The following is a 282,044-nucleotide window of genomic DNA, read 5'->3' as shown; positions in this document are numbered from 1 at the left end:
AGAATTTCTCCTGCCCAAATCTAAAGATTTAGTTCTGCCTTAATCAGTTCTGAGAAGTCTCAGCTACAATCTGAGAATCTTGGAATCCCCAATATTCCCTAACCCCTCCATGTTCTCCCAGCTCTTTCTGTGGAACATATTGGATGTACATCAGGCCTTCTCGTTCTATCCTCATGTCCCTTAACCTTTCACATTTTCTATTTCTCTCTCCTATATTCTGAATAATTTCCTCACATCTATTTTCAAGTTCATTCTTTCTTGGCCAAATCTAACCTGCTATTTTTAAGCCTATCCATTGAGGTTCAGTGTCTGTATTTTTCATTTTAAGAAGTTCTGTTTATCTCTCTTTCAGATTCACCTACTCCTTTTTTCATAGGGTCGTATTCTTTTCTCTTGTTTGAATCATTTTTGATTAATTTATTTTACAGTCTCTCTCCTATAGTTCTGTTATCTGAACTCCTTGGAGACTAATCCTGCTAATGGTTGTGTCTATGACTCTTAGCCAAGGTAGAGTGTTTCCTTGTGTGTAAATTTGAATCGTGAGTTTCTATTTGGTGAGACTCTATCTGTGAGAATCCTGTATGACCTAGTTTGGGATTATGTAACCTCCAGAGGGATTTTGTGATGGCTTCTGCCCTACGTCCCAAATTTTACATTAATTCTTCTGCTTGGGTATTCCCAGAGCGTGAGGATTTTGTAAATCTGAACCCCAAATACAAGGATGGCATGAGCCTCGGATTTTGAGTTTTCAGGAGTGTCGGTTTTGCTTCCCCACCCTCAATTTCTAGTCCAAGGTAGACAAGCTTTCTTGCCACTTTCCTTTTCCAATTAGCCGATTCTTTTCTCTTAGCCACCACAGGTTAGCCTTCAAGGTTCCCAGCTTTACTCAGGGAAAGGGGAATCTTAACTGCCAATTTCACTTCTTGTGTGGATGGGACTCTTCTCTTATCCAAGCTCTTAGATACGAGATTGACCCCACGTCTCCTCCTAAAGTGTCAGCTCATGTGCTTAACAGGTCAGGTCTTCATTCCTGGAACATGGAGCTTGCTTGCTTTCTTGCAAAGTCAGCTCAGTGAATGTTTGTCGCATTTTATCCAGCATTTCAGAGTGGGAAAATTTCAGGTTATCTTGCCTATTGTATTGTCTACCGTTAAAGCTGAGGTCGTTTCAAAATTTGAAGTATGACTCATAATTGCAGGACAGATGCCGTCCAATCTCAGATTCTGTGACATATTCTCCAGTTGGGAAACCAGATATTCCTCCTTCATCCCCTTCAAGTCAGGCTGCTGAAGATCAGACTTCCACAGCAGAGAAAGACGTCCGTCCAAAGACGAAAAATACAAGCAGATTTCCCCTTCTTTCTGAAAAGTCAACACGGCAAACACCAAGAGGCACAAACAAAACCACGGATCTGCCTTTGAAGTCTGATGGCAAGCTCAGGGCCTCCTCTCCTGTAGAAGACGAGACAGCCTATGACATTCTGAGGAGGTGTTCTCAGTGTGGCATCCTACTTCCCCTGCCAACCCTAACCCAACATCAGGTACCCAGCCTCCATTCTCTCCTTATCTGGCTGGGGGCCATCTGGACAGTGTTTAGAGAGACCCAAGACCTGCAGGATATTCTCAGACATCTTTATCTCCCCTTTCTCTGTGTGTCCGAATCCATTCTCATAGCACCTATCACCTGGTTATATATGTGCATCTTCTCCCACCTCTGAAGGCAGAGCCAGATCTTTCATCTCTGTATCTCCAGTTCCCAGCCCAGGGAATGACCACAGCAAATGCCCCAAAGCTGTGGAGCAAACAAATGAACAGAGCACACCCAATCTAGCTCTCTAGCTCATGGTGTAGATAAGGCAATCCAGGCCCAGAGATCAGAGCCTTGGTCAAGATACTAAGTCAGTTGGTATCTTGCCTCCAGCAGATCAGGATTTGCAGCCTCAATAGCCTGATTTTTTTACATCCTAGATTATTTTCCAATAATAATAAGAATTAGTATTAGAGGCAGTTAACCATTATGCACCAGTTACAATGCAAAGCTCTTTACAAATGGTTAATCATTATAAAAGACATGCAGGTATTTTAGCCCTATCTTACAGATAAGGAAACTAGACAGAAAGGTGAGTAGCTTCCCCAGGATTATACAACTAGAGAGTGGCAGAATCCAGCCTAAAATACATGTGTATATATAGTTCCAAAGCTTGTGCTTTTAAGCCCCAAACAGGATGCCTCACTCAAAAAAAAAAAAAAAAAAAGCTTTCATTATTTGATGTTTTTCAAAATACAAAAGTACTAGATACTACTAAATACTAGGTTTTGTTGTAACCAGTTGACATGATACCATACAAACAAATATAAAGATAAAGCTCATCCTCCCCGACACCCACCCCACTTCCCCAGTCCCACGCCCTGAGATACTAGTTTCAGTATCCTGGTGGGTATCCTTCCAAAGCTTTACCTCTGTTCACACAAACATGAACAAGCCTCTATGGGGTTTGAATTGTTTTTTCTTTTCCCCTATATATCATCTTCCTATATTCATTACTCTGCCATTTGCCTTTTTCACTGAATATATGATGCACACTCCTTACAAAAAAGTAGACCTAGATCTTGTTTTTTCTAACTTCTCTATATGCACACAGCGCATAATTTTACAAAGCTGAGTGAATTTCATACTTGCTGGGGGTGTTATTATTGCCATATTTCCTTGCCTCCCACAATTTGAGATTTCCTTCCATACTTCCCTCCATCCTTACATAATAGGGTTGCCGAATTTAGCAAATAAAAATTCATTACTCGGGACAAAAGTAACTACAAAATAATTGCATGAGACATACTTATACAAAAAAAATTCTTTGTTTCTCTGAAATTACAATTTAACTGGACATCTTGTATTTTATCTGGCAACTCTGTTATATAACCACACACACACATACACATTTGGAGTCCAATTATACACATTTCTTTGCATCTTAATGTTATGATTCATCAATACCCAAGGACATCCCTCCAAGTCAAATGATGTTGTCCCCCCCCCCCTTTTTTAATGGCATAAGAGTCCATGGTGTGGGTATCCTCTAATGTGTTCGTCCACCCCCCTCATGATGATAGGCCTCTATTAAACATTGTCCCAAGCCTCCCATAGACCCCTCATGGCTCACTGGGCTCCATACATTTTCTATGGCATCTGTAGCTCAGGGTTCCTGCTCCGGGAACTGGGGATAGGATAACCCAGAGATATCCTAGGAACTAACACTCCCCACTTTAAACACATTGAACTTTTTTAATATCCATTTCTTTAGGAGAAATGCTGGTGGTTAGCTTCATCGAAAGGAAAACAAGTGAGAAGTTCCAGCTAGCTTTGGAAAAGAAAAGGTACAACGGATTTAGAAGATTTTGTTTTTACACTGGTTTTTCTGCTTGCTTTCTGTGCTAGTCTTCACTTGTGAAAAGAGATGGGTTTTATTCACTGGGTTTCTTTCTTGTAGAAGAAAAGGTTTGGATTCTGTTTTCCTCCTTTTGAGCCGAGATGTTGGTTTCCCCAAGAGCTGCAGATAAACCAGAAGAAAAAAGGGCTCTGTCTCTTCTGCCTGAGAATTCTGATCAAGCATCTAGGCTCCACACAGCCTGGACACCTTAGGGAACCCAGCTTTGTCCCCGAAGAATAAAAAAGCCCTCCCTGAAAACTTGTCCTCCACCTTTCTGTAGATTTTTCACTGGTTTTCCAGGGCCACGGATGGCAGCGGCTAGCACGGCAAGGAAAGGGGAGTGGCAGCAAAGAAGAAATGGAGAAAGGAGGAGAAAAATGAGGCTGGGTGTCAGGGGAGAGCCAGGTAAAGCACAAAGAGGTGCTAGTGAGGGCTGTTGGCAGGGAGACCAGCTGGGAGACACCTAGAGATGCAGCCCACCTCCCAGCAAACAGCACACCCTACCTTTCTGCCTGGCCCGTGGGGAGACCCCAGACCCCACCAGGGAAGGAAGGGCCCAGGACACCCCACCCTCCCGAAACTGGAAAAGTGGGGCATTTCTCAAGCTTTGTCAAGTTGGCGAAGTCAGGTTTGCTTAAGACTTTCCTTGGGTCGGCAGCGCCAGTGGTTTCCCAAAGAGAGGCCCCGCACGCTGAGTCCCCGGGACTGGACAGGACCCCCGGGATGGGTCAGGACAGGAAAGGTGGCGACTGCGCGGGCCTGCGCCCCAAGTCCTGGGGCAGAACCTCTTCCTCGCATGAGGAGGGACGGGTAGGGGGCGCGGGGCCCAGCCTCCCGCCTCTGGCCCCCCGGCCAGGGCGCCTTCCCGGGCCATCTGCGCGGGGACCCGTCTTGCCCCGCACGCGCACGATCGGTTGAGCTGGCAACCCCAGGTTTGGGCCCCGCGGCCGCGGTTATGAGCAGAGCCCCGCAAGTGGCGGCGCGTCACAAAGGCGGCCGGGCGCTCGGCCTCTAGCCTCTGCGGGGCCTGGCGCGGAGCCGGCGGTGCCGCCGGTGGCGTCGGAGCCGAGGCGGCGCGGGCGCAGCAGGCCGGCGCTCGCGGTCCCAGCAGCCCGAGCAGAGAGCGGCGGGTCGTGGCGAGCAGCGGGTAAGGCGGCGCGAGCGGGCGCAGGCCGGGGACGCCCCCCGAGGCCAGCGCGGGGGTGCGGGGCTGCCCTCCTCACCTGCCGCCCCCGCGAGGCTCCTGGGCCACCTCCCCTCCCCGGGTGATCGGACACCCAGGTTTCCTCCCAGGCTTGGCAGCTGTGTGACGGACGTGGTAAACCCAGCCTAGGTTCCAGCGTCCTTAGGCTGGGTTGGAATCCCGCTCCCCACCGAGCAGGCCATCTCACCGGGACACTTTCCTAACCTCCCATTTGTAAATACCTTCCCTACAGGGATGTTTTGGAAGCACCTTGCCACCCACTTTCTGATGGCAGCAAACACTTGTATAACGTTTACTGTGTGCCAGGCACTGTTCTGGTGCTTTCCGTATATCAGCCCGTTTAATTCCCCCAACGCTAGGAGAAAGGTGCTTTTATTACCCATATTTACAGATGTGGAGACTGAGGCATAAATAAATTAATTAACTTGCCTAAGGTCACATACCGCAGTTGACAGAACCAGGATCCAACCCACTAAGCTACAAGAGGGGAGGTTCCAGGCGGTAACATGACTTTTGGACCACTTGCAACACCTTTCCCAGCCCACCAAAGATGTTCTTCCAACCCCCCCGCCCCCCATGGCTTAAAGTGTCTGATAATTCTTCAGACCCTGTGACCTTGCTGGGTCAAAGGGCTTCGATTAGCTTTCGAACTGGTTAGCTTTTTTCTTTTCTTTTCTTTTCTTTTCCCTTGGCCGCTCTGCGAGGCTTGTGGGATCTTAGTTCCCTGAACAGGGATCTAACTGGTGCCCCCTGCAGTGGAAGTGAGGAGTCCTAACCACTGGACCACGAGGGAACTCCCTGGTTTAGCTTTTCTTGAGCATCTCTTAGGTCCCTTGCTCCTTACTAAGTGCCGTGGAGTCCCCTAGCCCCGGGCAGTTTATACGTGATTGAAGACACAACCTTATTTCTTCATTAGTTAAATGTTTAAGTACTTCCTCAAAAGAAGAATGAGGCTGTCCCTAGTCTCAAGGAGTGTGTGGGTTTCTGGGAGAGAAAGGCTTAGATTATACTAAGATTATACTAAGGATGGACACAGGGAGAGAGGGGAAAGAGAAGGGGAGCCGGCTGACCCCACTGGAGCCCTGTGTCCTGGGTGGGGGCAGGCTGCTACCAGTTCCTGTGTGGAAGTCTGTCTGGGTGGGAGATGGGAGGGCCGGCTGGAGGCAGGGGCCAAACTGTTCTGTAGGTGATCATGGGGTAGGGAGGACAAAGGCACGGGGGAAGACCCCAAAATAGGTCCCCTACAGGAGCTTGCTTGAGGATGCTCATCACCACTGTGCTGTTGGGGGGAGCTGGAAGAGGCCTGGGGGTCCATCACAGGGAGAGTGGGTAAGAGAAAGAAGGGGGTACCCACCACCGGGTCTATTCGGATGACAGATGCCGTGTGAGACGTACGCAGGGCAACATGAATGATGCTTACAGACACTGAACACACATTTGGCAAGCACGCACACAAACAAAAAGCAGCACATCAAACACACTGGAATAGTTGCCTGTGGTGGGGAGCAATGGAGTGGGACATAGAATTAAAAGGGAATAAATGAATAAATAGAATCAAAGAGAGGTCTTGGGGGCTTCCCTGGTGGCGCAGTGGTTGAGAATCCGCCTGCCAATGCAGGGGACACGGGTTCGAGCCCTGGTCCGGGAAGATCCCACATGCCGCGGGGCAACTGGGCCCGTGAGCCACAATTACTGAGCCTGCACGTCTGGAGCCTGTGCTCCGCAACAAGAGAGGCCACGACAGTGAGAGGCCCGCGCACCGTGATGAAGAGTGGCCCCCACTTGCCACAACTAGAGAAAGCCCTCGCACAGAAACAAAGACCCAACACAGCCAAAAATAAATAAATAATTAAAAAAAAAAAAAAAAAAAAGAGAGGTCTTGCACAGACAAGTGTCTGTCCCGAACTGAAAATTATGATTAACTTGTCCCTCTGAACCCGAGGCCTAAAAAGTGGAGGTAGGAAAAAAGTATAAGAGAAAGAGTAAGAAAGCCCAGGTCTAGCCTGAGTCCTGTTACTAACTTGCTGTGTGACCATAGGCAAGCCCCTTTACCTCTCTGTGCCTAGTTTCCATCTGTTAAAAAAAAAAAACAACTCAATTCTCAGATCTCTTCCAGCTCTGAGTTTTTGTGAACCACAATGAATGATCTTGGGTTACCTGGTAAAGAAGCCAATAAAAGCTTTATGGAGTGGTAGGGCTTGAACTTTAAAAATGGGGGGTTTGGGAGAGGTGAAGAAAAGGAGGGTAGTTCTCAGGCAGGGGAAACATTGAAAGCAAAGCCATGAAGATTTTCACAGCAGATGGCTATGAAAAGTCTGACCGAGGGCTCAGTGTATCTGGCGGGGCCTTAGCCCAGTTCTTCCCTGGGACTCCCTAGCCTGGCTGGGGATACCACCTGCAATCCAACAGCCAAGTCAGAGAACTTTCAGTCCTCCCAGTACAGGTGTTCACCAGTTACCAAATCATGTCTGCCAAAGAACTCACTGCCCACCCCGATTCCCGCTATAATGCCACCCTAGTCGCAGGCTTCAAGCCTGGCCTCTACTATGGACCATCCTTCCTCCACTCCCCCAGAGTATTCTTTCTTTACCTCAAGACTGACCACGTCACTTCTGGGCGTGTGATCCTTCGACCTGCCCTGACCTCAGCTGAGGTTCTCCACCTTTGTTCTGCTGCTGCACCTTTTGAATATAAACACAGCCATCAGCAATGTCGCTCAACACAGACACTGATTCTCATCCAGAGAAGATGTCAGAATTCCAAAGTCTTAGGAAGAGGGGACAGTGAAAATCCCTGGCTGTAGGACACAGCCTTTATCCCATCATTCAGAGCGTCTTGATTGATGCCCTTGAACCAGCACCTCCCACTGCTCCAGCTCCAGTTCCATCACTCCCTGACCCTCACAAGTTAAGCTCCGAGCAATTTTTAGTTCCGTGAATGTGAACACATCACGTATACTCACAGTTCTGTGGCTTTGCCCATCTTGTTCCCTCTGCCTGGAATATACCAGTTCCTCCACCACCAACCTGTCTGCCTTGCAAATCCTACTCACCCTGCAAAACCCAGCTCAGACGCCACCTCCTCTGAGCAGCCCTCTCTACTTCTCACACAGACAGAACTAATCCCCCCGTTTGTGCTAGCCTGCACCATGAATATGCCTGAGGATTTTCATGTCTCCCACAGTGTTGTCATTGAGTCCCGGTCTATGTCCCTGATAGACCCCTGATGGGCTGTGACTCCTTGCAGGTGTGCACAGTGTGGTGGATTTATCATTGCACCCCCTGCACCAGCCCAGTACCTACACATGGGGCCATAGTGCAAGTTTGTTCCATTGGGTTTAATATGTGTTTGGCAGGTGATGGTTCTTCCTCTTTACTCCCCACAGAAAACAAGTGATTGCTTTGCTTTCCTCATTTTTGGAAGCCCTGCCTACCACACAGCTGCAGTGGACATCCCGGTTCCTTGATGGACGAAGAAGGCCAACCGATCCAGCCTCAAGACGAGAGCTGCTGGGCCACCCTTCCCGATGTGTGCCTACATCGTATTTTCTGGTGGCTGGGAGACAAAGACAGGTCCAGAGCGGCCCTTGTCTGCAGAAAGTGGAACCAGATGATGTATTCGGCTGACCTCTGGCGATACAGGACCATCACGTTTACTGGGAGACCTTCCAGGGTACACGCGTCCGAATTTGTGTCGGCTCTTTGGTATGTTAAGAAATTCGGTGGTTATCTGGAGCACCTGGAGATCAAATTGCTGTATCCTTACAACGCTGTCCTGACCAAGAAGTTCCAGGTCACCATGCAAAGCCTTCTCTCGTGTCTGGGCAAGAGAAACAACCGTCTGAAATCTCTGTCTATCCAGCACCTGGAACTGGACCGCCTGGTCTGGAGGAAGAGCATCAGGAACTTGCTCATGAAAAGCTTGAGCTCATTCTTGAAGAAAATGGGCAAACACCTGGATTATCTCAGCCTAAAAGGGGCTAGGCTCACCGTGGGGCAAGGCTGCCACATCCTCAACTCCCTGAGCTACTCAAGGAAAGAGAGTGTGGTGTCAGAGCTCAACCTCGAGGACTTCTTCAGCCACCACCTCGCTGTCTACAGCAGCCCCCAGTTCAACAAGACCATGGCCACGTTCCACAGCCTGGTGTCCCTGAGCCTCAACTACAACTGCATCTCCGACGAGCTGCTGGAGAACTTGTGTGAGAACAATGCCGGCACCCTCTGGACCATGAACATCAAGTGCCACAGTCATGACCCCCACGAGCAGGTCATCTGGGGCATGTCCTGGGCCAAGCTGGCGAGGTACGCCACCAACCTGAGAGTCAACTTCTTCTTTGAGCAAGTCATGGAGTATGAGTGCTTGGCCCGGATCCTCCTGCAGGAGATCCCCATCAGGAGCATCAGTCTGAGAAACTGCTCTTTCAGCCACCCCGACTGGTCCATGAGGCCCACTCTGACGGATCTCCTGCCCACCTTCCGGCACACTCTGCAGGTAGGTATGAGCTGAGGGCTGGGAGGCTTGTGAGGAGGGGCTGCCCCTCGGGTTCCTGCTACCTGCTCTGGGCTGGGCTTGCACACACTCACTCAAGGTCAAATTGAGGTTCTGGGAAACGTCACCAAACTAAGCCTCCCCCGGTCCCCAAGACCGCAGCAGAGGACAAAAGCTACTGCTCACTTCCTATACGTGGAACCAATTCCTGATTGGCTGTCAACCAAGGAAAGCTCCTACATCCCTGGCTCAGAGCTGTGAGGCCTGAGCATGAAGGTGCCTCTACAGGTGAGAAGCAGGTCAGCAGCTTCTTCTACTTCTCCACCCAGTCACAGCAGCACACAGGACCCAGTGTGACTCCAAACCAGACAAAAAGCCAAATTTGACCCAAGTTACAGAAGAGCTCAGAGGTGTGGGCTGTTCTCTAATCTGGCAGCTCCCGATCTATAAAATTGGGATCATTTTGTTCCCACCCCCCACCCCCCCCACCCCGCCCCGCAAAGACCTCTCAGAAGGCTGTGAGGATTGATACTGAAGCGTATAAATACCACTACTAACAGTGAGGGATGACAAATTGCTAAGAGCTCATTTACGCTCACACAGCCCTGAAGTGGGCAGGCAGACATCATAACCATTCGGTGCTGCCCATGGTCACCTGGCTAGTCCATCGCAGAGCCAGGACCACCACTTTGGTCTCCAGACTCCAGATACATTGCCTCGAAACTCCAAGTTTCGTAAATTTGGATGAGATCACTTTCATTCCCAAATCCCTTCTTCCGACACCTGCGTGTCCAGTGCCCCTTATCTAAAGCGCTTGAACCACCGTGGGCTGCCAGGCCAAAGCCAGGGCACGAAGGTGTTATGAAATGATCCAGCCAATCCCAGCATCTCTGTCCACATCCGTCTTCCCCTTTGGTGCTTTTCCAGAAACTAACTTTTGAGTTCAACAACAAAAATGAGTCTCTGGACAAGGAGCTGCACCGCCTCATCTTATCCTGCAGGAAGTTGTTTTACTTCAAAATCTGGGCTTTCCTTGATGTTAAGTTTGTGGAGCAGATCCTGCAGAGTCAGGAAGAAGGGCGGTGTGCCCTGCGCACACTCAAGGTAAGAGCCCCCCCGGGGTGGGTTCCTTGGGGATCGGGCAAGGGCATCCAGGCCCCTGGGCGGGCAGGCGTCCAGCCCCAGTGTTCCTGCTCTGGGATGAAGGTCAGGAGTGAGGCAGGGCATGGGGGGGATGGACGTCTCACAAGTCTGTCCATTGGAAATTAACAGTTTCACGGAAGGGAATCTGGAGCTTTCATCCTTAGTTGGGTTTGGGCTTTTCCTGATTCTGCCAACAATTGTACGTGTACATCATTCAGATTGTCTTCGGGGTCCGGGTGATGTAGCCACTGTGTGTGTGTGTGTGTGTGTGTGTGTGTGTGTGTGTGTGTGTGTGTGCACGCGCGTGTGTGTGCGCGCGTGCGGAGGTGTTTGTCTATCGGCACAGGTGAGAATTTATACAAACAGATATGAGACGAATGAAGAGGACAGGACGCTGTGGGAAATTTACAGGAAGTACAGACAGCTGATCGATTCAGAGCTTAACTATGTTGTCATCGCTTACTCCATGAGGTAACGAGCGCTCTCCGGAGGAAGAAAGCCAAGAGCACTTTGAACTTGACAATCCGAGCCTCACGGAATGACATTTGGGGCATCCCTTACCCCCACCCCTTTTTCTCCTCTCTCTCCTCTTTGCTAGTTTCACACCAACATGACACCCCAGCAACAGCTGGGACTTCTATGTGAAGACCCCAGGTGACTTTAAAGTGCTATCTTTACCAACTATCCGGGGGTGATTTCTTTTTTTGTCATTTGGTTTTGCTTTTTGACCCTCACTCAGCCACAGAGCTGAAAGCCCAAAGCCACTTGGAGCAGTGTCTTACTCGGGGACCCTGACTAATCTCCCTCTGGAAAAGGTGTAAGTAGCCAGAGAGCAAATAGAGCAGCTGCATTTTCCACTGACTGTCAGTGTCAATTCAGAAACACTTTCTATCCTGGCTGACCTTCACATCAGAGCCTCCTGCCACTGACGCTGGCCAGGCCTGAGCGCAGATGAATGAAATTCACCAGCACATCCTAGAGTGAAGCGGGGAAATTCCCTCGTTTCGAAGGAGCCTGCTCAGAGCCGGAACTCCCTCCCACAGGAGATCAGCCCCTAATTTATCAGTGTTGTGGACTCGGGTCTCCCGCATCTGCTTTTCTGGTGTCTCCTTTATTCCCCATCCAGGCAGCATGGCGCTCAGCCTGCTACAAACGTTCAGTTCTCATGTGGGGCTGAACCAGAAGTGGCCTTTACACTCATATTCACGAAGAATCTGTAATGTCCTGGAGAACTATTCCTAATGCAATGTTAAGTGAAACAGTAGCCCTTGAGGAGGAACTAAAAGTCCTTGACTTTCCTTAATGGTTAAACTATGATTATCTTGCCTTCTTTGACTGTTTGCATTTCTTTCTGCATTTTCTTGCTTCTCTGATTAAATTTATTCTTTGGCTAAAGTTTTTCTACAGACAAGAGGTGGCAGAGGGTAAGGGGTATCTGTCCCAGGAAGGCCCCATAGGGTCCTGCTTGGTTATAATCTAAGGAGAGCTCCCGGGTCTTAGTTGCTGAAACCAGAAGGGCCCTTGGGAGCCATCTAGTGCCTGTGGACCAGAAACGAGGCAGCTTGCTTCAGCAGAGAGGGAAGGCTCAGCTGGAGTGCAGACCACCTGGGAGACTGACTGATTGATTGATTGGTATAATGACTTATTCATGCTGTGGACCAGTTCTGGTTAGTTTCCTTTCATCCCCAAACACAGAATCTAAGCATAGAGGACTCTTTTATGGAAAATATGTTAACAGAAGTAACATTTTTATGAACATGTTTTCCATAAAAGAGTGAATTCGTTTTCCAGTTTTGCAAATCTCTTGCACATCCCGCTTAATAGCAGACAGCTGGGTTCTCATCCGGGTTTCTGTGGTCTGTCATAACGTCAAACGCCGTGCGTGGAGCCTCCGCAAAACTCCAGAAAGAATTAGAGTGAAAAAGGCACGTAACGTGTTGCTATTAGTGGATCTCTTGAAAAACGGTCTCAAGGACCCTCAAAGATTCCCCTGACCACACAGAGAGCTACCGCACAGACCTTCCTGTTCCCCGAGGAATCGAAACAGCATCAAGCCCGGGAGAGTCCTAGTGGGAATGTGCAGAGGACACGAGGTTTCCGAACCCACGGATTTTTAACAGGTATCCACTTTTTTATTTACCGCATTCAGAGGCGCAGTGGTAGGTGGAGACACAGACTTGTGGCCTCGCTGGGTGACAGCTTATCCACGCCTGTCCTCCAGTGCAGGGCAAGAAGCCGGAGGGCCGCTCCCACGCGCCTCCCCCTGCTGAGGGTCCGCAGAGAGCACGCGGTTCTTTGCAGAAACGCGCACAAGAAACTGGCACGTCCTGTCTTGTACTTATGAGCAGGAAACACATTCTGACTTCCCGGTGCCTCCTCTCAGCCGTTGGCGGAGCTGATGAAGCCCCGGCCACCGAGTGACTGGGGTCAGCGCCTCAGAATTTACAAAGATAGGAGGAAAGTAGGGCTGTGATCAGACGAAGGTGTAAACAGTTACCCCAGGCAAATTGACAGTGAAAGTGCAGTTTTTCTTTTTCTTTTTTTTTTTTTTTAATTTATTTTTGGCTGTGCTGGGTCTTCGTTTCTGTGCGAGGGCTTTCTCTAGTTGCGGCGAGCGGGGGCCACTCTTCATCGCGGTGCGCGGGCCTCTCACTATCGCGGCCTCTCTTGTTGCGGAGCACAGGCTCCAGACGCTCAGGCTCAGCAGTTGTGGCTCACGGGCCCAGTCGCTCCGCGGCATGTGGGATCCTCCCAGACCAGGGCTCGAACCCGTGTCCCCTGCATCGACAGGCAGATTCTCAACCACTGCGCCACCAGGGAAGCCCAGTTTTTCGTTTTTGAAAAGACTCTCAGGGGCGGACCTCTGACTCTCTGGGCTGGAAGGATTCTGAGACTTGGGTTCTTGGTCCACTTAGGTCACTAATTTGTGTGACCCTAAATAAGTTCTTTATCCTGCTCAGGTCTTAGTTTCTGCTATTTGTCAAATGGGAAAAGCTGAACAGTGTATCACTGAGGTCCCTGAAAGACTAATAATGCTGGGATGGGGTGTGTGACACTGAACCTGGTGTGAATGGCCACATTCCTCAGCCCCAAAGCGCCTGGGCTTCCAAGCCAGGCTGCCTGGGTTTGAGTCCTGAGCTGCCCCTCACTTGCTGTGTGTGTGCCCTTCGGCAAGTATTTCCCGTCCCCCCGAGTGTTAACAGCTCTGTTTGTGCATGGAAAAATAATAGCGCCTTCCACCCGGGTCTGCTGTGAGGGATCAATGATTTAATACATGTGATACCACACATAAGCCTATCCCTTGGACGTTCAACAAATGTTGGCTTTTATCTTGTTTAATAAATGAGGAAACAGACTCAGAAAAGGAAGGTCACTTGCCCAAAGCCATACAGCCAGTTCGTGGCAGAACCAATACTATGGTTTTCTGATTCAGAACCCAGAACTCTTTCTCCCAACCCTAAGGATAAAACGCGAAGAATCCAGTTCCCCTCCCCATCCCTACTCAGCCCATGCCAGACAGATAATTAAAGTGATCACTGGTTGAGTATTTACTATGTGATAGGTATTAATTCACAGTTTCATTTAATCCTCACTACAGCTCTTGAAGGTAGAGACTGTTATCCCTCTTTGAGAGAGAGAAGAAAACTGAGGCTTAGCAAGATGAACCTGCCCAAGGTCACACACTTAGGAAGCTTTGGAAGTGAGCCTCAAACCCAACCCAACTCCAAAGCCATTCTCTTACTTACCACGTATCGCCTCCCACAGCAAAAAGATTTGGAGTCAATTATACTGTAATTCCATTTAGCACAAGAGCGTGTGGAGGAGAGGATCAATGAAAACTTTTGTTTTACTGTGTTTAGCTTAGAAATGCTGCCGGGTCCAACAGATCTCTTAAGAACCAAGTATCTGAGTAAAACAGAACAATATGAATTCATTGTTACGATGTTTTTAGGATGATGTCATTGTTTCAGAAAAAAACATCACCAGCGGTAACTTGATAGAAACAATCTTTTATTAAAACAAAATAGTCCGCTTCTTTTTTTTTTTATAGTTTATTCAGATTTTCTTAGTCTTTTTGTTTGTTTTTTCTAATTTTTATTTATTTATTTACTTATTTATGGCTGTGTTGGGTCTTCGTTTCTTGTGCGAGGGCTTTCTCTAGTTGTGGCAAGCGGGGGCCACTCTTCATCGCGGTGCGTGGGCCTCTCACTATCGCGGCCTCTCTTGTTGCGGAGCACAGGCTCCAGACGCGCAGGCTCAGTAGTTGTGGCTCACGGTCCTAGTTGCTCCGTGGCATGTGGGATCTTCCCAGACCAGGGCTCGAACCCGTGTCCCCTGCATTGGCAGGCAGATTCTCAACCACTGTGCCACCAGGGAAGCCCTAGTCCGCTTCTTTGATGGATACTTACCCCTTTATACAAGTGACCCAAACAGCTATTCCAGAGAGGGGACCTGCAGAAAATTTGATTTGCAGTTGGAGGCCACAGAATTGTATTAGTTCACTGGATGAATATGACACACGGAGAGAAATTTGCCTGCCTTCCCTGGGTGGTGTTTAGAAAATTGATCTGATTCCTATTCCTCTACATTTGCAAAAGTACAGATTTTAAAAAACACTGTCTAGACACAGCCACACAGAAAATCTCAAATGTCCAGGTGGTATGTAAGCCCCTTGAGAGCATACATTTTTGCTTTGTTCATTGTGTATCCCGCGTGCGTAGAACTGTGCCAGGCACAGCAGAGGCACTCACCATTGAATGATTTAAAATAAGATCTTGTTGAGGTGTGAGTCCACCTTTGTTTACAGTAAATAATTGCTTTTTTAAATATTTATTTATTTGGTTGCACCAGGTCTTAGTTGCGGCAGGCAAGCTCCTTAGTTGCGGCTTGCCAGCTCCTTAGTTGTGGTATGCAAACTCTTAGTTGTGGCATGCACGTGGGATCTAGTTCCCTGACCAGGGATCGAACCCCGGCCCCCTGCATTGGGAGCATGGAGTCCCCTGCACCACCAGGGAAGTCCCTAAATAATTGTTTCAAAGTAAAATTTGTACAGATTTTTAAAATATTTCTTAAAAGTTAATGTGCATAATAGGAAACTGAAAAACACAAGAAGCAAAAAAAGTCACCCATAATCACAGTTTACAGTTTGACGTGTCCTTCTAGGTCCCATGTATGTATCTACACAACTAAACATCCATTTTTATGTAATTAAGATTGTATAGTTATGTATCATGCTTTTTCACACATCATGAATATTCACTGTTTCAAAGTCCCAAAGCTATTCAATATATGAGTATTTTGATAACCAAGAATACACTATACCAACTCAATCAGGAAGAAAAAAAATGTAATCCTGCCTCTCTTGGCGACAAACATATCATAAAAGACAAAATTGGCAACAGGCCTCTAGCTAAAGATATTGTCAGTTATGATTAAAATACTGCATTCCCTTAATGTTCAATTAAAATTGAAATATAGGGACTTCCCTGGTGGTCCAGTGGTTAAGACTCCATGCTTCTCCTGCCGGGGGCACAGGTTCAATCCCTAGTTGGGGAACTAAGATCTCCGTGTGCCATGTGGCTTGGCGACCCACCCCCCCCCACAAAAAAAATGAGAGATAAAGCAACAGAGTACACAAAGTAAATGCTTCTAAGAGAATTCATTATCCAATGTATACTATTAAAATATTAGCAAGGAGATATGTTTCCACTGAATTACTCAGCAACGTATTTCTATAGTACAGCCGAAAGAGATGCACACACATATCAGTGGTCGGCCTCAAAATGTAAATATGAACACATCCACACACACCCCTCCCTCTCGAACCAGCGCACAGACACAGTGCGTACTGTTCAGAAAGGTGGTTTGGCCAATCCCTCCCCCCGCAAAATAACAATATTTCATATGAATCTTAACAAAAAGATACTTACAAAATGTCTTTTTACTACCTCTACTTTTAACATATATCAGGGGCTTCCCTGGTGGCGCAGTGGTTGAGAATCTGCCTGCCAATGCAGGCGACACGGGTTCAAGCCCTGGTCTGGGAAGATCCCACATGCCGCGGAGCAACTAGGCCCGTGAGCCACAATTACTGAGCCTGCGCGTCTGGAGCCTGTGCTCCGCAACAAGAGAGGCCGCGATAGCGAGAGGCCCGCGCACCGCGATGAAGAGTGGCCCCCACTTGCCGCAACTAGAGAAAGCCCTCGCACAGAATCGAAGACCCAACACAGCCATAAATAAATAAATTTAAAAAAAAAAAAAAAAATTAAAAAAAAAAAAAACATATATCAGGCGCTTCAGAACATCCACTAGATACTTCAAAAAAGTACTTAGCATTGTCAACTATTTATACAGCAGTGAGGAATAAAATGCACACACAGAACAATGGTTATGACATGGAAATGTCTCCCAAGTGTGACCAGTCTGGCACAGAAGCTTCTTTCCTTCCTCCTCAAGGTCTGCCACTCCGTGTCCTCTAACCCACTGGACATACGTGGACCTGGATCACCCCTGATGTCACTTCTAGAGGTGATTTAACTATTCCATTTCAAAATGTCATTTCCAGAAGACATTTCTTTCCTATGACTTTTTTAAAAAACAAATGGGCATTGACAAGATGTGCGATTTTCTAACTCTGTTATCCGTGGGCAACCTCTTTACATCTAGAAGGCCTAGATGGGGCAAGTTTTCTTTTGAAAAGTGGTGCGGGTGGAGGGTGGTGAGTTGCGAGTAGCTTTTTCGTATTATGTAGACAGGCCTTCTATAAACAGCCAGTAAATCTAACCAAAAGGTGGTGGGCACTTCCCATTGGCTAAATATGGTCTGTTATTCCACCATTTCTATCTCCTGAGATCAAGGTCTGGTAGAAACGACAACCACTGCCCTTCAACCCCTCCTCACCTGGGGCTCTGCTCACCCATTAAGGCCTTTGTCAGATGTTGTCTGGTCCAGGTGAGGCACCCATTGTCGACCAGGGCTCCACTCACCTGCCAGGCCCATTAAGGTGTCCGGACGAGGGGACGTCTTGTCCAGTTGGGACAGAGCGGTCACCCCACGTCCAGGATCTACACAGCTCCAAGGCCTGAGGGTGGCCAAGCTGCTGTCCAGGTAGACCGACCTTCTCGGGCCCTCAGGGTTCTTACAGCCTCCGTGGGGTTCGAGTGGCCGCTGTTCTCGCCCTGCCCCACCCAACTCCCAGAAGTGCCGCCGCTGGGCGGGGGCTTCGCCTGAGCCCCCAGCTTTGGGCCGAGAGATCAGGCAGTCAGCAGGGTCTGGCTAGGAGATGGGGGCAGGGGAGAGGTCTGGGGCCAGCCAATGGGCAGCCTGTCCCCAGCCCCCAGGTTACCTGCTGGCCGAAGGCCCGAGGACCTAGATGGAGGGCCCCACGGGAGAAGGCCATGATCCACTTCTCACCACGCTCTCTGCCCGAACTCCAAAGTAAAATGTTTTGTTTTGCCCACCTTACTGAGTAATAAGGCAAATATGTCTTTTTTCTTTTTTAAGCCATCAATAAGAACACACGTTTATGGCACCAATACAACTGTGCAGTTATTTTAGTCAACTCTCTTGTGTACTTTTCGACCACAGGCTGGTAATATAAGGCCTTCTCAGCACAACAAACCTTACAAATCACTTTACCAGCCCCTCTCACCACCACCCCAGTGTCCCCTCTTCACAGATGAGGAAAATAAGGCCCCGGGGGGCTGGGGGTCTCGCCTACCAGTCTTCAATAAGTAGCAAAACTGGAAGCAAAAGCATGTCTAACCCCAAGGCCTTTGTGCTTTGTCGGCCACAACCATTCCTAGGGAATTTATCCAATCCCCTTCCCCTCCTCCCCAGGGGAAACCTTCTAAGTCACAGCCTAACTTTGCCACTCACCTATGTAACTGATGGCCTACCTGTGACTGAGGAATTAGACAACTTTAGAGAAATACAGGTACAAGAAGAATGACAAAGATGTTTCCTGAAGGACCATTAGTTATAGCAGAAAAGTAAAATCAACTGAAGAGTCCATTAGCTTGGGAGTGGGTGACCTAGCACTGGTAATTCTGCATCATGCAGCAATTTAAAGACGGAGGTGGGTCTTCATGTCTCCACGTGGACACCCTTCAAGACGTACTAAGCGAAAAAAAAGCAAGCTGCAGGTCTCTCCTGCGAGGGTCAGGCCACAGGGCTGTCCCGTGGCCTCCCACCTCGGGTTCCTGCGGCCCCTCTGGCTCTGGGGCTCATCAAGCTCCGTGCTACGCCCCCAGCTGGCCTCCTGGCCGCCGCCTCGACCCCCCACCGCAGACAAGACCAGACACCGGGGAAAGCGATCCCTGCGGGTGGGAGCCAGTGTCCGCCTGCTTCCTTCAGGGGCCCGGACGCTGAAGACCAGGGTTTCCTTTCGTGGTGGTCGAGGAAACCGGAGAACAGCCAGTCTCATTTGAGGAGGTGGGAGTTAGAAGCGACAAGGAACAGGTGGGCCACAGGGGTCGCCGACTAGCTGCTGGCTCTGGCCCCGCCCCCAGGCTCTGATTGGCTAAAGCCAAAGCTTCGGGCCGCGCCGCTCACTCGCGGGAGCATTTCAATGAATGGACCTGGACCGCTCTTCAGCTGCCTCCTGGGAACCCCCACCTAGGTCGCCCCTGCCTAATTACCTGCCTTTCTCCAGAACTTGAACTTGACCGTGGTTTACAGGGTCTTACATGATGTGACCCCAGTCCACCTCCCTGGGCTCTTCTTGTACCACCTTCCCCTTTTCTCCAGCCACATTGGCCTTTTCTCGGTTCACTAAAAAGGCCAAATGAGATTGTTTTCCCCAGATACTCACATGACTGCCACCTTCTTGTTGTTCACCTTTATCTCAGCTCATCCAAAAGCCCTTCTCCCATCACTCAATCTAAAGTGGCAGCCCGTCCTGTCACTGGTATCTCATTATCGTATTTCCATCACCACACTTCCCACTATCTAAAATGACTTTGTGGTTTAAGTGTACCGTCTGCCTCTGGATTGAGCTCCACGAGGACAGGAAGCTCTGTCTAATTCATCTCTAATCTCAGCCTAACACAGTCCCTGACACTGTAAATTGGAGCCCAGCAAGCATTTGGTGTTACTGAACAAACAAATAACCCCACCCCACCCAACACACACACACCAATGATGTGCAATAGCTATGAGTATACCTTTGCTGACTGGCCGAAGATTCAGTGGGTTTCCCTGTGCAGGGGGCATTGCTGGAGGCATCGAGATCTATAGTAGCTTCTCTATGGAGAACGTGACAACCCAGCTACAGTTAGATGAACAAGCGAATCCTCCCGCTTCAAGGGAGTTAAGTGAGAGTCTTCCTAATTTTTACATTTTTTAAAGGCTTGCCAAAATTCATAGATGAATTTGAAGTAAAAATACTTTCAGGCAACAGATCCTGGTTTCAGGATCTGAAAGCCTGAGATCCAGTTAAGCCTCGGTCACTCATTAGCCATGTGCCCTCTGGCGAGTCAATTCCTGCTTCTGTGCCCTCGTTTCTTCATTTGAGATCCTGTCAGTGAAAATGCGTTACAAATTGTAAAGCTCTTTTGCTGGATGGGAGAGCTCTTCGTAAGAGTTGGAGCCTGTGATCCCTTGCCACCTCTGCCCCAAATCACCTGGTGCACACCCCTGCCGCTTCCCAGGCCTCAGTTTTCCCATCTGTACAATGAGGACGATGGATAAGTGGTTTTCAAACTGTGCTCCCTGGGGTCCCCTGGGGAACGCTACAGAGAGAGACTGTTGGTGAAGCTCTGTTCCCAGACATCCTGCTTTGGGCAAAGGAGCTCTCCCTCCAATTTTTGCTTAACCACAATTATCCCATAAGATTGTGTTTGACAAAGCACACATGTGGCCTAAGCTCAGCCAGTTAGATAACTGATCTCAGGTCTTTTCATTTGTGTGAGTGACTTCAGTATTTGGAGATGAGGATCATGGACCAGTTTGGCCCTTCCAAGAGACATTGCCATGCTTCTGGCTTCTTGGTCTTTTAGAACAGGTTTTGTCAATCAGGACACTCTTCCGAACCACAGAACACAGAAAATGATTGAGTGACAATTTCCCCCATCTTTCCAAAAGCCTTTGCCTTTTCTCTTTCTTCCTGCCTGGACCCAGACTCTAGACCTAGACCATGGGGATGTTGGAGCTACACTAGGATGGTATGGTAAGGAGCCTGTGCTTTGAGGACTTTTCAACCTGTTGTATTAGCCCCAGACTGTATATCTTTATTTTTTAAATGGAATTATAATTTACATACAATACTTGTTTCAGGTGTACAACATAGTGATTCAATATTTTTATGTTTTATGATATGATCACCATAAGTCTGGTTACCATATGTCAACATACAGAGTTGTTACAGTATTATTGACTATATTCCCTATGCTGTGCATTACATCCCAATGAATTATTTATTTATTTATTTATTTGGCTGCATTGGGTCTTCGTTGCTGCATGTGGGCTTTCTCTAGTTGCAACTAGCGGGGGCTACTTTTCGTTGCGGTGCGTGGGCTTCTCATTGCAGTGACTTCTCTTGTTGCGGAGCACAGGATCTAGGCGCGCAGGCTTCAGTAGTTGTGGCTCGCGGGCTGTAGAGCGCAGGCTCAGTAGCTGTGGCGCACGGGCTTAGTTGCTCCGCGGCATGTGGGATCTTCCCAGACCAGGGCTCGAACCTGTGTCCCCTGCATTGGCAGGCAGATTCTTAACCACTGCGCCACCAGGGAAACCCCTGAATTATTTATTTATAGCTGGAAGTTTGTACCTCTTAATCCCCTTCACCTATTTTGTCCATTCCCCCACTCTCCTCCTCTGGCAATCACCCATTTATTCTCTGTATTTATGAGTCTGTTTCTGTTTTGTTTGTCTGGTTTTTTTTTAGATTCCACATATAGGTGGAATCATGTAGTATTTGTTTTCTCTGTCTGACTTATTTCACTTAGTATAATACCCTCTAGGTCCATCCATGTTGTCACAAGTGGCAAGATTTCATTCTTTTTTATGGCTGAATAATATTCCATTGTATATATTTATACCACATCTTCTTAAACCAGTTGTCTGTTGATGGGCACTTGGGTTTTTTCTATGTCTTGGCTATTGTAAATAATGCTGCAATGAATGTAGGGGTGCATGTATCTTTTTGAATTAGTGCTTTTGTTTTCTTCTGGTAAATACCCAGAAGTGGAATTGCTGGATCATATGGTAGTTCTATTTTTAGTTCTTTAGTTTCAGTTGAGGGTGAAGAAAAGCCTCTGGAGATGGATACATAACAATGTAAGTGTACTCCGTTCCACTGAATTATACATTTTAAAATGGTTAAAATGGTAAATTTTATGTTATGTATATTTTACCACAATAAAAAATGCAAAAAAAGTACAAGTCAAAAAACTTAAAAGTTTAAGGTTAAAAATGTCTCCCTTGCACCTTCCCAATCTGTTTTGGGTAGACAGCATGCAGCTGGAAAAAGTGTGCGTGAGTGGTGGCAGGGGGAGGGGAAACGTGTGCGTCTGACAAACGCCTGTTTCCATTCCCCCACTGCTCTTACACCCTGAGATCCTCTTCCTCACTCACTCACTAGGCTGCTTTTGCTTTCTCTGGAGTTGAAATGAGGAAGGGAGAGGGAGAAGGAAAGGGGCAAGAAAGGTCTTATTCTGACTAGTACTGTGTCAGCTGCCACACAATCTCCCCGGGCCTGGCATGTGTATAAAGCTGACTCTTCATCTAGCGGGGCTCTTTTGTAAGTTCTTCCCAACCCTCTAGCCCACACCATTACCCGGGTCTGTCACCTACAAGTCTCATCCTTGGTCTGGACTGGCAGGTGACCTCTCCTAGGCCCACGGGCAGGCCTAGGCTTCAGCTTCTTGCTGCTAAGTCTCAGCTGCCCTCCTGGTGGCGCTCTTGGACAGGTTTTATTACCGCTCTATGCAGGTCTTCGCTCTCCTATGGCTCACATCTGGCCCAAGGGAAACAGTCACACATCCTTTCCTTCCAACAGATTTTAGGGGAACCAGTTTCCAGTGCAGCAAACTGTCTTCACTTTACTATCAAAACCAGTGGTAGAACTAACACAACATTGTAAAGCAATTATACTCCAATAAAGATGTTAAAAAAAAAAAAAAGAACAGTGGTAGCCAGCAAGTCTGTCATGCATTCTATTTTAAAAATCGGATTAATTGAGGTATAATTTACTTAAAGTAAAATTCACCAATTTTAACTATATACCACCATTGACCAATACCACAATCAGCATAAAGAACATTTCCCTCGACTAAAAAGGTTCATTGTGCCCTTTGCCTCACCTCTTACCTCTGGCCTTTAGCAACCACCAATCTGATTTCTATCCTTATACGTTTGCCTTCACCAAAGGAATCATGTTTTGAGGATTTACAGATTATAAATGGAGTCATACAACAAATAATCACTCAGATTTGGTTTCTTTCACTTAGCATTAATGTTAAGAAACATTCGTATTGTTGCATGTATTACTAGATTTTTCTTTTTATTTCTGAGTAGTGTTCATTGTATCTATACACTACAGTTTATTTATTCACCCATTGACGGAGTTGAGTTGTTTCCAAATTTTTATCATTACGAATATAGCTGCTATAAACATTTGTGTACAAGTCTTTGTGTGAATACATGTTTTTATTCCTCTTAAGTTAATATCTAAGAGTGGGATTTCTGGTTCATGTGGTAAGTGTATGGTTAACTTGATTTAAAAAAAAAAAAAAAACAACTACCAAATTACTTTCCAGAGTGATTGCACCATTTTGCAATCCCACCAGCAATGGATGAAAGCTCCAGTTGCTCTATATTCTTGACAACACTTAGCATTGTCAGTTTTAAAACATTTTAGCCACTCTCGGGTATGTGTATGTGGGTTTGTTGGGGTTTTTTTTCTAATGTGTCAGTACTTTTAATGTTGTGTACGCGAAATTATAGTAAATAGATGACCATAAACAAGAAGCAGTCCTTCTGTTTTCATGAATAGCACACTGCGTTACAGGAAATTGAGTTTATATTCCACCAAGTGTGGTTCTCCCATTAGTTCACTTCGTGATGTGTCATTAAAAATATCTTCAAATCCAATAGGCTCGTCATTATTCCTCAAATATCCAGTGAAAGGTTTGAGCTTGGAAGAAATGGAAGGTGCAGAACATGCTGCATTGCTTTGAATTCCATTTGTAATTTTAGTGGAGCAAATAGACCCCAGAGTTTCTCAGTGCAGAAAAATTCATTTTGTCTTGGTTGAGCTGGAAATTTTATTTCTGGCAGTTTAAGAGGATGACTGGGAAAAAGTTCATTTTCCACACAAGAAAAAAACCTTTTCAAAGAAGATCATGGCTTTCAAAATGTCCACTTGCTGAAAGTTCAGCTGGAATACTGTCCTTTAGCTGAGATCCAAGCCCAAGTCGCCCTGCACACAGCCTCTCAGCACCATTACTGTCAGCCGGCCCCGCTGCTCACTTCCATTTCGTGTGGTTTTAATTTGCATTTCCCTAAGGTCTAATAATGTTGAACATCATTTTATTTGCTTATTTTCCATTCATATATCTTCTTTGGTGAAGTGTCTGTTCACATCTTTTGCCCATTAAAAAAAGTAAGCTGTTGTTATTGAGTTTTAAGAATTCCTTGTACATTCTAGATACAAGTCCTTTACTGGATAAATGTATTTTGCAAATATGGCTTGCCTTTTCATTTTTCTTAATGATATCTTTTGAAGATCAGAATTTTTTATTTTTGATAAAGTTCTATTTATCATTTTGCTTTTGTTTCCTATCTAAGTAGTACTTGCCAAGGGAGTTCCCCGGTGGCCTGGTGGTTAGGATTCCAGGCTTTCACTGCTGTGGCCCAGGTTCAATCCCTGGTTGGGGAACTGAGATCCTGCAAGCCATGCGGCACGGCCAAAAAAAAAAAAAAAAAAAAGATCACAAAGATTTTAGTCCTATGTTTTTTTCTAGAAGTGTTATAGTTTTAGCTCTTATAGTTAGGTCTATGATTAATTTTGAATTAATTTGGGGGTATGGTGTGAGGTACAGATCAAGGTTCATTTTATTTTTGCTATAGGTATCCAGTTATTCCAGCACCATTTGTAGCAAAGACAATCCCTTTCACACTTTCCAGCCTTTCTTGAAAATCAGTTTGCTACGGACTCGGACTCGGGTCCTTGGACTCTTTAATCAATAGAAATTGAAAAGAGGCCAGATGAGAAATTCAGGCTTCATCAGGAGGGAGTGAAAACAAGTAACAGGTGCCCTTGCTCACTCCTGGAGGAGCCGCGAGCTGGCTCCTTAAATTGGGTAACAATAGGGGTGGGTCCATGGGTTGGGCAGGAGGTGTAGCTTAGGTGGTCCACCAACCCCCTTTGTGGTGCTGTATGCAGGGATCATGCGTAGTACCCTGCTTTTCTCCCAGCACCTCAGAAGTGGCAGTTGGTTTGTGGCCTTTTTGTATCTTATTGTTCATAATTCGCCCCAACTGCACATGCATGAACTTATTTTTAGTCCCTTATAGTTTCTTTGTATTCGGTTGCTCCAGGAGAGGAGGAGAGATTTGTCCAGCTGCAAGTGCAAGCACTCCAGTAAAGGGTCCCAGGTCCCACGTCCCAGCCTATCTCAAATTGACTCTGTGTGTGTGAGCCTATTTATGGACTTTCTATTCTGTGCCGTTGACGTCTCTGTATCCTTATACTGAGCTATCTTGATTACGGTAGCTCTCAAAATTGGGTGGTTTGAGTCCTCTAATATATTTCTTCTTTTTAAAACATTTTTTGGCTAAATTTTAGAATTATCTTAGCAATTTTCAAGAAAGAAAGCCTGCAGGAATTTTGACTGGGATAGCTATACTCTACAGATCCATTTGGGGTGAATCGACAATAATACTGTCTTACGATTCATCAACTTGGTATATCTGTCTGTTTATTTAGAACTTCTTTAATTTATCTCAGCAATATTTTGTAATTTTCTATGTTTGGTATATATTTTGTTAAATATATTCTTAAGTGTTTTGAGTTTTCCTCTATTGTGTATGGTATTGCATTTTCTGCTATTGTAAATACTATGTAAATGATATTTTAAAAATTCAATGTCTCACTAATATAAAGAAATACAGTTGAGTTTTGTACATTAACCTTGATCCTTTGATCCTGAGACCTTGCTAAATTCATTTAGTTGTTATAGTAGTATTTTGGTAGATTGCTTAAGATTTTCTACCCGGACAATCATGTTTTGTGAATAAAGACTTTTACTTCTTCTTATCCAATCTGTATGCCTTTTCTTTCCCTTGCCTTATTGCACTGGCTAAGACTTCCAGTACAATTTTGAATAGAAGAGGTGAGACAGATATCAGATATCTGATATTAGGGGAGAAAAAAGTCAGATATCCTGACTTTTTTCTCCCCTAATCTTAGGGGGAAAGCATTCAGCCTTTTATATTAAAGTATAATGTTAGTTGTAGGCTTATCTTTTTTTTTTTTTAATTAATTTATTTATTTTTTGCTGTGTTGGGTCTTCGTTTCTGTGCGAGGGCTTTCTCTAGTTGCGGAGAGCGGGGGCCACTCTTCATCGCGGTGCGCGGGCCTCTCACTGTCACGGCCTCTCTTGTTGCGGAGCACAAGCTCCTCCAGATGCGCAGGCTTAGTAGTTGTGGCTCATGGGCTTAGTTGCTCCGCGGCATGTGGGATCTTCCCAGACCAGGGCTTGAACCCGTGTCCCCTGCATTTGCAGGCAGATTCTCAACCACTGCGCCACCAGGGAAGCCCTGTAGGCTTATCTTGACTGTCCTCTGTAAGGCTGAGGAAGTTCCTTTCCGTTCCTAGTTTGCTGAGGTATTTTTTTTTCCCCCTAAATCATTAGTGGATGTTGCATTTTGTCAAATGCTCTTTCTGCGTCTATTGAGAGGATCCTGTAGTTCTTCTTATTTGCACTGTTAATTTGGATTATATTGATTAATTTTCAAATGTTATACCAAGCTTGCATTCCTGGGATAAACCCCTTATGGTCATGATGCCTTATTTTGTTATATATTACTGAATTTGATTTGCTAAAATTCTGTTAAGGATTTTGTATCTCTGTGCATAAGGGATATTGTTCTGTAGTTTCGTTGTAATGTTCTTAGCTGGTTTTGGTATCAGGAAAAACCAGGCCAGGAGCTGGCCTCATAGAATGAGTTGGGAAGTATTTCCTCCTCTACAGATTTCTGGAAGAGTCTCTGCACAATTTTGAGTATTTCTTTCTTAACTGTTTGGTAGAATTCATCTGTGAAGTCATTTGTGCCTTGAGTTTTTTGTTTTTGTTTTTTTTTAGGAAAGGTTAGCTATTCTTTTTGAGTGAACTTTGATAGCCTGTGTCTTTCAAGGAATTTATACAATTTATACAAGTTTATTGGCATGAAGTAGTTCATAATATTCCCTTATTATCCTTTTGATGTCTGTAGGATCTGTAGAAATGTCCTCTTTTCATTCCTGATAATTTGTGTCTTCCCTCCTTTTCCTTTTTCCTGATCAATCTGCCTATAATCCCCCACCCTATTTTGTAGATAATTTCAAAGAATCAGCTGTGAATTCATTTCTGGCGTAACTGACTTTATTGTTGTTCTGTTTTCTACTTAATTAAATTCTGCTTGTTATATTATTTTCTTCTGTTTATTTCACACTTTACTTGTTCCCGTTTATCGTCCTTTTGTGACTTCTTTGGATCAATCAAATATTACTTATGATTCCATTTTATCCCCTTTGTTAGTTTATTGGCTATAGCTTATTGTTACTGCTTGGTTTCAGGTTTATAGGTTACGGTGATGTTATACCATCTCATGTATAGCATAAGAACCTTACAATAGTACACCCAGAGCAGTGAACTGGAGCAATTGTAGAGTTCACCTAATTTTTCCCCATCTTTCAGAGATCACTGTCCTTTGTTGCCTGAAATCAAGTGTCTTGAAAACTGTTATTTTGTCTGTTCTTAGATTGTTTCAGTAAGAGGGTAAATCCAATCCTCATTATTCCATCTTGGTTAGAAGTCGAATCTTTTCGGTAACTTTTAAGATTTTCTTTTTATCATTGGTGTTAGCAATCTGATCACGATGTGCCTTGGTGTGGTTTTCTTTGTTTCTTTGCTTGGGTTTCGTTGAGATTCTTGGATCTATGGGTTTATAGTCTTCATCTCATTTGGAAAATTTTAAGCCACGATTTATTCAAATATTTGTTCCGGGGACTTCCCTGGTGGTCCAGTGGCTAAGACTCCACACTCCCAATGCAGGGGGCCTGGGTTCAATCCCTGGTCAGGGAACTAGATCCCACATGCCGCAACTAAGAATTCACATACCACAACTAAAGATCCCACCTGCCACAACTAAAAGATCCCACATGCCGCAACTAAGACCTGGCGCAGCCAAATAAAAAAACAAACAAATACTTTGTTCTGTTCCCCCATTTTCTCCTCTTCTTCTGGGATTCCAATTTGTAATTGGAATATATTAGATTGCTTGATATTGTCCTACAGCCCGCCACAACTCTGCTTACTTCTTTTTCAGTGTCTTTTCTCATAGTGCTTTATCTTGGGTAGCTTATATTGCAATTTCTTCAAGGAAACTGATCTTCTCTTCTGTAATATCTCATCTGCTCTTAAGCCCATCCAGTGTATATTTCATTTTGGATATTGTGTATTTAAGCTTTAGAAGTTCCATTTTGGTCTCTTTTGTATATCTTTTACTTCTGTCCTTATCATGGCCAGATTTTCCTTGATTATATTTTAAGATTTAAAATAGCTGTTTTAGCAGAAACTAACACACCATTGTAAAGCAATTATACTCTAATAAAGATGTCTTAAAAAATAAAAATAAATAAAATAAAATAGCTGTTTTAAAGTCTTTATCTACTAATTCCATCATCTCTGTCATGTCTGGGTCTGTTTCTTATTATTCATTTTTCTCCCAGGTATGGGTCAGATTTTTCTGTTTCGTTACATATGTCTTGTAATTTTCTAATGGGTGCTGAATATTGTGAATTTTATCTTGTTGAATCTTATGTGCTGTGTTTTATTGTATTCCTTTAAAGAGTGGTGGATGTTGTTCTGGCATACGGTTAACTCACTTGTGACTCAGTTTGTCCTTTCAGGCTTCTTTTTATACTTTGTTATGGCAGGAAGCCTTTATTTTGGGACTAATTAGCCCTGCTACTAATGCATGATCCTTATTCCCCTCCCCACCAGCTTTACTGAGGTATAATTGACAAATTAAATTGTAATATATTTAAAGTGTACAACATTATTTGATATACATAGACATTGTGACAGGATTCCCACAGTCAAGTTAATTAACACATCCATCACCGCACATAGTTACCTTTGTTGGGTGTGTGGGAGAAGCTTAAGATCTGCTGAGAGAGTAACTATACAATAGTGTGTTATCAGCTATAGTCACCATGCTGTGCATTAGATCCTCAGAACTCATCCATCTTACAACTGAAAGTCTGCACCCTTTTACCAACCTCTCCCCATTCCCGCCTCTCTCCAGCCCCTGGCAGCCACCACTGTGTTCTGTTTCTTTGAGTTAGACTTTTTTTTTTTTTTTAACGTGTAAGTGATATCATGCAGTACTTGTCTCTCTCTGTCTGGCTTATTTCACTTAGCTTAATGCCCTCCGGGTTCATCCATGAATCTGCAAATGGCAGGATTTCCTTCTTTTCTTTTTTTAAAATAGATCTTTATTGGAGTATAATTGCTTCACAATACTGTGTTAGTTTCTGTTGCGCAACAAAGCGAATCAGCCATATGCATACACACGTCCCCATATCCCCTCCTTCTTGAGTCTCCCTCCCATCCTCCCTATCCCATCCCTCTAGGTACTGAATAATATTCCATCGTGTGCGTGTGTGTGCGCGCACATATGTGTGTGTGTGTGTAATTTTCTTTATCCATTCATCTGTCAACAGACACCTAGGTTCTTTCTATATCTTTGCTATCGTGAATAATGCTGCAACGAACATGGGAGTACAGTTGTCTCTTAGAGACAGTGATTTCATTTCCTTTGGATATGAATCTCCCAGAAGTGAGATTGCTCGATCATATAGTAGTTCTATTTTTAATTTTTTGAGGAACCCCTGTACTGTTTTCCATAGTGACTGTACCAGTTTACATTCCCACCAACAGAGTGCTAGAATTCACTTTTCTCAACATCCTCATCAACATTGGTTATCTCGTGTCTTTTTTTTTTTTTTTAATGGCTGCATTGGGTCTTTGTTGCTGTGCCTGGGCTTTTCTCTAGTTGCGGTGAGCAGGAGCTACTCTTTGTTGCAGTGCGCGGGCTTCTCATTGCGGTGGCTTCTCTTGTTGTGGAACATGGGCTTTAGGTGTGCGGGCTTCAGTAGTTGTGGCTCGCGGGCTCTAGAACACAGGCTCACTAGTTGTGGCGCATGGACTTAGTTGTTTCACAGCATGTGGGATCTTCCTGGACCAGGGCTCGAACCCGTGTCCCCTGCATTGGCAGGCGGATTCTTTTTTTTTTTTTTTTTTCACACGCACACACTGTATTTTATCTTTACAAGAGATAAATAGACTGACACCAAGCATTGTAAATGGATGACCACAACAAAAGCAACAATGATTGCAATTACCAAACACGAAACACACTCATACTATGTCATAATATAGACATTTAGTCCAGTAATCCTCCACTGTAACAGCTCCTTTACTTTGCAGTGAAAATTGATTTGTATATTCTTTGCCTCTGAGTCCTTGTGGGATTTTTTTTTTTTTAATTCAAACAGAAAGTCACAAAAATTATAATCATCCTCATCAGTTCACTCAGTCCCATGTAATTAATTTTTTTTTTCATCTTGATCTTTTGTTAGCACTTTTATGAGTTCATCAGTTTTCCATTAGAGTTCTGAAAATGCTTATTCATTCAGTTCAGCAGTACAATCAGTTACCAGAAACCTGTACTTGTCAGAGTCTTTTCCATGAATTCCTTGAAGATGAACTCCTTTTATAGGAACATATTTGCAAAAGCATCAGCGTACATCTCTGTACTCTGAGTAGCGTCTTAACCACTGCGCCACCAGGGAAGTCCCTCATGTCTTTCTTTTTTTTTTTTTAATTTTTTGCATTTTTTAAAAAAATTTTATTTATTTATTTATTTTATTTTATTTTTGGCTGTGCTGGGTCTTCGTTTCTGTGCGAGGGCTTTCTCTAGTTGCGGCGAGCGGGGGCCACTCTTCATCGCGGTGCGCGGGCCTCTCACTATCGCGGCCTCTCTTGTTGCGGAGCACAGGCTCCAGACGCGCAGGCTCAGTAGTTGTGGCTCACGGGCCCAGTTGCTCCGCGGCATGTGGGATCCTCCCAGACCAGGGCTCGAACCCATGTCCCCTGCATTAGCAGGCAGATTCTCAACCACTGTGCCACCAGGGAAGCCCCCCTCATGTCTTTTTGATAATAGACATCCTAACAGGTGTGAAATGATATCTTATTGTGGTTTTGACTTGCATTGCTCTGATAATTAGTGATGTCAAGCATCTTTTCATATCGGCCATTTGTATATCTTCTTTGGAAAAATATCTATTCAGGTCCTTTGCCCATTTTATAATTGTGTTTTTTTGCTGTTGCGTTGTATGCATTCCCTATCTCCTTTGGATATCAACCCCTTATCAGATATGTGGTTTGCAAATATTTTCTCCCATTCCATGGGTTGCCTTTTCATTTTGTTGAAATGCATGACCCATCTGAAGACTCTACCCAATGCTTGGCATATTACGAGGCCTCTCCATTCTGACTGGTGGAAACAGGGACTATTCCTACCCCTGTGTGAGCCCCAGAAATGTTTGGTCTACTCCTCTATGATGGTTCTTTCCCTTGCCTTGGGTAGTTTCCTCTCACACACAAGCACATCAGTTCTTAGCCCAATCCTCTGAGGATCCCCAGTCCCCTAGCCTTAACCCAGGTGGAGGTCTGGGGCCCTGGGGGAAATGGCAGGGACTGGAGGGGAAATGGGGGGGGGGGGTGGGACAGACACTAGGAAGCCCTGTGGAGGGTTGGAGGGACTGGGGGATGGGTGGGGTTGAGGGACTGGGGGTCTGGGAAGGGATGGAGGAGCTGGCAGGAGTTTGGAGGAACTGCGTGGTGATAGGACAGATGGGAAGGGAGGTAACCAGGGCTGGCCATCTTGATAAATCACAGCCCTTCCTAAAACAGACCCCTCTGGTCCCCGCTCCGTGACCACCTGCTGCAGCAGGCCCCATGCTCTGGCTGGGTCTGTGTGGTGGCAGCTGCTAGGACCCTCCGCTGGCTGGACCTGGAGCTCCCTGGCTGCCAGGATGGGCCCTGCCCCGACCCTGGGGTCAGCATGCTCTCATCCTGCATGGAAATGAAAGAGAGCCTGGGGGACCCTGCCTTTCCTCCTCCCTGGGTCCGGGGGTGGCTGGAGGTGGCATTAAACCATGTTTGTGTTTTACTCATCTCTGGTCAACCAAGGGTCTCAGTGTAAGGGCTCTTCTGGCAAGTGGGAAATAATGGAAAATAAATAGAGATGCTCTGGTCCCACATGGGGAACTAGAAAATGAGTCTCTAAGCAGAGGCACCAAACGGGGAGTGGGGGGACCTGGAGGGACTCTGGGAAATGGGAAGAAGTTGGTGGGGTTCAGGACTGGGGGTATAAAAAGACTGAGTGTCTGGGAGGGTTAGGCGGGGACTAGGGGAGCTATGAAATAGAACTGGGGATGACTTGGGGATTTGAGTTGCTAGGGAGAGACTGGGAATGGAAGGAACTAAGGAGGTGAGAAGGGCTGAGAGGAATTCTCCATGGATGGAGAAGGGATAAACAAAATATGGTACGTACACACAGTGGAATATTATTTGGCCTTAAAAAGGAAGGAGATTCTGACATACACTGTCAGAATTTGGATGAACCTTGAGGACATTATGCTAAGTGAAATATGCCAGTCACAAAAAGACAAACACTGTATGATTCCACTTTTATAAGGTACTTAGAGCAATCAGATTCTGAGACAGAAAATAGAATGGTGGTTTCCAGAGGCTAGAGGGAGGGGGACATGGGGATTTATTGTTTAATGGGTACAGAGTTTCGGTTTTGCAAGAGGAAAGAGTTTGAAGGTGGATGGTGGTGGTGATTGCACAACAATGTGAATGTCCTTAACACCACTGAACTGTACACTTAGAAATGGTTAAGGTGGTAAATTTTATGTTATGTGTTTTGTACCACAATAAAACAAGAACATGATTGATGCACTCATGACTGCTGAATCCTGTTAGCGGATTGTTCATTTTATTAGTATGAAATATCCACCTTAATCTTTTTTAAAAAAATTTATTTATTTATTTATGGCTGTGTTGGGTCTTCGTTTCTGTGCGAGGGCTTTTCTCTAGTTGCGGCAAGTGGGGGCCACTCTTCATCGCGGTGCGCGGGCCTCTCACTATCACGGCCTCTCTTGTTGCGGAGCACAGGCTCCAGACGCGCAGGCTCAGTAGTTGTGGCTCACGGGCCCAGTTGCTCCGCGGCATGTGGGATCCTCCCAGACCAGGGCTCGAACCCGTGTCCCCTGCATTGGCAGGCAGATTCTCAACCACTGCGCCACCAGGGAAGCCCCACCTTAATCTTAATGCCTTTTGTTCTGAATTCTATGTTGCCTGACCTCACTATTGCCACAACAGCTTTCCTCTTTCTTTTGTTCTTGCCTGAGAAGGATATTTTTGTCCATCCTTCCTATGTCAGTATTTCCATATTATAGTTGCTTTTTAGGTGTGTCTCTTGTTAGTAGAATATGATTGGATTTTATCCATTCTGAAAGGCTTCGTTTTCTTAATGGGTAAATTTAAGTCACTTAAATGCATTGTGATGGGTATATTTGGACTTATTTTGACATCTTATTTTGTATCTTCTATTTATCATGTTGTTTTCCTTTTTTTTTTCTTCTAATTTTAGTTTTTATTTCCATTAGTTATACATGCACATAAAGAATGAGGTCATTTCCTTCAATGTTTGTTTAGAAAAAGATGTTTGTTGGGTTACGGGGTTTTTTTTTTTGGGCAATCACTTTCTTATTTCCTCTGGAGTTGATTTTTAAAATATTTACTCCTACACAGTAGAAATCTTTCATTTTATAAAGTCCACAATATTACTTTTTTCTTTTGTGGATTGGCTTTTTGTGTTGTATATTAAAATTCAAAGCTCATGATCTACAGGCCAAACCCAAGGTCATGTAGATTTTCTGTTTATCTCTATAATTTTGATAGTTTCACATTTTAAATGTCTGTTAATGAATTTGAGTGAATTTGGTGTAAAAAATAAAGTAAAATATTTACTCCTGTATTTCTAAATGACATGTTTGTGTTACTTCTTCCTGATTATTAAACTATCTTGCAGCTTCATCCTGTCCTCCATATTTTGCTCTGCCATGCAATGGAATATCATTCAGCCATGAAAAGGAATGAAGGACCACAATGCATGTTTCATGGTTGAACCTTGGAAACATGCCAAATGGAAGAAGCCAGTCACATAAGACCACATGTTATATGATTCCATGTATATGAAATGTACAGAATGGGCAAATCCATAGAGACAGAAAGTAGGTTAGTGGTGGAATTGGGGAATGGCTGCTAGTGGGTACAGAATTTCTGCTTGGAGTGATGAAAATGTTTTGGAATTAGATAGCGGTGATGGTTGCACACCTTTGTGGATATATGAAAAACCACTGACTTTACATCTGCAAAATTTACTTAATGGATGTAAACTATCTCAGTAAAAAAGCAATCTGCATCTCTATGATCCTTCTGAAGAAGACAAGAACCTTAGCGTCTTAGCTCAGAGTCCTACTGAAAGCAAAACTTGTGATAAAGACTCTTGCGTTTAGAAGGTTGATCTGGAAATCGTGGCAGGAAGCTGGAGAGAGAGACCGGGAGAGTGAGAGATGGAGAAAAAAACACTATGAGTGTGATACTGAGGTCTCTGCTGTGGGCAATTTGGGCTCAGTTCCAGTGGGGACCTTCTGAGGAGCCTTTAGAAAGCCTCTCAAAATTGTCCACGTGAAGAGCTAGTGGGAGAAGCATTTATCCGTCAGCTCCCATGCCCCCTGGTTGAGGGCCGCCTCTGGAGGCGTTAACTCCAGAAGTCCTGGAGCAAAAACTGAGCCTGTCATCCAGAGCCCCCCGGGAAGAGTTGGTTGCAGCTTTAGCTGAAATCAGAGGAGAGGCAGGGAGGATGTGAGTTAGGACACCAGCAGCATCTGATACATGGAAATCTTTTTTTTTTTTTTATTGAAGTATTGTTTATTTACAATGGTGTGTTAGTTTCAGGTGCACAGCAAATTGATTCAGTTGTGTATATATATAAATTTTCAGATTATTTTCCCTTATAGATTATTACAAAATATTGAGTATGGTTCCCTGTGCTATATAGTAGGTCCTTGTTGGTTATCTATTTTATGTTTAGTAGCATGTATATGTTAATCCCAACCTCCTAATTTATCCCTCCCCCACCTTTCCCCTTTGGTAACCGTAAGTTTGTTTTCTGTGTCTGTGGGTCTATTTCTGTTTTGTAAATAAGTTCATTTGGGATACATGATACTCATGACTGCTCTCCATACTCTTCCCTTCCAACTCCCATGTTCTTGTGATCTGAAATTTTAGGACCAGAAACTAAACATAATAACATTAATGATAGTTATTTAGATTTGCCAATATATTTAGCTGATTTATTTGCTCACTTTTTCTTATTCCAACCCACTGCTTCTTTCCAAGTTCATTTTTCCTTTTAAGTGATGTCTGAAAATGTACTTAATCTGCCATTACTCTTAAACGATAGTATTGCCGTGTTCACAACTCTAGGTTCACCTTTGTTATCCTTTACTCCTTTGAAAATATTTTATCGTCTTCTGGCTTCTAGTACTGTTGATGAAGACTCTGATGTCATATTCTTATTCCTTGTTTTCTGGTACTAGGATTTTTTTGTCTTGATCCTTGATGTTCTGAAGTTTTACTCAAATGTGAAACTAGTATAGATTTTTTTGTTTTTTGTTCACTGTGCTTAGGATGTGCTAAGATTTTTCCCAGTCTAAGGATTTATGGATTTTTTTTTTTTTCATTTCTGGAAAATCCTCAGCCATGACCTCTTTAGCAATTCTCTCCATCACTCTTTCTATATATCTGTTCCGGATACATCTGTTTCTATTCTCCTCGTGTCTAATTTTTTTCTTTCATATTTTCCATCTCTCGATCTCTTAGTCATATGTTCTTGGAGATTTCCTCAACTCGAACTTCTTTTTTTTTTTTTTTTTATTAATTAATTTATTTATTTTTAGCTGTGTTGGGTCTTCGTTTCTGTGCGAGGGCTTTCTCTAGTTGCGGCGAGCGGGGGCCACTCTTCATCGCGGTGCGCGGGCCTCTCACTATCGCGGCCTCTAGTTGCGGAGCACAGGCTCCAGACGCGCAGGCTCAGTAGTTGTGGCTCACGGGCCTAGTTGCTCCGCGGCATGTGGGATCTTCCCAGACCAGGGCTCGAACCCGTGTCCCCTGCATTGGCAGGCAGATTCTCAACCGCTGCGCCACCAGGGGAGGCCCTCAACTCGAACTTCTAATTCATTATGTCTCTCGCCAGCTCTATTCAGTTAAGATATTCAGCTCACCTTTTCAGTTTTTTATTATCTGTAATTTTCATTTCCCATGTTTGTAATGGATTTTGTCATCTGTCCTACTCTTATTTCACGACCTCCTTTTGTTGTTTTGTGGTTGCTGTTCCTTTGGTTTCTTTGAGGACCTTAAAGATACCTACTTTAAAGGCTTTGCAAACTGCTCTAAAACTTTGTTTTCCCAGCTATCAGTTCTTCCATTTGCCAAGTTTGTTGGCTTCCTCAGTGCTCTGTGATTCTTGCTTGTGAGGTTGTCTGGAGGTTCTGCAAAACCCAAGGCCATCTGCTAGTGGCCTCAGCTTGGTCTGTATCTGGCTGGGCTCCAGACCAGGGTTTTCTCAGAAGTGTCCGCTGTGGGCCTCCAACCTCATGTGGATGACACATTTCTGGGACAGTCCCTTTAAGCCTAGTGGCTCTGCTGAGGGCCCAACCACAGGTATGTGGCTTTGGTTTTTGCCACGACCTTGGAGGGTGGACAGAGCTGCTCTGGTTTATCATCACAACTGTCACCACAGATCCTGACACCAGCCAGGCTCAGGTCCCAGCCTGGCTTAGCGTTTACACCATGGCCCACACCCTGCAAGTTCAGCCCTGCTCTCTTCCCAGCCCCTGGGGACTGCCAGCTTCAGCCCCTTCTCTCCCTGCGGCCTCCTGTCTTCTTTCTTTTACCGAGTAGTCTCCGTTTCTTGTCTACAGACACGTCCCCCTCATTAATTTTTAACAATCTCACGTCTACGTGTCTGGAGCAGAAGGAGATGGTTTCAACCGTCTTCAACCAGAAGCAACGCGACTTCTCCACATGTCATACAGCTGCTGTTAATGACATGTGGTTCCACAAGCAGATCTGTAGAAATGCACACACCCAGAGCTGTATGTTTTTCCTGTACTTGAATTAACAACTACTCACATCAAGATTGTTTGGACCTGCTGGTGACCAGGGTCTGGCTCAGCCTGGGGCAATAGGATAAAGGTGAAAGCAACATGTAATTTTTATTGAGAGTCAAGTTTGAAGCATGCATGCATATTTATTAATTTTATTAATTTTATGTAACAGATAGGTAGACAGATAGATAGGGTGCTTACTATGTGCCAGACATAGGGCGTTTGTTTGTAAGGGCCTTACAGACATGAATTAATTTAATGCTTATTAACAATCCCAGGACACAGATACTATTATTATAATCCCCATTTTACAGATAAGAAAACTGAGGTCCAAAGATGAGTGAGCCATGACTGAGGTGCAGAGTCCTGTGCTCTGAGCCACTCCCCTATGCTGTGTGTGTGTGTGTGTGTGTAACACCAGCTTGCACATGGGAGTGGGGACTATGAAGTCCCCACTGTGGCTGTGGTATGACTTTCCACAGCTAGGCGTGGAATGAGGAAGAAGGACAGAGGAGTGGCAGACTCAGGGATCTGGCCCACTGACACGGGCCTCCCACCCCAGACCAGCTCTGCCCACTTCTTCTCTGTCTGCTCATGTGGCCATGGGGCTGACCTAGGTCTGGCTCAGACACAGCAGCTGAGGGTACCAGGGAGGCCTAGCTGCAGCAGGGGCACTGGGTTCTGTTCTCTCCCATCCTCTCCCAGCCCAGTCCCAGCAGCAGGAAAAATCTGTTCACTGCAGACCGAAGGGCTAACACACCACTCCATAGTTCCACTTCATGTCCAAGGAACAGAGAGATGGAAAAAAACACAGGAGTAAGGACTGAGGGCAGAACAAAAAATACAGAGAAACACAGAAATACGGAGAGTCTAGACAGAAAGGTGCAAAGACAGAAACAGACGCAGATGCTGGGAGACAGAGAAACATACACCTGGAGGGTGTCTGAGATGGGAGCTGCTGGGAGATGGGGTGGGGATAAGTCAGAACTGATGTGTGTGGAAGGGTGGCAGTACAGGGAGCTGAGCCCCTGAGGCCCTGAGGGGCTTGGGGTCCTTGGGGATTCTGGAACAGAAGGGCCTAGAGCCAGGGGTTCCCGACCTACCGGTGTGGCCCTTCATCCGAGAGTGGGGCTGGGGCTGGAGTAGGTGTGCAGAAGCGCTTCCGCCTCCTCCCTGGGCTGCTGACCTGGTGTCTGCGGAGCTGGGGACAAATGCCCTGCCTCTCAGTGTCCTCCTCCTGAACAGCACCAGCTGGTGCAACCCCCCACCCTGGGCCAGTGTCAGGTTCCAGGCTGTTCCCTGGGGGAACTTTGATCTGGAAAGAATGAGAATGACCGAGCTGGCTGCTGCCCAGGGCTGAGCAGTGTCACTGAGACCTGGCCTGGGCTGTCCCTGTCACCTTCCTGCCCACTGGGACACCAGGCAGTCCCTCCAGGGCTCGGGAGACACAGAAGGGATCTTTCCTGCTTTCCTTCCCCGCTGGTTCTCTCCATCTCCATTTCCTGTTCCATCACTAGTTCCTGCGCTCATGTATCCAGTGGCCCTCCCTGTCACTCACTCATTCAACAGGCCTTGGCTGTGGAGCTGCGGGCTGGGCGATGGGGCAGAGGGCTGAGTGAGGTGGGGCGCTGCCCTTTCAGGAGCCCCAAACCGAGATCACTGCTCAAGAGAGACACAAGCCACACATTGGAGGAGGGAGCCAGGGCGGGAGAGGAGGGATGTATTCCAGTGGACAGGGTGGGGCGGGGAGGGGAGACGGGGAGTGCTGCAGGCTTCATCAGGGATGGCTTCCCAGAGGAGGTGGCATTTAAACTGGGCTCTGAAGGTCTAAAGAAGGAGCGGGGAGGTTGTCAGACAGGATGACAAGTGGAAAGGATGCTTCAGGCAGCGGGACCAGTGCAGCCACAATGGCAGAAACGTGAGAGTTTGTGCATTTTGCTGGAAGGGCCTTGAATGGCACCCTAAGCCATTCACTTGTTGGTGGAGCAGATCCATGGGTCAGAGGGAGAGTTTTGTTAGAGAAAGGAGACTCTGGGGGCTTCCAAGGGAGGTGGCAGCCTGGTGGTCCCTCGTGTTGGCCTCCGCACTCCCGGCCTTCCCAAGGAGGGGCTCGTGCCCTTGTACACCTCGCTTATCCGCCCCAGCCCCAAGGAGTCTCCAGGACACTTCTGAGGAAGCCCAGCTTGTCTGTGGACTGCAAAGGACTCCAGAGGGGCCCTGGCCCAGGTCCTAGCCCAGCCTCCTGCCGTGGCCTGGCCTCCCCAGCGCCCCTGCTCACTCTGAGTGACATGGCCTTTTGCTGGGCTGAAAGCGGACCCTGCCCAGCCTGGGGAAGGCCCAGTGAGCTCTAGCCGTGGAGCTCTGGCTCCCCTTCTCCTGGAGGCCACTGAGCCAGGCCCTATAAATAGCCCGGGGAGGGGTAGGGGTAGGGGGAGCGGGCCAGGCAGCGGGGGAGGGGGCAGGCTTTGGGCGGGCAGTTGTGGAGACGCGGGGAGAAGGGAGAAAAAGCCCAGAGTTCGAGGCCCGGTCCTGTCCCTGACAACGACTGCTTGCCCCTCTGGGTCTCAGGGTCCTCTGGGCCGGGGCAGCCAGGCTGGCCGAGCACAGAGCGTGCACAGGCAGGGACTGTTGTTCTAAGCGGACAGGAGAGACCCCCTCCTCCTTCCTGGGTGGCTTTTCAGAGGCTCAAGGGGCAGGATATTAGCTGTGACGGGCCCCAGGCTGGGCCTGTCCTGCCCCACGGACCACTTCCCCAGTCCCCGGTGGTGCAGGACAAGCTATGGTGCGGTGCCGGCTCTTCCAGGACCTCGGTTTCCCCTCTTGGCGCTGCAGATCCCAGGGTGGGGGCAGGGAGCTGGGGTGAGTCAGCGGAGACCTTTCCGGGCCCTGAGGGGGAGGCTCCTGGAAATGGAAAATGTGAGCCCACAGCCTTATCTGGGCTGGAAGCAGCTGTCTCCACCCCACACCCTCTGCAGCCCCTGCTTTTGCCCGGAAGAGGCAGGCGCCTCCACCCAGGCTTGTGTGCTGTTTTTTCTTTTCTCTCTGTGTAGCCTGGCTCTCAACAGAGACCCGTGGGAGATGCTCCTCTGCTGGGACCAAGAGGGCCCCGTGTTGGTCCAGGAGGGCGGGAAGCTCCACCCTCTTACCCCCTTCCCCCATCAAGACCACCCTTAGAATCTTATATGCAAGTCTCTGCCGAGCACCCAGGATCCATACCTTCTAGAGACAGATTTCCAGGTCTGGTTAAAGAAGCAGCCAGAAATGGGGCACGTGACATGGGTGATCAAACTCACACAATATACACACAAACATCTGATATACGTGAGCATATGTAGACACTCGACCTGCACATACAGGCATGCACGCATCCTGCATTGACACATGTACCGCAGGCATGCATACATGTGTGTCTAGAAACACATTCACCACTTATGAGCAAATGCATAAAAATCCCTCCTAGAACCACGGGTGCTTGAAAATGTGCCCACGCCACATACACGTGCAGGTGAGTGTGCAGGTACTGTAGACTCTGTACCTTCCACATCTTCCCTCTACACCAACGCACCCACACAGGTATTGTACACGCAAGCCTGATACGTGCACAGACGCATCCTCAGATACATGGGAGAAAGAGGAACATTACAAATTTACACGTGTGTCTGGCAGCGTGTCCCTGGGATGGGGTTTAAAGGAGGGTTCGGTAGAGGGGAGTTGGAGTGACCCAGGGGGCAGAGGTCTCTTCTGTCCTCCCTCCCAGGGGCCTCAGTTTCCAGGATCGGCCCCAGTGGCTCCGATTCAGGCAGGCAGAGCTGTGGGGCAGGGGGCAGAGCCTCTGTGCCCCTCTCCTGGGTCCTGGCTGGAGATGAGGCCCGGGGGCCCCAAGACTGGCCCACCCTGGGCCCCTGCACAGCCTCTACCACGCTCCTGCTTCCCTGCTTAGCACTCCACTTGGCTCCTGAACCCAGCAACCCGTCAGGAAAAGATAAACGCAAGCCCTGTGTCCACACCCCTATGGATCTCATAACAAGGCAATGGTTTCCAGGGCAGAGGCTGGATTTCAGGATTTGGGAGGAGGAGCCGGGGATGGTATGTTTGCCAGGAGGGAGGGGTCCAGTCCTGGAGTGTATTTCTCCGTTGAGTCCTTGTTAGCCTCCTGCCTGTGGGTGCCTGCAGCTGGGGACCCTGAGGGTGCCTGCAGCTGGGCACCCTGAGGAGTGTGGTATGGCTGCCTTCACACACCTTCCCAGTTACAAAGCCAGACTGCCAGGCCCCTTAGCCCGTCCCAGCAGGCTGAGGGCTACATGGAGGCCATGGCAGGGCCAATCGGGGTCTGACAGATAATGGGTCTGGCCTGCCCCATGACTTTCCAACCTGAGCCCTTCCTGGCAGAGGGGCTTGGGGGGGTGAGGTGACCAGTGAGGTCGGCAGCTGCCTTTGACTCAGGGCAAAGGCTGATGTGACCTTGGAGACAGGCCCTGTGTAGTACCCGTGAGCCCCCTCTAATGCATCCTCTCTGTGACCCATCTTACTGAGTCCATCCATCCGTTAGTTCTGTTGGTTCCACTGGCCCTCCAATGAGTCCCCTTTCCCAGGCAGTCAATTACACAGTGTTTATGGGGTACTTTCTAAAGCCAGTTGCCTCTCCAGCTGTGGGAATGGATGCACAGCAGAGACAGCCCCTGCTCTCTGAGGATGCGCTCCAACACGTGCACGCAAGCGTGTGTGCGTACCTCGCCCATGCACGGGGACCAGGGTGCAGAGGGTGAGGGGCGGTCCCAGGTAGGTGGGCCCAGGACTGCAGAGGACTGCACCAGCCCACTTCTTAAGTCCTTTCCCCTCCCCGTAAGCCGTATGTGTGTTCTCAGAACCTCAGGAGTCTGGGGAGCGGCTGGGACCTTCAGGGCTGAGGGCTGGAGGCGGGTGGGTATATGGAGAGGGGCTGGACTGAAGGTGGAGGAGTGGGAGTCATCAGTATGGGTGTGTGTGGGCGGTGACACCACCCAGAAAGGGCCTGCGGGTGAAAGGGGGACAGGCCCAGCTCAGAGCCCTGGGGACCACAGTTAAGGGATGAGTGAAAGCACAGTCACTCAGGAAGGTCACTGGGGAGGAGAAGCGGAGGAGGCAGGAGGGATGGGAGGAGGGACGGTCCCCAGGGGCTCCTGCCAGAGGGCCGTGAGGGTGGTTCTGGAGAGCTCCGAGGAGCAATTCCAGGGGATTGGCGCCTCTGGGCGACCTGGGAGCTGGAGGAGCTGCCCAGACTTGCCTGGATTTGACTCTTGCCCCCAAGGGGTGCTGGGAGCAGAGCCAGGGCCCTGGGTTCCAGTCCTGTGTTTGCATACCTTGCTGTGTGACCTGGGGCCTGTCCCTGTCCCTCCTGGGGCCTCAATTTCCCCATCTTAGGTCCCTGACTTCGTGGTTTTGGCTTGGCTGGGATTTGATTTCAGGAGGTGACTGGCAGGGGACACAGGAAGGCTTGTCCCAAATCCCGCCCCCAGCCCAGCACCAGAGCGGATCAAGCGACCAGCAGACGGTGGACGGGTCAGAACCAGGGGAGGGGGAGCTGGAAGGGCAGGTGCCAGAGACCCCAGGACTTGGCAGGAGGTCGTCCTTGCTAGCCTGCTGACATCAGGGCTGGTGAATGTGGAGGGAGTCTGGTACTGGGCAGGAGCTGAGCCGGGGGAGGGTGAGAGGAGGGGCCTTGAGGGGGCAGCGGAGAGGAGCCCCCGGGGCCTGGGGTGAGCATCAGCCTCTGAGCCGAACTGGCAAGGAGCCAGCTCTTGGATGGTGCTGGTCTTCAGTGCCCCCCTCCCCACCCCAGAATCACCCCCTCCTCCCTCCCTTCTTCTCTCCCTGCCCCTCTGCCCCTCTTCCTCCCACTCCTGGTTCATCTCTCCTCTCCTAGGCTCACCTCCAGCTACTGACTCAGTGGTCTCTTTTTTTTTTCTTTTTTTAATCAGTCATCAGTTTTATACACATCAGTGTGTACATGTCAATCCCAATTGCCCAATTCAGCACACCACCATCCCCACCCCACCGCGGTTTTCCCCCCTTGGTGTCCATACGTTTGTTCTCTACATCTGTGTCTCAACTTCTGCCCTGCAAACCGGTTCATCTGTACCATTTTTCTAGGTTCCACATACATGCATTAATATACGATATTTGTTTTTGTTTTTCTCTTTCTGACTGACTCAGTGGTCTTACTGCTGAGGGAGAGGATCCAAGGGAGATGGTTTGTTTCTTGTACTGTCTGCCCAGAACCCACCGTGAGCCCCATCTCTGCCCTTGACAGAGTTCCTACTGCAGCCGCAGATGGAGCCCTGCCCAGCCCCCAAGCAGCCCCACCCAGATGTTGTCACAGTGGATCAGGAGATAACCCGGCTGAGGTGGGAGAGTGTGGATGGATCCTGGGCAGCCAATCTCTAGATTCTATCACCCATTAGGGTTCCCGCTCTAGAGACCTGGCCAGCCTTCCTTCTCCTGGAGGCTGGGAGAGAAGGCTGGACCCCTGCCCCACCACCCCCTCACCTATGCTGCCGGTCCAGGCACAGGCCCAAATGCACATCCACTGTAGGGCCAGGGACCAAGCTGTCCAGCCCCTCCCAGACTTCCCCACCTGGTCCTTCCTCAGGTCCTGCAAACGAAGAGGCTGGGCTTTTCTGGCTGAGAGCTGGGTCTCTGAACTCCAGGCTCCCGGGCTCAGACCTGGAGGGGCTCTGAGTGTGACTCGGGGCAGAAGCTGCAGCAGCAGCCTCTCTCCTAGTCTCTATCAAAGATTCTACCCCGAGAAAGAATGCAGGGAGCAATTTGGCTCACCCTGTCCACACAGCTACTTGGAACACACACACACACACACACACACACACACACACACACAGCATGAACGCCTTTTGGCACTTGACTTTCTCATGAAATAATTGCTGGAAGGCTCCTTGGATTAGGTAACCCAGCGTTCCTTCCTGTCCCCACGGTGGAGGGGGGAAAGGGGGAACCAGCGTTCAGCATCTGTTAGGCTGATCCAGTTCCTTTGGGGCAGAGCAGGCCAGTCCAGGAGGTCTGTGGCTGCAAACATCTTTGGAAGCCTAGTGTGATGGGACAAGCCTTTCGGACCTATCGTTCCCCAGTCATCTGGCTGTGCCTGCCCAGCCACCGGGCCTCCTCCAGGTGGGCCATGCCTGGGAAGGAGAAGGCTAATCAGGAAAGATTTTTTTTGCACAAAGAAGGATGGGATGTTCCCATTTTTATTTTAAATCAATTTTACAATATATGTGGGAACGTACAGCATCTTTGTCCATCATCCTACAACTCTGAAGCAACAGCTGTTTTCACTCCTCCCTTTCTTGGGACGGTTGAGGGGTGGGGGGTATGGAAGGGAGGAATATCTGGGTTCAGGCATGAAAGGAGTGTTGAGAGGGAGTCGAGGTGGGAGCCCCGGCCTGTGGATAGAGGCCGGGGACCAAGGCTCTGATGGAGGGAGGGGGTGATTAATCCCAAGGTCACCGATCCTAGGATTTGGAGATTGGGCCCTAAGTACGCTCTCTCCTCTGTCTCTAACCTCAGTCACTCATGGATCCCCTAGCAGGGGCCCCTCAGTGAGCTCCGAGACCCTATGACCACCGGCAATAAGGATGCAAAGATCTTGCTACACAGAGTGGGTCTGGGAGGGGAGAGCACATAATTGCAGAGTCAGGGAGGGACCTCACCACCTGTCTCCTTCTCCCTTGGGTCTTATAACAGATGCAAGAAATTCCAGGCAAAGATCCCACAGGTGAGTATGTGTTTGTGAGGGCCGTGTGCACGGCGTAGAGTGGGCAGTGACGGGCACAGGGTGAGGGTCGGGGTTCTGGGAATTACTGCTGCGGCTCTCAGGTCTCCCTGAGCAGTGAGGGGGTCCCTACCCCCAGTAGGACCTGGGCCCTGCGAGTGAGAGCCCCGAGGGAACGCATAACCCACGTCCGCGGTCTCCGAGGTCAAGTCCACTTGGGGATCGAGGCCTTCTTCAGGTGGCCCGCAGCCCCTCCCCCAGGCCGCACGCCGCTCCTCCAGGGTCAAAGGGGGCTCGGCCTCCGCACTCCCTGTGCAGCTCCGCACCGGGGAAGAGGAGAGGCGGAGTGAGCTCTTCTCCTCCGGCGCCACCGAGGAACCCCCCCTCCCCCACTTCACTGCATCCCTTGGGTCGACGGGACAGGGGCTGTCCCCCCGAGCCGCCTGGCCCCGCCCCCGAGGCCCCGCCCCCGCGCGGCGCCCATTCCCCCGGCTCGCGGGGGCCCGCCCCGCCCCCTGCCCGCCCCTCCCACCAACCCTCGGGCGAACCCGGCCGCGGGCGTCCAGTTGCTGCCCGGAGCTGCGGAGGTCGACTGCTCGCCCGGACAGGCCTGATCTCCCTCACACGTAAGCGCTCTGCCCCGCCATGGAGCCGGCCCCCGACGCCGAGGAGGCGCGCACGGTGCGCGAGGCGCTGGGCCGCTACGAGGCGGCGCTGGAGGGCGCGGTGCGCGCGCTGCACGAGGACATGCAGGGGCTGCAGCGCGGCGTGGAGCAGCGCGTGGCCGAGGCGCTGCACCTGGCCGGGCCGCTGGCGCGCACGGTGACCGAGCTGCAGCGCGACAACCAGCGGCTGCAGGCGCAGCTCGAGCGCTTGACGCGCCAGGTGGAGGCGCTGGGCTTGAAGACCGGGCTGGCCCCCGCGCCCGGCACGCCCAGCCCTCCGCCCGCGCCTGGCGTCCCGGACCGCGGGCCCCGTCTGGGCACCGCGCGCTTTGCCAGCCACGCCACCTTCTCGCTGTCCGGCCGAGGCCAGGTGAGCCTCGGGGAGCGCCGGCGCCTGTGCGCGTGCGCCGGGGGAGGAGGGCTCCGCGACCCCCGCCGCGCCTATAGGTCCCGAGTGCGTGCGCCTGCGGGACTGGGCGCTGCTCTGCCACCCGCCGCTGCGACTCCGTCGTGGGGGTCCGGCCACCATCCGGCGAAGCACCGGCTTAGCCTGCCCGCTGCACCTGTCTTGGGCCCCCTCCCTTCTTTGCATCCGGGCCCTGTTCGCCCCGAGTTCTGTCCCCCTCTCTCCGCTGTCCCGTGGCACTAAGGGCTTGGGCGCTGTTTAACACCGCCCGGGGCCCGGCCGGCGTGTTGGGGTGGTCAGCAACCCACCCCCCCCAACTCCCACACCTCCACTGACGCGCCCCCTGCGATGCCGCTTCACTGAGGCCTGACGGTCCAGGTTATTGATTAACCCAGATTGAGAACTCAAGCCCGGGTGTGTGTTGGGGCAGGAGGACGCCGTCTGTTGGGGCGCAGCCGGGCAGCGGCGTTTGGGAACTCGCAGGAGGTAGAATCCTTACCTTGAAGGAAGAGAAGGGGTGGCGGTGGGGGCCAGGGGGAACCAGTCGTGAGCAGTCTAGATTTCCGGGGTCAGTGACCGGCCAGAGGCCCACACGGCGTGGGTGTGGGGCGGAGGCCGGTGTGGACCAGTCACTCCCCTGAGCCTGAGGCCGCCTGGAGCGGCGGGTGAGAAGGTTCCCAGGGTGTGTGCAGTGGCCCTTAGGTGGGATTTTCCACCCTGCCAGGCGTGTGCTCCGGGGTTGGGGTGCCAGGGTCTGGGTAGTGTGCACCTGCAGTCCCTCCTTGGTTCAGTCCATCACGCCTTCGGATCTCTTGTGTGGGCTGGGCTGCACCTCCAGGGGCCAGGAGGAGGGGGATCAGATTAGCCCCTGCCCCTGGAGGTCCCAGCCAGGGTGGGCGATGGCCCCAGACCGAGCAGTACCAACACCGCGGGCAGCCAGAGCAGATGTTCTGCTCCAAACAACGATTGTCCCGTCCTGGTGGGTGTCTCAGGCTGGCTTTGTGCTGGAGGCCAAGGACCTGCTGCCACTCGTGCAGGGGGCGGTGTGTGGGGCTGTGCCTGCCGCCTCAGAGAGGCTGAACGGACTCACCGGCCGCAGGCGAGCCTGGTGGGTATGGGAGCAGAGGGAGGAATGGTGAAGGCCCCTGGATGCTGGGCCGGGGAGTTGGGCTTTGCCTTGGGGGGTGGGGTGAGAGGTTCTTAAACATGCTGGTGGCAGAGCTCCTGGGTGTCCCGGTGCTCCGTGTGAAGTGCCTAGAAATGGATACACTTAATTCTGTCCTGTAAGCGTGACCACTGTTTGACCATGGTATAAGATCACCACTGTGAGCTCACACGTACCTAATAAACTGTGTCATCGGCTGTTTTTGAGATTTTATTTTATTTTATTTTTTTAGACAATCAGACTTTTTTTTTTTTTTTTTTTTTTTTTTATGGCTGTGTTGGGTCTTCGTTTCTGTGCTAGGGCTTTCTCTAGTTGCGGCAAGTGGGGGCCACTCTTCATCGCGGTGCGCGGGCCTCTCACTATTGCGGCTTCTCTTGTTGCGGAGCACAGGCTCCAGACGCGCAGGCTCAGTAATTGTGGCTCACGGGCCCAGCTGCTCCGCGGCATGTGGGATGTTCCCAGACCAGGGCTTGAACCTGTGTCCCCTGCACTGGCAGGCAGGCTCTCAACCACTGCGCCACCAGGGAAGCCCTGAAATTTTATTTTAACACACATTTGCTCCTTGTCTGCTTGTGGAAGCAGCTGTCCAAGTTTTCGAAAAATGCTTTCAGAGTCATGTAAATAGGTACATGATTTCACGCAAATATGTGAGAGGAGAGATCTCCAGTCATCTAAGTTTTCTCAGTGGGGAATGGCCGTTAGTCACGTGGGGGTGGGCTAGTCCTCCTGGCTATGGGGCTGGTGGGCGAGGGGCACCGGGCAGGGGAGGGACAGGGTCCTCCTTGTATCCAACAAGGTCCCTCATGGATGGATGGCAGGTTGGAGGGTGGCTGGAGACAGGATAACTTAAATGTGGTGGTCCAAGGAGAGGACGACCAGAGCTTGGGGAGCCCTGCTGGGGGCCTCCTGAGTCACACGTCTGGTGGAGATGCTGGGTTCCATTTGGGTTGTGCTGAGGGTGTGAGGCTGTGGGACATCCAGGCGAAGGTGTCCCAGAGCAGGCAGAGTCACAGATCTGGTCGAGGCCAGAGGTCAGGGGGACATCAGGGCAGAACTGGTGGTTGAAGCCCTAGAATGGGTGAGGTCTTCAGGGCAGCCGTGCAGAAGGAGAGGGTGAGGCCAGAGCCCTGGGCAGAGGCCAGGGAGCTGCCAGGGAGCTGGGAGGCCCTGGAAAGCCCATTCTTAGACGTGGAGAGAGGGAAGTGCTTCTGGAAGAAGAGGTTGGGGGTCAGCAGGGACGCTGCCCCTCGTGGAGGGATGAGGATGGAGACACCGTTGAGGAGTAGGTTCTGGGCTTCAAAAGAGCCTGAAGGGAGGTGGAACAGCCAGCAGAGTTGAGCACTGTGGGTAGAGGATGGTCGAGGTCTCCAGTGGGATCAGAGGCTCCCTGGGCCTGAGGCAGCTTCCCCCTGCCCAACCAGAGGCGCTGGTCCCCACTTCTCTTGCACCCCACCTCTCTCTCGCCCACCCGGGCTCCGAGCCAGTTTCTGGCAGGGAGGGGCGCTGTGCAGTCATCCACGCGTTCTTTTTTTTTTTTTTTTTAATTTTTATTTTATTTATTTATTTATTTATGGCTGTGTTGGGTCTTCGTTTCTAGCGGGGGCCACTCTTCATTGTGGTGCGCGGGCCTCTCACTGTCGCGGCCTCTCTCGTTGTGGAGCACAGGCTCCAGACGCACAGGCTCAGTAATTGTGGCTCACGTGCCTAGTTGCTCCGCGGCATGTGGGATCTTCCCAGACCAGGGCTCGAACCCGTGTCCCCTGCATTGGCAGGCAGATTCTCAACCACTGCGCCACCAGGGAAGCCCCATCCACACATTCTTGCTCATGGGTTGTTACCGGCAGCTTGTGAGCAGACACTTGGTCGTGAACAAGGAATCGGGGCTCCGGGGTGCGACTGGAAATAGTCTCAGCTGGGCGCCGGGGCTGTCTGGCCTCTCAGACTCCCATATTCCCACGTGTGTGTTGCCGGGGGTCGGGGGTGGGGGGGCAGGGTGGTCTGGGTAGGAGGGTCTCACCCGCGCACGAGAGCCAGTGGTGGCAGTCGTCAGGCAGTGCGGAGGCTGGTGTTCCACTGCCCCTCTGTAACAGGCAATGAAATTTAGAGACCCTTGGTTGAGACCCTTTTGCTTCCTGCTGTTTCAAACCAGGGACTGCAGGGGTTGGAGGTGGGTCATATTCAGCATATACTTATGCCCTGAACTCAATGCAGGGTTGATCTAGTTATCTAGTTTGTGAGTTCACAAACCTTGACCTTGCTAGGTAGTGAGTAGCCAGGGAGGCTCTGGGAGGAGGGAGAGGGCAGGGCAGTAGGGTGGGAATAATCAGGAGGACTCCCTGTAGGAAGCCTGAGACCCTGCAGCAAATAGGAGCTGCTTTGGGCACATGTGTTATGAGGCCTTGGGGACATCTCCCAGCTGGACCTCAGTTTCCTTGCATCCAAGGGGGATTGGCCCATCCCTGTTTGGCCCCTGTGCCGAGTGGGCTGCGTAGTTACAACAGTGACATCCACCCGATCGGTTCGTAAGAGTGTCCACGGAGCCGCAGCTGTGGTCTGGCTAGTGGAGGGTAGCCTGAGGTCAAGCTTGGCCCGGGAGGGTGTGCCAGAGTTGGTCCCTGGAAATGTCCTCAGCTGAGCTGGAGCCACCGGGTCCCCACGCCAGAGACAGTGGAGCCCCTCGGGAGCGACAGCCAGGAGCAGCATGGAGGTCCGATGTGAAAGAAACCAGACTTGCCTTATCTGCCTTCCTTTCCCAGACACACTGTGTGATAAGAGAGTTAAATGCTTTGGGGAGAAGTTTGAATTGAGTCTTTAAAACTGTGGTGTGAGGGAGGAGGAGGAGGAGGACGGAGCAGCCGTGTTAGGGGCTCAGGCTGGGGGTTCTGGCCGCATGTGGGCTGTGCTAGGCACGCAGACGTGCTCCCCTGCCCAGGCGCATAAGCCCACGTGGGGTCAGGCAGCCCCAAGAATGCCTGGACTATTATTCCTGGCCTCACAACAGTGTTTAAACACTTCCCCAGGGAGAGGGTCCCTGAAATCAGACTCACCCCCTGCCTCTCCCCCTAACATTCCCAGGCCTGGGCTTTCTCACAGGGAGCCTCCCCCTTCTTCAAACAAAGCCCAGATCTTGGGAGTGCATCCCCAGGGCTCTCCAGTGACTTCTACTCTGACCCCAGCACACAGAACCGCCCCGCTTCCCTTCCCTGTGGCTGAATCAGGCTGCCCCCACCAAAGGAAGACCACTGGGGGAGCAGGCATGCTGGGGGCCCTGTGGGTGGGCTCAGGGGCTCAGATCCTGCTGGAGCAGTTACCCCGCTCTCCCCCTCCCCTCCCCCTCACCTGGCTAAGATGGCCAGGGCCCGGCCTCACAAATTTGTCTTGAGTTGTCCTTCCTGCTCCTGGAAAGCATGAACGCTTTGTGGATAGAGCCCTGGGTTGGGGTAGGGGACCCAAACCTTGACTCTGCTGCTGCCTTTGGTCACGGGGTGAGGTTAGGGATGACCCCCACCCGCCAGGCTCGTATGAGGGGCTGGAGGGTGGTCTCTGGATGAGTTGAACGTGCAGCGGGTCCCAGTCTCGGGGATGGGGTAGTGAGGGGAGTCTGGCCTGCCAGCGTGAGTCAGCCCCATCCCCTTTCCCTCCTGCTTTGCCGGAGACCCCTTGGCAGGAATCCAGCTGGTCCAGGACCTACTTCCTGCCCGATTGTGGCGTCTGGTCCCCCTGGGGCATCATGGGGTGGGTACGGGGCCTGCAGTGTGCGGGGGCAGGCGTCTGTGGGGGGCCCCCCAGAGAGACCCACATTCCTGGGAAAATGGTTTCACCAGTGGCCGGGCCCTCCAGACCTCCGCCTAGACCTGCGGAACCTGTTGGACCAGAGTAGAGTGAGTGGGCGGGACGTGGAGCCCCCAGAGCTGAGCGCCCTGGTGACGGGTGGGGGCTGGGTTCAGGATGGAGTGGCTGCTTCTCCTCCCTCTGACCAGCTGGCTTCAGGTTAGGCGCTACGGGTGCCCTCCCCACTCTGGGGTGTCAGGAGTTGCCCCCTCTTCTCCAGTGTTCCTGCGAGTGGGGCCGGCCCGTCCCGCTCCATCCTCCTGAATCAGAAGTTGGAGGAGTCACCTCCTCTCCAAGCCCAGGCTCTCCCCAGGCTCGAGTCCTGTCCTCTCCCACTTCCCCAGGGTCCCCACCCCACAGAGGGTCCCATCACCCGGCTGGAGCCTTTCTCACAGCCTATAAACATTGTCCTACCTCGTCCACCTGGAAGAGCCCCTTCCCCCACCCCTCATGGCTGCAGGTACCGTGTCTCCATCTCTCCCCGAGGCTGTCTCCTGCACCCACCCCCACCTCTGATTCAGCTCCTAAACTGTCAACAAGAACCTTTTTTTTGCTAAACCCAAAGGACCTTTTTAGATCTTGTCTTGACCTTCTTTTCCTTGACCTGAGGCCACCTTTGGAGCCACTGACAGGCCAGCCTTCTCGACACACTTCCACCTGCCTTTCTTCACGTTCTTCTGGTTTTCTTCCTCCCCCCTCTGGCTGCTGCTTCTTATTCTCTTCTGCAGGTGCCTCTTCTGCCCCCAGATGTGGTGCCCATCGCAGGCCCCATCGGCCCCGAGCCTGCTCTTCCTCTGCTGTGCTCCAGATGTGAGACCCCTGTTTATCCATCGTTTGTCCGTCCTTCCTCTTAAACTTCAGACTCAAATATCCAGCTACCTCCTGACCTCAACCCCCTGATGCCCCAAGGACACCTTACACTCACCATGTCCCAAATTGAAGTTCTTATTTTCCCACCGATCCCCCCCACCGCCATAGTCAAGTCAGCTGGGCCCAAAGCCCAGGCTTGGAAGAGGTGTGACTCCCCCGTCCCTCCATATCCACTCACTCTCCCCAAACCTTTGAGTCCTTTTTCACTGCCCCATCTCTCCTCCCCAGGTCCCCATGTGGGACTAGTGAGGTGACTGGCCATCTGGTCGCCCCCTTCCATGGCACTATGTCACTGGCTTCTGAAGGATGTTCCTAAAACACAGCTGACGACCTTCAGTTCCTTCCTGTCCAAGGAGTCAAGTCCAAGTGCTCCAGGCTGGCACCTTGGGCTGCGTGGTGCTTCTCCAGCCACCAGATCAGAATGCTTTGTGCCTTGCTGTCTATCTGCTTTGGCAGATACTAGTCGCTTCCACTCCTGGTCCACCTAGCTTACTCTAGACTGGCTCTCAGCTACCCCTGCCTCTGGGAGGCTCTTCCTGACCCACTGGGCTGGATGAAGTCTGTCTTAGGCACACACCCTCATGCTGGCTTGATCTCATCTCACAGTCCTGGCTCCCCCACCAGACTGACCCCCCCGTGGCGGGGTGGACACCTCTTGCCCTGGTCGCAGTGATAGCTGAGCCGTCGGGGGCCAAGGATGGGCCTTTGTCATTCTGGGAACCTGGTAGACAAGGGGGCTAGGTAGTCTGGAGGTGTCTAAGGAGAGGTACGGCCACCTCTCAAGCCACTCATCGTGGGCTCTTAGTAGAGCCCCGGATCGGGGTCTGCCTGTGTTCTCCTCTTGCAGGGCAGACCCTACCAGCCTCACAGATGCTCCGAGCCCTCCAACCTTCCTCACTGTGAGATGCGCAGAGCCAAGGTTGAGGAGAACATCCCTCCTGGCCGCAAATCTCAGCTGTTTCTCACTGTGTAACCTTGGACTGCACACATCCCCTCTCTCAGCCCTCAGGTTCCATCTGTAAAATGGGAGTGGTGGCACCTTCCTGGGGGGACAGAAGCAAGTTGGTTTAAGTGGCATGCCCAGAAAAAGGACCTGACGCTTGGCAGACGCTGAAATGGCAGAGGCTTTGCATAACCTACTCCCTCATCTCCAACAGGGAAACCGACCCAGAGGGGGCGCGACCTGACCTGGGTCACCTGGTGGCTGGCGACACAGCCAGGATGCCAGGTTCCCTGCTGGCTCTTGGTCTTGGCGCTCTCTCTGCATGACACCCCCCACTGCTGTAGCCCAGAGGGGATGGAGGGGCCGCACGGAGCCAGTCAGGCCTCTGTACTCTGGACATCCAGGCAAATCTTGTGACCCGGCAGCGTCAGGGCTCCTGGGCCCATTGTTGGCCCGGAAGGACCTTATGTCGCTGGGTTTGGGCTGCTCCCGCACAGGCAGCCCCCGGGATGAGCAAGGGCCAGGCTCTCCAGACCCCAGGCATCTGGTCCAGCCTGGGGGAAGGGGTAGGGCGCCTTGCACACGCTTTCAGAACTCCCAGTCTTGACATTTGTCCCTAGCATTTTGGGGGTCTGGGATGAGCCCCGTGGAGGTGTTTGCCTCCAGGATCCTAGGGGCTCAGCTGGTGAGACTGAGTCCTGTGTGACCTTGGCCCATCACTGTACCTTCCTGGGGCTGTCTCTCTCAAAATTGAGTGTTGTTTGCCCTGTCAGAACCAGGGGGGTCGTTGGGGGTGCGGGCAGCTGGCCCCGGCTGACTAGGCCTCGGTGGTGTTTGTCTCTCTGTAGAGCGTGGATCACCATGACGAGGCCGGCGAGTTGGAGATGAGAAGGACCTCAAACTCGTGCATCGTCGAGAACGGGCACCAGCCTGGGGCAGGTAGGGCTGACGGCAGAGGAGAGCGGGCTGGGTAGCTTTGGGGTCAGGGCCTCGGCCACGGCTCTGTGCCAGGCCACCCCTTGTCGGGGATGGAGGACTTGAGCCTAAACCCCACTGGGTGGAGAGGCTGCCAGGAGAGCAGCCTCATTCAGTGTGAAGTAGAGCTTTGTAAACACAGAAGAAAATGAGAGATCTCGGAAGGCGGTGAGCTTCCTTGTTTCTGGAGGAATGCAAGCAGGGGCTGAGGAATCGTCCAAGCACTGAACAGGGTAGAAAGTGGACTGATAGGCGACTATTTATTGAACTGTCTATGAGGGAAAGTTGGAGCAGACGCCAGCTCTGGTTGGAGCAGCGAGACGTCCCCAGAAGGGGGAGGTCGGGGAGGCTGGAGTGTTCAGGGAGGCCTTCCTGGAGGAGGTGGGAGGAGGGTTCACAGAGACTGGAGTCCTCCTGGGAGGGTCTGAGGCCCCTGTGGATGCCACGGCTGACACCCCCAACCCTGCTGGTCCCATGTTCCAGGTCCAGGTGATGGACCCCCTGAGACCACCCAAACCGTCCCGGCACCAGAGCCCCCCAAGCCTCGCCCTGCGAACCTCTCCTTGCGGCTGCCTCACCAACCAGTCACGGCTGTCACGCGAGTCTCTGAGAGGTTCTCTGGGGAGACGTCAGCCGCAGCTCTCTCGCCCACGTCTGCCGCCGTCCTGGGGGGCCTCAGCCCCAGCGAGGCCACCACACCCTGGACTCCCAGTCCCAGTGGTAGGAGCAGGAGGGCATGGCCTCAAACTGGGAAGGAGGGCAGGGGCTGGGGGCGGTTGGCAAGAGACTCAGAAAACCTGGGCAAGCCCCAGCCCCCCCTGCTGTCACTGCGACCCCCTCCCCTAGCTCATCTGCTCCGTCAAATGGGCTCATCTTGCCCGACTCCTCCCCCCGGAGACGCTGTAAAGTAGCATCGTCCCCCGCGGGAGACGACTGCGGCTTTTACTGCAGGTCGAGGCTGTGGTTAGAAGGTGGCCTCTTAGCCTGCACACTTCGGCGTGGTCCCCGGGGCCTGTCTTGGGCCTGGGGTCAGGCCTCGGTGGTGTGTCCTGGGGTTGGGCTGTGTGGGTTTCCAGAATGAGGGCTCGGGAGCAAAGTGTTTGCTGGATACCCAGCACAAGAGGCCCTGGGCTCTGTGCTCTCAAAAGCGGGGCTGGGGGCGGGGGACACTTTAAAAGGCCTCTTTTACGTCATTGCTCTATGTTCCCAGCGTCCTTTCTCCTCAACTGTTGGCCGAGGCAGGGCCAGCTTAGCCCAGGGGTCCCGCCCCTGCCCTGAGTGACACTGGGTAAACGGCACAGGGCCAGGTCAGAGGAAGGGAGGCTGGCAGTGGTGACCCTCCCCAAGGCCAGGCTTTGTTATTTCTCTCCCTTGCTTTGTCCCGAAGAGAAGAATTCTTCTCTCCCACGGTCTTTGTCCAGCTCTGGCCACAGGGCAGTGACGGCCAGCAGGAGCAACGACAGGTGAGTCAGGGCCCCAGTCCCCGGTGGGGGGAGGTCAGCCCTCCCCAGGCAGCGTCTGGACTTTGCCTTGAACCCAGGCTGCCCGGGCCCCTGCAGGGAGCTCTCCGTGCTGACCCAGGACGAGGCACCCTCCTGGGCTTGGTTCCAAGGGAGAGCAGCGTCACTGGGTGGGGTTTGAGCAGAGGACATGAGGCTGCGGGGCTAGGTGGAGGGTTTGGTTTGGAGAAATAGGGCCTCGGGCTGGTTTCTCTTAGGACCCTTGAAAGCAAGTCTGCACAAAGACCGGCGGGGGTGTCTCAGTCCCCACAGGAGGATGGAGCGTGGGACGATCTCCCACTTTCCTCTCCACCATCCTGCTTTCCGTCCACGGCTGAGGAGGCCTGTAGGCTGGGGCAGGTCTGCTGCCTCCTGGCCTGTGGTTGTCCCCGTGCTCCCCCAGGCCCACTGGATTGTGATCGGAGCTGGGGAAAGAGGCTGGCTTGGCTTTTGTCCCCCCTTTTAGTAATAAAAGGAGAATTGTGACTTTCTGGCAAACTGTTGCAGCGGAGAAACAAAGGGGGTCTTTTTTCGTGGTGGTGAGGAGGGGGCCTGGTCCTGGTGGGGCCGGTTCTGCGTACACCTCCCGCGAGGAGGGTGCCCCCCCCTCCCCCGCTCATCCCAGGCACGGACACCACCTGCCGAGGGGCCCACTGCCGGCCAGGCCTGCCTCGGACAGCAGCTCAGTTTGGAAAAGCTGCAGAACCGGTTGGGGACTAGAGCAAGTGGTGCTTCCTCCCTGCCTGTACCCCGGTGGCTGCCTCATTCTACACTCAGTGGGGTGGGGGGCCCGGGGCCCAGGTGAGCTAGTGATGGGCGGGTCTTTGTTCCTGACTCCGTGGTTCTCTCCTCAGCCCACCTCTGGTGACGCCACCGCGGTCTCTCCCGTCCCCGCAGCCACCAGCCACGACTCAGGCCCATCGGCCCGGGGAGCATCGCCGGGAGCTGGTGAGGTCGCAGACGCTGCCCCGCACCTCGGGGGCGCAGGCCCGGAAGGCGTTATTTGAGAAATGGGAGCAGGATACAGCTGGCAAGTACGGATGCTCTCACCACCCCCCCGCCCCCCAGACCAGTCGGGGCCCCCGGAGTAGGCCTGGGCCCAGACTAGGGTCAGGCAGGCACAGCACGGCAAAGCTGGCCCTGTCCTGTTCCCCAGGGGGCAGTTCCCCAAGATGTGACCTCTTGGGCAAGACACAAGGTCAGGGCCGGCTCCGGAGCCGGCTGAGGGATAGGTGGCCCCAGCTGTGGGGAGGAGAGGAGGGGGCAGGGGGCCAGGCAAGGCCTGGGGAGAGCCTAGGCCCCCTTCCCCCAGTCCTGGAGGGGCCCCGGCTGCCCTCACACCCACATTCCTCACCCAACTGGAGAAGCTGGTTTCAGGGCGTGACTGGAGAGGCCAGAGGGCAGTCACTGGGATGCCCAGCAGGAGCTGGAGGTGACACAGCGAGACCAGCCCCCTATCACGCCCCAACCCCCGCTCCCGTTAGAGGTGGGATCCACCTCTGCACACATTTATCCAGCCCTCCTGTCCGCTGGTGGTATATTGATGCCTGTTGCTTGTGGGGTGCGGCCCAGGCGTATTTGATGATGAACACCCCCAGTGCCGCTCCCAAGGCTCTGACTCCAGTGAGTCAGAAGGGACGCCCCGGAAGTGTCCCGCTGATCCAGACAACCTGATCTTGGCCATTAAGGAGTGTCCTTGGGGCCCAGAGGAAGAAACCATCGCTCCAGGCTAGGAAAGAGGGCGGCCCCGGAGGGAGGCTCAGAGGAGGGGTGGGATGAAGGGAAGCCGGGAGTGTGCCCCGGGCAGACGGCAGGGGCACGGGCCGTGCGGCCCCAGGTCCTCTGCCCCAGGATTGCCCACGTGGGAGGTAAACAGGGGACCTGGAGGCTGGAAGGGGGTCTGGTCGTGCCAGACTCCATCAAGGGAGGCTGTGCCCTGGGATGGGGGGGCTCATGCCTGGACATGGGTGTGGGGTTGGAGGGTTGCATGCTGCCTGGGTGAGCAGGTGGGGCACGTTCTCGGAGTAGATGGCGGCCGGGGGGCAGCCCCCCAGCCCCCCAGCAGGCCTGCCCTCTCTCTGCAGGGGGAAGGGCGAGACCCGGGCGAAGCTGAAGCGCTCGCAGAGCTTCGGCGTGGCCAGCGCCAGCAGCATCAAGCAGATTCTGCTCGAGTGGTGCCGCAACAAGACGCTCGGCTACCAGGTGAGCCCGGCCCGACCGCTGGGACCCCGGCCAGAGGTGGGAGTGGGCACTGCCCCCCCTGGCTGGGACAGGAGCCCCAGTCTGGGGCGGAGGGGTAGGAGCTGGAGAAACTGTACCCTCCCAATTGGTCCCCAGCCGCTGCAGGTGGAGCCCAGCAGGCACGGCTTGTTGCTGAGCTGGGTGGATGGTGGGCCTGGGGAGGGGCTGGGAGGACCTGCTTGTGGGGTCGAATCAGGTGGAGGAGCTGAGGCCGGCGCTGTACTCCCCCTTACCTCCCTGTGTTGGCCTCGCAGCACGTGGACCTGCAGAACTTCTCCTCCAGCTGGAGCGACGGGATGGCCTTCTGCGCCCTGGTGCACTCCTTCTTCCCCGATGCCTTTGACTACAACGCCCTGAGCCCCGCACAGCGGCGGCAGAACTTCGAGCTGGCCTTCACCATGGCCGAGTGAGTATGGCGGGTCCCCTGGCTGCCGGCCCCTCCCAGTCCCCAAGCCCGAGTTCTGCCCTGCGTCCGGCACAGGGGCCGGCAGGACGGGGGCAGCTGTCCGCAGAGCTGAGAGCCTTGAGGCCACCCAGTGTGTCGCCTCCCGTACGGATGGAGAGACTATGGCCAGGAAGGGGGGCTTTTCCCCGGGCCACCCGGCACTCAGTGGTAGAGCCAGGCTCTCTCCTCTTCTCGTGCACCTGCCCTCTTGGCTGGTACCCGGCCTCTGGTGTGCGGTCTGCCAGACCAGCCACAGACAAGGTGCAAGGGGCAGTGGGACAGGGTCCCCCGGAGCACTGAGCCTGTCCTCTCCAGGCTGGTGAGCGATAACAGTTGCTTGGGAGAGCCCAGCGGCTGATCAGCAGGAAACTGAATAATATCTGCCTGGGAGACATTTCAGACTTCTCCAGTAGGTACATTTTGCTTTCCTAAATGTCGTAAAAGCGTTTGATATGAAATTGCCTACCTTCTTAAGACCTGCTCATAGGGAGAAGATTGGGTGAGGGGTGATTTTGGGTTCAGGAGGTGCTCAGGGAGCTTGGCATTTGATTATAGGCTGAGGGCTACCCGCAGTGCCTCAGGAGAGTGGCAAAGAGGGCTCTGGTGAGGGTGCATTCAAACCGAGTAGGCAGGAGGGTTTAACAAAGGGATTCCTTGCAAACATGTGGGCAGGAGTGAGTGAGGAGCCAGGCGCCGTGGGGTATCCTTGGGCCTGAGGAGAACAGCTCTGTGGAGAGGGCTGGCTGATAGGAGCTGTACTTTGGGGCAGTGGGTGCGACCAGCTCACCGTGACCCGGCGGGAAGGGAGCTGAGGGAGTAAACCCTCTGCCCGCCCCCACCTGCTGCCCTCACGCCAGGGCCTCCTGTGGGCTGAACACGGAAGGCGGAGGGCAGGGGAGCTATTGCTGTGGTCCATCGAGTCCGCGCCCCCGCTCCAGGGCGGGCACAGGGCAGAGATGAGGGTGTCGAGGGCTGCCTGATGCTGGGCTTCATGGAATTAGGGGGAGGAAGGTCAGAGGGCAGGAAGACCTCCCCAGAGCTGAGTTTCCTGGAGGGAACATTTATCGCTCTCTCCCGCCCGCCCGCCCGCCTTTGTGCCTGGTGGAGTGAGCCTCTGGCCACCCGTGTGTGCCTGACCCCCCCTTATGTCTTGTCTGCGACCCCGGTGCCCACGTCCGGGAGGTGCTCTCACGTGCTGGTGGAGTTGGAAGAGCCCTCCCTGAAGCCTGGCCTGCCCTCCCCCCGGCCTGTTCCGCCGCACGCCTGGCCCCAAGCCCGGCCTCAAGCCCGGCCGGGGAAGGAGTTGGAGCTCACAGGTTACAGCCCCGTGCCCGGTACTGCGGGTCTCGCTCTAGGGGCAGAACGGAGACCCTGACTTGTTGGCGTGCTGGTGTTGCCCCTGTTGTGTTGTCTCGGATGACCTGCATGGCCTCTCGCCCCCGTGGGGTCATAAGAACTCCTTGTATACTTTGGAAGCCGTCTCTTTCCTGGCTGCTTAGGATTAGCTGTCATCCTAATTGCGGAAACAGCTTTGGACAGAGCGTGTTACACAACCGAATCCAGACGATGCTGAAGTAGCGCCAAGTTTAATGGCTCGATGTTGAGGGGGGGGGGGCGCCTCCCAGGAGGAGGCCCAGCTGCTTGGAAGCCCAGAAAGGGTGACTGTCGAAAAGCAGACGGTCAGAGTGTACAGGGCCCGGGCTCTAGATGTGGGCACCCAAGACCCACCCCCGCTGGGTGAGGCCACAGCTTGTCTTGACAGTTTTTCTCCATCGAGTCCAGTGGGCCTGGCAGTGCCCGCTCAAGCCCCGGCTGCCTTGGTCACCCTCAGCCCTGGACCAGGCTGGGCTGTGGCAGGGAGAGGGGTGCCCCGGGCCCCAGGATGGTGGTCCTGCACCCCAGCTCGCCGGGAGCGTAACTTCCCTTGGCGGCCAGAGCCAGAGCCGTTCGTGGCTGTGCTTTCCTGGCACGAGGTGTGAGCTCAGAGAGCCTCCAGACTCCAGGCAGATGTCCTGTTCCCGCACGGGGGTTGGGGTGTGGTAGCTTGCTCCAGGCTGTGCCTCCCGCCCACCCAGAGCAAACAACGCGGTAAAAACCGGGCCGCCTTCCGGCCACCTGAGCCTGCTCCCGGCTGGCTGGGGAGGGTGGCCTCCGGGCCCCTGAGATGAGTTCTGGCTTTTCTGCTGACTCGAGACAGGGCCGGGAGGGGCGCCCACAGCCGGCCTGAGGGGGAGGAAGGCGCCCCCCCCACCCCCCACCCCCCGCCGAGCCATCCGCGAACTCAGCTCACAGGTACGTGGGGGGCCTGCCTGCCCGAGGCCTCCTGGGAGGATGGCAGCTGGGCTCACCTAGTTTCTTGGACAATAAGCTGGTTAGAAAAGCTGGAAAGAAAGCACAGGGACACCTACTTGAGGATACTGGCTACCAGTGTCTCAACAGACACTCCTTAGTTTTGCCAGCAAAAGCCAGGCAGACACGCGGGGCTGGGGGAAAGCCATCGAGGGCCACGCAGGCAGCATTGCTGAGAAAGGTAGTTTGCGGTGGGCGGTGTAGGGTGACAGGAGCCTGGGCTCTGATGAAGGCACAACCTTTGGAAAGGAAAAGCAGCCACGGGCAGGGCCCCTGCACATCAGGAAGGAGAAGTTTCCAGACCCTTCGGCGAGCAAGGGGCCTTAAAAGCACAGAGACGCATCCGGAACCTGGGGAGCAAGAGGGGTTTGTGCTGCCCCGCCCCCTGATAATTTTCCTCCCCAGAGATTCCCCGGGGCCTAATCTGTGTGAGTGACGCGGTGTTGACAACACAGTGAGCTCCCCTTGTCCGACAGGTGTTCGGGGCTTGGAAAGCGGGAGGACCAGCTCCTGTTGCGGCTGCTTGACCCTCTGCACCCTTCTCCACTGAGATGGAGAGTGCGGTGTAGGCCCGGGGCCGGCCGTGTAGCTGAGGATCCCGCTTGCCCTTCGGGGAATGTGTCCTACTCTCAGGTTACAGCCCAGCTGAAGGAGCTTCCAGGCTATTTGTAGTGCCCATGTGTCTCTAAAACCAGATAGGAGGCTGTAGTCTGAGCCCTGGCATCCCAGGCTGCATTTAGAGAAGGCTTAAACAAATAAAAATAACCCCTCAGGCACCTCCTCCACCTGCCTGACAGGCTAGCCCTGTAGTGACAGAAGATCACAATAGGATAGTAGTAGGAGAAAATCCTCTAACCCTTTTTTAACCCCAAACAAGGTGGGCCTAATTCATCTAAAATTGGTAGTAGGCAAATGATAGCTCTGGTTCTTGCTGCGCAGTGACATTTGAAATGACCTGTACTTTCTCCTTTGGATTATTATTCCATGCTGTTTGTTTGAACTATTTAAAACAAGTTTGTGTTTTCACAAAAACAGTTTTGTTTTCATTTAAAAGGCAATTGGGGCCTCTAATATTTTGAGACTGAAATGTTTTTATAAAAGTCAATGTTCATCATCATTTTCCTTTACTCACATCCTGTCTCAGGAGCTGTGTCCATAGCTTCTAGAAATCTTATCATTACTGTCATGGCTGGTTGGGGTGGGGTGGGGACCAGATGGATGTGGCTCAGTCCCCTGGTTTCTGGGGAAGCCACCACCTTGCCCATAGCTTCCTGTCTGCGGGGTAGAGGGCGATACCAGGGTCAGGCGTTAGCGCCCATCCTGGATGCCACCCTGGGCAGGGGCAGGTGTGTCATTAGTGGGAGGGTCAGTGCAGCCTCTAGAATGAAGAAGGGGGTCAGCCCAAGTTGGACAACACTTGGAACGTGCCAGCAATTCTAGAGAGAAACCAGAACCTGCTCAGAGGAGAGCCCCCAGGTACCCACTGGGGGCACAGTGAAGGAACCAGACATGTTTAGTTTCAGGGAAAGACATGGGATATTAAGATTCTCTTCCAACATGTGAAGGGCTCTTTTGTGGGGGAAAAACAATTAGACTGAGAATAGCCTTGTGAGGCCAATAGGTAGAAAGTACCAAGAGGCCAAATAGCGTAAGAAACGTGAGGGAAAACTTCCTCCTGGCCGGGGCTGCCTGCAGAGGGATTGGAACGATGCTTGGAGGAAATCAGGGCCCCTTCCCTGCACCTGGAGGGGAGCATGGCCGAGGCAGGGCCTTCACCAGGTGGTTGGTGCCTCTGAGGGGGGTGTTTGGAGGGTGGGATTTCAGTTCTCTTCCAAGGCTGAGGTTTAGGGTTCTAATGGTGCCCACGTTTCCTGGGGGACTGACTACTGAGGCCACTGCTGTCAGTGGTGATACCTGGGCACACAGCTGGCATTCTCTGTCTGCAGCCCTGGGAGGGCAGGAGGAGCTCTCCCTGCGCTGCAGGTAGGGAGAAGGGCATCAGACGCCACCTGATAGCTCACGGAGGTGAACTCAGGTCCACGGCCTCCCCAGGAACTCAGATTTTCAGTCCTTGACTATCAACGAAGCACCTCTGCGTGCATATCCTCGTCACGGCGTCCACTCCCCTGACACCAAGCCCCGCCCCAGCCCATCCTGGGCAGCCAGGGTGCCCGCTCATCGGGCCAGAACCACTCGCCACCCCACGAAGCCCTCGGCTTCCGTTGCAAGCTGCCCGCTCCAGACCGAGGGGGAGCCGCCGACGGGATCCAGGACCGGTGTCTCCGTTTTGCCCTGACTTTCGGTTTCTGATAGGAGGCCCGGCGTCGGGCCAGCACCACCGGATGGGCCCCGTGCTGACGTTACAGTGCTTGTCTTTGGAGCACGCAGGCCCAGGAGCCGGCAGGGACTGGTAGAAAGTGCTTGGGGTACAAGGCACCACCTCCCAACAAGAACAAGCCCACCGGGAGGGGGAGCGGAGGTCGGGGGCTGATTTTCCACCGAGGAAACGGCACGGAAGGGTGAAGCTCTGGGCAGAGCCAGGATCCGAACCCAGCTCTTTAGAGTTCCCGTTCGGGCCTCTTTTCCCTGATGAGCCACTCTGCTGCTTGGAGCGAACCATGATAATACAGACAGCAACAGTGATCATTCCTAACGTTTACTGAGCTCTTCCGGTGTGCCAGACACCGCGTACCTGCTGGTTGTGTGATTAGCTCGTTAATCCTCCCACCTCCCTGTGAAGTGGCTGTTATCCCAGTCGGGGAAACTGAGGCCCTGAGAAGTTAAGTGTCTTGCTCAAATCATATAGCTAGCAAGGATACAGCTGGGACGTGAGCGGTGTCACTCACGGACTTATGGATATGGGGGCAAAAAACCGAAGACCCTGGAACTACAAGAGTGCACGCAGCTGTTGAAGCTGATTGGACCGAGTGCAGTTGCTTTGGGCCTTTTGGGTTCGGCCTGATGACGCGTCTGGCTCGGCGCAGGGCGGGGCTTTGCTGGGCTTGGCAGAGGGTCCCTGCTCTTACCTCCCAGGTGGATGCTCATCTTCCCACCTCCATGAGACCTTGAAGCCGGGACCTTCAGTCCCCCTCCCAGCCGGGAACGGCAGAGGGAACAGCTTTTTTTGCAGCCCAGTGAAAGGCCCCAGTTTCCACACGCATCTACACCAGTGGGCCAGAAGTTAAACCAGTTATTTCCCAGAGCATGAGGCGGGCCCAGGGCGAGGTTGAGGGGAGGCTCACAAGATGATCTGAAGCAACTTTTAAAACTTTTGAGTTGTTGTGACCCTTGAGTAGATAATAAAATCAATTTTTAGTGGCTCACGACCAGCATTAAAACAAACAAAACCAAAAAACAAACAAACAGAAAGGAGGTGGGGAGAGAAATAGAGATGAAATCTAGAGAAAATATGAGTAGTAGAAAAGGTCAGTATCTTTGTGAAACTTTATTTCCACGTAAATGTATGCGTGTGCTGAATGAATCACGATGAAACACCTCTAACTATGGGTTATGGTTTAAAAAAAAAAGTTAAAGACACTGTTTTAGGAAGCATATGGGTGAATTTATTTTTTACTTTATTCATTTTACATTTATTTTTATAGTCCGTGCTGATTCTCCATATACTGCTGATACACGTTGATCATTTTTTCAGTGAAATTTAATTTTGGAGCTAAATTTTTATTAGTAAAACTAACCTCTTCGATTAATATAAGTTTGACTGAATTAATAAAATTGAATTTTTTAGCAGAACTTAATTTAGTGAAACCTTAAAGTGAAGCTGAATTTCACTGAAAATTTAAAGTCTAGTTATGTAAAAACACGAGTCGTAAGGGCGGTTCCTGGATGTGGGAGTCTGGGAAACACTGCATTAGAGAAAGTAACCGCAAAGGCTCTTCTGGGGTGATGTGAGTTCCCAGTTGGGGAGCACCTGGGAGCCTCCAGCTCCGGGCCAAGCTCTGTTCTGGGGCAGCGACGCTGGCTGGCTGATGGCTGGGGCCGGCGTTCTGATGGGGCTTCTGTGTTTCAGGAATCTGGCCAACTGTGAGCGCCTCATTGAGGTGGAGGACATGATGGTGATGGGCCGCAAGCCGGACCCCATGTGCGTCTTCACTTACGTCCAGTCTCTGTACAACCACCTGCGTCGCTTTGAGTGAAGCCCCTCGGGGCTGGAGAGCCAACCCCCGAAGGAGTCGGTGGGGCCACCTGTGTCCCGGAGTCAGGAGGCCCCCCCGAGCAGAGTTGCATTCTGGTGTGAGAGAGCTGTTTGTTCTGTGCCGCGTAACCGCGCTCCCCAACCTGCCCGGCTGCGTTACTGATGGGAAAGTACCGCTGAGCTGCGTTCTGACCGCACTGATCACAGCCAAGGGCTCCAAGGAAAAGGAAGGATTACCAGAGAGAGAGAAATTGGTGCTAAGTAATTACCTTCCTTAAAAGAAAAATAATAATAATAATGCTTGTCTGTAGATTCTGGAAGGCTGAATCACAGTGTTCCCTCTGCTGAACTGGATCCATTGGCTTTACAGGGTTGCATTGACTACCAAGTGTTTTTTAATCAAAATACCCAGAGTTTTCTACTTCCTCACACTATTGTAGGTTCCTTTCCTCCCTCGCTCTGGGCCACTGCCAGGAAATATAGAGACGCTTAATCAGCAGCTTGACAAAGAAGACTGAAGTCTTGGGAAGAAACTGTTTAATCACTCCCAGGTCCTGGGCAGCAGATGACCTGCAAGTCACCTCCGCTCTCTGGGGAAACGGGAGGGCTCTCGCCTGGTCCCAAAGTGGTCCTGTCCTTCCCAGGAGGGCTCCACACGTGTTTGGCTAAGAATAGGCCCTCGGGAAGTTAACACTTTTAGGGAAGGACAGGCCTTTGGTGCAGCGAGGTGGTTTTTATTCACAGCTTTTTTAAAGGGATTTGCTGCAGATATTTATAAAAAGTAACTCCATCTGTACCACTGACCGTTTGTACATAAAAAGATATGTCGCACTTCGCTTGGGATTTGTTATTTCTGTTTGGGAGATGGGGTGCCTGGGAATAAGAGGTTTCTCATCCATTCCAAATGAAAATCTGCTTACATCCCGCACCCCCCCCCCTTAACTGTTTCTGTACCAGAATCACCACCCAGAAAGTTGAAAACCACATTTGCTCTTTTTGCATTTGCCTGTCAGTCACCCGTCTCCTTGTCATGGAAGGAGCATGGACAGAAAGTCCCCCCTTGCAGTTCTGTTCCCCTGGAAGTTGACTGACAGATCTGTGATCAGCAGTGGGGTGGTCCCGCACGTGGGGGAGCCCATCGAGGGGCACTGGTTTATTTTCACAGCTGTTTGGTGGTACAGAAAAAGCTGTTAGGGTTTTAGTAGAACATCTTTAGATTTTATAAAGCCGCAGCCATTAGCTTATTCTTATTCAAGAAGCATTTTCTAATCGGGTTGGATTTTAGCCATGAACTTGGAGAACTTCCCTTTAAGGAGTTAATATATGTCTTTAGCTCATGCAGTGGGTTCTAACGACCAGCATCTGTGCCTTCTCAGAGTCACCTGTGGTCCCTTGTGTTGGGGGATAGAGCTCTTCGGGGGTGTCGGGAGGAACACAGCAGAGCTTGCCAGGTGGGTGATTGGTAGTCTCAGCGGATTTGTTTGTTCAGGCTACAGTCTTGTCCCATCCTTTGGATTCTCCCACAGTGGGAACCACTCCCTTTCCAGCTCTTGTCTCATGGAGGCTCGGGAAGGTGAGCCCTATTATTAGCAAAGACATTGCACCTGGTTTTTTTTTCTTACTGAAGTTTAGGGTTTCAAACCTAAAGCCAATCCAAGAACACAGGGGCTCTATAAAAAGCATGCCTATACATTACTGAGTCCTTGCACATGTTAAGCGGAACTCTCCTGAATTGCAGACGTGGTCTTGCACCTCTGCACATAAAATAGAGCAGATCCTGCTGGCGTAATGAACAATTTCTCTTAAATTGAGGCATGGTGTCCCTCATGTCTCACATTCAGAGTAATACAGGCTAGATATCTTTAAAGTAGGTTCTGTAATGTTCTCGTCTGTGGTTTGGGGGGAGGGGCAAATGAGGGCTCATAAGCTTTAAGGGGTTTTAAACTTGATTATCTCCAAGACAAAGCCAGAGGGTTCCAAGGTGTGGAGCAAGTGCGGGGGGGGGGGGGGGGTCCAATCTCAAGACACTGGGAAACCATCGTTTTAGATCAGGGTTGCACGGAAAGTTCCCATTTGTGAAATTGGACGTCGAGTCGCCTTCTACCATGGTACAGATGGTCTCACATGTTTATTCTCCATCCCCGCAACACCTCCCGAGAGGAATTATTTCTCAGAGCTGCTTGTATTCAATAAGATTCTTCTGCTTTCCCAGATAGATCCCTTCACCTGGATTTTGTTAAAACTTGTTAAGTGACCAAATTGGCTTGTGCATTTCCCTGAAGGGAATGTTTCGCCAGAGCCAAGATGGGTTTTAGCTTCTCTGACAGCTGATGGAGATTTTTCTAGCCAAGCGAGAGCTCATAAGCACTTTCTGAATATGATCTTGTACATGCTGGTTAGAGGAGAACGTTCAGGCCAGGTGTTCGGGGAACAGTCTGTGAAGGCCAACGAATTTCGCAAACGTGTTCAATGATGAAAAGTTCTCAGCTTTCCCTGCTGCAGCGGTCAGTGCTCTGTAACTGAAGGAGACGTGTATGAGAGGATATTTTCTTTTCTACCGTCCCAGGTCTATGTGACTCCAGGCAATTGGATGGCACACTAAAAATGCTGAGTAAGTTGGTCAGTTTTAGGTGGGACATCTGTGCAACCCAGCGACTCTGAATTGGGTTTCTCGAACTTAGTGACAGGTGACCAACTCATTCTGATGAATCGATTATGCCTGTTGAGACGGCCAACGTGATTCCCCTTTGTTCCCCTCTCTGAGCTACGCTCTCACATCCACCCATCATCCCCTTCTGCTGAATGATGAATGTTCTCGGTAGAATTATTATCCGTCCTATCTGTCTCGCTTTTGAGATTTGGTTTGGGCTTGCTTTTAAAGCCTTTGATCTCTTATCTCTTGGTTCTTGGACTTGATTTGACATCAAACAGCCCTCATCGGCCTTTGAAAGAGCACCTTTAAAATGCCTAGGCCTGCCTCTTCCCTAGAAAGCACCAAACAAACAAACCGAAAAACACCTGGGAAGGATGGAGCAAGAATGCTGCGCTCTCTGGGGTATCTAGGCAGCCTCTATAGGAGGGAGACTGTCCGACTGGGTGTGATAAAGAGCCGATGGAGGCCCCGAATCAGTAGGGCAAGACGATATGGGTGGTGACACCCGAGACATGCCAGTGTTTGGGTGCATCTTGACTCTCCACCCTGGTCCCTTGAGTTGATCCAGTGCTGTCACGTAGGCAAGGGGCAAAAATCTATATTTTTTACAAACCAAATTTTTCATCACTCACAGTTACAAGTATCCTTAGCGTGTTTGATATCTCGGTGGTATGTGCGTTATTAGACCCCTCTTCCTGGCATCCGTGACCTCACCCACACTCTCAGGTTCCCCCCACCTGTCAGGCTGTTTCTTCCCAGTCTCCACCATGGCCTCCTTTCCCTCCATCCATCACTCCCCTGTGCTGTGTCTTATGCTCTGTGCCCTGTCTTCTACATCAGGGGTTCATAACCCAGGACTGGCGTGGGTTTTGGGAGCCTGAATGTCCAGATGGAATGTTTTTCCTTCCTTTTCCCTCCACAACTGGCTCCTTCTCCGGTGTTTACTGCGTCAGCAAACGGCAGCACGATCACTACCCATTGTCTGTGCCAGGGACCTGAAAGCCACCTTGTCCCTGGGCATCACGGACCGACTGCCAAAGCAACTCACCTGTTTCCTTTCGTGTGTTGTACACCAGGCATTTGCAAAACTCTTGCTAGCAGAGCCTCATGATTTCTATTGAGTGTCCTGAAGCATCAGAGCTACTAGTTTTCCCCAAGGTTTTATTCTGAGAATCCTCAAATTTACAGAAAAATTGAAAGAAGAGTTCAATGAACATCGTGTATTCTTTTGTCTTGGTAACATTCTGCCATGTTTGTGTCCTGTCTCCATTTTTCTGAGCCATTTGGAAGCAAGGTGCTGACACCATGACACTCGGCCCTGAATACTTTTTTAGCAGATGTCTCCCGAGAATAAGAACATTCTCCTACATGAGCACGCTATACTAGCACACCTAAGAAATGGAACATTCACTTGTATACAGTGTACATTCAAATTTCCCTAATTGTTTCCACATGCCTGTTAGGCTGTTAAAAATTGTTGACAATCCAGGATCCAATCAAAGTTCACACACTGCATTTGGTGGTTGTGTCTCTTTAATTGCTTTTAATCTAGAACCCTCCCTCCACTTTTTGTTTACTGCCTATTTTTCACTTAACTCTTTTGAAGAGCCCAGGCCGGTTGCCTTGTAGACTGTTCCCCACTCTGCTGTCGTTTGCTTCCTCCTGAGTAGATTCACGTGAAACATGTTTGGCACGAATACAGCCCAGGTGATGGATGTTTGCATAGCATCACATCAGGAGCACATGGTGCGCGTTAGCCCCCTGTTGGCCATGGGAGGGTTGATGGTGTGGGGAAGGGTGTCCAGCAGACCTCTCCATTGCACTCTCTCCCCCTGGAACTAGTTAGAAATCTGTGGGTGACGCTCTTGAGACCATGTGAGTATCCTTCTCCCCAACACCTTTAGAATTATCAGCATGATCTTTGCCTGAATCTGTGATTAGACTGGGAGTTGAGAAGGGTGATTTTTTTTTTAATTGAAGTATAGTTGATTTACAATGCTGTGTTAGTTTCAGGTGTGCACCAAAGTGATTCAGTTATGCATACATATTCTTTTTCAGATTCTTTTCCATTATAGGTTATTATAAGATATTAAATATAGTTCCCTATGCTGTACAGTAGGTCCTTGTTGGTTGTCTATTTTATATATAGTAGTGTGTCTCTGTTAATCACAAACTCCTAATTTATCCTGCCCAGCCCTGCCACCCTGCTTTCCCCTTTGGTAACCATAAGTTTCTTGAAAGGGGTGATTTTTTTTTTTTTTTTTTTTTTTTAAAGGTGTAGAAGTTTATTTTCCTGGCTTTCATGTTAAGCTGCTCCCATTTTTCTTTTCTTTTCTTTTTTTTTAAATTTTATTTATTTATTTATGGCTGTGTTGGGTCTTCTTTTCTGTGCGAGGGCTTTCTCTAGTTGCGGCAAGTGGGGGCCACTCTTCATTGCGGTGCGCGGGCCTCTCACTATCGCGGCCTCTCTTGTTGTGGAGCACGGGCTCCAGACGTGCAGGCTCAGCAACTGTGGCTCACGGGCCTAGTCGCTCCGCGGCAGGTGGGATTTTCCCAGACCAGGGCTCGAACCCGTGTCCCCTGCATTGGCAGGCAGATTCTCAACCACTACGCCACCAGGGAAGCCCAAAAGGGGTGATTTTTAAGTTCCATCATTTCTTCTATATTTAATAGCTGACACTCCTCTGTAAAGAAGGCCATTCCCTCTTCATATCTCATTTTTTTGAGTATTACTATGGACTTATGATTCTTTTTAAAAAAATGCAATGTGTTGAAATCCCTGTCATTATTATTATTTTTTTAATTTTTTAATTTATTATTTATTTATTATTTTTATTTTTGGCTGTGTTGGGTCTTCGTTTCTGTGTGAGGGCTTTCTCCAGTTGCGGCGAGTGGGGGCCACTCTTCATCGCGGTGCGCGGGCCTCTCACTATCGCGGCCTCCCTTGTTGCGGAGCAGAGGCTCCAGACGCTCAGGCTCAGTAGTTGTGGCTCACGGGCCCAGTTGCTCCGCGGCATGTGGGATCCTCCCAGACCAGGGCTCGAACCCGTGTCCCCTGCATTGGCAGGCAGACTCTCAACCACGGCGCCACCAGGGAAGCCCCCCATTATTATTTTTGATATTCAAACTGTCCAGTTTGTCCAGGGGGAGAAGACAGCTCTTGTGTCCTTTTGACGTGTCCCCATCAGCCTCTGAGCACTTCCTTGCCTTGAGGCACAAGGTGTTCCAAGCTGACCTTTTATTTTCTTTACCGTAATCCTGGAATCAGCAGCAAGGCATCCTGGTCTCTTTTAGTGGGGAGTCGTATTTATCAGTCAAGATCCGGGAACTAGGTATGTTCATTGCTACTGGGTGTCTTGCTTCTAGGCCCGTTCAATGAACAGAGCTAAGAAATTTTGTGTATAAATGCCTCCAAGCATACCAGCAAATCTGAGACCACAGGATTCATCTGTACCCTCCTCTCTTCCATACTTATATTTCTTTTTCTCCAACAATCCTGATTCCAGACAATTTCGATGTATTACAACTGTCTTCTGTACTGTAATACACAGACAAGAATTCCATAATTTAAAAACTGATGCCAAGGCCAATAACGAATCCACTAAGTAAAGTTCAGGATTTCTTGGCAGCCATCCCCCCCTCACCCCCCGAATAAATCCTCTTAGGGTGCACAGATACTGCCCTCAAAAGCTGCTTGCAATATTTGTTTTCTCTTTGAAGTCATGTTATGAATTTGATATATAGTTAGGTTCATCTGTTTCTGTTTGCATTCGATCGAGGGTTTGTTTCCATGAGTTTGTTTTTTGAATGTGCAAATTCTTTCCCTAGTTTAAAAATCAAAACTGTATAAAAAGCTATCCTCCCATTCACGTTCCCCCATCCATTCCTACTCACTCCTTTACTCTCTGGTTCATCCTCCCTTTGTGTCTTTCTTTCCTTCTTTTTTTTCCCCTTCCCTCCCTCCCTTCCATCCACAATGATAAGCAAATACATAGCTATGTTTTTATTTTCCTTTCTTTCTTAAATAAAAGATAGCGTAGCCAATACTTGCTAGGTACCTTGCTTTTTTATTTTCATTAGCAAGTGAAATCGTTTCATAGAGATCGTCCTCATCTTTAAAAGATGGCTGCATGGTCCTCCACTGTGTGGGTAGTTGGCAGTTTCTTCAGCCAGTCTCCTGTGTAAGGGCATCTAGGTCCTTCTGATGTTTTGCTGTTACAAGCAGTGAGCAGCCTTGTGTATGTGCTGCTCTATATTTGTGGCGGTGTGTCTTCAGGGTTACATCCCAGAAGTGAGGTTGCTGGGTTAACAGGTAAATACCTACTTTGTTAGATATTATCAAATTCCCCTCCCTACGGGTGGATTTTACACTCCCACCATGAGTACCTGTTTCTTCCCCAGCTCACTTTTTCCCCAAGTGAGTGCTGTCAGACTTTGGAACTTTTGTCAGTCTCACGGGTGACGGATGGTATCAGTATAATTTCAATTTGTATTTCACTTAAGAGTGAAGATGAGAATATTTTTATACTTATGGGCTATTTGTATATCTTTTTCTATGAACTCTCTGTTTGTGTCTTTTGTCCCTTTTCTTTTCCCCCCCTTGATTTTTTAAGAACTCTTTATATGAGGAAGATTTCTGTATCTCTTTCTTTAAATTTTTATTTTATTGAAAATGTTTTTTAAAAAATGTTTCAAAATGTTATATTTTTAATACAATTTTGAAAGGTTACTTTCCATTTACAGTTATTACAAAATATTGGCTATATTCCCCGTATTATGTAATATGCCCTTGCAGCTTATTTTACATCTAATAGTTTGTACCTCTTAATCCCCTACCCCTAAATTGCCCCTCCCCCTTCCCTCTCCCCACTGGTAACCACTAGTTTGTTCTCTACGTCTGTGAGTCTGCTTCTTTTTTGTTATATTCACTAGTTTGTTGTATTTTTTAGATTCCACATATAAGTGATATTGAACAGTATTTGTCTTTCTCTGACTTATTTCACTTAACATAACACCCTCCAAGTCCATCCCTGTTACAGCAGATGGCAAAATTTCGTTCTTTTTACAGCTGAGCAGTATTCCCTTGTATGTAGATACCACATCTTCTTTTCATTTTTTAAAATTTATTTATTTATTTATTTATTTATGGCTGCGTCGGGTCTTCGTTGCTGCGTGCAGGCTTTCTCTAGTTGCGCCGAGTGGCGGCTACTCTTGGTTGCGGTGGCTTCTCTTGTTGCGGAGCACGGGCTCTAGGCGCACAGGCTTCAGTAGTTGTGGCTCGTGGGCTTTAGAGCGCAGGCTCAGTAGCTGTGGCACATGGGCTTAGTTGCTCCAGGGCGTGCGGGATCTTCCCGGACCAGGGCTCGAACCTGTGTCCCCTGCGTTGGCAGGCAGATTCTTAACCACTGCGCCACCAGGGAAACCTGATACCACATCTGCTTGATCCATTCATCTGTCGATGGACCTTTAGGTTGCTTCCATATCTTGGCTATTGTAAATAGTGCTGCTGTGAACGTTGGGGTTCTTATCTCTTGATCCCAGTTTCCTCCATCCACTCTGCCTGGTAACCTTATGTAACGCATACCACTTCTCACTTGGATTAGAACAATTACCTCCTAGAACTGGCTTCCAGGCCTCCATTCTTGGCCTTCTCTAACCCATTCTCTACCCTCAGCCACCAGAGTGATCTTCCAATGCAAATCTGATTGCATCACCACCTCCGTTGGATGGATTCCCGTCAACCCTAGGATAAGCAATTCCTTAACAAGGCATTGAAGACCACCAACCTGGCTCCAACTCTCACCTTTATCTTTGTCCCTCACTGTTCCCTCTGCCCTGTTCACCTGAATCTCTCCTACTTCATGCTCAGAGCTCGGTCTAAATATCACTTCCTCTGGGAGGCCTTCATTGACAGCCCTCCACCACCTCTGTCCCCAGAGCACCATAAACTCACTTTGTCCTGTCACCCACCACTCTTGTTTTATCACTAGACCGTAAGTGCCAGGAGGGCCGAGAGTGGGCCCGGCTCCCTACTGGGTGCCCATGGTCTAACGAGAGCCTGACACACAGTAGGTGCTCCACGAGTACTTTCTGAACAGATGGGCAGTGCTGCCAGGTGGGCGGGTTACTCTGAGCTGGGCGAGCACAGGAGGAACAGGCCAAATGAATCAGTTGTTCTGGGCCCCAGGGACCCCGCCCAAGTTTCTGAAGGTTAAGTGCCTCCTTTCAGAATTAATCAGGTGCCGCTGCCTCTCCTTCCAGTGGGACATTCTAATCCAGTGTTGCTTCAGTTCCAATCGCCAGAGACTCTCAAGCGCCCGTGGGAGGAGCAGAGTTAGGCATTTGTTTGTTGAGCTGATACTGATACATGAAGCCGAAGGTAACAAGCTGTAACTGATCTTCTCCAGGCTTGACTGGAACCACCATCGGTTCAGAGGTTCAGATTTCGGCCCCCAGAGTTCAGCGTCACTGCCTTGGATGAGGGATGGTGATTAGTGTCCCGGGTTTTCCACCACGAAGGCCACCTTCCCTTCAGTCATTATCACAAGACTGGAAAGAAAGGAAATCCAGTTTGGTTAGAACAGAGAAGGGTTGAGAACACTTCGGGTCATCTGCTGTGCTCGGTTAGAAAGCAAAGCCGGGGAGGGGAAAGCAGACCACAGCCCCTCCCCTGGCTCTGGGACTCCCAGAAGGACCCACAGGGTGGCACCTTCCAATGACTAAAACGCTGCCCGCAACAAAGTACAGAATCAGATCAGTCCTAGCGTAGTTAAGCAAATGGCATTAACCACATGACACATGGCAGAATCACAGAGCAAACTCCTACCGATGACACTGAAGTATCCTGAGCCACTCAGTTGGTCCCCTGAGCCCCCGGGGACAGAGGCAGAGCTGTGTGCCCATCCGTTCCCACTGCCATCCTGGCCTCGGACAGAGTTTGCACATAGTAGGTGCTCAGCGGTCTCTGTTGACCTGACTGGGACGGGTCACCTGCCCAGCTATTGACACCACTCCACTGTCATGGTTACCATCGCATTGCACATTGGCAAGTTTTGGGGACGCCAGGCCACTTTATCCTGCTAATAAAGGTTTTGGTGTAACTAGAGCAGGTTCTGTGCATAACTAAACACAGATCAGGGGTTAGTTAGTCAGCCCTGCTGGCAGTCCTCAGTCTTTGAAGGAGTAACTGATTTACAACGGTCTTGCGTCCCACTGGTGACTTTCCCTCTGCTCCCCAGGGCAGGGCTGGGCTCCAGCACACCAGGCCCGCCCCCCCCCCACCCCCCACAACAGAGGAACCAATTCCACAGAGGAAAACCCAAGGTTCTGCCCTGAACTGGGTCCCCTGCACCCTCGCCACATAGGAATAGGGCATAGGAATTTCATCCCAAAGGAGATCTGTTTGTTTCTTTCTGTTACTTTATCCAGCAGGCTTACGCTGACCCAAGGAAGGTGACTAAGGGGAAATGGAGTATTTTCAGCCAGGGGCCATCACAGTCACTGTATCAAATATCTTTTGGGGAGGTGGATTTCATGACAGGTGTGTTTTTATTCAGGAAAAATAATGCACTTTCCTTCCAAGAACGTTCCCTCCCTCTCTCCCTAACCCCCATCTCACGCTGCCAGGAGAACCCTCGGTGATGGCAACCACCACGGTTTAGAGACCGTGGAGAGACCATAACGCCTGAAGGACCATAACACCAGAAGACCTGGCTTCAAGTCTCTACTCTGTCTTTTCATGACTAGGTGAACTCACCAAGCCATACTTTTCTCTTCTTTCAAATGGGCATCAGCCCTGCCCTACTGGCGTGGAAGGGGTGGGGAGAGGGGGATTAGTGAGATGATCCAGGACCTGGGAAGCTGCGGTGGTCCTTGTTGGGACAGTGAGGACAGGAATGGAGCCCCGGGTTGGTCTCAGCGCTCTTTCAGGCCAGAGACATGAAGGAGAAGGCAGAGTGGAAAGGTGGCTGGGTTGGGATCTTTTCTAAAACTGCCCTTGCATTATGGATTGGGTATTTTTCCTATACATTTAAAAAAATCAAAAAAATAAAATAAAATAAAATAAAAACTCAATTTTAGGCCTTCCCTGGTGGTCCAGTGGTTAAGACTCTATGCTCCCACTGAAGGGGGCATGGGTTCGATCCCTGGTTGGGGGAGTTCTGCATGCCTTGCAGAGCGGCCAAAAAAAAAAAATCAATTTTAGTGAGACAAAATTTACATCCTTTAAAAAACTGTTTTATCAAAGTAGTACATGTTCAAAGGTTAAAAAGTCAAATGGTACTAAAAGACATACTGAAAAACACTAGCCCCCTTCCATTCCCACAGCCTCACCCCATCTTGGGGTTCCTTCTTCTATATATTTCCCTTTGTATTTATCACTGTATTTTTTTTTTTTTTTTTTTTTTTTGCCATGCCACGCAGCTTGCAGGATCTAAGTTTCCTGACCAGGGATCAAATCCAGGCCATAGCAGTGAAAGTCCAGAATCCTAACCACAAGGCCACCAGGGAACTCCCCTATCCCTGTATTTCTAATGGACATTGTTTCACTCCTCTCTCTCGATTTTCCCTTTGTATACATCCATTGACTTCCCACAGCGGGGGATGATAAGGTGCCCCTCCCACACTGTGACCCCATCACTTTCTCCCCATCAATCCCCCCCAATGTGGTCACATCATAATTTTTGGCTAAAGCAATGGTCGGTGTTTATTTTGTCACGACTATGCAAATAGTGTTCAACTCAGAATGTTCCCTAACTGAATTATCTTCTTCCCCAAACCTGCTGTGGTGGTTTTAAAACATGTTCACAAACCCTTTGACTTTCCTTCTACCAAGAGGGGAGACGGATCCCCTGCCTACTTGATATGTGACTTGATTCTAAGGAATAGCAGGTGGCTGAAGGGATGCTGTGTTGCCTCTGACGCTGGGTCATTAAAGGTGATGTGGCTTCCCTCTCTGTCTTGGGACATACCCTGTGGAGCTCTGGGCGACCGTGTAAGAAGTCTGGCTCTTCTGAAGCCACCATGCTGGAGAGATTATGTGGAGAGACCATGGAGAGAGAGATAGAGAGACAGAGAGACATGGATGTCTGAGGAGCCCCAATTGGTCCATCCTCCAGCTACTCTGATCTTCTAGTAACGCTAGCCCCGACCAGCAAGTGAGACATGCCCAGCTGAGCCCAGCTAATGATAGCAAGTGATGGTTGTTGTTTTATGCCACTAAGTCTGGGTTGGTTCAGCAATGGATAACAGGATCATTGCTCCAACTTCAGTCTCCCCATCTCATTTGACTGTAACTTCATCTTTCCAGTTGCTCAGACCAAAAATCTTGGAGCCACTTTTGACTTCTCTCTTTTCTTTCACACCTCACATCTATTATGTCAAGAAATATTCTGGCTCTGCCTTCGAAGTCAACCCAGAGTCCCCTCACTTCTTACCACCTCCAATGCTGACACCCTGGTCCAAGCCACCATCATCCTCTTGGGTCATCGTGGTTGTCTTTTACCTGGATCATGGCAATAGCCTTCTGACTGCAGTAGCATCTTGCTTCTACCTTTCTGCCTGCTACAGTTTATTCTTAACACATCAGGCAGAATTATCTGCTAACATGTGAGTCAGATCATATTATTCCTCAGCACAAATCCCTCCCATCTCACTCAGAGTAAAAGCCAGAGTCCCCAAGATGGTCTATAGACCTTTCACATCCTGGTCCTTATTATCTCTCTGACATCATCCCCTAGTCTTCTCCCCTCCCTAATTCTGCTCCAGCCCCATTCTTTTTGCTAGTCTTCGAATGCTCACTTCTACCTTAGGCCCTTTACACAAGTCATTCTTTTCATTTATTTCCTGGAACTAGTAATTACTTTGTGTTTTCTATTTGCTTAGCATTCTATATACCAATGGCTTATTTTTCCCCCAAAAGTGCTTCAGTATTTCTGGATATTATTTCCTATGTCCTCAAACATGTCATTTTCTTTTATTCCTTGAGTGCCTCCCTCCTGGTCCCCTCTGGACTGGTTGCTCTCTAGCCACTGTCATCCTGGCATCTCCTTTCACTGTCTTCCTGAATTGAATCCCAAGAATCCTAGTTCCACATCTTCTTTCTTAGTTTCCTTTCTCATTTGGTTGGTGTATATCCTGCAGTAGCTGTTTCAGAGAAGATATACGTGTGAGGTAAAATTTAAGTCCTTTCATGTTTGAAATGTTTTATTCCACTTTCATATTTCACTGATCATCTGGTTACAAGTATTTGAGGCTGAAAATCATTCTCACGCAGAAGTTTGAAGGCTTTGCTCCATTATTTTCTAACTTCTCTGTGGCCATTTAGAAGTCTGATGCCCTTCTGGATCTTCTGTATGTTTTTCTTTTTCCTTTCTGGAAGCTTTGAAAATCTTTTCTCTATTCAGGGTCTTCTGAAATTTGTGCTGATGAATCTTGATGTGTCTGTATTCATTGTGTCAGACACTTAGTGGGGCCTTTCAATCTGGAGACTCATGTCCTTCAGTTCTGGGAAATTGTATTGCTTTTGCTAGAACTTCCTTCCTTCCATTTCTCTTTTCCCCTGTTCTCTCTTCAATTCCTTCCTATTAGTTGGAAACTGGACTTCCTGGAATGGTCCTCATTCTTATCTTTCCTCAATTATTATTATTATTTTTAAATCTCTTTGTCTTTTTGTTCTACTTTATCTCCTGAACTTTCTTTTAAGTATTTTTTAAATATATTTATTTATTTATTTATTATTTATTTTTGGCTGCATTGGGTCTTCGTTGCTGTGCGCGGGCTTTCTCTAGTTGTGGCAAGCAGGGTCTACTCTTCGTTGTGGTGCATGGGTTTCTCATTGCAGTGGCTTCTCTTGGTGCGGAGCATGGGCTCTAGGCACGTGGGCTTCAGCAGTTGTGGCACACAGGCTCAGTAGTTGTGGCGCATGGGCTTAGTTGCCCCGGGGCATGTGGGATCTTCCCCGGGGGGGGGGGGGGGCTCGAACCTGTGTCCTCTGCATTGGCAGGCGGATTCTTAACCACTGCGCCACCAGGGAAGTCCCTCTTTTAAGTATTTTATTCTTACTCTCCTTTTAAAATACTTCCAAAATCTCTTTTTTTTTTTTTTGGCCTTGTTGCACAGCTTATGGTATCTTAGTTCCGTGACCAGGGATTGAACCTGGGCCCTCAGCAGTGAGAGCACGGAGTCCTAGCCACTGGACTGCCAGGGAATTCCCCAAAATCTCATTCTTGTTTTCTCATTAATCCTTTTAAAAATAACATCCAATTCATTTAATGTCTATAACATCTTATTTTACTTCTCTGAAAGAATTATTGAAAGGACTTTTATTTTCGCATTTTTTTCCTGCTCCCATCAGCTTTCTTTCCTCCAGATTCCTTCTTCCTGTTTGTTTGGGTCTCTATCTTTCAAGTTGGAAGCTTTCCTTAAATATTGGGTGGTCCTGGACTGCTCATTCTGTCTAAGCCTGATTCGCTAAAACGATGAACAGAGGCTGTGAGGGAGTGGGTGGACTTGTCAATGGGAAGGACTTACTACAAGGTGATTGGGCAGCAAACTGGCTTTTTAATGGGGGCGGGACTCTAAAATGTCAGACAAGAGAGTTCTTTTCTCTGGAGCCATTGAGTTATCCAGAGAGAACTTTTATCAAATCTTCTAGCAGTGAGGGTGAGAAGGGCACGATGGGGGTGTGGAGAGGGCTGGGGTAAGCCTGCCTGTGATGCCTGCTTATTTTCAAAAGCAGAAGGGGGAAGGAGGTCTAACCACCCCCTATACAGGCCCTTCAGCCCCCCTGATTTTAGTGCCATGCCTCGTTCCCACCTTCCGTAGATCCTGTGCCTCCAAGTCCCCAGAACGTAGAGTTCCACAAGGCCAACCCCTTCTGCTTGTTGGTCTACTTGTCTTCAGAGGCCCAGGTAGTGACCCCCAGTTCCACCGAATCAGCTACCATCCTCCCCATCTTTCCAACTGTTTGTGGAACTCTCTTATCCATGTTGTCTCTTCTCCCATTTTCTCCCTTGCAGGCTTATGTGTATATATTTTTATTCCTTTGCTGCCATTTTAGGGAGGTTTGGGAAGTGGGAAGTAAGCCATCTGCCATGCTTCCTGAGAAGCGGGTTGCATTCTAATAACAGAATTGGCTGTATTGCTCAAAGATAAGAGAGGGCGGTTAAAATACTCGATTTGTGTGCAGGATGTGCATTCTCGCTCATAATCCACACGTGCCTTCCATGAGGGGCCAACCCATCAAATTCCCAGGTGGTGGACTCACCTCCTAGAGCTGTTATGAAGATTCAGTGAACTAAGACAAGGAAAATGTCCAGTGCCTGGCATTTGAGTACTAAAGTATAATTATTCTTATAATTTGGAATGTACTTGACTAAGGGCTCTGAGGATTTAGGTGAACTTCCAACTCTCCTCTTCTGTGCCCTGAAGCAAGAGTGGTCTTCTGTGAGCTTCTCCTGGGAGATCCACCAGCCCACGGGTCTCGGGGCTCTGGGTTTTGAGGAGGCAGTGGGGAAATCCCTCTGGTCTTGGCCACTCTGGCTGTGCGTAATCGGCATATATGAGGCATCCCAGCTCAGCCCAAAATGTTCCTGTTTTTTGGCATGAACCCATCTCTTTGCAAACACAGACACTTTGTGTTCCTCCTCAGTCCCCTTTTAATGTTTTCTTCTTCCTATTCCTGCTCATATACATCTTTTTCAACATGAAAGTCAGCCTTTAATTTGTAACAAAGAGACCTGGGTTCTAGTTCTGTCTTTGCCATTAATGGCCTAGAAGTAGCTCAAACAAGGCATCTAGATTCGACCTGCCTAAGTTTGAAGCCCAGCTCTGCCACTGATTAGCAGCGTCCCATGGGCAAGCACTCAATCTTCCATGGGCTTAGTCTCCTCATCGCTCCAGTGGAGATGGTAATAATAGGACCTAACTCATAGCACTGCTGTGGGGATTAAAGAGATAATCCATGCGAATCTCCCAGCCTGAACTCAGCGTTCAAAAAAAGCTAGATATCACTCTTATTATCATGCCCAATTTAAACCCTCGGGCAAACTTTGTTGCTTCGAGCACAACTGGAGATGAGGACTCTTAGGGGTTTGAAGCTTTTCAAATGGCTGAGGCAGAGGAAATGTGATCTCCTTGATTATGTTTATAGCTTCTACTAAACCACATAGCAACAGAACAACATAGCAACTAATGAAAGCAATTCCATTTTGCTCAAGTCAGTCAACTTGCATTTTTTTTAATGTCATTCTGACTTAAAAAAAAAAAAAACTACTTGAGTAGGTTTCGTGTCATCTAGACAAACCCCCTGTGCTGAAAGTGGTATTTGATTTTTGTTTCTGCTCAAAGCAGTTCTCATCATAAATTTATAAACGAATAACAAGCTCCCTCTGTTCTCACGAGCCTATTTTATAAACTAGTTTCTAGATTGTTGCCACACTGCCCTCTAGTGGACCGTAATGACTTCCTTGTCTTAGGTTGCAAAGATTTCTTTTTCTTCTTTTTTTTTTTTTTTTTTTGGTGAAATATAGTTGATTTACAGTGTTTCAGGTGCACAGCAAAGTGATTCAGTTATATATATATATATATATATATATATATATATATATATATATATATATATATATATATATATATATATATATGTATTCTTTTTCAGATTTTTTCCACTATAGGTTATTACAAGATATTGAATATAGTTCCCTGTGCTATACAGTAGGTCCTGTTGTTTATCTATTTTATATACAGTAGTGTATATCCCATTTATTATTTATTATTAATAGTATTAGGCTCATTTGAAGATATGGCTTATCCACATATTTTTAAAAACTTAAAAAAAATTACTTATGATTTAATTTTCAGTCCTTTGAACTATGAGGCTTGGTTTTCTCCATCTAAGAATCTACCTTCCTGCAGAGCTGTTCTGCCTGGTGGGCACATCAATCTCACTCTTATGGTTCCTCTGGGTTCAGAGGGCTGCTCTCAAATTAGTCCACAGCAATTCTGGTGGAGCAGGGACAGCAGGCCTCACAGGGCCCAGGCCAATTGTTCTGCACAGGGGATGCAGTTAGAACTCAAAGAAACTGCCTGAAATCATCCTTTTGTGCCAGTTTCTGTCCGACTTCTCCCCAGCTGGATGTGCTGATGATCCTGAAGGGGATCAGAATATGCCACCCAAAAATATGCCACATTGGCATAAGGATTATTCGGAGCTGAAGGTAACTGAGAAACAACAGGTGCAGGAAAAGTTCTCTGCCATCCCTTTATCTGCCTAAAAGTAGGGCATAAATTTTCCTTGGAGGAAGGTGTCCCTCTGTACCAGGAAGAAGAAACTAACTCTTATCACCAGAGACTGGGGTCACACTGAGATGAACCTGCATAAACAGACCTTACTTAAATAACCCTTATTTTCCGTTAGTTTCCCCATATGTTCCCTAGTCACTTTCCCAGAATTTATCACCCTTAGAAGCCCAAATTTCCTTACTTTTGTCTAGTCACTTCTTCGCAATTTATTGCCCTTTGCTAAAATGGTATATAAGCCTCAAGTCTAGCTGCTTCTTTGAGTTCTCACTTCTTTTATTGTGAAGCTCCTGTGCACACAAAAATATTAACATCAATAAAAATCGTATGCCTTTTCTTCTGCTAAACTTTGTCAGTTTAATTTGCACGTACCCAGATACTGAATATAAGAGAGTAGAGGAAACATTTTTTTCTTTCCTACAATCCCAGGTGCGGAGATAATTGTGAAAAGGGCAGGAGGTGGGTTAGCAGCCTTTGCTGCACCCTCCAGGGAGCCTCCAGGGAGCATCTGGCAGCTGGTTTGACTCTTGAATTGACAACCTCATCCGATTCAGCACCTTCAGCTGCTGTGCCTGACAAATGGCTCAAGACAAGAAACCAACCACACAAAGAAGCCAGTGCACACTTTGCTCTGCCTCATCTTGACTTTCATGGGGCTTTGTGTGCTCTATGAAATGTTAATCCTCCAGGGTGAAACCCAAGCTAGTTTATCCTTAGAGTTACCAGGGCCAGTAGGCATGGTGAGCAATGAAGCACTAAATTTCCTTCCCTAAAATACAAGGGGTCTATTCAACAAGCTCACTGTTGCAGCACAAAAAGCTATTCTTGTATCAGATCAACAAAGGGAGCTGGTCCAAGTACAAAGACAATTTGAGGTTTATGTTCTGTTTCCTGTGGAAAAGTGAAACCCAAGGGAAGACCACTGGTAGGACACAGCAGGCCCCACAAAGGTGCAGCATTTCTTAAACTTAAGTTCTGATCCAGGAGGTTTGTGCTGGGGACTGAGAATCCATACTTTAACAAGCATTCCTGGGGGGTTCTGATGCAGATTATTGGAGAGTTGCCCACATTCTGAGAAATACTCAATGGTGTCTGCCAAGATTCAATAGCAGATACCATTAAAATTATCAGGAGCACAAAGCCATGACAATATAGTAAAAGAATAAGTATAATTACATTTTCCAGGGTTTGACTCAATCAAATTTTGCTTGGCCCACATAAATGCTAGTAGATAGGTATTTATAAACAATAAACACATGTTTCAAGTCCTGAACTGTACTTTTAAATAGAACATTAGGAAATAGTCATTATACATAGAGAACAGACTGGTGGTTGCCAAGGAGGAAGGGTTTGAGGGAGGGATGGTGGGGGAGTTTGGAGTTAGCAGATGGAAGCTTTTATATATAGAATGAACAACACGGTCCTACTGTATAGCACAGAGAACTATATTCAATATCCTATGACAAACCATAATGGAAAAGAATATTAGAAAAGAATGTATATATATGTATAACTGAGTCACTTTGCTGTACAGCAGAAATTAACACACTATAAATCAACTATACTTCGATAAAAGGTATTAAAACTGAAAAAAGAAATAGTCATTACAGAACATTATTAAGTTGTAGTATACAAAATCAATACACAAAAACCTGTTGTGTTCCTTATATTATTATACACTAATAATGAACTATCAGAAAGAGAAATTAAGAAAATAGTCCCATTTACAACTGCATCAAAAAGAATAAAATACCTAGAAATAAATTTAACCAAGGAGGTGAAAGATGTGTATATTGAAAACTACAAGACATTAATGAAAGAAATTGAAGAAGACACAAATAAATGAAAAGATATTCCATGCCCATGGGTTGGAAGAATTAATATTGTTAAAATGTCCGTGCTACCCAAAGCAATGTACAGATTCAGTGCAATCCCTATCAAAATTGCAAAGGCATTTTTTCACAGAAATACAACAAACAATCCAAAAACTTTTATGGAACCATAAAAGCTCCCAAATAGCTAAAGCAATCTTGAGAAAGAAGAATAAAGCTGGAGATATCACATTCCCTGATTTCAAACTATATTACAAAGCTATAGTAATTAAACAGTATGTGGTATTGGCATAAAAACAGAGACATAGATCAGTGGAAAGAAGAGAGTCAAGAAGTAAACTCACACATATGACAAAGGAGCCAAGAATATACAATGGGGAAAGAGCAGTCTCTTCAATAAATGGTGTTGGGAAAATTGAACAGCTGCATCCAAAGAAGGACTGCCTTGAAAGGTGATGAGTTCCCCATCACTGGGAGAGTTCAAGCACTGGACAACGATTTGGCATCCTCTATATCTGCTATAGAGGATATTTCAGCATCAGATTGGACCAGATAATCGTTCAAGTTCCTTGCAATTCCAAGAATCAGATTCTCTTAAAGGATAACTCAGAAATTCAAAAGTAAACCTATAGGCTTAAAAACTACCAAAATTGCTACCCAAAGTTCTTTCATGCAAAATGGAATCAAGGTGAGTAGAAACTCTAGTACCGTATACACTGAATACTTTAAAAGTTTGAAGGAATAGAACTCTTAAGATGTATCTAAGCTATCTGAAACGTACATCAAAATAAGAGGAGTATGGGACAAAGAACAATGCAATAGCACCCTTGGCTGATTTTCACAAGCCCCAAATAGTTAATCATGAGGGGCAATTTCTTTAAATTACACTCAAATTGTATGCTTTCTAAGGTCTTGAAGTATTTTAGCTTTTTGATTATTGGGATCCATAAATGTATAATAATCTTTTTCAAATCTTTATAATTAAATTGACTCTTGGTAGGAGAACAAAAGCAAGCATAAAAAGAGAATCTGTTTTCCATAGCTTTTCCTATATAGAATAAAATGGTACTTAACGAGAAGTAAGCAAGCAGTGATTGGGTAACGTAAATCGGAGCTAGCACATTGATTTCTTTTACTGAGTAGCTTGTTTCCTGATATTAATTTAGGCAACAGGGTGTTCTCAGACATCTCCCTTCCACTTAAGAGAACTGCATTCTTTAATATATTTATTTATTTATTTATTTATTTATTTATTTATTTATTTATTTTTGGCTGCGTTGGGTCTTCGTTTCTGTGCGAGGGCTTTCTCTAGTTGCGGCGAGCGGGGGCCACTCTTCATCGCTGTGCGCGGGCCTCTCACTGTCGCGGCCTCTCCCGTTGCGGAGCACAGGCTCCAGACGCGCAGGCTCAGTAGCTGTGGCTCACGGGCTTAGTTGCTCCGCGGCATGTGGGATCCTCCCAGACCAGGGCTCGAACCCGTGTCCCCTGCATCGACAGGCAGACTCTCAACCGCTGCGCCACCAGGGAAGCCCGAGAACTGCATTCTTATGTCAATGCCGCTCACTCTCATAATGGCTGGACAGCTCAACTGGCTAGAGCACATTCATTCGGTATACGTTTATTGGGCACACACTATATGTGCAGTGAGGCTAGGCACTCTGGACAGAGTAAGATTTAGTCCTAGTCCTCCAGCTAGGGTCATGGGTCAGTTCAAGGGTCATGGTAGCACTGTAGGAAAGTTAAACAAGAAGTTAATAATAGCTGATGTTTTGGTAGCATTTTTACATACATAAGATACTCTGCTATGACTGTCGTAAGCCAAACAAAACAGGTATTTTTTTAATTGAAATATAGTTGCTATACAATATTATATATTACAATATAGTGATTCATTTTTTAACATTTTTTAAACGTTATACTCCATTTACAGTTGTTGTAAAATATTGGCTATATTCCCCGTGTTGTTCAATATATCCTTGTAGCTTATTTTATACTTAGTAGTTTGTACCTCCCAGTCCTCCACCCCTATATTTCCCCTCCCCCCTTCCCTCTCCCCACTGGTAATCACTAGTTTCTTCTCTACATCTGTGAGTCTGCTGCTGTTTTGTTATATTCACTAGTTGGTTGTATTTTTTAGATTCCACATATAAGTGATATCATACAGTATTTGTCTTTCTCTGTCTGACTTATTTCGCTAAGCATAATGCCCTCCACATCCATCCACGTTGCTGCAAACGGCAAAATTTCATTCTTTTTTATGACTGAGTAGTACGGCATTGTATATATGTACCGCATCTCCTTTATCCATTCATCTGTTGATGGACACTTAGGTGGCTTCCATATCTTGACGTATCGTAAATAATGCTGCTATGGACATTGGGGTGCATGTATCTTTTTGAATTAGTGTTGTTGTTTTTTTCAGATATATGCCCAGGAATGGGATTGCTGGATCTCATGGTAGTTCTAATTTTTGAGAAACCTCCATACGGTTTTCCAGGACAGGTATTATTAATGTGGATAAGAACACTGACACTGGTAAGTGGTAGGTAGGAGCCAGGCTGGAAGCCAGTCTTCAGGCTCGTGGCTACCTGTGTTTTCCGCTACACCATGCTGCTTCCATGAGCTTCCTCCAGAATTCTTTCGGTTTCAAGATGACAATTTAATGCTGCCCCCACTTCTTCCACACCTGCTCTTCTCTTGGCTGTGCTATTTGTGTCATGCATTTACTTAAGTAATTTATTATTATAAAGAACTGTTGCATTTTTCAAGTTGTATTTTTTTTTTAAAGAGATACTATATCTCTCAAGTGGTACACGTTTCAAATGGTTGAAAAGTACTCAGTGAAATCTCCTTTCCCCTCCAAACCCCCAGCCACGTAGATTCCTTCCCAGAGGCCGCCAGTTTCTTATGTATCTTTCTAGAGAAACTCTATGTGTACAAAAACAATTACATTTTATCTTTTTCTGTCATAACAATGGCAGAATACACTGTTGTAAACCTTACTTTTTTTTCATAGCTTTTTTAAAAATAGAATTTTATTTATTTTATTTATTTATTTTTGGCTGCGTTGGGTCTTTGTTACTGCGCGCGGGCTTTCTCTAGTTGTGGCGAGCGGGCTTTCTCTAGTTGTGGCGAGCAGGGGCTACTCTTCGTTGCGGTGCACAGGCTTCTCACTGCAGTGGCTTCTCTTGTCGCGGAGCACAGGCTCTAGTAGTTGTGGGCTCAGTAGTTGTGGCGCACGGGTGTAGCTGCTCCTCGGCATGTGGGATCTTCCCGGACCAGGGCTTGAACCCATGTCCCCTGCATTGGCAGGTGGATTCTCAGCCACTGTGCCACCAGGGAAGTCCCTCTTAGCTTTTTTTAGCTTGGTGGTTATTCCATAAAAAGATATATACAAATATTCTTTTTTCTTTTTTTTGGCTGCACCATGTGCAGCTTGCAGGATCTTAGTTCCCCAACCAGGGATTGAACCCGGGCCACCGAAGTGAAAACATCGAGTCCTAACCACTGGACCACCAGGGAATTCCCTAAATATTCTTAATTGTATATTTTACAGCTGCAAAGTATCCCACTCTATGACTCTTTCAGAATTTATTTCATCAGTCTCAATGGAGATTTAGGTTATTAAAACAATTTTTTTCTATGAAAAGTAATGTTGCAATGAATAAATTTTTACATATTTTACACATTTTGCACAGGCGCAGACGCATGTGTAGGATACATCCCTAGATGTGCAATTGAATTGCCATGTCAACTAGCATATGCATTTGTAACTTTGATAGATATAATAGTTATTAATAATATAATATCATAATACATTATGATATTATATTAATAAACTATGGAACTGTCACTGTGGCAAAGATTTCTGCAGGTTACTTTGCAAAGATAAGTAAGGCCTCAACTCTTCGATCCAGGAAAAGATAAGATGTAAAAATAACTAATTTACAAGGTATATGGTGTCATTTGAGTCAGAATAAAAAAGAGCTAGATTGTAAACTCCATAAAAAGTCAGGGGCTGTGTCTCTCGTCATCTTTTATCCTCAGTGCCTAGCACAGGCCCAGTACTTAGTAGATGTTCAGTAAATATTTGAACAAATCAGTGAATGAGTTAGTGAATTCAGGAATGAGATCAGAGAATTATCAATAAATCTCTATTGGATCAGAAAGTGAATGAGTTCAGCTGGGGGGATCAGTCATGCCTTCATGAAGGGGGTAATGACACTTGTCACCATCTCTTACGTTTCATATATTACTCAGAAAAAAAGCACATCAAATTTTGTTTCTTCATAGTTACAACTTTCTCGTACAACCTTTCAGTTTTCTCAGAATTTCTATTTGTCTTTCTCGATTAGAAGAGACATATAATTTCAACTCAGCAAGAGCACACAGTTATACTTCTGGATTATGAATCACATAGTTTGTGTGATTCTTCTTACGTTCTTCAAGCACTCTTCTGACTTTCAGGTATAGTTTGAACTGATTGCTTTCCAGTTACACAGCTATTATACTGAGGTTTCTTTTCTTTATGGTTCCTCTATTTGTTATGGTCAGTATCTTCCTCTTTCTGGATTTTTCACTTTTGCTCTCATCATTTTTTTTTCCAGAAGAGTGTAAATTCAACTTTTAGAGCTGTCCAAATATATCTTTATTTTGCTCTCATACATGAGGTGTTTTGAATGGTTATAGAATTTCAGATTTGAAATCATTTCCTCTAGAATTTTGAAGACGTTATTCTAGCATCATTTCTAGCAACCCATGTTATAGACAAAAAGCTGTATACCTATTCATTACTTTCTTCCTTACTCTTCGAATAAAGAAATTTCACCAGAATAGAATGTATATAGATACAGAATAGATGCACATATAATGTGTATGTATGTGTGTGTCTGAGAGAAATAATTATTTCAGGTGGGTCTTTCAATCTAAAAACTTGAGTCTTAAATTCTGTATGACATCACTTACATGTAGAATCTAAAAAATACAACAAACTAGTGAATATAGCAAAAAGGAAACAGACTCACAGAGAACTAACTAGTGGTTACCAGTGGGGTGGGGGTGCAATATAGGGGTGGAGGAGTGGAAGGCACAAACTATTCTGTGTAAAATGGGCTCAAGGATGTATTGCACAACACAGGGAATATAGCCAATATTTTGTAACAACAAAATGTAGATGGAAGGTAACCTTTCAAAATTGTGTAAATTTTTAATTAATTAAATAAATAAAGACTTGAGTCTTTAACTCAAGGACATTTTCTCTCTCTCTCTTTCCTTCATCTTCTATTCTCTATTTTTCCCCCTCTGGAAGTTCCACTTGACAAATATTAAATCTCCTGAGTCTGTCCTCTCGGGCTTAATTTTTCTCCTGTATTTTCCATCTCCCAGTGGACACAGTGACCTGGGGTGTTTTGCTGAAGGCCTCCTCCCCACACCTGCACTCAGAGTTGCCCACTCAGGCCTCTCACCCAGTAAGAGGCGGGTTGGGGAAACAGACCTACACCACCTCTGCAGGAAACAACGCAGTTTGGGAAACGTAGTTTTATTCCAACCAACAAAAATCTCAAAACCACTTAAAACTTCAATGCACTTTGCCTGAGTATTCCTACTTTGAATCTAAGCTTTGGTTGTACACTTCTTAATTTAGCAAATTCTAAGCTTTGAGCTGCGTATCTGCTTTACGTTCTAATATTATTCTCTACCCATATACTGATGCCAGATACACACTGAGTTATTATTGATAATAAGCTGTTCGATACTTCCTCTATTGGATTCATTCCTTTGCTGGCCTGTGTGGGTGCAAAATAAGGTTTTACTTTCGAAAATATTTTCAAATACTTGCAATTACACTTAAACTCCAGAATAAATAGTTGCAGAGTGCTTTTTTTTTTTTTAAAGTATATCAAGAGATGCAACAGCATCCAAGTTTAGGCCTTTCAGAGGGCAGAACCAGCAGAAGAGAGTCCAGCTGGCTGGACTCAACTGCAAGCATTAGTTCTTCGGTGAGGGTCTCAAGGTTTTTCTATCCCTCTCCATGCCGTGGGGAAGGGGGAGAGGATTAAATTTGTATACGGATGCAAAATACAATGGTGACCTATGATCATAATTCATACAGCTAATTTCATGTACGTTGGCCAATTGTATCATGTTCCCAACAGGTCCAAGAAATTTCCCCTTCTGTAACCTGAGGGGCGGGGACGCCAGGGTCGGGGCCTCCAAAGGAAACCACAGGGGTCATTCAGGGTTGGCTTGCTCCATCAGGACACCGCCCCTTCTTCTCGCCTAAGAAGGAGAGGACGCCCACCAGCTAGCACCTCCCCTGAGGCCCAGCTGCCCCGCACGCTCAGGAGCCAGACCACCTTCTTCAGGTGTCCTTGGAATGCAGTGCTGGGGCAGGGACTCCGGTCCCTTCCCGCCGGCTCGCCTTCCCTGAGTGGGAAACCCAGGCTCCACGCCCTGAATACCCATTGGTAGCCAAGACTGGCGACTCTCCCGCTGGTGTGCGGGTGGCAGGCGAGGCCACTTCGATCCTTAAATAGCCCCTTCTCTGAGGGACGGGGAATATGAATATGCAACACGAGCTCCTCCAGACGCCACTGGACATGCGGCCTGTTTAATATTCATGATGCCTCGTGGGCCCTCAGGACGCTAACAAAGGAATCGCGAGATGTTAGGGGGGCGGGCTCCACGAGGCAAAGCCTCCTCTGATTGGTTGTTCTTAGAGGGAGGTTGCCTTCGATTGGGGGGTGTGAAAGGTGGAGCTGCAAGTTTGGCATAGGGCGGGAGATTTGAATAACCATTTTCTGTGTTCCAGGCTGTGCGGAAGTGCTTTTTTTTTTTTTTACCAGCACTACAACCATAAAGAACATATTCCGAGCACTGTACTCTTAGTTTGGGAACTCCAATCCACTCATTTTCTAGATGGAGAAACTACTCCTGACTCCTAGCCCTGGGTTCAGCCACCGCCCCCGGCCGGAAGCTGAGGGGCGGGCCCAGGGTGCGAGACCCGGCCCCTCCTCCTACCTCCTCCTATTAATTACTCGTGGCCGGGGCAACCCCAGGAATCTCTTGCGGCTAACTCCATGCAGGGCCGGGCTTGTGGCTTAGTGGTCCCGGGACGGCCTGCGGCTGCGAGGGCCTGAAGGTCCAGCCCAACATCGCTGTACACCTGGGGAGTCCGAGACCCAGTGAGAGCAGTGCGGCCCGAGGTGGCCCAGCCCGCAGCAGGACCAACGCCAGTCGCAGGTCTCCTGACTCCCAGCTTGGTGTCCCGCGTCTTCGAGGTAGGTTGAGATGGCCGAGCATCTGGCCTGAGCGCTCCCAAGCCACATCCCTGGGTCCCCGGCGCTGGGGGAAAAAACACAGAACTCGCGCCTGCGCAGAGCCTTCTAGGGAAAAAGCAGCTTCGCGGCAGACCCCGCCCCTTTTGCCCCGGTGACGCGTCTCCGGTTGCCATGGAGACTGCGCTGTTTACAGCCCAGTTCTGCAAGAACCCGGAGCTCCGGTTGGGGTAAGGAGGCTCCCATCCCGAAGTTGTGTAGTAGTTCTTTGTGGCGCTGAGGGTAAGTAAGCCCCGGCCCTACACCACCAACCCTTAACTGCAGCACACAGACCTACCCAATGCCTTGTGCCCATTGGTATCAGCCCGAATTTAGGTTTAGTTTCGACCTCAGCCCTAATTTCGATTTCTCTGGGAGCTACTCAGACTTATCCAGAAATCTTGGGTTAATTTTTGAGCCCCACACTCACACTTGGCCGAAGCCATAGGAGGGACTGGATTAGGAGACCCCATGTTGTCAGAGGGAGCCGGGTGGCCTGGGGCTCAGCCTGGTCAAGATCTGACTCCGGGTCCCTCCTTGTATGTTTGAAGGACTTCAGAGATCCAGAAGCCTTTAAGAGCAGGCGCTCAGATGTATATTTTGGGTGAGGATGTGGGTGGGGGCAGTTTTTAGCCTTGTCTGAGGACGGCAGTTCTCACAGTCAGAGCTGTGTGCAGATGAGGTGGTGAAATGTTGGTCTTTCTGCTGCTGCTGGTCTCTGCCTGCTGCCTCCTCATGTGTTCCTCTTCTTGTTCTCTCCTTTTCTTTGTCCTGGGAAGGTTTTGTTTCTTTCATCTGCTGAACAGGCTCAATACCCAGTTGTCAGTTTACAGATGTCACAGTTGTTCTTTTTAAGAAAACATGTCTGGGTTCATCTGTTTGGCAATACGTACTAAAACTGAACACTGCCTTATGACCCAGCAATTCTAATGCGTTATAAAAATGCATGCATATGTTCACCAAAAAACACATTGTCTCTAAATGAGAATATTCATAGCATTCTCATAATAGTGCCAAACTGGAAGCCCAAATATCCATAAACAGTAGAAAAGAGACACAAATTTTGGTATAATCATACAATGGTATACTACACAGGAATGAGAATGAACAAACTACAAGTATATGAACAATACTGATAAATCTTACAAGCATAATGCTGAGCAAAAAAAAGTCAGATATAAAAGAGTACATAGTGATTCCATTTATATTAAGTTCAAAAATACCAAAACTAATTTATAGTGTTAAAAGTTGGAATAGTGGTTACTGTGTGGGTGAAGAATAGTGGTCAGAAAGAGGCGTGAGGTGCTGGTAATGCTTATTTCTTGATCTGGGTGCTGGCTGTACAGAGGTTTTCATTTTGTGTACAGATTATGATTTATGCACCTTTTGGTATGAATGTCACACTTTAATAAAAACTGACATTAAAAAAAAGGACAACTTGCTTTCAATGAATCTAAAAAAAAAAATTCTGCTTTTGATCAGGACTTTAGAAACCTCAAATGGCCAAACTACTACAACATCCACCCAAGTTCTTGCCCTCAGAGTGGCACATTGCTAACAAGAACCAATACCACAGAGCAGAGGCCCAAAGGTCCCGGTCCGAACGCCTGGTGGCAGAAAGCCAGAGGCTTGTGAATGAAATTGAAAAGACCACAAGAAAATCTCAAAGCGATGTGAACAAGAAACTAGGTAAGATAACACATTTGGTATATTTGTGAACATGTTTGGATGCTACTGTTGAGGTATGGCGATACTGTCATTTGCATTTCATGTGCAGGAATGGCAATGTATTATCTTGAAATATTAGGGAGAAACGTGTATTCTCTGGGCTCTGTCTTTAAGTTCACTGCCCTAAGGTAGAGACATGGTAACCCAGTCTGATTTTCAGCGATTCATCAGACATTCTTTTACTGATTCGATACATATCTGTTGAGCATCTAAGAGAATCTATGGACAAAGCCCTGAGAATATCACAGAGGATGATCAGAGCCTCAGTTTTTGAGGGGCTCCTGGATTGAGGAGGAGAAAGATAGAAAAATGAATAATCAAAGTATAACTAGATAGGAGCTGGGGGAAGGGGTACAGAAGTGAGGGTGGAGTCTGCCCTGGAGAATTGGGAAAGACCTCCTAGAGAGGAACATTTGAGCTGAGTCTTCAAGAAAGAGTAACGCTCTCTTGACAATCCCATTCCTACGAACACAATGTAAAAGGTGGTGCCCTTAAATAAGCAAAACAAGAATAAAAGTAAGATGAAACAAACAAAAGTCCCAAATGCCAAAAAGTGATAAACCAGAGGTCACAAACTCAACAGTCTATCAGAGTTGGGCAGGTAACATAAGGGTTTGAATAAGACCCCTAAGACAATAGGGAGTGGTGGGGACTGAGGGTGCCTGGAGAACATGTGCTCCATCAATTTCAACCCATTTTTTTCCAAGAAAGAATATGGGCCCAGTGTTGCCGAGTTCCCTGATTTTTTTTTTTTTTTTTTTTTTTTTTTAGAAAATCTGGAAAGCTGGAATTATACCCACGTTTTAAATGCTAGCAATTGATTTGATATATTTATAACACTGGGCAGGATGAACAAACACATCTATAAACAAAACCTGGTCTAATATTTATAACACAGGGCAGGATGAACAAACACATCTATAAACAAAACCTGGTCTCATATTTATAACACTGGGCAGGATGAACAAACACATCTATAAACAAAACCTGGTCTAAGGGCTGCTAGTTTTCAACCTCCCATAAACCAAAACTTCATTCAGGCCTGCAGGGTTAAATGTTAGGCTTCTCCTGATGGGTTGATGCTTACTCCTGATACCAGCCTATAGGTAGACCTGATCACACTAGACAATAAAGCATTCTGGTTGACAAGCCGTGTCCCTGCAGACAGAGCTCCCAGTTAGTATTTTAGCATTTTATTCTCAAATATGATCAGATGAGGATCACCAAACATGTGAGGGAAGGTTCTAAAATGGCAAACACTGAAACAAACAAAACTAAAGAAAGTACAGAGAGCAAAAGAAAAAATAACACTATAAGATCCTCAGGGAATTTAGAAAAGACACTGCATCTATGGAACAAGAAGACTCTTAAAAAAGAGAACATTCAGAGAACAAGAAAGTGTTCTTGGAAATTAAAAATACGAGAGCAGAATATTTTTTTAAGTCAAAAGAAGGGTTGAAAGATAGAGTTGAAGTATCTCCAGAAAGTAGAAAAAAAAGACAAAGAGATAGATAGAAAACAAGAGAGAAAAGACGAGAAAATTAGAGGATCCATCTGGGAGGCTCAATACCTATAGGAATTCCAAACCCTCCTACACTGTTGGCAAGAATGTAAATTGGTACAGCCACTATGGAGAACAGTATGGAAGTTCCTCAAAAAACTAAAAATAGAACTACCATATGATCCAGCAATCCCACTCCTGGGGATATATCTGGAGAAAACCATAATCTGAAAGGATATATGCATCCCAATGTTCATTGCAGCACTATTTACAATAGCCAGGACATGGAAGCAACCTAGATGTCCATTGACAGATGAATGGATAAAGAAGATGTGGTACATATATACAGTGGAATATTACTCAGCCATAAAAAAGAATGAAATAATGCCATTTGCAGCAACATGGGTGGACCTAGAGATTGTCATATTGAGTGAAGTAAGTCAGACACAGAAAGACAAATTATCATATGATATCACTTATATGTGGAATCTAACAAATGAACTTAGTTACAAAACAGAAGTAGAGTCACAGATGTAGAAAACAAACTTATGGTTACCAGGGGATAAGGAGGGGAGGGATAAATTGGGAGATTGGAACTGACATATACACACTACTTTATATAAAATAGATAACTAATAAGAACCTGCTGTGTAGCACAGGGAACTCTACTCAGTACTCTGTAATGGCCTATATGGGAAAAGAATCTAAAAAAAGAGTGGATATATGTATATGTATAACTGATTCAGACCTGGAACTAACACAACATTGTAAATCAACTATACTCCAATAAACATTTTTTTAAAAGTTGTATAAGAAAGTAAATTTATCATAGTATCATGATATCATGGTTTGGGTGTAAATAATATTTACATACCTACAATAACATAAACAAACATTAAATTAATATTTAACAACATTGTGACACAGCTATATTGGGAAGATTGAAAGATCAGAAGTGTGTTGTATAAGTCGTATAAGAGCAAACTCTTATCTTTCATCATAGGAAATCAATAGGTAATCTTAAAACTGATAATGAATAAATAGCAATGTAAGCAAATGCCAGAAGAAATACTAAAAGTGTTTAAAAAGCGGTTGCTTCCAGAAAGTGGGAGTGGGTACGGATGGGTCAGAGAATTGTAATACTTGTAAAACTATTTGACTTTCCAAACAATATACATTTGTGTCTTTGACAAAATTAAAAGTTATTAAAAACAGTGGGCTTTGAAGAATTAGAGTCAATGAGTGTAGAATGGTCTTTGGATTAATTTGATGTTGAATGTAAGAAGAAATACATTCTTATTTCCTTCCTTCCCTCCCTCCCTCCCTCCCTCCCTCCCTCCTTCCTTCCTTCCTTCCTTCCTTCCTTCCTTCCTTCCTTCCTTCCTTCCTTCCTTCCTTCCTTCCTTCCTTCCTTCCTTCCTTCCTCCCTTCCTTCCTTCTTTCTAATAAACTCAGAGATGTAAAGATGCCCCAAGTAGCACAACTCTAAGAAGAAAAGAAAGTATCTTGGGTAGGTTTACAATAGTCTTCAAGTTTCTAATCTAAGAGTTGGCTACATTGGGAATAGATTAATCCTGGTGTGACTTCTCTGTGTGCTTCAGAGCAGAGGCTTGAGGAAGTCAGGTTCTGGAAGAAGGAGTTAGATGGCAAACTTGAGCAGCTGGTGCATGCGACCGAAAATCTACTCATCTATCAGACCAGACTGGAGAAAGCCCTGGAGAGCTTTAAAGAGCCCTTGCACATCACTGAGAAGTGTCTGGAATACAGGTAGGAGGGAAGGTTCCTCTAATGAATCATCTGTTGTAAGAAATGAATTGCGAAGAGGTAAAAGCTGACTGTGCTAGGTGATGGGTTAGAATGAGACAAATGAGCATGTGTTCTTTTAGAGCCTGAAATTATCTCAGCATGCCCAGGGTGCTGGGCAGTGGAAGGAGCACTGGACTTGGCTCATGTCTAAACTCTGCTCTTGACTAACTTAAATATAAGTTAGGACTAGGTTTGGCAGTGGGTAATCAGAAAAGGGCAAAATAACATTGAACTTAGATCATTTCTTTCTCTCTCACGTTTAAGGAGTCTGGAGATAGTTCAGGGTTGGCATGGTGTGCCACAGTGTCAGGCTTCCAGGCCTTTTCTATCATGTTGCTCCACTATCTTGTTGCTCCATGTGCGTGGCTTTTACTCCCAAGGTTACCTCGTGATTCACGATGGCAGCTGGAGCTCCAGCCATTATGTCTACATGCCAACAAGTAGGAATAATAAGGGTTTGGCATTCACCGTTTCTGCTTGTATCCCGTTGACCAGAGCTTAGTCACATGGCCACACCAATAGAAACTGGGAAATGGTGGTCTTTATTTTGGGCAGGCAGAGCAGATACAGTTACTAGAGGACAAGTCTGCTCCTATACACAGAGCCACATGGAAGCACTTTGTAATCCAGAGAGCACTGTGCAAACATACCTTTTTACTATAATTTCCCTCCTGTAAGTCCTATGAGTAGGATGATCCTCTCTGCTCTGGGGTGATGCTGATTTGCAGACCTGAGGCCTGTCACAGCCCTAGGGGGAGCACCCTTCTGCCAGCAGAGGCCCCTCCAACCGAGTGCATCCTCCTTGCTGGTCACTCCATGCTTAAAATCCTTTCATTACAATCCTTTGCCCTAGTACCTTCAAAATAAAGTTCAAACTTCTTAGCTTCAAAAACAAGGTCCATCATGGTTGGGGCCCCAGTGACCCCTCCAGGGCCATTTCTCATCCCCAACAGTGGGATGTACTTAGGGGTGCTGCGCTGCTTGCAGTTTCCCAAATGCACTGTGATTCTGTCCACACTCTTCCTCCTTCCCAGAAAACCCTGTTACCTCAGTGAGCTTAGCCAGGACCCCCTCTGCAGCAACCAGGCAGCAACCTCCCAGCCAGATTTAGAGAGTTTGTGAGGCAAAGGGAAGTAGCCGGTGATCAAAGAGGCCAACATCCAGTTGGCTCAAGTCTACACCTAAGGGAAACTAGGATGTAGAGGACATACATGGATTGAGCACATGCTCCTCTGTGGCAGGTACCGTGCTATCTGCTTTCTTATCTCCTTTGTCCCTTGCCACAACCCTAGGAAGTACTAATAGTTATCCCCATTTCACAGATGAGGAAACCAAGGCACAGGTAAGTTATACAGCGTGCCTGAGGTCACACAGCTGGTGAGTGGAGACTTCCTCCCTAGCACTGTCATGCAGGTGGAAAAGAATAAACTATCAGACAGTGACTGATCAATTTTGGGAGTAAGTGGTTAAAAACATGAGTAATGCCCAGTTAGTTCTGTGACATGGGGTGAGTTACGTAATCTCTCTGAAACTCAGTTTCCTCACCTGTACTTGAGAGGTTACGTGAGAAGGAATATCCGCATGAAAAGCTCAGCACAATGCTTGTCTCATAGTAAGTGCTCAGTGGTGGGGGTACTATTAATTTTGGCATTATTATGACTATTACTACTGTTACTATAAAGCATCTTTTTGGATTCAATCCTTGTCAGAGGACTAGGATCAAAGAAGGAAACGTATGTCTTTAAAATTCTAAGTCAGAAGACAGTGTTTCCAATAAACAGGTAAAAAGTAAAAGGCTTCAGAACCGATGGCCAAATTGAGGCCAAAAAATCCAGCTGGCATTTTTCAGACCAAGTAACCAGTCACTGATTAATTTTTCCTCATTATGTTTTGGATATTTTGAAGTCGCGTAGACACCAACTAATGTACATCCCCCATCACATCATCCAGATGGATTTGGTCCAGTTGTCCCGACAGTTTTAAAAGTCAGCAGATTTTGAGTTGCCTTCCTCCACGCGTGGGATGACCGTCCACCTTTCTCTCGGTCAGGGAGAAGCGAGTTGGCGTTGACTTGGTCCACGATGAGGTGGAGCAGGAGCTGATCAAGGAGGCCGAGATCATCCGGGGGGTGACGGCCCTGCTGACCCGCACCCTGGAGGAGACGTCCGAGCAGATCAGGTATGGCCGTGTGGGGCCTGCCCTCACATCTCCACTGGGCGTTATCTAGAAAAGGTGGTGCCCACCATGGCCGTGCTCCATGGCCCAGAAAGAATGGGATTTAATACCCTACAAGCACTTTCCATGCTCCAAGGTGGCCCGGGAACACTCAGAATGAGACCAGGACAACCTCTCACGCGTGACAGTCACCCTCTGGTGGTGGGGTTGGGGTGCGGCCAGATTTCACCCCTGATTGTAAACTGGAGGACACTGGAGCTGACCTCTCACAAACAGGATGCCACAGTGGTGACATCAGAAAATGTCACATTTGTAGGGAAGATCTTTTTTTTTTTAATATAAATTTATTTATTTATTTATTTATTTTTTGGCTGTGTTGGGTCTTCGTTTCTGTGCGAGGGCTTTCTCCAGTTGTGGCGAGTGGGGGCCACTCTTCATTGCGGTGCGCGGGCCTTTCACTGTCGCGGCCTCTCCCGTTGCGGAGCACAGGCTCCAGACGCGCAGGCTCAGTAGTTGTGGCTCACGGGCCCAGTTGCTCCGCGGCATGTGGGATCTTCCCAGACCAGGGCTCGAACCCGTGTCCCCTGCATTGGCAGGCAGATTCTTAACCTCTGCGCCACCAGGGAAGCCCTGGAGGGAAGATCTTGAAGTCCTGGCTTGGATATGTTAATTTGTCACCAAGTGTCTAATGGTGTGTGTGTGTGTGTGTGTGTGTGTTGGGAGGATGGGAAGGTGAGAGGAAGTGTCGCCATATTGCACTAGACTGGCTTCATTTTCCATGGTCTCCCAAGAACCTGGTATAGGTGCCACCTAGGCATTCCAGAGGGAGAAACCCAGTTTACCTTCTCCCTTCAGGCTGAACCGCTCTGCCAAGTACAGTCTTGAAAAGGACTTGAGGGACAAGTTTACAGCCCTGACCATTGATGATATCTGCTTCTCACTCAACAACAACTCGCCAAACATCAAATATTCTGAGAACGTCGTGAGGGTTGAACCAAAGTGAGTGGGTCCCTGCTGGCCTGGCCCTGCTGTCCTCCTCCCTGCTGTGTGTCATCCTAGTGCTTCTCAGAGAGGCAGGCAGGACCTAGCACATCATCCTGAATGCAGGCTGAGAGCTGGGAAGAGGCAGGCTTGGGGCAAAGGCGGGCGCTGAGTAGTGAGTACCCTGACACAGGACCCAGAGGCGCCTCGGTCCTCCGGGTTGCCCCCACTTTAAGAAAGTCTGATTTAAAAAAAATTTTTTGCGGGGAACCATACCGTGCAGCATGCGGGATCTTAGTTCCCTGACCAGAGTTTGAACCCATGCCCCCTGCACTGGAAGCGCGGAGTCTTAACCACTGGACTGCCAGGGAAGTCCCTGATATAAAATCTTTAAACCTTTCAAATTTATTCATTTACCAATTTGCATTTTTAACAAGTAAAAGAATTTAAAAATGTAGAAAGGGCAAGTTAATAATTTCCCCATATCTACTGCTTTCTATCATTACACCCCCCGAGATAACCAGTGTTACCTGTATGTTCTTACAAACATATGTATACACTCACCTACACAAATAAATTTTGTTTCTTTACAAAAATGGGATTGTACCATGTACCTTTTCTGTAACATCTAACTTACATTTTTCAAGTAACATTACATCACAGACCTAACTCATTCTAATTTTTAAAACGTTCTTTTTGAAGTAAAACATACATATAGAAAACTGCACAGGAGTTCCCTGGTGGTCCAGTGGTTAGGACTTGGCACTTTCACTGCCAGGGCCCGGGTTCAATCCCTGGTTGGGGAACAAAGATCCCACAAGCCATGTGGTGCAGCCAAAAACAAAGAAAGAAAAGAAAAATGCACAAATAATAGTAAACAGTTTAATGAATTATCATTGTTTTAGTTATCTTTTGCTGTATAACAAGGTACCCCAAAACTTAGCAGCTTAAAAACAATAAACACGTGTCATCTCCCAGCCTCTGTGGGTCAGGAGCCCAGGCATGGCTCAGCTGGGCGCCTCTGGCTCACATCTTATGAGGTTGTAGTCAAGGGGTCTGCTGGGGCTGCAGTCTCATCTGAAGGCACAACCGTGGTGGGGGGGGGACCCACTTCTGAGCCGACTCGTGTGGTCATGACAGGCCTTGCCACCCGAGCCGCTCCATGGAGCTGTCCCAGGACGTGGCAGCTGGCTTCTCCCACAGCGAGTGATCCAAAAGGAAGCAAGAGAGAGAGGGCAGCCGAGACAGAAGCCACAATTTTCTTTCAACCTAATCCTAGAAATAACCTCTCATTATGTTTATTCATGAGAGATGAGTCAATGAGTTCATCCCACAACTCAAGGGGAGGGGACTATACAAAGGTGTGAATACCAGGAGACACAGGGGGTCATTGGGGACCATCTCAGAGGCTGCCTCTAGTCACACAGCAAACAATCTCCATGTAACCACCAACCAGGCCAAGAAATAAAACATTACCACCAACACCAGAACCTCCACCCTGTCCCCTCTTGATCAATACCTCCTCTCTCCTCCCCAAAGAAAACCACATTCCTGAGTTCTAATAGGTTTGTTGTGCCTACTTTTGCATTTATTAAATAGCATCATGTACTATGTATCTCGTGTGTCCCTTTCCTTCCAGTCAACATTATTTTGAGATTCCTCAAGTGTTATATAAAGCGGTTCCTTGTCAAACTAGCAATTTATTCATTTCTTTATAGCGTTCCAGTATGGACTCACATTCTTCTATTTTATTCAGTGCGTTATAATCTGTTACTATTATACTTTACTTTGATACTTAAATTGTCTCTACCTATGTGATCTTGACGAAGTTACTCCATCTTTCTGAGCCTCAGTTTTCCTCATCTGTCAAATGGGGGTATGAAAGTTAGCTCACTAGGCCATCGTGAGGATTAAACGAGAGGATGTCTGTAAAGTGCCAGCCCAGAGCCTGGCACAGAGTAAGTAGGTTTCCCCAAAGTGACAGTTATTGCCACTGACAGACCACCATTCGCTCTGCCTAGAGATGGGGAAACGTTCTAGGTGCTTCTGATGGTGGAGGGAGGCTTAACTTCCTGTGGGTTTCCAGTAGCTTGTCCTACCCCCATACCCACACATCCAGCCCAAATATGCTATGAATGAATGCATGGGTCCTGTTTCAGCTCTGTGAGTCTGGAAGACTGGTTGGACTTCTCCAACACCAACGTGGAGAAGGCCGACAAGCAGAGGAACAACTCTCTGACGCTGAAGGCCCTCGTGGACCGAATCTTGTCCCAGACGGCCAACGACCTAAGCAGGCAACGTGACGTGGTGGACACCGCATTCAGGAATGGGCTGAAGGAGACCAAGGACGCCAGGGACAAGCTGGCTGTTCATCTGGCCAAGGTGAGCTCCCCGGGGGGACATGGAAGAGCACCTTCAGAAGGTTTCACCCTGTAAACCTAGAATGGCCTTCAGGGCTTGTGATCCTGTGTACTAAGGAGTAGAGGTCACTCAGCTCTCTCCATCTTAGCAGCAGGCTTTGGGCTTTGGGGGACTGGAGCGGGCCTTGGCCCCGCTCTGGGCCTCCTTTCTTCCTCATCGCTGCAAAGAACAGGCTGTCTCCCCTCTCTGGGCCTTAGTTCGTCCTTCTGTGGAGCAAAGAGATGTACCGTATGCTCTTATACGTTCTTTTTTTTTTAAAAAAAAAAAGATTTATTTTTATTTATTTATATTGGCTGCGCCAGGTCTTAGTTGCGTCAGACGGGATCTTCGTTGCGGTGTGCATGATCTTTTAGTCGCAGCATGCGGACTTAGATGCGGCACGCGGATTCTTGGTTGCAGCATGCGGATTCTTGGTTGCAGCATGCATGCGGGATCTAGTTCCCCGACCAGGGATCGAACCCGGGCCCCCCTGCATTGGGAGTGCAGAGTCTTACCCCCTGGACCACCAGGGAAGTCCCTTATACGTTCTTTATGACTCTGAAGTTCTGTGAGTTGAGTGCAACCGATTTCTCCAAACCCAGATGCAACTCTGGGATTCTGGCTTGTTGTCTGGTTATCCAGCCGTTTGCTGGTAAACTGGCTCCCAGAGGAGAAAAAAGCCCCTGATTTATAGAATTTGCAGATTTCTGTGATGTAAATTCTTCCACCATGGTCAGTTTCAAGTTACCCATTTAACACAGGTCTGGCAGAATTCCTGAATGTTTAACAATTGGAGCCCAATAAGCTGGCTCTAGCCCATGTCCCTCACCAGCAAGGACCGCTGGGTCCTGAGCATATGGGACCATCCCGCAGGCTAAGCTCAGGGACAATGGGTAGAGTCCAGTGGAACAAGGGCTGAATTTGGACTGAGGACCTGTGGGCCCACATTCCAGCCCTGCGACAGACCAGCTGAGTGACTTAAGCAGACGCCTCAAGCTCTCTGAGCTTTCCGCCTCACCTGTAACACTGGGACAGCTACAGCTACCTGATGTGGCCACTGCTGGCCCACTCCTTGCTTTTCACTGATGGTGAAGCAGCCATGGAGAGCGGAAGGGACCCCAGGTGGCAGGTGCATCACTGGCAGCCTGGGACTAGAGCCCAGGCCTGCTCAGCTACCGAAACCTTGTCCTTCTGCTGCATTCCTCCCTTGCCTTCCATGAACCCAGAGTCTAATTGTAAGAAAAGATTTATCTCTGTGATGAGCAGGGCAAACCAGAATGTCATCAAAAGTTATACTGCAACAGTCCGCAAAACGACAGGTAGAAGAGCCTTGTGGGTAAGCGTGTAGAGCCTGGAGCCAGACAGCCTGGGTTCGAAATGGGGCTTCAACACTTGCTGTGTGATCTTGGGGAGGCTACTTAATGTTTTGTGTTCTTTTATGAGATGGTCAGTCACGTGCAGCCATAAGGAGACAGGGGGCTCAGGAAAAAACAAAGTTTATATTGTATTCACAGGTCCTAGAGACAGGAGGCAGGGCTCCCCACGCAGGGCCACATGGAGAACACACTAGGGTGGTCAGGCGGCAGATGACAGGAGCAAGGGGAAGGTGGAGGCCACGGCCTTTATTGGGGTTTCCTCAGGATGGGCCAGGCAGGGCAGTGGGAGCACTTTAGGATCAGCTAGTGTGAATAACCTCAGTGGGCTTTGGACTATGGAGTGGTCCCCAGTCGCCTGGCACCCGGCCCTGGGATGACTGAGGCAGAGCAAGATGGCCTCCTGGGCTGAAAGGGCAGAGAGAGGAGGGAGGGCTCTGGTCTTGCAGATCCAAGGCCTGCTCAGGCTGGTCCTTCGCCGTCTCTAAGAATCGAAGAGCCCAGGGAGGGACAGTTTCTCCCAGCCAGAAAGGTTTTTTATGATGTCAGAACATCATAATGTATAGAAAATTTTAAACATTTATAATGCACTTAAGCTGCCTGTTCCTGGGACTTCCCCAGCAGTCCAGTGGTTAAGACTCTGCACTTCCACTGCAGGGGGCACAGGTTCAATCGCTGGTTGGGGAACTAAGATCCTGCATGCACATGCCATGCTGCGCGGCCAAAACAAAAAAAAAGCTCCCTGTTCCTTGGTTTCCTCATTGATGAAATAGGGACAGCAACAGTACTCACCTCCCAGAGTTGGTTAGGGTAAAATTAGACAACCCAAATAAAGTATTTAGAACAATGCCTGGCACATACCGATTTTATACACACACACACATATATATACATACATTTACATAGTTTATACATATAATCAATATAATAGGTAATCAATAAAAATTGGCTGCTGCTGCAGCTAATAATAGGAACAACAACAACAATAATAGTAATAATGATAAACGTAGCCAAAGACTAGTCAAGAGGCTTCCCGGTGGAGTAAGAACTTAGTCCAGGCCTTGAAAGATGGATCTGAGATAGGAAGGCAGCGGGGAGGAGGGTCCACCGTAAGAGAAGAGGCAAGAAGCTGGGCTTTGCAGAGGCCTGTGAGAAGCCCCGTCCTGCCGGGGGAGATCCTGCAGGAGCTGGGATCTGTGTGGCTGAGGCCTTGGCAGCAACATCTGAAATGAGCATCCAGGGACTCACCTGGTGGTCCAGTGGGTGCGACTCCGCACTCCCAATGAGGAGGCCTGGGTTCGATCCCTGGTCAGGGAACTAGGTCCCACACGCATGCTGCAGCTATGAGCCCGCATGCCGCAACGAAGATCCCGCATGCCGCAACGAAGATCCCACGTGCCATAGCCAAAAATAAATAAACAAATAAATAAATGTTTTTTAAAAGTAAAATAAAATGAGCATCCAAAATGGTCTGGACAGGCTCGAATGATGGACTAAAACATATCAGGTGAGATTCCCTGCCCCCACCTGGAGATACCAACCTAGGCTCTATGAGAAAAGGCTCCAGCTGGTTATCACCTGGCTAGAAGCCTCCGTGGTCATGAAGAGGCTCGGCAAACGGAGGCAACGGCCTCCAAATTAAAGGGTAGGGACAGGCTTCCCTGGTGGCGCAGTGGTTAAGAATCCTCCTGCCAATGCAGGCGACACGGGTTCAAGCCCTGGCCCGGGAAGATCCCACATGCCGTGGAGCAACTAAGCCCATGCGCCACAACTACTGAGCCCGCGAGCCACAACCAGTGAGCCCGCAAGCCACAACTACTGAGCCCGCGTGCCACAACTACCGAAGCCCGTGCGCCTAGAGCCCGTGCTCTGCAACAAGAGAAGTCACGACAATGAGAAGTCCACGCACTGCAATGCAGAGTAGCCCCCGCTCGCCACAACTAGAGAAAGCCCGTGCACAGCAATGAAGACCCAACACAGCCAAAAATAAAAACAAATAAATAAACAAATTTATAAAGAAAAAAAGAAAAAAGAAACATTAAGAAAACCAGATGTAATGTGTGGACCTCATTCGAATTCTAATTTAAACATACCAACTCTTACCGAAATAAAAAAAAGGACACTGAGGGAAATTTGAACACTAGATTTTAGATAATAATAAAGAATCTTTCTTTCATTTGTGTGTGATAAAAAATATTGTCGTTATGATTAAAAGAAAAAAAAAGAGTCCTTATAACTTAGAAACATACTCAAGTATTTAAGACTGAAATGATATAATATCTGGGAGTTCCTTTAAAATAAATAAGCTGATGGCAGGGGTGCATAGAGGGCATTATAGATGAAACAAGATTGGCCGTGTATTGATCATTGCTTAAATGGATGCTGGGTCCATGAGGTTCATTACACTACCCACCTTCATGTATGTTTGGAAATTCCCATGATGAGAAGTTTAAAAAGAAAAAAAACTTAAGGAAGAAATAAAATTTTAAACTAGTGAAATATTAATCTGAAAACCCGAGTAGCTTCAAAGGAATCTTTTCTTTGCACAAAGCCACCATCAAAGAAACCAACAAAACTCAGATTAAACTGCTCACCCTTTCTTCGGGCTTCTAGGGGGCAGAACTGGTACTGAAACAGAGAAGGACCCTATGGTCCTTGCTCCCCTCCCCCCATGTCCTCAGCCTGCCATCTGTCTGTGGAAAAACTTCAGCCAAAGAATAAGTTTAATCAGAGAAGTGAGAAAATACAGAAACAAAGGAAAACAGTCAAAGGAGACCAAATAATAATAGTTTAGTCATTAAGCATAGTCAAGGACCTTTAGTTCCTCCTCAAGGGCTATAGATGATATTCTGAGCTGTATCCTGTGAGCTGTCTTATAGGTACTGAAACCCCCAGCAGGTGGAAGAAGTTAACTACATGGTGACCAGACTGTAGCCATGACATAAGCTGCCACAATTCTGAGAATTGGTCTCAAGGAATTGGGAACAAACCGACACTGGAACTGAAGATTAATTGTACTTAAAACAATCAAGATGACGCTGGTCAGACCACCGATGGCCAATACCAAGGTGACTGTCAGAGGTGACTGTGCTGTTTCTGCATGTAGCACCCTCCCTCCATCTGTAAAAGCTCTTGCCCACTGATTGTCCGGTTGTGCTGGGGAGTTGGCCTTTGGACAGGCGTCTGCCCTCCCCGCCCGCCCTCCTGGTTGCCAGCATCCAAAATAAAGCAAACTTTCCTTTCCACCAACCTGGCCTCTTTAATGGTTTTTGAGCGGCGAGTAGCCGGACCCCACCTTCAGTTACAGTACTAGTGGGTGGATTGGTAAGGAAATAGGCAGCATTCCACTCATGATACAAAGGTACTTTATACCAAGGTAAATGGGCAGCCTTCAGCCTTTGCTGAGGGAATCTACATATTTGGGAAGGAGAAGAGGCAACAGTGGCCACTTGTGTCCATTCCATCTGTGAGGTTCTAAGGTTGGGTGAGTTACCTTGCCCATGAGCAATCACTGCTGTACTGAAGAGGGATCAGACTCTTTCTGGGGTCCTGCTTGGGTAGATATCAGAGGTGCCCTCTTCCTAACCTCCTAAGAGCATCTGCTGTTGAGGGTTTTTTTTGTTTTTTTGGTTTTTTTAATAAATTTATTTATTTTATTTATTGTTTTTGTCTGCATTGGGTCTTCGTTGCTGCACATGGGCTTTTCTCTGATTATGGAGAGCGGGGGCTACTCTTCGTTGCGGTGCGCGGGCTTCAGTAGTTGTGGCACGCGGGCTCAGTAGTTGTGGCTCGCGGGCTCTAGAGCGCAGGCTCAGTAGCTGTGGCACCTGGGCTTAGTTGCTCCGCGGCATGTGGGATCTTCCTGGACCAGGGCTCGAACCCGTGTCCCCTGCATTGGCAGGCGGATTCTTAACCACTGCGCCACCAGGGAAGTCCCTGCTGTTGAGTTCTGAGGAACACACCCTGTGGCCTCACCTCCTCTAATCCTTTCTGTAAGGTCATGGAAGAGATTGCCTCCCAGGAGAAAAATATCACAGTTCTCGAAAAAGCCATCCTTGACCAAGAAGGACCTGCCAAGGTGGCTCATACACGCCTGGAGACCAGGACACATCGGCCTAACGTGGAGCTGTGTCGCGACGTTGCACAGTACAGGCTGATCAAGGAGGTCGATGAGATCACCCACAACGTCGCAAGGTAGGCGCAGGGCTACTGGGGCTCCGTTTACACCTGGATTGTGAGCAGGGTTAGGCAATGTCATCGTGGGTGATGCCAGGTGGGCATAAAGACCTTTGCACCTTTCGTGTTTGAGGGGTTCTTTCCCAGAGGGCAGTCTCCCCTAACTCCCGCCAATTGCTGCCATGCAGGGAATGCATCCCGACGTTTACATTTTTCTGAAGTCCAGCTCCAGATGTTTAGGTAAAATCTACAGTTTTAAATGTTGGCAGTTCATGGGTTTGTCTGCCTTGTGAACATGGCCCAGGGCCACCAATTTGAAATCTCTGTCTTAAGGAGGAGAAAGGAGGAAGACACATCAATTTGGATCCTGCACTGAATATATGAATACATTTTTCCCCCTGAAATAGTGATGTAGAGCCATAAATTATTCCCTAATGTTCTTCTTCTTCTCCTAGATTAAAGGAAACATTAGCTCAAGCTCAAGGAGAGCTGCAAGGCCTGAATCGCAGGCAGCTCGCCCTGCAGGAGGAGATCCAAGTCAAAGAGAATACCATCTACATCGATGAAGTGCTGTGTACGCATATGAGGAAGTCCATCCCTCCAAGGGATGGGGATGACCACGGGGAGTGGGCCGGGGGCCTTCATCCGGACACTGTCTGCTGAAAGTAGGATTCTCATTAAGCCATTCTCATTAAACAGAGTCAAAAAACCGTAGAACAGAACTGTCATTTCAGGTGGGCAGAACTTCCAGTCAGCCCACCAAAAAGTCTTGGCTGGGGTTCCAGGCCTGCTTGGGGCCTGAGATTTGGGTGCAAAGCTCTATTCTGCTGCTGCTAGTGGTGCTGTGGTCGTTTAAGGGTTAAGTTCCATGAATTAGCACAGGTCATTCTTATCACAGGACTTCAGGCCTGGGGGAGGGGTCCAAGACATTTTAGTTCAGATTTATTTCAATTCAGAAGTTGGGCTGGATCCCCTACTCAGACCATGCCCGTCTTACTCATGAGAGGACCGGCGAACACTTCTCCTGGCCCTCAAGATTCCTTTTCCCTAGAAAACAAGGTGGTGGTTGCTGACTTAGACCCCTGGCTGGTCCACGGGATGCATGTTCAGTTCATACGGAACTTAGATGAGAGAGGAGCGGCCCTGGGTCAGGAGTCCCCCGTAAGCCTTCCCAACACCTGTGGGCGTCTCTCTGGGCCTCTTTCTCTCGGGTGAAATTGGGACAGGCTGGGACCTGAGACCCTCCAGTGGAGTGATTGCACCTGAGCAAACATCGCCCCGAGCAACAGAATACAAAGAAACCATAAGGGACTAAAAATAACCGCATGCACAAAAAGGCCACAAACCAACCGCTATTTCTGAGGTGCCGGGAACAAGAACAGGGCACTGAGCATGATCCCTGCCCAGGGCACCACCAGGGGGGCTGGGCAGACCACCTAAGCCACCCGTCTGTCCCAACCCACTGACCCACCCCCGTTGTTACCCATTTAAGGAACCAGCTCGAGCCCCCTCGGGGAGCGAGCAAAGACACCTGTTACTTGCTTTCACTCCCTCGTGCTGCAGCACTAGTCCCAATAAAGCCTCGCCTGAATATCTTACCTGGCTTCTTATTGATTTCTATTGATTAAAGAGTCCAAGAACCTGTGTCGGTAACAAAATGAAGAGGAGGGATAGGACCCAAGGGCCCTCCAGCTCTTAGGAAGTTAGGGGCTGGGGAGCGGGTGAGCCAGGTTTTGCTGTTTTCTGGGGTCATGGTGTTACTGACGCGGGTCCCTGGACTCTTTAATCAATAGAAATTGATAGAAGGCCAGACGAGACATTCAGGCAAGGCTTTATCGGGCCTCATGCTGCAGCACAAGGGAGCGAAAACAAGTCACAGGTGCCCTGGCTTGAGGAGGGGCGAGCTGGTTCCCGAGAGGGTGCTCGGCAGGCATTCAGATCCATTTGGACCTTAGTCTCGGGATTGCCAGCCTGGGAAAGAGGAAGGCGACGTTCCTGGGCTCAGTAGGTAAGCTTTTCCAGTAGGCCGTCCTGTCGCACCACCACGTGAAAAGGATTTCTGGTGTTTGTTTTCTTTGCTGAATGTAAACTACATTTGGCGTCGGTTTTCTGACCAGTTAGTAATCATTCGTAGTGGTTTTTTTAATACTCAAGTGACAGGAAAAGAAAAGAAAAAAAGATTCCTCCCGTTCTCGCCACAGATTCAAGTCAGTGGCTAAGAGTTTGGCTTCTGGAGTCACACATAGCTCAGTTCAAGTTCTCCAGTCACACCCGCCTCCTAGGGCGCCTGTGGGTGAGATTACCCATGAGAAGCCCTTCCCGGGGGTGGGGGGCAGCAAGCAGAGAAGGGACAGAGTCCGGACAGTCTAGGGGTTCTGGGGCTTGGGGACCGCGTGGATATACAGGGCGAGGGAGGGAGAGGGGCCAAGGACGGCTCCCCGGCTTCTGGCTTGGGTATCAGGGTGAATCGGGGCGCCTTTTGCTGAGAGGGAACTTGGGAGGCAGAGGGCTGGGCAGTGAGGGTGGGGGTCGGGGAGTGAAGGTGATGAGCTCACACGTTGAGGGCGAGGACCCTGTGGTGGGGAGGAAGGTCCAGCCGCAGCCAGAGGGCTGGGAGACATCTGCAGACAGGCGGCAGTGGAAGCCAAGCAACGCGTGAGAGTTTGAAGAGCTCAGAGGAGGGCTCTGGGCCTGAGCCCCGGAAGACACCAGTACTTCCCGGTTGAGTGAAGAACCGGACCAACAAGCAGGCTAAGAAAGAACCTCCGAGGGGCTGAGGGAAGCCAGGAAAGCGTAGCATCACAGATGCCACAGTAGGAGAATGTTTGGAGGCACCGGTGGTCAGCGGGTCAAACGCTCCAGCGTAGGCCAAGAAAGGAAAACATCCTCTAGATCTGGCAGTTAGGCAATCGCCAATGACACTTTGCCAAAGGCAATTTCAATAGAGTATTGGAGGAAGAAGTCAAGAAGTGTAGATGCTGATTTTTGAAAGATGCTTATCTTATCTCGGGATGTCTTTGAAGAGAAAATCGGTAACCTCTGCTCTCTGCTGGTACTCATTCTGCCCCAAGGACCAAGAAGCCGAGAGGTGGGAGCAGAAATAGGGAAACGTCCTCTTTTATCACACATGAGCTGGCAGTCAACATCATAAGACGCCATGTTAATTTCTTTCAACTTGGCCTGTGTCCTTGAAAAATCAGTGTGTCTTGGAAGTCGTAAACATTGACGCTGTGAGTGCAGACTTTGAAAGTATCTAGTCCAACTCAATCATTGTACATTTGGGAAAACTGAAGCCCAGAAAGGAAGTAGAAGAGTGCTAGATGCAGCTGTCCTGCAACATTCACACCTATTGTTGTGTTTACCTTTACACGTGAATTACGTAATGAAGTTATCACAGAGAACCAGATGCTGGCTTGGTTTGAGCCTCGCTGAAGAATTGTGGCCCTGGCATGTTCTGGAAATCCTGGAAGAAGACAATTTCTTTAGGAACTATTTCCCATTGCATTCCTTAGGTCATAATTGGCACTTAAGTGGACGATCTCAGTTAGGTACGAAGACTCTTTAATGGGGGGAGTTAGCGTCCCTCAAATTTGAGACAGTTAAAATTAAGGAAAGGATGGCTTTATGTTAACAGAGAGATTAACCTGTCAGTAGTAAGACAAAACAAAGAGCGCCTGTTTCTCAAGCTGGTACGCACCCTGTTCTCTCACAATCTCCTGATACCATAGGAAAATCCTCAGTATTTGAGCCCTTGAGGTCTATTCGTGGATAAGTGTCATCTGAGCAGCATAGAATGAAACGTGCTGGGTCCCTAAGTCTCTGGCAGGAGTTGATCACTCTAAGAATCTGCTTACATTTCTCAGACCCTTCTGTGGACGTCTCAAAAGTTTAGCTCCTGGGTGGTGAGTTCCAGAAAAAGAGACCGTGTGAATGGACAGAATGTCATGGGATCTCTGTGGTCTTTCAGCCCAACTCCCCAGTTTTATAGATGAGGAAACAGAGGTTCACAGGGAACTGGGGGAAAGCAAGCTACTTGCCCAAGGTCCCTGTAAAGGTTCAGGCAAGGCTGAACTCCTGGCCCCAAACTCAGGGCTCTTCTCACTATGGCCTGAACTAACTCCCCAGCTCCCAAAACCTTCTTCTCTGAGAACTGCATGCCAATATACACAGGGAGGGCTCCACAACCATGGTCATATGATAGATAATATCCTGCCCTCCCCAGCCACACTGCTCAGCGACCCATCAGGGCTGGTCAGAGTCGGCCTCCTGGGAATTGGGATTTTGAAACAGAAATGCATAGAAGCAGGAAATAACTAGAGGATCTAGAGAGGAGGGTCACTAACTCCTGTGGCCGCATCCCCAGAGCTCCCCTGGGTCCTCTCATGCAAAGAGTTGAACAACCAACTCTTTCTATGAGATGCCCCAATATAGTCCCACTCTTGGCTTTAGCTCTCAGAAGTGTTTTTTTTGTTTTTTTTAAAATAAATTTATTTTTTTTTTTTAATTTATTTTTGGCTGTGTTGGGTCTTCGTTTCTGTGCGAGGGCTTTCTCCAGTTGCGGAGAGCGGGGGCCATTCTTCATCGCGGTGTGCGGGCCTCTCACCGTTGCGGCCTCTCTTGTTGCGGAGCACAGGCTCCAGATGCGCAGGCTCAGTAGTTGTGGCTCACAGGCCTAGTTGCTCCGCGGCATGTGGGATCCTCCCAGACCAGGGCTCGAACCTGTGTCCCCTGCATCGGCAGGCAGATTCTCAACCACTGCGCCACCAGGGAAGCCCAAGCTCTCAGAAGTTTTTGGCTAAGCTTGCTCAGTTAAGAACCTTAACTAATGTACCTTGAAGGAAAGAGTGAGTGGCCCTGCTGGGATCAGAGCATACGGGTGACACACCTTCTGAATGTGCAGAGGGTTCTAAGTAGGCAACAGGGTGGCTTCTTGCTTGTATTCAAATTCCTGCACAAATTTCCCTTCTCAGAGACTGCCCCCCTCAACTCAATTCAGCAGGAACCACCGTATTTGCACCATCCAGCCCTGCTCCTCCCCACGCCCCGCCCCGGTTGGCTGGGTCAGGAGTGAGCAGCTAGCGGAAGGTGGGCCAATGAGCCCCTCTCCTGAGGAATTTGGACTTAGGACCAGGAGATTTCAGTTCCATCCGGCTGCTCTCTTGAGTAGAGGAGATGTAGGCTTTGGAGGGTGGGTGACAGCTGCTGTCTATCATGTGGACGGGAAACAGCCAGTTTGCAACTAGAGAAAAAGTAGAAGCTGATGCACCAAGAGAAAGAGAGAAGAAAGAGCTCCCTGCAGCCCCCCCCTCTCTGGGCTCCAGGCGGTTTCTGAGGCCCTCGGGTTCTGTGAGACACTCAAGCATCCTCACACTGGGCAGTGATGCCCAGTGGTTTTTCTGTGGCTGCCACCCAGGAGAGCTGGAGCTCACAGGCCATGCCACTCAGCTGGACAAGTGGGCGGAGAAGGCTGGGTAATTAAGGGAGTTACCCTTGAGTGGGATCTTGATGAAGGAATAGATGTTTGCTGGGCGGAAAGGTGGGGCAGGGGTGGATTCCAGGCAGTGGCACGGCACACACAAACGCAAGGGGTCTCAGAGCTGAATATATTTCCCGAGGAATTGTGTGTAGGTCTCTATAAAGGATGCTACAATCGCAAAACCAAAAGGACTTATGATATAGCCTTGCAAGACAGGTATACCATTGGTAATGCCAACGATTATGACAACTGTTAACGTGTTGAGTGCTTATAATGAGTTACTTATGCAAACTGTTACTATCCTCATTTTATAGGTGGGGAAACTGAGGCTTGGAGGGGGTCACACAGAATTCAGACCCAAGCAGGCTAACTCTAGCACACGCGCTCCTGAAACCATTATGCCCCATCATTTAGTAGCAAGGAGAGATTTTTTAGATGGAAAAACCTGGGCACAGAGTTAATAACTTGTTCAGAGTGATTCAGTCCCAGATTTAGAGACTGAGCTTAAGTTTCCCAAATCAGACCTGAGAGATTAATACCTTAATTGATTTTGGGAAATCTGTTTCCTGTGATGACCTAAACTCTACTCTTTGCCTCTAAGTTTGGAAGGGGGTTGGTGACCTCAGGTCCCCGGTGAATAATGCCCAAAATGGTCTTCCGTGTGGAGGACCCACAGCCAGGGACTCAGTTTCCCAAATGTGGAAGAGTTAGGGAAATCATGAAATCAATCATTACCTTCTCGATCTCCTAACCACCTGCATCTGAGACTACTTGTTGAACCTGATTTGGACTTTGGGGACACATCCTGTCAGTAAAGGGCTGGGGCCCCTGCACAGCCCCTGGACTCCGTGCTCCAGGATGATCAGCTATACACAGTGCCCCGAGGCAGCGCACACAGGCTGCCTAACCCAGCAGCCGTGCCCAGCCCCCAGCCCCTCCCTCACTCTCCTCCCTCACAGAGGATCCATGAACTACGTTTCCAGCCTCCCTTGCAGCTGGCGGGTTTGGCTGTGTGACTCAGTTCTGGCCACAGAGGCAAAAGCAGAAATCAGTCGGGGGCTTCCAGCAAGAAATTCCACCACCGGTGCTGTCCCTTCCTCCCCTCCTTCCTGCCAGGACAACGGCTGAGGTGTTTCAAACAGCCCCTGGATACCATGGGGAAAGACCAAGAAGGGCACATAGATAACTAGTCCCAACGCTGGGGAGCCCCAAAGCAAAAGCAGCAGCCAATTAACTCTAAACTAGTGAGAAAAATAAGCCCTTATTTGTTCGAGCCATTGTTGGATCCACTGACACTTAGACCAGAATGTAGCCTGACTGATAACCCCATCTCAGAGCTAGAGTGTGGACCCAGAGACCTATCAGCTAGTGCAGGGTTTTAGTTTCTGTTTCTGTCTCTCTCTCTCTCTCTGTCTCTCTCAACTGTTAGCCCTGGAAAACAGTGCCCCTTGTCTATACCAGCAGGGTGGGTTGAGGAAAGATCTGCTCCCTCCCCTTCTGTAGTGGGAGAGAGAGGCGGGAGGCAGGCACTTGTTATTATCAGCCTGTCATATATCAATAAAAGGTCTATAGATAACCCCTGTGTTGTGTGTTGGCCCCTATGGTGTTTACTGCATAGCAGGCTGGGATCCATTAGCTCACAAGTCCCCCCTCCGGGGGCCAAACTCAAATTTGCACACATCCAGTTGCTTTAAATATAGCCCTAATAAGCATATTTTCAGCCCCTTAGCACCTGCCTGCTTTACACACCCTGCAAAACTTCACCCAACATCTGCCGGCCATAGATAAGACAAACCGCAGAGCTATAAAAGACCCCAAGCCACTGCTGCCCTTTGAAGTTGTCTGACCCGGAGACCTACCTAGACACATAAACCCCCTCTTGGAGTCCCTTCTCCCCCGGGAGGCCCCTTGCCCTCTTCCCTTTCAGGGGTTGGCCCAGCACTGCTATCCCTAGAACGTCTCCCGCTATGGGGGACTTCCCTTGACCACAGTCCTGTCCCAGAGCCACGCTCGTACAGCTCATTGTGTGCCACTACCATCTAGTGGTCATGAGTTTTTTGTTTTGTTTTGTTTTGTTTTGCTTGATCAGTCCCAAATATTTGAACTTACCACCACTTCTCACTAGGACTCCACACGATGAGGGGTGGGGAGGAATAATTCCCCAGTAGAAAATCTGGATGCTATTAGGAAGGAGTGGAGAGAGGAGGCATTCGAAAACTTGACAGACCCACTACAGGAAGTAACGTCAAAGATACATGAGGCTCTCAGCACCAGGAGAAGTCCGGTACCCAGAGGCAACTGGAACACTTTTGACAGAGATTAAAGCAGTGAATAAAGAACTAGATGCTGCCAGGAAAGGGTCAACAGAGATGCTTCCTGATTCAGGCTTTCTTGCTTTAGAAATATTCAGAAAAGAAACTGACCAAGTAATGACCTCTTACTGGAGCTGAACTTCCCCAATTCTAAGTCTGGCTCTAAGACATACTCTTCCTCTACTGGCAAGGGGCACACATGTGGCCTAAGCTCAGCCAGTGAGATAACTGACCTCACGTCTGTTCATCTGCGTGAGTGACTTCAGTATTTGGACATGAGAATCCTGGTTCTATCAAGAGACACGTCCCTGGTCCCCACTTCAAGCCGCGTAGGATGTTTGCTGCCCTCCAGGGACTCCTAGAGGTAGGTGTCTCAGTCAGTGTTACTAGTTGTAAGCAATAGACATTCTTCTGCCTGAATTAAATAGAAAATAAATTTATGAAAGGTCTGTGGGCACAGAAAGTGGATGGGTGACGTGGGGAGCTGTTCAAGAACTGCCTCAGAGGCTATGCATCCAGATCTAATGCTCAAAATCATGGGGCAGAAACGTCTGGTGAAGGTACCACTGTTTCCATCTCATCTGGGCACCAGATGCCCCAGCTTGTATCCCTGACACTGAACATTAGAAGCTGTGCTGCCATCATTTTGAGGCTGGAAGGTGAAGGTGTACTGCTATCCCTACCAGGTAAAAACAAAAGACTTCTGGATTCTCTGCTTATTGGGGTAGAGAATAGAGCATTTGCCAGAGGCTGTGTTCATTTTCCTCAATAAAGAAATACCTGGAATAGCAGCTGCAGTTTGACTTAGCTCTTGTTACTACACCTACTGTAATTTCCCAAGACCCATCTGTCTTCTGCATTATACAAACCACTAAATTAAGTTGAAATAGCAATCAGTACCCCTCCACTTTTCAAGTCTTTAATGGTAGCATTCATCTTTGCAATTCTTCCGGTATTGATTTGAGGATTCTGCTTATAGAGGGAGCATTGAAGAGGGAGGCTTCCACTTGGCTCTTACCACAATAAAGGCTCTTACTCTATGAATCTGAGAAATAATGTAAAGATTATGGTAGTTGCAGAGTACATTATTCCAACTGTGTACTCAGAAAGTGTGGAAATAGCTACAGAATGAGTGAAGAATTCCACCAGCTCTATCTCGGTCAAATTTCCCTTTAACTGTCATTAAGTCCTCATTTTAACAGGTGGACCACAGCAATAACAATTTAGGTATTATTAGCTCACAGCCAGCAACTAATAATCCCTGAAGGATAAAGGTATTTGTCTTTCCCGAGTGTACAATTATCTTAGCAAATGGCATACACCCATTCTAACACTGCCTCCTCTGTCTGTTGAGGCTGTTCCTGACTTGCTCAAAAACCCTTTTTGGTGATATCTGCAACTATAATCACCGGGGCTGATTTTCATAATTTTTTTTTAATACCAATATTCTGGTCACATCACAGAGTCACCTTGCAAGGAAAAGCCAATTCTTCCACCCCTACCACACTTCACTGCCTCCAAATTTGTAATCAGAGTCAAATCTCAGCATGTCCCAGGGTCCAATTATAAAGTCATGTGCACATGTGCATGCACACACACGGCAGGTCTGAGCCAGAGATGACGAGCAGGAAAGTCAGCTTGAGGGGACTGGAGAAAAGCTGACTGCTGGGCCCATATCCTTCCTCTTTTTGTAGGAGCAGCCAGGGCTGCTGGAGGACAACCAACCTCTGGCTGTTCCCAGGCTCCTCACCATCCCCTCCCCCCCCAGCACAGAAGAGATACCCAATGAATGCCTGGTAAATGCACCTATGAGGGTATTAGTAGAAGCAGCAATTCTCAATTCTCAAACCTGGCTACACATTAGAACCACCTGAGGAGCTTTAAAAACTATCCTGATAACTGAGGCTCGCTTCCAGAGATACTGACTCCATTGGTGTGGGACTGGAGAGGGGGAGGGATTAGCACATTGGTATTTTTTTTTTAAGTCCTTGGAAATTATTCCAGTTGCAGAAATCACTGAACTAGCGGGCTAGATAAGGCAGTGGTTCTCAACCTTGGTTGCACGTTGAAAACACCTGGAAAGCTTTTAAAAAAACTGATGAGGGGCTTCCCTGGTGGCGCAGTGGTTAAGAACCCGCTTGCCAATGCAGGGGACATGGGTTCGAGCCCTGGTCCGGGAAGATCCCACATGCCGCGGAGCAACTAAGCCCGTGCGCCACAACTACTGAGCCTGCGCTCTACAGTCCGTGAGCCACAACTGCTGAAGCCCGCGTGCCACAGCTACTGAAGCCTGTGCACCTAGAACCTGTGCTCCACAACAAGAAGCCACCGCAATGAGAAGCCCGCGCTCGCCGCAACTAGAGAAAGCCCACACACAGCAACAAAGACCCAAGGCAACCAAAAATAAATAATAAATAAATTAATTAATTTTTAAAAACTGATGAATCTCCAACCTAAAGAGTTTAATTTTTTAATTGGTTTGCCTGGGTATTAGGAGCTTTTAAAGCTTACAGGTGATTCTAATGTGCAGAACCGTTAGGATAAAGTTGAGAACTTTTAAGAGAATGAAGTCATCAATATAGTCATTGTCTTGTAATAACTTTAAATGGAGTATAACCTATAAAAATATTGAATCACTATGTTGTACACCTGAAACTAGTATAATATTGGAAATCATCTATACTCTAATAAAAAACTTTAAAAATATGGAATTCCCTGGCAGTCCACTGGTTAGGGCCTGGGTTCAATCCCCAGTTGGGGAACTAAGATCCCACAAGCCACATAGTGTGGCCAAAATAATAATAATTAAAAAATAAATGATGAAGGCATGAATCAATCTGTAGTCCTACGCCTCACACTTAGAGACACCTGTGCACGTGTGTGTGTGTATAGTTGCAGGGATGAGGCTTATCCGTTATCACCTTAGCACTGTAGATTGAGGCTCTGTGGTCAGGCCACTCAAGATGGCTTCTCTTGCTCTCTGTACATCCCCTGCTTGACCAGTCCCTGCTTAACCTACACCCTACTCACATGACTACCCAATCCTCTTAATCATAGGGCTTAATCAGTAACTACCTACATACTTGCCCCCTGCCCCAGCCGCTGGTTTCCCTGGTAACTGATGAGTCAACCTGACATCAATTCCCCCTATAAAAGGTAGCCTCCTTCCTCGCTGAGTAATGAAGCTTGTTGTGTTCCGCCCGCCCACCCAACCACCCACCCGCCGTCCGCCCGCCATCCGCCATCCATGGTGGGTTGCCCCTCCAGGACTTTGCTTCAGACTTGTAAGATTCCCTACCCAATAAATTGTTGACATCTCTGTCACTGTCTCTGGGCTCTTTCTTTGGTCTCATAGCTGGGCAATTGCGAGGCTTGTAGACCAGACCAGACCCAGGTTTCTGGAAGCCAGTTCCATTCCCAACTCCCACTGAAATGATTGGCACCATTTGCCCCTTGGCCTGACCACTATTCACCCCCGAAGCCTGTCTGGCATCTAACTGGGGCTTAGCTAATAGGCATCTCCGGGGGTGTGGGGCAGTGCTGTCCAGGCCCAGAGCTATGGGAATGAGAAAGAGCACACAGGGAAAGGTCCCCCGGACCCAGTCAGTGGAGGTCTTGGTCCCAAAGAGTTTGCCGGGGCATAGTTCTAAGGACAGGAATGTTGGCATATAGACACCCAAGGTTCCCAGCTGCGTTTTCTTAGGAGGGAAGGCCTGACCTTCATTCTGACACTATAACCTTCCCACGTTGTATTAACAGGAAGTGAAATCAAATTATTTTATGAAATGAACACAGATGGTAATTGTGACCCCCCCCACACCCAAGCCATGGCAAAATAAAAACTTGGCCGCCCTATGCTGGTATCTCCGATTGGTTGGTAGGTTATTGGTCCAAGAAATCAGAAAACCTAGAAACTGAAGGTTTCTCTGGCGGGTTGGGGATGGAAACCAGCTTGTAGTGGGCTGAGCGGGAAGAAATGGGAGGCAAGGAAGTGGCAACAGCAGGTGTGTATCTTTTGTAGATCGGTGCTCGTTCGGGGCTGGCAGTTGCAGCATCACCTGGGAGTTCCGAAAGCAAGTTTCTGGTCCCTACCCCAGACCTACAAAGTCAGAACCTCTGGGAACGGAGCCCAGCAATCTGAGTTTTAAAAACTCCCAATGCACACCAAAGTTAAAGAACCACTCTATCTGCTTGTGAAGAGGCCGAGAGAAAGAGAAGTGACTGGAGAGCCGAGTGAGATGAAAGGATGATTTTTGTGGCTGTGGTTTTAATGGAGAAAATACTCCAGCTTTTTAAAAAAACTTTTTATTGAAATGCAATATACCTCCGGAAAAGTGCACGTGACACAAATGTACAGCTGGATGCACTTTCACAATCAGGAACCCACGCAACCAACCTCAGAGTGAGAAACAACATCATCAAGCATCCCAGAAGCCCCCTCTGCCTCCTCCTGACCTGTAATGGCAGAAATTAGTCTCACCTGTTCTTGTACTTTATACAGAGGGAAGCAAATAGGACGTGCTCTTCCGTCCCTGGCTTCTTTGAGTTGTTGTGTCTTTGTAAGATCCATCTATATCATTGCATACAATTGTAGACCCCTCATTCTCACCGCTGCAGAGTATTGCACTGTGTGACTACAATCATGCTACTGATAATGGGTGTGTGAGCTTTCCAAGTTGGGGCTGTTCCAACTAGGGCAGCTATGAATATTCTAGTACATGTCTGTTGGGTACATACCTAGGAGAGGAATTTCTGGAGACTCGACACTGTTTAAACGTTGTTGAGAAGGAACCAGCAGAGAAGATGTGAAGCTACAGGAGAGAAGGGGGTCACTGAGTGAGGGCCCTGGGGAAGCAGGAGGTAAGAAGTGGGAGAGGTCGGGGCCAGAACCAGAGGCAGGGAATAGGCTTTTCCATTGGAGCGGGGTGGAAGGTGGGTTTGTAGTTGGGGGTGGATAATAGAGGGCTCCTTGTGTTGGCTTTGATTTGTTATGTGAAGTGGGAGGACAGATGGTCTGCTGAGAGCACAGCGGAGGGTTTGGGGTTTGAGGCGCTCATAGTAGAGCGTGGTCAGCAGAGAGATGACTGGAGAACGGATGAGGCTGCAGCACTCTTTGGAGTTTTATGATTTTCCCATAGAACTGCTCCTTGAAGGGAAACCCAGAGTGAAGGAATATGGAAACACCTGCTTTCCAGGCTGCAGCTCCCCAAGAGCCCTATGGCGCCACCTGCTGGATAAGGGCCACATGACGTGCCCAGGGAGGTAGGTACCTTCACCACCCAAGTTGCTTCCCAGATAGGGAAACCCAGACCCCTGGAGTGGCCTCAGGCTGAGCCTTGACCCAAGCCAGAGACCAGAAACCCCCATACCGGAAACTAGTCACATGCTGAGCCCTGATCCAAGCCAATGTACTGCAGTTCTCATTCAAGCTCCCCGTCCCTAGATTAGAGCCTTAACAGGACCGGGATCCAAAGGCTGCACCCGCTAAAGGGAGGGGCCTGCGGGTGCCCTGGGTCTCAGGGGCTGTGGCCCTAGGCCTGGGCTCCTCCTTCCCTTAACGGGGTCCCCTGCCACGAGAGCCCCTCGGGCCCTGTGCCCTAGCGGGGCAGGCTCACTCACAGCCTCCCTGGCCCCATGCCCTGCCCAGCCCTGTTCTAGATTCCACACCACCCTTCCCCAAGGGTGCATCCACCTCCTACCCACCGGCTCAGGCTCGGGCAGGGCCTCCCAAGACTCAGCCTGGAAGGCGGGCAGGCACCGTGGGCCACGGAACCCACAGCAGGGCCTGTGCTCTACCAGAAGCTGCTGGTCTGGGAACCAAGCTTGGAGTCTGAGGAGGAAGAGGGGGAGATATCGGAGCAGCTCATTCCAGATCCCTCGGGGCCCCAGGACTCCTCTGGGTGAGTCAGGGAGGGGTCTGGGCACACAGCAACTCAGGACTGAGGCTGGCAAGTCCCTCCCTCTGGAGCCCCTAAGGAGTGCCAGACAACGCCGTGCTTGGTCAGCTCTAGGAAACTTGGTTGAGTTGGGGGGACCCCCGGCTGCAGCCCCAGGCCTGGCCTGTGCCAGTCAATCCAAGGTCTGCGTGTCTGAAGGGACATTTGTATCAAGTCAGCCCTGCCGGCTGCTCTGCCAAAGGCTCCCAGCTCCCACCCCCTGGTGCACGAGGCACCTGCTGGGCAGGTTGGTCCTGGCTACACCTGGCCGGGCCCTGCTCCTCAAGCCTGCCAAGCCCCCTTCAGGCGTCCCTCCAGACTGGCTGGACCTACCTCTCCAACCTCCTCTCCAGAGACTCAGTTTCCCCCAAGCTCCTTCCCATCTCTGTGTCTCCAGACATGCTGTGGCCTCTGCCAGGAGGCCCTTTCTCCTCGGCAATCTTATTCTCCTGCAAGCAAGACCAAACCTTTTGGGAATTGTCTGCTGGGCTCTTGGGCGTCCGCCTGCCTGGTCCTGGCTCAGGACATCCCTCTCTGCAGGGACAAGGCTGGCAGTCTGCCCGGGGCCTGGGCCCAACTGCTGGCTGCCCTGCTGCTGCTGCTGGCCGCTGGCTTCTCCCTGGCCGCAAGGCAACTCCGCAGCAGCGGTGCCTCTCCGGGAACCTTGGGCTCTGGGGCCGCTCCAGCCAGCGGGCACTCCCACAGGCCTGGCGTGTACCACCGCGGCGGCATCATCAGCCCTACAGGTCGGCGCTAGGAGCAGCTCGGGGGAGGGAAGGGGCCGGGGTCACGGGTCCCAGTCCCAAGACAGTCCCTTTCTTGCTGCAGCCACGTGCTCCCACCCGGGTCGAGAGCTGTTTGTTGCCGGGGGCAACGTCGTGGATGCTGGAGTTGGAGCAGCTTTGTGTCTAGCGGTGGTGCATCCTCACGCCACAGGGCTAGGTCAGTGACCCACAACCCCAGCCAGCGACCCCGACCCTGGGCGTGATCAGTAACTTGGAACTCAGGTAGTCAGTGGCCCCTGGCCTTCAAGGCTGGCTGGTGAGCAGGACGTAGGACTTGGGCAGGAGCCCCAACCCTAGGCTGCAACCCTTGATCCCAGATCAGTATGATCTTGACCCCAGGCCTGGTTATTGATGCCTGTCTCCAGGCCTAGTCAGTAAACACTAACCCCAGGCTAAGTCAGTGACCCTTCACCTGGGACTACTGAGTGCCCCTGACACCAGTCAGTGCCCCGGACCCCTGTGTGACTCCTTGTCTCCTCCCAGGTGCCATGTTCTGGGGCCTCTTCCATAATAGCTCCTCAGGCAACTCAACCTCCCTGACGTCAGGCCCAGTCCAGACCCTGGCCCCCGGCCTGGGACTAGCCTGGGCTCTGCCTGCCCTGCATTTGCTACACACACGCTTTGGCTGCCTGCCCTGGCCACACCTGCTGGTAGGCCCCACCACGCTGGCTCAAGAGGGCTTTCTGGTAGACACATCCCTGGCCAGGGCTGTGGCAGCCCAGGGCACAAAGGGCCTCTGTCCCCTACTTTGCCAAACTGATGGGACTCCCCTGGGCCCTGGGGCCCGAGCCACCAACCCCAAACTGGCAGCTGTGCTCCACCGGGCTGCACTTGCCCCCGCCCCAGACCTTGCCGGGGATGCTCTACTCAGTCTGCTGGCCGGAGACCTGGGGCTGGAGGGCCCCTCAGCTAGGCCCATGCCCACCTTGGAGCCAGCACTGCAGCTACCTGTGCCCCAGGGCATCCTGTTCACCACCCCCAGGCCCTCAGCTGGCCCGGAACTCCTGGAACTGCTGGAGGCAGCTCTACAGTCCGGGGGGCGCAGCCCTGCCCCCTGCCCAGCACTCCTACGAGCTGCTGTCACCCCCGCGAGCGGTGTCCTGGCCACCGTGGACAGCAGCGGCTCTGTGCTCCTCCTCACCTCCTCGCTCAACAGTTCCTTCGGCTCTGGACACCTGTCCCCAGGCACCGGGGTTCTACTCAGCAACCTGGTGGCCGAGTCTGCAAACAGTGCCTGGGCGGCCTGTCCCCTCATCCTTCTTGACAGCTCAGATGACACACAGGCCGCTGTGTTGGGGCTCGTGGCTTCAGGGACCCCTGCAGCTGCCAGAGTCATGGCTCACACACTGCTCAGCCACTCGGCTGGGCCCCAAACCCAGGCCCAGCAAGGACCAACAGAGAGCCCCGGAGCTTGTGGCCAAGGGACCCTGCTTCAGGTGGCAGCCCACGCAGAGCACGCCCAGGTGTCCAGTGTCCCCAGTGGCTGCTGCTCCTTTCAGGGGTTTTAAGGTGGGGCGGTGCCTGGCAGGGGTGGGTGGGAGTAGGGGTCTCAAGCCTGGAGGCCAGGGCAGAGCGGGCCTGGCAGCAGTGGAGTACATGAAGAGTGTGCATCAATCATGTGCCCACTGCTGGCTTAGGCCCTCAACTTCTGGCCTGATCAGTCACCTGGACTTGAGTTTTTTCAGCTAAGGAACCTGAGGACAATGAGGAAAGAACACCAGGGCCTGGGGACAGCCCTGAGTTCAGATCCAGCTCTGGGAAGCACAGGTGGAAGAGAGCCACGCCCCTCCCTAAGCTCTGGGCCTCTGGGCAGGGCGGGCAGATCCTGGCGCACTGCTGGCATCTCTGTGCTCCCCTTCAGGCCACACTCCACTGATCTCCCTCATCTGGGCTGGAAACAAAATAAAGATCCAGCCTCCTGGACGCCACGTGCCATTCCTGCTTCTTGGTTACTTTCACATCAGCCTTCTAGGCACCTGGTGTCTGGGCTTTGCCTATGGGCAACACAGGAGACCCCCACCCAGGGACACAGAGCCGGGCTGGTGTCTTTCTGCTCACCTTCTGACTCCTGGGGCACCACATGTACAAGGTAAACCACTTATTCTCACTTTCTGAAACAGCAGAGCAAGGAAGTGGTTGAGAGGAGGGTGAGTAGTTGGGTGTCTCAGGGGATACAAAAGGGGCTGGAGCTGGGTGTGTGGAATTTCAAGGCCAGGGTTGGCCCTCACCTCCCCGCTTCCCAGAGCGCCAGGGTCTCTGAACGACAATCCTCCAGAGACAGAAGCCAAGAAACAGGGGTGGCCAGTAGCACTCCTCCGCCGCGCTGTAAGAGGTATCTCTGATTTAAAGAACTCAATCCCACCACCTCCCCCTCACTGCTCCCCCCAACGAAGAGAATTCTTCCCCCAGCTCAAATGATACCACAGTCTACCCGCTGATGTTAGCCCCAAACCTAACATCCCTCTCTTTTCCATCACCCACTACCAGCTCCAAATTAGCTGGAATTTTCTCACATTACCTTGGTCCGATCCAACTGGTCTTCCTGCTTCTACTCTGCTCTCCTACAATCCATCCTCCACACAGCAGGATAATCTATTAAAAGTGTAAGTAGGATCAAGCCTTGTCCCTGCGTAAAACCCTCCAGTGATTTCCCATCACAATCAGAATAAAATCCAAACTCCTGATCTCTCCTGAGAACAGAGGAGCCTGGCCGCCCCGCCCCCAGCCGACCCAATTCAGTGCGCATGCGCCACGACCCGACCTGGAAGAGGCAGTCTTCAGAGCCCACGTGTTCGACAAGCATGGCGGAGACGGAGAGTATGGACGTCGCTGAGCCTCCGGCTCCGGGAGAGGCCCCGAAGAGTGGCGCCCGGCCTGCCGACCGTCATGGCCTGCTCAAGCACAGCCGCGAGTTTTTGGATTTCTTCTGGGACATTGCGAAGCCGCAGCAGGAGACGCGGCTTGAGGCCACGGAGAAGCTGCTGGAGTGTCTGCGCGCAAGGCCAGAGGTATGGTGGCGGGACCTGGGGCAGGGGGCTGCATAGATCCCGGCAAAGATGTAGCGGCGGGCCCCAGGAGTTGGGCCCGGGGTCATGTGGTCGCGAACGTGGAGGCCCAGGAGAGCGCGCGCGGCGAGGAGCGGGGATGAGCGGCTGCCGGATGGTTCTTTTCACTGGCCCACCTGGGGATGTGCTTGGTTCCTCAGGGATCATCCGAGCTGAAGTACGCCCTGAAGCGCCTAATCACTGGGCTCGGGGTCGGACGAGAAACAGCCCGGCCCTGCTACAGTCTGGCCCTGGCGCAGGTGAGGTGGTGGTTCCTGGAAGGGGGCCAGCCTTGGTGGTCAAAACGGTGGGGGAGTGAGAAGGGCAGATGTCCCAGCTTCAGGAGAAGCGGCAGCTGAGAAGTTGGTGGGGTGGCATCCGAGTTGATGGGAGGTGTCCCCACGTGGACGCGGAGACAACTGCATGAGCACGGCCTGTGTGCAGAGAAGCCCACGCAGGTGCAGTGGAAAGTTGAATTCGCTTTTGGGTACATGGGTTGACCAGCCTCTGAGGTACATTTACTGGGGGCAGTAAGCTTTGGCGTGGGTTCTGTTACCTCTGCAGGGTTTAGGGCCCTCTTCTCCCAAGGGGCACTCAGCTAATTATAGGCTATCTCTAAGGAGTCTGAACAAATGGAAGGGCTGTAGAGACCTGGTCCTTGAGGATCCGCCTGGGGGGAGCTCAGAGTAGGCTGTGGGGACAGAGTGTTTGGGAAGCGCAGTCGAGCAATCTAGCGGCCAAAGGAGGTACTTTCTGAACCCCAGCTGGGCATGGGGTAGGGAGGCAAGATTCAGTTCCATTCACAGCTGTGTTCTATCATCAGCACTGCTCAGAGGCGGGTAGGCAGTTTCGGAGGCATCCTTGGGGTGGGAGCGGGGGTCCAAGGCCTCTGGGCAGAAGTTGAAGGGAGAAGTGGGAGGAGATGGAGGCCTTTGGGATGTGGCTGGGCCACTCCCCCTGAACCCCTCCTTTCCTCCTGGCAGCTGTTACAGTCTTTTGAAGACATCCCCTTGTGCAGTATCCTGCAGCAGATACAAGAGAAATATGACCTGCAGAAGGTTAAGAAGGTGAGAGTTAGTGGCCCCGGGGAGGTCAGCAGCCCCGGGGTTGGGGAATGCTCGGGTCCTTCTCACCAGTGCCTGGAATCCTTTTCTAGGGGATGGTGAGACCTGCCCTCTTTGGAAACCTGTTTGGGGTGCTAGCCCTCTTTCAGTCAGGCAGGCTGGTGAAGGTACGAGCTTTGGGGGTTTTGGGGTATGTGGACTGGCTTGGAGTGGTGGGGGGAGAGTGGCATGCCCTGCTCACACCCTCTCTACCTCTGGGGGTACCAGGACTCGGAGGCACTGATGCAGTCGGTGAAGCTGCTGCAAGTCCTGGGCCAGCACTACAGCCACTTGCAAGAGCAGCCCCAGAAGGCCCTGGTGGACATCCTCTCGCAGGTACGGGGCCTGGGGTAACGCTGCCTGTTGTAGAAGAATACGGAGAAGGCGCGAGTTTACTCATGGAAACGCAGCACTGTCGTGCGGAAATGTGTGTGGCACTTGACATTTTGTAGTAACTACATTTAAAAAGTGAGAAAGAAATAGGGATGGTTTATTAGACTAAATAAAACGTTACTATGTCTAAAGTATTAATGTGCAGTCAGTACAAAAAAACTATAGAGGTAGTTTACATTCTTTTAAGTTTCCAGAATCCAGTGTATTGTACACTCACAGCATATTTCCATTCAGATTAGTACATTCTAAGTGCTTGGTGCCCACATGTGGCCAGTGGCTGCCATATTGGATAGTGCCGTTGTAGGACAGTGCCTGGCATGTGCCCGGTGGGTTAAACATGTTTGCCATTGTTGTTTTGGGCAGAGCTGGCCCCTCGGGGGTCCCCACTGCCCTATGTGGGAAATGGAGGTGGGGTAGTACCTAGAATCCTTTGCTGCTGAGGAAAAGGCAGGGACCAGTACATCCCAGGCCGAGGCTTTCTGCACAGCCCTGGCCACAGAGCCAGAAGGACCTTCACGTGGGGCACCTTGTATAAGAAATGGGCTAGTTCTGCAAAACCCAAGAGAGGAATAATTAAAAGGGTGGTCCAGGGCCAATTAGCATCAGTGGGGTGCTTGTTTAAAACCCAGCTTCAGGGACTTGGGAATTTGAGCTTTCTAAGGACTACCCTCTGATTCTGATGCCTGGCAAGGTGGATTGTGGCTGTCCCTCCTTGGGCTGGCGCTGTGACAGGGGCCTCACAGGAGCCTGGCAGGTGGAACAGGGCCCAAAGGACTCACCCCGTGGGGAGAGACAAAGGGTGCCATGAGGGGCCCCCCCTCCCTCAACCCATGTCCCCATGCCAGGTCCCAGAGGCCATGTTGCAGGAGGTCCTGCCGAAAGTCCTCAAGCCCGACTTGAATTCAGTACTTGGTTCCCCTGAGCACCTGGAGCTCTTCCTCTTGGCCCAGCAGAAGGTGCCCACGAAGCTGGAGAAGCTGATGGGACCCGTCAACCTGTTCTCAGATGAGAGCATCCCCAGGTGTGAGGGGGGCGGGGAGATGGGCTCTCTGGGCCTCGGGGCTGCCCCTCCATCCACGGGTTTGCGCCATGGCCTGGGGTCGGGTGTCCAGGTGGCCCCAGGCGCCTGGCCTTGTCTGTTTAGGGAGTGCCCCCTGAGTCCCCTCCGCCTTCCTCTGCAGGCTGGTGACTGTGCTGAAGATGGCGGCCACCTCTGTGAAGAAGGAACGCAAGCTGCCTGCCGTGGCTTTGGACCTGCTCCGCCTGGCACTCCAGGAGGACAGCTTCCCACGGTTCTGGAAGGAAGTTGTGGAACAAGGGCTCCTGAAGAAGCAGTTCTGGCCGGCCAGGTGCGTGAGTGCTTGACCTCTCTCCATCCCCTCTCCCCGGTTTGTTGAGCAGGGAGGGGCCAGGGGTCCGAGGGCTCTGACCAGGCTCTGTCCTGCGCCCCCTTAGCTACCTGTGTTTCCGCCTGCTGGGCGCGGCCCTGCCCCTGCTGTCCAAGGAGCAGCTGCAGCTGGTGATGCAGGGGGACCTGATCCGCCATTACGGGGAGCACATGGTCACTGCTAAGGTGGGTGCTGCCCCCTGTGGCCCAGCCCTGCCAGAAAGGGCCAGGCGACTGGGCTGCTTCCTGCCAAGAAGGGAGGGGGGGGGGGGCGCCGCAGGGGTCAGCTGGCTTCCGGAAGAGAGGGTCGCTCTCCTGCCCTCCTGCTCTCCGTGTCAGTGGTCCTGCCTGGGATGGGCAAGCACAGCTGCTATTGGGAGGGGCCTGGGACCCTTCTCTCTGTGTAAAGTGAGCTACGTGAGGGCCGACCCACATACCCCTCCCCCCCCACCTCTATATCTATATACCCCTCCCCCCCACCTCTATATCTATATACCCCTCCCCCGCCTCTTTATCTATATACCCCTCCCCCTGCCTCTATATACCCCTCCCCCTGCCTCTATATCTATATACCCCTCCCCCCGCCTCTATATCTATATACCCCACCAGCAGTCTGTCCAGACCTCCCTCCACCCCCAGCTAGTGTTACAGTGAGAACAGACATCATCACCGATGCTGTTTTGAGCAGTCTGAGCACCCCACACTAAGCTAAGTGCTCCATAGGAGAATCAACTGGTGGTTAAGAGCACGGAATCCCGGACCTGGGGCTGCCATTTTCCCGTCCTGACCCCACCGCAGCTAGCTGTGTGACCTTCCGCAGCTTGCTTCCTTTCTCTGTGCCCGCTTCTGCTTGTCCGTGAGATAAAGAGGAGCAGGACCTTCCTCAGAGTCCTCGTGAGGGTAACCAGGCTAGCGTCCACAGGCGCTTAAAGCAGCGCCCTGTTCACAGGAAGTGCTGCTGGGGTCGTCACTAGCTCATTTCATCTTTACAACCAGCTTTGGAGAGCTGCTGTTCCCCTCTTCTGGGCGAAGGGCAGGCTCAGAAAGTACAGAGCGGTGGTTAAGAGCACGGACTGGGGGATCAGACTGACTGGAGCCAGACCCCAGCTGCACCACTTGGAGCCCTGTGACCCTCAGAAGTTACTTGCAAGCTTTTTTGTGCCTCATTTCCTTCATCTGCAGAACAGTTAGAGGGGCCCAGGGCAAAGGGTTGTCGCAAAGATTAAACTCTGGGGCGCCTGGGCAACCCAGCGGGTACAAGGGAGGGTGCTTCCTGGGCCTCAGCATAGCCTGTTGTGGAAGAAGCTGGGCGCTGTTGGATCCCTCCTGGCTGGTGACCCCGGTGCTGTGCCCAACTCTCGCAGCTCCCGAGCCAGTTCAAGTTTGCTCCAGAGATGAACGAGTACGTGGGGGCCTTCCTGAAAGGCTGCCAGGATGACCCCGAGCGGCAGTTGGCCCTGGTGGTGGGCTTCACGTCCGTCACCAACCAGGGCCTCCCCGTCGTGCCTACCTTCTGGCGGGTCGTGCAGTTCCTGAGTCCCCCCGCCCTCAAGGGCTACGTGGCCTGGCTGCGGGACATGTTTCTCCAGCCCAACCTGGACTCCTTGGTGGACTTCAGCACCAACAACCAGAAGAAAGCCCAGGACACTTTGTTCCACGGGTGAGTGGGCCTGGTGGGGAAGGGGCCTGCTGGCCTCAAAGGCCTGGACCCTCCCTCACATGGTACCGTGGTTCCCCGAGAAGGGAGAGGTGGGGAAAGAGCCGAGCCTTTGCTCTTTTTTTAATACATATATATAAATTTACTTACTTATTTTTGGCTGCGTTGGGTCTTCGTTGCTGCGCGTGGGCTTTCTCTAGTTGCGGCGAGCAGGGGCTACTTTTCATTGATGTGCGCAGGCTTCTCATTGCGGTGGCTTCTCTTTTTGTGGAGCACAGGCTCTAGGCACGCGGGCTTCAGTAGTTGTGGCTCGCGGGCTCTAGAGCGCAGGCTCAGTAGTTGTGGCGCACGGGCTTGGTTGCTCTGCGGCATGTGGGATCTTCCCGGACCAGAGATCGAACCCGTGTCCCCTGCATTGGCAGGCGGATTCTTAACCACTGCACCGCCAGGGAAGCCCCCGAGCCTTCTCTCTTAAAGGCCTCGGTTTTCTCACACGTGGCCCCGTGCTGGTGATAAGGGCGTTGGGGGATCTTGATTGGTTTTCCTGTCTCCAAGACGGGGCAAGGGGGCACCGTTTTCGCCGTCTCTAAACGGCTTCCGGACTTGCTTCCTGCCCCCAGGCCTGAGCGAGCCGTGTTCCGGCTACGGAAGTGGATCATTCTCCGCCTGGTCAGCCTCGTGGACAACTTGCACGCAGAGAAGGAGGAGGCCTTGATTGAGGAGGTGGCCAGGTATCGTCATGAGATGTGCTTGGACCCCAACTCCCCACGGGGGCAGCGGCCTCTTGTCTGATCCTAGTTTGGGTCCCCCTGGAGCCAGGAGCCTGGGGGTCAAGTCATCCCTGCCCCTTAGGCAGGAGGAGATTTAAGGGAATTCCTTGGGAACCCTCGGAAGGGGGTACCTCAGAGGCTTGGGCTGGCTCCACCCTCCCCCGACGCCTTTGCGCGTCAGCAGTGTTGGGGGGACCTCGCCTCTGCATCTGCCAGGTGCCCCTCCCGCCCTCCCTGCAGCCCCAAGAGAGGCAGAAGCGGTGGTGCCCTGGCCGAGGCCACACTGCCTCACATCTTGGTTCTGAGGGAGGGATGCTGGTCCTCTCCCCAGTTCGGGCTGGGCTCTGTTCTGCTGGGGATCCAGACCTGAGAAATGTCCGCTCTCTCATCGTCGCCACCTGGCACCAGGCCCTCGGTGAGGGCCCGAGGATGGGCTGGTCAGAATGGTGGCCCTGACTGAGGGTAACACGGGTTATTCTCCCACCCTCCCTCCCCAGGTTTTGTTTTTTCCACTCATTCTTCGAGACAAAGAAGCCCACGTCCCAGATCCCTGAGACCGAGCAGCACTTCTCTCACCCCCTGGACAGCCGGACCCGGGAGGTGGTGGGCAGTGCCTTCTTCAGGTGGGCGCTGGGCAGCCTGGGAGAGGTCTGAGGGTGGGCGAGCGGGCAGGAAGGTGGCCTCGGGGCGCTGCTCCCTCCAGTTGGAAGCTGCGGCCCAGTGAGTTCCAGTGGGTCACAGTGTGGGGGATAGAGGGGGTGGCCTTGTTCACCAGCCCAGCCTGTGACCCTGACTCCACCACTACCAGCCTGCTGCAGACTCTCAGCACGCAGTTCCGGCAGGCGCCCGGGCAGACGCAGGACGGGCAGCCCTGGACCTACCACCTGGTGCAGTTCGCAGACCTGCTGTTGAGCCACAGCCGCAACGTGGTTCCCCTGGTGGCCTTCACCACGCAGCAGCGCCAGGCCTGGGACCGGTGAGAGGGCGCAGTTGCCACAGCATGGGCGGGACACTCTGGGGGTACTGACGCTGGCCACAGTGCCTGAGGGCGTGCCCGTCTCACCCAGGACGCTGAAGACTCTGAAAGAACTGGAGGCCCAGTCCTCAGAGGCCAAGGCCGCTGCCTTCCAGCACCTGCTACTCCTGGTGGGCATACACCTCTTCAAGGTATGGCGGCCTGGAAGGGAAGGGGTTACAGACCTGGGGTCTGCGGTGGCCAGCAGAGGCTCTGGAGTGTTGGAAGTTGGCAGGTTTCCTAGGCTGACTGCTCCTGGCTCGAATTACAGCCCAAGGAAAAGTCACTCCATCCACTTACTGGGCACCAGCTACATCCTGAGCTTTCCGTGCAGTGTCCCTTGTTTGTGATCCCCACGATTTTGAGGCAGGCACATCTTTTTGACAGGTGGGGGTAACAGACTTAGAGGGGTAAAGTAACTTACCCCAGGCCATACAGCTGTTGGCTGGGATTCAGACATAGGGATCTGACTCCACTATCCCGCAGGACCTCCCAAAACTGCCTTACTGACCAGAGGTGATGGATGTAAAGGAGAAGAGGGGGTCTGGCTCTGGGCATACCAGTCACGGAAGGGGGCAGTTCTTCTGTCTGTCGGTGGTCAATTAGAAGTGGGGTCCTGATTTTTCTGTCTGACTCTCACACATCCAGAATCCACAGTAGTGGGTTGAGGGTGGCGTGTTTTTGCCTGGTGCTCCCCACGTGGGGTTCTGTGCCCTGTCACTGTATTCCTCACGTTGTCACTCATACCCTTTCTCACGACGGGTCCTCCAGAACCAGCTTTGTCTCTTTTTCTATTCTTTCCACCAAGAAACTTTGACCACGTTTGGAGTTTGGTGCCGGCAGCTCTTTTGACCCTCGTGGTTTCTTCCCGGCTCTGAACCCTGGTTTCTCTGAAGGATGTCCTCTTGCGTTGTGTGGGCTGGCTCTTGTGGGGCTGCTTCTGGTCTTGAGTAGTCTGAGGAGACGGGACTCCCTTCTGGCCTCTTGGCTGAGGCTTTTGCTTCCAGGTCTTGGGCACTCAGCCCAGCTCGTACACGAGCCGTGTGGGTAACGATCGGTCTCGATGCCCCTTCCGATGCTTGGCACTGGGCCTCTGAGGGGCCTACCCAGACCCTGGGACCTCCGAGCTTGACTTGGGTAAAAGGTACCCAGCCACAGCCAGGAAGCTGGAGGCAAAGATGGCCAGGGCTTGGGCCCTGTTCTGGCTTTCGCTCCACCACCCCTACCCCAAACACTAACGCTGCCCTGCTGCATTATGGGGGAAAGTCTGCCTTTTTGGTACCGACAGTCACACAGGTTATTTTCAACTCACCGGTCGGTGGCTGGAGTCTGGGCTTATTCCCCCACAAGACGGGCTTAAATTTGTTAAGATCAGTGATTTTCAGGTCTTTCTCTGTAGCAATGTCGAGCCTGGTGTGGGAGGAGAAATCTAGAATTGCAAATCAGGAGGCTGGGACCTGCTGGCGCCCTGTGATCCTGACCAGGCCAGCCTTGTCAGCCTCTCCACCGCTCCAGCATCGGTGGGCAGGTTGGGCTTCACGGTCTCTGAGGGCTCTCAGACCCTGTGCCTGCGTGTTAGGTGTAAAAGGTCATCAGCTCTTGGGCTGCCCCTGGGGTCTGGCTGGGGTCCTCTGCTCTGGATTGTGAGGGTGACTGGCCAGGGCAGTCTGGAGTCTTCTAGGCCTCAGATGCCAGCTCCTCCCACTTGGCCACCCCCTCTCCTGGCTCAGCAAAGGCTGGGAATGGGGCCTGGCTCCTGATCTCTGTCCTGTCCTGCACAGTCCCCCACAGAGAGCTGTGACCTCCTGGGCGACATCCAGACCTGCATCAAAAAGAGCCTGGGGGAGAAGCCCCGTCGGACCCGCTCCAAGGCCACCAGTGGGTCATTGTCCCGCGGGGGGTGGGTGGCGGGCAGGCACTAGGGACCCAGCATGGGGCGCTGGTGCCCTGCCCACACTCAGCCCTTTCCCTGCTTGCAGACCCCCAGGAGCCGCCGTGGGTGGAGGTGCTGGTGGAGATCCTGCTGGCCCTCTTGGCCCAGCCCAGCCACCTGATGCGCCAGGTGGCCCGAAGTGTGTTCGGCCACATCTGCTCCCACCTGACTCCACGTGCCCTGCAACTCATCCTGGATGTAAGTTGGGGCCTTTGGGGAAATGGGTCCTGGGATGGGGCTCTCCAAGCACTAAGCTGCACTAGGGCTGCCTCATTGCCACCTCGTCCTGACTGTAACCTGCAGGGTGGTCGGGGGCCTCCTTCAGGGTCTCCTGCTGTGCACCCTGACCCTGGGTTTGCCAAGGGCTGATCGGGTCTATCGAGGAGGCACGGGAGGGAGTGGCTCTCTCTCCTGGGCTCCATCTTCCTCCCTGAAATGGGGACCTTTGGCCGAGACCGGACGGCCATGGTCAGGGAAGGCAGTCGAGAGGGCCCAGGGGTCTGAGGCGGGTGAAGGGGCCGGGGCAACAGATGCGTCAGCCGCCTGGGAATCCCGGCAGGTGCTGAACCCCGAGGAGAGCCAGGATGAGGACGACAGCGTGGTGGTTACAGACGACTCCGAGCAGCAGCCGCTGGGGGATGCAGAGGTACTTGCCAGCGAGGGGCAGGGGGTGGGCGGACCCGCGGTGGGCGGTGGAGAGGCGTGACACGCGGCCCACCCACAGGACAAGAGCTCGGACGACGGTGAGGACAAGGGCGCCAAAGACTCGGAGAGCGAGGAGGAGAGCAACGACGAGGAGAGCGACGAGGAGGATCGGGACGGGGACGTGGACCAGGGCTTCCGGGAGCAGCTGATGGCGGTGCTGCAGGCGGGGAAGGCGCTGGTGAGCAGGGGCCGGGCCGGGGCCCTGCGTCTGTGTGCGTCTCCTGCACGAGGCCGGGCCGCTCACGGGGCATCCGTTCCTCAGGGCGGAGCTGACGGCGGGGACGACGACGATCTGGGGGATGAGGCCATGATGGCCCTGGACAAGAGCTTGGCCAGCCTCTTTGCCGAGCAGAAGCTGCGCATCCAGGCCCGGAGGGACGAGAAGAACAAGCTACAGCGGGAGAAGGCACTCCGGCGGGACTTCCAGATCAGGGTGAGCCCACCCGGCGGCCCCAGCCACCCCCTCCGTCCGGTCTCCCTCTGCTCCCGTCCCCGCACCTGGCTGATCCCACCCTTCCCGGCTGCAGGTCCTGGACCTGATCGAGGTGCTGGTGACCAGGCAGCCCGAGAACCCCCTGGTCCTGGAGCTGCTCGAGCCGCTGCTGCACGTGATCCGGCGCAGCATGCGCACCAGCAGCACGAAGCAGGAGCAGGATCTGCTGCACAAGACGGCCCGCATCTTCACGTGAGCGCGGGCGGGCCCCCGGGGAGCCAGGCCTTGGGGGTTCCCTGGGTAGAAAGGGTAGGAGCCAGGATCCCCGGGGGCCCGCATCATTCAGGAAGTCTCACGCAGCTCTGCCCCGCCCGTGTGTTCTGCAGCCCTTAGCACGGGGCCCCCAGTCCCATCCCTGCCCTCGGGGTCACTGCGGCTGGGAAACCCGGCAGGGCATCAGCCGCGACATTCTGGGCCTGTGGCAGGGGCTGGATGGGAGACAGTAGGCACACCTAACCCAGGCGTGACGTGCCAGGGAAGGCCGCCTGGGAGGCGTCTAGGCAGTGCAGGGAGCTGCGGGGCTCCTCAGGTCCAGAGGCCACAGGCGGGGCAGAAAGGCGTGTCCACGCGGGAGCCGGTGAGGCGCAGCCAGACGCGGGAGGCCTTGGGGCCCGGCCCTCGCAGTATTGGGAGGCCTTCGAGGCATTTGCAGCCAGGAGGCGGGCCGAGTGGGCGGCGCTAGAGCAGGGAGCCCAGCAAGAGAGTCGGCGCAGCGTGGCAGGTAGAGCCCTCGCTGCCTTCTAGAGAGCAGAGGAGGTGGTGGAGACAGAGGCAGAGGCCTAAGGACTTGAGGTGCCGAGTGTGCAGCACAGAGCGGGTGGGGAGGGGCAGTGGACAGCGCAGCCCCCGCTCACGCCCCCTGCAGGCCCAGGTCACACTTTCTCAGCTAGTTCTCCCTCCCACTCTGCCCAGGCCCGCAGGGTCCTGAGCACACAGACCCTGGTTTTTGTCTTACAAAGAGCCTGGAAGCCACCATGCCCCGGGAGACGGGTGTAGATGGGGCTGTGGCCAGGTCGGGGTGTCGGCCCGTGGTGGAGCCTCACCCAGGGAGCTGGTTTCCCTCCGGCTTCTCCTCGGAGCCCATCCGCACATGGCCCCGGGCCTGCTCCTGCACCCTTAGTCAGACCCCTTTCTTTAGGTGTTTGTTTCCTGCCTGTGAAGTGGGACCCGGCGTCCCTACCCTGGGGCTTGGCCCTGCCGTGGGTCGGGATGGGGTGGGGCGGGGGGGTAACATCGTGACCAGCTCTGGCCGACCCCCACTCTCCCCCCTCCAGACACCACCTGTGCCGCTCCCGGCATTACTGCCGCAACGTGGGCGACCGCGTGGAGACTCTGTACGCCCGGCTGGAGAGGCTGGCGCAGCAGGCCGGTCGCCAGGCTGACTCCTCCGTCTCCCTCTACTACTTCAACGCCTCCCTCTACCTGCTCCGGGTCCTGAAGGGCAACACTGTGGGCAAGTCCACCTGCAAGGCCCAGAAGAAGGAGAAAGCCGGCACTGATGCCGGCACCCAGCCCCAGGGCCCGGAGGTGAGCAGGCGCTGGCCCGGGAAGGCTCAGCCTGGAAAGTCCAAGCCGGTGGGAGCCAGTCTCAGGAGGCGGCGGGACCATCTGCCCATTTCACAGATGGGAAGTTGAGGCTGTGCCTTCCCCGGGACCTAGCTTTCAGCCTTCTGAAGGCAGCCCAGGCTCTGCTCCCGTGCCAGGGCCCCCTCTCTCTGGCATCACACCAGCTCTCTCTCACGTGGTGCAGGATGCCAGCTGCTTGGATTTGAGCCTCGTGACCCCGATCTACTCATCGGCACTGAGCTCCTTCCTGACCAGGCGCAGCAGCCCGCTCACAGCTCCCATGTTCCTCAGCCTCTTCTCCCGGCACCCGGTGAGTTGTAGTGCCAGGCCGCCCCCTTGGGCCCCGGCTCGGCCCAGTCCTCACAGCCCACCTCACAGCCCGTCGTTCCCTCTGCAGATGCTCTGTAAGAGCCTGCTCCCCATCGTGGTCGAGCACGTGGCAAGCCACACGCGGCCCCGCCATCAGGTAAGGGGCTTCCCAGATCCCAGCTGAGGGCCTGTCTGAATTACCCGCTCGACTCCTGTCTGGCTCTTTGTGAGGCCCAGCAATGCTGCCCTGGGCGGGCCAGAGGGTGGGCCCTGCCCCTCCAACCTGGCCAGCCCCGCCCCCACTGTAGGCCCAGAGCAGCTGGGGGTGGGGGGCCCTTCCCGTGTGGCCCGAGCCCAGCAGCTCCTCAGAGACCACGCTCTGACCTGCGCAGAGGAAGCCCCGGGCTGATGGGTGTAGGCCTGGGGGCGGGGTGGGACGAGGGGGCTGGAGACACTGAGTGAGTAGGGGGCCAGGAACCCTGTCCAGCTGACTGGCAGCCCTGGCTGCCCCCCAGGCCTCGGTTCTCCCACCTGCCTGAGGAGAAGGGGCAGGAGCAGGTGATGGCCGAGCCCAGAGCTTCTGTGGTGACAGCGCCTCCCGCGCGGCCGATTCAAGTGCCCAGCGGGCTCCTGGAGCTCGTGGGGGACCCCCTGCAGCTCCCTCAGCCCTGGCCCGGCATGCCGAGGCTCCTGGTGACCCCAGTCCCCCCCCCCAACCCCAGGCCCAGGCCTGCCTGCTGCTCCAGAAGACCCTGCCCACGCGGGAGCTGAGGCTGTGCTTTAAGGACCCCGAGTGGAAGCAGCTGCTGGACCAGATCCTGGCAAAGGTCACTGAGGTAACGGCCACGGGGCTCCTCTCCCCCACCCGCTGGCGGTGGTTCTCTGGGAACCAAGGGGCAAGGGTTGCTGGCCCCTGCGCCTGGGGGCGGGTTGGGGGTTCCCCCAAGGAGACGTTTCTCTCCTCGGCGCCCTAATCTCCTCGTGGGGGCAACAGCAAGGCTCTGGGCAGCTCTCCGGAGGGGCTCAGCCTGGCTGCCTTCTCCTCAGACCCTGCGGACGCTGGGTGAGGCCGAGACCAAGCCAGGGCACCAGAAGGAGCTGTCCTCCCTGGAGCTGCTCAACACTGTCTTCAGGAGCATCCAGCACGAGGTGAGCCTGGGCTCGGGAGGGAGGGCGCCTCGCAGGCGGGGCGGGCGGTCTGCGCAGAGGGGAGGGGGCGGGGGAGCCAGGTGGGGAAGGGTCTGGACGCCCGGGTCAGGACTCTGGGCTTCATGTGCGGGGCGAGGGTGCCGTAACCTGTGCCTGGCCGGGGTGGGGTGAGCCGGTTGCTGCGGCTCTGCTCCAGTAAGGAAGCCGAGAAGGGGCTGGGAGGACTGGCGGCCACGGGACGACCCGGCTGTTAGCGGGGAGCCCGGGTTTCCGGGCCTTCGGAGACGGGCCGGGCGTGTGGAACGTGAGATGCTCAAGGGGCCGCTGTGGGCAAGTCTCTGGTTCCTCCAGTCTGGCCCGGAGGGAGAGGTTTGGGGGTCCTTAGCGCAGACACTGGTCAAAGCCCAAGTGCGGGACAAGCTTCCAAGAGGGTGCTGCAGGGAGCAGACAGGGCCAGGGCCTTGCAGGACGGCAGGCGGACCTGCAAAACCACGCTCGGAGTGGCAGTAAAAAGCCAGGAGGGAAGAGAGGGGTGTTCTGGAAGCCAGTGGGTTTCAAAAACAACCCATTCAGTACGTGACGGGGAGGGGGAGATAGGAAGAAGGGCATTGGCAACCCTGAGGTCACTGCATGGTGCCCCCCGGAGGTGGGCGGCCCTTCGGGCCGTGGGAAGAGAACAGAACATGGCACCTGGGGCTTTTTTCCTTGCAAGACGAGAGAGACTAGGGATGTACAGGCAGAAGGGTTGGCTGAGGGTCCAGAAGGGGGGTGGGCTCACAGAGAGGCTCTCACCGGGCAAGGGTGGGAGGATGGGGACCAGGAGCCAGGGAGAGGCCATGCCTCACGTCACCACTGCAGCCACAGCCTTCCTGCCCCTCTGCAGAAGCTGACGATGGACCTGACCGCTGTCCTGGGCGTGCTGCAGAGCCAACAGCCGAGGCTGCAGCAGGGGCTACAGCAGGGGGCGCACTCGGCTGGGTCCAGCCGCCTCTATGACCTCTATTGGCAGGCCATGAAGTTCCTCGGAGTCCAGTACGTTTGGGGAGAGGGGGCCCCCACCTTGGGAGGGGCTGGGAAGACCCTCACGTTGCACACGTCCTGATGTGTGCACCGCAGTGTGGGAGCTTTGGGCAGCTTGGGGACCACGGAGGTGGAGGTCACCCCTGCCCTCACCACATACTTCTTTCCTTTGCTCACTTCCTCCCAGGCGTCCCAAGTCAGAGAAGAAAGATGCCAAGGAAGTCCCTAAGGCCGCGCCGAGCCCCATTAGCATGAAGCGGAAGAAAAAGGGGTTCTTGCCAGAGACCAAGAAGCGTAAGAAACGCAAGTCTGAGGGCGCCACGCAGGAGGAGGCGGCCAAGCCCGCAGCCGCCGGTGGGGCCCAGCCCCCCAGCACTGGCAAGAGGAAGAGGAAGAGCAAGAGCAAGGCCCCAGCCCAGGCCCAGGCGAATGGGATGCCTGCCTCCAAGAGTCTGACCCCAGACCCCCCTGCCACGAGCCCCAGCAGCCCCGCCACGACCCCAAAGCTGCAGAAGAAAAATCAGCAGCTGTCCCAGGTGAGCAGAGCCAGCCCCGTGTCTCCCGAGTCCCCCAAGGAGCCTGCTGCCAAAAAGCGTCAGAAGAATCTGCCCCAAAAGGGGGTTTCAGGCAAGTCGCCGCAGTCCGCGCTGCCCAGGAGAAAGGCCAGATTGTCTTTGGCCAGCAGGAGCCCCACCCTCCTTCAGAGCGGGGCCAAGAAGAAGGGGCAGCTGAGGAAGGTAAAAAAGCTGTGAGTGTCCCCCTCTGCCCTAGAGACTCCTATTTTTTCACCGCGATTTTAATACACAAGCCGCCGTCTGAGGTTCTACTTTCTGCGCTGGGGGTGGTGGGTCTGCTGCCAGCCTGCCAGGAGGTCCCGCCCCAGCGACCCCCAGCCCTGGGCTGGGCCCTGCCGCCGCTCTCAGGCACAGAGCACGGTTGGGACCTTGGCTCCCCAAGCGGTGTAGGCCAGGCCCAGGGCTCTGGTGTCTGGCGGGTGGGGTACAAGTGTGACCACGCCTCGTACCCCCCAGGCTGCTTTCCTGCGGGAGCCACCGGGGCATGACTTAAATATCTTTATTTCTTCATTTACAAGAGGAATATATTTGGCTTCTCTTTTAAGACTCTGAGATTCACAATCAGCAGCTCTAAAAAATAAAGGAGCAGTTTGGCTTCCGGAAGGAAGAGGAAGCAACACTTGGACCTGGTTCTTGTACAACAAGAAAACATGGCTGGGGCCCCAGTTGAGGCCGGGGTGGGAATGGAGGCCAGGCTGGTCTTTGGGGGAAGCCCACCCCTTGGTTAGGTCCCCCCAGGGTGCCCCAGAGCTTGGTGGGGAGGGGCTCCTCCACTAACTCCCCCCGCCCCCCCCCCCCCCCCCATTGAAGCCACACCAGCCAGTCAACTGTGGGCAGAGCGCACTAAGCTGGCTGGCTCTTAGGGACTCCTGCTGGCCACACGGGGCCACCTCGACCACAACCACCTTGATTCCAGCAACGGTGCCGGGAGGGAGTGTGGAGCAGAGGGGACGTGATAAGCTCCGCCGGGAAGCTGGGGTCTGGTGAGAAGTTGGCGGCTGCGCCCCAGTGTGTGGCTCTGGGTGGGGGGAGTCTGGGCTGCGTGTGAACGGCAGCAGCAGCTGATGTGTGCGTGGAGGTGGCTCTGGGTGCTGGCCTGTCCCGACGCGCCTCAGTCTCCACCAGGCTCGTCCCTGGGACAGGAAGCCCAGTGGAGGGCTGCTTCCTCTGACAGCCAGAGCCCTGGCTGCTGCCCCACAGATTCTGGGAATTGTCCCCTGGGCGCTGCCCCTGGAAAGGGCCCAGCCTGGGGGCCAGAGTCAGTTCCCGGCTTCTGGAGGGCGGGGGTGCTAGGGTGGATCCAAGGAGCCCTGTAGGCATGGGGAACCCCCAGAAGTCTCAAGCCTGGGGCACACGTGGTGTGTAGCTGCCACCAGGGCCTTCACTCCTGGTAATGCCAGCTCCCTGTCAGGATGGTTCCCCCACCTGGGAGATCTCCAGGCTGACAGCCAGCCCAGGGCAGCAGAAACAGACGGCCTCCAGTGCGACCAGCCAGGCTGGGAAGCGCCTAGCAACGCGGGTGCCCGGCTCTGCCAGGTAGAGTCCAACGTCCACGAGGTCAGAGGCCCAGCTGACAGGCTGTGTAGTCCTCACACACCAGGCCCTTCAGGGAGCCTCAGAGCCGGAAGTGCCACCCTGAGGCTTGGGCCACCTCTTCTCTGTGCAGCCCAGGGGTTGTCGTGTCTTCAAAGCTGCAGGTAGTGCCTTGCCCAGCAAGCTGGGGGGGAAAGTCCAGCTCCCGGGCCCCGGAGTCTGGGGAGGGCAGAGACTGCCCCAGGATCACGTAAGCCGGGGACAGGCCAGCCTCTCCCCACATGCCCACAGCGGGCTGTCTTCTTCCTGGGCCCCAGGGCCCCTGTACCCCAGACCCGGGCCTGGGGGTCTGTCCCAGGGTATGGCTCCAGCACACACAGCCTTCCAGGTTAGTTGAGGACACAGCTTCTTGGAGCCAAGGCCACGCGGCAGTCCCAGACCAGAGCCGGTGGGCGCCCAGCTGTGGGTCACACGGAAAGCTTCGGGACAGCCCTACGGGGCCAGGGCGCCGGGGGACACCTCCCAGGCTAGGTAGGAGCAAGGGTTCTTCGTTGTCCCAGTGGCACCTGGAGGGAGGGGGTCAGAGGTCAGGTGTGGAGCCCATTCCAGAGCTTCCCTCTCTCACGATCCTCCCTATGGGGAGAAACCGGCCTTTCTCTGGGCTCTGGTGGCATGAAGGGCGTGGGTCTACTGGAGCCAAGGCATGGGGCAGTGACCTTGGATTTTGCACTGCTGGGAAGCTGCAGCCCCCAGAGGCCAGGCCCAGAGGAAGGTCCAAGTAGGAGTCAGGCCCTGGCACCTCTAGGAGGATTCGGGAGGACAGAATCCAGAACCGAGCAGGGAGTTCCTGGCCAGTCCCCACCCTGACCTATGCCCCCAGCCCTTCTGAGGAAGGAAGGGGGAGCTGCCTCCCTCCCATGGGTCCACTGGTCAATTTGGGCAACATCTCATGAGGAAGAGGACCAAGGCCAGGGCTGGGATGTTCTCAGGAAGGAGGTGACTCAAGAGCTGCGCCTGCTTCCAGAACACCCCTCCACGGCGAGCTGAGTGCCCCCCCCCCCCACTAACCCTGCCCCTTCCCTCCGCAAGGAGTCTCGCCCCCAGCCCCCCGACCCACACTCACTGCCTCAGACTTTCACAGTTGTGGGCGGCATCACCAGCGGGTTCACCCTGGGGGAGAGACGGGCGGGGGTCAAGGTGGCGGATCAGCGGGGGCCTGGCCCGGGCACTGCTCTGGCGCATCGCATCGCGGGGGCCGGCGGACCGGATGTGCTGGGCAGGGACCTCGTCAGCCCCAGGGGGAGGTGGGAGAGCCCAGGAGCGGGGAGAGAAGAGAGAGAGAGAGAAGAGTAAAGAGGAGAGGAGAAAGAAGTCAGAAAATGAGAGGAAAAAGAAGGGGCGGAGCCCCAACCCTGAAAACCATTCATTCCGGAGAAAAACCCACCTAGAACCACCACGAAAACCCCGGGGCCACCATGGGCTCCCTCTTGTGATGGAGGCAGCATCTGGAGGGCGGGGACCTCGTCAGCCAGATGACCCACCAGCAGGCAGCAGGCCCACCCTCACCCCCCGCCCCCCCCCCCCCCACTCACTGCTGCTCAGCCTTGGCGCGGTCGCTGAGGAAGAAGAGCGCGGTGGCCAGGAAGAACATGCCACCTAGGACCACGACGAAGGGGCAGAGCATGAGGGCGTAGCCCAGGCTCAGGAACTCCCAGAGCGGGGAGTCCTTGGTGCTCTGGCGGATCAGGTCGGAGATCTGTGGGATGGGGGAGGGGGGGGGATGTCAGCGCGGGGCCACCTCCCAAAGGCCTGCACCCCACCCGCCCCCCGCCCCCAGTACTCACAAAGCCGATGAGGTAGGGGCTTCCGGCGTCCCCCAGCAGGTGGGACGTGAAGCTCTGCAGGGCAACGGCAGTGGCCCGTCTGGTGGGGATGACCACATACTGTGCAAGAGGCAGCAGGTCAGAGGCCAGCAGAGTCAGGTGTGCCCACCTGGCCTCATCCCAGGGGTCACGGCACTTCTGAAGCTCCCATGGCCTCAGACTCACTCCTGCCCTGGTGTCTTGACTTGTTCTCCTGGGTCCTCCCCGGCTCCTGAGACCAGGCTGGCTTAGCGGCTGCACTTGGCCCTTGGCGGGGAGCCAAATGCACCGGTCACAGGGAAACCGACACCCGGGGGCACAGAGATTGCACGTGGCAACACTGGGACCAGAACCCTGGCCTCAGTCTTGCCCTCACCTCCCTACAAGCTAAAGACCCATCTTGGTTTCCCCTCCTTGGGGACCTGCCAAGGCCTGGGCTGGCTGGGATGGGTGATGGTGGTGAAGCAGGACCCTGCCTAGAAGAGCCTCCACTTTTACCCCCAGCACGGACTGCCAGAGCCGCTGGGCCCCCGGAACCCCCGCCAGACCAAGCAGGCCCTGACCCACAGGGGCTGCAGCTCTAAAGCTGGGCGGGCCAAGGTCAGACAGAGGGGCTGGTGGCAGAGCAGCAAGGGGGCGGGCAGCAGCCATGGCAGCAGGCGCCCTGGGCAGCCCCTTGCCCCCGAGCTCAGCTTCCTCATCTAGTCCGAGCCCCAGCCTTGGTAGACAGTCTGTGAGAACAGCCAGTGCCCACGGGGCACCCAGTTACTGGCGGGGAGGGGAAGACCTGGATTGCGTGGCCCCATTTCCAGGAATAATTAGTCACTTGGCTGTGACACTTAATAAAATGGGACACGATTTCCCTGGGACCCAAACCCTGTCAGCATCTGGGGCTGCCCCTGGGGCTGGGGGCAGAGGAGGGGGTCCTGCCTACCGCCAAGGGCACTTGATTCAGGCAAACTCACTCCAGCCTTCACTCCCGCATGTGCAGTGACCCCCGCCTGGCACTGAGCTGAGTCAGACCTCCCGCCCATCACCCCTTTAGCCAGGGACTGGGTGAGGGGGGCGGTGTTGGAGGGAGACCACCCCAGGTGAAGCACATACACAGGGAAGCTCGGGCGGGGCCAGGCAGGCTTCCTGGAGGGGAGCTAGCCAGGGGCCTGATGCCCAGGCAGACTCTGATCTCCTAGGCTGACCCACATTCTGGCACCAAACCCCAAGTGCCCTGAAGGTGGCCCCATGAGGAGTCCTTCCTCCCCCTGCCCCCAGGGCCCACCCTGGCACCTCCCACCCTCCCCGCCGCCGGTGCCCTGCATACCCTTCTCCCAACTCTCTCCCGGCCCTGACTTGGGAGGATCCCTGAGGACAGGACCAGATGTCAGCACCCCCTCCACCACCCCTGCCCCAGACTGCCGCTTGTTATCGAGACCGCAGCCCCCTCCTGCTTCCTCCCAGGCTGCTCCTGTCCCCGCCCAAGGACACAAGCCCCTGCCGCCACTCAGATGGCCCTTTGTCCCTGGCCGCCTGGTCTGGAGCCCATTGTTGGCCCCGTGAAGACGGCCTCTGTCTGCCCGACCCAGCCACGGGCACTCGGGCAGGCGCGCCTGGAACACAGGCTGAGCCGGGAGGGCAGAGTCCACGGGAGCTCAGACCCTGGGGGTGGAGCGCTGGCAGACAGCACCACTCTGGTGCCAGCCTGGCACTGCCAGCCTCCCGGCCACAAACCGGAGCCTCCAGACATCGCCCTCCGCACCCAGTCCCCACATCCTGCCCTCCTGCCTGCTCAACCCTCTGATTCCAGGCCTCTGCCCCGATGCAGACCCCCAAATCTCTGATCCCCTCTCCCTGCTCACAAGCCCGGCCGGCTCTCCCACCCCTTCACCCACCCTCCCCATCTGCCCCAAGAGGTCGAGAGGCCCCGGTCAGCACGAGGCAACCTTGGCCTGCCTCACCATGAGGATGTCCGCCGTGATGGCCCAGTTAGAAAACAGCAGCGTCTCCCCTACAAAGATGCAGATCTGCCCGGGAGAGACCAGAGCAACCATCAGGGGGCGCTCTGCCCGCCACTGGCCCCAGGCTGCTGCCTGCACCCTGGCTGCTGGCCGGGAGCCCCCAGAAGCCCCCCCAACCCCGGCTCCTGGCGGTCAGGCTCACGGGGAATCTGTGGATTAGCTACAGGCTTCAAGCCAGGCCCACAGCCCTGGACAGAGCAGGGGCAGACCGAGGACTGGAGCCTCCCCGTGGGGGGGTCCCCCGCCCAAGTCAGACTGCATTTCCTCTTCCAGAGCCCAGCTCCCCCGCCACCCTGGCACTCCCACCGCACTCACATAGGCCCCCACGATGCTGCTCTTGGCCGCCACGAAGATGAGGCAGATGAAGATGGCGGAGCCCAGCATACCCACAGCGCACACCAGCGGGTCAGCCCGCTGGGTCCGCAGGCGGCACCAGCGCGTGGCTCCTGCGCCCGTGACCACCCCGAGAAAACCCGTAAAGCAGGTGATGGCCCCGAAGATGAGGCTGCGGAGACAGAGGACGGTGCGGCACGGGTTAGGGGGCAGGGCCGGGGTAGAGGGGCCGGCGGCCTCCCTCACCCCGCCATCCCCGCCCGCCCACTGAGCCCGCCTGGCCGCACCTGTCCTTGGCCGCACAGGGCGGGCTGCTGCACGTCTCCGCCGCCTTCTGCACGACTTGGGCGCGGTGCAGGTAGAGCGGGATCCACATGCCCAGGGCCCCTGTGGCGAAGGACACGGCCGACGTGGCCAGGGAGGAGAAGACGTAGCTGCGGCTGGGGAGAGGCCGGGGCAGCAACACTGAGCGGGGGGCCAGCATCCCCGCAGCTGGCAGGGTCGGGCCCAGGAGGCAGGCTTTCCTCCCTCACTCCTTCCCCCAGGGACAGAGGCCTCAAACGCCTTCCCTACGGGCTCTGGGGGTGAGGGCTCTGGCTTCAGGGATCATAAACACTCGTGGCCCCAGCACCGTGGACAGGGAGTCCGGCCGAGCGGGCTGCGTGGGCCAGCCTGCAAGGTGCGGTCCTCTCATCTCGGCGCCCCTCCCTCTTCCCACCGGACCCCTCCCAGCAGCACTCACTTGCGGATCAGGGCCTTCATGTCTCGGAGCCATGACGTCCGGGCCTTGAGCTGCCCCCCGAGCTGGTCAGCGTGGCCTCTCTTAGTGGCCGGGACCAGGACGAGGATGAGCGTTCCTGTGATCATGCCCAGGATGGGGGACACCTGGTGGGTCAGGGTGCACCAAGTTAGGACACCAGGGCCCAGGCGTCTTTGTCTCTGCTGCACCTGGAAGGGGGAGCAGGCCAGCCACGCCTTCTCTGGGCCCCGGGCTCCTCCTCTGGGCTAGTATCTGCCCAGCCTTCCTGACTGGGCAAAGCCACTGGGGGTGAGGCTAGCATATGGGGCTTGGGGGCTCAAAATGGGCTGTGCCGACCAGGGGCAGGATGGGAGAGAGGACTGAAAGTGAAAGGGAGAGAGGGATGGTCAGATGGATGGAGGAGGGAGGACAGATGGCTGAATAGTCGAGAGAGGGATGGATGGATGGATGGATGGATGGATGGATGGATGGATGGATGGATGGATGGATGGATGGATGGTTGGATGGATGGTTGGATGGTTGGATGGTTGGATGGATAGATTGCTGGGTGGATGAATTAACACATGGAAGGACAGGAGGATGGATGAGTGGATGGGTGATGGGTGACGAGTGATGGATGATGGGTGATCGATGCAACAAAAGGAAGACAGGTAGGTGGGCAGACATATGGAATGATGACTGGGAGAGGAGAGTTCCTGGGGACAGGGAGCCAGATACCAGCTCTTGCCCCCCTCCCTGGGTCTGGGAAAGTTTCCCAGGCCAGCTCCTCACCCTGGTGGTGGTGGGGCACTGAGAAGGGGCTGGCTGCGCATGAAGCTTCCAGCTAATATATCAGGTAGCTTATCATTTGGGAGGGGCCCGTGTGGGTTCCAGGAGAACAGAGGCTCAGGAGTCCCTTTGGGTCTTACCCTGCATCCTGCCCAGTGTCGAGAACTGAATCTCCAAGGCCCCAGGCCTCTCTCCAGATGGAAAGGGCACGTCTTGGGAGTCTGGATTCCAATATACCAGTTCCTCCACCAGCTCATGAGAACAGGGAAATCTGTACCCACCCCCACCAGGCCTGGGAGCCCATGGTCTGGGGAGTTCCTCTCCACTCGCCGCCCCCCATCAAAAAATTCCACGGAGGCTGCTTCCTTCCTGCTTTTGAGGAAAAAACACTTTGTCTTAAGCTTCCTCTCCTTCACAAGACTGGGGATCTCTGTTTCCTCTGATTGCACTGTCCTGGGGCCTTGGCAGACTTGTGCTGAATCCTCCTGCAGGACAGGAAGTGGCTCCAGACCCCGGGGCCCTCACACAGAGGCCTCGTCTCAGCCCCACCCCAGCACGGTGCCACAGCTCAAAGCAGGAAGTGCCGCCATGAACGTGGAATTTCCTTCGTCCTCACAGACTGGGGCCCCTGAGTGGGGCGAGTCTGGCACCCCTCACGCCTCAAAGTGAACTAATGGAGAAGAGCCCAGGCCCGCGAGGTGGGAAGCCTGGCGGCTGAGGCTCTGTCCCTGAATCTCTGGGCGACCCTGGGCAACGGCTGGTCTGGGGATGTCCTTACCCGCAAGGCCCAGTGCCAGTCTCCGGCCGCCTGCTTCACGCTGGAGCCGGTGATGTAGCCCAGGCCGCTGCAGAGAGGACGGCACGGTCAGGCAGGGATGGGTAGGGCATCGGGGGCAGGGGGTGCTCCCCAGTCTAGCAGGCCACCAGCCCCCGCCCCCCAAGCCAGCCAGGGAGCTGGTCCAGGCGCTTCTCGAGGCTGCCTGCCCACGTGTTTAGGTCACAGAGGGCCAAACTCCAGGGAAAGGGAGTGGTCAGAAATCCAAAGGGACCTGGCCTGGATCCTCACCTGCCCAGAGGGATGGCGAAGTAGAAGACAGACAGCATGAGCGTGCGCGTGTTCTTGGTGAAGAGGTCGCCGATGATGGTGGGCGCGATGGTAGAGTAGCTGGCCTCACCGATGCCCACCAGCCCGCGGGACAGGACCAGCAGCCAGAAGTGCTGTGGGGAAGGGCGGAGAGCGCTGGGGGGCCCACCTGCTCCCCTGCCTGCGCATCCCTGCTCCCCGCTTTGCTCCCTACCCGCGGCAGGGCCCAGGAGACAGGAGAGAGGATGGAGCCCAACACCTGCCGCAGCAACGACTACACCCCAGGCCACTCTGGGCCTCAGTTCCTGCCTCTGAATAGTGGGTCTGACTGGGTCTAGCTGGCCCAGTGCTGGGATGGAGCTGGACTTTCAGGGGCTGAGAGTTGTAGGTTTGGCGGGGGACGTAAGCCTGTGTCTCCACTGCCACCCCGACCCGTTGGGAGACTTCCTCCCTGGGTTCTGGCCCCATCTTGGGAGCCTCAAGCCGCCCCTACTCTGTGCCCCATCCCCTGACCAGGCAGCTGGGCTGGCCCTGGCGGCACTGAGGACTCAGTGTAAATGGAGAGTGGGCAGGGCAGCCCAGTGGGCTCAGTGCCCCTCCCCCATGCACACATCAAAGAGCAAAGCCCAGCTACGCTGGGAAGGGTGGGGCCATGCCAGCTGCCAGTGGTTCTACCCCTTTGATGTGGACCCAGCCCCTCCATCCCCCCAGCTGCCCAGGGCCTGAGAACCAAGCCTGGTCATTTTTCCCCAGCCCCACCCTGACCACCCATCCGGCCAGCATTGCCCACATCCAGCCCTCCTCCGGTCTCCCTGTTTCTGCACATCTCTTTCCCGGCCCTCTCTCTGTGTCGCTGGTCCTGCCCATCCATCTCTGCACCTCTCGTTTCCATAGTTCATTCGCTCTCACCCTCCATCTCCGAGTCTTCCTTCTCCTGGCCCCTTGCCTGTGCTTCTTCCCCTGAGAAGCATCAGCCCACAGCCTTTGTCTATTTTTCTGTTGGGTTCTTTGTCTTTCTTGTATTAGTTTCTGTTGGCGTTTTATATATCATGGGAATTGACATTTATTAGATAGGTCACAAATGTTTTCCATCATCTTTCTTTCCACTTTGTTTATGGGGAGTTTCATCATACAGAAGCTTTGTGTTGTTTAATTTGATGCTGTCCAAGCTGTTGATTTTCCCTTAATGGCTTCTGGATTTCACATCTTGCTCAAGAAGGGCTAGCCCATCCCAGAATGATACAAAAATATTCTTTTATCTTTTATGTTTGCTATATTTTAGAAAGAGAAAGAGAATGGGAGTGATTTCCTTATTCTCCTCTGTACAAGAGCAGGCAGATAAGACCTCTTTGACAAGGGATCCCGTTGATCCCCACTCCTCCCCCAGGAACTGGCTATTTTGTGCATTTGTCACGACTTCCTCTCTACCTTTGCCTGCACATACACGTACCAAGGAACAACATTTAGTGTCCCCTGTGTGCTCTCAAAAAATAAACATAAAAAGACCATTCCTGGGACTTCCCTGCTGGTCCGGTGGTTGAGAATCCACCTTCCAATGCAGGGGACGCGGGTTCGGTCCCTGGTTGGGGGACGGGGAGCCCACATGCCGCAACTACTGAGCACGCGAGCCACAACTAGAGAGCAGCCCACGTGCCGCAACGAAGATCGTGCGTGCCACCCGACACAGCCAAAAGTAAAATAAATAAATATTAAAAAAAAAAAAAAAAAAAGACCATTCCATGCATCTTGTCCCACAACTTGATTTTTTTCCCTCATCTTTTGGAAACCCATTTCAGCTGGTTAATATAGATCTAGTTCATTCATTTGCTGCTAAGAAGATCATAGTACGAATACACCCCATTCTATCTGGGCGTCCCCCAAGTCGAGGTCATTTAGTTTCTTTTTTTTTCTATTACAAAACTTGCAGCAAACATCCTTACATGCACCTGTCTCTTTGTGTCCACGAGTTGGAGTTTCTCCCTTCGGCATATACCCCCAAGTAGCAGGCTGGGTTGTGGGGTGTACACAGAATTTTACAAAATCCTGCCCCACTTTGCTCTCCAAAGAGGCTCTACCAATTTACACTCCCACTAGTAGCTTGAATAACACTTGGTATTGTCAGCCTTTTTAATTGCCGCCAATCTGATGGGTGTGAAATGGTAACTCACTGTTGTTTTAATTTGCAGTGCCCTGATTACTCAAGAAGCCGAGAACCATCTCTTCCTACATATGTTGCCTGTGGGGGGATCTTCCCCTGGAAGTGCCTGTCACTATCCTTTGCCCATTTTTTCTACTGGGTTGTTTGTCTTTTTCTTGTTGAATTATAGTTCTAGACTTTTTTTTTTCCTAATTATTTATTTATTTATTTTTGGCTGTGTTGGGTCTTCGTTTCTGTGCGAGGGCTTTCTCTAGTTGCGGCGAGCGGGGGCCACTCTTCATCGCAGTGCGCGAGCCTCTCACTGTCGCGGCCTCTCTTGTTGCAGAGCACAGGCTCCAGACGCGCAGGCTCAGTAGTTGTGGCTCACGGGCCCAGTTGCTCCGCGGCACGTGGGATCTTCCCGGACCAGGGCTCGAACCCGTGTCCCCTGCATTGGCAGGCAGACTCTCAACCACTGCGCCACCAGGGAAGCCCTAGTTCTAGACTTTTATGGTTAGCCTTTTACTTTACTTTCACCTAGCTGGGATTTATTTTGAAGTATGGTTAGAAATACAGACCATACTTTATCTTCCATCCAGATGTAGAGTCAATACTCCCAAGACCATTTATTTGAGATGCAACTTTCATCCTCCACTCAATTCCCATAGAAAGGAGGACTCTATTTCCTTGATCTCTTAGTTTATCCCTCCGCTGTTTTCATTAGAATAGCCATGTTTTGATAACGGATAGGGCAAGAGCCCTTTCATTGTTGTTTTCACAATGTTCTTGGCTGTTCCTGGGCACTTTCTCTGCCAGATTTACTTCAGAATCACATTGCCAAGGTCCACCAAAAACCCCCATGGGACTCGGACTGTGACTGCAATGAACTCATAGATTAATTGGGGGTGATCCGTCTGTCTCTCTCTCTGCCTCTGCTCATCTTCTCTCCCCATCTCTCCCTTCCTTCCACACACCCAGAGTGGGGCCCAGCCTTGACATCATGGTCCTGTACTCACTGGTCAATCCCAGAAGCAGCCCCAGAGGTCAGATGATGAGGGGCCTGGTCAGGGGCAGGACAAGACCCAGAGGGGGTCCAGAAGCTTCTTCTGGTCCAGTCCCCATTTTTGACTGTGGCCATCAGGCTCTACCTGACGTTCTAGGCCTGGGGGTTGATTTATTTATTTATTTTTGGCTGCGTTGGGTCTTCATTGCTGCGCGCGGGCTTTCTCTAGTTGCGGCTAGTAGGGGCTACTCTTCGTTGTGGTGCACAGGCTTCTCATTGTGGTGGCTTCTCTTGTTGAAGGGCACGGGCTCTAGGTGCACGGGCTTCAGTAGTTGTGGCTCGCAGGCTCAGTAGTTGTGGCGCACGGGCTTAGTTGCTCCGTGGCATGTGGGATCTTCCCGGACCAGGGCTCGAACCTGTGTCCCCTGCATTGGCAGGTGGATTCTTAACCACCACGCCACCAGGGAAGTCCTAGGCCTGGAGCTTATTACCTGGCCTGACCCTTCTCTATGAAGCTGCCCTGTGAAGCAAACTTGTATCCCCCAAACCTGCTAGTTCTCTCTGCCCTCACCTCCAACCTCCTCTCAATCAGTGTAAATCTGACTCACCATTGCCCTTCTTCAGACTCTTCCAGGGTCCAGCACTTCCCTCAGGAGAAAGCTCAAGCCTTCCAACCTGGCATTCAAGGCGCTCCATGACCTGGTCCCTGCCTTCCTTTCCAGCCAAAGCACTCGCCTCCTCAATCTACCAACACACTCCACCATTTCTGCCTCCATGGGGCTGCTCCCTCTGCCTGTGCTATCTTCACCAAGAGGCCTAACCTCCCTGTCTTGCCTGCCCAGATCAACTGCCACCTCCTCCAGAAAGTCTTCCCTGACCACATGGATGTCAGAGACTGCTCTCTCTTCAGTGAGGACTTTCAGCACTTTGCTTATCTTGAAGGCTCTGAACATGGGAGCTCCTGTCACATCTTCCCATCCCCAGGCCTGGGTGCTCCCAAGGCCAGGGTCTCCTCCTTTGTCCCCTAGGCTGAACGCTCCCTGAAGGCAAATCCTGGTCTTCTCCCCTTCTTTTCTTTTTTTTTTTTAAAGATTTAATTTTATTTATTTTTGGCTGCTTTGGGTCTTCATTGCTGCGTGCAGGCTTTCTCTAGTTGCGGCGAGCGGGAGCTACTCTTCGTTGTGGTGCGCGGGTTTCTCATTGTGGTGGCTTCTCTTGTTGCAGAGCACGGGCTCTAGGTGCGCAGCTTTCATAGTTGCAGCACGCGGGCTCTAGAGCTCAGGCTCAGCAGTTGTGGCGCATGGGCTCAGTAGTTGTGGCGCATGGGCTCAGTAGTTGCGGCATGCGGGCTCTAAAGTACAGGCTCAGTAGTTGTGGCGCATGGGCTTAGTTGCTCCACGGCATGTGGGGTCTCCCTGGACCAGGGCTCGAACCTGTGTCCCCTGCATTGGCAGGCGGATTCTCATCCGCTGCGCCACCAGGGAAGTCCCTCCCCTTCTTCCTCTATCTCCCTCTATAGTAGCCATCATGTGATTGTCCGTCCTCTGCTTGAAGACCCCTAGTGACGGGACACTCACTACCTCTCAGAGCAACATATCTCCTCATTGGAAGAAAGAACAGAAATAATGATTTGTTGAAACCTGCCATGTGTCAGGGTCTGGACATTCATGAGTTCAATTATTTCTCACAACCACCCTTCATACTACGAAGTATCATCCCCAATTAAAGATAAGGAAACTGAGGCTCAGAGAAGTTAAGTTTCTCCAGATCACAAAGCTGAGTGGGCAACAGAATTGGGATATTCAAATCCAGAACTGTGGGAGCCAAGTAAGAAACATCTTCTTTCCTGGGAATTCCCTGGCGGTCCAGTGGTTAGGACTCCACACTCTCATTGCTGAGGGCCCGGGTTCAATCCCTGGTTGGGGAACTAACATCCCACAAGCTACACGTTGTGGCCAAAAAAAAAAAAAAGAAAGATCTTCCTTACACTGAACTGATGTTTGTCTCCCTAGGACTTTGACCCAGGGAGTTGGCTGATGGTCGGACAAAGAGCAAACTGTGTGAGGTCTAGAGAAGGGTAGTGACGTATCTAGGGTCACACAGCAAGATGACAGCAGAGCCAGAACTAGAACCCAAGGGTCCTGACTCCTTGGCCAGACTTGTCCCGCTGATCCTTGCATCCTCCCCAAATCAGAAGCAGCTCAGAGAGAGTCAGGATGCCACACAGGGCTGTGATTCCCTCTGTTCAAGGCCAGCAAGGGGAAAGCCCAATCGGTAGGGCCAGTGTATAGAAGTACCCAAAGACCCCCTCATCCCACCATACTTGGACCCAACAGGCTGGAACCCCAGTCTAGACAAGGACAGGTCAATCAGACTTGCCACCCGCTGGAGGAACCAGGACACACGGACGGGATGAGCAGGAATGCCGGGTGGAAAGCCCGGGCAGGCCTCACCTGCTGCGGAATGAAGGAGCTGGAGAACGTGACGGCCGACCAGAAGAAAATCCCACAGCTGAGGATCACTTTCCTGTTGAAGCGGTCACCCAGGTAGCCAAAGATGGGCGCAGCCACCATGAAGCTGCAGATGAACACTGCGTGGGGAGAGGAGAGCGGCAGGTGTGGCACATGGGTCTCATGGCTGAGCCCACCCGCCCAGACCACCCAGCGAGAGGCCAAGTGCCTGCTGAGGAAGCAGCCGCTGCCCGAGAGGGGCAACCTCGGCCAGACCTGGGCCCAGGGGAGGCGGGACAGGCCCTCTGGGTTAGGAGACTCCACGACTCCATCCTCCTCAACGCCCAGTGGCAGGTGAGCCCTTCGGGTACTTTTTAAAAGAGTAAAGATTATTCACTATTCAACGTTTTCTACTTGTCAGGGGCTGTGCTAGGGGCTCACCACACAGCATCTTGTGTATCTTTCCGACCCCCATCCCACCTCACAGATGGGGAGACACACAGAGAGAAGTGACTTGCCTAAGGCCCCACCGGTAGTAAATGTCCCAGTGGGGACCTGACTCCCTGTCTGACTCCAGAGCCAGTGTTCCTTATACTTTGCCATGCTACTCTCCTTATTATACTTGAAAAAGAGGTTCAGAGAGGGAAAGGGACCTACGCAAGGTCACACAGCAAATTGGGGCAGAACTGGACCTGGAACCCCCAGTCTCATACCTGCCAGATCACACAGCCACCCTCACTCCCAGCAGACTGCAGAGACTTTCCTGACATTTGGAAACATTGTCATTCATTTGTTCATTCATTCATTCGTTCACTCATTCATTCATCCATCCTTTCATCCATTCAACAAAGACCAAAATTCCTAGACTCTTGGAGTTTTCATTCTAGTGAGAAACAATGAAATAAAAAATATAGTATGTCAAGGGGTGACACATGCTAAGGAGGGAAAAAGGGCAGAAACAGGAGATAGGAAAAGTGTGTGAGAAAAAGAAAACAGATGTTAAAATTTTAAATAGAAAGGTCAGAGGTGACATTTCAGCAAAGACCTGGAGGAGATGAGGAGACAAATCATGCAAATATTGGGTTGAGAACAGCAAGTGCAAAGGCCCTGGGGCAGGAATGTGCTTAGCATATTTGTGGAACAACAAATAGGCCAGAGTGGCTGGAGCAGAGGGACCCTGGGGGAAAGGCCAGATGGGGTGGGGCCTTGTGGCTCACTGTGGTGACTGTGGCTTCTACGGGTGAGAAAGGAAAACACCAGAGGATGCTGAGCAGAGGAGTTATGTGACCTGGTTTTGTTCTTCCAGAACAATAGAGCAGCAGAGTCTCAGAGGACCCTGTGGGGATGGCACTACCAGTATGGGAGGGGCCTTCGAGGTCCCAGGGGGGATAAAGAGTCCAGCAACGCAGGGTAGTCGCTAGGTCATGCGGTGAGGCAGCCCCTGATTCCTGCTCCTGGAAGGCAATCCCACAGCTGACGGGCAGATGGCCAGACAAAGGCCGGGTGGGCAGATAAGACGGCCGGCCAAGCTAAACATTCACAGGGTCTGGCTGTTCCCTCACAGACCTGAGCCCCTAGGAGAAGAGATAGAGGGAGGGGAGGAAGGAGGCAAGGAGGTGAGAGCAGGCTGGGCTGGAGCAGCGCGACTGTCCCTCACTTATCCCAGGGAGCAGGATGGTGAGCGTGTATGGGTGTGGGGGGCAATCTTTTAATCCCAACTGTGTGACTGGGGCCTCGGGCAGCATCAGCAGAGAGGTGCACAAATCTGGGCACCAGAGACGCAGTGCCTGGTCTTGAATTCAGCTCTATTCCTTCCCAGCTGGGTGACCTTGGGCAGGTCACAACCTCTCTGTCCCTCAATTCAGTGGTGTGCTGATAAATGTTTAGCAACTGGCTCTCCAAAAATGAGGCGGGGGGCGGGGGGAGTCCTGATGTGTAGTGTTTGCCCGTTTTCATGGTGCAAATACTCCCACCATGGTCTGATTTCAAGCTACCAATGTGATGTCACTAATCAGAGCTGGGAAGACAGATGCAGTCACAGAGTTGTACATAGAGTATTTCTACCACCTAGATCCAACAGACATAAATAACCTTAAGAACATAGATAATAGTGAAAGGTAGCAAAATAATTAGGGGGTGATGAATTCTGAGTGTTTATTACCTTTGCCTTTTTTTTTTAATAGCTCTTTGGAGTATAATTATACAAAGTATAATTGTATAATTGCTTCACAATACTGTGTTAGTTTCTGTTGCACAACAAAGCGAATCAGCCATATGCATACACATGTCCCCATATCCCCTTCCCTCTTGAGCCTCCCTCCCATCCTCCCTATCCCAACCCTCTAGGTCATTGCGAAGCACCGAGCCGATCTCCCTGTGCTATGCTGTGATGTTGTTTAATTGTAAGTTTATATAATTTAGTTTGTAATAATGGTTGTGCTTAACAACCAGCTCACACAATTCCTGAAAATTTAACAATCAACTCTCATGAACCTAAGCCACCTCCAGCGCGCCAACTTCCTCATCTGTAAAATGAAGATAAAAATAGCAACTCCCTGCTTGCTCCGAGCACTGGATGAGATAATGCGTGTAAGGTGCTTAATGCCACGCCCTGCCCAGAATGGGTCAGCCTTGGTCAACACTGGGCCCTTGTTTAGATCAATCAAGGTAGAAATTATTTCCTCATATCCAGAAAAAGAATTTTTCCTGCTGGGTCTGTCTCCCAGGACCTGCCTGAGATCAGACCAGGATATGGGCTGGAAAGAGATTTCAGTCTCATCAGGACTTACACATGTTAGGGGAGAAGGAAGAATTGTTCCCTCTATGCCTGTCTGTATTAGGTGAGGAGTGGGCAGAAAGAATCAGAATAGGAGTTGCCCCCCTGTCTGGCCAAGGAGCAGACCCTGTCCATGGGTTGCCCAGCTTAAAGAGTTAAAATGCCAGGGGACCAGCAAGGAGGGCCAAATCCTACCAAGACAATGAAGGGAGGCTTCACAGAGGCAGTGATGGCAGAGCAGGGCATTGAAGGCTGCATAGGAGTTCACCGCGATGATACTACTTAAAATCAAGTATACTAAAATATAAATTACAAACCTTATAAGACTGTATAATGGTTAATGAGGCATAATGCTTATTGTTAATAATAATTGCAGTTACCATTTATGGAGCATTTACTATAGGCAAGGCCCAGGGATGTGCCCTGGACGTAAGCACAGATTATCTCATTTGATTCTCCCTATTATCTTCATCTTACGGAGGACACAGTAGAGGCTAAAAGGAGTGACATCACACAGCTAGTGTGTGGCTAAGCCAGAATTTATACCCCAATTTGACTCCAGAGTCCTTGCTCTAAATCACACCACAGGCGGCCAGGCTGGGAAGGCGGAAGATCCCAGCTGATGTTCCAAAGGTCAGAGAAAGTTCAGTGTGTGTCGGGGACAGCAGGAAGACGCGTGAGGCTGTAGGCTGAGAAGGTGATAGAGAGGAAGCAGTGGGAGGTGAGGCCACGGAGGGAGATCGGGCCCTAACCCCTAGTACCAGGTTTGGTGTTAGTTAGAGGGCAGTGGAGATCCACAGCACACTGTTCTCCCCCTTCAAGGAGGAGCACTGGCCAAGCCCCCACTGGGTGGGTGCAGAGGGGCTGAAGGAGGTGAGCCAGGCCTCGGCCAGACCTCAGCCATCCTGGTCCATCCCTATCGTCCTGTCCACAGCAGAACCGGAAGGCAGCCCCCCTAGTGCTTTCCCCGCTAGCTTTCTGCCTGCTCTTCTGGGTGGGCAGAGGCACCCGGGACTTCAGATGGACCCCTGCTGGGGCAGCCACGCCCCATCCCCACCCCTGTCCCGCCAAAGGTCACCAAGTCCCAACCTGAGTTTTACCATCTGTCCCATTGTACAGCTGGGGCCACTGGAAGGTGGAAGAACTTGCCCAAGATGACACAGCAACCCTCCCGACCCTGGACTCTCTCGTCTCTCAGGGCTTTCCCCTTGGGGACAAGGGAATCCAAGGTTAGCAGGGAGACACAATCCATCTTTCCAGCCCTCCCTTCTGCTCTGGGGAGCCAAGATAAAGGACCTCTCCCGGCCCTCAGGGTTGTCACAGGCCAGCAGAGAGGCCTGAACACAGCTAGGTAGGGCCTGGAGGGAAAAAAATTCCTGGCAGAAGGAACAGCACAGGGGCTTCCCTGGTGGCGCAGTGGTTAAGAATCCACCTGCCAATGCAGGGGACACAGGTTTGAGCCCTGGTCCGGGAAGATCCCACATGCTGTGGAGCCACTAAGCCCGTGCGCCACAACTACTGAGCCTGCGCTCTAGAGCCCGCGAGCCGCAACTACCGAGCCCGCGTGCCACAACTACTGAAGCCTGCGCGCCTAGAGCCCGTGCTCCACAACAAGAGAAGCCACCGCAATGAGAAGCCCCTGCACCGCAACGAAGAGTAGCCGCCACTCGCTGCAACTAGCGAAAGCCCGCGCGCAGCAACGAAGACCCAACGCAGCCAAATAATTAATTAATTAATTAATTTTAAAAAAAAATAAGAAGAAGAAGGAACAGCACAGGCAAAGGCCTGGACAGGTGACCCATGTCCCAGATGGGGGCACAGAGCCTTCTCCAGCCAGCGGGAAGCTCTGCTGAAAATAAAGACCACCTGGCCTAGAAGCTTCCTGGGCTCAGCACCCACAACCCCACAGTCTTTGTCTGGTTGAGGAGAGCTTTCTGGGCAGACTGGCTGCCCCACCCCTGGTCTCGGCAGGGCCGGCTTTCCCGGCACGAGGACATCCTGTGGTCAGGGTGTGGGGAAGCCCTCGGTCAGCTCACGTGTGCTGAGCCCACAGGTCTGGGACAATGGAGCCGCGGGCAGGGAGCCAGGGCAGGGGGCAGGGCCGCGGAGGGCCGAGTGGGAGGAGTCAGAGTCCGTGGCTCACCCAGAGAAGATGGGGCTGAGCCTCACTCCCTCCTCTGCAAGATGGGTGATGCGCCCCTCCTCACAGGGCCGGCACGAGGTCATCAAGGAGACAGGGCTTGGGCGGCATCCCTAAGGCGCCACCCACCTCTCACGGTGCTGGCTGAAGGCCTTCTCCCGTGGGCCTGCCGAGGAGGCCAGCACCCAAAGCTTGAAACGACTCCCGCTGAGATTTCTGTGCCCCTGCAGGCAGCCCCCCGACCACCCGCATTCCGAACCCACGGAGCTGCTGGAAGGTGGTCCTGGAGCAGGAGCGGGTGAGGTCTGCGCTGGGGGAGCCCTGAGTCCCCAGACTGTGGCCTTGGAGCACACGTCCAGCCCCACTTCAGCCTGGGCTGAACCAGGGCTATTTTTACAAAGTCCGGATCCGGCCAACTTGTTATTTGGAGGAGACTCGCCACCCTCCACATCCTGTGGGCAGGGAGGGTGCTCGGGCAGGCGTGGGGTGGGTGGGGTCAGGCTCTGCCCGAGCACCCTCCCTGCCCCCAGGATGGGGAGGATGGAGGCCCAGGCCGGCAGGATGATGGGGAGGACCCAGAACAGCCGGCCCCATCGGTACCTGGAAGCCCACCAGACTCAGAGCCCCTTCGGGAAGAATGGGAAGTACTCCTCCTTCAAACTCCGCTCAGAATATAAACCCTAGGTTGGCCATTGAGGCCTCAGGGAGGGAGGTTCTCGGGCCTCCCTTCTAACAGGAGGGTCCTGCGGGGAGAGCCACGGGGGCTGCCTAGATCTGCCTTCAGAACCTGAGTCTCTGTCGAAGCGGGAGGATATTGCCAGGCTGGCGAAAGTGAGGAGGGAGCAAGGCCAGGAGACTCAGTCCCAAAGCAAAGGCGCTGTCTGGTTTCAGTCTGAGCTGGTTCTTCCTCTGTCCCCACTCTCCCCCTGCCCCCGCCCCCCAATCCTGACACTTCCTCGTGATGCCACGAACCCCAGCCCTGAGTTGGTCCCGAGGGGAAACAGCAGGGGCAGGCCCAGGCCGAACTCTCAGCCACCCCACGCGCCCCCCCCCAACCCTGTCTCCTGGCCCAGCAGCTCCTGGTGCCCACAAATAAGCAGGCACCCCAGCTGTCAGCCCTGGCCCTTTGATCTGGGCAAGCAGCAACACCTGGCTCTGACCTTACCAGGGAAGAGCCAGGTGCCTGTGGCCGAGGCCAATTAGGTGACTTGCCTGGTAGCCCATTGAGTCACATCCTGGTCTAGCCCACCTGGCTTCTTGGCTCAGTTGGCCAGAGAGGCACGGACACTCTGGGGAGCCATCCCAGCTGTGCCCAGGGTAGGTGGTAGGGTGAGGGCCACAGAGTAATGACTAGAGGGTCTCGGAGAGTGCTGGGAACTCTCACCATGGCCCAGAGGCACCCACCCCGAGAACACTGAGATGCCAGACACTCAGGCACCTGGGATAAGCCTCACCAATCCAGCGGCCATCTGTGCCCCCATCCCAAGCCAAGAGGACCTCATACACAGAAGTCCCAATGCCAGGCCTGCTACTCTCTCACCATGAGACCTTAAACAAGTCATTTCCCCTCTCTTGACCTCTGTCCTTCCATCTGGAAAGTGAAGCTGACCAAAGGGGGCTTGTAGGAGGAAGACTCAAACAAGATGATGCAGTGGGTGATTTATCCCCCTCCGGCCAGGTCGCCAAGGATAAGAAGGACACAGCCTGGGACATAATTGAGGCAGCGCTATGACCCTCGCAGCCCTCCCATCCGCTCCCTGGGCAGCTGCACTGGCCCTGACCTCGATCAGTGGGAGTTGAACGGAGGAGGCCAGAGCAGATCAGTCAGCAACGCCAAGAGCAGGAGGGGGATGAGGCTCGGGCTGGGTCCCCAGTGACTCAGGGGCCACGGAGGAGGGGGATGGGCAGCTAGGCTCCCTCCTGCACTTTCCTCCCCAGCTCGGCAGCCTGGTCCCTCCCACACTCCCATCCGGCTTGAACTCTGTCTCTCCAGCTGTAAGTGCTGGTCACTGCATTGCACGGAACCCAGGAGGCTGGAGGAACCTGTCCCAGGCCCCAGGGCAGGATGACTTGCTCTGACCTAGCCAGGGAGGCCAAGCAAGGGGGGCGGGGGGCGGGGAGGAGCCAGCAGAGGGGCTTGGGCTCACATCCAGGGTGGAGGTGATGTCTGCGGGGGCAGGGACCTGGGCGCCCTTAGGAGGAGCTGGACGGCACAGCCCAGCCCTAGTCCTAGCTCGGTTAATTCTCACGTATTCGGGCTGAACCCTGGAGCTTTCATCTCCCCTCTCTGAGCCCCAGAGGCCCCATCTGGGAAATGAGGATGGGCACTGAGCCTAGCTGAATGGCTGTGGCTCAAGGAGGCCGTGGAGGCCTGGCACGGGTGCGTGGTGGAATGCCACCCAGACAGGTCAGGCAGGTTCCTGGACAGAGCCAGCCTCTCCGCCCCTCCCTCCCAGGAGAGCCCGGGAGGGGACGGGGTTCCCAGGGTGGAATGCAGACCATGCACCTTCGCAGCCACATCTAACTGGGCCTCACAGCCAGATGGACTCCAGGACCAAGGGGAAATCAGGGCCAAGGGAGCTGGCCAAACAGCAAGGTCAGGGCCGAGTCAGAACCAGCCCTGGGATGTAATACTGGCTCTGAGTCTCTGCCCAGGCCTGAGGGTCCTGCAGAGGGCACAGCCGGCAGGGCCACAGCCAGTGGAGGGCCAGGAGCTCAGGTCCTACAGGACTACATAGCAGGCAGGGCAGCCACAAGGTTGACATGGACCCTGGAGGGAGGGGCAGAGGCTGGAATAACTGCTTAATCACCTGCCACGCTGCCCTGGCCCAGGGGGGCTCGGGCCCTGCCTCCCCACCAGTCCCAAGGCTGGGCCCCGGGGGGTGAGGGGCCGAGAACCTCAAGCCCAGGTCTAGTCCGGGACCCAGGTTCTCAGGCTCCTGCCCTGGGTTTTCGAGAGGCTCTGGGGCTGACCAGCTGGAGTTTCCTGTTTTGGCATCTGAGAGGCGATTCCCAGGTTGCCTGCATTCCTGTATCTCACCCACAGCCCCTCAGGGCAGGTGTTATTTGCTTTGTTTCACAAGAATAGAAGCAGAGGCTCGCTCGGGGAAGTGGTGCCTTTTGTGAGTGGCAATTGTGGGATTTGGACACAAAACTCACGCTCTTTCCAGTGAGTCAGGACCAGGGAAGAGACAGGCAGGGAATCCCCACCAGGTATTAGAAAGCGGGAGGGGGGCCAGGGCGGGAGGTGGGCCTCACCTGACTGCAGCAAGCCGGCGCCTCGGTCCTTGACCCCGAAGTGCTGCTGGATGTCCAGAAGGACACCTGGGAGGAGAAGACAGAGGGTGCTTACTGGCGACGCCTGACGCCCGGGTGCCCCCATTCGCACACCCCACCTAGGTGACCCTCAGCCCCAGCCCGGCCCTCTTTCCACCTTGCAGGGCCCAGCCTGGCCCCATCTAGAGAACCCCACCCTGCCGAGTTTAGCCAGGCCACTAGAAACCTTGGAGGCCAAGCTTCTACCCAGAGGTGCTCACACTGGGGATAGGACCACATCCCCTCACTCGGCCCGTGTGGGGTCCAATGCACGGACAGGCGAGGCTCCTCCACGGTTACTCGGCCCGGCGGGGCAGCCAAGCCTCCTACCAGCCTGGGCCTCTTGCCCATCTGCAGCTCAGCCCCAGACTAAGTGCTGGGACCCCAGACGTGGACCCTGCCGTCAGGGGAGACCACAAAGCCCCCAGCCCGGAGAGTGGGTGGGCAGCCACTGAAAGCTGCCGGAGAAGCCCCCTGGCCAAGGAGAGGGCGGAGAGGCCTCACAGGCAACACGACACCCGCTCACCTGCACGTGTGCACAAGCACACGCTCCCCCAGCTGCCCTCAGGAGAATAACCAGGACTCCCAATTTTCTGATGCAGGAGCCCAGGGGCAGAGGGAAGCAGGCGGGGCTCCGGGCCTGCTTTCCTGGGGGAAGGGGAGCCCTTGAGGCCATGTCTGCCCTTCTCCCAACTCCCAGCCACCTCTGCGCTCTCGCTCTCGTTAGGGCTTTTTCAATCAAAGGGGGGCGGCAACCAGAACAACTAGAAACGATCGACAGCTGTGGACAGACCGAGCCGTGGTTGTATAGAGGCCAGCAACTGCCCAGCCCCCTCTGACCTCGTGCAGCCCTCAACCAGGGCTCCCGGGTAAGCCCAACCCCCAGCCCCACAGCTCCCAGGGCCCCTGCCTCAGCTTATCTGAGGACAGCAGGAGGCTGGGCCACAGGCCAGAGTCCCCCTGACCACTGCACATCTGCACTGAGAAGGAAGAGGGGAGAAAGGAGACAGGGCCTGTCTCAGGAGCTCCCCACGCAGGGGACAGAGGAAGGGACCAGGACCCTGCCTTCGGGGGACTCCCGGAACTATTCGACACGATGATGATGATGTCAGCATTTAAAATGACGATGGTTTGTATTATTAAGTGCTTCATTAGTTTAACCCTCACACAACCCTATGAGGCTGGTACTATCATCTCGCTGGATAGATGAGGAAACTAAGGCACAGACGGGTAAGCCACATGTTCAGAGTCACACAACAGGGAAATGGGTGAAAGTGGAATCTCCAAACACAGTACAAGGGTCCTGTCCAGTGGCTGGGGCTGGGGAAGAAGCCACTGTCCCCCCACCCAAGACCCAGGCATGGGATGCTGAGGGATTTCCTGTTCTAGCAGCCTGACAGCCAAGAGCAGCTGGTCTCCTCCTTGTTAATACCCAGAGTGGATTCACCATAATTACCCATAATGAAGAGGCTGTGTGAGACCCAGCTAATGACTTAATAACCAGGGCGGGCTGTGACTTTACCTTGAAGGCAGAAGCCAGGGGCCGGTCCTGGGCCTGAGGATGGCAGGTCCACCAAGTGGGATCTCCGAGGTGCCCCGACCCGGCCTCACAGGCCCTGAGTTCGATCAGGTCCTGTGGGTGGCATGGCTGGGCCCGACCTTGGGGAGCCACCCACACTCACCTCCCGGCCTCACAGCCCATTCCCAGTCCTGAGCCAGGGCCTCTGTAGCCTCCTGATCCGATCACATCCCTCTCTTGCAGAATCACCGTCACCTGTGGCTCCCCTGCCTTCAGCAGGCCGTGGGGCTGCAGGTTCAGCCCCGCCAACCCCACCCTCCAGCCTCACTTCTCAGGACACCACCCCGCACCCCACACCCTCGCCACCCCAAACTACTCGTGGGCCCCTGACTACACACGCTCCCTCTTCTTACCCTGGGGCAATTTTGTTGGCTGAGCTAATTTTCGCCATACCTTCAAGACTAGTTTAGATGCCTCCTCTTCTGGGAAGTCTTCCCTAATTTCTCTCCCTCCCACCACCCTCCATAAGCTAGTTGCCCCCACTCTCCCCTGTCCATCCTTGTTTTAACACTTGTCACACTAGGATTAGTTTGTTCTACAGAGAAGACACAGAGGGACACGGATATGAGCTCCTTGGATCCACTGTGGCCGGGAGCAAAGAGCCACTAGTTACTGGTTCCTGCTAAGTTCCAGGTACTATGTGAGGCTCTACAGAGGGTATTTCTATCCCTGCTACCCAGGCTTATCTATGACTATCATCCCCATTTTACATATGAGGAAACTGAGGCTCCAAGAAATGAAATAACTTGTCATACAGCACATAAGATGTCAGGGTGAGATTTGAAACCGGGTCTATTATCAAAAACCAAAGCTTGTTTTTCTGCCACACAGCCTCTGCGTGGTTCACTCTTGCCCCCCAGCCCGGGGTCTGGCACACAGCCAGCCCCCAGTGACTGTTTCTGCCGTGGATGCATAGGTGGATGGGCGGGGGCCTGCCTCTCCCCCCACTAGATCATGAGCCCCCTGAGAGCTGGGACCATGGCAAGTCATCTCCAGAACCCAGGACAGAGACCATCACAATTTAGGCATTGGGTAGACGGAAGGATGGATAGAGTCAGGAGATGGTAGGAGGGTAAAACTCCCCCTGGGCCCTGCACTGTGGTTCCCCACCCACGGCCATATCAAAATGGTCATGATAAAGGCGGCATGTGTCCACAGCAAATCAAAACACTCTTGCTTCCTCCCCAAGGCACATCCTAGCCATCTGACTGGATGCACTCCCCCACCCATGACTTTAAGGTCCAGCATTTGCCTCTGCCTCCAGGAAGCCTTCCTTTTTTTTTTTTTAAGATTTTTTTTTTTTGATGTGCACCATTTTCAAAGTCTTCATTGAACTTGCTACAACACTGCCTCTGCTCCATACTTTGGTTCCTTGGCCCTGAAGCATGTGGGATCCCAGCTCCCTGACCAGGCATCCAACCCAAACCCCCTGCATTGGAAGGCGAAGTCCCAACCACTGGACCGCCAGGGAAGTCCCAGGAAGCCTTCCTTGACTTCCTCTACTGAACAGAGTTCCTCGTAAGGGGGAGGAATATTTCACCATATCAGATGGGCATCCAGGGTCCCTGGGAACTCCTGAGCAGTCTAGACCCCAAGGCACAGGCAGCTTTGGATGTCCCCACCCCAGTACCCCCCGGCAACCCAGTCTTGGGTCCAAGGCCTGAGTTCCAGGCAGAAGGCCAGAGAAACCCTTCCAGGGAACAGGGCCTCGTACAGGCCGTAAGACCCTAGGTCAGGCCCTGCCTGAGCCTTTCTCGGTTGTTTTCCCTCTTCGAGGCCTGCAAAGGGCCACGGCTGCAGGCGGGTGAGACCCCACTGGCCACTGGCACGGGAAGCGTGTGTCACAGCAGCCCGGACTGTTGTCTCAGATTTTCCTCTGGACTCCAGGCAGGCTTGGACCCACACACCCCCTCCCTTCTTCACCACAGCCTTATTTTTAGCCTCCTTCCTGGAGGCTGAGGTTTAGTGGGTCACAGGACGGGCCTCACGCCCAGCAGCAGCCTCCTCCAGCTCAGACCAAGCCCACTCCAGCCCCACCAGCCCGGGGCGGGCAAGGTGGGGCTCCCACCACACCCGCAGCCCCCCTCTGTCCCACGGCCACAGCTCCCGATCCAGGCCTCTCCAGGCAGTCACCCCAAATCCACAGCCACAATCGTCCTCTGCCCACAGGGTCCTCCTCCCTGAGCCAAGAAAACATTCTGGAAAAGCAGGAGCACCTGAATTTTCTTACCCATTGACCCTAATTACACCCCTCTCAAGCCTCCAAGGGGCTCGCCTCTTGTCCGAGGCCAGCTGCCCCTCCTGCCCCCCGGGAAGCTGGCCCGGGTCAGCCGCTGGCTTGAGCTGTGCTATCAGCATCTCCCTCACCCCTGTCTCCTGCACACCAGCGTACAAATGTGCTCACCCCTCTCTCATCCTGCTGGTAACAACAGTCCGGCCCCATCCCCCCTGCCAGCCGCTCTTTCTCTCTCCCCCCTTCACAGCTGAAGGTCTTTTTTTTTAGTTCCCTGACCGGGGATTGAACCCAGGCCATGGCAGTGAAAGCACCGAGTCCTAACCACTGGACCGCCTGGGGATTCCCACAGCTGAAGTTCTTAAAAGAGTTCTCACCCCTCCCCAACTCGATGTCCTCATCTCCATCCCCACCTGAAGCCAACTGCCTTCTGGTGGCTCAACCCCACAGGCTCTATCATGTCTCAGCATCCCAGCCACCTGGACCCCGATTCCACGGCTCCACCACCTACCTGGTCCACTCCCCAGACCAGACACCTGGGAGTCGGCCATGACACCCCCCTCGCCTCCCATGAATGGGCCCCAACGATTCTCTCTCTCCTTCACCAACTGCCTCCTCCCTGGACTCCCTGCCTCCAGCCTCTACTAGCCCATCCAGCATCCCTCCTGCAGCCTGACCACACAAGCACTTATCAACTTCCTATTAAGTCCTGGGCTGGGGTTTCAGAGACCACAAGACCATCTCTGGACTCAAGGAGCTAAGGCCATGGCACAGTGGTTGTCAACTCTGGCTAGGGCCCAGAGTCACCCATGAGGTCTTCAAAACCCATTGGCCCAGGTCCCTGGTTCAGTACTACTACTGCTAACAACAACAATAATATGGGTGTTAACGTGTACTGAGTGCTTACTACATGCCAGACACTGTTCTGAGAGTGTAACCAAATTAGGTCATTGAGGGTGGCTTCCCAGTAGAGCTTAGTGGCTCCCTATTGCCACCCAAATTAAGCCCAGACTTCTTCTAGCATTTGAGGCCTCCGTGCTCCAGGTCTGCACAATCACCCTGTCTAGAAGCCAGAGCCAGGAATCTATTAACACACTGCCCAGGTGACTGGAAACCACTGGCCTGGCTGGTCTGAAGCCCCTGTGACTCACATATCATGGCCCACAGGCCTCCAGGCCTTGACTACAGCCATGCCCTCTTCCTGGACTGTTCATCTCCACCTGCTAAGATCCACCTCATCCAGGGCCCAGATCCAAGGTCATGTCTATCAGGGTGTGCCCCCCAACTCCCTCCTTTGGGGCTCTTGTTGAGGAGGTGCCTGTAACTTTGAAGGCACCCGCAGAGCTGGATGGAACCTGGCCCGACTCACCCATCTGGCTGGTCACAGATGCAGTGATCCCCCATCACTGCTGGTCCTTCAATAGCCCCTAGAGGAGCCAGGTCCAGAACCCAACCTGCTGACATCACAGAGTCCTCAAAAAGGCCAAGGTGTAAGAGGAAACCCACACTGACCTCAGGACCCCCCAGTTCAGACCAGCCTCAGATGCAAGGTTGGGACATGATCCTGAGGTCTCTTTCTGCCTTGTCATCCAGGGCAGGCCACCTGGCGCTCACGTTCACTCCCCAGACACAGCCATCATCACCCCATGTCTACCCTACCTCTCTCAGAGCAGCAGGCAGCATAGCTGAATTTCCAAGAGCATGGGCTCCAGAGCCAGACCATCGGGCTTCAAATCCTGGCTTCTCCACCTTCCCTGCTTTGTGACCTTAGGCAAGTTCCTTAAACTCTCTGTGCCAGTTTCCTCTTCTGTAACAAGGATTAATTTTAAGATCTGCTTTATATGGTTGTTGTGAGGTTTAAATGGGTTGATCCATGTAAAATGCTTAGAATGGTACCTGGCACATAGTAGGTAGTCAATAAATGTTACAAACGTTATCATAGGTCATCAAGATCATCATGGGGCAAGAGCCCCGGCTGTGACCAGTTCCCAGAGAACGGGAATTCCCACTTCAGCGTTCTTTTCTCCCACATGGGGGCAGATGGCTGGAAAGACAGAGCCTAGGGATCTGAAGGGATGGGTGATGCCTGCCATTGGCTGGTCCTTCTTGGAGGGACCCTGGTTCCCCTATGGAGGCCTCAGGGCTGGCTCACTCTGGAAGTCTCACCCCTGCTCCAATGCAGGGCCGCAACTCCCACCCCGGTAATTATAGGGGCCTGAAGGCCTGGCTCTGCTGACCTGGCTCTGAATGGCTAAGGCTGGGAAACCACAGCCTGGCCCCGCCAGCACCCACCCCCTCCTTCCCGAGCCTAAGGGGGATGGGCCAAGGCAGTTCCTCAGCCAGAGACCCGGCTGTCAAGCACACTCACTTCTACCTGCCCCAGAGCTTCCACAGGGCAAGACCCTCCCCCCGTCCCCCAGGGACAAACTGAGTGACCTACAGGAGCATCTGGCCCCTATTCTGAGCCTCAGGTTGCCCATCTGAGATTGACCCAGGATCCCTATACATCCCTACTGGGTCCATTCTAAATCTTAATCGTGTTTGTTCTACATGTGCTAACCCGCCTACCCCCATGCCTGCCTACAGACCTGGGTCATCTGTCAGGACAGCTTAGTGGTCATCTCTGCAGGGACCATGAGGATGGGACCCCTGGCCCACAGCCTCAGCCCCTCAGGGAGGCCCCACCCCCTCCCTAGAAGACTTAAACTCCAGACTTGTCCCCATAAAGAGCACCCCATAGCACCCTTCCCTACCCAGGGCCCTGCCCACAGACCCCCCAGCCCGAGGCGAGCAGAACCACCCCCAGAGCTCAGAGAGCCCCCCCTCCCCATCCCCCCACCCCCATTCCCACCAAGCCTCTCTGCCCAGAGTGGGCGGGGACAGGCAGCGGGGCCTCTGGCCTGTGGTTCTGGTCTATCATTTGGGGCCAGCTTTCCTGGAACCAGACTCGGCCTTAGCAATTTGGGGGCTTTGCAGGGCCACTCCTTTCCCATCTCAGCCTCCCGGGCCCTGTTCTGGCTCAAGGACTCCCGAGACCAACAGGGGCCGCGGACAAGGTGGCCACACCCTTATCATGACCCATGGAGGGTGTGGCCTGTGTGGCCACAGACCCAGGATAAGTCCAGGGTATGGGGGGAGAGAGGGTGGGGAGAGATAAGAGACCTCAGAACGGCGTGGCTCAAGCCCACGAACCCTCAGCCTTCTCCCTGTGTGCTGCTCCAGTGGCCCAGGCGACCAGCGACTCCTGCCCCCGCTTCTCAGATGGAAAATTGAGATTCAGGGGGCGAAGGAAACAGGCCACAGAGCCAGGCAGGAGCCAGGCCGAGCAGACCCCTAAGCGCCCCGACCTGGCCTGTGCTCCCCACCGCACCCCAAAAAGCACCAGAAAAGAGGTTGCAGCCAGCCCCTTCCCAACATCCACACCAATCGCCCTCACCTGAGTGCTAGAAACAGTGTGTGACCAAGTAACACCCTCCCTCCCCAGGCACGGCCCTTTACAGTTTACAAAGCATAATGGTGCTCCTTGCTGCCTGGGACCCCATTTGCAAGTCCATGCTGGGCAGTGAAGGGACCGTGAAGACCCCACGGAGCTACCAGGCTGTGAGGGTAGACCCCAGCAAGGTCTCTATGGAGGCAGAGAACTGAGGGCAAGGCAGGAGGCTGGGACCCCACCCCTAGCCTCCAAGCTCTGGCTAGTGCATCAGTCCTGCTTCTTTCTTGCTCTAATATAAATGCTTCTGCCCTCCGCCGTATCTTCCCTAGGGCTCCTTTCACCAACCACTCCCAACTACCACGAGAGGGCCAGGCCCACAGCAGACCAGCGTTCTGCTTCACCCCACCTCGCAGTGTGACCTGGGACCAGCCCTTGGCCTCCAGTGCCCTACCTGCAGAAGAGACCAGACGAAGCCACCACGGTGCCCTCCTGCATGTACAGGAGCCATTCTGCCCAGCATGGGGCCAGGAAGCCCCATTGTCAGGGCTGCGGGCTGGGCAGACAGGGACCACATTGATCTCTGCTCCCCCTTCCTTCTCAGAGACATGAGGCCTCCAGCTCATTGTGTGCCCTAGTCAGGACAAAAGGGCAGCGCCGGCCACCACGAGAGAAGCCCAGCCTCGGCTACAGGGGCCTGGTCCTTGTCCAGGGTCGTTCAAACCTACCAACGCCCCTTCAGCCCAGAAGGATGGGCTTTGGGGACAGGCAGGGCTGGGTCAACTCAATTCTGCCACTCAGTCGGCCAACAAGAGCCAAGCCCGTGCCAGCCCCCCACACATACTGGGGACACAGAGATGACCAGGCTCAGCCCACGTGAGGCTGAAGGGAGACAGTCACCCTCTATGGGGGTAGGTGCCGTGATGGAGGTGGACAGAGTGAGGGGGATGTGGGGAAGACTTCCTGGAAGGAGGGCAGAGACACCACGGAGACCCGGCAGCAAAAACTCAGGTTGGCCGCTGCAGCATCTAGGGAACAGTCCTGGGTCGTCCTGGAAAAGGGAGGCACAGGCAGAGCCGAGCTCCAGAAGACAAGAGTCCCTGAGACCAAGTCATGCGCCCCATACTACCCTTGGGAGCAACACCTTGACCACAGAAAAAGAGGAACGAAATCATCTATCGTGGTTTCACGGCTCAGAGAGGGTCAGGATCTGCCTCAGGTCACACAGCAATTCTGATAAAGCCAGGAGTAGGAAGCTCAGCCCAGGAGACTGTCAGGGCCCAACCAGGAGCCCAGCCCCAGGGGCCTGGGGATCAAGACAGTGTCCTCTTTGCCTCCTTTGCTCTCATCCCCCTTCTACCCTCAGGATTTCAGGGCCCCACACCCAGGCAGAAACAAAGCCACTTCCTGTCTGGGGAAGGGACGTGGAACTCCTCCTCTCTGAGCAGCCTCACTCTCAGACCAGGCTGTACCCTGCAGCCTTCCTGCCGCATTCACACAGGGAAAACTAAGGCACAGGCTGCGCCAGTCACTGGCCCTGGGTCCCAAATCAAGGCAGTGAGTTTCAAAGCACTTCTCTGACAGGTCAACGGCACAGCAAAAATGCTGTTAGAACCAGCCAGAGAGTGGCCAAGGAGGAAAAAGGAGCAAGGAAATGGGCTGCTGGCGGTTAGTCACTGGGGCACTGGCATTCCAGGCCAGCCCAGCGGTGCACCTGGACGCTGACCCACCAGACAGGCATTCTGGAATGTGGCCCTGGGACACCCCCCCCTGCAGACCTTACATAGTGCTGACTTGGTGGTGGCCAGGGCAGGGCCGCTCAAAGGGACAAAGCCACCTGAGGGGGCAGGGCGGGAGTGGTGTTGATATCCTTATCGACAAAGATAGACACGGAGCTTGAGGACTGACCTGGCTTCTACACACTCAGGTGACTCTGTAAAAGGCCCAGAGCTTCTGTTTCCCCAACTGTCAGCTCTGGACAGCCTCAACCAAGCAGACAGAAAAAGAGCTAAAAGCCCGTGCCTGGCAGCCCTTCCTGCGCGGAGGCCAGGTGTTTGGGGAAGCCCCCAGTCCCTGCCAGGCCTGTGTTCCAGGCTGGGTCCCTGTACTCCTCTCTCCTTCTGGGTTTGTGTTAGTGAGTGGTTGCCATGGATACCGGTCTCAGCTTCTTTGGCAGAAAAGGACTCCCCCAGGGCAGGGCTCTGCCTCTCCTCACCAGCCCCTGCTCCGCCCAATTTCAAGTGCCTGGTCTGCCAGGGGGCTGGATCAAAGGGAAAGAAACTAGGTCTCATGAAGAGAACAGGTGTCCCAGAGAAGTTGGGGGAGGATCTCAGCTTTCAAATAGTTATTCTCCAAACGTGAACAGGGCCTGCCCAGCTCCCTCTTGCTGGGCCTGGTTCCAGGAGCAGAATGCTGCCACCTACACCCTCAGCTCTGCTTCCATTTTACAGATGGAAGATTGGGAGCCCATGGGCACAGGCAGCTCCGGCACCAGGATGTAGAGCTGGTAAGAGGAGACTCAGGACCCTCGCCTGAGAGGCTCCTTCCTTCTCCTGACCTGGCAGCCAGGAGTGGGTTCCGAATGGAGAGTGGGTGGCTGCCAGGCTCGTAGGGGCCATGGGAGCAGGAGCCACGTGCCCCAGGGGAGCTCAAACTGCTGCTGTTAAACTGAGCTGAATCTCATCTGCCCAGAGGGCTTCTGCCCTGGCCAGCAGAGTCTCCGAGTTTCCAGGTCAGAAGCAGGGGGTATGCTCTGTCCTCCCCCTGAGAGAAGACCACACTGGAGGGTTCTGGTCCTGCTCCGTCCTGCCATGTGACCTTGGATAAGTTCCAGCATTCTCCCGGTGTCAGTGTCCTCATCCACCCAAGGAGGTAGGGGCAAGGGTTGAGAGGCAGTTTCCGGGCTACCTCACTGTCATCCAACTGAAACAATGCTCAGTAAGGAAAGCAAGAGCGGGAACCTGGCCCTTCTCACCTGCTTCTGAGGCCTGCTGCCCTCAGGGGGTTCTCATGGGGAGAAGGGGGAGAAGGAGGAGGAGGAGGGGGAAGAGGAGGGGGAGGAGGAGGGGGAGGAGGAGGAGGGGGAGGAGGAGGAGGAGGAGGAGGAGGAGGAGGAGGAGGAGGAGGAGGAGGAGGAGAGGCCATAATTAGCCAGATCACCGGGGGTGGCGCTGGGAATGCTAGGGCAGAGGCAGAACCTCCTGGAGTTCCCAGGATGGAGATCAGCCCTGGTGAAGAAGGGAGGGGTTTGCCAACGCTTCCTGAAAGGAACTGTCAGAAACCGAGAAACAGGAGGGCGCAGTGGCCAGGGCACAGCTTGGGCAGAGCCATGGAAGAGCAGGGAGCTGACATTTGTGAAGCTCTCCTAGGAGCCTGGCTTAAGAGACATTCTCATTTATGCCACACACCCCGGGAGGTGGAGGGGAGGAAATGATCACCCAGAAGGCTCAGGAGACATCCCCAAGGTCACATGGCTGGGAAGCTGAAGAGCCTGGATGTGAACTCTGGCATCAAAGACTCTAGACCTTCACTGTCCACTGCGGTGGCCCCGAGCCACTGTGGCTGTTGGACACCTGAATAGCAACTAGTCCAAACTGACGTGTGCTGTAAATGTAAAACACACTGAGTTTCGAAACTCAGTATGAAAAGTAGGCGAACTATCCTATGAGTAGCTTTTATATTGATTACATGTTGAATTATGTTGGATATATTGAGTGGAATAAAATACATTATTAATTCACTTCACCTATTCTTTTTACTTTTTTAATGTGGCTACTAGAAAATTTTAAATTATAGCCGTGGCTTGCATTATATCCCTTTTGGACAGAGCTGGTCTATACCATGAAAACAGAAATGCACAGGACAGATTTAAAGGAAGAGAGTGGGAACTCACCCCATTTTTTGATGGGGGAGGCAGGGCCAGATGGTGAGGTTCTCAGGGATCAGGTGGGTGCAAATATCAAAGATGAATGAGCAGTGGAGTGTCTGCCTCCCCTCCTCTGTCCCAGCCGGACAGCCAGCAACAGGTGGACTGGGGCCAGGGATGACCATTCCCCTGCGGCCCCCCCAATCTCCCAAGATACATCAAGCCATAGTAGTTGCCATAGAGACAATAAATCTTCCTGAAAACTGAACTTGGCAGCAAGGGGGTGGTGGTAGGAGAATCTACCATAAAGAGAGAGGGAGGGAGCCAGGTTTATCCGGAGAGGAAATCTGTGTATGCTGTGTGTTGGGGGCAGGGTGGTGCATGGGCTCCCACCCTGGAGGGACAGGGAGGGATGCACAGCTCAGGCGGTGTTTGCACAGAGCTTTCCGGGCCTTCCTCCCTACTGCCCCACCCCCCCTTACCAATTCACCAGAAATTTCCTATCTTGTTCTCCCATTCTGACTCAGGGACGCAAGTGGGGGTGGAGGCAGATAAGCACCAGCCCTCCCTGATCCCACCGTCGCACCTCAGCCCCTAGCAGAGTCAGTTTCCCTAAGAATATCAGAGGGGGTGGTCTGGGGCATGAAAAAACAAATTGGAAAGTGTTACAGCGCTAGAAGCAGGCCATTTATTGCCCAGCTGAGAGGGTGGGAAACAGGCAGATCGAACACCAGCTTTGTCGCGCACTCCGGGCCATCTTGGACAAGGGCCTCGGTTTGCCCATCTATGGACAGAAGTCGATGTTGCACTAACTACAGGCCCCCCCGTGTTCTCTGACTTCTCCCCACTTTAGGGTGGCACCTAAGCTCCCAGGTCCCAGGCAGCATGGCACATGTGTGTGCCATGGGGCTGGTGCACAGGGGCTGGTGCACTTGGGCGGTGCTGGGTACTCCTGCTCACCAGGCCAAAGTAAGAGCCCCTTGAGCTCGACCCGGAAACTGGTGCCACTGGTACCCACTTCCAACTCCCCGCAGGGAGGGTCAGAGAGATAAAGGGTTTTGAAAGTGGGAGTGGGGGAAGGCGGAAGCCTCTGCTCTCCCATCAGAGTTCCTCCTTCCACTTGACACAAAAGCCCATTCAACAGAGTGGGAGACTTGAGTCCTAGGGAAGGGGACCCAGGTGGCATATGTCTTATGGTTTAAGCCAGGGCTTGCCTCTCTCCATGGGTACAAAGTTCTCTTTCGAGTCTGTCCAAGATTCCCCCCTCTATCTTTTTTCTTTTTTTTCTAGTTCCAGATTTTACTAAGCTGTGGTTAGGCCAGCATGCCAGGATGTCAGGTATCCAGTCACTGCTCTCCCATGGCAGAGAGCCCCCACGTGCTAGCCTGGCCAAAGTCTCTTTCTCTCAAGGCTGCACCCTTCCCACCGAGGGGCAGCTCAATTTAGGGAAAACCCCTGTTCACAGGCACCCCCCCCCCCGCCCCCCCGCCCCAGAACTGTGGGAGGGGAGCGAGGAGACTGGAATCCCAGAACGCCCTTCCATCCCCAAAGGGCCTGAGGACCAACCACCTCACAAACGGGGAAGCAGACCTAAACATAGGCTAAGACCGGCCCAAGGTCACACACCAAGCACAAGAGGGGGAAAATCCGGGGCTAGAACTCAGTAGTTCTATCTACCTCTACCCCCTCCCCAAGGCTGATTCCCGGAGATGCTCACAGAGGATGAGGCAGCCCCAGTGGCCCGCGCCCTACCCCAGGCCCCAAGCGACACAGAACAGGGGGAGGCATCTTCGGGCCTCTAGCCAGGGCCAGCTGCAAACCGCATCCTGGGTCCCCAGGCGCCGCGGACCCGCCCGCCCCTCCCTCCGCTCCCCGCAGCCCCAAGCCTTTGTCAGCCACGCGCTCACACGCTCACACACACATCCGCGCCGCCCGCGAGCACACACTTGGTTTCCCCTGGCACACACCCGCAAGGGGCGCGCGCACTCGCCGCACGCACGCAGGGGAGTGGAGACGGCGGAGGAAGGAAGGAACTGACCGGCTACGGACCGACAAACAGCCTGGGCTGGGGGAAGGGGAGGAGAGGCCCGGGAACCTGAGGCTGGGGCGGATGGGGGCGCGGAGGCCAGAACGCAGAGAGACGCAAAGGAGACTCTCTCGCAGAAGAGGACAACGGATGGGACGTCAAGGGCTGGCGAGGACGCGCGGGCTACTCCAGGGGTGGGGACTCCCCCCTACCCCTGGCCCGGGGGTGCGGGGGCCGGTCCCTGCATTGGACCAGTAGATCTCAGGGCATCACTTGCCCAGTTGTGCCTGAACGGAGGGCCCTTAGGGACCCCACGAAAGGCTTGGATATAGGGGGCCTGGGACCGAAGGCTCCCCGAGGTACCTCGAGGCAGAGGGTCCTGGTTCTTGGGCTGGGTGGGGCACTCGCTCACCTGCTACGGTGTACCTGTCCAGGTAGTTGAGCACGTTGCCCAAGCTGAGGATGGCAGCGGCTGCCCCCCGCCCGCGGCCCAAGCTGGCTGGTTTGGGCTGCTGAGCGCCGAGGCCCTTGGCAGCGGCTGCGCAGCTGGGGGTGCTGGGGGTGCTGGGGGGTGCGGAAGGGGCCCGTCTCACGCTGCCCGACAGCGTCTGCACCTCATCGTCGGCGGTCGCCACTCCAGCGGCGCCCGCTGCCCGCGCCCCGCAGCAACCGCCACCGCCGGCCCCTCGCTGCGCCCCCCGGCGCCGGCGCCGCCGCTCCGCGTCCGCCTCCTCCTCCTCCGCGCCGCCCGCCGCCGCCGAGGCGCATTCCAGGCACATCATGCCGGCCGGGATCGGGGCGGCGGGGGGCGCGGGGGGCGCGGGGCCCAGCTTGGGCCCACTCAGTGCGTGTGTGCGCCGAGGAGCTGCCGCTGCACCATCCCGGCCGGGCCCCGTCGGCTCCTGCGCTCCGACCCCGGCTGCGGCGCTGCCACCGTTTCAGCCCGGTGCGCCGCGGTCGCCGCCGCTGCTGCTCTGACAGCTGCGGCCCGGCCCCGCCTACCAGGCCCGCGCCCAATCAGCCCCGGGCTCGGGCCACAGCCCCGCCCCGCACGTGCTGCCCCCGGGGGGGCGGAGGGGGAGGGCCGGGCCGCAGAGCCCCTCCCGCCCGACGGGGGCGCAATCACTCTGGAGCCGCGCGGCCGCCGAGGCTGACGAGGACCCGGAGGGGGTTTGTGGGGAGCTACGGAGCTAAGAGTAGCGTCCGGGAAGCAGGACTTCCCAGCACCCACTCAGTGCCCTCCCTCCCCCCCGCTCCCTACCGCGGCGGAGACTCGGGGAGAGAGCTGAGGGCTAGAGCTCAGGGCATACGGACATCCTGGAGAGAGGGTCTCAGACGGTTAAGTCAGGGGCGCGGGTAGGAGGGCCCGTGGCCGCTCCAGCAGCTACTCACCCGCCATGATTTAATCAGTTCAGGGAGGGCTGCGTAAGAACCAAGAAGCGTGACGGGTGGGGGGTTGGCCCAGGACCCAGGCCTCCACCAGTCACAGAAGGCTATGTCGCCCACCTCTCCAGGGAAGCTCAGATCCAGCCCCCTGCCTCCTGCTGGGCCCATTCCTGTGTGCACACCGAGACCCTACCCCTGCCCCTCAGAAAGGCAGCCCCTGGCAGAGAGAGCCAGGGCTCCAACCGGCCCCCTCCCCCACCCCCGAAACAGGGCATTGAAAGGGGGCCTTGTCTCCTGAGGGCACGGCAACGGGCAACCGCAAGCATCACACTTCAGCAGCGCACGACAAAGCCCTGAATGGGAGACAGGAGGCTGGGTCCTAGCCCAGTTCTGCCCTGGTGTGTGGCATGACCCTAGACAAGACCCCTAACTTTCTCTGGGTCTCAGTTTCTCCCTCTGGGGGTAGATAGGAGGATAGGATTTAAAGGGTCTGGAAGTCCCCCAGGTCCTCCCTTGGGGGAGCGGGGAGCCCTGTCTCCTGTGCAGAGTGGTCAGGTAGTTTCTGTATTCAGGGCCACAATCTCCACTCTCACCCATCTCAGAGGGGCTGTGGTTTTGGTAAGCTCCCTCCCCCATTCATTTGTTTGCAGCTTTGAAATGAAAATCCTGTACAGAGTGCTGAGGACATAATGTCAGAACTAGACAGAGCCTGGGAAACCAGAATTATTCACACACAGGTTCCAGGGCCCATAAATGACCCTACCATGGACATGCAGCCAGTTGGCAGCAGGGCTGGTGCTGACCCAGGTTGGTGCAATACCTTTGGCCTGGGCTGGGAGCTCAGTTCCCACTGCAGGCTGCTCCAGATCCCACATCCACGGGCAGGTGCATCTCGTGAAGGTGTCGGCCACAGTGAGTCATGGCATAGCCAACGGGTGACACAGCACAAGGCACCCCTCCCCACTCCCGCCCCACTGTCTCTTGTGAGCAGAGTTAATCCCCAAGCTGGTGTTTCTTGGCGCCTTCGAGGTGTATTTTAAATTCTGCAAAGTGACTAAAAATATGCTTCGTCGTGTTGGGTATGAATGACTGTGACGGGAGGGTTAGGAAAACAGATTTCATTCTGAAAGTTGCCTTGCTGCCTCTTTCCAGCTTGCTGAGTGCAGGCCTGCAAAGCTGGATGAGGGAAGTTCCACGGGGTGGCCCAGGATGGCAGGTGATTAAACAGGGAAGGACAGACCTAGGAGCTCCATGGGGTTCGGACTGAGCCCTGGCACTGACTTTCATAACTGTGTGACGGTGCCAGCTACAGGACAGTGCCCAGCAGGGGGATGTGGCCAGCTAGGGGACCGTCCAGCAGTGAAGAAGGCAGAACCGTGGCTCTAAGCCCAACACCATGGTCCCCTTCCCACTCCCCAAAATTCCTCATCCTTTCAGCCACAGCCCTGCCCAGGGAGCAGTTTTAGGCCTTAGCCAGAAAGGGGAGCATTCCCTTTCCATGGCACTGCCTTTCCACCACTGAGTAGGCTCCGGAGCAGGGGAAAATTGGCAGAGTTTTGAGCCTTTCAAATTTGGGGGCCCTCTAAGCTGCCACCAAGCAAGCCAGCCATTCCCAGTCTGTGGGTTTTTCTGGGATTTTAACTCAAAGGCACTCTCTAGAGTGGGTCCTTAGGTGGGATAAGGGGCCACCAAAGGCACGGTGATGGGGAGGTCAATAAGCCCTTTGGGGCTGTATGGCCCTGGGCAAGTCACTGTGGCCTACTGAGAGCCTCTGGGACCATCAGCTATAGAACTTGTAGGGTTCTTATCTTCATCTCACAGATGAAGAGACCCAGGGAAGAGAAGTAATCTACCTAAGGTCACTAGTAAATGATGAGGCTTGCACTAAACCCAGGTGTGTCTACCCCCTAATCCAGTGTTTCCTCTACCGCCCCATAGCGACGCTCTTAGCTTCTCCAGGACAGAGCTTCCTCATCAGCGTAATGGGAGGCTGAACTCAATGATGGCCAAAGGGCCTTCTGATATTCATTCATTAGGTCTAGACCATAATTTCAAAACAAATGGGGCACATTTCATTAGTGGCCAGTGTCCCAAGGGCAAGTATATTTGGGAAATGGTGGGATAAACACAGAGAATTAGGTTTCCTAACTGAGGAACTTTTCAGAGTCTTTAATCTGAGAGTGTGCACTGGGAGTCTCCCATGGGGAAGTATAGGCTGCCATGTCCCCATGTGTACTAGACCACAGAACATCTCGTAAGATGACTACAGCTTTGCAGAACACACTCTGAGAAACACTGGCTCCCCCACGGCTGCTACCTGGGAGCTCAGTCCACCTCCCCTCTGCCCACCTCCCTACACAGGAGTGTCTCCAGGGCTCAGCCTCAGTCTCCTCCCTGCTCACACGGCACACTCTCCCTTGGCAGCCTCTCACCCATGCTTGGGCTTTCAACAATTATCCGCCTCCCTAGGACACCCCAACCTCCATCTCTAGATGTGGCCTCATCTCCAAGCACTAGGTCCATATGCAGTTTCCTGCACACTCCCCCCTAGATATCCCCCAGCACCTTAAACTCAGCACATCCAAGACTGAACTCATCATCTTTCCCCTAAACCTGCTCCCACCCAGTATCATTTATCTCTTGACAAATAGCAGCAGCATCCACATTGTCACTGAGCTGGAAACCTGGGAGCCACTTGGGACTCCTTCTTCTCCCTCAACTCCCACCTCTAGGGCCTGTCCGTTTTTTCTCTTTAATATCTCCCAGTGTCCCAGTTGCTCATGGACTTAGCTCAAACCTCTCCATGTCTCACTTGGACCCTTTTAAAGATCAACACCACCTGTTCCAACATTCCCCTCCGGTCTTTTTCTTTTCTTTTATTTCAGCCACATGTGAAATCTTAGTTCCCCGACCAGGGATCGAACCCACAGCCCCTGCAGTGGAAGCGCGGAGTCTTAACCACTGGACTGCCAGGGAAGTCCCCCCTCTGGCCTTTTCTTCATATTTCTTGCCAGTAATTTTCTAAATCACACATAGAACCCTACCACTACCTTGCACAAAACTTCTCCATGGCTCTCCACTGCCTACAGGATTAAAAATATCTTAAGTTCCTAACTACGAAACAGAAACAGACTCACAGACATAGAGAACAGACTTGTGGTTGCCAAGGGGGAGGGGGGGGGTGAGGGAGGGATGGATTGGGAGTTTGGGATTAGCAGATGCAAACTATTATATATAGATTGGATAAACAACAAGGTCCTACTGTATGGCACAGGGAACTAGATTCAATATCCTGTAATAAACCATAACGGAAAAGAAAATGAAAAAGAATATATATATGTATAACTGAAACACTCTGCTGTACAGCAGAAATTAACATGACATTGGAAGTCAACTATACTTCAATAAAATAAATTTTTAAAAAATATCTAAGTTCCTTAACATGATCTCCGATAACCCTTCATGACCCATGCCAATCTCCAGCCTCAGATCCTACTGCCCATCTCTCAAAATTACACTCGTCTACACTGAAAATTGATCTCCCTGAACTCGCTCATAGTTATGATACTTCCTGGAGCCCAGAGGAGTGGCAGGAATTGGGGGCAGTTGTCTCTAGTCCCCGCTCTCCCCTCAACACAAAAGCCCTTGTCCTACTAACACAACGATCGTTCAGGACCACGGAGAGCGTCACCTGGGCAACCCCCTCCCCTGGCTTTTTAGCCCTGCTCCGCCTATGCTGTCTACCTAGGTCACTCCTCCCATTAGTCCTTCAGAAATCCAGCACAGCCATGACTTCCTCCAGGAAGCCCTCCCTGACCTGCTTGTTTAAATTGTCATTTCCTCCCCTAGGTTACTTGAGTAACCTGTGTATCCCTCCTCCATCACACCAAACTCACTGCGCTGATTATGTTTGTACATGAGTCCACCACTCCCCTCCACCAGCCCAACAACAGATCGTGAGCCTTAAGGGCCCATACACTGTCTGATTCACTTCCGCTGTCCAGGACAGAGGAGATGCTCAGAGAATGTTTGTGATTGAATGAGTAAATGACATTTAGCAGGTGCTCAGTAAGTGTGTGCTGATTTGCCTCATGTATCTGTTGCTCTGCGTGACTCAGAAACCAGCCAGATTCCTCTCCGGGCCCTTCTGGTAAAGGCATTTTCTCCCGGATTGACTCCACCCTCCATTAGCTTCCCTGTGCCATTTCCCTCCACCCTTTGAATACGTTCTCCACAGGTCACCACCCACGGGTAGGGAGAGGACACCTCCTCTCTGCTCCTGCTGTTGCCAAGCTGGGGACTTCTTGGAGCCCCTCCATCCCCCAGCCTGGGCCTGCCTCACGAGTTTTGCTCAGAACGCTTCGTCTCTGCCTCTCTCTCCTGCTCAGAACAGATGGCTCTGAGTCCCCACTAACACAGAAGTTCCTGTTCTGTCTTTTGAACATTCTTAACACTTTCTGAATTATAGATGCTCCAATCTCCTTTGATCATGGACTCAGGCTATCAGAAGTGAAGAATCCCTTGAAGGACACTGAGTCCAGCCTCTTCCCTGTCCCATGAGAGGCTGCATCTGAGAGAAGGCCAGTGGCCTGCCCAGGATCACTGTAATGGACACAGTCGTTGGTTTTTGTGGGTTTTTTTTTTTTTTTTCGGTCTTTTTTTCTTTCATTGATGTTTTATTTTGATGCTCAATGTCCATTTCCCTTCCTAAGTGCACCCTGGTTTCCTGAGCTATAAATCAAGGCATGGGCATAGGCTCCAACTGGACTCTCTCATCCAGGGCTTTAAATCTTGAGCAGGGTGGAAAAAGAATAGGGAGAAAATGTCCCAATAAGATGGCCCAGGAGCCCTGGCTCCTGAATCTCCAATCTTCCCATAGATTCTGTGAGCTCCTGAGGTCTTCAACAAATCCCTTTTTTGCTTAAGATATCAGTCAGTTTCTGTTGCACGCCACCCTACAACCTTAACTGATGTGGTCACACAGAAGGAGCACGTGCAGTCCCATACCTCCCTGTGTCAGATAAGGCTTGGCTCCAGCAACCTCTGGTTGCCTCCTGCAGCTGCATTAAACCAGAAAGCTCACAGGCCCACCCAGGCATGGAGGAAAGATAGACTCTTCAGGGAATGAAACAGACTGATGTCTGGTGTTGCAGGGGGACAAGCCAGGATTGGGGTGACCATCTCAAGGCACGTGTTTAACCCTCCAAGCCTGAGGTCAGGGGGGAAGAAGAGTTTTCTCATCCAGACCCTATAAACACCTCCTCACATGCTCACACACCAACACAGAAATGAGCACACACAGGCACACGCACACTGACCAAGCACACCTGCGTACCTGGATGGCACCTGGGAGCTGGAATGCAGCGTGTGTCCAGGAAGAGCAATTAACACATGATGTGAGCAGATCAGGTCTGAGGGCCTCGTCCTGCTCAGCAGTGTGTTCCCTCATCAACATTCCCAACAAGTGAGTCCAGAGTATCAGAGACTGGGAACACCCAGCAAGTGCCCTGTTGGCCAGAAAGGTGTGTTCTATTGACCACTCCTCCTGCCTAGCCTGAGTGGCTGGGCTCTCAGAGACCTGTACCTGTGACCTCAGCACAGTGAGGTCTGAGTGACCAGCCCCAGAGAGGCAAGGGGTGGGAGCTGAGTACAGCTGGGGTTGGGTTGCTTGCAGAACAGATACTGGTCTCTTCCTCCCAGAGTCTACCAGCGCCCCCCCTGCTCCTGCCCCGCCTCAAAACACTTTGGATGATAACATAGTATAAACTCCTGGTGAGGCATTTTGTCTAGCTCAGTCCCAGAAAGCACCACCCTGCCCTGCCTGGCAACCCAAACCCCAGAAAGCACTTGAGTCAGAAAGAACTACCCTGATGATAGGATTCAAGCCCCAGCTCCTCAGCTGGCATCTGAGCCCTCTGGTCCCAGCCAGTCTCTCCTGCTTCCTCTCTCTCTCCCCCAAAACACACATACCCCCTCCTTTCTGACCACACCACACCTCTCCGTGATTCATCACATATCTTCTGCCTCACCCCCTGTATCTTTGCCTGTTCTATCCACCAGGGATTCCCTTCCCCACACCTTCTCTGGCTATTTACCAACTCCCAGGCCGACTCCTCAAAGCTTCTGAGGGATGTAACCCCTTCTTCTGCCCATAGATGTGCCTCACTTGGCCCAGCCAAGTGTTTCCCTGTTCCTTCTGGGGCTGTGAGGTCCAAGGGCAGGGTTGGAGTCACTGCCCAGCACCAAGATGGGCACCCACTGGTACCAACGCATGTTTCTGGAACTGGCATAAATGAGGTTTCTGATCTTTCGCCCCAGCCTGAGGACTCTGAGGTGGGAGAGGTGGGGGTAGCTGATGACTCTTGGGAAGCCCTTGCCCATCTCCTGGGAGCTGAATCTCACAGGGGTCCTCCCCAGGATTGTAGGGAAGAAGATCCTGGAGCTGGGCTTCTGTGGACCTAGACCCAGCCCGTGAGAAATCACACGAGGTCTAGGTTAGAAAAATCACATGCAACACACCTCTTAAATATAGCTGGGGAGCCTGCAGCTCAGAGAGGACAGGAAGTGGCCCGGGTCACACAGCCAGTGAATCCCGCACAGACTGACTGCCTCCTTCTCAGAGGAAACCAAGTATGATACTGTGATTTCTAATAAGAAATATATATTTGGTCTTCATCCTGTTTCTGGCACAGAGCTCCTAAAACCCTTGGAGTTTCCTAGGTGATGAGAGCCCTGAAAGTGTCTTTCCTTTGTTAAGGAAGTGACTTTTGGAACTCACCTAAGGATAGGCTGCTTGCCAGAGAACCAGCCTTGTGATCAGGTTGGAACTTTCAGTTCCACCACCCCCGCCAACTACCTCCAGGGAGGTGAGAGAGGCTGGAGATTGAGATCAAACGCCAGTGACGATGATTTAATCAATCATGCCTAAGTAATGAAGCCTCCGTAAAATCTAAAAGGACTGGGTCCGGAGAGCTTCTGGGTTGGTGAACACGTGGACATCTGGGGAGAGTGGTGCCTGGAGACAGCATGGAAGCTCCACGCCCTTTCCCCATCCCCTGTCCTATGCATCTCTTCCATCTGGCTATTTCTGAGCTATACTTTATAATAAACTGGCAATATAGTGAGTAAATGGGTTTCCTAAGCTCTCTAACACATTAATGGAACCCAAGGAAGGGGTTGTGAGAACCTTGGATTTACAACTGGTCACAGCCTAGACTTGTGATTGGCATCTGAGGCGTGGCACAGGGGTGGCAGGGACAGTCTTGTAGGGCTGCACCCTTACCCTGCGGAATCTGATGCTATCTCTGGGTAGATAGTCTCAGAGTCGAGTTGAATTGTAGGACCCCCAGCGGGGGTCCGAGAATCGCCTGGTGGTGTGGGGACGGCGCCCCTCCCCCGCACCCACACTGTAACTGGGTGCAGAACCCTTACCATGCATCCTCATGAATCCTTTCTCTCCTAACCTCGGGGCCAGCCGTTTCAGGGGCGCCAAGCATCAGATCGTGGGTGGAGGGGGAGGTCACCCTGGTGACGGCTGCTCCTGAGCGGGGGCTGAGACTTGGGGGTGAGGGTGGCAGGTGCGGACTGAATGGGAGCTTCCAGCTCCTGGAGCCTGTCCCACCCAGCATAAGGGGCAGGGGGGACACCACAGGGGGCAGGGGTGGAGCAAGCAAGGGTCGGGGGTGAGTGTGAGTCTGGGTCACTGCTCTGCCCACAGCTGCCGGGAGGCAGGCCCAGCCTGGCACACCGAAGGCGGCGATCAGCAAGTGAACGGTGATTGCCTGGCTGGGCACCAGGGCAGGGGAGACCTGCTTAGGCTCATGGCGGAAAGAACATGCCTCCCCACTGCTGCCCGCCTGGAAGCTGTTGATCTCCTGCGGGGCCCACTGCGCCCAGCTGCTCCAAACCCAGGGGCAAATATGAGTCCCAGCAAGCCGGCCCTCCCCATGGGGGAGGAGGCCGGGATGCAGAGCAGGGCCCTCAGGCACAGCCATGCCAGCCCCCCAGCGTGGGTCTGTGCAGGCCTGGGCACTCCTCTGAGTGCCTCCTTGGTTCCTGCAGCCACACTCCCACACCAGCACCGGAGTAGAAACCTCTCTTCAAGACTACTGATTCAGCCCCCACTTTAGTTCAGAGGGCGAACGCACGCAGAGGGCTGCCCTGTGCCCTCCTGACCCTGCAGACTGGGGAACCTGGGTCAGAGCAGGCGGTCCAGGGTGGGGACGCCCAGAGACCCATACTGAGCAGCCCTGCATCCTTGGCCCAGACTGCCCACCTCCTAGTCTCCTGCTTCTAATCCCAGCAGAGACACCTTAAGGCTATAAATAACAAGATTGTCTAAAGGCCTATATCCACGGGCTTTGTACTGGCCACACTTTAATCGGGCCCGCTGGCAGCCAGGCTGAGGACCCCAGGCTGGCGTGGCCTCGTGCTGGGTGCAGGCACAGGCTCAGGCCTCCCACCGAGGGTGCTGACAGCTCAATTCCCAGCCCAGCCACAGGCGCTGCCAGCTCTCTAGCTGGGAGCGAAGAAGTGGCAGGTGCAGCTTGGCCAGGGTCCCGGAGCCGCAGTCAAAGGTGGGCAGAGGCACTGATACAGTGGAGGCCGCCCAGAAGGGTGCGAGCAGGGTGGGTGGGACCTCCTCGCTGCAGGGCAGGGGCCTCAGGGGTCCTCTGGGGAGGCACCTGTGCTAGGAAGCAGGCGTTCGCTCTCCACGGCCTTGCTGTTCACGTCCTGGCTGTCGGGGATCCCTGTGGGAAGAAATCGCTCAGCCAGCCCCAGAGGCAGCAAAGGTGTTTGGGGACGAGGCCTGGGCACAGTCTGTCACGAAATCCTCTAGCTTCCGTTTTCAAAATAAATTCCAGATCCGACCCGTTCTCCCCACCTTCAACGCCACCACCATGGTCCCAGCACCGCTGCTCTCCCCTGACGGCTGCAGGGCCTCCTATGGCCTCTCTGCTTCAACAGTAACCCCCTACAGTCTGTTCTCAACACAGCAGCACCAGAGTGGTGCTTTTAGGATGTAAATCAGACACCTTGGGGCTTGTGCACTGGAAACCAGAAAGCGGCTCCCACCTCACTCTGTGTAAGGCCTCAGTCCCTACAAAGGCCCCCAAAGCCCCCATGCTCTGGTCCCATTACTGTCACCCTCGTCCCAACCACCGGCCCCCTTGCTCCTGCTCCAGCCACACTGGCCTCCTTGCCAGTCCTCAAACACATCAGGTCCATTCCTACCTCAGGGCCTTTGCACTAGCTTTCCCCCCTGCCAGGAGCACCTTCCCCCAGATAGCTGCATGACTCAGTCCCCGCGCAGTGCGGACCTCTCTGACCACCCTTTTCAAAACCTGCACCCTGCCCCCACCTGTTCCTCTCTCCCCACTCTCCTGCTTTACGTCTCTCCGTCTCTCCGTAGCACTTATCACCTTGAACATACTCTATCTTTTACTTCTTCTGTTTGTTTCTTGTTTGTTTCGCTTCATGGGGGCTCGGACTTGGTGTTCACGCCCCAGCACCTGCAACCTTGCCTGGCACACAGCAGGGACGTAATAACTATGGGTGAATGAATGAATGAATGAACAAATAAATAAACTAGCCAGGGGCTCAGCGGGTGGGTGGTGATCCCTGCTCCTATAGGGTCAGCCCTGAGCCTGGCATGGGTGCAAGGCGGCAGGGGTACCTGTGCCTGGCTGCCGGGCCTGGGCCTGGTCTCTCTCCAGGTGCAGTGCAGTCAGCAGGAAGCAGCCGCCACCCAGGGCGATAATGAAGGCGCAGCACAGGAAGCTCTGTTGAAGGCTGAGGAAGCGCTGCAGGTAGGAGTCGGGACGCCCGGCCCGCAGGGCGCTGGAGATCTGCAGAGGAGACAGGCTGGGTCTGTCAGGCCCACCAGACCAGCCTCCAGGCCTTCAAGTGCACTTCCTCCCTGGAGCCCTGCCATCCACCCAGCCTTACAAGTCCAGTGAGGTAGGGGCTGCCGGCATCTCCCAGGATGTGGCCCACTGTGATCTGAAGCGCCTCTGCTGTCCCCCGGCACCTGGGTACCACCACGGACTGCAAAACACAGAAGCACCAAGGGAGCTCCCCAAGCAAGGGCAAGGAGTAGGTGTCCCCTCACGCCCTCTTCTGTCCCCCGGCTGCCAAGGACCAGCCTGGCGGGGTGAAAGGCTGACCAAGAGAGTGGGATGGCAGGGGGTCGACGACCCCAATGCCTGAAGCCCCGTCACTGAGGCATCAGGTCGCTTGGAGGCTCAGGAAGGCTCCTTGGTCCCCTGGGATGGAGCTGCCAGGCCCCTGATGAAGGCCACCCCTCTTGAGGGTTTGCTGTTAAATCAGGGCGACCAGGCATGGCTGTGACAACAGTGATGGGGCAGGAGTGTCCCAGCTCAGGGGCCCAGAAAGCAGTAGTGTGGGCTGTGGGGTGAAGAGCGGGTGCACAGCTAGGCACCTGCACGTGTGGGCACCTGGGCGGGGTGGTGTGGAGGGCTCAGCCCCCACCTCAAGAAGCCCCTCTGGGCAGAGACCAAAGGTAGCCTTGCTGAAAAGGCCCACTTGGGAGGTTAAGAATATGAATTCCGGAGTCAGATTGTCTGGGTTCCAATCCCACACCCCCCACTCACTAGCTGTGTGACTCTGGGCAAGTCGCTTCACCCTTCTGTGCCTCAGCCTCCTCATCCCCATATGGGGGTAATAACAGTACCTACATAAAGGGTTACTTTCATTATCGTTCCTCACCTGATACCTGGAGGACATCAGGCTGAAGTAATGCCCTATGATTCAAAGGGGCAGAAAGCTTCCAGGCATTTGAACATGCTGTGCCTTCTGCTTGGCAAGCCTTCCCCTCTCTGGTCCAGCTGGAGCGTCCCCATACGTCCTTCAGGACTGACCTTTGGGTCACCTCCTCTGTGAAGCCTTCCCAGAGTTCAGGTGCCTGCCCTGAGCTCCCCCAGCTCGTGTGCACCCCTAACTGAAGGCACATCCCCCTCAGCTGGAAGGGTTCATGGTCCTTCTCCCCTTATCCTTACATTGTCCAGCAGCAAAGCTCCTGCCTAAGTTCTCTCGGGGTCCCTGGGGTTCAGCAAGGCACCAGGCACAGAGGGGACTAGCTGAAAGTTTGCCAACTAAATAAGTCGAGTAGAACCATCTTGGAGACTGGTCTCAGGAGAGGCCCTGCCAGAACCCAGGGCTGCAGCAGGGGAGGGGAGGGAGGCAGGAGGTTCAAGTAGAAGCCACACGGTCCCACAGTCCCAACAGGGCAGCCACGGGGAAACTTCCCACCCCAGAGCCTTAGCCCCAAGGCCTAGCTGTCCATAATCTGAGCCCATCAGAGAATAATAACAATGATAATAATAATTATTATAATAATTATTAACATTTATTAAATGCTTCTTGTATGCATTTTCTATATCTCATATACATATATATATTTTATATATCCACTCAACCAACCCATGAGGGAGATACGATTACTATCTACATGTTACAGATGAGGAAACCCTCCACAGAGAGGGTGAGTAACTTGCCCAGGGTCACCCAGCCAGGAAATAGCAGGGCTGAGATTTGATCCCAGGCCTCCTTCTCCAGGGTCTGACCTTTGACCATTCTGCTGTTAGAAGCAAGGAGGAAACTTTCCAGCAATATTTACACATTTTTTATAGAACATTTGGAAAACAGTGAGAAGAACCAAGAGGACAAGCTCACCCCTAGCCCCGAAAACCGCTAACTGGCAGCGAGAGCAGGGAAGGGAACTCCAGACAGGGGACGGTGTGAGCCAAGGTGTGAAGGCCAGAGCCCGGGGACTGGAGAGAGGGGTTTGCGGGTGGGCAGGGCAGAGCAGCGAGAGTCACTCTTGAGGGTGACCGGCTGGTCCTGGAGTCACCGGCGCTGAGCCACTCTGTACAGGTGGTGAGAGAGGCCGGGCCTCCCACCCATCACCTGGACCTGCCAACAAGCCTGAGAAGGAACTGACCACAGCTTTGCACCTTCTCCAAGTGCTTCCTTCTCACCCCATAATTATGTGATTACTCACTGGTGGTTCTGGGCAGAAGGGGAGGGCCTCCTCGAAGATGGACTCTGAGTGTCCAGAAAAGTCCATGCAGGGGCTGGTTGGACCCTCCCTTCCTCCCCTCCCAGGAACTCCAGCCTGCGGGACCTGGACCAGCCCCTGATGCCAGTGGCGGGAGAGGTAGGTCTCCCCCTGCCTGTTCTGGGTCCCCGGGGTCTCCATGGAGCCACCAGCAGCTGGAGAGCCCAGCAGGTAATTTTAGAAGTTTAGAGGCTTTTGGGTTCCCCAAACTCCAGGCTCACTCTATTCCAAGACAAAAACCCCTCTGTTTTTGACTCGCCCTTCTTAGAAGAGCTGTTGCCTTTATACCCAGGGGCATAACCAGCGCCAGTCAAGGGCGTGCATCAGGGAGTGCGGAAAGTCGGTCACCGGTTACCGCACCAGTCACCAGGTGCAGACTCCCTGGCAGCCTGCCTCACGTTCCCCACTCAGCCCTCCCACCCAGACACCCCTGGGAGGGTGAGACAGACAAGTGAGCAGACAGCTACCTAGGGGCAGCAGGCAGGGCAGGGAAGCACGGAGACCGGACAGAGGGAGAACAGGAGGGTGAGGACCCCGCAGGGGGAGGGCGTGGCGATGTGCTGAGGAGGTGGGAGGTGAGCCTGGTGGCGGATTTCCAGCACCCTGGAGGACAGACCTGGAGCGAGTCCCCCTTCTACCCTACTACCCATGGCTGGCGGTGGGTAAGCTGGAGCGGGGCCCAGACAGACAGCAGGGTGGGGAGGGAGCCAGAGACCCCATCAGTAGGTCTGGGGAAGCAGGGAGCTCATCTGGGGAGACACACTCTCCAGCCTTCCAGGAAGCAAGGCGCTCCGAGGCCCCGCCGGGCAGGGCGAGGTTGCCGGAGGTGGGTCTTGGCTGTGACGAGCCAAGGTCCTTTTTATTAACTGACCCACCAGGAGGTAGGGGCTTCCCAGCGTGCAGAGAGTGAGCTCCCCGTCAGAGAGTAGGTGAACAAGGGGAGGGACTGCACTAGTCAGAATTTCGCAGAGGTTTCACGAGCTGGGGAGCTGGCCCCACTAGACCAGTGTTCTCCAGTGTGCTCTGAGGAAAGCTCTACCAGGATCACGCAGGACATTCGAGAGCAATGCAGATCCCTCGACCCAACATGGACCCAACTGAATCAGACTCTGAAGACAGAGGGCCTGGAAGCTGAATTTGTAACAAGCTCCCCCAAACCTGATTCTTACGCTCAGTGAAGTTTGAGAACCACTGAAGAGCCCCTGAGATCTCTTCCCCAGAGAGAATCTGGATTCTCCTCCTTGTGGATAAGCAGATCAAAGAGAGCCGTGTCCCTGAGGCAGGACTGACATGGGGCCATGGAGCCCACAGCAACCCCTCAGGAACGTGCGTGATACGGGCTCAGCTCACTCTGCCCGCGTAGCCTGGGCGTAACTGGTAGGTAGGTACCACCTTTCTACCCACTGCACACTTGAGCAAACCAAGGCCAGCCAGAGAGGCGCAGGGCTGGGAGTGGAAGCAGGGGGACGGTTCCAGAATCCTGGCTCCTGGGCTCTGCTGCCCTCTCACCTTCTGTGCTTCAGGAGCAAGGGCAGCCAGCAGGGACCTCCCTGCACTTCCTGCCACACCAGTGTTGCCACACTTCCTGCCCCTGCCTTGCTCCAGGCTGCTTCCTCCCCAGCCCCATCCCACCCACTGCTGGCCTCTCTCCACCCATCTCCCCTCCGGCCCCCTGGAGCCTGCTCCTGCCTCACCTCTAGAAAAGCAACCCCAGCTACCTGTGACCTGCCAACTCCAGCTACCACCCCCTCTCTCCTCTCTCCCCTGCGCAGCTTCTTACGCTCCAGGTCACGTCACCTCCCACCCTTCTGCACCCTGCCCCCCGCTGCCGTCTGTCTGCCCTCCACCCCACAGCTGGGAGCCCCCCACTGCCGGAGACCACTCCCCACTGGAGCCTTCCCCCTCTCTCTGTCAGGGGACGGAGCTCCAAGAACCGCAGGGACTGGTCCAGCTCCGGCCACCAAAGTGTCACAAGGCTGTCCTCCACTGAGGGGCTTTGGGAAGGTGGGGAGGCAGGGGAAGGGGGGCTAGAAGCCCTCCTGGGATGACAGGCCCCACTAAGCTTTAGGGGCTGGAGGCCTCCAAGCCAGGGGAGGACCATGGGGAGCACTCAGTAGGCTGGATCATGCCCAGCCCGGCCCCCTGGGCAGTGCCAGCCAGCTCCCCAGCAGACCCAGATGGCTCAGACTATGGCTGACTGGCCCCCTCACCCCTCCTCTCCTGCCCCCAGCCCACACAGAGCTCTACAAAGAGCCTGGCTCTGCCAGGTTAATCATCTGCAAACACAGACACGGTGGGCGGGGGGTGGGGGACACACAGGCGCAGTCTTCACATATCTGCAGCGCTGCCATGTGGAGCAGGGAGCAGGCTGGGGGTGGGGACGTGGAGGAAGCCGCAGGGGGCAGGATTCAGAGGACAAGTGGGCAGCCCCACTCAGGACAACGTTCGCCTGGGACTTCCCTAGCGGTTCCACACTTCCAATGCAGGGGACACGGGTTCAATCCCTGATCGGGGAAGTAAGGTGCCACGTACTGCGCAGCTCGGCCAAAACAAACAAACAAAAAGGACATTTGCCAGCACGATTCCATATACCGAGGGCTTTCCTTCAGGCTATCTTGCTTACCCCGCCAGGCTGGTTATGATTACCCCTTTTTATAGACAAGGAAACTGAGGCCCAAGGCCGTTCAGCAGGTCTATGGCTGAGTCTGGGATGGAACCCAAGTCTCCTGCCTGGAGGGAGGAAAAGAGAAGACCCGCCAGCCCTGCAGCTGATACACCCACCCAGGAGTCAAAGACAGGACAGCCCTGTCTACATCCGCTGAGCCTGTGCCAAGAAGAGGGCCAGAGCATCTAGACAGACAGTGAGCCTCCCGTCCACAGCAGTATTCAAGCAGGTTTTCTTGGCTAATTAGATGACTACACTTCCCCACAGCCCTTTCAAACTCAGATTCCAGGACGCCAGGACTTCTTTGGGAGATGGAAGATGAGAAAGTAGGAACCGCTGACTTGCTATCAGAATCCCAGCCAGCATTCTCTGTGCCAGGCACAGGGCAAAAGCTTTACATGGATAATCTCATTTCACCCTCACAATAATCCAGCAGGTATTTTCATCCCCATTTTCCACATAGGGAATCTGAGGTTCGGCGACACAAAGTGACTCGCCTAGGTCACACACAGCTAGTAGGTGGCAGAAGCAGGGCTGAAACCCAGGTCTGTTTCCTGAATCCAGGTTCGTGCCCCTGCACTAGACCCCCCTTTAGGACAGTTCTCAGCCGACTGCAAGCTGCTCTGGTTCCCTCATGCCCACCCAGCCCTGGACTGCCAGGAGGCAGGAGGAGGGATCTTGGGGTGTCCCCAGGTCTGGGACCCTGTGTAATCCACAAGGGCACAGCCCTTCAGTGTTCAAAAAATTTCCCTGCACATCTCCTAGAAGGAGGCAGGGAGGCTGGACGGAGAGTGTGAGGCTCAGGGAGGGTCCTGCTAGACTCTGGACCTAGCAGTCATGGGGTCAGGATAGCATCAGCCCTCATTATAGCCTGAGCCGGCCCCTTGCCTTGCAGCCCATGATATGGGAGCTGGGGAGGCCTGGACCCACCTGGGCTCAGTGGCCCTGAAGTCCGGCATCCCTGTCTGCACACCCAGAGTGGAGGCCAAGGAGCCTGCTTGCTGAGAAGTGCAGTCAAGAAAGAGGGAGGGAGGCCTGGAGTCAAAAAGCCCGGGCCCCAGTCTTGGCTCAGTGCCTCTGCAGGCTGTGTGACCTTGGTTCAGGCACCTGCCCTCTCTGAGCCTCCATTTGCTCATCTACAAAATGGGAGTGATGGTCAAAGGATATGTCTGAGACTGTCAGGGAGGCCCCTGGTCCAAGGTGACTGTTCATTGACCTTGGTCCCCTACCCCATGGTCTCTGAAGCCCCTCCTGACCTCTAGGCCACTCCACAGCAGAAGTCCAGCCCTGAGCAGGACAGACTCCAGCTGCCCCTGCTCAAGAGGCCCCAGGACCAGCCCTCCGTTCCGACTCCCACACCTACCAGCAAGATGTCAGCAACCACCGCCCAGTTGCAGGACAGGAGCAGCTCCCCGAGGGCCAGGAACACCTGTGAACAAACGGTGGCCGGGAGGAGGCTCCCTGGATCTCAGTCACCAGCCCCTCCCCACGCTGTTTCTTCCCAGAAGAAACAGCCTTCTTCCTGAGGCTGCCCAGAGGAAGGACCCATCGAGACTTACTGGGGTGGGTGAGGTTTGCAACTTGTTTTCCCAGTTGCGGCAGCCTCCAGAGTAGGTAGACATTCCCATCTGGGCAGAATGGCGGCCGTGACCCAGAGAGGAGTGCCAGGGCCTGGGCCTGGGAAGAGCACTCCCCCTGATGGACGGCCCCCAGGGTCTAGCCACTGAGGTCACCCAGGGAGGCAGCCAGGACTCCCAGGCCACGTTTAAAGGTGGAGAAACAGGCACTTCCCTGGTGGTCCAGTGGGTAAGACTCCGCGCTCCCAATGCAGGGGGCCCGGGTTCGATCCCTGGTCGGGGAACTAGATCCTGCAGGCATGCTGCAACGAAGAGTCCACATGCTGCGACTAACAAGTCCACATGCTGCAACTAAAGATCCCATGTGCCGCAACTGAGACCCGGCACATCCAAAATAAATAAATAAAATAAATAATAAATAAAAAATTTTTTTTCAAATAAATAAATAAATAAATAAAGGTGGGGAAACAGAGGAGAAAGGTCCAGGGCTTGCCCACCCTCCCCTTTGTTCCCCTGAGGCCTGTGTACACTAAGGAGGTGCCTACTGCATGCCAGCCAGACTGCCCAGTCCAGGCCTCCTGTCAACAGCCCCTCCCAGGCCTTCCCCTTCCCAGACCCCGAGAGCAGCACCGGGAGGTGAGCAAGGCTGAGACGGTAAACTGTGCCCGGGTCAGGGCCAGGGCTTGTCTGAGGTTGCCAGCTGGCCCAGGGCAAAGCCATCCTGAAACACGAGGCTTCCGGCCCCCGTCCAGCGCCCACCCCTACCCCGGGCACCTGTGGGGCTGGGATACCCTTGTGTGCCCACCCTCTGCCTCGCTATCTGGAGGCCGCTGTGTGCCTGTCTCTCCCAGCTCCCTGAACCCCCTACCTCGTGCCAAAGGATTAGGACAATCCTCATTCCTGTCTCTCAAGAAGAGTTTAATGAAGCAGCAAGAAGGAGGGGAAAAGTCTCATTTGTCAGAGCTTCTAAGGGCTTATTGCTGGAGTGGAATTAGTCATTCCTGGAGTCACGGGGCTGTGCCTGGGGCAGCCCAGGCTCTGGATCCCAAAGGCCTACGAGCACCCAGGACAGAGGAACCAAAGGGCCACTGCCTGCACACTGACTGCGCGCCAGGCACGTCCACTTCTGTCACCCATCCAACTCTCAGCCGCCTCCTAAGACGCGTATCATTACATCCACTCCACAAATGAGAAGACTCAGGCCCAGGGTCACACATCAAGCCACTTTCTGGTGAGCCCCTCTCCCCTGCGGCAAGGTGAGGGACAGAAAGCTGTCGGTGAGGTCGGGGGGAGACTCCGAGAGGCCCCAGCGACCACAGTGCTGGGCGAGGCCGGCACGAGGGAAGTCAGAGGAAAGCCCAGGATGGGGAGGGCTTCCAGGTGGAGGTGGCATTGAGCAGAGCCCCGAAGGATGGGCAGGATCAGCATGGGTCTAGAAGAGCCCCAAGGCCATGCCAGGCAGAGAACCCTAGTAAGCAGAGGCGAGGAGGCTGGAAGGCGCCCACCAGGCTGGGCGGGCAGGAGTGTGGCCCAGGGCTGCGGAGGGAGAGACGGCAGGACCCACTGGGGAGGGGGAGCAGCGGGTGTCTTCTCCCAGTCTCACCAGCCCTTGGCCCTCCACAGACTGGGGAACGCTTGAGGGCTGGGCGGGCCTCCCTCTGGGCCCGGGGCTGGGCACCCACAGGGGTGGGAATCAGGAAGTGGCCAGCTGGCGAGCCTTAGGCGGGGCCCAGGCAGGCTGCAGACCCGCATTCCAGCCCCACAGGGTCTGCCAACCCGGCCTCCTGGGACCAACATGAGGGCAGCTCACACCCATCCTTCCCTCGACTCCCACCTCCACCAGGACTGCCAGGCCACTGCCCTCCTCCCACTTCCAGCTCAAAGGCGTCCTACCCTCCATAGCGGGGGGGGGGGGGGGGGGGGGGCCAGCCACACGGTGCCTGCTCTCTGCGGATGCTGCGGTCTCCCCGCTGCTGCCCCACACCCACGGGACATGCTGAAATACACCTTTTCCTTCCTCCAGCTGGAGCAGGGTGGATCCTGACCCCAAAATAGGGCCGATCGGAGGGAGGCTGCAGCCACAATGGGGACTTTCAGGCTGAACAAGCTGCCTGAGGATGCCAGGTTTCCTCAGACACACCTGGAAACCCACCCCAAGCCACCAAATCCCCGCCTCCACGCGGAGGCTTTGAGGGGCGAAAGGCCCAGCTGGGGAGAGGCCACCTCCTAATCCCGTAATTACAGAGTCTCCCGAGGCGGCTGCCTGGGCTCAAGGAGGGACACCCCATCAAAGAGGTGTGACCTGGCCATGTGGGGCCACCCTTGGAGGTCACCACCCTCTGCGCCTTGGTTTCCCCAGCGCTACAACGGTGGGGCGGCCCAGCGCCCCGGCAGCCCCCTCCACCACCAACAGCCTTTGCTTTTAAAGCTGTGAGATAACTTCAGTGGGTCTGTGTGCAAATCGGGTCTGAGAAGCCCGCGGCCTCCACGACCAACGCAGACTTGCGTTCCACAGTTAAAAAACGAAACAAACAAGAAGGGCCCTGGTCTGAAGTTAAGTCACGGTGAAGAATGTAGCCAGCAGACTGTTCAAAGTTCCTCCCACACAGGCCCCTCAGCCCCCTGGACGCCCTCTTCTGCACGGCCACAGGCCCCTCGCACTGACCAGGTCCCCAGACCTGCTCTCTCCTCCTGGCCCCCCACGTTACTGTCCTCGCCCAGGGTGCTTGAGGTAGCCAGGATACAGGCCTCACCCACAGGCTGGCCGCCAGCAAGCTGCCCAAGTGGCCAGACACGGAAAAGGGAAGGCGGGGGGCTCCTACATGCCGTGCTCGCCTTCGCACCCCTCCAGACACCGATTCCTGCCCATTCTGCATCCTAAATGTCCCTCAGATCTGCCCCCTCCTCCCGGCCACTGCTGCTGGCCTGGTCCAGGCCTCCCCCGTCCCTCCGCCCCTCCAGTTTCCCAGGCCCCACCATCCCTCCTGACAGCAGCCCCGGAGGGGACTTCCGAAAGGGAAATGGGAAATCTGCCCTTGTCCCCTTAGTGCCTGTTCATGGTTCCCTGCACCCTGACTCCGTCTCCCTGGGTGATAGGGCCTGGGAATGCTGCCTGAGAAGCGTGGAGCCCCTCAACCCCTGGCCTTTCCATTTCAGACTCAAGAGGATTTCCCCCTCGAGTTGGGGCGGTGATGGTGCATATTTCTGGCTTTAGTCACCCCCGGCCAGAGAGGCGTACACACACCACACACACACACCCCACACACACACACACACACACACACCACACACACACACACACACACCACACACACACACACACCACACACACACACACACACACCACACACACACACACACACCACACACACACACACACACCACACACACACCACACACACACACACCACACACACACCACACACACACACCACACACACCACACACCACACACACACACCACACACCACACACACACACACCACACACACACACACCACGCACACACACACCACGCACACACACACCACACACACACACACACACCCCCCACACACACACTGACACATGCACATGCACTCACATAACACACAACCACGCAAGCACGCACAGACACGTGCATCCTCAAGACCTCACACACACACACAAGAGCTCCAAGACCCGTGCACACATACCTAGACCCATAACCTGGGACACACATGCAAAACTCACACACCACAAAGACACATACAGAAGCAGGTAACAGGGATGACATTCTAAGTATTAAAATATGTGTGGCGAGAGTATCAACCAAACAGACGGCGGCTGACGACCCTGGTACAGAACTTGCTGGAAAACAGCCTAGCGTGTACATGTGCATGCTTGTGGTCTTATAAAGTGGACAGCAAGTTGTGCACCATCACACGGGCACACACACACGTATACATGTACGCAAACATGCTCTTGCCTTTGCACTCATGTGCACACCTGCACTCGGACATGCACACACTCATACCTTCACACACGTAGACACCCCTCCTCACGTACACCTGCACGCACAGGTGGGCATGGGCAGGGAGCAGGAGGGAAGCTGGAGCACCTGCCCCAGAGAAGGCTCAGCCCCTGTGGAGTGGAAGGGACAGTGTCTTCACTTTGGTCCATCTCAGTCTTCCAACTGGGCAGTAACTGATCTCTGAACTGCAAAGAATGGATTCTAGGTGCTCCCAGGTAGGGAGAAAGCAAATGTCTCCCATGGGCTTGTGGAGACTCAGGCAGAGGTAAGGCCAATCCTCCCCTTGCACAGGTCAACTCTTCACCCAGTGTGATTGAGCCAGTCAGGATGCAGGTGCCTGGCACAGACTGGCCACCAGCAAGCTGCCGGGCCGGCTGGCACGCTTCTCCCCTGGGCCTGCCAACCTGTAATTGCAGGGACTGTCTTTAGGGCACAAGGGTACCGCCCAGCTCCCATGGGCCAGCAAGGGCCCAGCAGCCTGGTAGGCAGGCAGATGGGGAATGAGCCCCAGTCCTCCTGGAGAACCCAGCTGATACTGCAGGCTCTGCTGCCCATCCAAGAAGAGACACCTGCTAGATCCCAGCAGGCAAGTGGGGTCCTCAGAGGAAGGGTAGGTGGGCCTCTCTCAGCCCCTTGGAGGCAGCCTCTGGCAAGGCCCAGTTACTCCAGCCCAAGACACAAGAGCAAAAGGGCTGGGACTTCCCTGGTGGTCCTGTGGCTAAGACTCCTTGCTCCCAAAGCAGGGGGCCTGGGTTCGATCCCTGGTCAAGGAACTAGATCCCACATGCCGCAACTAAGAGTTCGCGTGCCACAACTAAAGATCCCGCATGCGGCAACTAAGACCTGGCGCAGCCTAAATAAATAAATAAATAGGCTTGTCCAAAAAACCCGCAAGGGCCAAGTGGTAGGAGAGATTCCCCCAAGCTGGGGCACCTGCACGGCCCAGCTGTCTGGGCCACCCAGGGGTGAGAGCAGATCCCATAGCCAACCCTGGAATCCTTAGCTGACCCGGACCACAGCTACAATGGACACACATCCTGACTGCTCCCTGCCAACCATCACGCAAGGCTCCCTTGTGGGCACCAGGCTCGGCAAATACTGGGCCTCCATCTTTGGTCCTCGCTCAGGAATTGCCAAGGCTGAGAAGGGCAGCATCCCTTCCCGGATGTAAAGGCCTCAGTGACCGCCAAGCTGGCTCTGCTCTGTGTCATGGTGGCCACATTCCTCCTTGGGCCAGTAGGGAACTCAGAGTTACGATCTAGTTTGGGCTGGAAGGAGCCTTAAAGATCATCTGGGGCAACTCCTGTGTAAAAACGGAGGGTTGCAATTGCACCATAGACTTCCCTTCCCCCAAAAGTAAAAAGTAGTGTCGGGGGTGGGGGGAAACGTTTTTCACCAAAGGAAAAAAAATGCCTAATGAGGTAAGTATTAAATATTGGCAGCCAAGGCAAAAAAAACAGATAATTCTGGAGTAAAGTAGAGAATATAACCCTTCTCAGCTCCTCCCTCCCCAGGGCTATCCTCCAAAACCCCAACATCTAGAGGGAAATAAACTGAGCAGGGGTCCTTTGTTTCCACTCTTAACTGAGAACCAGTGGGAAAAGCTGCTGGGGAGAAATGGGCAAAAGTGGAGAAAGTGAATAAATGACTCCAGTTACTGACTCCACCTAAGGCCTAAAAACAGTAATTTTTTTACTGTTTTTTACTGGGCCTAAGGCCCAGTAATTAAGTAGAATGAACCCTGTGATAGAGCATTTACCTAAATCCCAGAAGAGAGAGCAGAGCCCAGGTGTCCTAACAAAGCCCCTCCTGCCTTACCTGAGCCCTGCAATTCCCTCAGGCGACAGAAAACCTAACACTCAACTCTCCAACTGCAGCCCCTTTGGGGAAGAGAATAGTCACAGAGAAGGCAGGAAGAGAGTAGAAGAATATAAAGAGTCACCCACACTATATCAAAGCAAATTCAGTATCAGAGCAGAGCTGCCCACACCCAGGCTGGAGAAAGCACTCAGTACATGAACTATGCAAACATACAAAAAAAAAAAACAAAACAGAGAGAGAGAGTGAGAGAGGGAATGAGGTAGGAAGAGAGGGAGGGAGGGAAGAGAGAGAAGAAAGAAAGAAAGAAAGAAAGAAGGAAGGAAGGGAGGGAGGGAGGGAGGGAGGGAGGGAGAGAGAGAGAGAGAGAAAGAAGAAAGAAAAAGAAAGAAAGAAAGAAAGAAAGAAAGAAAGAAAGAAAGAAAGAAAGAAAGAAAGAAAGAAAGAAAAGAAAGAAAGAGGGAGGGAGAGGGAGGAAGAGGGAGGGAGGGAAGAGAGAGAAGAAAGAAAGAAAGAAAGAAAGAAAGAAGGAAGGAAGGGAGGAAGGGAGGGAGGGAGGGGGAGGGAGGGGGGAGAGAGAGAGAGAGAAAGAAAGAAAGAAAGAAAGAAAGAAAGAAAGAAAGAAAGAAAGAAAGAAAGAAAGAAAGAAAGAAAGAAAGAAAGGAAAGAAAGAAAGAAAGAAAGAAAGAAAGAAAGAAAGAAAGAAAGAAAGAAAGAAAGAAAGAAAGAAAGAAAGAAAAGAAAGAAAGAAAGAAAGAAAGAAAGAAAGGAAGGAAGGAAGAAAGAAAAGAAAGAAAGAAAGAAAGAAAGAAAAAGAAAGAGGGAGGGAGAGGGAGGAAGAGGGAGGGAGGGGGGAGGGAGGGACGGAGGGAGGGAGGGAGGGAGAAACAGAGGAAATGGAAAGGGGGAAAGGTGGAGAAGGAAGAAGAGAGAAAAGGAGGAAAGGAGAAAAAAGAACCCAACCTACAAGACAGATGATAGGAGAAGGAGCAGAAGGAAATTCCTTATAATTGTTTCAAACTATATTGAACAGTAATTCAATAAAGAAAGAGCTCAAAAATGAAATGAACCCCCAATAGGATGAGATATAAAAGGATATTGCAGACTTAAGGGAATAAATGGAGGAGCAAAGCAATAAACAACATTATTACAGAACTAATAAATTAAAAACAGTCAGAAACAGAATAGACATCAAACAAAGTACAATCACCAATATAGAGAAAGGCTTGAGATAATCTCACAGATTGACTAATTTTTAAAAACACAAAGAAGAAAACATTGGGACTTCCCTGGTGGTCCAGTGGTTAAGACTTCGCCTTTCTGGGCTTCCCTGGTGGTGCAGTGGTTGAGAGTCTGCCTGCTAATGCAGGGGACACGGGTTCGAGCCCTAATCTGGGAAGATCCCACATGCCGCGAAGCGACTAGGCCCGTGAGCCACAATTACTGAGCCTGTGCGTCTGGAGCCTGTGCTCCGCAACAAGAGAGGCTGCGATAGTGAGAGGCCCGCGCACCGCCATGAAGAGTGGCCTCCACTTGCCACAACTAGAGAAAGCCCTCGCACAGAAACGAAGACCCAACACAGCCATAAATAAATAAATAAATTAATTAATTAATTAATTAATTAATTTAAAAAAAGACTTTGCCTTCCAATGCAGGGGGTGCGGGTTCAATTCCTGGTCAAGGAGCTAAGATCCCACATGCCTCGTGGCCAAAAAAAAAAAAAAACAAAAAACATAAAACAGAAGCAATATTGTAATAAGTTCAATAAAGACTTTAAAAAATGGTCCACATTAAAAAAAAAACTTTAAAAAAGAAAAAGAAGAAAACATTTAGAGAGAAGTAAATGATATGAAAGACAGGTAAAGTAGATCAGGGCTGGGACTAGAGCACAGCAAGTGAGACATATAGGGTACCAAATCTAAAGAGGTACTCAGTCTCCGGGTTGCGCAAGTGTAGGGTTAGCCCCTGGGAGTGAGTGCCTCCTTAAATTGTGTGCCCTTATGCCTTGCTGGCCTCACCTTAGTCCCAGCCCAGAAGATGATCCAACACAGGTAAAAAAAAAAAAAACCCAACAAATAAACAAACATAAGAAATATTCAAAGAGATGAGAGGGGGAAGGAGGATACTCAGTACTGATTCAGCAGATAAGAACACTGTTATGAACAAACTTTTATATGATATAGAATATTTAGCATTGAGATATATCCTAGCTGTTGCAAGCAGCTTCTAACATGGCTCCAGAGACCCCTGCCTCTTGTATCTCACCCTGGGTGTGGGCTGGACCTAGGGATGTGCTTCTAATGAGCAGAATACAGCAAAAGTCATGGGATACCACTTCCGTGATTAGGTTACAAAAGACCGTGACTCCCCTTGATAGACTCCTCTATTGCCTTCTCAGCCTACACATATTCAGGAAGGGAGCTGCCATAAGAAAGAAGCCAACATAGCAAAGGAACTGAGAGCAGACTCCAGCCAATAGCCAATGAGGAGCTGAGGCCCTCAATCCAACATCGCAGAAGGATCTGAATGCGGCCCACAACCACTGAGTGAGCTTGGAAGCAGATCCCTCCCTAGTTGAGACTTCACATGAGACCACAGACCCTGGGCCAACGCCTTGATTGAAGCCTACAAGAGACCATGAAGCAGAGGACCCAACTAAGCTATGCCTGGATTCCTGACCCACAGAAACTGTGAGATAATAAATGTGTGCTGTCTTAAACGACTACATTTGGGGATGATTTGTTACACAGCAAGAGATAACTAATACACTACCTAAGCCACTGAATTTCAAGAATAAATAATGTAATCTTCAGGTATCCAGATGAAAAAGTGAATCGATATGAAAGATTTTTTTAAACTTCATTCTTCACAGCAATATTTGATACGAAAAGACAATGGAACAAATGTTTGCAAAGTAATGAAACGAAGAAAATGTGAGCCAAGAATACCACATCCAGTGAACTGTTGTTCAAGAAAAGAGGGAAAGAGGAGAAGACAATCTCAAACATAAATGAACCAAAGGAAAACCATCTCTCTAGCCCTTTTTGGTTTGGAAAGGAGGACAGAATGGATTAAAAACTATTTAACCACAAAATCTACTCAGTTAGGAGTTGAACCAAAATGAAGAACTCAGGAATGGAGCATCTATGCAACAGATGGAGAATGAGTGTTGAATCTATTTAAATCTGGGATTGAGAGAACAGACTGTGAGTGTTATAAATCTAGAAAAAGTAAAAATAATAATATAACTAACAAAAACCAGGAGACTGGGGAGAGGAGGTGGAGGTATAAGAAAGCTGATCAGGATTCATCAATAAGTCCAAAGTTTTAAAATTAACTTGAAGTTAGCCAAGTCCTTTGATTTCACTTCAATTTCTTCAGGTAAATTCATATAAACGAATTAAACACTATATGATTCTATTTACAGGAAATATCCAGAATAGGCAAATCTATAAAGGCAGAAAGCAGATTAGCAGTTACCTAGAGCTGGAATAGAGGATGGTTAGGGGAAAATGGTGAATGATTTATAATGAATATGAAGTTTCTTTTTTTTTATAGGAAGCCCAAGAAATGCATTTATTCTATTGTCTCATAAAGTTTCTTTTTGAGGTGATGAAAATGTTCTAAAATTGATGTGGTGTTGATTGCAAACCTCTGTGAATATACTAAAAACCATTAAATTTTGTACTTTAAATTGAATGATACCTGAATTTCATCTCAATAAATCTGTTTTTAAAATTACCAGATAACCTCAGTTTAACAAAAGTATTTCTAAAAACATAAATCTGGGTTTATATACAGAGACACATATAGAAGGATGGTCACATCACAAAAGTAGAAGCAAACAGGCCAAGATGTTAAGAGTAGCTGATTCTAGGGGATGAGAAAATGGAAAATTGTTATCTTCTTCTTTGTGCTTTTCTGGTTTTGTTTTTGTTTTTTTTTTTTAATTACCCCCAAATAAAAATAGAAAGGTCATTGATAGAGTGTGGTGGATTGAATTGTTGGTCTCATCGCTTGATTTCACTGTGATAGCATGATGCTTCCATATCCTTGACGTGTCGAGTCCCCCAGAGTGTGATCCTTGGTCCTCTTCTCTTTTCTATCCAAGCTCAGGCCTTTGCTGATCTCATTCAGTCTCACGGCTTTACATAACCAGCCTAGACCTCTCTCCTGAACTCCAGACTCATATATTTCCAACTGCCTCTTAACATCTGCAGTTGAATGTCCTAAAAGGCATCTCAAATTCAACATGTCTAAAATTGAACTCCTAATCCCACCCTTTCCAAAAAAAAAAAAAAAAACCAACAACAACTCCGTACTTCCCTCTAGCCTTCTTCGTCTCAGTAAATGGCAACTCCGTGTTTCCAATTGCTCAGGCCCAAAACCCTGGAGTTGCCCTCGACTCATCCATTTCTCTCACACTCCACACCCAACCCGTCAGGAAATCCTGTTGATTCTACTTCAAAAACATACCCAGAATCTGACCACTTTTTCACACTTCCTCCATAAGTAGCCCAATCCAAACCACAGGCATCTCTTGCCTATAATATTGGAAAGCCTCCTAATGGGTTTCCCTGTCTCTTGTCTTTGTCCTTTTTCATTCTATTATCAACACAGCAGCCAGAGAGACCTTGGTAAACTACGTGGTAGGTAGTTACAAAACAGCCCCCAATTAATCATGCTTCTTGGTATTCACACCCTTGTACAGTCCCTTCCCACAGTGAAACCGGGTCAGTTTCCCACCTTGCTTCAACCAATAAAATAAGGCAGAAGTGATGCTGTGCTGTTCCTGGCCTAGGCCTTAAGAGACTTTGCAGCTTCCACTTTGCTTTCTTGGAATGCAGCCCTGAGACCGCCACGTAAGTAACCGGTTTCACCCAGTGGAAGACAAGAGGCCACATGGAGGAGAATGGAGGAGCCCCCGCCGATGGCCAGACACGAGTGAGGCCAGCTTGGATGTCCCACCCCACCCAGTCTTCCAGGTGAAGGCGGCCACGGGAGTGAGCACAGGTGAAACCAGGCAAGAAACCATCCAGCCAACTCACAAAATCATAAGAAATAATAAATCGCTGTCTTAAGTCACTACGTTTTAGGGTGATTTGTTACTCAGCAATAGGTGACTGATACAAACCATCAGTCAGAGCATCACTTTCTGTGCTAGAAATTCTCTAGTGGTTTCCCATTTCACTTAAATTGGAAGCCAAGTTCATTCTGTGTGCAGGGATCCACACAATCAGTGCCCCACCCACCCCACCCCCTCAGCCCCCCACCCTGCCATTCCCTCTGACCTAATCTCCTCTGCTCTACCCCGGCTCGCCCCATTCCAACCACGTTTCCTAGAAGACACCAGCATGATTTCCCCCTCAGGACCTTTGCACTTGCTCTTCCCTCTGCATGGAGGGCTCTCCCCCACTCCACCCCTGTATCCGCGTGGCTCCTTGTCTCACTTGCTTCAGGTTGCTGCTGAAGCATCACCACCTCCGTGAGGCCTCCCTGACCACCTTGCACAGCCCAGTCCCTCTCCTTGTCCACTTTCCCGGCTCTGTTCTTTTCCACGGAGCTCATTCCCATCTAACATACCATTTATTTTACTGCATACATATTCTTGCCTGTTTTGTTCAATGCTGCATCATCCTCGAAGCCTAGAACAGTGCCTGGCACACAGGAGGTGCTTGGGAAATATTTGATAAGTGAGTGAACATTTCTGCTCATCCTGGCTGGGACCTGCCTCGCAGCCACCTCACCATGGCCTCGGCTCTGCTCCTTGAGACCTCTGCTCCCTCGGCCCGTGAAGCCCGGCAGGGTTGGAGGGTGAAGACCCCCACTCCCAGGTTTCTCACCTGTGAAACAGGAAGAGCAGCACAGAACCAGAGACACCTTGGGCGGGGGTGGGGTTACACCTGTGGGGCTTCATGGCCACATGCCCAGACACTCCTCCCCGTAATGTTAGATGTCACTGACCCAGGGCGCAGTGAAGGAGGAACCCTTGGGGCATGTAGCAGACTGTATCTTCCCAAAACAGTCACTGTAATATTTCCACATGCTCTTTCAGATCACTGCTGGTCTCCACCAAAAAGAGTGAATCCGTTCTCTCTCCCCACGAATCTGAGCAAGAAGTTACGGCTCAAGTGAAGAACAGAATGCAGTGAAAGTGACGCTGTGTAACTTTCAAGGGCAGGTCATCAAAGGCAACACAGCTTCACCTGGCTCTCTCAAGACTCTAGTCCTTGGAAGCCGGCCACCATGTTGTAAGGAAGCTCAGGCCACATGGGGAGGTCACAGGCAGCTGCTCTAGCCAGTAGCTCCAGTTAAGGTCTCAGCCAACAGCCAGCATCAACCATCAGACGGCCCTCAGCCTTTGACGATCCAGTTCCCCCACCCCCATTCTGCGTAGTTAACCCCAAGTGGAAAAGAGATATGTCAGCCCCACCCCCCCACCTTGCCCAAACTGCCCAACTTGTGAGCAATGTAAGTGTTTTTCTTATTTCAAACCACTAAGTTTCATTATATATCTATACTAACTAGAACAGGTCCAAAAGTTCATTTAGCTCCTCAATGAAACCAAGGGGAAAGTACGAGCACTCCCATTTTACAGCTGAGAAAACTGACTCTCAGCAAGGTCAAGATCTTGCCCTAGCTCACACAGCTAGTAGGTGAAGAAGCAGGAACGAGGTCCAGGTCTTTCAGATGCCTCAGTGCATGCTCATCGTCATCCCCCAACTCCAGCTACTCCCTCTGGACCACAAAGCCCACCCAAGGGGGGATTGCCAATGTTCAGCCATATCCTCCAGCTACCAGACAAGTGATGATGGAGCTCCTACCTTGGGCTCAGTCCCTCCTCTGAGTACAAACCCTTTCTCCTCTGAAGGGCAGCGGCCCTGGGAAGAAGGCCAAGGACGACGGCGTGAGCCAAGACCTGCTGTGTGTGTCTGGATCCCAATTAACAGCCAAGAAGTCAAGTTCCCGTGCCAAGGGGAGCGGAAGGAGGGAAGAGATGGAACCCTCTGCTCCTGCAGGTGGGCACCAGGGAACGGGCTCCCCCACGGAAGGCCCCAGACCAGATTTTATACGCTCAGGAAACCTTATTGCCATGAAACATACAGCACGACTTGGCCCTACTTCAGGAAATTTGGGGACGGGCGTGCCCACAATGCCTCCAAAAACCCTTCCTTCCCACGCAGTGCAGCTACAGCCCAGCAGCAGTTGGATGAAAGCTATATGCAGCTGCAGACACACATGTACACACACATCCCACACAATTATCTGCTTGCCCTGATACTGGTGCATGTGCACACTCATGCAGACATGTATGCAAAACAGCATACATGGACACACTCATACATACTATGCGTATATAGAATGAATTACATGTATATGCAGCACACAGAGAGCATGGCTGTACAGACACAGAGGTGTATTCACACAAAAGCACACATATCTGCACTCATGTTCACAGACCTGCATATATTCACACTTAGATGCATGCACACACTAGCAGTACCCATACCCACATTCCTGTGGGCCTTCCCAGGAAGCCCTATCAATTTCCCCTGGAGCCTATCAATCTCCCCAGGACTGGCAGAGAAAGTACAGGAAGAACTTTGGTTCCTACAATCTGAGAGGGTGAACGGATGGATGGACGGATGGGAGGAGGGATGGATGGATGGATGGATGGATGGACGGATGGATGGATGGATGGATGGTTGGATGGATGGGTGGGTGGATGGAAGAGACTCAAGTGATTCTTCCTATTTTGAAGCTAATTTGAACAGAAGCCAACTCCTCAGCCCCCTTTCGACATCCTTTCTGATACTGACCCCCATAGGTCTCCCACACCTAATGACAATCCTTCATGGCAGACTGCAGCCAGTTCCCACCCACTGAAGTTTTAGGGATGATGTCATGTCCCATGGACTCCAGACTCCTGCATCCAACTCTACTAACACCTGTACTTGGACACCAACCTCCCACCACAAACTCAGAATGTACAAAACCAAGCTGCTCATCTTTCCCCAAGTGCCGCTGTTCCTGCCTACTTTCCTATCTCAGTTAATGGCATCTCCCTCCTTCCAGCTACAGAGGCTAATATCCTAGAACTCACCTTTGACTCTTCTCTCTCTCACACCCCACACTGAATCCATCAGGAACTTCTGATAGATCTACCTTCAAAATATATCTATAATCCAACCATTTCTTACCACCTCTGCTGTTTCTGCTCCTGCACCCTACACCCTCATGGGAAGTCTATTTTCAACAGAGAAGTCAGAGTGATTCCATTAAACATAAGTCAGTAATAGAAAAACAATAGAGAAAATCAATACAACCAAAGTTGGCTGCAAAACTGACCAACTTTTAGTTACACTGACCAAGAAAAAAAAAGAGAGAAGACACAAATTACTAAAATCAAGAATGAACATTATTACCGACCTTACAGAAATTAAAAAGATTATAAGGGAATACTGTGAATGAAATTCCGAGAAAGATGCAAACCACCAAAACTGGCTTAAAAAGAAATAAAAAGGCTTAATTGACCAATAATAAGTCAATATTGAGTCAGTAATCAGAAAACTTCCCACAAACAAAAGCTCAGAACCAGATGGCTTCAATGGGGAATGCTAGCAAATGGCTAAAGATGAATTAACACAAATCCTTCACAAACTCTTCCAAAAAATACAAGAGGGAGAAACACTCGTCAAGTCATTCGATGAGACCAAACAAAGACATCACAAGAAAACTACAGACCAAAATTTCTTATGAATATAGATGCAAAGATCCTCAACAAAATACTAACAAGCCAAATTCAGCAACATATAAATATAATTTTACACCATGACCAAGGGAGGGTTTATCCCAGGAATGCAAGGTTGGTTAAACATACAAATATCAATCAATGTAATATACCATATTAATCAAATAAAGGACAAACTACATGACCATCTCAATAGATGCAAACAACCTAAGCCAGACCACCCACGCCTCAGCACAAAACCTCAACTCAGCTCTTAGCCAGCTCCACCCAATGCCCACATGGCCCTACATCATCTTGTCCCACCACCTCTCTGTCCTCATTTCCCTTTCTCCTTTCATTCCACGCTAACCACAGTGCCCTTCTTGCTGTTCCCTAAACCCAGCAGACACGCTCCTGCCTCAGGGCATTCACAGTTGCTGTTCCCTTTGCTTGGAACACTGTTCCCCTAAATATCCCATAACTCACAATACTGTGAATTTTACTTACATATCTTGCCTGTTGTCTACCTCCCCCAACTAGAATGGGAGCTCCCTAAAAACAGAGATAATTTAGTCTGTTTTATCTACTGCTATATCTGTGGCATTTAAACTAGCATGCCACCTTTATAGGCACTCAAGAAATACTTGTTGAATAAATGAATGAATGAAAATAGCTGGTCACTCAACCATTCACACAGCAAGCAGCTGATCACCCCCAGCCCACTCCAAGTGCCTGACACTGTGCTTCGGGCTGGAGTGCTGAGAAAGATAGGAACCAACCTGGGCCCAGCTGGGAGGGGGTGGTCAGGGCATAAGTAACCAGGACCCAAGGAAGACAGTGCTGAGGAGCGGCGAGGATGGGGAGAGAGGGTTGGATCTAGCAGTCAGGGAAGGCTCCATGGAGAGATGGAGCTCTAGCCTCCCTTGAAGGCCCAGAATGATTCGGGCGTATGGAGAAGGGAAGGGAGTAGAGGGAACAGAGGGAGAGCCCGGATGTGGAGAGCACAGGGCACCTCCTGGGAATCAGGAAGGGACCTGCATGGCAGAACCACATCGAATAAGGCTACCAAGGATGTCAGGGCCGTTCATGAGGGGCCTTGACTGCCAGGATGAGGAGTTAGACTTAGTTCCAGAGGCACCAAGGAGTCATGCAAGGCTTTCGAGCAGGGAAGTTTCTGTGGTGTCCCTCTGGCAGTGTGGGGAGAACAGATCGTGGTGGGGAAGCACGAAGACATGGAGACCAGGACAGTGGCTCTTGGGACCGTCCTAGAGAAAGACGGCAAGGCGCGAGCCATGACAGGACAGAGCGGACCAAGAGAAGGGGGGCGGTTTGGAGGCGTGCAAGGTTTATGACTGGTGTTAGTGGGCAGGGGTGCGGGGGGTGGGGGGATGGGGGGAGCTGGAGCCTGAATCTCAGAACCTCAGAAGCACAGACAGAGCCACGGAGGAGGGGGGTCTGGTCAGGGGGTCCAGAAGGAACCGCACCACTTCTGGGAGGCTGGAGTTCTGGCCGCTGGGGGTCCTGCCAGGTCCGAACACGAGCCACTGGACGCTGGACACAGCCCAGCCCTGCCAGCCTTCCTGCGCTGCAGTCCCTCGCGTCCCAGGGCCGGCCCAGAGAAGAGATTCTCCAGCTGGCTTTGTCAGCCAAGATGCAATGTCATTTCTAGACGAGCCATCCAGCTCTGGAGATGCGCCAGGCTATGGGGCGGGGGACAGCTGTGTCCCCCAAAACACAGCCAAGGAGCTGCTTCCCAGAGCCAAGCAAGACAGTGGCAGAAGCGGAACTGGCAGGTGGTCCGCGGGCCCAGCCAATGCAGAGACAGGCCTTAAGTGGGGCCTCCATCTGCCCAGGCCTCAGCCTCCCTGCAAGGTCAGGCCCATTCAGCCCCCACCAGGTGGAGATGACGGTCCCAGTCACTCCCTCAGCCAATAAGCGTTAAGGTATTTATTAGTGCCTGGTGTACGCCAGCCTCTGTTTCTCTCCCATGGGGGTGACAAGGCTCAGTGCGGCATGAAGGACAGAGACTTTGGAGTCTGCGGAGCTGCGTTAGAGGTTTAACTGTCCTACTCTTTGTGTTGCTGTCTCTGGGCCTCAGTTTTCCCATCTGTCAAGTGGGGATGAGAAAAACCCTTTCCGATGAGGGCACTGTAAGGACTAAATAAGAGCAGGTGCAGAAGGGAATGTTAACAGGACTTGTCTATTCCCCAGGAATTTCAGCGGAAACCCAACCAAGGCTGAGGACACTGGTGAGAAGCACCCACACCTTAAAAGAGGCACAAGACACACCTCAGGACTCAGAGAGAGAAAGGGAACCGTCCCATGTGGCCCCCCGGCTTATACAGAAGAAGGCTGGAGACCCAGGCTGGAGAGGATTTATTTGAAGAGTGAGAAAGCTGAGTGAGGGGCTTCGGGTGGCCCACCCACAGAGAGGGCAGTGCCTGTCAGGAAGGACACTGGCCTTTCTCCCTGGCTGGACGCCAAAAAAAATGCAGACTTTCCTACACCAGGGCCACCTGGGGTGCATCTACAAAGAGCGTCCTCAGGACACCCCAACACATGTCACCTGGGAACAGGAGGATGTACAAGGGCAGCAGTAGGGGCAGCTGCATCCTGAGCTCATCCAGGGGTCAAACAGAAACCACGGAGAGGAGACAGGCTTGAGGGTCACAAGAGGGGAGCCCCACGGGGTGCCCACCTGGGGCGACAGGGCCCAGGAGAAGAGCTGGAAGGGCAACCCTGGAAAGGAGCGGAGGGAAGCTGCGACAGTACACAGGTGACAATGTCTCCTGCACCAGGGAATTGGACAATGCAAACGCTGGGGCCCGAGGCCCCCAGAACCCACAAAAGTGCCCCCAAGACAGGAGTCAGCCAGCAGCTGGGCATCTACCACAAGGAGGGCACTGACAGTCAGCAAAACAACGCCAGACACCTATAACACCTGGCCCATTTCCGGTCATCTTTGCTGGCCTGCCCAACCTTGGAGGGGTCAGGATCCCGGGGGAGTGGTGGTCTTGGGGACAAAGGACAGAGATGGAGCAAGGAGAATCCAACTGAGTAGAGCTCCCCCTCTTCCCAGTGCAATTTTCTGGACCTGGATAGAAGCTTTATTTGGAAGTAGAAAAAAGTTTTGATTTATATGGGACTGGGCTTCATGAGTGTAACTAGAAAAGCTATGGTGGGGGCTTCCCTGGTGGCGCAGTGGTTAAGAATCTGCCTGCCAATGCAGGGGACACGGGTTCGATCCCCGTTCCAGGAAGATCCCACATGCCACGGAGCAACTAAGCCTGTGCACCACAACTACTGAGCCTGCGCTCTAGGGCCTGCGAGCCACAAGTGCTGAGCCCGCGTGCCACAACTCCTGAAGCCTGCGAGCCTAGAGCCCATGCTCAGCAACAAGAGAAGCCACCGCAATGAGAAACCCGCCCACTGCAACGAAGAGTAGCCCCTGCTCGTTGCAACTAGAGAAAGCCCGCACGCAGCAACCAAGACCCAATGCAGCCAAAGATAAATAAATAAAATTAAATTTACAAAATATAAAAAGAAAGAAAAGCTATGGGGTCTGGTCATGGGGGAGAGACCCACTCAAACTGGTCGGGGAACAATAAAGCTGTTATTGATTTGCTTTCTGAGTCCAGCCTGCTCTGTGAACCCCACCCACACATGCAGGGGTTTCCATGTCCACAGTGGTGGGTCCCCAGGGCCTTAGGACCAGGGAGTGGGAGGGGAGAGGTAGGGAGCTTGAACCAGTCTAGCTGGGGCTAGGCTGGCGCCATCTTCCCAGTATCAGTGGCTCCTTCCCATCAGGTGGGACAATCAGGGCCAGGGCTCTGGGGAGCCAGGGACACAGCAGCACACGTATAAGTATGTATGTATGGATATGGATACACCAGGGCGCCTGATGAGACCCAAACATGCACAGAGCCCCAGTGAATTCTGATGTGAGCATAGAGTAGTCTGGGAAGGCTTTGGAGGAGGTGGCCTTTGAGTTGGGTCTTACAGCAGAACGACTTTAGGATGCACAGAAGAGGGGAATGGTGCCCCTGGCGGATGGAATGGACACAAGCAAAGGCTGGGAGGTGTGAGCACCTGTCACTGGTGTAACCGGAGTGTGAGGCACATGAAGGGATGTGATGGGATATGGATCTGGAAGATATGATATCCTTAATATTGTCACCTTTAAAGCAGTGTCCGCACTGGCTATGGCCAATCTGAACCTCACTTTCCTCATCTGTAACCTGGGGAGAATTACCCTATTTCTTCTTGGACTCAAAACATGTCCTGGGAATAAAGGGGTCTCATTATCTCCAATCAAAGCATTAACCAGGAGCTCAGAGGACACACTTTAGAAAGGCTTAGGCTCAAATCCCAGTTCTGCCCCTAGCTGTGTTACTCTTGGTAAGCCTCAGTTTACTCATCTGTTAAATGGGGATAACAAAGCTCCGCCCAGAAGGAGAGATAAATGTAATGTACGTGAAGACCTGGCACAGTGTAAGCCTATGTGAAACAGGAGTTCCCTACCCACCCCACCCCACTCCCACCTCCAAAGGGGCCCTCACTTACATAGGAGGCCAGGAGGGTGGTCGGGGCCAGGATGAGAGCCAGGTAGAGGCAGGGGGCTGCAGCAAGCAAGCTGGCGGCACAGATGAGGGGCTCAGCCCTCGAGTTGACTTTCTTGTATCTCCTTGAAGCCTCTGCTCCCAGGATGACCCCAACAACGCCAGTCATGACAGTCAGTATCCCAAAAATCAGGCTGATGGAAAAGAGCAGAGAGGGATTGGTCAGCCAGTGGCGTCAGGATAGGGGTCCAGCCACCTACCCCCGAGTGCGTGATCTGGTACCTACAGAGAATGTGACTGTGGGCCACTTCCCCTCCCTCCTAACCAATGCTCGTGGGTCCTTGGGACCCTGCTCTGGGATCCATGTACTCCCCTACCCTTCCCATCCTCTTTCCTGCCTCATCCTGGGGATGCCACTGGCCATGTTAGTGATCTTCCTAGCACCCCAGCACCCCAGCTCCCAGCCTGCCTCATTGCCAGCAATCTCCTCCACTGTTTCACCACCTAAAACTGCCCCACTCAGAAATCTTAATTCTACAGTCCCACTCTGGCCCCAACCTTCTCGCCTTCCAGGCCCCAATACTAATGGAATGGAGGTAAGTGAGCATTTATTTATCGAGCTCCTATGATACTCCAGCATCGTACACACCCTCCCTCTCTCTCTCTCTCTCTCTTTTTTTTGGCTGTGTAGCATGCACAATCTTGGTTCCCCAACCAGGGATCGAACCCATGCCCCCTGCAGTGGAAGCACAGAGTCTTAACCACTGGGCCGCCAGTGAAGTCCCCACACACCCTCCTTCCTTGAGTCCATCCTTCCACTCTCTGTTTCTGAACACCTCTCAAGTAGCCCCCTCTTAACTTCACTACCTTTGCCACCTACTCCTAGACCCATTTCAACTCCACTTGGTCCCTCTTGCACCTTCCTCCTGTAGAAACCTGTCCTTCTAGGACAACCTCCATACAGGTCCCCAGGAGGATGCTTTCTAGAACACAGATCTGACTACGCCCCTGCCCACCCCCTGCCTAAAATTCTCCACCAGCTCTTAAACACCCACCAGATTTGGTTCCAGCTCACTGTGGTATACATGGCCCTTCATGATCTGACCCTGGATGACCTCAACCACAAACCCCAATTCCATCCTCCTCAGTCCCCAGACTAGTCGCTGTCCCCATTTCATACTTTTATTCCTCCATCTGGAACACCCTTCACTGGTTTCTCTACCTACCGAACTCCTATGCATCCTTCAAGACCCATCAAAAATGTCCCCTTTTTGAGGATGCTTTCCCTTGTCCCTTTGCTGATTTGTTCACCCCCTTCAGTTCCCATAGCATCTTCCATGTCTCTATCATCAAGGTTATTCACTAGGCTGTGAATTCCTGGAGAACAGAAACCAGGTTCGGTTTACTTTCTTGACTCTAGGCTGGGAGCATAGAGCCTGGAACAAGAGATATATGTTAACCAAATGGCTCACTGATCCCTCCCAGAATTCCCAGGTGGACAGCTGAAACAGGTGAGGTTAAGAAAGGTTGAGGCCAGGGGCTTCCCTGGTGGCGCAGTGGTTAAGAATCCACCTGCCAATGCAGGGGACATGGGTTCGAGCCCTGGCCCAGGAAAATCCCACATGCCACGGAGCAACTAAGCCCGTGTGCTGCAACTACTGAGCCTGTGCTCTAGAGCCCGCGTGCCACAACTACTGAGCCCACGTGCTGCAACTACTGAAGCCCGTGCGCCTAGAGTCCATGCTCCACAACAAGAGAAGCCACCGCAATGAGAGGCCCGTGCACCGCAACTAAGAGTAGCCCCCGCTCGCCGCAACTAGAGGAAGCCCGCGCGCAGCAATGAAGACCCAATGCAGCCAAAAATAAATAAATAAATTAAAAAAACAAAACAAAACAAACCTTAAAAAAAATAAGGCTTTTAAAAAAAAAAAAAGAAAGGTTGAGGCCAGGACTTCCCTGGTGGTCCAGTGGCTAAGACTCCACGCTCCCAATGCAGGGGTCCCAGGTTCGATCCCTGGTCAAGGAACTAGATCCCATATGCCACAACTAAGAGTTCGCATGCTGCAACTAAAGATCCTGCACACCACAACAAAGATCCCACACGTGGCAACGAACATCCCACGTGTCTCAACAAAGACCCAGTGCAGCCAAATAGATAAATAAACAAAATATTAAAAAAAAAAAAAAAGAAAGAAAGATTGAGGCCAAGATTACCCAGCTACTAAGCAACAGAGCCAGGATGTGAATATACACCTTCATCCTCCTGGTCTAGCCCAAAGGATGGGCCCAAGCCTCCTTTTTTTTTTTTTTTTTTTTAAATTTATTTATTTTTATTTATTTACGGTTGTGTTGGGTCTTCATTTCTGTGCGAGGGCTTTCTCTAGTTGTGGCAAGTGGGGGCCACTCTTCATCGCGGTGCGCGGGCCTCTCACTATCGCGGCCTCTCTTGTTGCGGAGCACAGGCTCCAGATGTGCAGGCTCAGTAATTGTGGCTCACGGGCCCAGTTGCTCCGCGGCATGTGGGATCTTCCCAGACCAGGGCTTGAACCCGTGTCCCCTGCGTTGGCAGGCAGATTCTCAACCACTGCGCCACCAGGGAAGCCCCAAGCCTCCTTTTTTAATGTTTATTCATTTTATTTTTGGCTGCATCGGGTCTTAGTTGCGTCACGTGGGCTCTCTAGTTGTGGCCCACGTCCTCAGTAGTTGTGGCATGCGGGCTTAGTTGCCCACGGCATGTGGGATCTTAGTTCCCCAACCAGGGATCGAACCCGCGTCCCCTGCATTGGAAGACGGATTCTTAACCACTGGACCACCAGGGAAGTCCCCTAAGCCTCCTTTTAAAGAAGCCCAAAGGGATGCTGAGACTGACTAGCATGAACTCTTGAAAAAACGAAGGTAACTAGGACCTTTCCAGCCCCTAAGTGGCTCCCTGTTGTCCTAAGGGCAAGCTCCCGGCCAGCACTGCAGGACTGGCCCCTGCTGACCTGTGTAACCTCCCCTCTTTTCTCCTTCCCTCACTCTGCACAAATGACTGGGAATTCTCTAAACTCACCCTACACTTTCTGGCTTCCCTGCCTTGGCCCACACTCTTCCCTCGGCCTGGAGCACCACTGCCCCCACCCACCATTCTCCACCTGGCCAGGATCCCCTCCCAGATCCAAACCTTTCCAAAAGTGCCAGGTGCCTGATATTACCTCCATGGCTCCCACCAAGAGGTAAGAACATGACAGACGCAAGACTATGGTTACTGACAAATTGAGTGTCACAAAAAACTACCTCTCCTCTAAACAACTTCTGTGAAATGTCTGTCCCACAGGCTGAGGACTAATGGGTTTATTTCCCTGCCCCATCCCCTTGGTTTATAGGAGATTGTGTAAAGCCCAGAGAGGGCAGAGACCTGTCCGAGGCCACATAGGCCCACATTAGCAGACCCAGGGTCTCCTGGCCTTCTGCTTCCAAACAAAGCATGTGTGTCCTTAGGCAGCTTAAAGGTGCTCACCAAACCTTCCTAGCCTTCCAAGCTGTACCAGGCTCCGGCTCAGCCCAGTCAAGTGACCCCAAATCCCGGATGAATGCTATCTACCTCTGAGTCCCGGTCTGAGCCAGCCTTGGCAGGGTCTGGAGACCTTTCTAAGACTTAGGATTGATTATTCAAACAGGCGGTGTAGATGGGGGACCCCCAGTGCCCCTGAGCGGAGGTGTGGCCAGAGGACACACCTACCATGAAATGTCCCCCCCCCCCCCGCAAAGCCTTCCCAGAATCAGACTCTCAGAGCCAAGAGGGTCCTTAAAGCCTGCAAGTTCTATGCTGATCCTCTGTACAATGGCCCTGGCAAGCAGCTATCCAACTCCTACTTACATGCCCCCAGGGGTGGGAAGCTCATTACCCTAATGCTGCCCCTTCCGTCTGGGCCCGCTCTGTATGTTTTAAGTTCTCCCTCTGGCTGAGCTAGAATCCTGTGTCCTGCAGCTTCCTGCTGCCACCCCACCCTCACCCGGGGGCTTATGCTAACTATGGAGGGTGTATTAACAGCTAGGGTCTGTGCAGAACCCGAACACCGGGACCCTGTGGTAGGTTGAATAATGCCCCCCAACCCAAGACATCTATGTCCTAATCTCTGGAACCTGTGACAATATATTCCCTTATATGGCAAAACAGACTTTGTAGATGCGATTACGTTAATGTTCTTGAGGTAGGGAGATTATCCTCCAATTTTTTGGTGGGCCCTAAATGCAATTACAAATGTCCTTATAAGAGGGAAGCAGAGGGAGATTTGAGACATAGAGGACAAGGCAATGTGACCGTGGATGCTGAGCTTGGAGTGATGCAGCCACAACCAAGGACCGCCAGCAGCCACCAGAAGCTGGAAGAGGCAAGGAAGGATCCTCCCCGAGAGCCTCCAGCGAGAGTGTGGCCCTGTTGAACTTGGTTTTGGCCCAGTGAAACCATTATGGACTTCTGGCCTCCAGAACTATGGGAACAATTTCTGCTGTTTGAAGCTACCAAGTGTGTGATCATTCGTTCCATCAGCCCTAGGACCCTAACACAAACTCCCATGTCAGTTTCTCACCCAGGTTCTGGGAATAAGCTGAGTTAGAGGAAGAGGCTGAAGCAGAGAATGGGGAAATCACTGGCCCAGGAATACACAGCCAGTTAATGCCTGGAGTGGGATGGAGTCCTGGTTTTTCCCCACTTTTTCAAGCTGCAGTGGGACTTCTAGGACTCAGTCTTCGCCTCTGGGGAGATCCAAGAATCTAGCTGTAGAGCCAGGATAAACATCACAATATCCTGGGACTTCCCTGGCGGTCCAGTGGTTAGGAGTCCACGCTTCCACTGCAGGGGGCATGGGTTCAACGCCTGGTCAGGGAACTAAGATCCTGCATGCTGCTTGGTGTGGCCAAAAAAAGAAAAAAAATCACAATATCCTTTGATGCATTCATTCATTCATTCACTTACTGGATGTTCCCTGAGCACCCACTGTATGCCAGCTGGTGGGGAGATGTTCAAGTCAGTTAACAGTACCAAGCAGTCTCCAGAGGCAACAGTACATGCAGCTTAAGAGCAGAAGCTTTGGACTCAGATGGGTTTGAATCCTGGCTCTGCTAATGGAGTTGTGTGACCTTGGACAATTTGTTTAACCTCTCTGATCTTCCACCTCCTCATTTGTAATACACGAATTATAGGGTTTATTATTATAAAACCCCAGAGAGTTTTTCATGTAAAGGGCTTAGCATAGGGCCTGAACTAAAGTTAAAGCTTATAAGAAGTAATGATGAGAAAAGGGAAGGTAGCTATGGGCAAAGGGCACAGCTTGGGCAAAGGCACAGACAAGTGACGGAGCAGGGGACATTCTGGAAATTACACGAAGCTCTCTCTGGGCATCAGGGAGGGAGGTAGAGGCAAGAGAGGAGGCTGGGGACAAGGGGGGTAGATGTCAATGCTGCCAGCAGAGAACTAGTGTCACTGAGGCCTCAGGGGAGAACACGGAGCCCTGAGGAACTCTGAGAAACCCATCGGGGCAGGATCAGGGAGGAGGAGGGGTCTGCAAGGAGACTGGAAAGCATCAGCAGGGAGAAGGAGGAAGCAAATAAGAGAGGATTAGACATGCCTGCTCCATCAGGAGGTCACGGAGCCCCTGGAGAACAGGGTCAGCTGGGGGGACAGGAGAACAGCAGGGTGAGAAGAGCAGCTTTCCCAGGACTGTCAGCACCTCAAATGAGGCAGAGAACATACAAATGCATGTGTGAAATTCCTAAGCCAGAGAGGTAATGAAGCATCCCAGTGCCTCAGTTTGCCATCTGTAAAACGGGACGACCTCACACTATGGGTCCCTCCGAAGGACAGGCCCCACAGAAGCCTCACCCACCCGCAAGTGCTTTCTGGACCCCCCATAGCAGCCCAAGAGCAGGAAGACAGGGACTGGGGCCCAGAGAGGACAAGGGAGCTGCCTGTGGCCGCTCAGAGCAGCAGGAGCTCTGCCCAAGCTAAAACCAGGCCTGCCACCTGCCAGCGGGCCCCCAAGTCCTGGTGTCTGCCCAGAGCTCCATGAGCCCACAGAGGCTGAATCTGGGGGCTCAGAACCTCCTGAGAACTTCCCCATCAAGAGCCCCCCTGACCCGGGCACCCAGACGCCCCTCCTCACCTGTCCTGGCTGTTGCACGGCTCCCGAAAGCAGGGAAGCTGCAGCCCGTGCACCACACGGGCCTCGAACAGAAACTTGGGGGCCCAGAAGCCCAGAGCTCCAGTCACAAAGGCCATGGCTGTCACTCCAAGGGTCGACCACACAAAACTCCAGCTGTAAGAGAAAATGATCTGGCTCGACCCAGGAGAGGGCTGGGGCTGCAGGGGCCTATCTGCTCCTATCCGCTCCACTCCCCCCTCCCCCCGGGCACTCAGGTCACCCTGGCACTCAGGTGGCTCCAGATCCTCCCCGACACTCCCTAAGCAGCCTGCCCCTCCCACCTCCACACCTTCGCTCCTGCTGTTCCTTCCTCCCTCCTCTCTGCCTGACCAAGTCTCCCCAGCCTGACAGACCCAAATCCAACATCACAGTCTCCAGCAAGCTGCCTGTGCTGCCCCACCCTTCTCTGAGTGCCCTCCACTCGGCTCGTGGCTCTGTAACAAAGAGAGTGGGGTCCTGCCCGTGCTCCGTATTTTGGTAAATCATGAGACCTGGCCATGTGGGGGACTCCTGTCTGCCTCCCCGACCATGCCTGGAACAGAGGAGGGATGCTCTCCCATGAGGCTCAGAGAGGTGAGTGATTCACTCGGGCATCTTCCCAGTAACCCTGAGAAGCCGGCAAAGCTGGAGAACTATGTCCACTGAATAAATGAGGGAAGTGAGGCTCCAAGTCTCAGGTCACTCTGGGATAAGGCAGGGCAGAGCCAAGGCCGGAGCTCACAGTGTCTTCCTTCCTCTCTCCCAGCCCATATTCCATCACATGGCTAGGTGGAGGGAGTCTCCGAGTGGGGGACGGGCACCTCAGCTGGTGAGTGGGAGCTCAGAGAAGGAAGAGGGTTGTGAACACTGGGACAGTCAGGGAGGGTTCTCTGGAGGTGGAGGGAAGAAAGTCAGTGATGCTGGGGCAGACAGAGGGGTTTTCAGTGACATGCAGGGAGGAGCAGGGACACTCACTTTCTCCCCAGGTATTTGACGTCCTCACACCAGGTGCTCCTTGGGCCCCCAACGGTCACCACCCCCTGCTTCTCAGCAGCTCCCCGGGGCGGGTCTGGAACCAGGACGATAAGCAGGGTCAAGGCCACGGCTTCCAGGCAGGGCATGATCTGGGGACAGGAGGCCCAGGAAGCTCAGGGTCACACACTCCTGCGACCCAGGAGGTCCTGGCAGTGACTGAACTCTGTGGTCCAGGCTGGGGAGGGACTCACTTCCTGGGAGCTGGTTATACACAGAGCTTGACAAACCACTGCTTCTCACCCCCTCACCCCTGAGAGAACAGCCTCTCTGGGGAGCGGGGTCCCCTTGGGATTTGACTTAATACCTGTCTGTCCTATACAGACACTACTCTATTGGGACCTGTGAGCCTGACACGGTTGAGACCTGGAGGCTTGACTACACTGACCCTGACTGTTGAGTACTTGCTGCCCCAATAGCTGTCCCTTTTCCAGGCCCACACCTCCATCTGCCACACCAGCCCTGCCCTAGTGTCTTCCTATCCCTTGTCTCATTAATCCTCAAGATTCCATAAGGTAGACTTTACTCCCCCACTCTACAGATAGGCAAAGTGAGGCCCCGAAGAGGGAGGTGACTTGCTTGAGATCACACAGCTAGCAAGCTAGCAAACTGAGCAGCTGGGATTTGAACCAGGGGCACGACTTCCAGAGGCCGTGGTCCATAGGACGCCCCAAACGTCTGAGCTGCTGATGTCTGAACACCCCCCATGGCGCCAGATACTGTGCCAAGGGGCTAAGGCCACTGGAGGCTGGAAAGTCCCTGCCGGCCCAGGGGGAAAGCGGAGGGAAGAAAAGGAAGCTGGACTCACTCGGAGGGCCCAACGCCAGTTCCCGGTCAGCTCCGTCACAGCCGACCCCAGCACGTAGCCCAGACCACTGCGACAGGGGGCAGGGGAAATGGGCAGTGAGGGAAGGGAGGCAGCCCTGAGGCCCCAAGGCCAGCCTAAGCCGAGGTGCCCCGACCCCAGGGAGCCGGCTCTCTGCAGCTCATTGCCTTTTTCACTGGGAAAAGTGAGCCACGTGAGGCCCAGATGTCCACTGCCCTTGGTCAAGTCACAGGCGACCTCTGGCTCCAGGCCCATCCCAAATATCCACTGTCTCTCTGAGGACCACCCACCCCACCTCCCCAAGTCTCAGCCCTGCCCAAGTCAGGTGGTTTCAGGAAACCTGAGTCAGAGCTCAGGGGCCTGACTGCAAAACCCACACTGTCCTACCCCACTATGGAGTGCATGGCTCAACCCTAAGACATTTCTCTGCCTCACCTCCCAGAGCCGGCCCCTCCCTGTGCAGCCCACACTGCTGCGCTGCTCTTTCTCACCCCTTCCTGGAGTGTACTAGCATGTAGAGAGCATCCTCATTACGTATCTCTAACTCCCACCACAGCCTATCAGTTCGTGTTATTGGCCCCATTTACAGATGAGGAAACTGAGGTTCAGAGAGGTAAAGTGACACAGTGAGGAAGGGGTAGAGTTGGGATTCCGGGCCCTTCTGCTCTGAGGTCTCCTCCACCCAGCCCGGCTGCTGCTCTGACTCCTTTGGGCCTCAGTTTACCTCCCAGGGAAGTGGATCCAGGGTAATACCAACCTTCCAACAGGGATAAAGATGTAGAAGATGGCCAGCACTCGGGTTCGCTGGTCCCTCACGAAGAGGTCTCCCAGGACGGTGGGCGCAATGGTGGAGTAGCTGGCAGTGCCAGTGCCCACCACCCCCCGGGATAGGAAGAAGAGCCAGGAGTACTGGGCAAACAGGAACAAGACTGCAGTGAGTTCCAGAAATCACCCTCGAGGCAAGGGGACCTGAGGATCTGTCAGAGGGACCGAGGGCATCTGGTCACACGTGCCCCAGGGCAGGAGGAGGAGATCAGGGCTCCAGACACCTCACTATCCTCCCAGTCCAGGTTCCCCAAACCACACGGGTGCCCCCTGCTGGCGGCCACAGCCACCCCCAACCCCCTGCCCCGAGTAGCCCTCTGCCTGGGCAGCATCTGTGCTAACCAGGCCAGGTCCCGCAGACAGTAGCAGTTACCCTCACCCCCCGCCCCAGCACAGTCGGGCGGAAGTGAAGCCATGGGCAGCAGCGGGAGATGCCAGAGAGGAAGGCCCCTGTTAAGCAAGTCCAACAGCCTGTTCAGAAGGCCCCTCTCTCAGCCCTTAGAAGACAATCCCCCAGCCAGCCTGGAGCCTGCAATGGAGCCGAAGCAGCTCTGCTGGGGCTGGATCAGGGAGGTAGAAGGTGGGGGAGGGCCCCCCGGGGACCTGGGAAGGGGTGAGGGCACCTACCCGGGGGGAGATGAAGGAGCTGGAGAGGCCTGCTCCTGACCAGAGCAGGATACCTAAGCTCAGCGTCGCCTTGCGGCTGTGTCGGTCGCCCAGGTAGCCAAACACGGGTGCAGACAGCAGCAGGCAGCCGACGAAGACTGAAGGAGACACGCAGGGGGCAGCATGCATCCCCGGCTCAACAAAAGCGGAGGTGGGGGGGGGTGCGGGGGGCCGATGGGTCCAGCAGGCCCAGAAAACGGGACCGGCCCAGACACCACAAGCTTGGCAGTGGGTGGAGGCCGGGAGGAGGAAAAGATAAAGTGAATCCCCCAATCCCCACCACTGCCCAGAGTCAGGGGGACTGGGAGGCAAGGGTGGGGGCAGGGCCCTGACTCAAATCTCAAGTTCTGCTGCTTGCTCACTGTGCAGCCTTGGGTTACTAACTCCACCTCTCTGAGCACCAGCCCAACAGTGGAGAAGTCAATATCCCCCTCCCAGGCCGTGTAAACGTGAGAAAGAAGTGAACACAGAGCCCGGCGTGGAGCTGCCAGGACCCTGTCTCTCGGAGAACTCTCAGGGATTTTGCTCTCAAGCCCCTGCTGGAGGCAGGGCGTGGAAGGCAAGAGGGGGCGGGGTGCGGGCCAGGTGCCTGCTCCGAGCAGATGAGCGCGGTTTAGAATGAGTACAGTGATTATAAACCAGCGGCCCCTGGAGGCTGGAAAAGATTTGGTCTTCCTAAGTAGGTAAAACATTCCCCTGACGCTGCAGTTGTATTTATACCGTTTTTTAAAGTACTAAACGCTTATGAATTGGTGACTGGATTAGTGAATGCGTTTGCTATTCTGCGAAGACAAAGAAACTGCCACGTTTTTGCTTGACTATACCACGTGGATAGCTACCTTCACTGCTTCTGTTCCTCAAATAAAATCCCCTCCACCCTCCTCCGCTGCCTCCGAGAGCCGCCAGGTGGCCTGGGCAAGGTCTGACCCTCCTCCACCCGGTCCCACCACCCAAGGGCCTTAGGCTTTGGGGGGCCCCGCCCAGCGTCTGCGTCTTCATTCAGGAGCACAGATGATTGACATTTCCTGAGCCCAATGAATGTCCAGATTCGTCCCAGCTCAGGTTCCAGCCCCTCCCACTTTGCCCTGACCCGCTCTAGTATTGGGTTGAGCCATAGGCAATTGCGGAAATTAAGCCACTTTTGACCTACAAAAACGGCAGTTTAATATGCTTTGACCTAATCCTCCGCTGAGAAAGGTCTTTGGTGTGAACGGCATTTAAATATATAATAACTACTGCCAAAATAGGCCTCCAAAAAGGCTGTATCAATTTACACTTGAATAGAAGCATGTATATTGCTTGCTGACACTTGCTAGGATCAATCGATTTATTTTTGTTCATTTAATGGTTGAAACACAAACGGCGTCTCGCTGACGTTTTAATCTGCATTGTTCTTTTTCCAAGTGAGGCTGAGTAGCAGTCTCTGTGTTCACATCCTCTGCCTATTTTTCTATCGGGCTCTTTGTTGATAATTTTCTCCCAGTCCTTTATATTTGTTTTAAGGACTTAAAATACAAATTCTGCGACTGAATACCTGAGCTCACATCCTGACCCCACCACTTCCTAGTTGTGTGACTTTGGACAAAATCCTTAACTCTCCTGTTTCCCTTTTATCAACTACAGAGTACGATAGTAATAGTGCTTCCCGCATAAGGTTATGGGGAAGATTAAATAAAATAAAGCATATAAAAGGCAGTGACAGGCTTCATGTAAATGCCCAACAAATGTGATCTATTATTATTGCTAATTGCACTTATAGTTTCAATCACCATCATACAGAAGAATTTAGCTTTGATGTAGTTAAATTTATCAATCTTCCTCTGGGGGGAGTCATTTTGTGTCTTGTTAATGCACATCTTCTTTACCTAAAGCTTATAAAATATTTCCCCAAATCTCATACTTTTATAAGATTTGGGGTAGGGATCCTTTACAGGATATAAACACCTTAAACCTGCAGATCTCCTGGGATGGAGAAGCCTGCCCCTAAGTGGAAGGCAGGCATGCCTTCGCTCTCCAGATTCAAATCACTTCTGTGACAAGGTGGGAGTAATTAAGGAGCACAGGGTTCAGAGAAGGACTCTATAAGCAGCTACCTGGATCTGAATCCCAGCTCTGTCACTTACCAGCTGTGTGACCTTCAGCAAGCCCCATAGCCTCTCTGTGCCTCAGGTTCGTCATCCATAAAATGGGCATAATAATAATCCCTGCCTCGTGGGATTGTTGTGAGATTAAATGAGTTAATGTTATTAAGCCCTTAGAATAGCACCTGGCACATGGTAAGGGCCACATCAGTGTTCGTTTTAAATATTGTAAATCAGTTAACTAACTCCAGCAGCTTCTCTGTCCCATAGCGGTGGGGCAAGGGGTGTCTGACCACTGCTTCCCCCCACCTTCCACCCCACTCTTAGAGCTACACCATGCCCTCTGAGTCATCGGTTTCCTCCAGTCTACAACCCTGCGGACAGACAGCAGGGTGGGTCTTAGGGCCATTGCATGGTGACCCAGAAAGGTGAAAAGACTCACCTGAGGTCACTGGGGACAAGCCTGGTCATCAGGCCTCCAAGCCCACTGCCCTTTCCACACACCTCTTTGGGCTGCTTCTGCAGAGAAACCCCTTCCCTTCATCCAATCTCAAACACACACACTCACACGCACACGCACATTCCCCACTACACACTCACAAGCACGTCCCCGTGTTCACAGGCTTCCTCCCGCTCTCTCTCATACACACAAATTTCTCCCTCCCCGCAACTCACTTATCAGGGGCCTTGTACTAATAATCCTGTTCACCATGGTAAGAACCAGGGAAGGGAAATATTGACTCAGATTCCATTATCTGTTTAATCTAGAAGGTTGTGGGTATTGAACCAAGATAGTCTCCCTTTGGCTGCAATATGACTGGAAGATGAGCACCAGCTGCCTGCCTCAGCCCCGAGACAGGAGCAATTGGAAAATACAGTGGTCTAACCAGTGATCTACCTCTTTTGCTCGGTGCCTCGGTTTACAGAACTGTGTACCCTTTTGCATGTTTTCAGCTGACATCTGAGGCATTTTTATCGTAAGTTTAAATAGTTGAGAAGGATGTGATTTCCAGCATGATTGTATTTTTTAAACTATATTTTCATCCAAATCCTTAGGGCTGCAGATCAAGCTCATTCAGTTTATGGGAAATGTCTACCATAAAGGCTTATGGGCAAAGCCAGTCCTCATTTGCCAAATCAGTAGGACAAATCAGACTGGTTGTCTGTAAGAAAGATATTAAAATGTTGGCTTCATTTTTTTAACTGAAATAAATGTGTTGATACCCATCCCTGAGACAACCATCTCACTTCTGAATTCTCAATCGTAGATAAACAGTAGACTGTCACACACGAGCAGGACAGCTAGATAAGGCTTGGCGCCTTGCCATCCCTGGGTTTGTAGCCTGGAGGAAACATCCCCAATTGGTTTCTACCAACGCTCTCTCTGCCCTGCTCCCAGGGCCTCGTCAACAGAAGCCAAACAGCCACGAGGGGTCCCTCTGTCTAGTACCCTGGAGGTTTTTACACCTAGTAAAACTCAGAATGGGGAGAGGTGTACTTTCCTGCCAAAAATGGTGGACAGGGACTTCCTTGGTGGTCCAGTGGTTAAGACTCCACGCTCCCAATGCAGGGAGCCCGGGGTTCGATCCCTGGTCAGGGAACTAGATCCCACATGCCACAACTAAGACCTGGCACAGCCAAATAAATAAATAAATAAATATTTTTTTAAAATGGTGGACAGGTGAGTATTAAAGGGGAGGTGGGAAAAAAAGAGCCAGATGCTTGTTCTCAGGCAGATCTATTTTAGGAAAGAAATATACGGGCTTGAGGATCTGTACATGAATTCTCTCAAAACTGTAAAGAACACACACGTGTATCCTGTGTTGTGACAGCGTGTGCACACATGTGGGTACATGTGCGTGTGCATGTGTGTGTCGCCATCCAGACATTGGGGAAAAGTTAATGGCTCGTGACCCCAACCGCCCCAACCTTGGAATGGGAGGTGTGGCTGCTCCCCACTGCTGGAATGTAGGCCCCAGTGGGCCCAGACCCCACCTGAGCCCATGCGCGGGGTACGTGTCTCTGTCTACCTTTTTGTTTTTGTTTTTTTTGGCTGCACCTCGAGGCATGTGGGATCTTAGTTCCCCAACCAGGGATCGAACCCATGCCCCCTGCAGTGGAAGCCCAGAGTCTTAACCACTGGACTGCCAGGGAAGTCCACTGTCTGTCTGTCTGTGTCCTAGTGATCAGGTCCGTGAGAGGAAAGCACACGTCAGAAATTCTCAACCCCGGCTACAAAGCTGAGCTTAACAGACGTGAAGGATGAGTGACCAACTCCACTCGGGAGCCTTTTCCAGGCCCGGCTCCCGCTGCTTCTTCCACAGCTCCTACCCTCAAACCCTAAGAGGCTGTTCAGGCACCAGATCTCAGCCTGTGCTGGCTCCTTCTCCGACCCAGACTGTCCCTCCCACCCAAATACCACCCATCCTCTGTGCCAAGGGACTCAGTGAGGCTCAGCCTGGCGCCCATTTCCCAGCAGCTGGAGATGGACACAGAACAGGACCTGCTGAAAGACCCCCACCCAGCATGAGCCCAGGGCCCCGGGCTGGGGATTCCCTCCTTACCTGTCTGAAGCAAACCAGCATCGCTGTCACTGATCTGAAAAAACTTCTGTACGTCCAACAGCACTCCTGTGGGCAGACGGACAGACGGACAGTGCTCAGGAAATGGGAAGTTGCCTGCCAGGCCTCTAAAGGCAGCTGCCCCTGCATTTGGGACAGGCCTGCAGCTGACCAGCACAGCACCGGTGTGGCACCCGGGCCCACTGTTCTCTTCCCCTCTCTCCCACACATGCACACAAACACACACACACACACACACAGATACAGGAGCCAGCACATCCCAAAGGCACAGATATACACACACATTCATGCACAAGCGTGACACTTAGCCATGCAGGCACACAGACATGCAGACCCACACAGCTACATACAAACAGGCACACCCAGAGACGTATACTCCCAGAGGCACCGAGACACATACACGTACAGGAGCCTGCACTCACAGGCGTGTAAGCCCAGTCTCGTACACCCGGACATATGTACACTGAGATGTACACATAAAGACACACGCACAGGCGTGCGTGCATTTGCACACATGCAGGGCTGCCGTTCACATCATAGTCATAGTGACGGCAGCCATTCACTTAGACTACAGTGTAAATGAAAGCCCCTGGGATCGTGCAGCCCTGCTTGTATACAAACTCCAGACAGTCACAGACATACATATACATGCATGAGCACGTACATGCAAAGGCATATGTGCCCTGGCCTGCACACATGCACACATAAGCATGTTCTTCCAGAGGCATGAACACACAAACATGGAGCGCCCGTGAGAGCTTCAGAGGGTCCCACTTAGATCCGACCTTGGCCCCTGAGGGTGGCAGGCTCTTGCTCTGAAGCCCCTCCAAGAGATTGCTAGGCCGAAATCCCCTCAGCCCCTTGGTGGTACTTCAGAGTTAGTCACGGTCCGAGGCACCTGCTCATCTGAGCAGTGAGGCTCTGGCCCTGTCATCAGTTTGATTGAATTATGAGATGGCTGAGTGCCCTCAGTATCACTGTCCCCATTATACAGATGGAGAAACAGAGGCTCCAGCCACCTATGGCTGTACAGCTGGAATTAGGGGAGCTGGGTCTACCCTCCCATCCAGAGTCACAAATGAGGCCCTGTAGAAACACCCCCACGATGGAGAAGAAAGCCCCACATCCACATCTCTAAGACCAGCCAGCAGGTGAAAAAGATGGAAGAAACAGAGAAGCAAAGCGAGAGGGCTTTGTTCTGATATTCACTTTGTACCCAATTGCCACAGCGTCCAGATACCAACTTGTATGTCTTTCCTTCCCTTTTAATACTTTTACTTACACGAATTAGACATATTCATTGGCAAGAGACAACACAGATAAACAAAGTAAATGGCTAAGTAAAAATTCTCTCGATTCGCACTCATTTGGGGGAATGGGACTCAGCCCCTTGTTCTGGCTGCTCCTGGGCTCCTCCCAGTCCTGCGCTGCTCTGGAGGCAGGCGGGGGCCCAGTGCGGGCCCAGCCTTGTTTTTTGTTTTTTGTTTGTTTTTCTTGGCTGCGTTGGGTCTTCATTGCTGTGCGTGGCTTTCTCTTGTCGCGACGAGCTGGGGCTACTCTTCGTTGCGGTGTGCAGGCTTCTCATTGCAGTGGCTTCTCTTGTTGCGGAGCATGGGCTCTAGGCGCGTGGGCTTCAGTAGTTCTGGCACTCGGGCTCAGTAGTGGTGGCTCGTGGGCTCTAGAGCGCAGCCTCGGTAGTTGTGGCGCACAGGCTTAGTTGCTCCACGGCATGTGGGATCTTCCCGGACCAGGGCTCAAACCCGTGTCCCCTGCATTGGCAGGCGGATTCTTAACCACTGTGCCACCAGGGAAGTCCCAGCCTTGTTTTTATCTTTCCTCTGTCCCTCTGGCCTCCCAAAGACCTGCTTCACACCAGAGAATTCTTGTGGCTGATAATCACCTGCTCCAACCGTCCCCAGGCACTCTGTGGGGTTTCACTTCCCCTGGCCTCCCTCAGCCCGATAACCACAGCCTTGCTACTCACACAGCCGGAGGAATTCCCATCAGGGAAAAGTGCCTGCCTCAGGCCGGGAGGACGCAGGGACTGACAGCCCAGCCAGCGGCCTCCCAGCAAAGCAGGGATCCCAGCCTGCGGGGCTGAAAGAGCTCCATATGCCTGGTTGCCCCCTCCCCTCCCCTTCATGCCCTCCACCCCCAATCCAACTCAGGCCTCCTCAGCTCCAGTCTAATCCATAGTGGTAGCCTCCGACTGACCTCCCCGTCTCCTCTTGCCTCCACCTCAACTCTGATTACAGTCTCCCCACTTGCTCCCCACGGCCTCAGCAGAAAGTGCAAGCTCCCAGCCTGGCCCCCAAGAAACCTATGATCCAGCCCCAAACACCCTTTTAGAATAAGTTGCTGCCTCCCCCAGCTCCTCTCCTGATCAGAGCATGCACTTTGGCCCAATGTGCTTTGGCTCACGCTGACCCCTCTCTCTGAACGCCCTTGCCTGACCCCATTCCCTGCTTTACCGATTTTTTCAGCCTTCAAGACCCAAACCACATGCCCCTCCTCTGTGACTTCTGTCGGAACCCTCAGTTTTTCGTCCTGGGGCCGCCCAAATGATGCTCTCCCGGGTCTGTCCTGGATTAGAGCCACTTCTACATGTGTCCTGTATCCCTCTGAGCTCCTCGAAGACAGACGCACCCACTGGGTCTGGTGCTCTCTGCAACCCTAGTCCCATTCATTCCACAGCTGCGAGTTGGTAACTGATGAATCCATAGCCTGGCCTCGGAGGAGGGCCCCGCCTGCTGCAAGCACCTCCTCGGAGCTCCCCAGGCCCCTCTGTCCCTCTGCCCCATGAGGCTCATTCCTGAGTTCAGGAGCTACAAGGTTGACTTCCCCTCCCCTGGGTCCCCAAGGCCCACCAGAGGGTCCCCAAGGCCCATAGTGCTCAGTCGATCTTGAATGAAACCGTGATCAAGAGAGAAAAGAAGGCTGAATCTTGAATGAATGAATGGACGAATGAGTAAGTCCATGAGTGAGTGACATGATGACACAGTAGGTTGAGCCCTGGGGCCTACAGGAAGGAAGGCAGAATGCGCAAAGTTTGCACGCAGCCTGCTGCCCCAGAAACAACCAGCCAGCTAGTTCTTGCTTGGGAGCAGGGCCAGGCTACCCTGTCCTCCACGACCTCACCCCGACATTCCCCCCAGAACCGCCAGACCTTTGCCAGAGGCCCATTCCTCCCTGCTGTCCTCACCCACCCACCACCATTGTGCACCCACACCTGGGTGCACATACAGTCTGGGGCTGGATTGGGAACTCATTTGGCCCTCCCCCATTTCAGGCCTGGCTGAAACCACCCCCGGGGGTAAGAATAGCAAGGATGTGCTGCACAAGAAGAAAGTCTGCTGGACAGAAGGCCACTGTGGACACACAGCACCGGCTGGTGGCAGGGCAGACAGCGGGTAGATGGGCAAGTGCCGCCCAGGACGCCTGTCCCCTTCCTCACCTGCAATGATGAACCAGTTCATGTAGTTCAGGAGGTTGATGTAGCAGAGCACGGCAGCGGCCACGTACGCTCTCCAGCGGGGCAGCCTCCAGGGGGTGGGCGTGGATGGAGAGGGGCACGGACCTGAGCCCATGGCCTCTGAGTGCCCGCCTGGCCCCGGGGACCAGCCCTGAAGCCCCTCGGGCCCAGGTTCCCCGCACTCTGCGGACATGCCCCCAGCCTCGCCAGCCTGCAGCTCTCGTCCCGGGATGGGTGCCGGGGTAAAGACTCATCAGCTCTGCATCAAGTCACTTCCTGTGGGCTCCCAGCCTCCCAACCTCAAAGCAGCTGCCCTAACGGCTCAGTATCTTACTGCAGGTCTCTACTGGGCCCAGTGCAGCCTCGAAGGTGAGATTTCACCATCCGCAGCCCCTGAGGCCTGCTGGGGGGAAGAGAGCTCCTGGCCTCACCACCCAGGGTAGCTGGTCCTTTTGACCTAGCCTGGGGCTATGGTAGCTGCCGTGAGAAAGAGAAGCTTTGCAGGACAGGAAGTGAGATGAGTCTCCCAGAGAGAGTCCCACTCGCTGTGGGAAGGTCTGGCTGCCGCACATGAGATGGGCTGTGAATGAGGGACTCGAACCCGGGTCAGATCAGGAGGGCTGGGTGTCGGCCAGGAGAGCGACACTGGACTGGACCGGAAGCAGAGGCTACCCTGCTCCTGCGTAAGGTCCTATCCGGAGAAACAAAGACAGTGAGGGGCAGCCGACAGGAAGGCAGCCTGTGGGCAAAACTCAACATTGGATGTGAAGTTTAGGGGGAGATTTCTGATGAGGGGCAAGATATTGGCATGCTCTTGAAGTGGCTCTTTACAGGTTGTTTATTAGTAGCAGGTGGGGGGAAGGGTAACGATACAGGAGGAGAATCAGGCGACATCTTGACCAAAGGATTAAAATAGCATCACCAACGAGGGGCAGGATTCCCACCAGGAATGCATGACCCCAATCTAATCACATGGAAACATCAGACAAATTCAAATGAGGGACACTATTTTTTTTTTTTTTTTTTTATAAATTTATTTTTTTTATTTATTTTTGGCTGCATTGGGTCTTCGTTGCTGTGCGCGGGCTTTCTCTAGTGGTGAGCGGGGGCTACTCTTCATTGCAGTGCGCGGGCTTCTCATTGCAGTGGCTTCTCTTGTTGCAGAGCATGGGCTCTAGGCTCACGGGCTTCAGTAGTTGTGGCACGCGGGCTTAGTAGTTGTGGCTCGCAGGCTCTGGAGCGCAGGCTCAGTAGTTGTGGCACACGGGCTTAGTTGCTCCGCGGCATGTGGGATCTTCCCGGACCAGGGTTCGAACCCGTGTCCCCTGCATTGGCAGGCGGATTCTTAACCACTGCGCCACCAGGGAAGCCCCAGGGACACTATTTTTTTAGTAGACTTTATTTTTTAGAGCAGTTTTAGGTTCACAGCAAAACTGAGCAAAAGGTTAGGATTTCCCATTTACCCCTCTGCCTTACACATGCATAGCCTCCCCTATTATCAGCACCCCACCCCCCCGAGTGGGACATTTGTTTCAACTGATGAAGCTGACCCATCATTATCACTCAGAGTCCATAGTTCACATTAGGGTTCATTCTTGGTGTTGTACCTTCTATGGGTTTGGACAAACGTACCACATGTACTCACCATTATAGTGTCTTACAGAACAGTTTTATTGCCCTCAAATCCTCTGTGCTCTGCCTATTCATCTCTCCCTCCCCTCATCCTCTGACAACCACTGATATTTTTACTGTCTCCATAGTTTTGCCTTTTCCAGAATGTCATATAGTTGGAGTCTTACAGTATGTAGCCCTTTCAGATTGGCTTCTTTCTCTTAGTCATTTGCATTGAAGTTTCCTCCATGTTGTTTCACGGCTTGAGAGCTCATTTCTTCTTCTTCTTCTTCTTTTTTTAAAAATTTATTTATTTAATTTATTTATTTCTGGCTGCACTGGGTCTTCATTGCTGCGCGCGGCTTTCTCTTGCTGCGACGGGCGGGGGCTACTCTTCGTTGCGGTGTGCAGGCTTCTCATTGCGGTGGCTTCTCTTGTTGCAGAGCACGGGCTCTAGGTGCAGGGGCTTCAGTAGTTGCGGCGCGCGGGCTCAGTAGTTGTGGTGCACGGGCTTAGTTGCTCCGTGGCATGTGGGATCTTCCCGGACCAGGGCTCGAACCGTGTCCCCTGCATTGGCAGGCGGATTCTTAACCACTGTACAGCATTTTAAATGCATTACCTCATTTGATCTCCCAACACCTCTATACGGTAAATACTGTCATTTCCTCCATTTCTGGGATGAAACTGAGACTCAGAGGGGCTTAAGTGAACTGCCCACAGCCACGGCTAGTACCCACTGGAATCAGAACGGGAGCCCAGATCTATCTGCCAGCAGCTCTTAGTCCAGCCCCAGCTCTCCAGCACTGCTTCATAAAGACCATGTAGGGAGAGAGCTCTAGCCCCTGGCTCTCCAGCCACTCAGTGTTTGAGAGAGGAGGACGCCCTGTGTCTAAAGGTTGTGCCCTGAGTTAGAAACTATCCCATCCCCCTCCTCCCCCTGCACCTGCTCCGGCAGTGAGGTCACTAGGGCTCCATGCCCTGAGGCCTGTCCCTGCTTCGGCAGAAATAAGCCCCCTTGGTCTTCTGGCAAGTGGACCTGCCCAAAAGAACCAAGACCTTGGGGGAGAGAGGGCTCTTCCTCCCTGGCCTTCTTTCCAGAAAGTTAGGGGAAGGGAGCAGATGTTCTCTATTTCCTCATGGAGAAACAGAGGTCCAGGGAGGCAGCCCGCCACTCTGTATTGATACATGTGTGGCAGAGCTGGCGTGGTCCCAGGGCTCCTGGGCACCCCTGTGCGGACCTCTGCGGGCTCAAGTTCAGCTGGGCACCACTCCCTTATGTTTTGTGTCTTCCTTCGTGAGCGTGTGTCTTGTTCGTGGTTGTCTCTCCAGAGCCTAACCCAGAGCCTGGCACAAAGTAGGTGCTTTAATTAACTGCTGGATTAAGAAATGAATGGGAGGCTTCCTTGGTGGCGCAGTGGTTAAGAATCCGCCTGCCAATGCAGGGGACACGGGTTCGAGCCCTAGTCTGGGAAGATCCCACATGCCGCGGAGCAACTAAGCCCGTGTGCCACAGCTACTGAGCCTGCACTCTAGAGCCCGCGAGCCACAACTACTGAGCCCACGTGCCACAACTACTGAAGCCCACGTGCCTACAGCCCATGCTCCGCAACAAGAGAAGCCACCGCAATGAGAAGCCCGTGCACTGCAACAAAGAGTAGCCCCTGCTCGCTGCAACTAGAGCAAGCCCGCGCACAGCAATGAAAACCCAATGCAGCCAAAAATAAATAAGTTAAATAAATAAATTTAAAAAAAAAAAAAAAGAAACGAATGGGCTCTTCCGCCGCCATTTTAAATCCAGCTCCATACAACCTTCTGCCGCCGCTGCTTCCGCGACACGGATTGCGCGCCAGCGCCTCCCGGCCGACAACTCAGCCGCTATGGAAGACATGAACGAGTACAGCAACATAGAGGAATTCGCAGAGGGATCCAAGATCAACGCGAGCAAGAATCAGCAGGATGACGGTAAAATGTTTATTGGAGGCTTGAGCTGGGATACAAGCAAGAAAGATCTGACTGAATATTTGTCTCGATTTGGGGAAGTTGTAGACTGCACAATTAAAACAGATCCAGTCACTGGAAGATCAAGAGGATTTGGATTTGTGCTTTTCAAAGATGCTGCTAGTGTTGATAAGGTTTTGGAAATGAAAGAACACAAGCTGGATGGCAAATTGATAGACCCTAAAAGAGCCAAAGCTTTAAAAGGGAAGGAACCCCCTAAAAAGGGTTTTGTGGGTGGATTGAGCCCAGATACTTCAGAAGAACAAATTAAAGAATATTTTGGAGCCTTTGGAGAGATTGAAAATATTGAACTTCCCATGGATACAAAAACAAATGAAAGAAGAGGATTTTGTTTTATTACATATACAGACGAAGAGCCAGTAAAGAAATTGTTAGAAAGCAGATATCATCAAATTGGTTCTGGGAAGTGTGAAATCAAAGTTGCACAACCCAAAGAGGTATACAGGCAGCAACAGCAACAACAAAAAGGAGGAAGAGGTGCTGTAGCTGGTGGACGAGGTGGTACTAGGGGTCGTGGCCGAGGTCAGGGCCAAAACTGGAACCAAGGATTTAATAACTATTATGATCAAGGATATGGAAATTACAATAGTGCCTATGGTGGTGATCAAAACTATAGTGGCTATGGCAGCTATGATTATACTGGGTATAACTATGGGAACTATGGATATGGACAGGGATATACAGACTACAGTGGCCAACAGAGCACTTACGGCAAGGCATCTCGAGGGGGTGGCGATCACCAAAATAATTACCAGCCATACTAAAAGGGGACGTTGGAGAAAACAGGAAGAGATTGCTAAAGTAACCCATCTTGCAGGACGACATTGAAGATTGGTCTTCTGTTGATCTAAGATGATTATTTTGTAAAAGACTTTCTAGTGTACAAGACACAACTGTGTCCAACTGTATATAGCTGCCAATTAGTTTTTGTTTTTACTTTGTCTTTTGCTATCTGTGTTATGACTCGACGTGAATTTGTGTTTATACAAATTTTATTTGTATGATTTCATGTTAAACCTCAAATAAATGCTTCCTTCTGTGATTGTTTTTCTGCGTCAGGTACTAAATAGCTCTGTAAAAGTGTAATTTTAAATAAGCAATAATTAAGGCACAGTTTATTTTGTAGGGAGTGTTGATCCATAGGGAGAAACTGGTCCTTTACAAATAGCCAGTCAGAACAGTGTCTACTCTGTTCTCTTTTTGTTAGATGTATTCTATGTTCTAAGGCTTCATTTCCCTGTTAACTGAGGCTTCCACATACCTTTAAGTAATGTTGTTTTCTCTCTGTGTATCTGGAGACTTTGTCATGAAAGTTTCTGTGGCGTAGTTATAGTGTTGTGATGAGTGGAAGCTTTCTAGTAGACCGTAAGTCTTCTGGTTATATTTTGAAAAGTAACTTTTTAATGGCACAAAGCATGCTGGTAGCTCCTTTTATGAATAGAAAATATTTTGCTTTGTTCTTGTCTCTGGAAAGGCATTTGTTATGACTTGCTGTATTCAGTGGTCTGCTAGAAAAGAGCTTTGGCTAATCATAATACCATAACTTTGTTTTCTTGATTAAACTGTCTGAATATACCCAGGGGAAAAAACACTTGAACTGTGTTATAGGAGCCACAGTTTAAGAATATCAGATGTAGTTACATTTAACACAAGGATTTTGACAAATAGGTATGAAGTTACTAAAGTTTGAACAAAAGTTAGATTAAAATATTCAACGTAGTGGATGAGTAAATTAATTGTATACTATTCTGTTGGTATTATGTCACAGCAAGCACCAAACTGAACAAAATGTTTTCTGTTGGGGCATTTTTAAGAAGCTGTATTGGGTGTTAACTGTTACATGGTGTGAGTTCTCAGAAAAAATCATGGTAGTAAGTTTCATCATTTTTAGCGCAGTTAGTGCATGAGCTGAAGAGTTAAGCATATCCATGTTCAAACGTAAAAGGAATAGTGGGGAAAGGTATCCCTTAAATCTTATGTAAATGCAACTCTAAGTGTGACCAAGTCATGTCATTACAACAGATCTTCTGGTGCATTAAAAAAAAAAAAAAAACAGCTTTAGCTCTAGATTTTGGAGGATGTCCTGGGTAAACTCAAGTTTTGAATTTTACATTCAGTGTAGTTATTGAATTTAAGGTTTTTGTTTTTGTTTCTGTGGTTCCACGTTAGCCATTAGGATTGGCATACATGTTCACATGTGGAATAGTTGACCTCACCTTCAACCAAGTGTAAATTTTTTTATGCTAATGAACCTGCCTTGTTTTATTTGGTGCCTGCAACTTTCTTTGTTCCGATGATGTTTGTACTTGCTGGGCTATCAAGTTACAATGCTTTTGGCGTTTTGCTCCTGTTTTGCTATTTGACCTTACACCTAGGCCAAGTACCAATGCTGGCTATTGCAAGGGACTGTTTGATTCTTTCAACATGCAACCTTAGGGAACAGAAAGGAGATTTTCATTTTAAGTTATGTTGTCAAAGTCAGGTGCAGTGTCTTTAGGGCAGTGAATCCTGTAAATTCAAATTTATGATTAGGTGACAAGTTGACATTGAGATTGTCCTTTCCCTGATCAAAAATGAATAAAGGCTTTTTAAACAAAATCCAAACTCTTCAGTCAAGTCTTGATATATATGACTTTGAAGAAATACACTACATCTAGAGATTATTGTCTGAGATCTTTTAGAAAAACTGAAGTACTTATGACAAACATAATTAACCTGTATATTCTTAAATATGCTTCCTGAGTTGTTTTGAGCAAGTTTTATGTGTTGCTACTTACCCTGAAAGAAACCTAATTAGCAGTTTTGTTGATTAACACGTTAGTATTCTGTAGTCTGATGGCTACATTTACAAGATTAGGGATTAAGAGTTAAAATGTCATTGGGATACTAACATGGATAAGCAGAGCATTTGTTTCATTCTCTTCCATGCATCTTTTTCATAATGGTGACAGTAACTGGACCCTTTTGCTAATCTTATAAATTTCAATACAAAGAAACCTGAGAAATTAATTGCTATAGGTTGCAAGTATTTGATAGGATGTCCACCACAGGATACTACGTTTCACTGATTAAAAAGGTGATTCAAGGACACTGCAATTATAATTGAATTTTTAAATGTCATTTTATATAAACTGCAATTTTTAGTTACAAGTGTGTGTGTATGTGCGTTTCTACCATTTGAATTGCTCCTAGTGTTAAGCGAAGTCAGGAAATGTCATTCTGTAAAAATCTCTCAAACTTTCCAACTTAATAGAATTGCTATCTACTGTGGTCTCAACTTTCTGAGCAAAAGCGATACAACTTTGTTTTCATGTAAAGTCATTCAAAAGTGTATTGCCAGCAAAATGTGGGCTGTTCTTTAGGATTGGTTGAGGTTTTATATTTTTCTTTGTCTTGAAATAGTCAGATGTGGGATTTCAGTGAGTTTTGGTTGAATAGAAAAAAGTTGAAACTTAAAAAAAAAAAAAAAAAAAGAAAAGAAATGAATGGTTTCCTCTAAGCTTCAAGTCTGCTCATCTGTAAAATGAAGACGGAGATGCTTGTGCCGCGAAGAGTCAGCCAGAGCTTTTCCGGCGTGGGCATCAGCCCAAAGGGCGAGTTTCCTTTCTCCTCTAGACTCTCATCTCTGTTCTGACCTCAAGCTCGGGGAGGGACCTGGGGACAACAGATGTCCCTGGTGTGCGCCCCAGCTCACGGACACCATGCCCCCAACTGCTTCCTTTTCAGATTCTGAGGAGCGCCTTGAGGCCAGGGAAGGGAGCAGGTCCTACCAGCCCAGGGCAGGGACTTGGAGCCCCGGGACCCGCGCTGACGCAGGCGAGCAGGGTGCCACCGGCTGCCCCTTTGGCAGGTTCTCATTTCTTCTTAGTGCTGCATAATATTCCATTGTCTGGATGGACCGTGGTTTATCCATTCACCTCCTGAAGGGCATCTTGGATGCTTGCAAGTTTTGGCAATTATAAATAAAGCTGATAAAAAACATCCACGTGCAAGTTTTTGTGTGGCCATAAGTTTTTAACTCCTTTGGGTAAATACCAAGAAGCACAATTGCTAGATCAGATGGTAAGAGTATAGAAGACTATTTTTGTTAAAGGAACTGTATTATTCAAAATGTCAAGGTCACAAAAGACTAAGAAAGACTGAGGGATTGTTTCACATTAAAGGAGATGAAAGAGATATGATAATTAAATGCAACATGGGATCCTGGACTGGGTCCTAAACTGGAGGATGAAATGCATATTATTGGATCAATTGGTAAAATTGGAATGTAGACGATAGATTAGGAAGAAATAGATCAGTGTTGAATTTACTGAAGTTGATGACTGTACTACGGTTACGTAAGTGAAATCCTTGCACTGAAGCATTTAGGGGTAAAGGGTCATCCTGTAAGCAACTTACATTCGAGTGGTTCAGGAAAAAAAAAAAAAAAGATATAGCAAGAAAGCAAATGGGGCAAAATGTTAATAATAGATGAATTTGGGTAAAGATTGCTTGGGTTTCTTTGTACTATATTGTAATTTTTCTGTAAGTTGAAAATTATTTCTAAATAAAAAGATAAACCACAAAATGACAAACAACTCAATTAAAAATGGGCAATGGGGCTTCCCTGGTGGCACAGTAGTTAAGAATCCATCTGCCAGTGCAGGGGCACGGGTTTGAGCCCTGGTCCGGGAAGATCCCACATGCCGCGGAGCAACTAAGCCTGTGAGCCACAACTACTGAGCCCGTATGCCACAACTAGTGAAGCCCACAAGCCTAGAACCCGTGCTCCGCAACAAGAGAAGCCACCGCAATGAGAAGCCTGTGCACCACAACGAAGAGTAGCCCCCGCTCACTGCAACTAGAGAAAGCCCGCGCGCAGCAACGAAGACCCAACGCAGCCAGAAATAAAATAAATAAATAAAAATTTTTTAAAATCTACAAACAATAAATGCCAGAGAGGGTGTGGAGAAAAGGGTACCCTCTTACACTTTTGGTGGGAATGTAAACTAATACAGCCACTATGGAGAACAGTATAGAGGTTCCTTAAAAAACTAAAAGTAGAACTACCGTATGACCCAGCAATCCCACTCCTGGGCATATACCCAAAGAAAACCATAATTCAAAAAGATGTATGCACCCGAATGTTCATTGCAGCACTATTTACAATATCCAGGACATGGAATCAACCTAAATGTCCATCAACAGAGGAATAGATAAAGAAGATGTGGTATATATATACAATGGAATATTACTCAGCCATAAAAAGGAATAAAATTGTGTCATTTGCAGAGACATGGATGGATCTAGAGACTGTCATACAGAGTGAAGTCAGAAAGAGAAAAACAAATATCATATGCTAACACATATATGTGGAATCTAGAAAAATGGTATAGATGATCTTATTTGCAAAGCAGAAATAGAGACACAGACATAGAGAACAAACATATGGATACCAAAGGGGAAAGGTGAGGGGTGGGATGAACTGGGAGATTGGGATTGACCCATATACACTATTGATACTATGTATAAAACAGATAACTAATGAGACCCTACTGTATAGCCCAGGGAACTCTACTCAGTGCTCTGTGGTGACCTACATGGGAAGGAAATCCAAAAAAGAGAGGCTATATTTATATGTATAGCTGATTCACTTTGCTGTACAGCAGAAACCTACACGGCAGTGTAAAGCAACTATACTCCAATTAAAAAAAAAAAAAAAAAGGTGAATCATAGAATGCCACATGACCCAGCAATTCTACTCCTAAGCATATGCCCAAAAGAACTGAAAATAGGGGCTCAAAGAAACACTTTCACATGAATGTTCATAGCAGTGCTATTCACACTTGCCAAAAGGTGGAAACAAATGTCCATCAACTGATAAATCAGTAAACAAAATGTGGTGTATACCTGCAGTGGAATATTAATCAGCCATAAAATGGAATGAGGTCCTGACCCATGTACAACGTGGCTAAACTTCAAAAACACACTAAGTGAGAGAAGCCAGACACAAAAAGTCACACATTATATGATTCCATTTACATGAAATACCCCAAATAGTTAAGTCTATAGAAATAGAAAGCAGATTAGTAGTTGCCAGGGGCTGAGAGGAGGGAATGCTTCATAGGTACAGGGTCTCTCTCCTTTGGGGTGATGAAAATGTTTCGGGGACTTGATAGAGGTGATGGTTGCACAATATAGTGAATGTAACAAATGCCACTGAATTGCACGCTTTAAAACGTTTAAAATTTTATGTTATGTGAATTTCACTTCAATTTTTTTTTTAAGTTAAAGCAAACAAACAAAAAACCAGTCTGGTGACATGGCAAGGAAACGAGCTTTGCCATCTGACGAGCCTGGATTCAAATTCCGATTTTGCTTCTTCCTAGTTGTGTACCTTGGGCAAGTCCCCAGTCTCTCTGAGCCTCAATGTTCTCATGTGTGATACAGAGAGAAGAATATGTGCTGGAGGGGTTAACTGTGAGGATGAACTGAGATAAGTACGCGTAACATTCCCAGCATAGAGCCTGGCACATAGGAAGCATTCGGTGACAATTATTATTGTCATGATGATGATGGTGTTGATGATGATGGTAGTGATTGGTCCTTGGCCTCTGCCATGCAGTCCAACCACAAACCCCATGTGGATGGTCTTTGTGAAACATAGGGAAGTTCAAAATCAGGCCTTCCAGCCTGAGCACACGCAGGCAGGCTGGCATCATGGCTAAGATCCTAACCCAGAGCCAGACTCACTACTCACTGACTCTTTGATCTTAGGCCAATCAACCTCTCTGTGCCTCTATTATCCCATCTATAAAATGGGGATGGGACTTCCCTGGTGGCGCAGTGGTTAAGAATCCACCTGCCAACGCAGGGGACACGGGTTTCAGCCCTGGTCCGGGAAGATCCCACATGCCGCGGAGCAACTAAGCCCGTGCGCCACAACTACTGAGCCTGTGTGCCCTAGAGCCCGTGCTCTGCAACAAGAGAAGCCACAGCAATGAGAAGCCTGTGCACCGCAACGAAGAGTAGCCCCCTCTCACCACAATTAGAGAAAGCCGGCGTGCAGCAACGAAGACCCAACGCAGCCAAAAATAAATAAATAAATAAATTTATAAAATGGGGATAACGATAGTACATACCTCATAGGGTTGTTGCGGCTTAAATGAGTCTGAAATGTGCCTAGAACTTTGCCTGGTGTTGAGGAAATGCTATGTCAGTGTTAAATAAAATAGGGTTTTCCCCGGCACACACAGATGAGACTTTGGTCTCAGCCCTGCCCTCAGGGCCGAGGAGTGACAGGCAGAGCTACACCCTCAAGTATGAGTACATGAGTGAGAACCCAAGCCTGCAAGCACACACGCACACTCACGCTCATGCAAACTACACAAGAGCACTGCGGCTAGTGAACACTGAGACAGAGCTGCCCCCCATCCAGGGGCAGCTGCCCCAGATACACTGGTCATGGTCACCCCTTTCCAGGTCCAGCCCTCACTATGCCAGCCCAGAACGCCACCCTGCCTTGGCTTTCAGAGCAAGGGAGCAGCTCAAGGAGTCAGAACCCCCAGGACTGGTCAAATCCAGGAAACTGGGTGTTGGCCAGGAGCACAGCATCAGAATACGACCGACTGCCCTGGACTCCTCGGGTTCCAAAGGTGGGTTCCTACCAGGGATCCAGGATTTGACCTCTAGAGGGGTTCTGTATGAAGAGGCTTTGCCCCAGAGGCATTTTAGGAATAAAGCAGAAGAACATCACGTCCCAGGAGCAGGAGGCCAGCGGGGGGCAACACAGAGTCATGGATGACCATGTAGGAAGCCTGGGGTCCAACACTACAAGGGGCAAACAAGAGGCTTTCACTCTCTGCGCCTCAACTACCCTATCTGAATGTTGGTAGCCATGGTGGTGGAGGGATTGGATGGCCCTAGAAGGTCCACTCGGCTTTGCAGTTTGTGTGTACGTCTCTCACTTGAAGGGACGGAAAGTAGGAGGTTTCAGGGTTGGTTAACTCAGTGGCACCATGGTCTACGGCCATACCACCCTGAATGTGCCCGATCTCATCTGATCTCGGAAGCTAAGCAGGGTCGAGCCTGGTTAGTACTTGGATGGGAGAACTCAGTGGCACCACGATGTCATCGAAGACGCCAGTGTTTTCCATCTTTCCTCTCTGAAATCTTTATAGTGTTGGCCTTTGAGTACTTATCTATTGCTGTATAACAACCCCCCCCCCAAATGTATGGCTTTAAGAAACAATATTTATTATCCCTCATGGCTTCAGTGGGTCAGGAATTCAGGAGCAGCTTACTGGGGGTTCTGGCTCAGTCTCTCATGTGGGTGCAGTGAGATGTCACCTGGGGCTGTGCTCATCTGAAGGCTTGACTGGAGCTGGAGGGTCCACTTCCAATGACCCTCATGGTTCACCCACATGGTTGGCAAGTCGGCGCTGGCTGTTGGCTCCTCTCTGCAGATCTGAGTGTCCTCACAGTGGGGTATGTGTCCTTACAGTGTGGTGGCTTGCTTCCTCCAGAGGGAGCAATCCAATAGGGACCAGGGCAGAAACTTCAATACCTTTCACAATCTAGCCCTCTAAGTCTGCATTCTGCTGTATTCTAATCGGTCACATAGGCCAGCCCTGATGCACTGCAGGAGAGGACTACACAAGGGCATGAATACCAGGAGGCAAAGCTACCTGGAGATCTTCTTGAAGGCTGGCTTCCTCAGCCTTCATCTGCAGGTTTGCCCTCTTACATACAAGAAGGAAGATTTCTTTTCTTTTTTTTTTTTGTTTTTTTTAAGATTTTTTTGATATGGACCATTTTTGAAGTCTTTACTGAATTTGTTACAATACTGCTTATGTTTTGGTTTTTTTGGCCGAGAGGCATGTGGGATCTTAGCTCCCTGACCAGGGATCAAACCCGCACCTCCTACACTGGAAGGTGAAGTCTTAACCACTGGACCGCCAGGGAAGTCCCAATAAGGAAGATTTCTCCTGAAATATGTTCATGTGTATTTATCAGAGAGGAAAATCTTCCCCAGAAATCCCCCAGCCAGCATCCCCTCAAGACCCTCCAGCCAGGTTTGAGCCAATGTCCGTGACCCAGCTGCAAGGGAAGCTGGGAAGGTGGGCCCCATGGGAGGCTGCCTCCGTTAGTAAAGAAGAGGAAGGAAAGTAGCCGTTGGGTGAGCAAACAACGTCTTTCACAGAAAGCTAACCACTTCGGTGCCCTACAAGAGGGAGTGACCACACTCCCAGGATAAGGGGGTGTCATGTGACCCTTTATATTTGGAGGGTTTAAACAAGCCCCTGGTGTGGGTTCCCAAGGAGAAAAGGAAATACTGTCCTAACCTGGGGCTCCTGAAGCTAGCGGGCACACTAACTATGGGCAAGTGTACAGGAAAGAGAGCTGCTACACACTGAGAGCCACAGGCTTGGGATCTCAAGCCTGCGAGCCCCTAGCTGAGTTTAGCCCGTTTTCAAAAGGACACAACAGCATCCTTCACCAGCAAATCCTATGGACTGGTTGGGATCAGGCTCCAATAGTGACACCATGTGGCCATAAGAAGCAACAGCAGTCATGAACTATTCCAGGCATAGTATAAACCCCCAAAGTTCATGGATAATTCAGGGTGGTCTCAAGATCCTGGATTTCTTGCTAATGAGACACATGCAAGCGTGAGTGATTAACTGGGAAAATAAGAGCTGTGATCATATTGTATCCCACATTATGGAACCGACCATTTTTATAAAGCATATACCCAGGGCAAAAGTATAGCAGCATATATCCCAAAGAGTTAACAGTACTTATCTCAGGCTCCTAGAATCATAGGTACTTTTTTTCCTTTCTTTTCTTTTCTTTTCTCTTTACTTGCCAATAGTAATAATAGCAAATATTAAATAGTACTAACCATGTGCTGGACCCTGCCAACTACCTGTGAATTGGGTATGATAATTATACTTATTTTTTAGAATCAGAAACAGCCCCAAAGAGGCTAAATAACTGCCCCACCTGGTTCTGAACTCTGTGCTCCTCTCCTTTTTGCTATACTATCTTTTTTTTTTTTTTTTTGGCCACGCTTACAGGATCTTAGTTCCCCAACCAGGGATTTAACCCAGGCCCCAGTAGTGAAAGCACCGAGTCCTAACCCCTGGAACGCCAGGGAATTCCCTGTACTACCTAACTGTCTCATTTGTATATACCAAATTTTCTGCAGTATCTCACTTACATAATATTAAAAAAGAAAAAGTAGTGGCCTGTGTAGTTTTTATGATCACACCAAAAAATAATGCTACGAAACAAAACAAGATAAACATGACCGACCATGTGCTATACCTGTGGCTAAGGTGGGATCAGGGCTGCTGGCGCTGCATGGGCACAGCTACACCAGAAAGGTCAGGATTTTGTGCCTGCAGAAGCCCACTTCCCCTCTTCACCTGGGCTCTCCTGTTGTTGTTTTTTTTTTCTTTTTTGGCCATACCACGAGGCTTGCAGGATCTTAGTTCCCCCATCAGGGATCAAAGCCGGGCCCCAGCAGTGAAAGAGCCGAGTCCTAACCACTGGACCTCCAGGGAATTCCCTGGGCTCTCTTGATTTGGTAGCAATTTTGAAAATTCCTCCTTTCCCTTGGAAGCTCTGAATACAAGGAGTAGCAGTTAATAGGGACCTAGCCCTGGTGAGCGGTGGGCCTGAATTGGGGGCAGGGTGAGGCCGAGGGAGGCTGCCCAACTAAAGGGAAGATGGGAAAAGAGAAGGAAAGGAAGAAAGGGAGAGGGAAAGAGGAAGTGGGCAGAGACAGATGAAAAAAAGGAAGGGAATTCTCTAAACTTCCCCCATCCCCGGCTCTCAGTGTTCCCTGAGCTTTCAATATCCACCCATTGGGCTCATGATGCCACCTCCTACTAGTGTTTGCAAACTCCACTCAGAGGTCACCTCCTCCAGGAAGCCTGCAGGCTTGGCTGAGTACTTATCTTTATCCTGAAACTTACTGCTCGTTATTGGGATTTTCTCTCTTTCCCATGAGTCGGTAAGCCCCTCAAAGGAAAGGCACTCTTTCTGCCCCCTCCAGAGTATGGCCCAGGCCTTGACCAGAGCAGCAAGACAGAATGGATGTTCTGAATGAGTGAATGAAACATGCTTCTCAGGCGACCAGCTGCACCAGCATGGGACTAATTATTTTCAGCAGAGGTATGTCTTTCTTTTTTTAAAAAAAAATTTATTTATTTATTTATTTATTCTTATTTTCGGCTGCGCACTGGCTTTCTCTAGTTGTGGCAAGCGGGGGCTACTCTTCGTTGCGGTGCGCGGGCTTCTCATTGCGGTGGCTTCTCTTGTTGCAGAGCACGGGCTCTAGGCGTGCGGCCGTCAGTAGTTGTGGCACATGGGCTCAGTAGTTGTGGCTCGCAGGCTCTAGAGCGCAGGCTCAGTAGTTGTGGTGCATGGGCTTAGTTGCTCTGCGGCACGTGGGATCTTCCCAGACCAGGGCTCTAACCCATGTCCCCTGCGTTGGCAGGCGGATTCTTAACCACTGAGCCACCAGGGAAGCCCCTCAGCAGAGGTATTTCTGTCGCTCCAGCCTTTACTAGCAAATAGCTAGAACTCTGTCCCCTTTTGAAAACATGACCCAACACACTTCTTTGGGGATCATGCAGAGGGTGGCGTGCTTGTGCACAGAACGTTCTCTCAAGTATAGAGCACCTAGGAGCTCTCTGCACACAAGGACACCTCTCTGTGGGGCTTCCGGCAGACCTGGGGAATCCCTGCACTAGTGTTCACAGCTCCCTTCCCTCTTGGTGTGGACCAGGATCTGAGGAGTGGAGCACAACCTAAGTGGTGGCCTGAGCTGTACACGGCACCAGGGACTTCCCTGGAGGTCCAGTGGTTAGGACTCTGCGCTTGCACTGCAGTGGGCACGGGTTCAATCCCTGGTCAGAGAACTAAGATCCCACCTGCCACATGGCGGGCGCAGCCAAAAATAAAAATAAAAAGTTAAGCTGGAGGCCCTGACTCTCTTGTTATTTAGGGCAATTTATTTTCCAGGGGCCAACCTAGACCCTCATGCAAAAAGACAACGCCTGCCTTCCTCATGTATTCAAGCATAACTGAAAGCGACAGGAGGACAAGCTGAGTCATGACTCTCAGTGAAAGAATTTGGAGACCCAGGGACTTGAAGCTCAGGTTCTAGTTCCAGCTCTGCCTCTAGGTGTCCCGTGTCCAGCTGTAAAACTCACACCACCAAAGAGAAAAGGAGTCCCTGGCTCCTGGCTCCACGTGAGGCTACCCCACCACCAAGCCACTGGAGAGATGAGGCCTTCATAGCTGCCCAAGAGAACAGACACTGCAGCAGGTAACTGCCTCACTCTTGGCCACATTCCCCTGGCAACTAAGGGGGAAAGGAGCCCATGGTCCCCACACCAAGCTGCTTGAACTAATTATCTGTTGCTCCTTAGCAAATTACACCCAAATTTTATGGCTTAAAACAATAATAATATTTTTAATTATAAGAATTATACACGGGACTTCCCTGGTGGCGCAGTGGTTAAGAATCTGCCCGCCAATGCAGGGGACACAGGTTCAGTCCCTGTTCTGGGAAGATTCCACGTGCCACAGAGCAACTAAGCCCATGTGCCACAACTACTGAGCCTGCACTCTAGAGCCCGTGAGCCACAACTACTGAGGCCACATGCCACAACTACTGAAGCCTGCGTGCCTAGAGCCCATACTCCGCAACGAGAGAAGCCACCACAATGAGAAGCCCAAGCACCGCAACAAAGAGTAGCCCCCACTCGCCGCAACTAGAGAAAGCCCGTGCGCAGCAACGAAGACCCAACACAGCCAGAAGTAAATAAAATTTAAAAAAAAAAAAGAATTACACACCATGACCAAGCAGGATTTATCATAGGGATGCAAGGTTGGTTTAATATCTGAAAAATCAATTAATGTAATATATCACATCAATAAACAAAAATCACATGATTTCAACGGATGCAAAAAAAAAAAAAAAGGCATTTAACAAATCCCACACCCTTTCCTGATTAAAAACACTCAAACTAAGAATAGAATGGAACTTCCTCATTCTGAAAAAGGGCATCTACGAAAAATCCACAACTAACATACTTAATGGTAAAAGACTGGATGTTTTTCCCCTAAGATCAGGAATAAGACCAGAATGTCTGCTCTCACCACTTCTACTTAACATTTTAGTGGAGGTTGTAGTCAGGGCAATTAGTCAAGAAAAAGAAATAAAAGGTACCCAGGTTGGAAAGGAAGAATTAAAACTATCTCTAGTCACAGACGATATGATCTTTTATATGGAAAACCCTAAGGAATCCACTAAAGGACCTTTAGAACTAATAAATGAGTTCAGCAAGTTTACAATACCCAAAAGTCCAATTGTATTTCTATACACTTGCAATGAACAACCCAAAATGAAATGATACATCAACTATATCTCATTTTTAAAATTATTTTTTAAGAATTTAAAAAAAGAATAACCAAATGATATTGAGAAGACAATTCTGCTCACAATAGCTTCAAAAAATAAATAAAATAAGACACAAATGAACCTATCTATGAAACAGAAACAGAATCACGGACAAAGAGAACAGACTGGTGGTTGCCAAGGGGGAGGGGGTTGGGAGAGGGATGGATTGGGAGGTTGGGGTTAGCAGATGGAAGCTTTTATATATAGAATGGATCAACAACAAGGTCCTACTGTATAGCACAGAGAACTGTATTCAATATCCCATGATAAACCAGAATGGAAAAGAATATTGAAGAAAGAATGTATAGAGACTTCCCTGGTTGTCCAGGGGGTAAGACTCTGAGCTCCCAATGCAGGGGGCCCAGGTTCGATCGGGAATTAGATCCCGCATGCATACCACAACTAAGAGTTCACGTGCCTCAACTAAAAGACCCCACGTGCCACAACTAAGACCCATTGCAGCCTAAATAATAAATATTTTTTGAAAAAGAATGTATATATGTATAACTGAATCACTTTGCTATACGGCAGTAATTAACACAACATGGTAAATCAACTATACTTCAATTAAAAAAAAAAAGTCACCCAGCTTCATAGTTTAATGCTCTGCATGGCTCCTATCACTGTCTGCTAGTTTTGTTTTTTTTTTAATTTTTTAAAAATACATTTATTGGAGTATAATTTCTTTACAATGTTGTGTTAGTTTCTGCTGTACAACAAAGTGAATCAGCTATATGTATACATATATCCCCATATACCCTCCCTCTTGAGCCTCTCTCCTACCCTCCTTATCCCACCCCTCTAGGTGGTCACAAAGCATTGCACTGATCTCCCTGTGCTATGCGGCTGCTTCCCACTAGCCATCCATTTTACATTTGGTAGTGTATATATGTCAATGCTACTCTCTCACTTCGTCCCAGCTTCCCCAGATTTTTTTTTTTTTTTTGATGTGGACTATTTTTTTAAAGTCTTTATTGAATTTGTTACAATATTGCTTCTGTTTTATGTTTTGGTTTTTTGGCCTCAAGGCATGTGAGATCTTAGCTCCTCGACCTGGGACTGAACCCACACCCACTGTATTGGAAGGCAAAGTATTAACCATTGGACCACCAGGGAAGTCCCTGATAGTTTTCTTGTTTGTTTTCTTTCTTTCCCACTGTCGGTCTTAGCAGCTGCTGCTGTCACTAGTACCTGGCACTCGGGCTGGGCTCATTCATATTTTAATAAAGAAGGGAGTGAATTGCTGTGTGACTTCTGGTAGGTCAGTGCTATTCTCTGAACTTTCTCCATGAAATAAAGTTATGTGACTGGATAAGCTCTTTGCTACTGAGGATCAATCAGCCTTTAAGGCAAATCAGAGTTATGCTGGTCAGTGACCACCAGGTGTTGCTAAAGATAGCTTCTTTGCTAAGAGTCAGTTCCATGGCAGGGTAGTTCCAAGGCTGGATAGGAGGGCTAAACGGTCAGCTCACCACTATGAGGGGCTCCAAGAACACCTGGAGTCAGCACATGCCTACTAGAGTCAGGGGCCTCCAGTGACTCAGCCAGCCAGGCAAAGGCCCCGGGGCTGGGGCCTCAGTCTTCCCATCTGTCCATTGGGTGTAGACTCATTGTCCACGTTCTAGTTCAAATCCTTCCTCTGTAACAGAATTGGGGTGGGAGGAAAGGAAGATGGAAAAGGGGAAGAAGGTACCCTTTTCCTCCCTCTTCTGCTCTCAGGGGCCCTTCTCTTGGGACAGGGACATGTCTTTCCCAGGGTGCGCTCAGGGTGCCCACACATTCAACAGGAAATCTCCTGTGACAGGGTGACTTCATTATCACCATGCCTGCGGTGAGGCAGAAACAGTCCACAGAATTCCTCTTGTGTGAGTTGGGGAGATCTTGGAGGAGGAGGGAAAATGTATTTTTCTAAACCAACAAATGTTAAGACCATTAGTAGCTCAGGGTTCAACAAACACAGGCCACCAACCAGTTTTGCTAACAGGTCAGAGTCTGCAGACCCCTGGTTTAGAGGAAACCCTGTAAGGAGCCGCTTGGGGTCCCAGGCATCTATGAAACAGAAGAGCCTCAGGGAGAGGCACTGATCTATGCAAGGTCTGCACTTTCTTCCTTCCGATAAAACACACACACAGAATAGGCTCAACACACTGCTATGAGTGTTGAGTCCAGGGAGAGATCAGTTTGGGTTCTGGGAGAGGAAGGAGAGAGGCAGCCAGAGACAAGAGGAAATGCCTGGGGCTTCGGGGTGACTCTTCAAGTCCCCGAGTCTTTGGACTTCTCTGTGGTCCAGTGGTTAGGACCCTGTGCTTCCACTGCAGGGGGCATGGGTTTGGTCCCTGGTCGGGGAACTAGGATCCCCACATGCTGCGTGGCATGGGCCCCCCCCACCAAAAAAGACCCCAGATCTTCAGTGAGAATGAATTTTTCTGCACACATCCAAGTGGTCAAAATGGTTAACGTGAGAGGGGTTATGCCTCTTGCCAGAATGCTCATCCTCATCCTGATTCGATCCAGCCCCCAAAGAGAAGGGGGGCATCCTTTCAGGGGTATATTCAGACCCAGGACTGATGAAAGACTTGGGAATACAGCCTCCCGCTCCTTGTCAAACACCCATGGGCAAGAGGGGAGGAGCTGAGAAAAAGGAACCCTCTTGCACTGTTGGTGGGAATGTAAATTGACACAGCCACTATGGAGAACAGTATGGAGGTTCCTTAAAAAACTAAAAATACAACTACCATACGACTCAGCAATCCCACTACTGGGCATATACCCTGAGAAAACCATAATTCAAAAAGAGTCATGTACCACAATGTTCATTGAAGCTCTATTTACAATAGCCAGGACATGGAAGCAACCTAAGTGTCCATTGACAGATGAATGGATAAAGAAGATGTGGCACATATATATAATGGAAAATTACTCAGCCATAAAAAGAAACGAAATTGAGTTATTTGTAGTGAGGTGGATGGACCTAGAGACTGTCATACAGAGTGAAGTAAGTCAGAAAGAGAAAAATAAATACTGTATGCTAACATATATATATGGAATCCAAAAAAAAAAAAAAAAAAAAGGTTCTGAAGAACCTAGGGGCAGGACAGGAATAAAGATGCAGACGACATAGAGAATGGACTTGAGGACACAGGGAGGGGGAAGGGTAAGCTGGGACGAAGTGAGAGAGTGGCATGGACTTATATATACTACCAAATGTAAAATAGACAGCTAGTGGGAAGCAGCCGCATAGCACAGGGAGATCAGCTCTGTGCTTTGTGACCACCTAGAGGGGTGGGATACAGAGGGTGGGAGGGAGATGCAAGAAGGAGGAGATATGGGGATATATGTATATGTATAGCTGATTCACTTTGTTATAAAGCAGAAACTGACACACCACTGTAAAGCAACTGTACTCCAATAAAGTTGTTAAAAAAACACAAAACCCACACACTTCAACTAAAGTCACAACCAAAGGGTGGGGGGTAAGGGGGAGGCAGGCAGAATAAAGCAACTCTACTCCAATAAAGTTGTTAAAAAAACACAAAACCCACACACTTCAACTAAAGTCACAACCAAAGGGTGGGGGGTAAGGGGGAGGCAGGCAGAATAAAGCAAAGGTGAATTTACATATCTATCTCTCTAATCAGCTTTATTGATATATAATTCACATACCACACATTCACCCATTAAAATTGTACAGTTCAATGGTTTTTAGTCTTTTCAGAGTCATGCACCATCACCATGATCAACTTTAAAACATTTCCTCAGGGAGTTCCCTAGTGGCCTAGTGGTTAGGATTCTGGGCTTTCACTGCTGTGGCCCAGGTTCAATCCCTGGTTGGGGAACTGAGATCCCGCAAGCTGTGCAGCACAGCCAAAACATAAAAATAAAAAAAATAAGAATAATTATAGTAATAAAACACTTCATCAGCACAAAAAGAAACCCTGTACCCATGAACAGTCACTCCCCATTTTTCCCCAACTTCTCCCTTCTACCCCCTACCTCAGCCTTGGCAACCACCAGTCTACTTTCTGTCTCTATGGATTTGCCTATTCTGGACATTTCATACGCATGGAATCATACATTGGCCTTTTGTGTCTGGCTGTGTTCACTGAGCATAGTGTTTTCAAGGTTCATCCATGTCATCACGTGGATCACTACTTCATTCCTTTTTACGGCTGAATAATATTCCATTGTAGGGATCCACCATGATTTGTTTATGCATTCATCAATTGATGGACATTGGGGTTGTTTCCACCTTTTGGCTATTATGAGTAATGCTGCTATGAGAATTCATGTACAAGTTTTTGTGTGAACCTATGTTTTCAATGTATTGGGTATATACCTAGAAGTGGAATTGCCGGATCAAATGGCAGCTCCATTTTTAACAGCTTGAGGAACTGCCAGACTGTTTTCCACAGCAGCTACACCATTCTACATTCCCACCAGCAACATGTGAGGGTTCCAGTTTCCCCACATCCTTGCAAACATTTGTTGCCTGCCTTTTTGATTCTAGCCATCCTAGTGGGTGTGAAGTAGTATCTTACTTACTGAAGTTTTGATTGGCACTTCCTTCATGATTAATGATGTTGCACATCTTTACGTAGTTATTAGTCATTTGCATATCTTCTTCAGAGAAACCTCTATCCAAATCCTTTGCCAATTTTTATATTGGGTTATTTTTCTCTTTATTGTTTGTTTTGTTTGTTTGTTTGCTTTTTGGCCACATGGCTTGTGGGATCTTAGTTCCCCGACCAGGGATGGAACCCAGGCCAGGGCAGTGAAAGCGTGGAGTCCTAACCACTGGACCACCACCAGCGAATTCCCTGTCTTTTTATTGTTAAGTTGTAAGAGTTCTTTATATTTTCTAGATACAAATCCTTCATCAGCTACATGATTTGCAAAACTATTTTCCCATTCTCCCATGGGTTTTTTTTTTCACGTTCTTGATATTTGCTTTATATGTTTTAAGGATATATTATTAGGTAATACAACTTGAGAATTTTTCATCTTAGCAGGTTGCTCCTGTAATCATAATGTAGATATTCTTGTTTTTCCTCATAAATATTTTTTTGTCTTAAATAATAGTTTGTTTGATATTTGTAGAGATACACCAGCTTTCTTTTGGTTAGTATTTTCTATTTATTTTCAACCTTCCATATCCTTGTTTTAGATGTTTTCTCTTGTAAACAGCATGAATCTGGATTCTTTTTATAATCCAATCTGACAGCCAATCTGGCCAAGTTGGAGCATTTACAGTTATCGTGACTCAGGCTAAACAGAGGTGTCTGCAATCTGCCATGGGCTGGACGGCAGGAGGGAAAAGGAGCTGCCATTTATCAAATGTTAGTTTTGTGCCAACCCTGTGCCATGTGTGTCCCACAGGTGGCCTTGGTCAATGCTCACACTGTGTTGGCATAAATATCATTACTCCTTTTTTTTTTTCAGCACCATGCGGCTTGCAGGATCTTAGTTCCCTGGCCAGGGTTTGAACCCACATCCTCTGCGGTGAAAGTGCGAGTCCTAACCACTGGACCGCCAGGGAATTCCTGAAAGTTTTTTGTTTTAATTGAAGTAGAGTTAATTTACAGCGCTGTGATTTTATCAAGTGTACAGCAACACTTTTTCAGTTATACATATATATGTGTGTATATATATATATATCCTTTTTCAGATTCTTTTCCATTATAAGTTATTACAAGATATCGAGTATACTTCCCTATGCCATACAGTAGGTCCTTGTTGTTTACCTATTTTATATGTAGTAGTGTATATATGTTAACTCCAAACTCCTAATTTATCTCCCCCACCATTACTCCTATTTTATAGACGAAGGGATCAACGTTCTGCACAGTTAAGCCACCCAAAGCCACACAGCTAGCAAGTGGCAGAGTCAGGGCCCTGGCTGGGCTCCAGACCCCATCCCCACTACCTGCAGGGCATCCAGGAACCCTCCCAGAATGGGCAGGATCAAGCTGCGCCTTGAAGGTCAGATTGTGATAGAGAAAGAGGAAAGGGTTTCCAGGCAAAGGGATCAGTCACAGCTGTTGGGGGCCGAGGTGCATCGCGGTCAGAGGGTGAGGCCCCGTCCCACTTAACCCAGCCCCCCCAGGTATAGAAATGTCTGTTCCCCCCACTCACTCCACCCCCCCCCCACGGGGCATTTCTCCTGCCCATGACAGGCACAATAGGTCAGGCTGAGAGCTTTCACAGGAATCTGGCAAACAAGGCAATTCTGTTCCTGTTCCAGTTGTGTTCTGGGGAAATGTTTAACCCACTGAATGGGGAGGGGGACTTGTAGCATTTGTCAGTTGCCATGGTATAAATACTCCCATCGCGGCCAGACTTGCAACATCACTAAATACACAGCGCCTGCAAGCCCAGAAGAGCCAGCTCCAGCCCACCACCCTACCTACTCCCTCCCGGAAAACTATGCCCAAAGGTATGCCCAACTGCTACTGGAGGCTGTGCCTTCCCAGTGGGGTGCAGATGCTTCACACCCCACCCCCCCTTCTCCTTCTCCAGCTGGGCTTGGCAGTCTCTGCCCTTCAGGGAGCAGTAGAGAGACACAGCTGAAAGAGAGCACTGGCCCAGCGAGCTGCTGGAGACAACGGATGCACTGTGAGTGCTCACGGGCACCCTCAGTGCACGCACAACTCTGTGTGTGCCCGTGTTTGGGGGCTGCTCCTGAAGTTGAACCGGAACATGCACCTGTAAGCGGTGATTTTTTTAAATGTGATGTTTTAAGAGTACCTGTGCGGGGGGCTTCCCTGGTGGCGCAGTGGTAGAGAATCTGCCTGCCAATGCAGGGGACACGGGTTCGATCCCTGGTCCGGGAAGATCCCACATGCCGCGGAGCAACTAGGGCCGTGCACCACAACTACTGAGCCTGCGCGTCTGGAGCCTGTGCTCTGCAACAAGAGAGGCCACGATAGTGAGAGGCCCGCGCACCGCAATGAAGAGTGGCCCTCGCTTGCCGCAACTGGAGAAAGCCCTCGCACGGAAATGAAGACCCAACACAGCCAAAAAAAGTAAAAATTAATTAATTAATTAATTAATAATTAAAAAAAAAGAGTACCTGTGGGGGACTTCCCGGGTGGTCCAGCAGTTAAGACTTTGGGCTTCCACTGCAGGGGGCGTGGGTTCAATCTCTGGTCAGGGAACTAAGATCCTGCATGCCATGGAGCCAAAAAGAAAAAAAAAAAAAAGTACCTATGTGTTAATTATGCCCACAGTTGTGTCTTAAGCTATTAACTACAAGGGGCTTCTCTCTGCCTCAGCTGTTCTGAACCCCTTCCCTGCTTCTGTCCTCATGGGCACAGCAACTTCATTCAGCCTGGGTCTCACATATGGCCCAAGACAAACCTAGAAACCTGTTCCAGGGGGATGGGCTGGGCCTGGTGAAGGTTGATGGGACACAGCTGAATCCTCAGGTGAGTGGGAATCAAGGTCAAGGAGGACAACGAGCAGGAGGAAGCGGGGGGGGGGGGGGGGGGGGGGGGGAGGGGGAGGGGAGGGGGAGGGGAGGGGAGGGGAGGGGGGAGGGCAGACACAGGCTGTCAGCAGGAGGCAGGCAAGGAGGGGGTGGGGCACAAGTGGCAGAGCCAATGATTCAGGAAAGGGATGCTCAAGACCAGTGGAAGAGCCTTCAGTCATCTGCCTGCAGGCACCCTTGGTCCCACTGCAGAGGCTTGTGGGAGGCAGGGGATGGACACGTGTCTAAATCAACCCAAGGGACCTGTGCCAACCAACTACCAGCTGACTCCATCATTCAAACTGAACGGCATTTTCTTGGTTCCAAATTTGCTGGTGGGCAGAGCTCCAGGGAGAGGCTTGATTCTAGCCAGGGAGAGGCTGAGTTCCCAGAAAGGGAACTGGGGCTGCTGTGTCACCTGAGGTCCCAAATGCAGCCTCTCCACCCACACTGCCCCCAGGACTCCCCTCCCCTCTCCTCCCGTCCCTGCTCCTCTCTCCCCCCATCTCCCTGCCCAGCTCACTACACCCATCACTGGGCTGGTCAGAGTTTTCCCAGAGGATTGTTTGTAACCTGTGTGCATGTGTGAGTGTGCGTGTGTACCTACAGTGCATGTACAAACCCGTGTGTGCTTGTCCATACTGTGAACACTCAAATGTGCCTGTGCATGCACAATACCCCCATGTGTGCCTGGACATACACACACACATGCCATGTGTGCCTAGACCTTGAATTCTCTTCTTTGGGGGTTATTTTGCCAGTATTCCATATATCACCTACAATGGATGTTAAAATGGCAGCCACTCACATCGAAAGTCCCTCAGAGGACTTCCCTGGTGGCGCAGTGGATAAGACTCTGCGCTCCCAATGCCGGGGGCCTGGGTTCAATCCCTGGTCGGGGAACTGGATCCCACATGCATGCTACAACTAAGAGTTCGCATGCCACAACTAAGTAGCCTGCGTGCTGCAACTAAGGAGCCCACCTGCCGCAACTAAGACCTGGTGCAACCAAATAAATAAATAAATAAAGTCCCTCAGAAGTCACCCAGTTCAACCCTACCAGTGCTTCTCAAAGTCACTATTGGTATTTGTGAGGGTTTTGGTTTTGGTTTTGGTTTTGGTTGCACTGCGCAGCTTGTGGGATCTTATTCCCCCACCAGGGATCAAACTCCAGCGTTCAGCAGTGAAAGCTTGGAATCCTAACCACTGGAGCACCAGGGAATTTCCACTATTGGTATTTGAATAGAGATAATTCTCCTTTGATGGGACCAACTCCCAACCCACTGCATGAGTTTAGTATTCCTGGTCCCAAAACCCTAGAAGGCACAAACCGCTAGTAGCACTCCAGAAATGCCCTCACAAGTTTCCAACCTCTCGCGGAGGTGGGACAGTAGAGACCCAGGTGAGGATACAGTAGAGACCCAGGAGAGGACACCACAGGCTTTGTCAGTGGCTGGATTTTCTCCACAGAATCTCTGGAAAGTGTCTGGCCCCTGTGCTTAAACTCCCAAGAACTGCTAGCTGCCTACCTCCTGAAGCCAGCCATTCATCCCATGCACAGACAGCGTTACCTGAGAGAAGGTGCCCCGTCACTAGTCCCACTTCCTCCCCTCAGGGGCCACCCAAGTGCTGACCCCACTCACCTGGGCCTCACTCCGAGGAGGCCAGGCCACAACAGGTGGGCTGGATAGGGGAGGTTCCTGAAGACTCCGGAAGAAGAGAAGCCCGTCTGACCAGCAAGAAAGCTGTAGAAACAAGGTAGAGCGCTGAGCTCGGCCAGGTGGCAGCTCTCGGGCCTGAGGCTTCGAGATGCAGGAGATGCCCACAGATACTGAAAGGGCTGCCTTCTCTCCTGCCATCCTGTCTACCGCTGCTCCAGGTGGGCGAGTGTGGTAGGTGGGGAGGAGGGGTCGCTGGGAACTGAAACTAAAGCAAAAGAGCTCCCCACTCGGGCCCAGGGGGCCCAGCTGGGCTAGTGTGCTGTGTAGCATGAGGCGGTGAGGGCGGGGGTGGGGTGCGGGTGCCCCGGAGGGTTGGTGGCGTGTGCTGCCCGTGTCTTTTGATGGACCTACGTACCCCATTCCCTTGGGTACGTGTTGAGGAGCCCAGTTGCCCAGGGACGACCTCACTGTGCCAGTCGTCCCACACCCATCTGGGGCAGAACTTTTTTACCCAATGTAATTCCTGGATCCTTCGTTTTTTGTTGTTTTTTTTTTTGCCGAGCCGCGAGGCATACAGGATCTTAGTATCTTCCCCACCAGGGATCGAACCCGTGCCCCCTACAGTGGAAGCACGGAGCCTTAACCACTGGACCGCCAGGGAAGTCCCTAGCATTCTTGATAAAAATACTTGAGAAGACCTTCTTCTCTGGAAGTTAGATCTATGCACACAACCATCTTCCATCTGGCAAACAGGCTAATGTTGCTTACCCAGGTTTTTGAAGTCCAGCTTGATGACAATTATCTAACAATTTTTTTTCATATCAAATGTTTCTACCCAGAGGGAATCTTTCCACTAGATTTTTTCAAAGTATCTCCCTTTGCAGCAGATTTGAAATAAAATTTTAACTTGGGGGGGTCAAATCAGTGTATCTTCTCCTACCCTCTCGTCGGCTTAACACGACTACACTTTGGACACAGCTGCTTAGAGGAGAAAACTAAGAAAAAAAATAACGTTATCAAACCAGAAACTGAGGGGGAGATTATCCATATCCACACCCATATATCTTCCTTCCTTCCTTCCTCTCCTTCCCTCTTTCTTTTTTTCTTTCTTTCTCCCTTTGTAAGCAGATAGGTTGCGGGGCGGGGCAGGGGGGTGTGGTCCCTGGAGAAAGAGAACCAGGAATGGCTTTCTTGACATAAGAGAATCCATTTTGGCCTAAGCCATTTTGTAATCTAAGCCTGGACACAATGCTTGACCTTGAACTGTTCTCAGTAATTAATGATCTTAAGGGAGGGAATGCAGAAACAAGGGAGGCTGCCCTGAAACAGTAGTGCAGCCTCGGGGCAGGGTCCTGGTTCCTCAAGGTATATAGGTAATAATATATCTTTGCATTCTGCAGGAGCTAATGCCCCACCCAGGTGGAGGACGGAATGATTATGTTGACGCTCCTGACTTCAATCAACTAAGGCTTGGACTCTGCTGCCCTTTGCCCCAATTCTATGCTGAATTCTCCTGTGCTCTAGCGCCCTCATAAATACACATGTACTCTTAGCTTAAAACTTCCCCAATTTTGCTGTTCTTGGAGACACCACTTTGGGAGAGATCCCCCATGTTTTCCTTACTTGCTGCAAGTAATAAATCCTTCCTTCTCCCGATCTTTGGCTTGGTTGTGACACCCACCAAGAGGTGAACCCAGTTTTCAGGGACCACCTTCCCTTCTCTTCCCTCCCCTCCCCTCCCCTTCTCTACCCTGCTTTTCTTCTTTCTAGCTTTTCAGAAAGATTCCCTAAGGTTCCTGGCACTCCTTAAGCCCCAGGTGGCCTAAAGCACACCCCTCCCCTCTAACCCCACTCCAACCGTGACCCTCCCCCCACCAGCAGCACGTGGCATATAAAAAGAAGAAAAACTCAAAACTCAAGTATCCAGCAGCCTCTGGCAACTGCAGGTGAGAACTTCAGGTGAGATCCAAAAGGGTCCTGTGAGTCAAGGGGAAAATAAGGTTTAATTTACATAAGTCTCGTTTTGACCAGACTTTACCCAACCTCTGTCCACCCACCTCCACCTCCACTCCCCCACCCCACCCCCTGTAGGGGTTTCCAGCCCCTCCCCTCCAGCCGTCCCTGACCCACCTTCCCGGACCCACTCTCGGGCTGGGCTCCCAGTCCCCTCCCATCGAAATCCGACCCGGTCACCTTAGCCTCTGGCTGAGCGCACACACAGGGGACACAGCCCAGCAGGAAGTGTCAGGAACTGATCACCCCCACACGTTCACGCCCACTGGGGCATCGCCCGGCTCTGAGTCCCGCCCAGATCCTCATCCCAAGCCTGGGGCTCCGGGTCTCTAACCCCGGAGTTCCTGGAAGTCGGCCGAGAGGATGCACCCCACCTCCCCTCTCTTCCCTTCCCCCCTCCCTTCTTCCCCACGCCACACCCGGACTGAGTTCCGGAAAAGTCCCCGGGCCTGCCGAGGGGTCCTGCAGGCGTTCCCTCTCCCATCTGCTTTCTTTATTATTCTAATCGACTGCTGGGGACACCCTTTGTCAACTGCCGAGAGCTATGCAAATGACCGCGGCTGGTATTGTTATTACTAAGAGGCGCTTGGTTTCAAAATCGCTTTGAATATTCTAGCACCAAATCTTGTCTGTTCCGGGCCTGGGGGCTTCCACCGCCTTGGCCTTTTTTCCTCTCTGTGAATTGCAGGGCGGAAGCCCACCCTTAGCCCTTCCTGCTCGGAGAGGAGGTGGTTTGCCAAACTGAGTGGGGAGGGCAGATAGCTTGAACTTGGAGTTGGCCTGGCCTGGGCTCGGATTCTTCCTCTGCGCCTGCGTTAGTTACTGTCTGACCTTAGGCAAGTCACTTCGTGTCTCCGAGCCTCAGTTTTCTCACCCAGAGGGGACTGAACGCCCTCCTCAGAGGGTCGTCGTGTGACCATGTGCCTGGCGAATGGAAGTAAAGCCCCTGGTGCCCGCGCACTAAAGGACCTGGGCCAGTGACAAGTCAGGTGGCAGTGGCTGTCTCCACCTGCTGGGGGAGGGCTGGCAGAGTTGCCAGATTTAGCAAAAAAAAAGTTTTTTAAAGAAAGTGGTTTTTTTTAATATAAGTAAATAAATTTATTTATTTATGGCTGCGTTGGGTCTTCGTTGCTGCACGCCGGCTTTCTCTCCTTGCAGAGGAGCTGGGGCTACTCTTCATTGCAGTGCGCGGGCTTCTCATTGCAGTGGCTTGTCTTGTCTTTGTCTGCGGAGCACGGGCTCTAGGTGCGCGGGCTCAGTAGTTGTGTCGCATGGGCTTAGTTGCTCTGCCGCATGTGGGATCTTCCCCAACCAGGGCTCGAACCCGTGTTCTCTGCATTGGCAGGCAGATTCTTAACCACTGTGCCACCAAGGAAGTCCCTAGATTTAGCAAATTTTTAAAAAAGGATGCCCAGTTAAAGTAGAATTTCAAATGAGAGGTTTTCTTTTTATTTTTGAAGTATATAAGTATGTCCCATACAATATTTGGGATATACTTATACTAAAAAATTTATTTATTATCTGAAATTCAAATTTATCTGCAGACCCTAAAAGAGAGACTAAGGTACTGATAATGGGTTTCTTGCTGCCACCTGAGAGTTTTCATTTGGGACTGAGAACTCTGGGAGACACGGGGTGAGAGCCTGTGGGCTGACGTAGGAGAAGGATCTAGAACACAGGCCTGAAAAGGGCAGTGGCCACCAGGCCTGGTTGACCTTCTGCTCTGACCAGCAGCCTGGATGGGGGGCTGGGGTCGGTGGACCGCTCTCTCCCCCTTCCCCCCACCTCCGGTTTACCTGCTCCTCCTCCAGCTCTTGCTGGTCTGGCCACCAGCCCACTCCCCAACCCACATTCCCTGCACCAGAGGGACAGCAGGAGGCATCACAGAAGAAGCCAGACCCAGGTGGTAAATCAGGAGTAAAGCTAGCTCTGTGTTAATTGTCTTCCAGGAAACCAGACTGTGTCATCGCAGAAAGCCAGCAGCAGGACACGCCCCAGAGTTGGTTTAACCTGTGTGGCCAGACTGGCTGAATTAACCATCCCTCTGTTGAACACATGACCACTCCAATCCTATGGCCACTGGGAGGACATTCATCCAACAAACCTTTTTTCATCTCCTTTGTCCATCCCACAGGCAAGCTTCAACTCACTCCTCCTCTGCCATCCTGACTCCACCCTCATCACCAGTCTGCCTCTCCCTCCTCCACGGCACCTAGTCAGTCCCTCTGAGTCGGTCCCCCGGCCCCACTGCTTAGCTCCGGCTCATCAGTGCTCACCTTGAACTACTGCAGCCTCCTCCCCATCTACCCATATACCCCAGCTCCATTCCCAATAAAAGCAGGTCTCATCTTGCCACTTCTCTGCTGCAACTCCTCTGTTTTGCATCAGAGGCCAAGACCCAGCCCTCAGGGACAGAAAAGCAGGACAAACCAGGGTGCCTGAATAAAACATGCCTCTTCCAGTCACCCAGGAGAAACTGTTACTCATCGCAGGTGAGGGGGCGGGGAAGACAGCTCTTGGGAGGGCTGGGGCCCAGGCTGCCCTGCCAGCTCTCATCAACTGAGGTGAGGAAGACAGGCACGGTGGCTCAGGCTGGGGTAGGGGCCAGACCCCACTTCAGTTACAAACTGTCCTCTGGGTTTCTATCTTAGATGCTCAACCTCGTTCATAACATAAGAAATGTAGATTAAAACTACAAGATACCATTTTTCACCTATCAGATGAGCAAAACAAAACCAAAAAACCAACAAAAGGGAACTCATGCTGGTCAAGGTGTCTGAAAACAGGTCCCACCACACATCATTGGTGGGAAAGTCAACTGGCACAACCTCTTTAAAGGGCCAACTGGTAATATCTATCAAAAAATTAAATATAAAAAGGTAGATGTAGGGACAAACGTATGGACACCAAGGGGGGAAAGCGGCGGGGGGTGGTGGTGGTGTGATGAATTGGGAGATTGGGATTGACATGTATACACTGATGTGTATAAAATGGATGATTAATAAGAACCTGCTCTATAAAAAATAAATAAAATAAAATTCAAAACAAAAACAAAAACTCTTCGTCCCAGCAATTCCACTTTAGAAATTCACCCTACAGGTATACAGGTGCCAAAAGACGTACGTAATATGCACCAGGATATTCATTGGACCATAGCTTTCATAGTTAATGTTTGGAACCTAAATAGGAGGGTAGTTAATAAATTATGCTTCAGCCATACAATTAAATATTATGCACTGTTAAAAAGAATAAGGCAGGTAGGTACTAAAGTTGTTTTTTTTTTAATTTATTTTATTTTTGGCTGCGTTGGGTCTTCGTTGCTGCACGCGGGCTTTTCTCTAGTTGCGGCGAGCGGGGGCTACTCTCTGTTGTGGTGCGCAGACTTCTCATTGCGGTGGCTTCTCTTGTTGGGAGGACGGGCTCTAGGCACGCGGGCTTCAGTAGTTGCAGCATGCGGGCTCAGTAGTTGTGGCTTGCGGGCTCTAGAGCGCAGGCTCAGTAGTTGTGGCGCACAGGCTTAGTTGCTCCATGGCATGTGGGATCTTCCCGGACCAGGGCTCAAACCCGTGTCCCCTGCATTGGCAGGTGGATTCCTAATCACTGCGCCACCAGGGAAGCTCCTAAAATTAAGTGATCTTAATTAGAATTTATTATGTACAAAAGCAAAGTGCAGAACAGTGAGTACAGCATATAAAGCTTGTGATTTTAAAAAAATGTAGGGCTTCCCTGGTGGCGCAGTGGTTAAGAATCCGCCTGCCAATGCAGGGGACACGGGTTCGAGCCCTGGTCCCGGAAGATTCCACATGCCGCGGAGCAGCTGGGCCCGTGAGCCACAATTACTGAGCCTGCGTGTCTGGAGCCTGTGCTCCGCGACAAGAGAGGCCGTGATAGTGAGAGGCCCGTGCACCGCGATGAAGAGTGGCCCCCACTTGCCACAACTGGAGAAAGCCCTCGCACAGAAACGAAGACCCAACACAGCCATAAATAAATAAATAAATAAATAAATAAATAAATAAATAAATAAATAAATAAATAAATAAATAAATAAATAAATAAATAAATAAATAAATAAATAAATAAATAAATAAATAAATAAATAAGTAAGTAAGTAAGTAAGTAAGTAAGTAAGTAAGTAAGTAAGTAAGTAAGTAAGTAAATAAATAAATAAATAAATAAATAAATAAATGAATGAATGAATGAATGAATGAATGAATGAATGAATGTAAATGTTTGGTCAGTATAGAGTATCTCTGGAAGGAAACAGTTGACAACAGTGTCCTAGGGTGGGATGCTGGGAGACCAAGAATAGAAATGGGGAAAAGACTTATTTTTTTGGGTGCCTTATGAATTTTTTGAAATATCAAATTAACCAAAATATTATGAAATATATATTTCATATGTATATTATGTATGTGTGCATGTATAAAATAATTTTTTTAAAAATTTTTTTACACTTTATTTATTTATTTATTTTTGGCTGTGTTGGGTCTTCGTTTCTGTGCGAGGGCTTTCTCTAGTTGCGGTGAGTGGGGGCCACTCTTCATCGCGGTGCGCGGGCCTCTCACTGTCGCGGCCTCTCTTGTTGCGGAGCACAGGCTCCAGACGCGCAGGCTCAGTAGCTGTGGCTCACGGGCCCTGTTGCTCCGTGGCATGTGGGATCTTCCCAGACCAGGGCTCGAACCCGTGTCCCCTGCATTGGCAGGCAGATTCTCAACCACTGTGCCACCAGGGAAGCCCTAAAATAATTTTTAAAGTAGAGGACTTTTCTACCACAGTGCTCCATGAGAGAAGGTGATAAGCATATTAAATAGCTGCATGGCCCTGCCCCTTCCAGACCTCAGTCTTCCATCTATACAATGAGAGTTTGGGACGAGAAGACTGTTCCTGCATTCTTTCTTTCTCTTTTTTTTAATAATTTTTAAAATTTCTTTATTTTTGGCTGTGTTGGATCTTTGTTGCTGCCCGCAGGCTTTCTCTAATTGTGGCGAGCAGGGGCTACTCTTTGTTGCAGTGCATGGGCTTCTCATTGCAGTGGCTTCTCTTGTTGCGGAGCACAGGCTCTAGGCGTGCGGGCTTCAGTAGTTGTGGTATGTGGGCTCAGTAGTTGTGGTGCACGGGCTTAGTTGCTCTGCGGCATGTGGGATCCTCCTGGACCAGGGATCAAACCCGTGTCCCCTGCATTGGCAGGCGGATTCTTAACCACGGTGCCACCAGGGAAGTCCCATCCTGCATTATTTCTAAATCTTACAGCTAACCAACCAAACAAGTACTGTGCTGATGTAGTGGCCATAAGATGACATTTTATGGGCTGAGAAAGTATAAAATGGCATTAATGGGGCTTCCCTGGTGGTGCAGTGGTTAAGAATCCACTTGCCAATGCAGGGGACACGGGTTCGAGCCCTGGTCCAGGAAGATCCCACATGCCACAGAGCAACTAAGCCCATGCGCCACAACTATGGAGCCTGTGCTCTAGAGCCCACGAGCCACAACTACTGAGCCCGCGCGCCTAGAGCCCATGCTTCGCAACAAGAGAAGCCACCGCAATGAGAAGCCCGTGCACTGCAACAGAGTAGCCCCCGCTCGCCGCAACTAGAGAAAGCCCCTGCACAGCAATGAAGACCCAACACAGCTAAAAAAAAAAAAAAAAATATATATATATATATATATATATATATATATATATATATATTTTTTTTTTTAAATGACATTAATGAGGGACTCCCCTGGTAGTCCAGTGGTTAAGACTCTGCACTTCCACTGCAAGGGGCCCGGGTTTGATCCCTGGTCGGGGAACTAAGATCCCACATGCTGCAGGGTGTGGCCAAAAAAATGAAAAATAAATAATAAAATGGCATTAATGAAACCAGGAGGCAGTGCCCATCCCTTGATGGACAGGGTCACTCCTCTGGCTCCAGAGCAGGTGATCATGAGAAAGCTGCATCTGCCTGCACTGGGGGCACCTGTCTCTCCTACAGACATCTGTTCCCCAGGGCAGGGCAGCTTCTTCCCTCCCATCACCTGTCTGCTTCTCCTCCCATCACCTCTCTGCCCACCTGCCTCTACCCCTGAGGCCCTTGGCTGGCCCAGGGGAGGAACTAAAGACACCAGTGGAACAGGTTCCGTGGGGCAGAGGGAAGGTAGGTGCCTACCTCCTCAATGACTAAGGTCCTGGCCTCCCTCTGCCTGCCTCCCTAGTGGATCAGACTCTGCCTAGTTTACCTTGCCTATGCACTCCTCCCCACCTTCCTGAGCCCTTTCAAAGGAGGCAGCTCTCATACTTGCTAGAGCTTGACCCACCCAGCTCCTTCCCCCAGCCACGCCTCCTCCTTTAACAGAAGGTGTCTGTGCCTGAGGCTGGGAGACCTGAGGTGCCCGCTCTGTTGAGCCTCCCGGGAGGTGAGAGGCGGCAATCTGAGCCTTCCGAGCACACTCAGAGGCCCTAGTTAGCAGGGAGCCACCTCCCTCCAAAGCCTCCTGCTGGGCTCAGCACTGGCCTTTTCTCTTGATATGGGAGCCAGAGGGAAAATACATGGGAGTCCTTGGAGCTGAGGCTAGACATGTTTCCTGCCCCTCGTTCTCTCTCCCTTCCTCCCTGGGTTTTCTTCCTAGATCAGCCCTGGCTCCCTGATTAAGTCACTCTCCTTCTTGGGGCCTCACAGCCAACCTGCAGGAAGAGAGGCTTGGGCCCAGAAAGTTGCCTGTTACCAGATGCCCCCAGGTGGTTCTGATGCAGGTGCTGCGTGGACAGGCTTAAAGAAGCGGCCCTTTTGTACATTTCAGAAAGGTTTTGTCTTACGTTCTCCTGGGTGTACCTCCAGAAGCCAAGGGTCTGAAGTTAGCAAGCAGGAGGCTGGGGCTTCTGGGAACAAGGCAGATGATCCTCTTGGTGGGTCTCGACCCTGAAAGCTGCTGCCATCATTGGGCTTCTACCTGAAGCTGAGAAGGAAGCCAATGAAAAAAGGAGAGCAGAGCCAAGCAGAGAGAGAGACAGAGACCTGCCAAGGCCTAGGGACATCACTGGAGCCCTGATTTAGTAGGGAAGCCAGCCCAACTCTTGGAGTCAGGGGACCCAATACATCCTTAGGCAGTAGGGTTAAGTGTTGGGTGATTCTGGTTGTTTGCAATAAAAGAATCCTAACGGACACAGCAATTCTATTCACATTTTTAATAGGAAGATAATGGCGATTGATATAGTAAGGAGAGGGAATTCCCTGGTGGTCCAGTGGTTAGGACTCCCTGCTTCCACTGCAGGGTGTCGTGGGTTTGATCCTGGTTGAGGAACTAAGATACTGCAAGCAATGGGACACGGCCAAAAAAAAAAAAAAAAAAAAACCTCAAATATAATAGGGAGAATTACATGTAAATTTCTATCAAAACAACTTAGAGAAGAGACCTTCAACAAAGTAATTATCCTCTCTGAGACTCTGTTTCTTCATCAGTAAAATAGGCATGATAATACTTACTTCAAAGAATGTCAGGACTAAATCAGATGACCCAAACAATAAACACTGTGTGTGCGGGGAGTGGGATGGGGATGAAGGTGGTCAAAAGGTACAAACTTCCAGTTATTAGATGAATAAGTTCTGGGGATTAATGTATAGCGTGTGACTATAGTTAACAAGACTGTATTGTATATTTGAAAGTGGCTAAGAGAGTAGTAAATCTTAAAATTTCTCATCACAAGAAAAATATTTATAATTTTGTGAGGTTATGGATGTTAACTAAATTTATTTTGGTAATCACTTTGCGGTATATACCTATATAAAATCATTACGTTGTATACCTTAAACAAATACAATGTTGCATGTCAATTATATCTCAGTAAAACTGGGGGAAAAGTTTTAGAATAGTACATAATAAATAATTGCTGTGATAAATGAACCTTGGCCTTTTCTTCACACCATATAACCAAACTAACTCAGAATGGATCACAGGCCTAAAAAATATAAGAGCTACAACTACAAAATTGCTAATATAATTCTTATGGGAAAATAGTAATGGCCTTGGGTTTGGCAAAGATTTCTTATATATGACACAAAAATACAAACTATAAAAAAATGGATAAATTGGACTTCATTAAAATAAATACTTTTGCTCTTCAAAAGACACTTACAAAAATGAAAAGGTGAGCCACGGGTTGGGAGAGAGTATTTGCAAAACATGTCTAAGAAAGGACTTGTAACTAGAATACATGGAGAACTTCTACAACTCAATAAGAAGACAACATAATTTTTTTAAATGGACAAAAAATTTGAACAGATATTTCATCAAAGAAGATGCATAGATAGCAAATAAATATTTGAAAAAGATACTCAACATCATTAGTCATTAGGAAAACGCAAAGTAAAATCACAATGACGTACTACTGGAATGGCTAGAAACTTTTAAAAAACTGACCTTACTGAGTGTTGGCAAGGATGTGAAGCAAGTAGAACTTTCATACACTGCTGGTGGGAATGGAAAATAGCAAACACTTTGGAAAGCAGTCTGGCATTTTCTTTAAAAATGAAATATCTACCATACAACTCAGCCATTCTGTCCTTCGATACTTACCCAAGAAAAATGAAAACACGTCCACGTGTTTTTTGTGCCACGGGGCATGTGGGATCTTAGTTCCCAGACCAGGGATCGAAACTGCTCCCCCTCCAATGGAAGTGCGGAGTCCTAACCACTGGACCCAGAGAATTCCCCGACAAAGACTTTACACAAATGTTCATAGAAGCTTTACTGGTAATAACTCCAAACTGGAAACAACCCAAATATCCACCATTAGAATGGATACACAAATTATGGTATATCCATACAATAGAATGTTACTCAGCAGTTAAAAAGAACAAACTATTGATTCACACAACATGATGAACCTCAAAATAATTATGCTGAGTGAAAGAAGACCAAAAAGAGTATATTCTGTTTGATTTCATTTTTGTAAAATTCTAGAAAGTGACAGAAAAGGAATCAGTGATTGCCTGGGGTTGGGGTGGAAGGAAAGAGGGAGAGATTACAAAAGGGCACGAAGAAACTTTTAGGTATGATGGGCAGGTTCATTGCCTAATTAAGGTGATGGATTCATGGGTGTTTACATGTGTTGAAACTCAAATGATATACTTCGAATATGTACAGTTTATTGTATGTCCATTATATTGTAATTTTTATTTTATTATTTATTTATTGATTGATTGATTGATTGATTCGCTGTGTTGGGTCTTCATTGCGGTGCGCGGGGTTCTCAGGACTTCTCATTGCGGTGGTTTCTCTTAGTGTGGAGCACGGGCTCTAGGTGCGTGGGCTTCAGTAGTTGTGGCTCGCGGGCTCTAGAGTGCAGGCTCAGTAGTTGTGATGCACGGGCTTAGTTGCTCTGAGGCATGTGGGATCTTCCCGGACCAGGGATCAAACCCATGTCCCCTGCATTGGCAGGCAGATTCTTAACCACTGTGCCACCAGGGAAGTACCTATATTGTAATTTTTAAAAGGTGATTATGAATGAACATGTGTTGAGCATATCTAGGTACAATCAGGCATTGAAGGTACACACGGAAATCAATCCAGATGCTTTTAAGCACAAAGAACAGAAAACCCAACTTAAATTGGCGTAAACAATAATAAAATGCATTATGTCATCTACCTAGAAGGCCAGAGGCTTCAGGTAGAGTTTGACTCATCCTTTCCTCATACTAGACACCATATTTAGCACCATCTTGGAGTCCCCATAATTGTCAGGGAACTTAGCTGCAAATAAAAGAATATACTCTGACTGGTTTAAACAGCAAAGGAATGTATTTAAAGATATAAATAGCTCACACAGTCTCTGAGCAGGATAGAGAATTGGGCTTGAAGGCTACATAGCCAGGAACAGTATGCCAATTTTACCCCAGGACTGTTATCAGCAAAGCACCTGTTTTTTGCCACCACTGGGCATTGTCACAAGGGAGACATAAGGGAGAAAGGATCTCCACTCCGAGTATTCCAAATGCCCCACAAAAGTTCTGAGTTCCTGCCACTCCCTGCAGCATCCTCTTCCTCATATATCTCTCTTCTGAATCAAAGTCAGCTGCATCTCATTGGAAAAGCCTGGACCACATACCTATGCCCTAACTACACAGGAGGCTGGATAAAAGAGTATCTTTTATTGTACCTTCTATTTTCATAATGGGAAATTGTCTTGGCTTGTGTAGGAGGGGTTTTCAAAAAGATGCTGGGTGACCACAAGATAAAAAAGGTCCATTACAGGGACTTCCCTGGCAGTCCTGTGGTTGGGACTCTGCGCTTCCGCTGCAGGGGCCATGGGTTTGATCCCTGGTCAGGGAAATAAGATCCTGCATACCGTGTGGTGTGGCCAAAAAAAGAAAAGAATAATAATAATTAAAATAATAATAATAATAAAAGGTCCACTGTAAACCCTATTTGGGAGAGATTATTATTTATCACAGTATACGGTTGAAGAAACTGAGAGTCAAAAGAAGTTAAGCTGCTTATCCATGGTTACCCAGCTGAGCCTTGCCTGAGGATTCAAACAAGGTCTTCCTGTGTCCCTAGCTTGAGTCAGGGTAGGTAGGAGGAATGACAAAATCTTGTCCCCTACCCTCACTGGCCCTCTCACATGAAGACATTGCTCTCCCTTTGACCCCTAGCCATGTCTCAGAATCCCAGAAGGAAAACACTGTAACCATTGGGGACAGGTTAGTCCACACTGCAGAAGAACCTGGGGAATCAGCCACATAAGTTACAAAAGGTAAATCACAATTCTGTTTGTCCCATGGCAGTGTAAACATCACAGTTTTGTTGTTGTTGTTGTTTTTAATCAAGATAGAACCTAGAAAACAAAGAAAAACCAGACAGATGTACCTCTTGATGGAAGTCCCTAATACCACATACAAAGGTGTCTTGGAACAAAATGGAATCCATATCTGATCAGCTCTGTAGATCTGATTACCACTTTACAGAAAATAGAGAAAGCAGGAGAACTTGTTAAATGATAGACCATGTTGATGTGGTCAGTAAAAACCCAAATCTCAAGATATTATATAAGAATAAACGACCAGGGGCTTCCTTGGTGGAGCAGTGGTTAAGAATCCGCCTGCCAATGCAGGGGACACGGGTTAAAGCCCTGGTCCAGGAAGATCCCACATGCCGCGGAGCAACTAAGCCCGTGCGCCACAACTACTGAGCCTGCGCTCTAGAGCCCACGAGCCACAACTACTGAGCCCGTGTGCCACAACGACTGAAGCCCGCGTGCCTAGAGCCCGTGCTCTGCAACAAGAGAAGCCACCGCAATGAGAAGCCCACGCACCGCAACGGAGAGTAGCCCCCGCTCGCCACAACTAGAGAAAGCCGGCGCCCAGCAACGAAGACCCAACACAGCCAAAAATAAATAAATAAAATAAATAAATTAAAAAAAAAAAAAGAATAAACGACCAGATTTCTTCACCAAATAAATAGCAAGGAAAGACAAATAGAGATGGGGAGGGGGAACCTACAGATTAAAAAAAGACTTAAGGGGGTTTCCTTGTGGCTTAGTGGTTAGGATTCATTGCTGTCACTGCTATGGCCCGTGTTCCCAGGGAACTGAGATCCCACAAGCCACTCAGCCCAGCAAAAAAAAAAAACAAAACCAAAAAACTTGAGACATATAACCAATCAAAAACTATGGACATTTATTTAGATCATAATTCAAACGGTAAACTAGTAAGTAGTTTACAGTTTTAAATAGTAATAATAATAACAAACTGTAAATAGTAATAATAACAATAATGATGAGGCAGTTGGGGATATTTGAACACTGACTGAATATTTGATAATATTAAGGAATTATTAATTTTTTAGATATGATAATACTATGCTTATGCTTATAAAAAGAGTCCTAGGGCTTCCCTGGTGGCGCAGTGGTTGAGAATCTGCCTGCCAATGCAGGGACACGGGTTCGAGCCCTGGTCTGGGAAGATCCCACATGCTGCGGAGCAACTAGGCCCGTGAGCCACAGCCACTGAGCCTGCGCGTCTGGAGCCTGTGCTTCGCAACGGGAGAGGCCGCGACACGGAGAGGCCCGCGCACCGCGATGAAGAGTGGCCCCCGCTCGCCGCAACTAGAGAAAGCCCTCGCACAGAAACGAAGACCCAACACAGCCAAAAAGAAATAAATTAAAAAAAAAAAAAAAAAGAAAAGGAGTCCTAAGCTGGGACAAAGTGAGAGAGTGCCATGGACATATATACACTACCAAATGTAAAAGGGATAGTTAGTGGGAAGCAGCCGCATAGCACAGGGAGATAAGCTCAGTGCTTTGTGACCACCTAGAGGGGTGGGATAGGGAGGGTGGGAGGGAGGGAGACGCAAGAGGGAGGAGATATGGGGATATATGTATATGCATAGCTGATTCACTTTGTTATAAAGCAGAAACTAACACACCATTGTAAAGCAATTACACTCCAATAAAGACGTTAAAAAAAAAAAGAAGAAGAGTCCTGATGTTTTAGAAATACTGAATATTACAGGTGAAATAATATATATGGGTTTTACTGTTTTATTGGCCGTGGGGCTTGCGGGGTTCTTAGCTCCCCAGCCAGGGGTTGAACCTGGGCCCTCCGCAGTGAAATCATTGAGTCCTAACCACTGGACCGCCAGGGAATTCCCTCCCTACAGGCTTTACTTTAAAATAATTGGGGGTGGGGCTTCCCTGGTGGCGCAGTGGTTAAGAATCCGCCTGCCAATGCAGGGGACACGGATTCGATTCCTGGTCCGGGAAGATCCCACATGCCGCGGAGCAACTAAGCCTGTGCACCACAACTACTGAGCCTGCGCTCTAGAGCCAGTGAGCCACAACTACTGAAGCCTGCACGCCTAGAGCCCGTGCTCCGCAACAAGAGAAGCCACAGCAATGAGAAGACCGTGCACCACAAGGAAGAGCAGATCCCGCTCTCCGCAACTAGAGAAAGCCCGCGTTCAGCAAGGAAGACCCAACGCAGCCAAAAATAAATTAAAAAAAAAAACAACAAAAAAACACTGTCGGGACGTCCCTGGTGGTCCAGTGGTTAAGACTCTGTACTCCCAATGCAGGGAGCCCAGGTTCGATCCCTAGTCAGGGAACTAGATCCCACATGCCACAACTAAAAGATCCTGCATGCCGCAACTAAGACCTGGCACAACCAAATAAATAAATGTTAAAATAAATAAATAAATAAAAGCATTGTCAGGTAGGTGACCTCTGTGGGCAACAGTGCCCGATTCTGCCTGCAGGGGACCTCTGGGGATCAACGCAGAACACGCCTCTCAGAATTTTCCCACCTGAGTGGTGATGAGCTGGAGTGAATACCAACTCCCATCAGATCAGTCGCCCATTGAGAACAGCTGTGGGTGAGAAGGGCATGTTAGTTCTCCCACACTTTTGGCTGCCATGCTGGCAGAGCCAACTCCAGCCAGAGAAAGAGATCCTTCCACAAATAGATGCAGACGGTGGCATCCACAGTGCCCCACCTTGGTAATCCCAGCAGGGCCTTGTATCATTAGTTGCAGTTCCCTTGGAAGAATTACTGTTAGCGTTTTGATCATCTAATTATATCAATATACACATTGCCTAAGTATAGCTAAACAAGGTGACCAGGTGTAGTTATGCTTTTTTTGGGGGGGAGGGGCGGGTATTTCAGTGCACCGTTTATGGGACTTTGTCAAAGATAAATGGGTGTGAACTTGCCCTTGTGCAAATCACCATGTGCTGTCCAGAGCCCTGGGGGACATCATCATTCAAGGTCAGCCCTGCTGAAGAACCAAAATATAATTCCATCTCAGAATGGAAGCAGAATCTTTAAGGCATCGGGTTAAATGCTTTGATTTTCTTTGGGAATGATAAGCTCTTAAGGGTGAGATTTATGTCTGCGTGGAGGGTAGGAATTAAGTCCTGAATGATGCAAGATCACCTTTCACCTCCAGACTTTTCTCACGTGCACCCACCTGCTGCATGGATGTGTGAAAAACCAGTGAACAAGTGATTGTCAGAAGGAGTGAATAAGTGCATTTTTAACTGTCAGGAGTATAACAGGGTCATCATCTATCAGCCTCCTTTGATCCCCCTGAAGTGAACAATTTTTTAAAAATAGACCCTGTTGTTTAGAAATGTTAACTTTAGCAGTTACAGCCCTAAGTATTTGAACCACTAAGAAAGAAATCAACTCACAGGCTCTTCCTAGTCATCAAACTGTTTGTTTCCTTTGTTTATGTGTGTGTGTGTGTGTGTGTGTGTGCGTGCGTGTGTACACAGAGCCACTCTTTTTTTTTTTTATACTCTCCTTTTAAAAAATATTTATTTATTTTTGGCCGCATCGCATCTTAGTTGCTGCATGCAGGATCTTTCGTTGTGGCATGCAGGCTCCTGGTTGCAGTGCGAGGGCGCGAGCCCGCGGGCCACAACTACCAGACCCAACGCAGCCAAAAATAAATAAATAAATAAATTTATTTTTAAAAATTAAAAAAAAAAAGAACCTTGTCTGAGCTTTTCCATGAACCTGGAAAAATGGTGCCAATAAAACACATTCTTCTGAGGATAGTTGTTTTTTCAATAACAGGAGTCTCTGGTCCATCATGTCAACCCTTTCACCAATATCCTCAACTCTCTTCCACACTTGTCTTTGTGTCATACCAGCCCTAAATCGTTCCAAATCCCCATCTCCTCTGTGTCTACATCTGGGCAAGTGAACACGGCTGAAAAAAAAAATCACATATCTGGGCAGGTTGGTGCTGCTATAAATGTATTCCAGCAGCAACTGGGCTCTCAAGGTTGGCTGGTCATTCTTCCCTGTTTCCCTAGTCAATTCTCTACCATTCTCCACAGTGGCTATTTCTTAAACCTCCACACCCCCTTGTCCCCTTGCTCCTCCTGCCTCCCCCATGGCCTCCTGCCCCCTTCCCCCCAAACTCACCTTCATCCATGTTAGTTCCTTCCTCCTTCTCTCTAGTTTCAAAGAGAGAATTCCCTTTCCTGTTTGGAGTTTACTTCTCCACCTGTGCTGTGGGGCACACCTCCTCCCCTTCTTGGGGACCCTGCTCAATTCGTTACCCTCTTGTTTTCCTGAATCTTTTTTTTTTCCTTTGGCCGTGCCATGCAGCTTGCGGGATTTTAGTTCGCCGACCAGGGATCGAACCCAGGACCTCAGCCCTGAAAGCACAGAGTCCTAACCACTGGACCAAAAGGGAATTCCCTCTCCTGAATCTTTATCATCCTTCTTTTCACTGACTCCTTATTGTCAGCATTCCAGCTTACTCTCAACTCCCTCATCCTAAAAGGCAAGCACAACCGAAACCCAATGACAAAAACTTCTCTTTTGGTCCCGCTTTTTAGCCACTGCCTTCTATTTTTCGACTCCTTCCTTGATAGTCGTATTTCTTGGAAAAGTGACCCAGGGTCAGTCCTTCCATACTCTCCTCTGGCCCATCCTCCTGTAACTCCATTATCAACGTACTTATTGAGATCAACAGCAACTTCCTTATTGCTAAGGCTGGCAAACAGGTGAGCACCCAGACAGGTGGCACCCAGACAGGTGAGGGGACCTGGGCTCAGAGATGGGTGGCACGTGGGGCAGATAAGGACTTCCAGGAGTCCTAAATACCCAGGACAGGTGAGGAGAGGTGAGGTTTTCAGGGGAACTAGATCTTAGCACTTTCTGAGTCTCAAGTTCACTGTTTCTGGCCAGAGTGTGCTTCGTGAGAACAACAGGAAATGAGAACTGAGGCCTGGGTTCTGTCTCTGGATTGATCTCTGCCTCCCTTGGGACCTTGGGCAGTCCACTTCCCGTCTCTGGGCCTCAGTCTCTCTGATGGGACCCTCAGGGTTGCTGTGAGGCACCCAGCAAGCACTGAGGGTGGGTGGGCTACTCTGGAGCCTGCAGGAAGCTTGGTGTCCTAGCAAACATTTCCTCTGAGAGACTCAAAGGCCTTACACTCAACACATTCTGGAGACCCATCCCATTTTTCAGATGGCAGAACCGAGGCACCAAAGTATGAAGAAGCTAATTATCATTTAAGGGGAATTGCAGGCACCTATGCACGCACCGTTACTCCACCATGATCCAAAAAGGAACAGGTTTGCTGCTCAAATCTGTGAGAACAGCTGGGAGGGTAGGGTATAAGGAGGGAACATCAATAAAGAAGACTAAGTCATTGTCTTCTTCTGGGCTGTGCATACATATCCTTCCCCTGAGCTACTGCCCCACCTCTTTTCTCCTTCATAGTTAAATGTCTTGAAGGAGGAGAGACTACTTCAAACTCTACAATGACTTCCCACTGCAAATAGAATAAAATCCACTCCTCACCCTGGTCCAGGAAGCCTAGTACCTCTGACGTCACAGCCTGCCATCCTCTCCCCTCATACCTTTCGCCCCAGCCCTACAAGGCTTCCTTATGCTTTTACACCAGCCTCAAATTGGACATGATGTGTTATTTTTTTACATATTGTGGGATTCAATTCGCTAATGTTTTCCTTTAAGAATTTTGCATCAGGAATTTCCTGCTGGTTAAGACTGCGCTCCCAATGCAGGGGGCCCAGATTCAATCCCTGGTCAGGGAACTAGATCCCACATGCCAAAACTAAGAGCCCGCAAGCCGCCACTAATACCCACCGCAGCCAAATAAATAAATAAATTTTTTTTTTTTTTAAAAAGGAGGGATTTCCCTAGTGGCGCAGTAGTTGAGAATCTGCCTGCCCATGCAGGGGACATGGGTTTGAGCCCTAGTAGGGGAAGATCCCACATGCCGCGGAGCAACTAAGCCCGTGCGCCACAACTACTGAGCCTGAGCTCTAGAGCCCACGAGCCACAACTACTGAGCCCATGTGCCACAACTACTGTACTGAAGTCCATGCGCCTAGAGCCGGTGTTCCACAACAAGAGAAGCCACCGCAATGAGAAGCCCGTGCACCGCAAGGAAGAGCAGCCCCCGCTTGATGCAACTAGAGAAAGCCTGCACACAGCAACGACCCAATGCAGCCAAAAATAAATAAATAAATAAATAAATTTATTTAAAAAAAAAAAAGATTATGCTAGCCCTGGGTCTTCCCTGGTGGTCCAGTGGTAAAGAATCTGCCTTCTAATGCAAGGGAGGTGGGTTCGATCCCTGGTTGGGGGACTAAGATCCCACATGCCGAGGGGCAACTAAGCCCGTGCGCCACAACTACTAAGCTTGCGCGCCTCAGTGAGAGAGCCTGTGTGCCGCAAATTACAGAGCCCACATGCTCTGGAGCCTGTTTGCCACAACTACAGAGCTCACGTGCCCTGGAGCCTGTGTGCCACAACTAGCGAGAGAAAACCTGAACGCCACAGCTAAGAGAGCGCCGCAACGAAGAGACCACCAGCTGCAACTAAGACCTGATGCAGCCAAGAAAGAAAGAAAGAAAGGAAGGAAGGAAGGAAGAAAGAAGGAAAGAAAGAAGGAAAGAAACAAAGAAAGTAAAAAACAAAGCCAAAAAAATCTGAGCCTGTAGTTTTCTTTGTAGGAAGACATTTAATTACCAATTCCATTTATTTAATAGCAATGGAATTATTTAGGCTTTTCGTCACCTCTTTTTTTAAATGTATTATTTCTTTGTTTTTTCTTTTTTTTTAATTTATTTTATTGAAGTATAGTTGATTTACATTCTGTTACTTGTTAAGTCTTTCACTAAATTATATTTTTCTAGGAAGTTATCCATTTAATCTAAGTTTTCAAATTTTGGCACAGAATTGTTCATAATCCTCTTATTATCTTTTTAATCCATGTGGTTTTGCTTCTTTTCACCCTTAATTTTATTTGTGCTTTCTCTTTAGTTTGTCTGAGTTTGTCAACCTTATTAGAATTTTCAAATTACCAATTTTTGGCCTTGTTATTCCTCTTTACTGGTTTTCCTGTTTGTTGTTTATATTCTCAACCTTGTGCTCTTGCTTTTATTAGTTTCTTATTTCTTTGGGTATATTTATTATTTTTTATAACATGTTTATTAAAATATAATTTGTATACCATGAAATTCACCCATATAGAGTATACACATTTCAATGGTTATTAGTGTATTCACAGAGTTGAACAGCCATTACCACAACATTTTCATTGCTCCAAAAAGAATTCTGTACCCATTATATGTTCCTCTCCATTTCCTTCCCTCCAACCCCATCCCTAGACAACAACTAATTTACTTTCTGTCTCTACAGATTTGCCTAGTCTGGGTATTTCATATAAATAGAACCATATAATACGTGGGGTTTAGTGTCTGGCTTCTTTTCATTAGAATAGTGTTTTCAACGTTCAACCACGTTGTAGCATGTAACAGTACATCATTTCTTTTTATGGTTGAATAATATTCCATTGTATGGATATACCACATTTGGTTACCTCTTCATTAGTTGATGGATATTTGTGTTGTTTCCACTTTTTTGCTTTTATGAATAATGATGCTGCAAACATTTTTGTGCAAGTTTTTGTGTGAACATGTTTCCAAGTCTATTGAGTACATACCTAGGAGTAGAATTGCTGAATCATGTAGTATTCTATATATTTTTTTAAATACATTAACTCAGTCCTCACCACAACTTAAGAGGTAAGTACTATTATTATTAGTATTATTTTTTAATTTATTTTCTTTGGTTGCCCCAGGTGTTAGTAGCAGCAGGCAGGCTCCTTAGTTGTGGCATGCATGTGAGATCTAGTTCTGTGACCAGGGATCGAACCCGGGCCCCCTGCATTGGGAGTGCGGAGTCCTATCCACTGCGCCTCCAGGGAACTCCCTAGTATTCTATATTTAACTTTTTGAGAAACTACCAGACTTCCACAGTGGCTGCATCATTTTACAATTCCACCAAACATGAATGAAGGTTCCAATTTCTTTATGTCCTCCCCAACACTTTTATTATCTGTCTTTTGTATTCTATCCATTCTAGTGGTTGTGAGGTAATATCTCATTGTGGTTTTGACTGCATTTTCGTGATGCCTAATGATATTGATATCTTTTCATGTGCTTATTGGCCATTAGTATATCTTCTTTGGAGAAATGTCCATTCAGATCCTTTGCTCACTTTAAAATTGGGTTGTCTTTTTATTATTGAGCTGTAGGAGTTCTTCATATATTATGAATGGATATCCTTTATCAGATACATGATTTGTAAAACTTTTCTTTGTTTTGGTTTTCTTTTAATTTTCTCAACAATGTCCCTTAAAGCACAAAAGTTCTTAATTTTGATGATGTCCAATTTATCTATTTTTTCTTTTGTTGCATGTGCTTTTGTTGTCTTATCTAAGAAACCATTGCCTAATCCAAGGTCACAAAAATTTATGCTTATGTGTTCTTCTTTTTTTTTTTTAAATTTATTTGTTTAATTTATTTATTTTTAGCCGCGTTGGATCTTTGTTGCTGTGTGTGGGCTTTCTCTAGTTGCAGCGAGCAGGGGCTGTTCTTCCTTGCGGTGTGTGGGCTTCTCATTGTGGTGGCTTCTCTTGTTGACGGGCATGGGCTCTAGGTGCGCGTGCTTCAGTAGTTGTGGCACGCGGGCTCAGTAGTTGTGGCTCGCGGCTCCAGAGCGCAGGCTCAGTAGTTGTGGCACATGGGCTTCGTTGCTCTGCGGCATGTGGGATCTTCCTGGACCAGGGCTCGAACCCATGTCCCTTACATTAGCAGGCGGATTCTTAACCACCATGCCACCAGGGAAGTCCCTATGTGTTCTTCTAAAAACTTTAGTTTTAGTTCTTATACTTAGAATTTGATCCATTTTGAGTTAATTTTTGTATCTGGTGTGAGGGAGGGATCCAACATCATTCTCTTGTATGTGGATATCCAGTTGTCCCAGTACCATTCTTTGGGTTTATTTTGCTATTCTGTTTCTAACTTTTTACAATAAGTGTTTAGCTCATGAAGTTCTCAGTCTTTCTTCTCTTCTAAAGTAAGCATTTAAAGTTACACATTTTCCTTTAATTATTTTTTACTTTTTAATCTCAAAATAATTAGTAAAATTAACAATCCTAAAGAGGTTTATTCTGAGGCTTCAAGAACACCTTGGCACACCACTCTGTACCACCCTCTGCCAGGTATACAAACCCAAATTTAATAAGTGTAGGCTTATACTAGTCTTGAAAGACTATCTTATTATTAATTTAATAGGATTGACTCATTCATTCAACAGATATTTGTTGAGTGCCTACTGCATAGCATTATATTAAGTTCTGAGAACAGAGAAGTAAAATAGAGTCCTGCCATCCCAAAGCTTACTGACAACTGAAAGGAAAAAAAACTGAAATACTGCATGATAAATGTTAGGATAGGATATGTAATACACGTTGGAAATAGGAAACATAGGAGTAAAATTAATTTTGAGATTGTGAAAGGTTTTCTGGAGGAAATTGCTTCCTTCAAGGACCTGAAAGATGAATTGGTAGGAGCTTGCCAAGTACACAGCAGAAAAGAGTGTGCTGGGCCATTGGAGCAGCAAGTGGAAAGATCCAGAGGTATAAAAAAACCCTTGACCTTTTAGAGGAAGGAAAGGAAGTGTACTGTTCCAGGAGCAGAGAGTGTCAGGGAAAGGTACAGGATAAACCAGGAGAGGTCTACAGAGACTAGACCGTAAAGGACAATTAAACCATATTGGGGAGCTTGGGCTTCATCCTGTAATAGTTGGGAGGCCACTGAAGAGTTTTAAGTAGGATTGGGACAATAGCAGATTTGCATTTTGAAAGTTTTGCTGTGGCTGCAGAAAATAGATGAAGGGAGAGAAGGTCAAGACCAGTGGCCAGGAGACCCTTACAGAGGTTGCAGCAGTCATCAAGTCCTCGATTAAGGAGTGTCCAAGGAAATGGAAAAGAGGGAACACTTAGGTCTTGGTGATTGACCAGATGTGAGAAAGGGGGTGGGACACAGAGGCTGACTCTCTCGTTTCTGACCTGGGTGACTAGGTACTGTCAGATGTGACAGCAGGTTGGGGGGAAGACAGTGAGGTTTTTGTTTTTTTTTTTAAGGTTTATTTTTTAAAAAAATTTTAACCATTAAAAAAAATTGAAGTATAGTTTATTTACAATGTGTTAGGTTTGGGTGTACAGCAAAGTGCTTCATTTATATGTATAAAAATATATCTATTTTTTTCAGATTCTTTTCCATTATAAGTTATTATAAGGTATTGAGTATAGTTCCCTATGCCATACAGTAGGTCCTTGTTGTTTCTCTATTTTATATGTAGTAGTGTATATATGTTAATCCCACCCTCCTGATTTATCTCCCCACCCCCACCCCGACAGTGTGCTCTGATCACAGTAGCTTGAGGTGCTTACAGGACACTTCTTCACCTCCTGGCCTTATCTGAACCCGGCTCTCTTCTAAGGACTCAGGTTCCTCAGCCCTCTCAAGGGAAGGCTGTCTTCTCTCACATTTCATGGATCTCTGGGCCAGTAGGCTTAGCATAATCTCCTGGTTCCTCACTGCTGCTTCCTAGTCTTTCTTCTCCTTTACCTTCACAAACCGGAGCTCTTTGAGGTTAATGCCATCTCCACTGTACCACTTATTACTCTGTCTTTTTTTTTTTTTGGCCGTGTCGCTCCGCCTGTGGGATTTTAGTTCCCTGACCAGTGATCGAACCCTTGCCCCCTGCAGTGGAAGCACGGAGTCTTAACCACTGGACCGCCAGGGAAGTCCCACTTATTACTCTCTTTATTGCTATTATCTGTGGACCCATTCACCAATAACTTTGTCTCCTGGTTCACAGCCTTTCCCTTCATTCTACTCCACCTCTTGTCCTTGGGGACTTAATTACCCACTACCCACGTGGAAGACCTTTCCAGTACTCCTGCCTGTCACCTCCTTGACTTCCTCTCCTCCCCTCCCCACCAGCCAGCCTCTCCTATGTTCACAGGAGACCAACTCACCACCCATCACTATACCTCAACTGAATTCTAGATTTCAAACCACCCACCTTGACCACCATTTCCTGTCCTTCCAGCCAATTTGCTTTAGTGTCTATACCACACAACTCTTCAAACTCATCAAGACCCCATTATTGTATCACTTTTTCACTATCAGCTCCCTCCCATTTTCACTTCCTTCTCTACTCAGCTTAGAGAAGAGTCCATTACTACAGGCACTCTCTTCATACAACTTCAACGAACTTGCCTGTCTGTCTCCATCTCAATCTCCAGTTACTTGACTGGTTAGCCCCCAACCCTAAGTGTACCCCAGCTATCAGAGTTTTTCGTGCCTACACCTGAGCAACTGAAAATTGCCAGAAAAAAAAAAAATTACCGGGCTGGACCTACTGGTTCCTTTTTCAGTTCATGACCACAAACCTCAAATAAGCACACGACACTGAGATCTCTATTTTTCCGTCTTGCATTTAGCCTTCAACCCACTTTGCTCTGCCTGCTGTCAATATTGCTCCATCAAAATCCTTCTATCAAGGTCAAAAACAGCTTCTCAGTTTCAAAATTCAGCGCGTGGTGGGGGAGGGGGAGTGTGAAAGGAATCAAAATGTACAAACTTCCAGTTATAAAACAAGTCACGGGGATGTAATGTGTATCATGGCGACTATAGTTAATAATAATGTATTGAGTAGTTGAAAGTTGTTAAGAGAGTACATCTTAAAAGTCTTGTGAGAAAAAATTTTTTTGTTAATTATGTATGGTGATGGATGGTAACTAGACTTATTGTGGTGATCTCAGTGTATACAAACATGGAATCATTATGCTGTACACCTGAAACTAATATGTCAATTATACCTCAATTAAAAAAATTCCAAAGGCAGAATAGATTATATAAAGATTTCTCTGAATAAAATAGTGTTAACACTGAGACCACCTGCAGGTTAATGCTGGAAATTTCTTCATCGAACATTTTCCTAAAAGATTTGAAAGACCAAGTGCACAAACATCCAGGTGTGAAATGTTACTAAATTCTTTCAGGTAGTGAAATGTGAAACAGGTAGTATGGTCATGCCTGGGTGAGTTGTTAAGTAACTTAATATATTAAGGAGACAGAATGCAGCCTTTTACACCTGCTGTTACGGGAGGCTGTACAGTACAGTGGGTAATAGCTCAGGTTTTGGCAACAGACAGTTGGGGTTTCAATCCCAATTCCACCATTTACTATGTTTTAAGAGGATTTGACATCTGAGCAGGCCACTGAATCTAAGCCTCAGTTTCCTCATCTGTAGAATGGAAATAATAGGGTTAATGTATGTAATCCGTGAGGTAATGCATCAAAGTGGTTATTCAGTTACTTTGTACATAGTGAATGTCCAATAAATGCCAGTTGTCTTAATTTAAAAAAAAATTCAGTGCATCCTTCTCAGTCTTCATCTTTCTCTACCTCTCAATACCCTGTTGCAGTTGACCATTCCTTCCTCCTGGGAACATTTGCTCCTGTCTTGGCTTTTGTAACACCCCACACTGGTTTTTCTCCTTTGTGTTCATCCCTGGTTGGGGAACTAAGATCCTGCAAGCCACATGGTACAGTCAAAAAAAAAAAAAAAAAAAAACTTTCAGTTCACTCTCTCCCTAGGAAACCTGATCTCTCAAAATTTGTATCTATGGATCTATAATCTATAGCCTTGGCCTCTCCTCTGAGCTCCAGTCTTATGTATGCATATGCTAATTTGACTTCTCTGCTTGGATGTCTAATAAAGAGCTAAAATATAACTCATCCAAAATAGATCTGTTTATATCACCCACTTGAACCTGTTGTTCCCGTCTTCCTTTTTGAAATAAAGCCAGTTCTTCCAGGGGTCATAAACCTAGGAGTCATCTTTCCCCTTCACCCACATTCAATCCATCAGCATGCCCTTCCTATTTTACTTCCAAAATTTATCTCAAATCCATTCCCAATCTCCCCTCCCCACACCTACTTTACCATCCTTGCCCCCATTCTGGTTCAAGTTACCACCATCTTTTGCCTGATCTTCTGCAATAACCTTCTTACTGATCTTCCAGTAAAGTCTTCTCTTTTGTATAAGTGTCAAAGGGAGTTTTAAACAATGTAAATCACCCGTCTCAAGGCTTCCACTGTAACTAAACTAAAATCCAGACTCTTTCCTGTGGTCAACAAGGCCTCCTTTGTAAGATGACCCCTGTCTGCCTCTCCAACCTGCTCTTAGCACCCTTTTCATCAGGTTCCAGTAGGGCCGCCACACCCATGCTGACCCCCTTTCTAGTCTTTGGACAAGCCGAGCTCTTTCTCCTTTTTAAAAAAAATAAATTTATTATTTATTTATTCATTTATTTATTTCTAAATTGATATTCAGGGTTTACATTTTTTCAGGGTTTACATTCTTTTTTTTTTAAGCTTTTTTTTTGATTTATTTATTTTATCTTATTTATTTTTGTCTGTGTTGGGTCTTCGTTTCTGTGCGTGGGCTTTCTCTAGTTGCTGCGAGCAGGGGCTACTCTTCGTTGCAGTGCGCAAGCTTCTCATTGCGGTGGCTTCTCTTGTTGCGGAACACGGGCTCTAGGCGTGCGGGCTTTGGTAGTTGTGGCTTGCGGGTTCAGTAGTTGTGGCTCGCAGGCTCTAGAGCTCAGGCTCAGTAGTTGTGGCGCACGGGCTTGGTTGCTCCGTGGCATGTGGGATCTTCCCGGACCAGGGCTCGAACCTGTGTCCCCTGCATTGGTAGGCAGATTCTTAACCACTGCGCCACCAAGGAAGTCCCAAGCCGAGGTCTTTCTTACCATAGGGTCTTAGAAGTAGCTTTTCCTCAGCCTGGAATGCTCTTCCCCAGAATCCTCAAATGGCATCTCCTACTTGTAATTCAGAACTCAGCTCAAATATAATCTCTTGAGAGAGGACTTCCCTGACTACCTTATCTAAACTTTACTCTTTTCCTTACCTTTTTTATTTCTATCATATCACTTGTTATAATGATGACTTGTTTAATATTTGTTTACCTTTTTAACTGATTGTCCTCTCTCACTGGATGTCTGTGCCATGTGGGCAGGAACTTGGTCTGTCTAGTTCCTGGACCCTAGGTCTTAGAATCATCTCTAGCTCACAGTAGGTGTTCAATGAACATTTGTTAGGTCAATGAACACAGAGTTAGACAGTTAGATGTGCTGACATGAACTGGTGAAAGATCTGGGCTGGAGATAAAGATTTGGGGATTATTTTAAAAATAAATCTTAGGGCTTCCCTGGTGGTGCAGTGGTTAAGAATCTGCCTGCCAATGCAGGGGACACAGGTTTGAACCCTGGTCTGGGAAGTTCCCACATGCCGCGGAGCAACGAAGCCCATGTGCCACAACTACTGAGCCTGCACTCTAGAGCCCACGAGCCACAACTACTGAAGCCTGCATGCCTAGAGCCAGTGCTCCGCAACAAGAGAAGCCACCTCAATGAGAAGCCTGCGCACCGCAACGAAGAGTAGCCCCTGCTCGCCACAACTAGAGAAAGCCCACGCGCAGCAACGAAAACCCAACGCAGCCAAAAATAAATAAATAAAATAAATAAATAAATTTTAAAAAATCTTAATAAGCAAGGAATAGAAGGGAACTTCATTAACCTGTTAAAATGATCTACAAAAAAATCTACAGCATGAAAAAAATAATGAAACATCAAAATAACCCTTTAAGAATGGAAAAAAACAAGGATGCCCACTACTACTTCTACACCACTCTGCTGGAGGTCCTAGCCAGCACAGTGAGGCAAAAAGAGAAACAATGTATCAAAAGAAAGAAACAGAAACACCATTATTTGGACTTACATTATTTACATAGAAAATAAAAATAATCTATAAATTGTTAATTTAGAGTTTAGTGAGGTTGCAGGATCAACATACAAAAATCAACTGCTTTTTAAAATAATTTTTTATATACCAGAAAAATGCAGACTATCTCATTATTCTAAGCTTATTTGTGTACGTAAATGAAAACAACCATTCTGTCACTACAAAACTCACTGTGAACCCAGTTAATTAAAAAAAGAAAACATCCTAGAGACAACCAAAGCATATTATCATACTTTAAAATACAAAAAAAGGACTTTCCTGGTAGCACAGAGGAATCCAGCTGCCAATGCAGGGCACACTGGTTCAAGCCCTAGTAAGGGAAGATCCCACATGCAGTGGAGCAACTAAGCCCGTGAGCCACAACTACTGAAGCCTGTGCTCCACAACAAGAAAAGCCACTGCAATGAGAAGCTCACACACCGCAAGG

General features: G+C 51.0%; 9 protein-coding genes, 1 non-coding gene and 1 pseudogene across 12 annotated transcripts in view; 8 read left to right on the top strand and 3 right to left on the bottom strand.

Annotated features, from left to right (window-relative positions):
• Window positions 1-3,669, top strand: part of XAF1 (XIAP associated factor 1) — a 10,475-nt gene extending 6,806 nt beyond the window's left edge. For both annotated transcript variants that reach the window (XM_068530600.1, XM_068530599.1), the window contains exons 7-9: window positions 1,199-1,540; window positions 3,302-3,374; window positions 3,488-3,669. In XM_068530600.1, coding sequence (XP_068386701.1) covers window positions 1,199-1,540; window positions 3,302-3,358 — 399 coding nt within the window. In that variant the 3' untranslated portion in view covers window positions 3,359-3,374; window positions 3,488-3,669. The remainder of the gene's footprint in view (window positions 1-1,198; window positions 1,541-3,301; window positions 3,375-3,487) is intronic.
• A 4,427-nt stretch (window positions 3,670-8,096) lies between these two features.
• Window positions 8,097-10,388, top strand: FBXO39 (F-box protein 39). The gene is made up of 2 exons (XM_068531695.1): window positions 8,097-9,122; window positions 10,047-10,388. The coding sequence occupies exons 1-2, from the start codon at window positions 8,097-8,099 to the stop codon at window positions 10,386-10,388; spliced, it is 1,368 nt and encodes a 455-aa protein (XP_068387796.1).
• Window positions 10,389-23,262: 12,874 nt separating this feature from the next.
• LOC137755577 (proteasome maturation protein pseudogene) lies at window positions 23,263-37,893 on the bottom strand (annotated as a pseudogene).
• A 7,288-nt stretch (window positions 37,894-45,181) lies between these two features.
• Window positions 45,182-64,902, top strand: SMTNL2 (smoothelin like 2). 2 transcript variants are annotated; one of them, XM_068531079.1, is made up of 8 exons: window positions 45,182-45,571; window positions 53,265-53,355; window positions 53,875-54,111; window positions 54,779-54,854; window positions 55,745-55,924; window positions 56,975-57,092; window positions 57,386-57,537; window positions 63,953-64,902. In XM_068531079.1, exons 1-8 carry the CDS (start codon window positions 45,182-45,184, stop codon window positions 64,077-64,079), a joined length of 1,371 nt encoding a protein of 456 aa, XP_068387180.1. In that variant the 3' UTR covers window positions 64,080-64,902. The 2 variants fall into 2 exon arrangements, with proteins under 2 accessions (XP_068387180.1, XP_068387181.1); XM_068531080.1 differs by lacking the exon at window positions 53,875-54,111.
• A 25,005-nt stretch (window positions 64,903-89,907) lies between these two features.
• Window positions 89,908-107,022, top strand: TEKT1 (tektin 1). The gene is made up of 8 exons (XM_068530593.1): window positions 89,908-90,141; window positions 91,660-91,866; window positions 95,008-95,173; window positions 97,262-97,390; window positions 98,243-98,386; window positions 100,528-100,750; window positions 106,139-106,335; window positions 106,773-107,022. Exons 2-8 carry the CDS (start codon window positions 91,677-91,679, stop codon window positions 106,978-106,980), a joined length of 1,257 nt encoding a protein of 418 aa, XP_068386694.1. The 5' UTR covers window positions 89,908-90,141; window positions 91,660-91,676; the 3' UTR covers window positions 106,981-107,022.
• On the top strand, window positions 99,103-99,174 carry TRNAE-UUC (transfer RNA glutamic acid (anticodon UUC)). The gene has a single exon. It is a non-coding gene; the product is annotated as a tRNA-Glu (tRNA).
• A 12,328-nt stretch (window positions 107,023-119,350) lies between the features above and the next one.
• Window positions 119,351-122,334, top strand: GGT6 (gamma-glutamyltransferase 6). The gene is made up of 5 exons (XM_068531776.1): window positions 119,351-119,367; window positions 119,817-120,005; window positions 120,582-120,787; window positions 120,870-120,983; window positions 121,310-122,334. Exons 1-5 carry the CDS (start codon window positions 119,351-119,353, stop codon window positions 122,332-122,334), a joined length of 1,551 nt encoding a protein of 516 aa, XP_068387877.1.
• Window positions 122,335-123,616: 1,282 nt separating this feature from the next.
• On the top strand, window positions 123,617-138,562 carry MYBBP1A (MYB binding protein 1a). Its single transcript, XM_068530671.1, has 26 exons — window positions 123,617-123,834; window positions 124,032-124,130; window positions 124,854-124,937; window positions 125,027-125,101; window positions 125,202-125,309; window positions 126,212-126,387; window positions 126,548-126,715; window positions 126,822-126,939; window positions 128,118-128,413; window positions 129,031-129,141; window positions 129,678-129,803; window positions 129,989-130,156; window positions 130,248-130,347; window positions 131,977-132,073; window positions 132,175-132,326; window positions 132,688-132,774; window positions 132,853-133,011; window positions 133,096-133,266; window positions 133,361-133,518; window positions 134,601-134,853; window positions 135,077-135,202; window positions 135,290-135,358; window positions 135,924-136,037; window positions 136,249-136,350; window positions 137,234-137,382; window positions 137,558-138,562. The coding sequence occupies exons 1-26, from the start codon at window positions 123,628-123,630 to the stop codon at window positions 138,120-138,122; spliced, it is 4,038 nt and encodes a 1,345-aa protein (XP_068386772.1). The 5' UTR covers window positions 123,617-123,627; the 3' UTR covers window positions 138,123-138,562.
• A 1,359-nt stretch (window positions 138,563-139,921) lies between these two features.
• SPNS2 (SPNS lysolipid transporter 2, sphingosine-1-phosphate) lies at window positions 139,922-174,048 on the bottom strand. Its single transcript, XM_068530254.1, has 13 exons — window positions 173,664-174,048; window positions 160,062-160,127; window positions 151,891-152,027; window positions 146,280-146,431; window positions 145,992-146,058; window positions 144,428-144,570; window positions 143,973-144,125; window positions 143,668-143,857; window positions 143,293-143,358; window positions 141,323-141,421; window positions 141,071-141,234; window positions 140,602-140,648; window positions 139,922-140,044 (listed from the first exon to the last, which is right to left on the bottom strand). Exons 1-12 carry the CDS (start codon window positions 174,031-174,033, stop codon window positions 140,606-140,608), a joined length of 1,650 nt encoding a protein of 549 aa, XP_068386355.1. The 5' UTR covers window positions 174,034-174,048; the 3' UTR covers window positions 139,922-140,044; window positions 140,602-140,605.
• A 9,003-nt stretch (window positions 174,049-183,051) lies between these two features.
• SPNS3 (SPNS lysolipid transporter 3, sphingosine-1-phosphate (putative)) lies at window positions 183,052-227,898 on the bottom strand. The gene is made up of 12 exons (XM_068530500.1): window positions 227,685-227,898; window positions 224,213-224,278; window positions 219,529-219,665; window positions 218,834-218,985; window positions 218,059-218,125; window positions 217,194-217,342; window positions 216,201-216,353; window positions 210,062-210,251; window positions 190,745-190,810; window positions 184,586-184,684; window positions 184,314-184,485; window positions 183,052-183,387 (listed from the first exon to the last, which is right to left on the bottom strand). The coding sequence occupies exons 1-12, from the start codon at window positions 227,893-227,895 to the stop codon at window positions 183,299-183,301; spliced, it is 1,551 nt and encodes a 516-aa protein (XP_068386601.1). The 5' UTR covers window positions 227,896-227,898; the 3' UTR covers window positions 183,052-183,298.
• A 3,193-nt stretch (window positions 227,899-231,091) lies between these two features.
• On the top strand, window positions 231,092-232,321 carry LOC137755233 (heterogeneous nuclear ribonucleoprotein D-like). The gene has a single exon (XM_068531291.1). The coding sequence runs from the start codon at window positions 231,191-231,193 to the stop codon at window positions 232,094-232,096; it is 906 nt and encodes a 301-aa protein (XP_068387392.1). The 5' UTR covers window positions 231,092-231,190; the 3' UTR covers window positions 232,097-232,321.
• Window positions 232,322-282,044: the final 49,723 nt, after the last annotated feature.

This window comes from Eschrichtius robustus, chromosome 20, assembly GCF_028021215.1.
Source record: "Eschrichtius robustus isolate mEscRob2 chromosome 20, mEscRob2.pri, whole genome shotgun sequence".
Classification (NCBI taxonomy): domain Eukaryota; kingdom Metazoa; phylum Chordata; class Mammalia; order Artiodactyla; family Eschrichtiidae; genus Eschrichtius; species Eschrichtius robustus.
The sequence above is the reverse complement of the archived record's forward strand: the minus strand, read 5'-3'. Positions and strand labels throughout refer to the sequence as shown.

What these genes read in the sequence shown, in the direction of transcription:
- FBXO39 (XM_068531695.1), top strand. Translation starts at nt 8,097, where the DNA reads ATGGACGAAGAAGGCCAACCGATCCAGCCTCAAGACGAGAGCTGCTGG. An exon ending in CCTTCCGGCACACTCTGCAG is followed by an intron (nt 9,123 to 10,046) that starts GTAGGTATGAGC and finishes GTGCTTTTCCAG; the next exon opens with AAACTAACTTTTGAGTTCAA.
- SMTNL2 (XM_068531079.1), top strand. Translation starts at nt 45,182, where the DNA reads ATGGAGCCGGCCCCCGACGCCGAGGAGGCGCGCACGGTGCGCGAGGCG. An exon ending in CGCTGTCCGGCCGAGGCCAG is followed by an intron (nt 45,572 to 53,264) that starts GTGAGCCTCGGG and finishes GTCTCTCTGTAG; the next exon opens with AGCGTGGATCACCATGACGA. An exon ending in ACAAGACGCTCGGCTACCAG is followed by an intron (nt 57,093 to 57,385) that starts GTGAGCCCGGCC and finishes TTGGCCTCGCAG; the next exon opens with CACGTGGACCTGCAGAACTT.
- TEKT1 (XM_068530593.1), top strand. Translation starts at nt 91,677, where the DNA reads ATGGCCAAACTACTACAACATCCACCCAAGTTCTTGCCCTCAGAGTGG. An exon ending in CGATGTGAACAAGAAACTAG is followed by an intron (nt 91,867 to 95,007) that starts GTAAGATAACAC and finishes TGTGTGCTTCAG; the next exon opens with AGCAGAGGCTTGAGGAAGTC. An exon ending in GAGACGTCCGAGCAGATCAG is followed by an intron (nt 97,391 to 98,242) that starts GTATGGCCGTGT and finishes TTCTCCCTTCAG; the next exon opens with GCTGAACCGCTCTGCCAAGT.
- GGT6 (XM_068531776.1), top strand. An exon ending in GGGCCCCAGGACTCCTCTGG is followed by an intron (nt 120,006 to 120,581) that starts GTGAGTCAGGGA and finishes CCCTCTCTGCAG; the next exon opens with GGACAAGGCTGGCAGTCTGC. An exon ending in TCCTCACGCCACAGGGCTAG is followed by an intron (nt 120,984 to 121,309) that starts GTCAGTGACCCA and finishes GTCTCCTCCCAG; the next exon opens with GTGCCATGTTCTGGGGCCTC.
- MYBBP1A (XM_068530671.1), top strand. Translation starts at nt 123,628, where the DNA reads ATGGCGGAGACGGAGAGTATGGACGTCGCTGAGCCTCCGGCTCCGGGA. An exon ending in CAGGACACTTTGTTCCACGG is followed by an intron (nt 128,414 to 129,030) that starts GTGAGTGGGCCT and finishes TCCTGCCCCCAG; the next exon opens with GCCTGAGCGAGCCGTGTTCC. An exon ending in CCCAGCCCCAGGGCCCGGAG is followed by an intron (nt 134,854 to 135,076) that starts GTGAGCAGGCGC and finishes CACGTGGTGCAG; the next exon opens with GATGCCAGCTGCTTGGATTT.
- SPNS2 (XM_068530254.1), bottom strand. Translation starts at nt 174,033, where the DNA reads ATGATGTGCCTGGAATGCGCCTCGGCGGCGGCGGGCGGCGCGGAGGAG. An exon ending in GGACAGGTACACCGTAGCAG is followed by an intron (nt 160,128 to 173,663) that starts GTGAGCGAGTGC and finishes TTCTCCTCCCAG; the next exon opens with GTGTCCTTCTGGACATCCAG. An exon ending in GCTCCTTCATTCCGCAGCAG is followed by an intron (nt 146,432 to 151,890) that starts GTGAGGCCTGCC and finishes CCTTCCCCACAG; the next exon opens with CACTTCTGGCTGCTGGTCCT.
- SPNS3 (XM_068530500.1), bottom strand. Translation starts at nt 227,895, where the DNA reads ATGTCCGCAGAGTGCGGGGAACCTGGGCCCGAGGGGCTTCAGGGCTGG. An exon ending in ACTGGCGTTGGGCCCTCCGA is followed by an intron (nt 217,343 to 218,058) that starts GTGAGTCCAGCT and finishes TCCTGTCCCCAG; the next exon opens with ATCATGCCCTGCCTGGAAGC. An exon ending in CCACCCTCCTGGCCTCCTAT is followed by an intron (nt 190,811 to 210,061) that starts GTAAGTGAGGGC and finishes GTTTGTTCACAG; the next exon opens with GTGTTCCTGGCCCTCGGGGA.
- LOC137755233 (XM_068531291.1), top strand. Translation starts at nt 231,191, where the DNA reads ATGGAAGACATGAACGAGTACAGCAACATAGAGGAATTCGCAGAGGGA.